Source organism: Notamacropus eugenii, chromosome 1 (genome assembly GCF_028372415.1).
Source record: "Notamacropus eugenii isolate mMacEug1 chromosome 1, mMacEug1.pri_v2, whole genome shotgun sequence".
NCBI lineage: Eukaryota > Metazoa > Chordata > Mammalia > Diprotodontia > Macropodidae > Notamacropus > Notamacropus eugenii.
In genome coordinates, this window is record NC_092872.1 from 182,215,463 (window position 1) to 182,418,583 (window position 203,121).

The following is a 203,121-nucleotide window of genomic DNA, read 5'->3' on the forward strand; positions in this document are numbered from 1 at the left end:
TTTTAGTAAGTACCATAGTTGTTCTTAATAGGGAGAAGCCAGTTCTTGCTAGGATAAGCTGGAGCCTTGTAGAATAACTGAGAATTGGACTGACACTTAAATAAAGAATAATATTTCAGTGGAGAGGAGGCAAAGAAAAAATTGCAGACAAGGAAATAGCATGAGCAAAGGCATGGAAGCCATTGATAATGAAACAATGTAATTTTATCTATCTATATATCATATATATGTATACATACATATATATATACACACACACACACATACGCACATATACCCCACAAGAAACAATATTATGATGACTTCAGAAAAGCGTGGTAAGGCATGAATTGATACAGAGTAAAGTGAGCAGAACCAGGAAATGAATATGCATAGTGTCTATAATGAAAGAAAAACGTGATATGTATAATTATAACGACCTCAGTGAAAAGCTGAGGAAACAAACCTTTCAAAACTAACAAGGCCCTAATTGGTCCAACCTAGACACGTTCACAATGGGATATTCTTTTGCCCAAAATCAGGAAAGAAGGAAACCAAAAGAGGCAGAGATGACCATGTGCTCTGGCCTCATGGAGTCAAACAAAAGCAAGCCATTCACATGCTTTGTAGCCAGGAAGATAAAGAACTCCAAGAGTTGAGTAGCTTGCTTTTTTAATACCCTCTGAGTCATCAGCTCTTCTAACTCTGCAGCCAAGTAAGGGCCTGTCATCACACAATACAAACTCTTGCACAAGGCTGGAAGTAGTCCCCTCCTCTAATCTTCTATGTGGTCTGGAATCAGGTAGGAAATATCTATGTATGCTCTAAGGATTGATACCTATAGGCCTTTCTGCAAAAACATAGATAGCAAGAAAGCAGCAGCTGTGTTTGGGGAATGCACAGTATATAATTCTCCTTGGAGGAATGTAGTACCACTCTGAAAGAATTGTGGGTTGACCTTCCCCTCACCCCCCCAAGGGAAGTTTGATTAACTAATGGAAGATACTCTCTGACTTCCCTTCAAGTAGCTGATTTGGGCTTGTTACTAACACAGCCATGCCTACCCCTTCACCTGTTACAACCCAATATTCCCCATTCCACCATTTTCCACAGTTGTGCAATCTCCCAACATTCTACCTTTCTGAGGGGGGGTATAGGCCCTTCAAGACAGTTAAAACCTAACCCTGACTGTAGCATCTCTACTAGTGCCATTGGAAAAGTAACCCCTCCTTGCTAGTATACCCACTAGGAAACAAAAACAAGAATCAGTTACTGAAGGAGTGCAAAATCAAGGTTTGGAGACCAGTGTGGTTAGAGGAAAGGCTTGATCATGTTACATAGTGAGAAAAGTAGGTTGACACAGGATTGTGAAGGGTCTTGATTCTAGGCTCAGTAGTTCAGATGTAACAATATCTGTGATGTGATTTAGTTACAGAATTTTAATTGTAAGAATTTGTCCTTTATCTTTAGAGTTGATGAAGTAAGTAGAGATATGATAGAAGAAGTATTTATTGTAATATTATTTGTTGATTTATCATTCAATAGAATCTGCTTGACAGATTCATGGCTATTCATCCAGAGTTAGATTTGCTGATATTTGTTCATGTCTCATTTTAAAAAATTAGAATTAACTTCTATAAGAAATAAGCTCCCTTCAAAAGCTTTGCTGATGCTGATCATATCTGATAATATCTTTATGATTATGGTTTGTTGTTGTTGTTTAGTCATTTTCAGTCATGCCCAACTCTTTGTGACCCCATTTGGGGTTTTCTTGGCAAAGATACTGGAGTGGTTTGCCATTTCCTTCTCCAGCTCATTTCACAGATGAGGAAACTGAAGCAAACGGTTAACTGACTTATCCAGAGTCACATAGCTAGTGTCTGAGGATGGATTTGAACTCAAGTCTTCTTGATTCTAGGCCTGGCATCCTATTCACTGCACCACCTAGCTGCCCCTATAATTAGGATTTAGCCAATAAAAAAGTATCATTCTTAAATATTTTCTTGGCAAAATAGATTAATAGAATGAGTTAATGTGACATTTATAGCTTGAAGTATTTTTTTAATAGCCTCCAGAGACTCACTTTTAAAATTCATTAAACACTTTTGTGAAATGTCAGTACTCAGCTTATATATCTATTTAACAGTCAATATGAGGATGAAATGTTCTTGAAATTTGAGAAAGCAGAACAAGCATACTTAAAGTTTTTGGAAAATTATAAAAATTAATTTAGATGCAGGACTGCTTTACTTTACCTTGATCTGTAATGATATAAATTTTTGATACAGATACACTAGGAAATAGTTAATTGTATTAAAAAAACAATACTTAGCAAATTTCACAAATAGACATTTATTGATATATAAATTGCGGCACATGTACTTAGAACTTGAACTATACAATTCTACTTTTATTTGAGGCAACATAACCTAGAGTTTTAAGTGCTAGAACTCAAGACAGTTCTCTCTTTTTATTACTGTAAGTAGATCATCTTTTCTTTATTTGTGAGTATTTTTAATAACAATCATTTCCTACCTAGGACATATAATGACCCTGGGCAACTCTCTAAGACCATAAGTTATTGAACACTTGCTTATATGAATGGCTAGAGTTTCCTCCTAGGAACTCCCCTACATCAATAAAATCACAGGTCTGAAACCCCCCAAAATCTTTTATCTGTTTCATTTTTCTCTTAACAAAGGTCTTTGAGCCACTTAGCTTTGGATAGAGATATATATATATGTATATATGTATATACATATATTAAGAAGGGAGAGAGATCCACTTATATGTGCCTACACAAAAGAATCATACAGGAACATTTATTCAAATAAACTTTGTGGATTTTTTCAGGGAAATGTGACAAAAGTCAGAATATAACATTTAAATAATAATGTTTAAATCAGTTAGTAAAATTTCTCAGTCAGTGCTTTCAAAGGTGCTGATCTATCCAAGAATCAATATTGACATTTGACCTTGGTCTCATATGTCTCAGGGTACTTTTCACATTCAAAGATCCTACCGATATCAATTAATTACTAGTTCTCCTGGGAGGGCAAGTGCTCACTGAACCAAATAATAAAGTGAAGTTATAAAAGAGGCACTGTCTTCCTTATTAGATATGTCACTGTTCCATTTACTTTTATCAAAACATCTGTTTCTACTACCCTTTATTGGTAGGAGGGTGCCCTGTATATATTTTTTTATCCTCTGAGTGATAAAATATAATGCTGTAGAAATTAAGGGGTAATACAATTTTTCCTTTCTGTAGTATAACATTGTGCCCATGGTTTGGCTATATTGAAGCCCCCCATTCTGAAATTAAAATGATGTTTTATTGAAGTTGAAGAAGCACATCACCTCATAGCCCTTTTATATTAACAATTGAACTAGCTTGTCTTGCCAGCTCTAATAAAAGGGGCGAGTAATTTGAAAATAACTCAGTTGGCCTGGTTTATAAGCGTGTACCACATCACAAAAATTAATTTATCTGGAGAATCTGGATGCCTTCAAAACACAATAGAATATAATGTCCCTTTGGGAAAATAAATCATGAGCCTTGAGGGGGAGAGAAAGTTGAAGCTTTCTGAAAGAAAACTAGTGCTTGCAAATTTATTTGTTTTGAAATGTTAATTCTAATGTTGGCTAACAGAAATACTTCACTGTGAAATATTCTTTATCCCTTAATAAATTCCTAATCCTTGCTGTTACGTAAAGAAGGGAAGAATTTAAAGGCATAGTTGTAAAACCAAATGGAAAAATTCCATAAGTGAAGGGGATACAGTTCAGTTAAAATTTGGGAATAAATAAAGACTTAGGGGATGACATTTGTAGCTTATGTTTCAGTAGGAATCAGAAGTCAACCAATAAACATGCATTAAATGTCTGCTATGTGCCAGGTCCTGTGCTAAGCACTAGGGATACAAAAAGAGGAAAGAGACAATTCCTACCCTCAAGGAACTCACAGTCTAAATGGGGAGACAAGCAAACAAATGTGTACAAATAAGCTACATACAAGATAAATAGGAAATAATTAAGCAATAGAAGATATTAGAATTGAGGAGTTGGGAAAGGCTTCCTGTAAGAAGAAAGGGTTTTAGTTGGAACTTAAGGAAAGCAAGGGAAGTTAATAGGCAGAGTTGAGGAGGGAGAGTATTTCCAGGAATGTGGGATAGCCAGAGAAAATGCTTAGAGATGCAGTATCTCTTTAGGAGACCAGAGTCACTGGATCAAAGAATACATATCTGGTGAGGAGTAAGGTATAAGAAGTCTGGAAAGGTAGGAGATGGCTAGGTTATGAAGGGCTTTGAATTCCAAACAGAGGATTTTATATTTGATTCTTGAGGAGATAGGGAGCCACTAGAGTTATCTTGAGCGGGAAAGTGGCATGGTTGTACTTGTGCTTTAGGAAAATCACTTTGGTGGCTAAATGGAGGATGAATTGGAGTTGGGAGATACTTGAGGCAGACCAACCAGTAGATTATTGCAATAGTTCAGGTGTAAGGTGAGGAGGGCCTGTATAGTGTCAGAGGAGAAAAGAGAGTATATTCCAGAGATGCTGCAGAGGTAAAATTGACAGCCATGGCAACAGATCAGATATAGAGGTGGGGTGAGAGGTAGTGAGAAGTTGAGGATGACTCCTAGGTTGTAAGCCTAAGGGACTGGGAGAATGCTGTCACCTTCCACAGTAATAGGGAAGGTAGAAGAGTGGGGAGAATTTAGAAGGAAAGAGAATGAATTCTATTTTGTTTAAGATGTTGAGTTTAAGAAGTTTCCTGGACATCCAGTTTGAGATGTTTGAAAGGCAGTTGGAAATGCAAGATTGGAGATCAGTAGAGAGATTGGGGCAAGATAAGTAGATTTGAGAATCATCGGCATAGAGATTGTTACTGAGTGGCATCCCCAAAACCTACAGAGATGAGAGTGATCAATAGTGTTAAAGGCTGCAGAGAAGTCAAGGAAAATAAGGATTGAGAAAAGGCCTTTGGATTTGGTAACTTAACGATCTTTGGTAACTTTGATGAAAACAATTTTGGTGGAATGATAAAGTCAGAAGCCAGATTGTAAGGGGTTAAGAAGAGATATTCAAGAAAATTTAAGTTTCAAAGCTGATCATAGGTGGGGATACAATCAAAGACACCTAAGGAGGTACACAAAATGATAAAAGTTTTCTCTTTAATTTGCAATTTACAAAGTTAGCAATATAGAGGGCAGGATAATGTTAGGGAAACCCTATATTTCCCCCCCGTGTAGGGGAAAAATTCTGTGGCAGCAAGGAGATTGGGAGGGTATAGGGAGGAAAAAAGAACCACAAGGAAGGAGAAGGAAGTTTTTCTGAGAGTATGGATGTATGCAATAGCTGCCTTAAGTAAACTAAATGGGACTCCTGAACTAGAATTAGGCAGAAATGCCAGCAGCAGAGTGATGCTGGAATTTCTAGTCCAAGATGACAAATGAAGATTAAGTTTGGGAAAAGGTTCCAATCCCATCTACCTTGTAGGTACTTCTCAACAGATCTTGTTTGTACCATTTTAAGGGACTCTAATCCAAGTCCCATTTATGATCTTGTAACAGACTTATTTAATCATCTTTATTGGTATCATGTTTGCTTCCTTGAGTACCCTAGAGGTAAGCCAATTCAGATATTGCCATACTTATCTGAGCAAGATGTGAACTGTGAAGTTATTTTTTTAATGTCATTATAAAATTGACTTATTTATTAGGATTGGCAGCTAGGTGGCAGAGTGGATAGAGCGCTGGGCCTGAAGTCAGGAAGACTCCTTATAGTTCAAATCTGTCCTCAGACACTTAGCAGCTGTGTGACCCTGGGCAAGTCACTTAAAACCTGAAAATGAGCTGGAGAAGGAAATGGTAAACCAGTATCTTTGCCAAGGAAACCCCAGATGGGGTCACAAACAGTCAGACATGATGCAACAACAAAAGGGATTGAACATTGTCCCAATTTTCCTCAACTGAGACATGGGCTACACCAATTAGGACAGCTTCTGGTCTTTTTGCTTTGATTACAGATAGTTTCCCATAATTGGAAGTCAAATTATAGAGATGTTGTATACTTGCAAATGTTCTTAGCCCTTTACCTTTTTTTTCTGTTTGTGGATCCCTTTGGTAATCTGGTGATGACCATGGGCCCCTTCTCAGAAAAAAAAAGATTTTAAATGTATAAAATATACATTTTATATATTATATATCCTATAAAATATATAGGATTATGAGGGAAATCATTATGTTGAAATACAGTTATCAAAATTTGATAACTTGTTCATAGACCACAGGATAAGAACTTGTTTGTAGAGAGATTTCATATTTCAGGCAGGGAGTTGGACTAGTGTGGTAGATGGGATAGAGTACTGGCTTTGAAATTAAGAAGGCATGGTGAAATCTGTCCTCAGACACTTCATAGCTATGTGACTCTGGGCAAGTCACTTAGTGTCCCTTAACCTCAGTTTCTTTCTCTGTAAGATCAGGATAATAATAGTATCTCATATGATGATTATGAAGATCAAGTAATAAATATGTATGTGTTTATAAAGTGCTTTGTGAATATTAAAGCATTATCTCAATGCCAGCTACTATTACTCATCTAAGATTATATAATTCTAGAAGTTTAAACATTTTTAAAACATTGATTATAATTATTAGAAAAGGCAATTGAAATGGATTTTTGAAATCAAATTTTAATATTGCTCAAAAGATAGAACAAATAGATTTCCTTAAAAGCAGTAATAGGTTAAAATAGTGTTGCATTAAATTAAGCTAAAAATACTATGAGCCCTGCAAATATTTTTTATATCTACTCTACCATTTTCTTCCAAATATACCATTTTCACCAGTACTGTTCCTGCTAAGCAACATTATCCTTAATTCCCTTCCAGTAGTATTCCTACTAAGACAATACAAGTAGATGTTACAGATAATTCATCTGGAATTACTTCCCAAAACAAATTCTCATGCAAAATCTAGTAACAAAAACATGTGCAAATGTGAATTGGAACTTAAATTATTTTAGGCTCTCCATGATGAAAGACTGCTTTCTGCAAAGAATGTCTTCCTGATAGTAGGGGTTTAGGCATGCAAAATGGAAATTTGAATTGTTAATCCTTTGATGGAAATATTATAAAAGGAGGTAACATCTAGACTGGATGGAGAGGAAAGAAACTTTATCTGGACCAACTGAGTGAGCATTAGGGGGAAAAAAAACTAGAAGAGCTGAGGATAGAGTCTACAAGAAGATGCAAGATAGATGGAAGAGAATAGAGGGACTAAGACAGACAAAAGAGAATAGCCAAGATGGCAGATATAAAGTTCATTGGAGGTGGGAGCCAGTGTGTCTGGATTAGTCAATACCACAGGCTAACGAGAATCAATGTAGAAAATCAAAATTCCTAGTTAAAAAAAAAAAAAAGGAATACTAAATTATTTAGTGAAAGAAGTAGCTGTGAGGAAAACATGATTTTGACTAGAAGCCCAAGGAATGCACATGGAACCAAGATAGAAAAGGACCTTATTTCTCAAGAAACCATTTGAGGTAGCATTCATTTTTATCAACTATTAAAACTAGCTAACTACATTAAAGGCTTACTTCCAAATGAAGTATACTCCCAGAATAAATAGTTTGTTTCTAAAAATAAGGGCTTGTTCTCATTTTACACTGTAATATAGATTTGAATATTGACCAAAATCGTCTTCAGTCACAGTTTTCACCAATACTACTCTTTCTTACCAACATGACCCTTAATTCCCCTCTAGTAATATTCCCATTAAGACAATATAAGAAGATGCTATGGATAATTCTTTTGGAATTACTTCCCTTAACAAATTCCTGTGAAAATCTAACAACAAAAACATGTGAAGATGAGTTAGAACTTATAAAATTATTTTAAAATGTATTTTTACAAAAAGGTATTTTAAAAAAATGACTTCCTATTGTGTACATTCTATTGTGTACAACAGTACACACACACACACACACACACACACACACACACACCAGCAACAGTTATGGTTCCAAGTCTAGCTTGAAGGAACTGGGGTAATGTAGCAATCCCTTCACCATGCAAGGGACCCCTTGTGCTCTAAACCAGCCATGTGGGTGGCTTCACCAGACTGAGTCCTATGGAAGACTGACTTTCTGATGAGACAGAGATCCCTTTTCTCACATTCATTAACTCATTAAAATATCACTTCAATGATGATTTTTACTTATGGCTCATATCTAGGGCCTCTTAAGATGAGGGCAATACAAGAGGTACTCAATATATAATAAGAGTCAGGTGTAGGACTTAAAAGGAATATTAAACACAGGACACTCAGAGGTGCACATTAACAGAATATGATTCAGTAACTTAACTTTTAACTAATGTTATAATCTTCTAGGCCACTGATCTTAAATTTCATCAAAACATAAAGCAGTTTGCAGAACTGTTAATTAAGCATTTTACATTTTTCCTTAGCTCAAAACTGTCCAAACAACCTCTGTTGGTAAAATGTCCAGGCATAGGCCAGTTCTCTTATAAGTGGCCACAGTGCTTCACTTCAAAGACTTTTTTTCAGTCACCTATCCAGAAAAGGAAACATAAAGTGGAAAAGACTGGCAGGGACCCAGGAGCAAACTTACCTACCACATGAGAGCAGCTGCAGTAACTTGTATTGCCACCCCTCCCTTCATGGGAGAGTGAAAGCAGAGTACCTTTCTTGCCATGTGGGAGAATCAAAAACAAAACTGAACTGGAAGCTAACTATCTGCTCTTTTAACTGACAGTGTCCATGTTCTCTCTGTTGTTATAATGGGGCAGGGGGATAACCAAGGAAATACTCAGGGCTTACCACATAATTCTAAAATACAAAATCCTTTTGGTTCAATTTCATCATATGGACAGAAGATTTTATCATTAATTTAGAGATAAAAGTGATCTCAAAAGTATTCTAATCCAACTCTCACATTTTATATGGACCAATTCAACTTTGCCACATTCAGATGAGGAAACTGAAGCTCAAGATATTGAGTGATAAACACACTTGGATAATTTAGAGGGAATGGATGGGATTGAGATGGGTTTAAGTGAAACAGATACAAAACTTTTATTCTCAGAACTGGTCACTTTTTTTAAAGAATGTATTTATTTATTTAGTTTTAGCTTTCAACATTCACTTTTATAAAAATCTGAGTTCTAGATTTTTCTCCCTTCTTCTCCTTCCCACCCCAAGATGGCATGCCATCTGATATAGGCTATACATGTACCATCATAGTATATATATTTCCACATTAGTCATTAGAAAACTAGACATTAGAAAAATCAGAACAAAAGGGAAAAACCATGAGAAAGAAAAAAGAGAGAAAATAGTATGTTTTTGATCTGCATTCAGACTCCATAGTTCTTTCTCTGGATGTGGATAGCATTGTCCATCATGAGTCTTTTGGAATTGTCTTAGATCATTGTATTACTGAGAAGAGCTAAGTCTATCAAAATTGGTCACCACACAATATTGCTGTTATAATGTACAATGTTCTTCTGGTTCTGCTCACTTCACTCCGCATCAGTTCTTGTAAGTCTTTCCAGGCTTTTCTGAATCCACCTGCTCATCATTTCTTGTGGAACAATAGTATTCCATTATATTCATATACCACAACTTGTTCATCCATTCCCCAGCTGATGGGCATCCCTTTCATTTTCAATTCTTTGCCACCACAAAAAAAAGCTGCTATAAATATTTTTGTACATGTGGTTCCTTTTCCCCTTTTTATGATCTCTTTGGGATACAGACTAGTAAGTGGTGTTGCTGGATCAAAAGTATGCACAGTTTTATAGCCCTTTGAGCATAGTTCCAAATTGCTCTCCATAATGATTGGATCAGTTCATAACTTCACCAATAAAACATTAGTAGAACTGACCACTTTTGTACAAGATCAGGGATTTGCTAAGTTATCTGTTTCTATATGGCTGTCTTGAACCATAAACGCTGACTGTGAGCATGCTCCAAAGTAGGGTAGATAGACCTTATTACACTAACATACCACAGGGCTCTCTTTGGTTTGATAGCATAATAGATTTAGAGTTGAAAATGACCTGAGGATTCATCTAATCCAACTTCTTAATTTAATAAACGAGGAAACTAAGGTTAAGAGAGATGAGATGTCTTGGTCAGTATCGCATAGGACATTTGTATTCAGGTCCTCTAGACTCCAAATTTGTTTGTTCTATTATGTCATTGCCTCTTCAAAGTAATATGGAATATTTTGTTAATTATGTTCATTATTGCATAGGGGCCATGCTAATGTTTCTACATTATTTTAGTATGTTTGTTGCTAGAGCAAATATTTCATCAAATAATAAATGAGATGTTCATGAACTATGTTGTAAACCTTAGAATGCTATGTAAATGTGTTAGAATAATAACAACAATAATGACAGCCATTATTATTATTGAGAAAAATTACTGGATATGTAGACCAAACTCTATAATTATGAAGTTTGAAAATTTTGGAAGATGATAAGAGGAAGAGAAATTCATGAAATATGATGACAGAGGTAATCATTAATAATAAAAGTGGTTGCTATTTATACAGAACCATTTAGGACTTTACATATGTCGCTTTATATAATTTTAATCTATAAGCATGTACAAATATTATCTTAATTAATATAAGCCTATAATAGGAGTATTTTTAACTTCCAATTTATTTGTGTAGCAATAGGAATCTTCTGAAAACCTGAAATGTGAAAATTTGGGAAAATTAGGATCTAAGCAGATAAAATGACTGTGTATTAAGCAACATACAGATTTATAATTTTTGTGTGAGATCTGTGGAGGAGGAATGAATGGGAATGCAGAAAGTTTTTATTCAAAATCTGAAGGAAAGATTAGGTACCATATGATTATCATAGTAATAACATTACTTTGCTTCATATCACATCAAGGGAAGCTTTAGGACTGGAATATGAATCCTCTGCAGCAGAAACCTGAAATTTGCCTTTGGGATATAATAACTTATATGTTCACTTGTAAATATTTGTAGATCTTTCTCATTTCTACATATTGAATCTCACCCTACCCAACAAGGTAAGCTCCTCAAAGCCTAGGAATACATAGTATATAGAGAATGTTCAGTAAATGTTTGATAAATACTTTCCTTTAAAAATTCCTCAATATAATTTTCCACTTTTAAGTCACTCCTATAATAAAAATGCACATGACTGCTTTTTAGAACTGGCTGTCTTAGATTATTGGGAACACAAAGAACATAGAATTTAAAAGCTGGAAGAAACTTCAGAAACCATCTCATGCAGACATCTCACTTTATGAGAAAGTGAAGCCAAGAGAAAGGGAGAGCACTTCAGTGTTCTTTGCACTACATTACCAAACAAATTTAGAAGAGATGTAATAGACAAAACAAGCAGATAACTTAGCAAATCCATGATCTTATTCAAGAATGGCCAGTTTTGAGAATAAAAGCTTTGTAACTCTGTTTCACCCCAAACCATCTCAACCCCATTCCCCTCAAATCGTCCAAGTGTGTTTCTAACACCCTTCCAAACTAGGGAGGAATGGGATTTCTGGAACCCTTTATAGTATGGTAGTGAATATCAGCAGCAAGGCTAAATTATACTAGATTTGAGAGAATCTAGGTTAGAATCCTGGCTTTATCATTGTACTCCTTGTTTGACCTTGGGCATATCACTCAATATCTTTGGGCCTCAGTTTCCTCATCTGTATGTAGTGAAGTTGGATTGGCCTATATAAAATGAGAGAATTGGACTACATTACTTTTAAGGTCACATCTTTAAATCAATGATTAAAAGTTCTATGAGCTATAATCATATCAAAAATATATCTAAATCTATTATCCTATGAAAACATATCTAAATGCATCTTTCTGGTACAACTTCACTGCTTTACATCCATTCAGTTAAGCCTCTGAACAAGTTAAATTCAGTGTTGAATGTTTCACTACTTAACATTAAAAATGATGTATCATGGAGTATGTCTGTATTTTTAACAGAAATCTGGATACCAGCTGTAAGGAAGGATTCATATACAGAAGTGAAGTTTTTGCTTTCATTTCTTAAAGATTATAAAATTCTGAAAACCTCTCACTATATTATTGCACACATAAGAATCAGTTTAGCAGCAGTGGTTTTATGGAGGAGTAACAATTCAGTGTGACGCAGAAAGAGAAGTGAATTAGAAGGGAAGATATTTTTAGACTCTTGTGAATAAAGAGTTAGGTCAGGTGATTCGATTATTTTTTTTAGAAGAATGATTTTTATTTTTTTAAATCAGCATTTTGGAGTTTTCTGGATTACTAGTCAAATATTTTAATTCTGGGGAGAAATGATTATGATTCTAAGCGATTTTCCTAGAATTCTTAACAAAAACTATAATTACATTATGAAATTCTTATAAGTTAGAAGAATTTGCTATTTCCATTTAACCTGTATGGATCAGAACTACGAAATTGACTAGTAAACTTTCATTGCATCAAATTAGCAATTAAATAAACGAGACTTTTCCTATTGTTTTTAAGGGAAGTATGTATAAAAGTAGTTAGGTGCTAAAAAAATGCCTTAATGACTAGTGAGAATCATAGAATTTTCAAGTTAGAAGGGACATGAAGAGATCATCTCATCTGGACAATATGATCTTACTTACTAGAAGGACTTATGATCAGGTCATAGCTATAGTACTGTAAGGGAAGGGTCACCAGTTCAACCCTTCACTTTCCCCCAGCTGATATATGTATAGCACTTTGTGAACTTTAAAGTTGTAGAAATGCTAATAATTATTATTCATGTTGAAAAGTAATCTCCCAGGTAATTTGTGGAGCCTCGATGCTAGCTCATGAGACTTGCAAGAATTTACTTAGCTCCACCTAACTATCAAGAGGGCTTGCTTGAGTACTTCTGAGTAGGAACGAAATTGTCACAAAAAAAGTGTAGATTTTGACCTAAGGGACTCTGTTGTGCTGCCTGGGTAGAGCTGTGTACCTGAATATCAAAAAAGCTGAAATAGCCCCTAAGCATGGGTAAGACCACAGAAGAGTACACACATATATACTCTGCTTAGAGAAATGACAATAGCATATGGCAGTACCTCAATAAAAAGAAGCTTAGCAGCAGATGACAACATCAGATCTGCAGATGAGCTGCAAGTAGAACTTTGGAGGTGAAGTAGAATAGCAGTGCAGCACAGTAAGTTGCTAGGAGACCAAGTGACTGAATCCTGAGAACTATTCTCGCTGGGACACAACTCTAGAAACACAAGCTCTCTCTCCTAACAGTATGACAATCTGTGGGAGATTGATCTTTCACATAAAGGGGATTTTTCTTTGAACTTTCCTCCCTATTCTATTTAATTAAATGCTTTTTGCTTTGATTAACATATCATTAGTCTTTGATATAAAGAGATGCATTAGTTGAAGACTGAGGCTGATTTTGAATACATTATTATTGTAATAGTATCATGAACCTGGGTGTAGCTGAGGAGGATGTGTCCTTTGGACTATATATTTCAGTGTTTCAGGGCCCCATGATGGAGTCAATCAGTCAAACATTTATTAAGTTCCTATTGTGTTTCAGGCACTGTGCTAGGTACTAGGGCTATGAAGAGACTCTACGCTCAAAAAGTTTGCAGTCTGATGAGGGAGACAACATATAAACAACTACATACCAAAAAACTGTATCAGTCAAGTCAGACAATAAACCTTTCTTAAAGTCCTACTGTGCTAAACACTGGAAGTACAGATATGAAAAAGACAGTTCTTGTATGTTCATGTTTTATTTTCTCAATTACATGTAACAATTTTTAACATTCACTTTTTATAATTTTTGAGTTCTAAATTTCCTCCCTTTTTCCCTTCCTTTCCCCCTCTGTAAGAAGGTGAGCACTGTGACATAGATTATACATGTGCAGTTATGCAAAACATATTTTCACATTAGCCATGTTGCAAAAGAAAACAACCTCTTTCCCCTCAAAAAAACAAAACCCAAGAAAAACAAAGAAGGTAAACAAAATGTATGCTTCTATCTGCATTCAGACTCCATCAATTCTTTCTCTGGAGGTAGACAGCATTTTTCATTATAAATCCTTTGGAATTGTCTTGAATCACTGTATTGAGAACTAGATATAGGAGAATACCTAAGTCATTCACAGTTGATCATTGTACACTATTGCTGTTACTATGTACAGTGTTCTTGTGGTTCTGCTCACTTCATTTTGCATCAACTCATATAACTCTTTTTAGGTTTTTCTGAAACTATCCTGTTCCTTATATTTTACAGCACAACAGTATTCCATCACAATCATATGTCACAGTTTCTTTTTCTTTGATTTTATTTTAAATTCAAATGCCAGAACACAAACACAATTTATTTAGTCATTCCCCAATTGATGGACATCCCTTCAGTTTCCATATTTTTGCCACTATGAAAAGAGCTGCTATAAACATTTTTGTAAATATAGGTCCTTTTCTTTTTTCTTTGATCTCTTTGGGATACAGACTTAGTAGCGGTTTTACTGGGTCAAAGGGTAGGCACAGTTTTATAGCCCTTTGGGCATAGTTCTAAATTGTTCTCCAAAATGGTTGGATCAGTTCACAGCTCCAAGAGTGCATTAATGAAGGAGCTTACAGTCTAATAGAAGACAGTACACAAAGGCTGAAAAAAGAGGAGCAAGGTCCTCAAAGAGGGGGGCATGGTAGAAAAAATCAGAAGTCCCAGAGTAGTACAGTATGGAGAGAAATGTCTGAGCTGACCTGTTTCCTTGAACTCTCCAATCAGAGGAACAGAGTTTGGTGATTTGGGATATACTGGAGATAATCAACAGAGGGAAGACTAAGAGGAAATGGGAAAGGCTTCTCAGCGAAGGTGGGATTTTAGCTGGGATTTGAAGGAGGTTAGCAAAGCTAGGAGGCAGAGATAAGGGAGAAGAGAAATCCAGGCATGAGAAACAGCCAGCCAGTCAGAAGATAGAGTGTCTTGTGCAAGGAACAGCAGGGAGGTCAGTGGCACTAACTAGCAGAATGTGTGGGGATGAGTAAGATATAAGGATACTGGAAAGATACGAGGAGGACAGGTCTCTGAAGGACTTTGAATGCCAAACACAGGATTTTATATTTGACCCTGGAGGTGATAGGGAATTACTGGAGATAGCATAGTATGATAAACAGAAAAAAAATTACTAGATGTGGAGGTAGTTAGAGAACACAGTTAAAATCTTGACTGTTACAACCTTTGACCTTGGGCAAATAATTTAACCTCTCTTGGCCTCAGTTTTCTTAGCTATTAAATGAGGGGGTAGGATTAGGATTACCTGTAAGGTCTTTTCTAATTCTAAATATATCATTCTATGATCCTTTTTCAATTTAGCTAGGGTGGTTTTTGTGGCCAGTACTGAGATCATACTTTCTATCTTAGTAAGACCTGACTCGCTTGTACTACTCTGGCATTGACCTTGAGAATTTGTGACCTTCATGCCATGATAAAGTATTAGACTTTAGTGGAGAGACAAGTTTTTAGGTTACTTTAATAGTTTGGTGTTCAGTAGCAGGGAAAAGATGGTCCCATTATATTCTTCCTTGGCCAGACCACACATGAAATACTCATCCAGTTCTGATTGCCACATTTTTAGAAAGATTTTGATAAATTAGAGCATATCTAGAGGAAGACAACCATGATAGTAATGAAACTCAACACCTGGAAGTGATGACATAAGCTTACTTAGGTAAACCTTGAGACCTCAATTCTCTAACTACCTCTTCTGCTTACTATTTCCTTCCCTGGTGACAGGTCAATGGACAACGCTCTTGAGAACTTGTGAGCCTTGGTGGCCTTGGTAAGTTACAGAGTTTCTCAGTTCTTGGGTCAGAGGTGCTTCCTGTAGACTACACATCATTTTTTAGAGAAGAAACATTACCACTAGGTGGATGCTATGGCTAATTAAGTAAGAGTAAGTCGTTCCTTGGCTGGCCAGGAGATCTGGACCTCGTGAGTTGTTCAGACTGTGTAGATCTGAAGTAAAAAGGAACAGTCTGTTTTATCCCACAATGACTTTATCTTTTGGGGGAAGTATAGTAATAGGCTATAATTTTATGTTTTAAGTAATTAATGTACTTTTGTTTTAATACTTTTGTATTTTAAGCATTTTTTTTTAGTAGAGATGCCAAATAGCTGGCATCTATTTTGTTCATTGAGTACCTTTTCTAGAATGGATCCCCTTTTAGGAGAGACTTTAGACATAAACCATGCTTCAACTTTGTGGTAGAAATTTTCCCCAGGACTCTGGAGAGTGGGGCATAACAAGCCAGAGAGTATAAGAAAAGCCTGCTCCTTTTAGGGATAAGGTCTTCCCCAGGACTGAATCTGTTCTTTCCAAGCCCAGAGCCAGAGTCCCATATGAAAGAGGGTACCCCCTTAGGTCACCTATAGGTGACACAAAGATTAGTGAGGTCAGTTGGTATGGGTTTCCTAGAAAAGAGGACAGGTAACATATTGGGAAGAGGAAACATGATCACTATACTCAGATATGTTAAGCGTTGTTGTATGGAAAATTGACTACACTTGTTTTGCTTGCTCCTGAAAGGTAGCACTAGGATTAATGGGTACAAATGACAGGGAAGTAAATTTTAGCTAAATATAACAAAGTTGTTCAAAAGTAGTATGGTCTGCAGCTGACATAGGCGTATTTCTTCTCCCCCAGCCTAAAAAAGAAGTCCCAGTAAAAGCACTGTATGCTGCATGATCTGGAGAAAGTTAGAGATTAAGAGGTTGTTTCTCTTTAATGCTATGTTTTTTAAGTATATGTTTTTATCTTGTTCAGAAATTTTGACATAAATACCCCTTTGTTGCCATCATAGTGGGACCAAGGGTCCAATAAAATTATTACCCCAAGATCTCAAAGTGCACATTTGTAAGTGCTGAGAAATAGGCATTACTCAACTCAGCTCCTGGAATGTAGCTCCCACAGGCTCATCCCTACACATATTCCAATCTGTACACTCCAATCCACTTTTGCTATTTTTATTTTTACATTATCTGCATTTCTTATTAAATACCTTCTTCCAGAGAACTATCCCGACTTGTAACAATAAATGAGAAAATAAGTTCAGCAAAATTAACCAACATATCATTTAAGTTTAATATCATATAATCATTATATTTTTAATTTAATTTTTAATTAATAAAATTTGTATATAATTTAATTAATAGAATATTTTTATTTAATATCATATAATCATATAATTTTATTTAATATCATATAAGTTTAATACCATATAATATGATCATAATCCATATCCATAGTCCTCTGCCTTTTCAAAGAAGGGTGAGAGTTGACTTGCATATACTTAATGTTTCTGAGTGGATGAAGTTTTACTTATTATCCCTTTGTTTTTCAGAAGGATACTAACTATATGATTTCCTAGATGTCAGAAGGGGAAAGAGGCTTTTCTTCATGGTCTTCAATTCTTTTGTATCCACCAGTATGTTATTTGGCTACTGACCAGGGCTTTGTGGAGGATAGAGCTAATAAAGTCTTGAATGAATTTTTTTTTCTCTCTCCTTTGAACCCTAAAGAATTTTGATTTTACTTTTCTTGTGGAACATCATGCATTCTTCTGTACTTTCAGTTATTTTACTAATGCAAATCACATCACTTCTGTTCCTTAACAGATAATAATGACTTTCCAAGGTCCCAAGACATTATCCCCTGGTGACCCACCTCTCTAAACTTAGGCTGATCTTAAAAAGTTACCTAGGCCATCTTCAGACCCATACTTAAGGCCTTTTCACTTTGTTAATAACTTCCAGTACTTGCACTCTGCTGACATAGCGGCTAAGAACCCAAGGTCACCATTCCACAAGACAACGAGGCAGTAAAATAGAACTTTATCAGTGGCATTACGTTCAGCCTTGACTATGGCTGTCTGTGTACATTTCATGTTCTCTTGAGTTCTAAGATTCTTAGAACTGAGGGCAAGGAATCAAGTTTTATGATTTTTGTCTTCAGTACCTAGCACAGAGCCTTGTTGCCCTTAGAAGGCTTCTGAATATGTATTGACATTTGATAAATATAAATATATGTTGATTTGAAATTAAGAGGTAGCAGAGTTGGACAGCATGGTATGGTAGAAAGAGTGCTGAATATGAGAATAAGTCCACCTCCATACTGTTGCCAAAGTAATTTTCCTTAAATGCAGATCTGATCTTTACCATGTGACTCTCCTACTCAACCAACTCCAGTAGCTTTACAGTGATAATGGGAAAAAATATAAATTCCTGTTTCACTTTTAAAACTCTACAGAACCCCATCCTATCTCTCTAGCATCATTTCACCTCTCCTGCTTCGTAGACTGTGATCTAGCCAAACTGGCTTTCTGTTTCTCCCTCAAAGAGACTCCAACATGCCATTTCCCCTTTTCAATGACTTTGCACTGGCCATCTCCAGGAGAGTGCAATGCACTCTTGCCTTACATCTGTTTCATAGAATTCTTCATTCTCCAAGACACAATTCAAGCAACCCTTTCTATTTGAAACCTTTCCTGATGCCTTCAACTGCTCATGCTCTCTCTAAGTTCCTTTATATTTAATTACTCTATATTTATTCTCTTTATACTTATACTGTATATATTTTCATATTTACTTGTTGTCTTTCCCATTAGGTTGTAAGGTCATTGCAAGTAGGAAATGTTTATTCTTTGTACCTGTATCCTTAGCACCTAGCACAGTTTCTGGCACAGTAGGCATTTGATACTTTAAAATTTTTTTTATTAATTTATTTGCTTTCAGTTTTCTGCAATCACTTTCATAAGTCTTAGATTTCCTCCTCTTTCCTCTCCCCTTTTCTTCCTCCTCCCTCCCCAAGACTGTGCAATCTTATATGGGTTCTACACATACATTCTTATTAAATACATTTTCACCTTAGTCATGTTGCATAGAAGAATTAAAATGAATGGGAGAAACCATGAAAAAAACCAAACCAAAACAAAACATAACACAAGAGAAAATATTCTGCTTCATTCTGAGATCCAATTCCATAGTTCTTTCTCTGGATGTGGAAGGCATTTTGCCTTAGGAGTCCATTGGGAATGTTTTAGGTCCTTGCATTGATGTGAAGGGCTAAGTTTACCAGAAAAATTCCTCACACACTGTGGTTGTTACCGTGTACAAAGTTCTTCTGGTTCTGCTCCTTTTACTCAGCATCAAATCATATAAGTCTTTCCAGACCTTTCTGAAGTCTTTCTGTTTATCATTTCTTATAACATTACATTCACATACTACAACTCGCTCAACCATTCCCCAATTGATGGACATCCCCTCAATTTCCAGTTCCTGGCCATCACAAAGAGAGCTGCTATAAATATTTTTGTACACATGGAACCATTTCCCATTTTTATGATCTCTTTGGGATATAGTCCTGGAAGCGGTATTGCTGAGTCAAAGAGTATGCACATTTTTATAGCTCTGTGGGCATAGTTCCAAACTGCTCTCCAGAATGGTTGGATTAGCTCACAGTTCCACCAACAATGAATTAGTGTTCCAACTCTCCCATATTTTCTCCCAACATTTATCATCTTCCTGTTTTGTCATATTAGCCAATCTGAAAGGTGTGATGTGGTACCTCAGAGTTGTTTTGATTTGCATCTCTCTAATCAATAGTGATTTTAGAGCATTTTTTCATATGACTTTAGATAGCTTTAATTTCTTCCTCTGAAAACTGCCTATTCATATCCTTTGACCATTTATCAACTGGGGAATGACTTGTATTCTTGTAATTTTGACTCAGTTCCCTATATATTTTAGAAATGAGACCTTTATCACAGACACTAGTTGCAAAAATTCTTTCCCAGTTTTCTGCTTCCCTCTTAATCCTGGCTGCATCGGGTTTGGTTGTGCAAAAACTTTTCACTTTAATGTAATCAAAATTATCCATTTTGCACTTCATAATGTTCTCTTTCTCTTGTTTGGTCATAAATTCCTTCATTTTCCATAAATATGTCAAACACACCATTCCTTGCTCCCCTAACTTCTTTATAGTATCCATCTTTATACCTAGATCATGTATCCATTTGGACTTCATTCTTGTGTATGGCGTCAGGCTTTGGTCTACAGGCACTGAATACTTGTTAATTAAACGTGAGGAAATAAGAGTTGGGATAAAATTTGGGGACGTAATTAAGAGAAAGCAGATTTTTTCTCATCCAGCAGGACAGGGATTTTCATCAGAAGACAAGGGAAGCCCCTGGAAGTTAGTCTGGTGCTCTAGCCCGTGTCTTCAGACTCTCAGGCCCCGACAGGGGCTGCCATGCTCCGGGGGTTCCATGGCACACCCTCGCACACTCCGGGATGAGGCAGTTTGGCCTGAGTCAAGGCTTTCTGGAAGGGTGGAGTGCAGATGGCTCAGGGCGCCGTCCTGTTTGTAGTGGATACCCTCCAGGACCGCATCACCTCATCGTGACTGCACTGTATCCGAGGCCCCCCTCCCCGCCAACCCCCCAGCCTCAGGCCACGAGAGCGATCAGAAGGCGCGGCCCCCCGCACCGTGCCCGCGGCAACCGTCCTCCATCGCTTCCCCCAACGGCTGCGGGAGCTCGCGCGGCCGAAGCGCGCGTGCGCGGCCCCAGCCTGGACTCGCCGCCGTGTGCGAGGGCGCGGGCGCGCGCCCCAGGCCGAGGCTCGGAGGCTGCAGAGGCACCGAGGCGGGCGCGGCGGGGGCGCCGCCTGGGAGGCTAGGCGGGCGGCTGGAGACAGCGGCTCCTGGGAGCCCGCAGCGAGGGAGGCCGGCGGTTCGCCCCCGCGTCAGCTGAGAAGCCAGCCCGCGCCGGCCGCCTGCTCCCGGGACTTGGCGTGACGCGGGCCTTCGGTCGGCTAGCCGCCGAGCCCGGACAGCTCGGCCCTCGGCCCACCTCCCCCGGCCCCCGCGGGCTTCGCGGTCCCGGGGTGGGGGACGCGGGGGCCCTGGTCGGCGGGCGAGGCACCCTCCCCCTCCTCCTTCCCTCGGCCGGCCGCGGGCCGCCCGGCCGCCTCCCCGCCCTCCTGAGAGGCGCGTTGGCCGGCCCTCGCTGGGCAAGGAGCGCCGCCTCCCCCGCCTCCCCCGGTGGGGGCCGGGACCTGGGCTGTGGGTCGCTCCTCCCCGGGGGTGCGGACGGCCCAGCCCTGCCCGGCCGGGCTGCGCGGAGCCGTGGGGCGCCCGGAGGGACCCCGATCGCGCCTGCTGCCGGCCGCCTGCCTGCCTTTGAAACCCGGACGGAGGAAGCAGAAGAAACTTTGGCTTCTTAGTGTGGATTTTCCTCTGTGACTGGAGAAGCTTCGGCCCGCAGGAAAAATGTCCTTTTTCAATTTCCGTAAAATCTTCAAATTGGGCAGCGACAAGAAGAAGAAACAGTACGAGCATGTGAAGAGAGACTTGAACCCCGAGGACTTTTGGGAAATTATAGGGGAATTGGGGGACGGAGCCTTTGGGAAAGTGTTCAAGGTAAGAGCCGAATCCGGGAGTCTGCTTTCGGCGGGCGAGGCGGGCCTGGCCCACGGGGTGCGGGAGGGGCACTGAGTGGTGCCGGTGCCCCCTACCCTGGCTCCCATTTCTTCCAGGAGCGTCCAACTTCAGATCAAGAGCCAAACGCGTTATCGCCTGGCTAAGACACTTGGGTTAAATGCTGAGCAAGATGGGGTCTGTATAAATAAAGTCGGGCAAGGAAATGCAGGCACCGCAGCTCCACACTTAGAAGTTAACCGTCTGCCAAGATGTATTTTAACTAGATACAAAGTATCATTTAAGTTTTGTTCCTGTCACTTCCCCGACCACGAAGTACTTTTAATGAGAAATGAATCATATTTGCAGGACAGTTGCAGTACATAGCACTTTGTCCACCAGTTATCCTGGTTGCCTGGAGTAAAACACGTCGGTTTTTATTGGGATATCATAGTTTTATTTATATCAAGCACACAGCATAATCTTTCCTTTACACTTTTGGATGAGGATAATGATTTAAAAAAATCCGAAGTCTGTACTTCAATTCATTGACAAAAGACACTATAGCACTAAAGTTTCTGAAGGAAATTTTCCAGAAGAAACGTGTGTATGACAAGTTAGCTGAATTATAGTTTAAAATTATTTTTGGATAAGTTAAATTTTAAAAAGAGGTTTGAGCTTTTAACCCTAAGGCATTAATATAAACAACCTTTTTGTGGATTTTTTTTTTTAGATAGTATGTAAAGTATGTTTTTGGAATCTTTTACTCCTGAAGTCCAAGATTGTCATGATACTGGATTTAAGGGAAGTTTGGAGCCTCTGGCCTAGGTATGATGTCATGGTTAGGGATAAATGGAATTTCATGTCTTCAAAGCTTGCTCCTTTGCCTGTGAAGAATGTGTCATATTCTACATATAAAAGTTAGGAAACAGCTCTGCTGCTTGTTGTCTAAGAGGAAGAGAGGTGGTTTGGGAGGTGGGTGGGTGGGAGGGAAGAAGACTCAGAGATCTGTAGTGGAAAGAACTAGACTAGGGAGTCAGCTTTCCTCCTCACTAGCTGTGTGACCTTGGGCTACACATTTCATCTCTCCAGGCTTTGGGGTCCTCATCTGTAAAATGAAGTGTTTGAATTAGATGATTACTAAAGACTCTTTCAGCCTTCCTGGTATAACCAGGATTCGATTCCCATACTTTTGTCAGTTTGAATTCTTTAGGTAAAAGCAAAGTGCTGGGATGGCCTGGACAACTTTTGATAGTACAAGGGTACCTTGCTTTATACAGTAAGCATCTTAAGTTGTATTTAAATCATATTTTTATACATTTCTTTTTTTAGCATACTGGGGAAATAGGGCATTAAAAATAATGTGGTTCTTTTAGTGAGCATTTTCATTTTTCAATAAGAATAAAGCACCTTTGTTGATATTTTCATTTAGGATCATTTGTGAACAAAGTTGTTTTCTTAAACTTTGTTCACAAATTCATTGATTCTTTATCTGAATGGAACTTGAACTTTAGTCCAGCCCCCTCACTTTACAGATGAGATGGGACAGGAAATGGGATAAGCCCATAGTGAACTATTTCACCAGTTTCTCCTGCCACAGAAATACTGTTGAAGAAGGGGGAAACAGATGTTGAGGACAAATTCCTGCCACCCCTAGCTGAGTTTTATAAAAGTAGCTTAATTTTCAGAGTTTTATCATAAAGAGTAAGTCTTATCTTCATTCTAGCAGGTCATTTAATTGAAAGCCTTAGAAAAGTTTAAGAATAAAAATTTATTGTTGAAAATTATAAAATTATATCCAGGAAGTACAAGGAACTTCCAAGGATTCACTGATCTTTTTCATTGGCAGCCTGATTTTTGACGACATGGGTATTTTGGGATATTTTTGTTGTTTCACTAATTGCTTTTAGGCCTTTTTAAACTGATCTAGTCTGTTGGGTTTTGTTTTATATTCCTATAGGCTTGTATTTAGTTTTTCAAACTTAAAAATTGCATGCAGTTTTGTTAGAAAAGTAGAATTAATGGCTGCTGTTATACTGTTAGGCACAAAGATAAAATCACATATAGAATAACATGCCATGGTTTATGCATTTAAAAAACTACCCAGAGTAGGCTTATTGCTTTTACTTCTATACCAAGTTTCTCTCTCTTTCTCTCTCTCTCTCTCTCACACACACACACACACACACACACACACACACACACACACACACACACACACACACACACACACACACACACACACACACCCTCTCACCTCCTCCTCTTTCTCTTCTTCTCCCCTCTCTTATTCTTTCTCTCCTTCCTCTTTCTCCCTCTCTCCTCACCCTCTACCTGGAAAATCCAGTTCCTCCCCACTTTAGATTTCATTTCCTTTTCCCTTGATTACAAAAGAATTTCAAGCTCTATATTTAACTATTTTTTAAAAAATTATTTCAAATAATAAAATGAGTTATAGCTTAACTTTTGACATACTGATAAGGATTTCTTATGGAGCTGATGGGAACATGAATTTTTTGGAGGATATCTAAATTACTTTTACTTCATATGGTGATTTGTGATTTTTAAAAGCATCTTGGAATATATCCATATTTTAATGTACAAAACTTTTAAAAATAAATTTTCCTTAGACATTTTTTCCTGAGAATTCCTACTTGTCAGCTTCTTGTAAGTTTTATATTTTGTGAAATTTAGAAAAAATAGGAAACAAGTAATTTTCATATATCCTTTATTTATTGATGATAGTGTATATCTTAGTCTTCAGGAATTACTTTTTTGGTTTGTCCTCAGTGCTTATGCACCAGAATATCTTACCTAGATGACTTACTTAAAGGAGACTTCTGATTCATTGATAACCAAGGAGAGAGAAGCTTTCTTTTACCATGGTTATTGTGGAGTAGGCAAACACTGTTAATGTGAAATTTAGTCCTAAAAATCCAATAAAATTAAAATGACATCCCATTTTATTATGAATGTATTCCCATGAAAATAGTAAAGACTTTAAATCTCAAAAACACAGAATCATAATATTTAAATTCCTAAGTAAATTTTAAATATACATGTTAAAGGAACTAATTTCATTCCTAAAATTCTAATTTTTGCCTAGATTCAGGGAATATTGAGGCATTCTTTTGTGTTGCTATTTGGAGCTTATAAATATTTTTTAAGATTGGTGAATTTTTTTTAAGGATGCAAGAAAACAAATTTGGTTTTATTTTTATATGCGGTAGAAATATTTTAGTATTTAGTATAGTTAGATTATGTAGTCCTTAAGTTTCACTATAACAGTTTTTTTCTTCTTTAAAATTTATTCATTTATTGCTTTGACACAACAGATACTTCCCAAAAAACATCCAAGGAAACCCTTGTAGAAAGTACATTTTTCCCCCTCCTACCAAAAATAAAACTATATAAACTTAGTAAGATTATCAGTGATTAGAAGAAAGAAGAAATGTTTTATTTAACTTTGATATTCTGGTACTATAACATTGGCAGCTGTATTTGATGAGAGGTTTGTTTCTATGTTGATTTTATTTACATTGTTGCATTAAATGTGTATGTTGTTTTTTCTTTGTTTTCTACACTTAACATCATTTCATACAGGTACTTTCTTGTTTCTCTTAATTCTTCATATTTGACATTCCTTACTTATGGCACAATAATATTTTATTACATTAATATACATAATACATTTAGCCATTCCCAAATTGCACACATTTTGTTTCCAGTTTTTATTTTCACAGATATCGCTGTTTAGAGCATTTTTATTCATAGAAGTTTTTTCTTGATGTCAGTAACTTCCTTAGGGTTTGGCTTAGTAGTGTAATCTCCTGTTTAAAGGGTTTAAACAGCGTAGGAACTTTTCTTAGGTAATTCCAAATCATTTTGCAGAATGGTTAAGTGAAAAAATAATTCTGGGAGCAGTGAATTGGTGTACTTGTGTTACCACAATCTCTCAAAAAATGCGTTTTTCTTCTGACAGCTTTGCAAGCCTTGTAGGTATCTTAAGGTTGTTTTGATTGGTATTTCTCAGTTTATTAGTTATTTTGGACATTTTCAGGTGGTTAAAGATAGTTTGTATTTCTTTTGAAAACTATTCATGTAGTATGAATACTTGTCTGTTGGACTTATTCTTAAAAAATTCATATCAATTCTCTATAGATTTTTTATGTCATACTCTTAGAGATATTTGATGGAAACACTTTTTCTTCCCATCTGTATCTTTGATTTTAGTTGCATTGATTTTATTTATGCAAAAGGTTTTAAATATTCTAAAATCAGAATTATCTTCTGTTCCATTTCTGGTTACTGATTTTGCCCCATCTATAATAGTGAGGGGGAACAAAAAAGCTTTCTAGTCCCTAAATTTTTTATGTTGTACCTTTTTACATTTAGATGATACATTTGGGATATGCAGTATAAGATACTGCTCTAAAAGCTTTTTCACCAAAATATTATTGTTTTCTCAACAGTTTTTATAAAATAAGCTCTCACTCCCCAAAAGCTAGTGTTTCTTGAGGTTATGGAATACTAGACTGCTTTGGCACATTTATTTCTAGGTCTTGCTTATCTAGTTTATTACTTAAGACTGAATTTAGTTATCCAGGCTCACAGTCATAACAACCCTTGGCTCTTCTCTCTCCTTTGCCACCTGTATCCAGTAAGTTGCTAACTCTCATTGGTTCTTTTTCCTCCTTAACATCTTTTGTATCTGTCTCTTTCTTTCCATTCATCCAATCATTAACCTAGTTCAAGCTTTAATCTCTTGCTGGGACTATAGAAATCAGTCTCTCCCTCCTTTCCAGTCAGTTTTCCATATAGCTGCCAAAATAATGTTCCTCAAGCACACGTCTGACTTGTTTTACAACCTCTTCCTCCACTACCCCCAAATCAAGAAATTTCACTGATTCCCGACTGCTATGATTTCACAGCTTGCTATTCGTAGTCTGATTCTAGACTGCCCTTCTACACTTTTTGTACATTTCTCTCCTTTATGCATTCTATGTTTCAACCATAGACCTAGTTGTTGTTTGTTGTACACAACATTCCATCTGCAGTCTCTGTACGTTTTTATAGGCATGCCCTCATGGATTCCTTTCTTGCTTCTGCCTCAGAGAATCCCTAGTTTCCTTCAAAGGTTAGTTCAAGTGGCATCTTTTAGGGTAAGACTTGCCTGATTCCCTTAGTTGTTGTTAATACTTGCTGATTCCTTCTCAAATGATCCCATATGGTTCTGTATTTCTGGGCAAGTCAGTTAAATTCTCAGTGCCCTTGGTAACTTGCTTATAAGATTATAAATTTCACAGCAGTAGCTGAGCACATCATTGGTAGATGGAGTTGTCTTTCTGACTGCATAAAGAAATCAAAAGTTCAGAAGTATAGTTAAAAAAAAAGGTCAAATAGTGGAGATACTAGATAGCTTTGCTCTACCTTTGGTCTTATTGAGAATACTTCCAGTGTTTCTCTCTTATAAATAATACTAGTTTTTGGTATTATTAAAGTTTTATTGATGGGTTTGTTTTTTTATACCACAGCCATTTTCTGAATAATTTATCCCTTTCTTGACTGTGTTCTCTTTTACCAAGAAAAGCAGTTATACAAGACCAGCCAACAAAACACCGAAGTAACAATGTATGCAAGATTCTGTGCTGGTAGTTCTCTACTAAGACAGCAGTGTCACCGTCTTTTCTCTGGACCAAGGTTATTCATTACAATTAATCTTAGTTCAGATAACTTTTTAATATTGTTTTTGTTTACATTATTGTTGTATCATCCTGCATGTTGTACTTCTGATTCTCTTAACTCTACATAAATTCACACATATATGAATAAAGGAATAAATGTGCAGTGTACTGAGTGCTGGGGACAAAACAAGCACACTAGACCATCTTAGCCCTCAAGGAGCTTACATTCAAATAGGAGAGGACATTCAAATGTGAAAGAGAGGAGGAGGTTGATACTGGGGCATCTGTATAGTTTGGAAAATCACTGACAGAGATCTGGTTCTGGGCAAACTAAGGTAAAAGCTCACTATCAGAGCCCAGCATTCCAGGAGCAAAGTCTAAGGTTTCAGCAAGTTTCATAAGTTTCTCCTAGTTCTCATATTTTTTTGTGGTGCTGTGTTATTCCACTTTTATATCACCATTTATAGAATTATTTTTCTAGTTTTTTTGCTACCATAAAAATTGCTGCTTTGAATATGTTATTACATATGGGACCTTCCCTTTTATCTTTGACCTTAGTGTAAACCTAGTATTGGCCCTTCCCCCTTCTGAGCTGTTATTGACCTTTCTTTTGTAATTCCCAGTTGTTTTCCAGAATGTATATACCAATACCAATTTGTAACCAGACCAAGTGTACTTCTCCCATAGCCTTACCAAAATTGACCATTTATATTTGTCATCTTTGCCAAATGGTTATTTGTAAGGTAAAAACTCAGGATCGTTTTAATTTGCCTGCATTCTTGATTTTAGACAGGTACTTTTGTTCACAAAACAGTTCTTTGAGCTTGTACTTTGTTTTCTCTGTAAACAGGAGTGTTTCATTGGAAATTTCAATATAATGTGTGAAATGAAGTTAATTTTTCGAACAATGTGACAGATTATAGGAATATGCTTTTAATACAAATTTTAAAAGCCCTCAGATTCTAGATAACTTAAATAAAATTTTTCTTGGCAATTGTATTTATATTTTTGGTTAGGTAGCTAGGTGGTGCAGGGGATAAAGTGCTAGACCTGGAGTAAGGGAAGATCTGAGTTCAGGTATTGATTGTCTCTGAAACTTATTACCCATGTGACTGTGGGCCAGTCATTTAACTTTTGTCTGTCTCACTTTCTTTATCTATAAAATGGGGATGACAATAATAACACCTACGTCCCAGAGTTGTTGGAACTATCATATTAGATATTTATAAAGTGACAAGCAGGTCATAAACCTTAAAGTGCTATATAAGTGTTAGCTATTACATTACTATCCAATAAGTTGCTCTTTTATTATGTGTTGAGGAGAAATTTTTATTTTTCTTTTTTTTTCTTTTTTCTTTTTTTTTTTTATTAAACTTTTAACATTTATTTTCACACAATTTTGGGTTACAAATTTTCTCCCCTTTTTTCCCCTCCCCCCCCCAGACCCAAGCTTTCTAATTGCCCCTGTGACCTATCTGCTCTCTCCTCTATCCTCCCTCCCTGCCCTTGTCTCCGTCTTCTCTTTTGTCCTGTAGGGCCGGATAGCTTTCTTGACCCCTTAACCTGTATTTCTTGTTACCCAGTGGTAAGAACATTACATTTGGTCCTAACACTTTGAGTTCCGACTTCTTTAGCTCCCTCCCTCTCTACCCCTTCCCCTTGGAAGACAAGCAATTCAATATAGGCCATATCTGTTTAGTTTTGCAAATGATTTCCATACTAGTTGTGTTGTATAGGCCTAACTATATTTCCCTCCATCCTGTCCTGTCCCCCATTACTTCTATTTTCTTATGGTCCTTTCCCTCCCCATGAGTGTCGACCTCGTATTGCATTCTCCTCCCCATGCCCTCCCCTCTATCCTCCCCCCCAACCTGCTTGTGCCCCTGTCCCCCACTCTCCTGTATTATGAGATAGGTTTTCCTATCAAAATGAGTGTGCATTATATTCTTTCCTTTAGTGGAATGTGATGAGAGTAGACCTCATGTTTTTCTCTTGCCTCCCCTCTTTATCCCACCACTAATAAGTCTTTTGCTTGCCTCTTTTATGAGAGATAATTTGCCCCATATAACTTCTCCCTTTCTCCTCCCAATATTTCTCTCTCACTGCTTGATTTCATTTTTTTTTTTTAGTATATGATCCCATCCTCTTCAATTCACTCTGTGCACTCTGTCTCTATGTATGTGTACGTGTGTGCATGTGTGTGTGTGTGTGTACTCCCACCCAGTGCCCAGATACTGAAATGTTTCAAGAGTTATAAATATTGTCTTTCCATGTAGGAATGTAAACAGTTCAACTTTAGTAAGTCCCTTATGATTTCTCTTTGCTGTTCGCCTTTTCATGGTTCTCTTCATTCTTGTGTTAGAAAGTCAAATTTTCTTTCCAGCTCTGGTCTTTTCATCAGGAAAATTTGAAAGTCTTCTATTTCATTGAAAGACCATTTTTTCTCCTGAAGTATTATACTCAGTTTTGCTGGGTAGGTGATTCTTGGCTTCAGTCCTAGTTCCTTTGACTTCTGGAATATCCTATTCCATTCCCTTCTATCCCTCAATGTAGAAGGTGCCAGGTCTTGTACTATCCTGATTGTATTTCCACAATACTTGAATTGTTTCTTTCTAGCTGCTTGCAATATTTTCTCTTTCACCTGGGAATTCTGGAATTTGGCCACAGTGCTCCTAGGAGTTTCTCTTTTTGGATCTCTTTCATGCGGTGTTCTGCGGATTCCTTGAATATTTATTTTGCCTTCTGGTTCTAGAATCTCAGGGCAGTTTTCCTTGATAATTTCATGGAAGATGATGTCTAGGCTCTTCTTTTGATCATGGTTTTCAGGTAGTCCCAGAATTTTTACATTGTCTCTCCTGATTGTATTTTCCAGGTCAGTTGTTTTTCCAATAAGATATTTCACATTATCTTCCATTTTTCGAATCTGCGCGGTATGTTCTGAGATATCTGTCTTTCTCGAAAAGTCCAAAGCGTCCATCCGTACCATTCCAGATTTGAAAGATCTATTTTCTTCACTGAGCTTTTGAATCTCCTTTTCCATTTGGCTAATTCTGCTTTTGAAAGCATTCTTCTCCTCATTGGCCCCTTGCACCTCCCTTGCCAGCTGAGTTAGGCTAGTTCTCAAGGTGCCAATTTCTTCAAGATTTTTTTGGTTCTCCTTTAGCAGGGAGCTGATCTGTTTTTCATGCTTCTCCCTTATCCCTCTCATTTCCCTTCCCAGTCTTTCCTCCACCTCTCTAACTTGATTTTCAAAATTCCTCTTGAGCTCTTCCATGGCCCGAGCCCATTGGGTGGGCTGGGACACAGAGTCCTCGATTTCTGTGTCTTTGCCTGATGGCAAGCCTTGTTCCTCCCCATCAGAAAGGAAGGGAGGAAGTGTTTTTTCTCCGATAAAGTACCCTTCAATAGTTTTATTTCTTTTCCCTTTTCTTGGCATTTTCTCCACCTAGTGGCCTGACCTCTGAATGTTCTCCTCACACCCACCTCGCCTCCTGGTCCTCCCAGCCAGCGTTTGGGGACTGAGATTCAAATGCTGCTTCCCGCCTTAGGATTTTTGGCGGGGGCAGGGCTGTTATTCAGTGTTAAATTAAGCTCAGGTGCTGAGGTCAGGGGCAGGGCCGCCTCTCTGGCTCAGTTCCCTGAGGGGGTTTATGCACAGACCTTCCACAATGGATCCAGGCTCCCACTTGCTTGGGGAGCCCCGTCCGCAGCCGCCTCTCAGCCCCCACCTCCTGGGGGGGCCCGAGCCATGGGGGCACCTCACTCCCCTCTCAACCCGCCAAAGAGACTCTCTCACCTACCCCCGTCAGTTACCTGTTGGTGGGGGGGCCTGTGCTGCTGCTGAAGATCCCGCCTCCGGAGCCCTCTCAGAACTGTGTCTCTCGGAGCCGCAGCCACCGCCGCAGGTCCGGGCTGGGCACCCTGTCTGCAGCGCGACGGACCTTTTGCGAGAGGTTTGCTGGTCCCTCTGTGGGTGGGGGGACCCACGTGGCCGCTGGAGATCCCGTGTAGCCCTCTCGGATCTTTTTCTCACGGTGTCGCTGCCGAGGTATGGTTGCTCTCTGCTACCCGCCCTGGCGCCCAGTCCACGGCGCGAAGGACCCCCCGTGAGAGGTTTGCAGGTCTCTCCGGAACAGAAATCTCCCTCGCTCCAATATTCCGTGGTCTCTGGGTGCAGAATTCGCCCTGGGTTAGTCCCCTCTGCCGTTCTGTGGTTTGTGGGTTCGGAGCTATGTGTATGTGCCTCTTTCTACTTCGCCATCTTGGCTCCGCCCCCCGAGAAATTTTTATTAATGAACAAAACATAGATTATATTGTTATTGGATTTTTATTTTGTAATTAAATTTTTATTTCTATTTTCCAAAGAATTTTAAATGCTATTCATATCAGTTTAGAAATTGATGCTGTTAGAGAACTTGTGAACTTGCTTTTAAAATACTCTGATAATTATACTTCAAGATAATTTTTTAAATTGTAATCCTATGTATTTTAATTTATGCATTTAGAAACTTTATTCTGAGTAAGTGGTTCATGGGCTTTACTAGACTGTCAGAGTGTCCATGACACAAAGATTGAGAATCTCTGGTCTACAGATTGCTTAAATAGGTTGGTTTGACGCTATTGTCATTGCATGCAATGTCATCTCATTTTTATCATTTCTCCAAATTTGGTTTTGATTTTGATTTTTACTCAACAAGTTAGTAATCTCAGTGTAAGTAGAAAGCTGATTTGTAGATGACTGCTTTATTAGTAATAATCAGTTTCATTTTTATGTGATGTTGGTTGGACTCCCTGTGGCAAACTTTTGGAAGGACATAGATGAAAGTTGCAGGAGATGAACAGGCATGAATGGTTCTGATACGCATGGTTGCAGGGAATATTACTGAGATCACAGATCCATTAGAGTTTCAGAATGTTTGGTGTTTGCCATATCTGGTGTCTTTTGATTCTCTTTAAAGAAAGATTCATGACATATAAATAGAATGTTTCTGAGTAATCTTACATTTATGTGATAGCAAAGCCATTCCAATTTGTTACCCTCCAGAGCTTAGAATCTACTGGCAAAACTTTAGATGATTCATGTTTACCTGCTTGTCACCGTAAAGCAACAGTATTTTTAGAGGCAAAAGTGACAAATAACTATTCCTAAAAATGAATTAACATACATTAGTTAGGGTGGCACAAAAAACAAAAGAAATATTAAGATGTCTTGCTTCTCAAGTTCTGGTGCTGTATATCCAGTTTTCTCCAAATCTCAAGATGAGCTCAAAGCCCTCATTTGTGAGGTCTTCCTGGACTACTCTAGTTTATAGTTATCTTCTTTAAGTTCCTCTATTAAATTAAATCCCTGAAGTGAATGTCTTTAAATCCCTGCAGTACTTTGTACCATTCATTTGATGAACTATTGAGTATTACCTGATAACTTTTCATATATTGTTGTATTGAGTTATTTATTAGTTCTTGCATTGTTGAACTTAGCGTGTTTTGTCTCCCTAACTCACTGAAAAATAGGAACTATATCTTATGTTTCTTTGTATTTCCCATAGTGTTTTGCATAATGCTTTATGGATAGTATGAGCTCAACACATATTTGTTGGCTAATTATTGTACCACTGTACTAGACTTAAGAACAAATTAATAACATTTATTAATTAACATTTTTAAACCTTTTTTTGATGCTCCCAGTGTTACTTGTATTAAATTAATGAGCAATCAGTGTAAGTAAGTAAGTAAGTAAAGCAATCAGCTTTAGACTATTCTCATTTACTAAATGGTAGATAAAGAGAATGCTGTACGTATAGTTTACCTAGATTTTAGCAAAGTATTTGATAAAGTGACTCAAAAATCTGTCTGTTCAGCTCTTTGTTCTTGTCTCTCTCTTGAGATCTAATCTTAACATCATGAACTGCCTTTTGTTCATTTTGAACTGGATATCTATGCTTCTCACACTCAGTATATCCAAATCAGAACTCATTATTGTTAACACTTAAAGCCGTTCCCTTTCATACTTCCCTGTTACTATTGAGGGTCCACCCATCCACTCAGCTCAGGATCAAAAGCTTGTCACATTTGACTTGTCACTCATTCTGCATATCTAGTCAGTTGTTGCATCTTGTTTTTACCTTTGTAGCATCTCTCAAATATGTCCTCCACCTTTCTATTCAGCCACCACCTTAGTACAGACCTTCGTCATCTCTCATCTTAGATCATTGCATTAACCACCCATTTTCTTTTTCTGTCTCAAGTCTCTCCCCACTCCAGTTTATCTTCTACCTAGCTACCAAAGTGATTTTCCTGCATCTCAAATATGACCATGTCATTTCTTGCTGCAATTGATGAATTCCAGTGGCTTCCAAATGCTTCTGGAATCAAATGAGATAATATTTCTAAAGTGTTTTTAGCATAGTGCCTGGCACATAGTAAGTGCTTAAAAAATGCTTCTTCTTTTCACTTCTCTTCTAGGATTAAATGTAATTTCCTCTGGTGTTTAAAGCTCTTCACAATCTGGCCCCTTCTTAGACGTTACTCCCCTTCATGTATTACACAGTCTAGCCATGTTGGACTCCTTGCTATTCCTCATAGATGCTGCTCCATATCCCATTTCTGTGCCTTTGCATTGACTGTCCCCCATGCTTAGAATGCCCCTCTATGACTTGGAATCCTTGGTTTCTTTCAAAACTTGATACTAGCTCCAGTTACTCTTTGAAGATTTTTTAGGTTCTCTTCTAGTGATATCCATTCTAAAATTTCCTTTTAATAATTTTGTATATGTTTGGGATTTAGTTTTATATCTATAACCACACACATGCGTATCTGTGTACATGTATGTGTGTGTGTATGTATGTGTGTTGTTTCCTCTCTTAGATTGTAAGCTCCTTGAAAGAAGAGGAACTATTTAAATTTTTTCCTTGTGTCCCCAGTGCCAAACATAATGTTTGGAACACGTAAGCACTTGAATAAATGCTTGTTGATTGATTGTGGAGAAGGTGGAGAGACTTGGGTTACAATATAATACCATTAGATGGATTCATAATGTTTAAATGCTAATTTCAAAGAGTAGCCACGTATGGTTCCACGCCAGTTTCCTAGACATGTGTGCTTAGGTCTATGTTAGTAAACATTTTTATAAATGATTTGGATAAAGGCATAGATGGTAACCTTAACTTCCAGATGATGGAAAGCGAGGAATAATGGCTAGTACACTGGGTACAGATAGATGATTATTCTAAAAGGTCTTTGACAGACTAAAAAACTGAACTGAACTTATTAAAGTGAAATTTAATAGGGATAAATGTAAAATATTACACTTGGGTAAAAGAAATTGACTTCATTGAGAAAGTTGGGGAAGCATGGTTAGATAACAATCTATAAGAGATCTGGAGGTTTTAGTGGACAGCAGTCTCACTATGAATCAACAGTGATATGACCACCAAAAAAGGTAATGCCATCTTGGGCTGGATTGAAAGATATAACTTTCAGGAATAAGGTGGTACTTGTTTTGTCATGTGGTCCCTCTTCCCATTTCTCTTTATACTCATCCGCTTGGTAATCTATCATCTCCCATGGTTTTAATTGTCATTTTTATTCAGATGACACCTAAGTCTGCTATTTCCAGTCTCATTGTCTCCTGAGCTCCAGTCTTAAATCTCCAACTACCTGTTAGACATTTTGAATTGATTGTCCCATAGATATCTCAAACTGAGCAGGTCTAATACCAAACTAATTTTTCTCCCAAACCCACTCTTCTTTTAAATTTCTCTGTTTTTGTTAAGAACACCATAATTGTTCTAGTCACTCAGGTTTGTAACCATAGCTTCATCCTCAGCTTCTTACTCTTACCCCCCATATTCATTTAATTGCAGAATCTTAATTCTATCTCCATGCTGTCTCTTGCATTTGCACCCTTCTCTGTAGTTCAAGCCTCATCACCTTTTACGTGGACACTTCAGTAATTGTTCTCCTTGCTTCGTTTCTCTCTTCAGTCCATCCCATCCTCTATACAGCCATGAAAGTGGTTTCCTAGATGCAGGTCTGTCTATCACCCATTTACTCGTTAGATTTCAGTGGCTTTCCATTACCTCTAGAATCAAAAGTAAACTTCTACTTGGCATTAATTGTTCTTCACAATCTGGTCCCAACCTATACATTCTGTGATCTGGCAAAATTGACTTTATTACTGCTGTTCTTTTAACATGATCCTCTACTTCCCATCTCTGGGCCTTTGTATTAGATCTCCAATTCTTGGACTGCACTTTATCCTTACTTTGGCCTCTTGAAATCCCTCATTTCCTTGAACACATGGCTCAAGAGGCACTTCTGCATGAGGCCTTTCCTGGTCCTCTCAAGCTGCTCTCCCTAGGTTACCTTGTATCTGTTTTGTATAAACCTTTATAAAGAATGTCCCCTTTTGTAATGTAAGCAGAGACTTTGTTTCTATATCCCCAGTTCTTAGCCTAGGGTCTGAAATAGAGAAGGTGCTTATTAAATGTTTGATGATTGATATATCTTTGTATCTTTTGTATATCTTTATTATATCTTTTGAACTATTTTGCATTGAGTATCACATTTATGCTTGATATTGTATACCATGGAAAATACAAGTCTTAGTCTCAGTGAATTTTTTTTTTTTTGTATTTCATTAGATATTCAGTGCTAATAGTGCCATTCATTGTGCTAGGTGTTTGGGGTAAGATAGATTTCAGATAGGATGTGAACCACCTGTCCTCATGGGTCTTGCAGTCAAGTTAGAACAAAAGACAGAAGCATAGATAACTATAATAATATGCAGTATTACAAGTTATGTGCATTATAAAGAAGCACAGCAAAGTGCTGTGTGTGGACTAAAAGAGGAAGGGGGAGGTCACCTCTAGTGGAGGTCTGGTTGGAAGAGTATTATGGGAGATCAGAGACAGCTTCATATGATGTGGGCTTTGGGTTTTAAAAGTTGGATAGTAAAGTAAAGTAGGGAAGGAGAACACTCCAGGCATAAAGAACAAGATGGGAAGGTACTGGAAGTATTGGTTAGAATAGAGCCACTTTATGAAAGGCCTTAAATTCTAGGTAAAAGAATTTGAATTTTACTTACTGGCAATGGGGAACACTTTAAGATATTTGAGCAGAGGAGTGATGTAATCAAAATAATTATAAGAAGGAACATCACTTTGTTACAAGTATGAAAAAAGTTGTTAGGAAGCTATTGTAGTTGTCTAGGCAGGTGATAATGTGGGCCCAGAATTAGGATAGTGGTGGAGGGATAGAGAAGGAAGGAATGGATTAAAGAGATATGAAGACAACAGGACTTGGTGACTGTTTAGAAATGAAAGGTGAGGAAGAGGGAATTGGCAATAACACTAATGTTTCAAAAAATGGAAAACTGAGCAAATAGTAGTGCCACTGAAGTTGATGAAGTCAAAAGACAGTTTTATGTTAAAAGATAATTTCAGTTTTGGACAAGGTAAGTGTTAGCCAGGTGATAATGGAGGTCTAGAATTCATAAGAGAGGTCAGGGTTAAACATAGAAATTGTTGGAGGTGATAATTGAAGTCATGGGAATGAGTACTGAGAATATATCAGAGTATGCCATAGAGACAAGAGTGCCGAAGACAAAACTTTGATGAATATCTTCTTTTAAGTCAGAAAGATTATGGAGATCCATTAAAAGAGAAAGAGGAGGAGGAGTAGTCAGAGAGGTAGGAAAGGAACTAGATGATTATCTGCAAAGTCAATGGAATATTGTTTGGTACTTTGGGGTATTCAGTAGGGCTGGATACTACAGAGATGTCAAGGAAAATAAGGACTTCAAAATGCCATTGTATTTGATTATTTTAAGATCATAACTTAGGATCCATGTATGGAATATTATGTTCTTCCTTCACCTTTTTTCTATCACAGAAGTTTTGGTAAAAGTAAAAACATCCATGACTACCGGATAAATCATTCCTTATCTTGAGAACCATAGCTATTAGCCTCTTTTCATGATCTAGTAGAAATAATAGGAGCAATGGACTCAAAGTCAGAAGAACTCTGAGTTCAAGATCACTTATCAGTATGTGTGACTCTTGTCAATCACTTCACCTATTTAAGCCATGTATTTTTTTTAATCTCTAAAAATGGGGATAATGATAATACATGTATGGCTTCTAGAACTTTTGCAAAGAAAGAACCTTAAAGTTGCCTATAAAATGAGTTGCTATAATATTTGTCAGTGAGTCAAGTACTTGTTATGGACCAGGACCCTGTACTAAGTGTTGGGGATGCAAAGAAAGAGAACAGTCTCTTCCATTTTAATTTGTTGTTGTTAAGCTGTTTTAGTTGTGTTCAATTTTTCATGACCTCATTTGGGGTTTTCTTGGCAAAGATACTGGAGTAGTTTGCCATTTCCTTCTGCAGCTCATTTTACAGATGAGGAAACTGAGGCAAACGAGATTAAGTGTTTTGCACAGCTAGTAAATGTCTCAAACTAGATTTGAACTCTGGAAGATGTCTTCCTGAGTTCAGATCTGGCATTATATCTACTGCACTACCTAGTTGCCCCTTTCATTTTAATAGAGGAGAACGGGAACCAGGTACACACAAGATATATACAGTATAGGTAGGTGGCACAGTGCCTAGAGTGCTAGGAGTTAAGTTATCTTCCTGAGTTCAAATCTTGCTTCAGATATTTACAAGCTGTGTGACCCTGTGCAAATCACTCAACTTTGTTTGCCTCAGTTTTCCCATCTGTAAAATGAGCTGGAGAAGGAAATGGCAAACGATTGCAGTGTCTTTGCTGAGAAAATTCCGAATGAGGTCACAAAAGAGTTGGACATGACTGAAGTGATTGAAAAATAACAAAGATATATACAGAGTAGATGAAAATTTATATCAGATGAGAAGGCACTAGCATCTGGTAGGACCAGGAAAAGTTTCCTACAGAAAGTGGAATTTGAGCTGTGTGTTGAAGGAAGCTGGGGAAATTAAGAGGCAGAGGTAAGGATGGGGAAAACTTTTGAGGAGCAGTGTGTGCAAAGGCATAGAGGTAGTTGACGGAGGGTTACGTTTGAGGAACTGCAAGTAAGCCATTGTATCTGAACTATATTGGAAGGGGAACAAACTGCAAGAAAACTGAAAAGAAAGAGGAACCAGGTCATGAAGCTTATATGCCAGAGGAATTTATATTTGATCCTAAAAGTAATACAGGTATGGGTGTGTGTGTGTGTGTGTGTGTGTGTGTGTGTGTGTGTGTGTGTGTGTGTGTGTGTGTGTGTGTGTGTGTGTGTAAAGATGAATTCTGTTTTTGACCTTCTGATACCTGCCAGAAAGATACATTTAGAATATCACTATGAAAATAAGTTCACTTATTTTGGAGTTTATTTTGTCTGTATCAAAATATAGTAGTAGGATATGTTTGTATCCTTTTTTTGGTTTTCTTTATTATATCCTATATCTTTATATACTATTCTCATTAAAATATCTTTTTCTCTTTAATGCTACTTTTAACTTGCTGACTTATTACTTAACCAGAACTGTTTTATTATTAATATGGCGTTCACGTTAGTTGATGTTTATTTTAATTGAGCAAAAATTATTCGTAGTGTAGATAACTAGAGTTAGACTTGTGACAACTAGATATTTATTTAAATTAAGTAAAAAACTTTTAAAGTGTATAATATAATTATTATAGTCTGTAGGCTTAAGAAAATTTGATTGAGGATCCTACATTATGCTTACATACTAGTGTTAATTTGGGAATCTCTAAAATTTTGAAGAAGTTATGATAATTTCATTGATCAGAGGTATTCTTTCAGGTGATACTTTAGGAACCTTTTTTCAAATCAAATTTCATGAGGAATATGAAAAGATAGAGAAGTACCTTATTGTCAGTGTAAGGGAGACACTTTGCAAATCTTAAAAGTCTATATAAATATGAGTCTTTGTTATGATATTGTCAGGCTCTTTAAGCATATGGCAGTGTTTGAGAAAATGCCATCTTTAAGAGAAGATGTTTCAGTCATTAGCAAACCAGACTGGTACTGTTACTTGAGGTGGTACACCTAAAATTGAATTATTTTAAGATTTTTGTAATTAATACCATTTTCAGGGCATGATGTTAAGTTTTACATCTTATTTGCACATTCCAGAAAGGCTCCCCCTTCTGTAAAAGTAATTTTTCTTAGAAAAGTTAGTATAGTTTAGCATTTAAATTTATATTAGGGATAGGAATAGGCTAAAAATTTGCTTTGCAGCGTAATTAGATATCTATTTCATCTTTCATGTTTAATTTATTAGTACTACAGTGAGGTTAGTACAGATGAAAAATAGTAGTAGTACAGGAAGGTTTAGCTTTCAGCCTACTTTAGAACATGAAACTAATACATATAGTTCAGAGGATGACTCCTGTCCTCTTCCATTTCTTTTATGCTAAGTTATGTTGCAGATGAAGCATTATGATTATTTAAGTTCTGACATGATCATGTTTTGGTATTTATTATTTAATTTCCCTCCCAGTTACATGTAAACAACAATCTTTAAAATTTGTTTTTAAAACTTCGAGTTCCAAATTCTCTCCCTTCCTCTCTCCCCACCCCACCCATTAAGAAGGCAAGCAATTCCATATAGATTATATATGTGTAGTCATGTAAAACATAACCATAATAATCATAACATGATCATTTTAAAGTCTTTTTTTAGTGAAAACCATTCTTTCCCCTCAAATTAATATCTCAGTACATTTGTTACTGGTCAGAGTTTTATTCATTTGTGTTATTTTAAATGTTGCATAGGAAAGAATGTTTATCTAATAAGTGTGAAAGATATGAGGTAGCATTGTTACTAATTATATTCTTTGATGAATATAGTTTTGAATAATTTTTATTAAAAGTTTGGTTTCTAAAATTCTGGGGACAGATCTCGTTGAGTGATTAAATTGTTTTCAGGTGTTAAGTTAGGTTTAGGATACACCAAATGAGTAAAATTCTGAGGTTATATTTATTGTATCAGTCATGCAAAACTGCATCTTAGGCGACTTAATCAATGATATAATTGGATACCTAATTAAATTCCAGGTTTCCTGGCATTATCTGTTGATTATCTGGACAAACTTCTTAATTAGAACTGTCTAAAAGCACAACGTGTTATCTTAAGAGGAGGCAGGTTACTCTTTAAGTTCTTTAAGTAGAATCTGGTTGATCACTTATCAGGTATATTATTTTTAAAAATTGAATTTGATTTTTTTGGTTACATTTTAAGTTCTAAACCGTCTCCTTTCCTCCCTCCCCTCCGTGCACTAGAGAAGGCCACCATTTCACACACACACATACACACACACACACAAAACCATACTATGCATACTTATTTTTATCAGTTGTTTCTATGGAGTTGAATAGCATCCTCCTTTGTAGATCCTTTGTAGTTGATTTGAATATTATTAATATTTAGTCATAGCTTAGTCATTCAGTTACTTTTTGAACAATATTGCTGTTTACTGTGTCTAACATTCTTTTGGTTCTGCTCATTTTAGTCTTCATTATTTCATGTCTTAACTTGTTTTTCTAAAATCAGCCTACTCATCATTTCTTAGAGCACAGTAAGGAATATTTCATCACAGTCATGTACTAGAACTTGTTTAGCCATTCCCCAACTGGTGGTCATCCCCTAAATATCCAGTTCTTTGCCACCACAAAGAGAGCTGCTGTAAATATTTTAGAACATATGGTTCTTTTACTTTTTTCCTGATCACCTTGGGAAACAGACCTAATATTGGCATTTCTGTGTCAAAAGGCATATACAGTTTTATAACTCTTTGGTCATAAGTACAGATTGCTCTCCAAATGATAAGTTCACAGTTCCACCAACAGTGTATTAGTGTTCCAGTTTTTTCCACATCCCCTCCATCATTTGCCATTTTCCCCTTCTATCATTTCAGTCAGTCATATAGGTGTGAGATGATATCTCAAAGTTGTTTTAATTTTTATTTCTCTAATCAATAACGATTTAGAGCATTTTTTCATATATATAGATATATGTGTAGTCTTTCTTCTGAAAACTGCCTGTTCATATCCTTAAGTTGCTTTGTTGTTCAGTTGTTTCCGTTGTGTCCTACTCTTTGTGACCTCATTTGGGCTTTTCCTGGCAACGATACTGGAGTGATTTGCCTTTTCCTTCTCTATCTCATTTTACAAGATGAGGAAACTGAGACAAACAGGATTAAATGACTTGCCCAGGGTCACAGGGCTACTGAGTTATCTGAGGCCAGATATGACCTCAGGTCTTCCTCATCCCAACCCTGACACTCTATTCATGGTACCACCTAGCTGCCCATATCATATCATGTCTTTTGACCATTTATCAATCGAGGATTGACTCATATATATTCTTATAAATTTGCCAAAGTCCTCTATATACTTGAGATGAGACCTTTATCCAAGAAATTGTCTATAAAATAAAAGTGTTCCCCTACTTTTCTTCTTTCCTTCTAATTTTGGCTACATTGGTTTTATTTGTACAAAACCTTTTAAATTTAATGTAATAAAAATTATCCATTTGTCAGGCATATCATAGTACAGATTTCTTTTGAGTATGAGCTGAGGCCTCTGAATGACCTTTGAGGGCCCTTCTAGTTTCCAAATTCTGTGGTTCTCTGACACTTTTAAAATAAATTATAAAGCATTTTATTTCTGGATCTATTAAGCTAATATTCCGGTAACATTTTTTTTCCTGAAATAATGATGAACGTACATAAGATATTTTAGTATTTTATTTTTCTTTTAAAATAGGTTTTTTCTTATATTTAAAAATTATTATTTATTTTTAACACTTTAAAAAAGTTTTTTTGAGTTCTAGATTCTTTCCTTCCCTCTGGTTGTTCCCCTACCCGTTAAGAAAGCAAGCAATATTATGTCAGTTATACATGTGAAATCCTGCAAAACATATTTACTCATTAACCATGTTGCAAAAAAGGCAAAAATAAGGTAGAAAAATTATACTTCAGTTTGCACTCCAAGTTTATCTTAAAAATGGATTATTGTTATATTTTTGTCTTGCCATTAATCCTCTTCCCTTTCCCAGAGAGCCATTTCTTTAAGGTAAACCTTTTTTTCAATAACTGTTGTGAGCAAACAATGTTTTTAGAGCGCAACACTACCAAATATTGTATTCTGGGCTTTAGTTTTTGTTGAGCCTGCTCACAACTGGCTTTATTATGCAAAATATATGAAACTGTAGAGGCTGGTTCAGTTGGAGAAATAGTGGATAGGAACTTATTATGGTTTTTAATTTTTTTGTTTATTTGTTATTGAGAGCAAGACCTGAAAAACAAATTGATAGAATTCAACTCACTAAATTTGTTAATCATTTTTACCTTAGTTACCTTTAAATATAATTACAAATGCTAAGTGTAGTAATACTTTTGTTGTACTTCAATTTTTAGGCCCAGAATAAAGAGACAAATGTGTTAGCGGCTGCAAAAGTGATTGACACTAAATCTGAAGAAGAACTTGAAGATTATATGGTTGAGATTGATATTTTAGCATCATGTGATCATCCAAATATAGTCAAGCTGCTCGATGCCTTCTATTATGAAAATAATCTTTGGGTAAGCATTTTGCTTTCTAATGACCTTTTCTTATTTGAGTAGATAGAAGAAATCTTATAAAGTTTAAAAATATAATTTATAGATCTTGACCCTTCTTTTCAGCTATAATTGATATGACTTAAGGAAGAGCTGATATAATTGTAGGGTCACTAATAGAATAATTATCTAAAATATATATATATATACACACACATATATATATATATATATTTCAGAGTTAAGTTTGTACATTTTTTAAAAACTAGAGCTCCTCATGAATTTTCTCTACCGGTACAGATAAGAGGAAGGATTTGAACACATCTTTCTGTTGCTAAGGCAGCGGAAATTGCCTGGGTTTCGTAATGAGGAGTATTTGAGGCTGTACTTTTAACTTGGAATTTTAGATAAACCTGGCTCATCTTAATGTATTCTAAATGTAGTCATGGGGAATTTTATTTCTGTCTGTAGGGAAGCTTAAAACTTCTTGTTTTTGCTTTTCACTTCAGGTCTTAATCTGACATAAGCCTATAAATTGTTCTTTTTAAAGTAGTTTTAAAGTAGTTTAAGGAACTACTTTAAAGTAGTTATAAAAACTAAAATTTGTAAGTTAATCAAAATAAAAAATTCCTAAGTTAATCAAAATTAGGGATTTTATTCAGAAATTAGAATTTCTATGACTTAAGGAAAGGCAAGGCCCTAATTATCTAATGTATAGTGTAGTTTCAAACTTAAATATTTACTTTGAACTTTCCTGAAAATTAATAATGATTTCCCATTATTTCTTGCTCAGAATTTGCTTCAAATTACATAAACTTACTAGGAGTGTTGAAACAGTTGCTATGTTTTAATCAGACTGAATTTCTTGCTTGGTGAAATGTATGTACATCATGTATATTTTTGTATATGTACTTTGTAAATAATTGTCTTGAAATAAGCTGTATAAGGTTACTTTTTATATGATAATCATGTACTATTAGTGAAAAGAGTACTGGCCTAGACAGGAAAGCTGGGATTGTGTCCTAGCTCTATTAATTCTAACAATAGTTTAGTTATGGGTCTCTGAGCTAGTCATTTCACTCTCTTTCCTTAAATGTGAAAAATGCGAAATGAGAAAGGGAGATAGACAAGATGACCTTTTAAATATCTCCATTATCTCTATTACTCAGCTCTTGAAAATAGCAGATCACTTCCTGGCTGGGGACCAAGCATTAGAGTAATTAAGAATGTTGTTTTAAATGCATTATTGGTTTAATGCAAATTCCTTTTAGAGATAGGGGCAAACTAATGTGGAAAAGACAGCACATAGTAGAAAGAGCATATGAATTAGGCATTACTAGTTTGAATGTACTAGTATATCACCTTTACCACTTCTTAATAATTTGGTAAATTACTTAATATCTTTGTAACATTATGTCCTTAACCTGTAAAGTTGTGTTTTTACCACCTGTTCTCTCTATCTCGCAGTTATTGTGAATAACACTACCTTTCATGAAAATTATGTAGAGAATGGTTAATTTTAAAAGTTCCCATTTATTTGTATAAAACTAGCAAAATGCCAAAAATCTTAAATAATAGACATCTAGCTGTTAGGCATTCTACAAATTAAATAAGAGTATCTAGTGTGTGTGTGTGTGTGTGTGTGTGTGTGTGTGTGTAGAAATATTTAAGAGGTAGCATTATGTGTGGTAGATAGCTCAAATCCAACCTCAGACACTTACTAGCTGTGTGAGCAAGTCAAGTTAGTGTCTACCTGTCTTTGTTTCCTAATCTGTAAGATGGGAATAATAATAGCGCCCACCCTAGGTTTGTTATGAGGACCAAGTGAGATCATTGTAAGGTGCTTAGCATAATGCCTGGCACATGGTACGAGCTGTATAAATATAGCGATGGTGATCATATAGTATCAGGTTTTGACCATTGATAATTTTTTAACCTCCTAGTGCCCCAGGAAACTTTAGGAGTTGCTGATATGAATTTGTGGGGAGTTTCCACACAGGGAGTTCCCTATATGTATGAGATCATAGGATTATAGAATTAGAACTCGAATGCATCTCAGAAGCCATTTAGTCCTACCTCTCTTTTTATGTACAGATGAACAGGCTTGGAGTAGTTATCTACTTTATCCAAGGTCAGATGGGTTGGGGACATTAAAGCAGGAATCTGGAGCCTGCTCCACTGATTACAATCCTTCTTGCTTCCTCAATCTCACCTTCATCCCAGATACTCATATTTTTATTTGAAACTTGTAAAGGGATGAGGATAAGGATGGGACCTGAGATTTCATTGGTATTGGGAACTCCCAGGTGAAGAAACTTCACCTGTCTGTGCAGGTCATTGCTTCTTCCTCCGTAATGTAGAGCTTTAAGGAGTTACGAGAGGTTAGCTAACTTGTCTGACTGGTAATACAATCGGTATGCCTCAGAGACAGGACTTGAACGAGGGTCTTCCTGCCTTTGAGAGCAGCTGTCTATACACTGCACCCTGCTAGCTCACTAAAATAATTTTAGCAGCCATGATATTTGTAATCATTTACATTTCTGATAGTTGTAAATGTCATTGCGTATTTAGGTTAGATTTTCACATCATTAATGCGTGTAGTTTCTGGGTATTACATGTATTAGTGTACAAGCATCAGTGTTTACATGTTAATATTATTGAAAGGATAACAAATATTTTATCAGCCCAAACAATTAAAATGTTAGAATTACATTTTCTTACAAGGTAGTAGTACTTGAAAATATTTAAAAAAATTATATTATAACTTTAAACAGAATATTCCTATATTCAAACAGCATATTCTTACATTCTGTATTTGAACGGTATATTCCTATGATGTTTTCTGTATATGCTTTCTTGAAATCTTAGTGGAGTAGTAATTTATTAGTAAAAAGAATTGTTTTACATTAATAGTAAGATCGCTTTCTCTTCTAAAAGATTGATTTGGCCTTTTTGAAGCTAATGGTAACCATACCTAAGTTTGTGATATGAAGGTCTTATTTTGAATTTCATTAATAATTTCTCAAAATTTAGTTTGTATTTTTTACCCAGTGAAATTTTAGATCTGTGTTCTTTTATTTACATGCAGATCCTCATTGAATTTTGTGCAGGTGGAGCAGTAGATGCTGTGATGCTTGGTAAGTATCAATTTCTTCTTTTGTTTTTCATTTTTAGTTGTTCTCAGTCAACACAAAAGCATTTATGAATTGACTGGGTGTTGTCTATTTCCTAACATATCAGTAGGACAGTAAGCATTCATTAAGCATCTGCTGTGTGCCAGGCATTGTGCAAAGCACTTGATTGCTTGATATAGAAAGGCAACAGACTGTCCCTGCTGTTGAGGAGCTCACAATCTAATAGTGAAGACAATGTACAAAAAATTATGTACAGACAAGCTACATACAGGATAAATATGAAGTAAAACAATAGAGGGAAAGCATTAGAATTAAGGGTAGATGGGGAAAGGCTTCCTGTAGAGATGGGATTTTAGCTGGGACTTGAAGGAAGCCAGCAGGCAGATGAGGTAAGGGGGGCAGAGTTTTGCAGGTCTGAGAATGCCTAGAGCAGGGGTGGAGAACCTTGAGGTCATATGTGGTCCTCTAGGTCCTCAAGTATGGCCCTTTGACTGACTCCATAAGGGGATTTGTTCTTTGAAGTTTGGATTCAGTCAAAAGGCTGCACCTCTGGCCTAGAGCCTAGAGATGGAATATCTTGTTTGAGGAACAGGAGGAAGGGTGGTGTCACTGGATCAAAGAGTTCTTGGTGGATTTTGAGGTGTAAGAAGACTGGAAAGGTGAAGGGCTCTGCGTGGTCATGAAGGGCTTTGAATGCCAAACAGATTTATATATATTATGCTGTAGATGATAAGGGAACTACTAGAATTTATTGAGCAGGGAGTATGTGACATAATTGGGCCTGTGATTTAGAAAAAAATAATTTTGGTGACTGAAAGGAGAATGGACTGGTGTAGCAAAAGACCTGTATCAGGTAAGCCAACTAGGAGACTGTTGCTATCGTTAAGGCATGAGGAGTTTAGGGCTTGTACCAGGGTGATAGCAGTGTCAGAGGAGAGAAGGGGACATGTTTGAGAGAAGTTGCAGAAGTGAAATTAACAAACCTTGGCAACTATGTGATGTGCTTGATACTTGAAACTATAGGAAATCAGTGACTTGCCTTTGTATTGTTATTCAGAGAATTTGGATATTTAAAAATGGAAAAATGATAATAGAATAGACTTCTAAATATTTATTATATTTACATATGACACACACATAAATTTAAAAAACCTGTCACAGTGATAAAGGTATGGATTGGAAAGAAGTAATGAAAAATACAAAAATGTATTTTGTACTTTTCTCTTATAGAACTTGAGAGACCATTAACAGAATCCCAGATACAAGTAGTTTGCAAGCAGACTTTAGAGGCATTGAACTATTTACATGAAAATAAAATTATCCATAGAGATTTAAAAGCAGGCAACATCCTTTTTACATTGGAAGGAGACATTAAATTGGGTAAGTACTTCATCTAAATATCAGTGAAATTATGTTTTATGTTCTATATGTAATATGTTCTATGAATGCCCTATGAATTTTCCTCCTTAATTCCTTTCTTATGATGTGTGTTTTTTAATTTTACTATTCAAATATACCAAGTGACTTAATTTTTCTGGAACTTCATTTGTTTTTCATGTGCGAAATCATGGAGTAGATCAGATGAGTTGTAAAACTCCTTTTAAGTTGAAAAAAAACCTCTGCTTTTCTGATTCTGTTTTATATACTGTTTTATGGTTGATTTTTTTTCCTAACGAAGTTTCTTAGACAAAAAAATGTTCATGGCATCTTAGTTTTTCCATTTGTATGGTAAGAGCAAATGATGTGACTCTTTTAGGCTTTAAAAAGGCAGAAAAATTTTAAAAAATCATGATTTTGAGTTTTGGTAGGGTTTTTTTGAGAATTTCTTTTTTTCTATAGAAAAAAATTTGTCAGAGAGAGGGAAGAAGACTTATGTTTCTCAATTTTCCTGTTTTTTTTTTTTAGGTCTTCACATGTCTAAGTTCATTGAATAAAATAATACTATGTGTAAATCCAATTAAGTAGTGTGACTTTAGATGTTTTTTAATTTGTTTTTCCTCCATTACATGTAAAAACAATTTTTAACATTCAGTTTTAAAAATTTTACATTCCAAATTCTTTCCTGTATTCCTCTGCCTCCTCCTTGAGAAGACAAGAAATTCAATATAGATTATACATATGCAGGGATGCAAAACATATGTCCATATTAGACATGTTACAAAGAAAACAGACTAAAAATCCCCCAAGAAAAATGAAGAAAATAAAAGAAAGGTATGCCTTCAGACTTCATTGGTTCTTTCTCTGGAAGTGGGTAGTATTTTTCATCGTAAGTCCTTCAGAATTGTTTTGGTTCATTGTATTGTTGAGAATCGCTGAGTCAGATTATCACAGATTGTCATCATACAATACAGTATTGCTGTTACAGTGTACAATGTTCTTCTGGTTCTGTTCACCTCACTTTGCATCAGATCATATAAGTCTTCCCAGGTTCTCCTGAAACCATCTTGCACCTCATTTCTTATAGCGCAGTAGTATTCCATCCAATCATATACCATAGCTTGGGTATCCACTTAATTTCCAATTCTCTGCCACTATGAAAAGAGCTGCTATAAGTACTTTTGTACACAAAGGTCCCTTTGCTTTTCCTGTGATCTCCTTGAGGTACAGACCTCAAGTAGACTTGCTGGGTCAAAGGGTATGCACAGTTTTATAGGCCTTTGACCATACTTCCAAATTGCTGTCCAGAATGGTTTGATCAGTTACCAGTTCCACCAGCAGTGCGTTAGTGTCCCACTTTTTCCACATCCACCACAAAATTTGTCATTTTCCTTTTCTGTCATATTAGCCATTTTGATAGGTGTACATTGGTAACTCAGAGTTGTTTTAATTTACTTTTTATCCATTTTACCACCTGTGATCTTCTATTCTTTGTTTGGTCATAGTTTCTTCCCTTAACCATAGATCTAACAGGGAAATTATTCTGTGCTCTCCTAATTTGCTTATGATTTCCCTCTTTATGTCTAAGTCATGTACCCCTTTTGACTTTATCTTGGTATATGGTATAAGATGTTGGTCTATACCTAGTTTCTGCCAAACTGCTTTCCAGTAATTTTTGTCAAATACTGATTCCGTATCCTACTTGCTGGGGTTTGGGGTTTATCTAACAGCAGACCACTTTGCTTCTGTATATTAGATACCTAATCTGTACCAAATTTTTCAGATGATTTCTGCTTTGTAATAGACTTTGATAAATTGTTAGGCCATCTTCCTTGTCATGTTTTTTATTACTGCCCTTTAGATTCTTGATCTTATGTTTTTCCAGAAGAATTTCATTATTTTTTTCTAGTTTTAGAAAGTTTTATAATTTGATTGGTATTTGATTGATAATTTGATTGGTATTTGCAATTTTTATATTGACTGAGCCCTGTGAGCAATGAATATTTCTCCAGTTACTTAGATCTGTCTTCATAAATAGTATTTTGCAATTATATTCATATAGTTCTTGTGATCATATTGATAGATATACTGTCTTCCTAGTTTATAATTTTAGAATGCTTCATCTGATTAATAAGAGGTTAAATGATTTGGTCTTGGTCGCTAGGCCAATATTTGTTAGGGGTGAGCCTTGTGCCCTGGATTAATGATTCTGAGGATTGCTCTCCCTTCACTATACCATCCTGGCTCCATCTTGTATGTATTAGGTCCTTATTAAATGCCTGTTGAATTTGATACCAGTACTGGTCCTCAGTTCTCTGGGCCTCAGAGTGAAATGATGGGATGGAACTGGATAACCTCTAAGTTCCCCTTTAAGTTAGAGATCTCCTTTCTTCTAATCCTAGCTATTCAAACTGATGTTCCAATTTAATTTTAAAATGACATTTCTACAATCTTTAGATATTCAGTTATTGAATACCTAGAGGTGAATTCCTTCTAATAGGGAATTTTAAAGATTTTATCCTATATATTATATGTAAAGATACATAAACATGTTTGTATGCAAATATATTTTTAAAAATTATATTAAGCTTTAAAATTCACTCACAGAAACTTTATTAAGTGCCTTCTTTGTCCAGGTTACTGTGCTAAGTGTCCAGAGGAGTTACAGATTTTAAATAAAAGACAATTCCTTGGCTTTAAGAAACTCACAAATGGTTATAATATGAAATAGAATATAAGCCTAAAAGAATTGTACAGAGAAAGTGCTAGAAGGATTCTGAGATAGGAAAGATGATAAAATCATAGTAAAATTGATAATTGAAAAACAAATAATCAAAAATATCCATATACTTCAGTGAAATTCCAATGTATGGTGGACTTAAGCATGAGAAAAAAGAATTCTATGAAAACTATAAGAAAGATTGGAGAAAATGGAATAATGTGTTTATCTTAGTTGTGGTAGGAAGATGACTGTTCAACAAATAAAAGAAATTATTAGGAGCAAGGTAGGTTTCTTGCCAATTTCAATAAGAACAATATAATTAAATAGAAAAAGAATACACTGGAATATATATGGCAAATATGACATTAAAAGCTTCACAATAAGTTTAAGGAACTGTTAATTTATAAAGGAAACTAACTCCCAGTTGATGGTAGATAAAAAAGGATATGATGAGGCAATTTTTGCTTGAATAATCACGTGAACATTTTTGTTCAATCTCACTGATAATCAGAGATGCAAATTAAAACAACTTTGAAGTATTATTAGCTCACAGTTATCAGATTGGTAAAAATAAAACCAAGGAAACTCGTTGCTGTCAGACTTACTGGGAAACATACATTCACTTGTTGCTGGTGAATTTGTAAACTTGTAGGATGTCATTAAAGAAAATTTTGTGCAGTAAAAGTTGCAAAACCAATTAAATCTCTTGCTCTAGTCGCTCCATCTTTGGCAGTGACTCCAGAGTGTTTTTAGAAATGAAACAGGTCACCTCTTGGAAGATTTTCATAGCAGCATCAGTTGCAATGGCAAAAAAGCAACAAAGAAATGGTTAAATGAATTTTGAGTCATTAATGTGATGGAATAATACTATGAGGTAATTAAATGGAGGAGAATGAGTATAAATAAACCTGGTAAACCAGAAGAACAGAGTTCACAACGTCTGTGAACCTGTGAGAGGAAGAAGGGATGAAACTGAATGGATAAATAGCGTTTTGCCTTACAGGGAAAGGATTAGATATTTTCTTGATTAACATCAATTTTAGCAATTTATAGCTTAGTTACATTGCCATTTAATATGAAATTTATGATTTTTGTTCCTTGTGGTGAGTCGTAGTTGGAACAGAGTTGTCTCGGGAGCTTTGAGGGTGCCGTTGAACAAACGGGTTGGAGCTGCTGTAGTTCACATCTTTTATGACATCAGCATTTGTTACATACTTAGTCAAAAGAAATGTGTAATAAAATGGCGAATCAAGTCACTGAGAATGTTTTTTTTTTTAAATTCTTACTTGCCAAATACATTATTTTTATGTTAATGAATTGTAACAAACAATAAAAATTACAGTTGGAGTTTCTGCTGGTGAAAATAAAATGGATTTGTCAAGATATTTTTAAAGAATGTTTTCAACAGAATTTTATAATACAATTTAAACAAGCATTAATCAAATGCTTATATGTATGTTGATAGGCATTGGGGACACAAACACAGTATAGTTACTTTCTTCAAGGAGCTTGCATTTTACTGAGGACAAATAACACGTATTCAGATAATTACATAAATTTAAAGTAATTTTTGAGGATTGATGGGCAGCACTGAGGGAATCAGGAAGGCCTTCTGTAGGAGGTAGTACTGGAGCTGTGCTTTGAAAAGAGAGCTGGGGATTCCAGGATCAGAGGAAATGAGAACATTCTAGGCATCGAGGACAGCTTGTGTAAAATCACAGACTCAGAGGAGATGAAGTGACTTATACTCAGAAGGGCCATGGCTAGAACGTAGAGAGTGTGAAGAGCAATTACATGAAATTTATCTAGAAAGTTATGTTGGAGCCAGATTGTAAGTGACTTCACATATTGGTTGGAGGAATTATAAATTCTTTGAAAACTGAGATTGTAGTTTAAAATTTTTTTCCCTCAGTAGCTGTCATTGTGTCTTATACTGATAGGTGTTTATTAAATATTTTTTTGAATTTTGAATTCCAAAGGACTATGTAATACAGAAGTTACATAGTTTAGATGACAAAACTTAAAACCCCATGTCACAAAGACTATTTAATATGCTAGTGATTGACAAAAGGCAGATCACTTAAATTTTCTATGTTCTGGTTCCTTCATCCATGAAATACAAATAGTTCCTGCTTTTGCTTATAATTTCAGTGAGCTGAAATTGTTCTTTGAGCTGCTTGGAGAAAATTGCGATTATGATATTCCAGCAAATATTTATCAGAATGGCTTTAAAGGAACTGGCAGAGGACTTTATTAAAATATTTCCACATAAAACTATGCTATTTGCTGCATTTTTTATTTCGTTTGTTAAGTACCAAGTGGTTAAATTATATTTTGTACCCTGTAGTACTAAATTACTGATATTTTTACAAGTTAACTGTTTAGACTTCCAATTATGAGAATTATCTACAGCTTGCTTGAAAGTTAAATTTTTCCTCCTAAATATATAATATGAAATATATAGTTTTTTATTTTTATGCTGAATTTGACAGTTGTCTAATCTCACAATTTAGATAGTGAAATAAGATGAGTTTAAGTGTTACGCTTCTTAGTTACACAAATTTAAAGCAGAAGCTATTTGGTGCTTTTTTTCTCTCTGCTCCATTTTAATGAAGAAGTTAGCTGTACATATGCTAATTCATATGAATTCAGTGATTCATATGATTTTAATATAATTCAATATAATTTTGATTTTTCAAGCTACAAGGAGAATGTTTTTGTTGTTTTGAAGCACCTAGCTATACCAGTTGGTATATTTTGAGGTGTGATGTGTTATCTTTTTTTAGCTTTATATCAAAGAACCATTTTGAGTTCTGAAGAGAGAAGAATTTGTTTAATCACGATACACAAAGTGTTGGAGAAATATGTTTTCTGATGTGATATTTTCTTTATAATTATGTTTTAGACAGGAAGAGGAGAAGGGTCCTAGAGATGGTTGAGAAAAAAGTTTTAATTATTTGTGTTTAGGATATGTTCTAAAGCTATAGGGTAAAAGGCTTGAAATGCCTTTTCTTTTTAATCTGTGGGATATAATGAATTATACTGTAATATCTTAAAATCACTTAGTAACCGTTTTTGTATGGATATTTTTTTCAAGCGGATTTTGGTGTATCGGCTAAAAACACAAGGACAATACAAAGAAGAGATTCTTTTATTGGCACACCATATTGGTATGTATTCAGTTTTTGAACTTATAATAGTGTGTAATAAATGACTAGTGATTACTAATATTGGTCACATAGAAGAACCTATACTTACTACATGATTTGTAATCACTGTTCTTGAGTTATACTATTAAAGTTAAATTTTGTCTGTCCTGATAGGATGGCTCCAGAAGTGGTTATGTGTGAGACATCTAAAGATAGACCCTATGATTATAAAGCTGACGTTTGGTCCTTGGGCATCACTTTGATAGAAATGGCTCAGATAGAACCTCCTCATCATGAGCTAAATCCGATGCGAGTACTATTGAAAATTGCAAAGTCTGAACCTCCTACACTGGCACAACCTTCAAAATGGTAAAATGTTTTAAATGTTCATAAGATGTATAGGTTCGAATTTAGTTCTTCTACAATTCAAGTCTATTTAGAGAAAAGTTTGTGGGTCAAAATTTGTGTAAATTAGGAAATAGATGTGATTTCAGCTATGTATCTAACTTCTTACATATAAAAAAGTCAGTTGTGTGGAATTGTATATTCTTTTTAAAATGTGAGAGACTTGAGCCCTGTTTAAAAATTTTAGTTTTTGTGCTATGAGAAGGTGAAACATACATGTACTTGACACTATGTTGGTGGAATTTTTTGTCAATAGAGAAAATTTTTGAAGTGATGAGATTTTTTTTTTGTGTATTTTTATACCATTTTTTCTTTACAATAGCCTTGCCACCCTCACAGAATCCTTTTTTTTTTCCATTTGGTCTTTGTATTTCTTTTTTGTAAAATTTATTTATTTATTTTTAGTTTTCAACATTCATTTCCACAAGATTTTGAGTTCCAAATTTTCTCCCCATCTCTCCCCTCACCCACCCCAAGACACCGTGCATTCTGATTATCCCTTCTCCCAATCTGTCCTCCCTTCTACCACACCCCTCCCTTCCCTTATCCCCTCTTCTCTTTTCTTGTAGACCAAGATAGATTTCTATACCCCATTACCTGTATTTCTTATTTCCCAGTTGCATGCAAAAACAATTCTCAACATTTGTTCCTAAAACTTTGAGTTCCAACTTCTCTCCCTTTGTCCCTCCCCACCCATCCTCACTGAGAAGGCAAGCAATTCAATATAGGCTATATATGTGTAGTTTTGCTAAAGACTTCCATAATAATCATGTTGTGAAAGACTAACTATATTTCTCTCCATCCTATCCTGCCCCCCATTTATTCTATTCTTTCTTTTGACCTTATCCCTCCTCAAAAGTATTTACTTCTAATTACCCCCCCTCTCATTTGCCCTCCCTTCTATTATCCCCTCACCTCACTTATCCACTTCTCCCCTACTTTTCTGTGGTGTAAGATAGATTTTCATACCAAATTGAGTATGCATGGTATTCCCTCCTTAAGCCAAATGTGATGGGAGTAAACTTCACTTTTTCCCTCTCACCTCCCCCCTTTTCCTCTCCATTGAAAAAACTTTTTTTTGCCTCTTTTATAAAAGATAATTTGCCCCATTCCATTTCTCTCTTTTTCCTCCCAATATATTCCTCTCTCACCCCTTAATTTTATTTTTTAGATATCATCCTTTCCTATTCAACTCATGCTGTGCCCTCTGTGTGTGTGTATATATGTATATGAATAATCCCTCCAACTACCCAAATACTGAGAAAAGTTTCAAGAGTTACAAATACTATCTTTGCATATAGGAATGTAAGCAGTTCAACTTTAGTAAGTCCCTTACGATTTCTCTTTCCTGTTTACCTTTTCATACTTCTCTTGATTCTTATGTTTGAAAGTCAATTTTTCTACTCAGTTCTGGTCTTTTCATCAAGAATCCTTGGAAGTCCTCTATTTTCATTGAATGACCATTTTTTACCCTAAAGTATTATACTCAGTTTTGCTGGGTAGGTGATTCTTGGTTTTAATCCTAGTTCTTTTGACTTCTGGAATACCATATTCTAAGTCCTTTGATCCATTAATGTAGAAACTGCTAGATCTTGTGTTATCCTGATTGTATTTCCATAATACTCAGATTGTTTCTTTCTAGCTGCTTGCAGTATTTTCTCCTTGACCTGGGAACTCTGGAATTTGGCTACAATATTCCTAGAAGTTTTTCTTTTGGGATCTCTTTCAGGAGGTGATTGGTGGATTCTTTCAGTATTTATTTTGCCCTCTGGTTCTAGAATATCAGGGCAGATTTCCTTAATAATTTCATGAAAGATGATGTCTAGGCTCTTTTTGATCATGGCTTTCAGGTAGTCCCAGAATTTTTAAATTGTCTCTCCTGGAACTATTTTCCAGGTCAGTTGTTTTTTCAGTGAGATATTTCACATTGTTTTCTATTTTCTCATTCTTTTGGTTTTGTTGTGTAATTTCTTGGTTTCTCATAAAGTCATTAACTTCTATCTTCTCCATAAAGAACTGTTTTCTTCAATGAGCTTTTGAACCTCCTTTTCCATTTGGCTAATTCTGCTTTTTAAAATATTCTTCTCCTCATTGACTTTTTGGGCCTCTTTTGCCATTTGAGTTAGTCTATTTTTAAAGGTGTTATTTTCCTCAGCATTTTTTTGGGTCTTCTTTAGCAAGCTGTTGACTTACTTTTCATGATTTTCTTGCGTTTTCATTTCTTTTCCCAATTTTTCCTACACTTCTTTTGCTTGATTTTCAAAATCCTTTTAGAACTCTTCTATGTCCTGAGACCATTGCATATTTATTTTGGAGGTTTTGGATACAGAAGCCTTGACTTTGATGTCTTCCTCTGATGGTATGCTTTGTTCTTCCTCATTTGAAAGGATGGAAGAAAATACATGTTCACCAAGAAAGTAACCATCATCTGTAGTCTTATTTTTTCCCCCCTTTTGGACTTTTTCCACAGACTTCTGAGTCCTTTGTCAAGGGGAGTGTATACTCTGGGGACCTGTAAATTCTCAGTTTCTCCAAGGTGGCACAATCAAGGTAGAGGAGTTTACTCCTCTCCTGGCCTGCACTTTGGTCAGGGAGCTACCACAAGCTTTTTTGCCCAGGATCTGTGAGTAGGATTCCTTGTCCAGAGCCTCCACCAGCTCCACCACGACAGCACTCTTCCTCACCGCAGGGCTGTCACTCATTGCTGAGATCCAGATCAGCCACTCAATTCCCTCAGGGTCTGTAGGTGGAGAGCTCCAAAAATGGACACTGCTGCTGCTGCTACAGCCTGGGGCAGAGCTAGGGGAGGACTCTGCTCACTTCTTACCCAGGTGAAAGGGCTTTCTCACTGACCTTTGAAGCTGTCTCTGGCATTTGTGGGTTGAGGGATCTGGGAACCACAGCTGCCACTGGTGGCACCCTGAAGCCTGCTCTGGTCCTGTCCTTGCTGCTAGGCTGCACTCTGCTCTGAGCCTGGTACAACAGACCTTTTCTGTTCGCCTTCCAGGCTGCCTTGGGCTGAAAATTTCTTGCACTCTGTTGTTTTGTAGCTTCTGCTGCTTTAGAATTTGTTTAGAGTAATTTTTTTACAGGTATTTTATGGATTGTGGTGGGAGAGCTTCTTCAGGTCATCCTTCTAGTCTACCATCTTGCCTCTGCGCGCCCCCCCCACCCCCCCGCCGCTTCTTTCCATCAATGACAAAATATTAAGCAAAACAAATTATCACAGTAACTATATCTGAGCGCATGTGATACATTCCACAGATTAGTAGTAAAAAATTTTACAAGATGTAGTCCAACCTGGTCCCATCCTAACATGCTCTGTGGGCCAGCCATACTGGCCTACTCATACATGACAATCCATCTTCCATTTCCATGCCTTTGTACTGATTTTTATCCCATGGGTGGAATGTGTTCTCTCCACTTTCGCCTGTTGAAATCCCTGGTTTCCTTTTAAAACTTAGCTCATATGCTTCTTTCTTCATGAGGCCTTTTCCTTTTAGCTACTGGTACCTTGCCCTGCAAAATGTATATGTGTGTGTGTGTGTGTGTGTATGTGTGTGTGTGTGTGTGTGTGTGTGTACATATACATGCATATGCAACACACATCCACACAAATACATGTTTGTATATATGTATGCATGTGTCTATATACACATGTAACATACACACATCTGTATATTGTATATACATGTGTGTAGTTATATTTCTCATATTTATGCCTATGTAAGTATAAGTTGCCATATGTATACACATACACATGTATATCTGTATTCATCCCCCCCCCACCCCAACCCTTTGAGGGCAAGAGATTACTTTTACTTTTGTCATTGTATCCCCAGTGCTTTCCATACTACCTGATACTCAGTAGATGCTTAATATTTAAGAAATTCATAGTAACCCAGTTGGTGTAATAGTATTCTTGTCTTTCCACAGGTCTTCCAGTATTGAATGTTTCTATTTCTATTATCTTTGTCACTTTGGGTGTGAAGTGAAACCTCAGAGTTGATTAATTTTTATTTCTGTTATTACTAGTGATTTGAAGAATTTTTTCATATTGTTGTTTGGTCATTTGTATTTCATTTTTTGAAAACTGACTGCTTGTCTATTGGGGAATTGCTCTTAAACTAGCATAGGAGATACAGTCTTAGATCTAGAACTGGAATGGCAATCAGAAGCCATTTAGTTCAGATCCCTCATTTTACAGATTAGGAAGCTGAGACCCAGGGAGGTTAAGGGATGCTTAAGGTCACACAAGTAGTAAGCACTAGGAATGGGATTAGAAACTAGGTCTTCTCCTTTAAGAACTGATGTTCTTTCCTAGTCTCCTCATATTTGTGACATTTCTCTGCATGTGTTAGATGTCAATCAAGCTTTATGAAACACAGTATTTGTAGTAGATGGAAGACTGGCCTTGGAGTTGGAAAGACCTGGGCTTAAGTCCTGCTGCTGACATCTATTGACTGTGTGATCATGGAGACATAGATCCCTTTACCTCTCAGTGCCCCATGGAGCTTTGTAAGACGATAAGTTACAGGTGAATTGCACATTTCCATTGGTAGAAGGAGTTTCCACACTGGGACTTGCCCATACTGATGAAATCGAAGGTCTAGCTCTCCCCCTCCTTCACTCTATAAGAATTTTACATGAAAAATCTTGACAGTTTCTCTTATTTGCATTGATTTACTTTTGCAAATCTCTTTAATGTTAAAATCATCTTTTTGCTTTTTCGTGAGCTCTTCTCTCACTTGTTTAGCTATGAACTCTTCTCCTAAGTATAGGTGTGAAAAGATACCATTTAATTTCTTTATGATAACTTTTTATGTTTAGATGACTAAACCATTTGGAACTTCTTGTGGTACCTGGAGTAAGATTCTGCTCTAAGCCTATTTTCTATTAAACTGCTTTTCATTTTTTCCATTAGTTCTCACCAAATAGAAGTTCAGCTGTCCACTTTTTTTTTTGTTTACTTATGTCTCACTTGTCTATTGCATTCTGCTGACCTGTTTTTTCTGTCTTGTTTTTTAATGGGTACCAAAAATTTTAATGGTTTCTGATTTGTAATGTGATGAAATCTGGTATTGTAGGACCTCTTCATTCTTTGATTTTTTCATTCTCTTACTTGAAATATATTTTTATTATTTTTTCTAGTTCTGTTAAAGTTAACCTTTGTTAGAAGACTAAGTATGTAAATTCATTTAGGTAATAGAATTTAAAAAATCAATCCTGTTGGATAAAACTGCATATTTCTATGTACTGAAATTTTACTGTATTTTGATTGAGGGTTTGGTAGGTTACTAAGGAATAAAATTAGATACCAAGTCATTGTTTAAATTCCTTTTGAAGGTCCTCAAACTTTAAGGACTTCCTAAAGAAATGTTTGGAAAAGAATGTGGATGCCAGGTGGAATACTTCCCAGCTTCTCCAGGTAGGATAAAAAATTTGGCATGAAACAGCAAATTTCATTTTCACTTTTCTATGGGAGGAATATAATTTCAGATTCTTTGAATATGTTCTGGATGAACTGGGAAATTTAAGCATCCATTGTAATGTTTCACATTTTCTTTTATTACAGGTCCTATGTAGATCCTTATCACAGTTTATTTTATTGAGCATATACACTGCTGGAGAACTATAAATATGGCCATTCTCTGCCCGTTTGGTTCAGTTTAAGGCATCAGTGCTGGGATGTTTTGACTTGGCTCTGATCTTGTTTAACTGTTCAGAACTTTTAGGTTCTTTGTTTAAAAAGTTATAACACTGTTACACTACTTGGCTCATAGTGTTGTGAGAATCACATGAGATAATAGTTGTGAAGCACTTAGCGCAGAGCCTGCCACATAGCAGGTGGTATGTCAATGCTTCTTCCCTTCCCGCTTTGAGGAAAGCACTTTGCAGACCTTCAAGTGCTGTACAATTCTGAACTGTTATTGTTTAAATTGAGATTTTTTTTATATTGAAAACAGTTTGAACTTTATACTTGTCTACATAGCTAGATCCTAAGCTTCCTGAAGGTTAGTGACTGTCTGACTTCTAAATATTAACTGATGTTTATTGCAATAATAGGTGCATAGTAGATGTAGGTTGAAAATAATGTTGTGTGATTGCATACATCTGATTTGCTTTGACAGGATTTTCTTAAGGAATTTATATACAAGTGTTTTATATAACTTTAAAAGTATATTAGTGGTGTTTTCCCCCAGACTTCTGGTTGATTTCATCAGCATGGAATGCTTCCTAATGAAGAAACTTCTTTTATGAGTGCAGTTCAGTAATCTCCTGCTACTAGAGGGTTTCCTGGGGGCACTGAGCTGATAAGGGACTTTACCTAATACCTGACAACCAGTATGTATGTGTCAGTCAGGACTTGAACAGAGGCTGTGTTGACTCTCTTCTAGCTCTCCATCCACAATGCCATGCTGCCTTTCTCATCTGTGCTAATAATAAATAAAGGGATAAGGAGTGAACCTGTGATTTCATTATTAAAGGGACCCTGTCTGGTAAAGAAACCCCCTTACCAGTACAAGTCTACACCTCTACAGTTTATAGTTTTAGCAATATTGTGTAGGGTACTGGGAGGTTAAATTACCTGGTAAATTTACCAGAGTCACATAGCCATTGTGTGAATCAGTGGAGGCTCTTGATCCCAGCTCTTCTTGGCTCTGTGAATGGCATCTTGGCCTCTATTTCTCAACTGGTAGATGAAGTGGTGAAACCATACAAAGAAATTTGAACAATAAAGTTTCAAAATTCTATGTGAGAAATTCTTCTTCAGTCGTATCTTTGAATTTTAGATGGCATTTTTATATGGATTGGATTTATTTTGTTTCCTAAGGTAGAATAGTTACTGATATTTTAAGAGTTTATGGTAAATATAGTAATTCTAAAATTATAATTACTGCAGATTTTTTTTAAGTCTTTTTAAACACTGAAAGGATGAGAGTATCTTTTTAGAATAATCTTGTATATTATAGTAAAAATAATTATACAAGTTAACTTTTGCAGCGCTGGAACAGTGCCTTTGTACTTTATAGGTACCAAATTTATGTAGTTAATAAAAATTTAATCCATGGACCAATTATAGGAAAAAGTTGATATTTTCTGTCATACCAAGTTTTTGTATAAGTGCAACATTTTAATTTTTTCTTTGAAAAATAGATGAAAAAGTTGCCAGTGTGTTTAGATTTTTAAACAGAATCTTATCAAATAAATAGATTTTTTTACACATATTAATGGAACTCAAAAGTCTTAATGGAGCGGTTCTGGGAAAATGGTATAATAGGTCAGAAAATTCCAAGCTCTCCAGATTTCCCCCACAAACAAGACAAAAACAGTGCCTCCAGGTGAACATAGAGCAGTAAAAACAAACAAGAGTTGGGGCAGAACTGTAGTCCTCCTGGGAGAACCGGAAGAAAAATCCCAGAACCTAGACCTAGATTGATCCCTGTGAAGTGTGAACACCTCCAGGCAAGTTCTGCTGAATCAGCCTGGGGCTCGCTGGGTTGGGAGCCACAGAATTTTCACCTCCTGAATGAGTGTTGGGAGACCAGACAAGTGTGGGGAAACTGGAGTCAGAGCAGGGGAAAATTGAGGGAGCCTTTGCTGATAATGGGTACCAGACCTAGTTATACTGCCAAGTTGTGGCCCTGGGCAAGAAGGAACCAGTATACTCCCAATGAGTGCAGAAGCAGTGGGGAGCTGGCTGTGGGCACTTAGAGAAGGTTTTGGTTCCAGGCCAGAGGGGTTCTCCCCTCTAAAGATCCTCTAAAGGAGGATCTGAGTCCAGAGACACCATCCCCCCATGCCCTAGGACTAGAGGTGATTACAGTAACTGCTTTAAATAAAAAGAGAGAGAGAGAGGGAGAGGGAGAGGGAGAGGGAGAGGAGAGATGGCAAAGGAGAAAGAACCAAACTACAGAAAGTTACTATGGGAATAGAGAAGACTGGGGTTCTTCAGAGGAGGATATTGAAACCAAAAAGCCTCTCCTGTCCCCCAAAATAACATCAAATGGTCACTCACCCAAGAATTCATAGAAGAACTTTAAAAAGACTTTAAAAATCAAATGAGAGAGATTGAGGAAAAATTTTAAAAAGGTAATTGGAACAATCCAAGAAAGACAAGATTGTGAAAAGAAACTCAACCAACTAAAAAAGGAGATCCAGAATCTTAAGAAAGAAAGTCACTCCTTGAAAATTAGAGTTGGGCAAGGGGATTACCAACAAAGTTATGAGAACAAGAAATAACAAAACAAAATATAAGGAATCAAAAAATAGAAGAGAAAGTAAGTAGCTCATAAGAAAAACAATTGATAAGGAGAACAGATCAAGAAGAAAAAAACATAAGAATAATCAGGCTACCTGAAATGTATGATCAAAAAAAGAATCTTGATATAATAAAACAGGAAATAATTAAAGAAAATTGTCCTGAAGTGTAAGAACAAGAAGGGAAAGTAGAAATAAAAAAAAAAATCCACCAGTCACCAATTAGAAAAACACAAGACCTAGCAGCGCCTACACTAAAATACCCCAGGTCTTGGAACACTATATATCAAAGAGCAAAAGAACTGGCGTTGTGGCCAAAAATATCATGCCCAGCAAAGGTAAGCATAATCCTGAATAAAAAAAATGGACATTAAATGACTTGCCAGACTTTGAGGATTTTGTTGCAAAAAGACCTGAAATCAATAGACAATTTGACATATGTGATCCAAGAGAGATACAAAGTAAACATTGAAGACTAATTACGAGGGACTCAAATAATGACAGACTGTTACTTTTTATACAAGGAAATGTAACTTGTATGTCTAAGGTTGTTATTAGTAATTGGGTAGATTGAAAGTGTTGGGATAGAGTTGAATATGATGCAATACTAAAAAGTAAAGCATTTAGGTAAAGGTAAAAAGAATAATTTTCTTATATAAATGAAGAAGAACTGACACAGAGGAATTAGAAAGGGAGGAGGGCTGGAAGTTCTGGAACCCTATTCTCATCAGAAAATGGACACAATACAGAAATATCTGGAAGGTTATAAAAGTCTCCTAAATTCAGAAAGCAATAAAAGACTAAGGGATAAGGATGAAAGAGCGATTTTTAGAAGTAAAGGGGAGAGAACAGGACAAGGGGGACATAGAAAAGTGTCTAGATTAATGGAGGAGGGGAAGATAGGGGAGGAATTCTGATGGGGTAAGTAATAATAAGGAGGGTAAAGTAGCTGGTAAAAGTAAAGTAGAGTAGTCAGGAGGAATAGGAAAGAGAAACACAAACAGAGTAGAATTTGTTAGGAAAGAAAAATCAAGGTTAGGAATCATGCACTATATGTTAGCCATATTAAATATTGTTTGAGACTGTTTAAAACAACTAGACAGTGTAAGGTTGGAATATGGCTGCGGTGCAGGAAACGATGAGTTGATGGACTTAGAAAAATATGGGAAGACTTGGACTTAGGAAGGAAGACATTATCCAATCCCAGAGAAAGAGAGGACAGACAAGTGTAGTGCTGTCTTACGTAGATGCATGTGAATGTATATGTCTATATATGACTCTGATTATAGATACTAAATATGTGTTAAGTATATGTACATATGTGTATATGTTTGTGTGTATATATGTGTGTGTGTATGCACATGCATATGTGTGTGTGTGTGTAAAATGTGTAAAATTGGCTCTTAATTGTAGCCTCTTGGGGAGGAAGGGGAAAAAAACAGTAAAAAGTACACAGCAGAGAACAAAAGAAAACTTACAAGGAAGCAAAGAAAAGATGGATAGTTCTGAACACGATGTGTAGTATTTATATTTGAAACCTTACACTTTGCTGCACACATGGCAGTGTTTTCTTTTCTTATTTTGTATTTAAGTTTGTAATGTTTTTTTTTCTTATTGTGTATTTAAGTTTTAGAAATAAAGAAAAGGAAAAAATCTTTGTAACACTATCAGTATGCTTTTGATGGTATTGTATATCCAGCCAAATTGTTTAACTCCCCTAATAGAATCATAGAATTAATGACTTTTTAGAGTTAGAAGGGAACCGTAGAGGTCATTTAGGCTGACCTTCATATTTTGTTGATAATACTGAAGAAGCCCTGAGAGATTATCTGACTTGCCGTAGGTATCACAGTGAGTTTGTGACAGAGCTAGGATTAACAATATCCTGAATTGAGATTTACTTTATATGCAAGCACTTAATTATGAAATTTTTTTTTAATGACTGACAGCATCCTTTTGTTACTGTGACTTCTAATAAACCCATCCGAGAATTGATCGCAGAGGCAAAGGCTGAAGTAACAGAAGAGGTTGAAGATGGCAAAGAAGATGATGATGATGAAGAAACAGAGAATTCTCTGGTCAGTCTAATAATGTAAAATTCCATTTAGGTAGAATTTTGATTGAGGAATTTTCTGTCATGTTAAATATCAGGTATAATTTTTATTACAAAATACCATCTTAAAGTTACTTTTAAGCCAGTTTTGTATATGTGAAAAATCTTGTTTGAAATTTGTTTTTATCAGGGAATAAGTAAAAATATTTAAGATATTTGTTCCAGCCGTAGGTAGTATATAGCATTGCGCTGTTAAATTGCTAAAGTTAGAATTTTTCTAGTCACTTGCTACTTAGAGGCATATGTAGAAAGGATATTTAACAGCCAAGTGTTTTAAAAAATGATTTAAAATGCAAGCTTGATCAGAATTCCCAAGACTAATGATCTCTTTGCTGCTATTTGTTGTTAACTAACTCTGACTATTCCTTATTGGTTGAAGTAAAGTTAGGGATGAGTACACTTTGGTATGCAATAGAGGCATTTTTAGAGCAGAAGTTGTTTATTTTATTATATATTGTAGCTGACCAACACCAGAGCTGAGAATGGTAGTAGAATATTACTTTGAAGAATTGTTTCTCACTCCAGACCTGGGTGTGGTAATAGGAGATATCAATAATTCTGTAAAATTAATTGTTTAATAGGGTAACTTTTCCTCTGGATATTAAATCATCAGTGTGTTATGCTTTCAAAACTTTTTTTTGTTGTATATATAATATCTAGGAAAAGAATACTAAGCATTTTTTTAATTGTTAATATCTTTTAGCCTATACCTGCTAGTAAGCGTGCCTCCTCTGACCTCAGTATTGCCAGTTCTGAAGAAGATAAACTCTCACAGAATGCCTGTGTTCTGGAATCTGTATCAGAAAAAACAGAACATAGCACTATTGGAGACAAAGCTCAAAGCGGCATTATTAGTGAGAAAACCGTCACTGGTGAGCCTGGCAGAATTGTCGAGAGAAGTATTGATGACATTGCTGTTAATCACCATGAAAATATTGTTGAGCTCCAAAATGGGATAGGATTAGTTAGAGAGAATAAGAAAGAAGAGAAGAAACTCAATGTAGAAGAGACATCGGAAGTAGAAGACCATGTTAGGGAAGGAAGTGCAGTGATAGAAAGAGAAGAAAGTGATCTACTTACAATCTCAGAAATAGGTGCTGCTCTGAAACCTGAGGAAGAAAAAGGTCAGAACAAGCAGCAGTTATCTGAAAATGAGATGATAAAGACAAATGAAATTAAAGATAGTGCTGATTATGCAGCAGAACTAGTTTCTGAAGAGACTGGAGAAAAAGAAGAAAACATAAGAGAGGCAGACATTCATGGAGCTGAAAGTGAAGTTAAGCTTAAAACAGAAGTGCAGGATAAGATAGAGGAGACTGAAGTCACCAAAGGTGAGGTGGATGACACAGATACAGTGGAAACAGGGGAAGTACTGGATCTCGACCAGAAGGCAGCTCGAAACAATGCCAGCGAAGCTCAAAGTAATGACAGAAAGGAAGTGACTGAATTAAGTGAAAAACTGAAGCAAATTAAGCCTATTATTGAGCCTGAGGTTAGTGGTATTGAGGAAACTCAGGTACAAAGGATAGTTGAAACAAATAGTACAGATCAGATATCTGTGGAAGGTAAAAATGAAAGTATATGTGTTATGAACAGAAGTGAGGAACATTTAATCAGTACTTCAGGAGACATATTGGCTGTTGGTGAGAAGGCAATGACAAATGAAATGGAAGAAATTAAGGAAAGAAGTAGCACTGAAGAAATACAGGTCCAAGACCCAATGATTCATGCTGGTGAAAAGTCAGTAGGAAGTAAAACTCAGGATTCTCATCAGCCTCTGCTAGACATAGAGCAAACAGAATTTCCAAGTGAAATACCAATTAAAATTGAACCTGAAGTTATTGTAGCTTCACAACCCAGTGAACCTCAACCTGTCCCCATACCCAGTATTAATATTAACTCTGAAGAGACAGAAGATAAAGGGGAAACAGGTACACTATCCCAAGTTGAAACTTCACTACATTTAGAACCTGAGAATCAAAAGGAAAATGATACTGATTCAGGCACTGGTTCCACGGCTGATAATAGCAGTATTGATTTGAATTTATCCATCTCTAGCTTCCTAAGCAAAAACAAAGACACTGGATCAATCTCTTTACAAGTAAGTACCTTCAGTTATGCATTTAGCAAGTATTTGGTCTCTCAGGGGCAAGATAGTAATTCACCTTGTCATTAATTTAGAACTAATAGTTTTAGAAATTTTTATTGCTGTCCTTTGTTTTCACATCATCTTCTTTTCCAATCCTATCTCTTTCTTTTCATCTGCCCATTTCCAATAATGAAGAATACAAAAGAAAAAGGGAATAAAAGCACCTTAAACTAAACAGCACATCAGTTGAGTATGATAGTATGTCCAGTGTTTTGTACCCAGCATTTCCCAGCTCTGCAAAGGAGAAAGGTGCATCTTCCTATTAGATGTTTTTCTTGTTGTTCCATTGTTTCAGTCATGTTTGACTCTTTATCACCCCATTTGGGGTATTTTTGGCAAAGATACCGTAGTGGTTTGCCATTTCCTTCTCCAGCTCATTTTACAGATGACGAAAATGAAGCAAATAGTATGAAAAGACTTGCCTGGTGTCACACAGCTAGTAAGTGCCTGAAGCTGGATTTGAACTCAGATCTTCCTGACTCCAGGCCTGGTGCTCTATCCACTGTGCCACCTAAATGTCTTAGTAAATAGCAGTGAATTAATATACAAAGTCTTATATGAATTCTAAGCTGTAAGATTAAGAAAAAAATTGAAAGAATTAAGGGAGATTCTAGCTGAGTCTTTATTTTTGGTGGCCAAAACTTAGCTGACAAAGAAAAAACACCCTTTCTTAGCCCAAGGCCACAAGACAAATGAGCACGTGCTCATTTTCCACCACTGTATGTTCTTTCTTCCTCCTGACACCATCTCTGGTCTGACTTCAGTAACTTAGTGATCATAGTTCTTTTCTTTTACCTTTGATATTGTCTCTTAGTCTAGTGGTTGCTTGCTGGCATCCAGGACCCCTAGGGCTGCAAGGGGTGGATGAGGAGATGGGGACAGGGCCCACTCTTTCTCTACATATACATGCATACGTAATTTCCTTTTCAGTGTCTTAAGGTTTCAGTGGAAGGGGGGAAGTCAGGGATATGGGAGCAGATGACAGGGTAGAACTGGTGTGTTGGGAGCACAGGAATTCTCAGCCTTGGTATAGGTATCAAATTATCTTCATTATTAGTGTTTGTTTAATGATTGTGGTAGATTCTTTAGATGTTACTTTTAAGTAATGAAACTGATTCCATAAGCCATGTATGAAAGTTAATGTCATGTCCTTATGGTCACACTGCATGTAGTTAATCTTTGTAGTTTGTTACTTATGTGACAGCTTAAGGGATTGAGGTTTATCATTTATAAACAGCGATTTAGAAATACTGCAGGAAGTATTTATTGTCCCCTGCCCATCAAATATATATTACTTACTGCTTATTAAGTAATGATTATTAAACGGTGATGAATTCTGTCATTCAGGAAACAAGAAGACATAAGAAAACATTGAAGAAAACACGGAAATTTGTTGTTGATGGTGTAGAAGTGAGTGTGACAACTTCAAAAATAGTTACAGATAGTGATTCAAAAACTGAAGAATTGAGATTTCTTCGGTGAGTAGAAAATGCTGATGTTAATGGACAAATGGTTTTGTGTGCTCTTTATGAATTCCAAAATTTTTTAACTGCAATAAATTTTGAGTAGAGATAGAAGGATTCAGTCTCCTTTTTTCAATTTGAGAAAACTATAAATAAATGATGCTTAATTTATTAGGTTCTTGCCATAACCTTATCTAAAAATTCAGTTTTACCCATTTTATGTCCGTATCATTCCTACAATTATCATTATATTTTGACCAGACGTCAGGAGCTTCGGGAATTAAGATTCCTACAGAAAGAGGAACAAAGAGCTCAGCAGCAGCTCAACAACAAATTGCAGCAACAACGGGAACAAATTTTTAGGCGTTTTGAACAAGAAATGATGGTGAGCCTTTAAATTTTGCACCAGTCTTTTAAAAAGATAGTTCAGTGATTCTTAAAAAATGCCTTGTTGACAGAACAGATTTAGCTTTCTAGAGTTTTTGTCATTTTCTGTGATTACATATTATAACTTACTCTAAATCTAGTACATTCTTTCTTCCCCTTTTTCCTTTTTCTTCCCTATTATTGTGATAAATCTGAACTTTCCATCTTGTTTAACTTGGTTAGTCTCTGTCATTCTGATTTTGATTTCTATTCAGGATTGTTTTACATGTGACTAAGTCATAGTCGTACTTTATAAATTCAAGCTCTTGTTTCTAGAGAAATTTTCAGTGTTACAAGGCTAAGTTTCTGTGTGATAAGACAAGATTTTACTGTTAATCTAGAGAAAACTCTACTGAGAAGTATAAGATTAATTTCCATTATGCTTTATTTAATTTTTGTATCTTCTCTGTGCTTGCAAAGATTATTAGTTTTACATGATAAAATTCAGTTTTTAAGTGCTTAATATCTATATTAGTTTGGAGGTAGAAACATTTTCATTTGGACCGTTGTATATTTTTAAAAAATAATCCTCTAATCAGTTTTTGTGATCTAGTCCTTTGCTGAAGCTATGTGAAAGAAGTCCTTTGTTTTCCAGTTGTTCATATCTTTAGAGAAGGATTTAAATCCTTATATGCATTTGCTTTTTCTTGGTCATAATATGTCAAGATAAAGTAAAAAATATGTTATTATTGTTCTCTCACCTAACATTTTATAACTTTTTTTGAAATATGTTGATGGTAAAGGGGTTTTGAGGGAGTGAAGTAAGCATCAAAGATTTCACATTTGTAAAACCCAGGGCATTTTTTTTTATATTAAGTATGTTTTCATTCACTAGAGTTTTTTATATTAGTTGAAAATTCCTGACAAAAAATTAGTGCTCTATTATGTGATTTGTATCACTTAATATTGTGTTTTTAGAACTTTACAAATTAACTATATTTCTCTTTTCCAAATATACTGCCTTCTAATCTCCATTTCCTTGAGAAGAAATTTTATTGAAATGCCTTTTTCAATTACTTCTTTGTATCTAATCCAAAATTATTTGTGATTTGCAGGAATATTTGTTAAGAGTTGTAGCTTTACCATAATCTTTAGTTCAAAGAACAAAGTGTAGGATAATTCAGGGAATTTGATTTGGAGTGGAGGTCTATGTTTATTTTGAGAATTTGAGTTCAGAAATAAATTGAAAAAGTGTAAAAATTATATTATTTTAGAACAGACTTATTAGGTAAGTTAGATGTCTTTTTTTTTAAATCAAAGTTTCTATTAAGTTTGAGAATTTATGTTTTGCCAATTTTCCTTTAATGTTTACCATTGGCTTTTCTTTGGTACAATATTATTTTATTTATTTTAGTTTGTATTAATCATGCACACCTTGGAGGAGGGTTTCACAGTAAATTACAGAATTAAGTTAAGCATGCATGTAGGCCTTGGACCTGGACAGTCAAACTGTTTAGTGTCATGAAATAGTAGCCAAGGTTACTTTTTGGACCTTTACCTGATTACTGTGTACTCTAGGTGACATGTTCAAATAAGCAAAGATATTATTTTAAAAAAAAGAAGTGGTTTAAAAGTGTTATAATTATCCTTGAAATTGTTTTTCAGAGTAAGAAGCGACAATATGACCAAGAGATTGAAAATCTAGAAAAACAACAGAAACAGACAATAGAACGCCTAGAACAAGAACATACGAATCGCTTGCGAGATGAAGCCAAACGTATTAAAGGAGAACAAGAGAAGGAACTGTCCAAATTTCAGAATATGTTGAAAAACCGAAAAAAAGAGGTAAAAGCGCAAATATATTGATATACTGAAGCAATTAGTTGGAAGCCTTTCATATAGTAGAGTCATGTGTAGAATTAGTACAGTATTTGAAAACTTTGAAAGAAGTTAGTTTTTCAACTGAAAATAGAAAGTATAAGACTATGATGACAGTCTTCACAGATTTAGAAATGAATATGAATGTTCCATCTTTGTCAACTTTTTTTTCCCCTTGATCAACTTGATTCTTCTTTCTTGAAAGGAAACCTAGAGATGCTAAAATTCTTAGATACTCAGATGATTTCATTTTTCATTGAGGTGTTCATTCTGTACTTTCATGACAGAGGATTCACCTTTACACAATGTGTGAGGTCTGGTGTGTTGTTTAAAATTAGGTCTATAAATTTGTATGAAAAACCTTAATTGCCTTGAGTTGAACATTTTTGCTAAAATATGAAGTTGATCTACTTATTCTTTTCCATAAAATTATGAAGAAAATTTTCACACCACTGAGTCTTAAAGACTTGATTTTAAACTGAACAAAGCCAGAAAGCTTAGAACTAAAGTTTTTCTTATGTACTATGAAAGGAATTAAAATGTTGTCAGTTGTCTGTTTGGGACAGTAGCCCACGTTGTTGTGTATCAAAGAAATTGTTCATGTGCTAAATGATGTGTGTATGTATGTATATACACACTTTTTTTTTTGCTACATAATACCTTTTTACAAAATTCATCTATTCAAGTTATTTTAATTAAGATACTTTAAAATCTAAAATGTTATTTTTTTCCATTGATACTTGCTTATTTCATTTAAGCCTGCTTATGAAAATCAATATATTACTGTTGTGGAGTGTATTAGTTGTTGAAAATGTTTGGGTAAATGTTCATACAGCTTTTTTTTTTTTTTTAACAATTATGTTATATGTATTTTTTCTTTTTCTTGTTGCTAAACTTCTTGCCTTTGGGGAGTCTCTTCTTTTTATCGGTGATTGGGTCTTGGGAAAAATGGTGGGAAATTTAAAATATACTTTGTTAAATCAAAAGCAATCTCTTTAACAGAACATCAGTAGCATGTGGTGATTTGGAGTCTTTTCTGTGGGTGCTTTTATATGTGATCATTTAGTTTTCAAAGTGGTATTGCAGATTTATGGTCAGAAGGCGTACACATCTCGGACTCTGAAATGATTACGTGAAGAAGTTAAAAAGATATGGAATCAATTAATGATTATTAACCTTCTGGTGTACTGAATCACACATTTCCTAACAATCCAGTTTTTTTAAATGGTGCTAACACTTAATAATTTTTCAATTATCCATTTTGTTATGTTTGGCTTAAGTGTATAACGTCAAATTTATTTTAAAAAACATGGCATTCTGGTTGTTTTTGCACAAAATCATCTGCTGTGCTGATTTTTAAAGCACTTGATATAAAAATGATGTACTCTTTAAGTTTTGATATCTTTTTTTGGGTATGCTAAATTCGTTTATATTAGAAATTATTCTTTTGTAATTCTCAAGCCAGACATGACATTCAGTATTTTTATAAATGGCAACTTATCTTTCTTATAATTTTTCAAATTGTTTTAATAAACACATTTCTCATTTTATGAGTATTTCAAGACAATCAGTTGAAGCCATCACTTTCAGTGTAGCTTCAGTGCTAAAGGTGATAATTTTATCAACTGATTGTCTTTGAAACGTTTTAGAAAGAAGATGGTATATAGGAATAGCTGAACACTTAATTAACTTTTGTTGGCTGTAAAGTTCCTTTTTGCACTCAGATGAAGCATGTTTTCTATCCTTTCCTTCTTTTTTGCCACACTAACATCTTTGCTAATGCATGCTGAAAAGGAGCTTTGTAACTACTTTGATAACTGACTTTTAGCTTATGTGCTCACATAACTGCTTGCTGTGGAGAAAGTATTATTTCCCCACCTCCTGCATGCTTATACACTGTAGGTTATAAATGAAGTGGAGAAAGCACCCAAAGAGCTGAGAAAAGAGCTCATGAAACGCAGGAAAGAGGAGCTTGCACAAACCCAGCATGCTCAGGTAACAGCAGCAGCTTAATGCTACTAAAAACAGAAAGCAGTGTTATTCTCACAGCTTAGTAAACTTGTTTGTGAAGGGATACATTTTAACTGCAACTAATATTTTATATTGATTTGTCCCCAGGACATTTTGTTGTGCAAAAGTTCATGGTGATACTTAGATTTAAGTTGATAATGTGAAATTGTGTTGAATATTTGGAATATCATTAAGAAAAGTAAGTTCTGGAAATTCACAACTGTCAAATAATTACTCAGATGTGATCTGCATATTAAATATCACAGAAACTTAATTTATAGGCAGTAATTCCTATTTTTTAAAGAATACTCTTATAGCTATGCAATATGTGAAGCTTTAGTCTTTGATATATAAACTTGTTGTTGTTTCTGTACAGTTTTCTCAAAATCCAAGCAATATTGGAAAGTATATCAAGTACCTGTTTTCAGGCTGACCAAACAAGCAGTTCTTATACTCAGATTATAAATCCTAAGTATGCTGTTCCTCTTGTTATACTGAATAGGAAGCATAAGTAATCCAGTGGTCAAGAAGAGAAACACCACTTTTTCTGCCAAAGGTGCAACCAGTGCCTCTTGCTCTAGATTTTTCATAGTAATGAGGCTGGGTCATTTCTTTAAATTTGACTGCCTTCTGTTTAGAAGTAAGGATAGAGAAATTAGTCACAGTCACAGAATCCTAAAGCTGGAAGACGCCTCCTCTCATCATCACTTCTATGCCACCTCTGACACATGATGAGAATAGTCATTTTTCAGTTATCAGGGATATTGAAAAGAAAGAAGAGGTACTGAAAATAGAAAACAATGGATAATCTAATAATCATTTAAATGTGCCTTTGGAATATGGTCTGAGTCATACAGTCATAAGCAGATATTTCTTACCATGCTCAGCAATAGGTAATAGTCATAAAAGTATAAAAATGATAGGGTTGGAAAGGATTTGGGGGATCAAGATGTTCACCCATCTCGTTTTACAGATGAGGAAACTGAATTCTAGTGAGGTCAAATAATTTCCCCAAAGTCATATGAAACCCTTCATTTGTATTGCTGATACATTTTCAGGGAATTTTCTTCTTTAATGTTCTCACCTAGGAGGTACGTTGTATTCTAATTCACAGGGTGTTGCTCAGGTTATGATTCAGTCTTTTCAGTTGTCATCTTGTACACTCTTCAACGCCCAAATGCAGGATGTAAGTTCCAAAAGGCTGAAGGATGGCTTCTGTTTTTTTTCTCCCTTTTTCTTTGACTCACATGTGCTTTTCACTGATTTCACTATTGGTTTCCATAGTGAAATCAAGAAAAATTACATTTAATAATACTTTAGTAACTAGTTTTTCATAATGCCTTGATTTGATCTTTTATAATAATCTTATATCGGGAAAGTATTTTTTCCCATTTTAAAGCTGAAGAAAAGGAGGCATAGTTAGTAAACATTAAGCATCTGTCATATACCAGGCACTCTTCTAAATGCTGGGGATTCACACAAAATACTTACTGCAGAGCTGGGACTTGCGTGTAAGTCCCTTGATTCCGTCATTGTGCTTGATGCTACCCCATTCTGCCTCAGGTTTAAGTGTTTGTTAATGACTTTTGTCTCATAAAAAAGAACACATTCATGGTAAAGTAATGAATTCTGCACATGTGAGCATTTGGGTGCTGTGGCTATTTTTCCTTTGTGTGGAGTGGCATTTTGTGTTCTATATTTTCAAAGTATGGGTGTGGTCAGAAAAGCCAGTGTAAAATGGCACCTTTAATCCATTTTTCTCCACTTCCTGTTTGTTCAGTTATACAGTGGTCCAAATTATAACTTATCCATATGACACATATAAATTAGCTATGTAATATCATCTCAACTGTTTTTTTTCTCACAGCCTCCAGAGAAAAGTTACCAACTAATTTGACCCCACAGTATTTATTTTTGATGTTGGATGTTTGTAACAGAAGTGAAAAGAAGGCAGTTTGATTTTTCAGAAACCAAGGCTTCTCTCAATTATTTTTTCAGTTAAAGGACTTTTATGTAGAATTTTTCAACAGAATAAGCAAAGTATGGATGTTTTTAAAGGCGAGGAAAATTATAGGTCCCTATTACTTTTCTGATCATGACCATATATTTTAGCCTTGTACTTCAGTAAAACCACAAAATGTCTGGAAGAAATAGATAAAATAACCTGTTTTATAGTGTTCTTTTTTTTGCCGATATTTTTGATTGCCAAGTTGTATTTTTAATTTCTAAGGCTTTGTTTTTCAGTGTAATGATAATTTTATAAGGGTGGGACAGATCTTTTGTACTGAGATTACTTAATTTTTAAAGAAGGTTTATTTTGCAGTTTCAATGTGTCAGAACTTTGCTTTTTTTTCAGTGGTATTATATTTAAGTCACTAACTTAGATTCTTCAGCTGCTGTCTTTCTTGTGATTCTCTTTTCTTAATAAATCTATCTGCCTTAAAAAAAGACTGCAGATTAACCTTTGCTGAAATTCTGTAGAATTTCACTTGCACTGACTGTCTTTTTCTTATTTAAAAACAATTATCTTTCAGTTATTGTCAGAGAGTGGATAAATTACATATTCTGCTTGAAATGACTGATTCTTTCTTCCCTCTTATCTTTCTTGTTTTCAAAGTTGTTTTCTTTACATTTGAGAACCACCTCTGAGTACTTCCTTAAACAACTCCCTTTGCATTGCTATGTTTTTGTCTTCCTTTATTCCCAGAAGAACCTTCAATGTTGGATGAATTACGCTCAAGGCTTTATCTAGAGAAGAAAATTTTTAAGTAGATAAAATCTAATGTATTACATTTATTGCACAGTTATGTGCTGTATAGTTGAATTGTATCCTTAGTCCAAGGATCCAGATGTACATTATGAACATTAATTTATTTTGACAAATTTATTGGAGGGATTAAATCTCCATTTTTACTGATGAAACTTGAGTAATAAATAAGTCAGGTGAGCTATTTTAGATTATTCAATAAGTCCCCACTATGAGGAATATAACTCAGGATTCCTAACTTATGGTAAAGTTTGAAATTGTTTTTGTGAAGAGTTACATGTATAAAATCTTTTGCAATTTACTCTGATTTCGTTGTCAGTGAGAGAAAAACTACAGTGTATTTACCATAGCGTTATTATTACTAGTGGACTTTATAAATGGATTTTTCAAAGAATTTTTTAACCAAAATAAAACTTGCATTTCTTCTAAGGTTAGGATGCATGTTAATCATAGTCACATCTGTCCATCTTGTCTCCCAGTGCAATAGCCCCCTTTCCTACATTCTTTCTAACTCATCGAGCTTCTCTTGGGACGCTTTTCAGTGCCAGAAGCCAACTTTGAAATGCAACCTGCTATATTATTGGAAATCTCTTGTAGTTAGAAAGTTCTTTCTTTTATTGAGGTTACATTATTTTGCTTCTCTGATCTAAAATCTTCATTTACCTCAATTTCTCAGTTCTCCAGGTGGCATCATTTCTATATCCTTTACTATTTTGGTTCCTTCCCCAGACACTCTCCTTTGCCCATTTCCCTTTTAAAATGTGCTTAGAATTGAACAAAATGCACCAGCTGTCTGACTAATACAGAATAAAGAGGAACTATCCTAGCTTTTGATTTAGACATTATATAATAATTAATGAAGCCTGAGATTGAATACCTTAACAGATTATTTTTAAATAGCTATAATACACTTTTTTGGCTTATGTTAGGTTTGTTTTCAAGTAAGATACCTAAAATTTATTTTCACATTACTTTTGAGCCATGTCTTTCCTATCATATACTTGGACAGTCCAATTTTTAGTTTAAATTTGGAACTTCACTTTTATCTCTGTTGATTTTGGCCCTTGATTCTAGTGTTTTGTGCCATTCGTTACACTAGCTACTACTTTTCCTAGTTTTATATTATTGGTAATTTTGATAAATTTGCCTTCTATGTGTTTGTCCAAATAATTGACTAAAATGTTGAACAAAAGACCAAAAAGTGATCCCTTTGGCATGGTACTAGAGAAATCCCACCAAGCTGACAGTAATTCTATTAATAAACATGTCTACATGGGGATGTAAATGTGGCTAGATGAACAGAAAGACAACTTGTTTTATTGACTATAAGTAATTGATCACTTTGATTTTCCCATAATTTTTAAAAGCTAAAATGGTTCGTTCAAACAGTCAGCTAACATTATTAAGTACCTACTGTGTGCCAGGCACTGAGGATATAAATATGAAAAAAAGAGCTTCAAGGAGCTTATAATTATAGGGGGAAGAAAACACAAAAGCAAATGGAAAAGTAGATGTGAAGAGGAGGGAAGGTACCCAAACTCCCAGAGCAGTGCAGCCAGGTGAAAAATGAGCTGAGCTTTCTCCTTAAATGGAGGTTTTGGAGTTCATGGCTCTGCTCTCCAGGGAAGAAGCAAAAAGGTAGTGAGGAGATTAAGTACTAAGTCTGACGGGATCTTGAAAAATTATTCTAGGTAATTTTTAAGTGTCACAAAATTATCTTGTTTTTTACTTGTGAAAAACTGATATTAGACACATAAGAAATTGTAATTTATAGAATTGATTTTTAAGCCTTTTCTTTTTTACTGATATGATTATAAACATGGCATTTTATGTTTATGCCAAATTATACGACTGAGGTCACTTAGGTAAAGAGAACTTATCTGCTACTTTTACCTATTTAAAAATTATAGGTGATTTTAAGGCATTTTTAAAAAGTTAAATATTTTTCAAATTATTTATATTAAAAGACAGAGATGTTTTTATTCTTTTTTTTTCAGTTCCAATTTTTTTGCTTCTTCCTTTCCACACCCCCAGTCTTTGAGAAGGGAGGAAAAACTCATTATAAATATGCATATTTATTTTGGAAAATGAATTTCCACATTAGCCATATTTCCCCACTTTTTCTCTCCCCCTCCCCTCCAAAAAAAGGAAAAAAATATGCTTCATTTTGCACTGTGAGTCTTATCAATTTTCTGTCTGGAGGTGAATAACATGTTTGAGGATGAGTCTAGGCCATTGTGTTGATCAGAGTTAGTAAATTTTTCACATTGATTATCTTTGCAGTATTGGTTTAACTGTTTAGATCGTTCTAATTATTTTTACTTCACTTTGCATCAGTTCATATAGGTCTTCCCAGGATTATCTGAAAAAAAAAAAACCAAACCAAAACCACAACAAAATAACCAAATATCCCCTTCATTTCTTATAGCAAAATATTATTTCATCACCTTCACATATTGTAACTTCTTCAGTCATTCCTGAATTGATGGGTATTCATTTAGTTTTCAATTCTTTGCCTATACAAAGAATGCTGCCATAAATATTTTTGTACATATGGATCCTATTTTTCTTCCTTTGATTTCTTTGTGGTCTAGATCTAGTTGTGGTACTGCTAGACCATAGGGAATGCACATTTTAATAACTTTCTGGTCATAATTCCAAATCGTTTTTCAGAATGATTAGACTAATAGTCCATAGCTTCATCAACAGTGTATTAGAATACCTGTTTTCCCATATTCCCATAGCATTTGTCATTTTCCATTTTTGTCATATTAGCTAATGTGATGGATATGAAGTAGTACCTCAGAATTGTCTTAATTTGCATTTTTCTGATCAGTAGTGATTTAGAGCATTTTTTTCCCATATGGCTATTGATAGTTTTTCTTCCTTTGAAAACTGCCTATTCATATCCTTTGACAATTTATCAATTGGGAAATGGCTCGTATTCTTTCAAAATTGACTTAGTTCTTTATGTAGTTTAGAACTGAGGCCTTTATCAGAAAATTTGCTGTAGATTCCCCACACCCTAAGTATTTAATGCTTTTCTTTTAATCTTAGCTGCATTAGCTGTGTTTGTGCAAAAACTTTTTAATTTTATGCAGTCAAAATTAATCCACTTTGCCTCCTATGAACTTACCTCTTGTTTGGTCAGAAACTCTTCTCCTGTCCATAGATCTGATAGGTAATTTTTTTCTCTGCTGCATTAATTTGCTTATGATATCCCCTTTTATATTCAAATCATGTACTCATTTTGAGCTTCTTTTGTTATACAGTGTGAAAAGTTGGTCTGAAGTTGGTCTGTGTCTAGTTTCTACCAATCTTGCTTTCCATTTTTTGCAACACTTTTTGTTACATAGTGAGTTCTTGCCCTAGTAGCTGGGCTTATCAATCATAAGGCATTTTAAACAATGCACTTAACAGAGTAGCATAAATCAATCACAAGGAGTTAATGCTCTGCCTCAGAATCCCCATAGCAAGGCAGATTTCTCCCAGGAGACAGAGGCTTGACTGGCTTAATAGAACTATTTGAATTTGTCCCTCTTTTTTTGAACATGCTCTGGTATAATCATTTATTAGTCCATCCAATCGGTTCCCAAACCTACATGATGTTGTAAATTTGCATAGTCTTCTTGAAGAGACTAAGTCATTTGGAATCCTCCTGAGAGCCAAAACCTTAGAATAATGTGGGGAAGTCACAGTGCTTTTCATTTGTTGGTTGAGGGCAAGTAACCCTTAATCTTATTCTTTATTTCTGATTCTTCAGGAATGATGTGGTGGGCCTCAAACCATCATTCCTGGCACATATCTAAATGGCATCTCCATCAACAAAAGGCTAATCTCTTAATATAATTAATTTCTTGCTAACCATTGCTTTCTTAGGGAAAATTTTTTTTTTTAAATTTAGCTATTTTCATTAGCTGTATAAACCAACTTTCTAAGAGGCATTGCCTATTTTTTCTTATTTTCTGTAGTGTACTTTGGATCATTTCCAGAAGATGTTAGTATAATAGTACACACTGTGTAATCCTTATTGTGATTGTATATTTCTGGTGTGTGCATTGTTCTTAGTTTTGAGTTTAGAATGATTTATACATTATGACCATTTTAATTTTCTTCCTGATTATCCAAAAATTGGATAATTAGCATATTTTAAAAATGTTGACCATAATTGTTTTTTGGTGATTTGTATGATAATGCTCTGGACCTCTTGTTAGACATTAATATATACAGATGTACTAATATACTCACAAAGTACTTATTAATAGATTTTTGCATGTATCTGATAGGAACAAGAATTTGTTCAGAAGCAACAACAGGAATTAGATGGATCACTGAAGAAGATTATCCAGCAGCAAAAGGCAGAATTAGCTAACATTGAGCGAGAATGCCTGAATAATAAGCAGCAGCTCATGAGAGGTACCTAGAAATATGCAGCTTGTATATGTAAAAGTAGTAGCTATAACAATATTGAAAATAATTTATGGAGTAAATGGATCAACATTATTCTTTTCAGGGAGAAGAATGGATAAAAAGGAAAAAGAAAAGAAAGGAGAATCTTTTTTTCTTTTTAGAAGCATTGTTAGTTTTAGAATTTTTATGCAAATTGAAAGTTAAGATGAAAAATTAGGTACTCTAAAGTATCTTTTATTAGCTAGGTACAGCCAGAAACTCTGATGAGTGGTTTTGGGTTCCTGTAATATCTTGTACCTTTGGATATACTTCATGACTATATAATGGGATGGAAAATGAAATACTTAATTTCCTCTAAACATTTAGCTATCATACTTCTTTCTCATTAATTTACCTAGATGGAATTTTGGGGAGGGCATTAGTTAACTATTCATAAAAAATTAGAATGGGATGGAAAGAAGTAATAAATTGCCGCCATCTATACAGTTTTGGTAGTTTTTCATTTGTACTTTAAAATATAAGTACACATAAACTACTGGAAATAGAATACATATTTTAGGTTACTATTAAAACTAGAAAGTAAGAATATGTTAGGGAAAATAATAAAAGCACATTTCTGAAAGTTATTTTCCTCTTCCAGCTCGTGAAGCTGCTATTTGGGAACTCGAGGAACGACACTTACAAGAAAAGCATCAGCTGCTTAAACAACAGCTCAAGGATCAGTACTTCATGCAAAGGCATCAGCTGCTTAAGCGCCATGAAAAGGTTAAGGAAAAGATCCTTTTTTCCTTTCTTTTTGCATATAGTGTTTTTAGGGGTTTTGAATGTTTATGTATAACGAAGGGGGAAAGGAAAGGGAATAGGCATTTTTAAGCACCTTTGATGTGCCAGGCACTGTGCTAAGTGCTTTACCAGTGTTACCTCACTGAATCCATACAGTAAACCTGAGAGGTCAGGTAAGTTCTGTTTTTGTAACCCAGTTTAAAACTGAGCAAACTGCCCAGGGTCACATAGTTAAGGGTCTGAGGCCACATTTAAATTTAGCATCAGATTCATCTTAGGGTGTTTTGTGTTTGTGTTTTGAGAGTGAGCGGGTAGAGGAGGGGACGAGCTTATTGTGAGGAGATTGTCCTTTTATTTTTTCATCACCCTAATTTCAAACTGTTACCTTTTCTTCTTGTCTACCCATTGAGCCATCCCTCATACTAAAGTGGAAAAAAAGCAAGTCAGCAAAACCAAGTAGAGTATCAAGTGACTTGGATCAGTGTTTATGCCCAGGGTCCCCCATTTCTTCAAAGAAGGGAGGGAAGTGCATTTTTTTAATCTCTTTTTTCGAGACCAAGCTTTCATTATAATTGCACAACATCTAGTTTAGTTTTTTCTTTCCATTTTGATTGTGGTTGTCATTTCTGATTCTGCTTACTTCTTACTTCTTGCAAATTCTTCTCTGAATTCTTCATATTATTCATTTCTTATACCAACTTAGGTTTTCTAAAGGCCACATTTTAGGTTGTCTTTTTGTTCTTGGTATCTTTTATCCTAACACATTTCTTTGAAGAATTATGGAGTAGTTAACTATATCATTATAAGGATTGTAAAACTATGTATCTTCAAATCATAATAATGGCAGCTAATTAAAATGTATAGTTTCCTTTATAAAATATAATCTTCATTTTGCCTCATCATAGTGGCTTCTTAGATCCTGTGTTGTTCAAAGTAGTAAAAATGAGGACTTGTATTTAGATCCCAGAAAAAGATAATTTTAAAAATTAGTTTATTATTATTACTTTTAAACAACAAAAAGACCAAATAAACATCCATTTATAATTACTTTCACTTAAGGCATATTAACCATGTTGTAGTAAACCAGATTATTTTGTGCTTGATTTTTGATGGTCACTATACAAGTTGGCAAAAGTAGGGAAGCAAAGATTTTTGCCTTTAAAGACATTTCAGTTTGGTAAGGAGAAAAAATTACATTTTTGAATAACTGAGTTAAAAGAAAAGCATGGAAAGGAAATGAAGGAAAATTTAAGTTTTTTTTTCATTTCAAAAGATTCAAGATTTCATGGAAGAAAACTACTGATTTTTCATGTTTCTTAAGTATCTATTACATGGAGGACTTAAGTAGGCACATTTTTTGATATTAGATTAAAATGCAGATTTCATGTTTGTATTTATATGGGGAGTTTCCCAACCTGGGTGTTTTTTTTAAAAATTAAGTGCATTAAGTCTAAAAGCAGAAAAAAATTCTTTTAGTCAAATTCACTTTTTAAAAATAAATTAAGGAAACCATCTACTTATAAAAATTATTTATTAAACCATCTATTTTCACAGCACGACTGGGACAAGGTGGGTTAAGCAATGAATAAGGTTCTTCTCTTAAGAAGTACAATTTAGGAAGAGAATTTAAATTAGACGTATATTACATGCTGGTATGCAGTTTCAGCCCTCTACTGAAGATGTAAACACAAACCCCTCACAACACCTGTTCTCTGTTTTACATCTCAGACCCCTTTAATATCTTCTGTTATCTTTTGCTTCTTTGCTCCTTAGTTTGACAAAGATGTGGCCCTTTTCTTTGCCAAGACCGATCCCTCTATTTTTGGACTTGCTTTCATCCTCCCCTTCCCCCTTTTCCCCTCCCCCTTCTGTCTCATTTTCCCTCTTTCTATTAGCTTCTTCTTTGCTGCCTTGCGAACTACAAATATGCCCAAAGCTTCCCCATCCTTAAAAAACCTTCACTTGAAGCCACCAAACTGTCATCCTTTGTCTCCTCTCACTTTGATAGCCAAACTTTTTTTTTAAAGTGATTTCTGCTTATTGTTTCCACTTCTCTCATTTCTCAACCCTTGCAGTCTGGCTTTCTAACTGAAACTATTTTCTTGAAGGTTATCAGCGATCTCTGAATTACTAAATCTGAAAGTCTCTTCTCATTTCTCATCCTTCTTGGCTTCTCTGCAGTGTTTGAAACATTTGACTAGTATTTTCTCCATAGGTTTTCATGACACTGCTACCTCATGGAACTTAATATACTTTTCTGGCTTTTCCTTCTCAGTCTTCTTTGCTGTATCATTATTCATATTCAGTTTTTATCTCTATACAGATGACTCCCAGATTTGTATATTCATTTTTTATCCATCCCTTGAGCTCCAGTCCTCCATCACATATTGAATGTTTTCAACTGAATGTCCAAAAGGAAATTTAAACTGATGTCCAAGGCAGTAATTATTATATTTATTCCCCTTGCCTTCAGCTTCGCACTTTCTATTGAAGGGTCTACCATCCTGCTACTCACTGAAGTTTGCAGCCTCTCTATCCAATCAATTGTCCAGTCCTTTTGATTCTACTTGCACATCTCATATCCATTTCTTTCTCAGTCCTCATATAGTACTCACCTCTCAGCAGGACTGTTATTGCAGCAGCCTTCTCATTTGTCTCTAGTTTCTTTTCTTTCTTATCCATCTTCAGCACAACTAATAGAATGATATTCAAGACTCAGCTGAAGTGCTACCTCGTCTTTGAGGATAATCCTGTTCTCCCACCCCCTTAGTTGCTAGTGCCCTTTCTCTTCTGAAATTATTTTGAATTTACTTTGTAATTACCGACCTCCATTCATTTTCTACCTTCCACTTTTCCAGAATGTTAGATGCTTGAGAGCAAAGGTACTTCTTTTTATTTTTTTTCTAACCCCTAGCACACTAGGCACTATACATTTAGGAGCTGCACAAAGTGTTGTAGAATAAGTAGCTCAGAGTGGGGGAATGGAATGGAATAAGCATTTATATAATACCTACCACGTGCCGGGCACTGTGCTAAATTCTTTACAAATATTATTTCATTTAATCCTCACAACAACCCTGTGAAATATGTGCTGTTATTAATCCCATTTTATAGTTGAGGGAACTGAGGCAAATAGAGGTTAAAGTAACTTGCCCAGGGTCACATGGTAAGTGTCTGAGATCAGATTTAGACTCGAGTCTTTCTGACTTCACTAAACTGTGTACTCTATCCACTGCCTTGAGGGAAGGGATCCCTTCTCCTGGGAATGAGTGAGAAGAGGATTCATGAACAAATTGGTGCTTATACCAGGATCTTGAGGAATGGTTAGGATTTTGATAGGTACAGTTCCTGTGAGGAGGACATTCTAGATGGCTGAGAAGACAGGACACTGAAGACATAGAGACAGCATGAATCATCAGATGTTTGCAGAATGGCAAATAGGTTACTTTGGCTGTAGCATAGTAGATAGAGGAATAGTGAGAGATGAGGCTATATATATAAAGATGACCTCAGACCATATTGTGGAGCATCCCATCTTGAATACCAGCCTAACAAATTTTGAATTTCATTCTGTAGGTGACAAGGAACTATTGAAGATAATGAACAGGAGAGTGACATGTTTATATTTCTTTAGGAAAATTAATCTGTTGATAAATTGCAAGATAGATTAAAAAGGCAGAGAAATCTCAGATATCATGTGGTATAATTCATTAAACTGTGACACTTGTGAGACAAAGGCAAATTAAATGGGTGCAAATGTAATTCTGACTATATAATTCTAAGAGCTATTCAGTGGAAATATCAAGAGTATCTAATTTAAGTTTTAATGTGTTAACAGGATTATTAGGCATGTTATTTTTATCTATACATGTTTAAGTGTGTTGCTTCTAAAAGATACTATGTGAATAGTAAGTGCCTAAAATTAAAATGGCTATATTATATTATTTCTGTATCAGTAGATTATATTTAAAACTGTTTTAGGAAACTGAACAAATGCAGCGATATAATCAGCGGCTCATTGAAGAGTTAAAAAACAGACAGACTCAAGAAAGAGCAAGACTGCCTAAGATCCAGCGCAGTGAAGCCAAGACTCGGATGGCCATGTTTAAGAAGAGTTTGAGAATCAATTCCACAGGCACTCCAGACCAGGATCGTGACAAAATTAAACAGGCAAGGAGCTCGAGTACTTGCTTCAAATAGGCTTTTAAAGAATTAAATTGGTTTTGAAAGATAAATGATTGTATTATTGCTACACATTTAACGCTATCTTTAGCTTGATAAGATACACGATCAAAATCGGATAGATGTAAGGCCATAATGAACTTCTTTGCACTGGTGCTATTCAAAGAAGGGTGCCCCTAACCCCGCCCCCCATCCTAGACCTTGAACTCCATTGATCTCAACTGCAAGTCCAGGTGTTCAGTTTGAACTGTACTTAACCTGGGGAGCAGTGATCAGGCTACTTAAGGAGGTGTCATTACTGCATTTCTCATTCATACACCTGCCTAGGCCCCATAGCAATAGGAGGATAGGGCACATACAATCAGAAGATCCCCCAAGCCATGACGTATAGGAAAAAGCTATGGAGAGTTATTTCCACTCTGAATCCTGCTTTACAGTTGAGAAAGCAAAATTGTCATGATTGTTCTCGTAGCATGAAGTTGTGGTAAAGGAATCATTGAGTCAGGGTAAACTCAGAGTGCTCACTTCGTGAAGACTCACATGTCTTCTCATTTCTTTTCTCTCCATATGGGACTTTACAAGCCGTTACATTAAATTTAGTCTGGTGTCTTCCAGATATTGTGATCATAGGGCTAAATATGGAGGAGACTCCACTCTCTTCCCCTCAGTCCTTGTGTGGGAAGAACCAGGAGTTTTTAGGTATTGGTTTTCTTTTCCTTCCTGCTTTAGAGGAAGGAGCTTGGAAAACCTCTATGGCTCATTTCTAACAGTTTAGGCATAGTGACAAAATAGATTTTTGTAAGTCTGAGAATAAGTTACTATAATAATTTTGATTACCTTTAATTTATTGTAACTTAAAGTTTTCAACTTAATCAATGAAGTTAAAATCCTTAAATAGACAGTAAATGAAGATGCTTATCATGCCCTGTTTTGCTTCCTGGCTTGTTTGTCTGTTAGTTTGCTGCTCAAGAAGAAAAGAGACAGAAAAATGAAAGGATGGCTCAGCATCAAAAGCATGAAAATCAGATGCGGGACCTTCAGCTGCAGTGTGAGGCGAATGTCCGGGAGCTGCATCAACTGCAGGTTAGCTGCGCTAGCTCCACAACAGTGTGCTCATGGTATTTAATCACTCATTTGTGCAGAGCATCTTTCAGCATCAAATTTCCCAACAATAAAACAATCATTAAAGAATTCTTAAAATTTTTAAGTAAGCCTTAAATGTCTGTCTTCTCTTTTCAGTAGCATTGTATTTTAAATATGTTCTGTCTCCAGGAAGACAGAAGATATATTCAGAATTGAAGCAGCAAGAACCATTGTTTTATTTTTAAATACATATTTCTTTGTATGTCATCTTAATAGGAATTTGTTTATTCCTGTGTTCTTGAATAGGGTCATCAGAAATATTCTGATATGCTACTTTTACTATTTTATTTGCTTTCAGTGTTCTGCAATCATTTCCGTATAACTTAGATTTTTTTCTCCTTCCTCCTCCTCCTTCACCCTACCTCCCCACTCCCTCCCTGAGATGGCATACAATTTTATATAGGTTCTACACATACATTCCTATTAAATACATTTTCACCTTAGTCATGTTGCATAAAAGAATTAAAATGAATGGGAGAAATCATAAAACAAACCAAAACGTAATACAAAAGGAAATGATCTGCTTCATTCTGCGATTGAATTCCATAGTTCTTTCTCTAGATGTGGAAGGTGTTTTGCCTTAAGAGATCATTGGGAATTTTTTAAGTCCTTGCAGCGCAATGAAGTTCTAAGTCTACCAGTGCACACTGTGGTCGTTGCTGTGCACAAAGTTCTCCTGGTTCTGCTCCTTTCGCTCAGCATCAGATCATATAAGTCTTTCCAGGCCTCTCTGAAGTCTTCCTGTTCATCAGTTCTTAGCACAATAGTATTCCATGATCAGAAATACTCTTAGGGATGTACTTTCTTAAGCTTCTAAGCAGCACTTTAGAGAAGATTCTCTTTGATTCTGACGTTGAGCATGTAGCCGTCATATCACATTGCCTGAGATTTGTAGTTCTTGCAATGTGTTATGCCTGTTGTAGACTTCCAATAAACATTTGTTGAGTTGAATTGGTTTACAATAGTTACTAATTTTAGCGTCTGGTATTGGTGGTAAAGCATGTATAAAACTGTCTTCTAAATTACTAGACAAGTCTGTGAGTAAGTTTCCTAAATGAAAAAAAAAAGAGCAAGAAGTAGAATTTACTTATTTCATGTTACCCTCTATAAAATAGCGAATTGATTTGGCTTTTAAGCCAGAAAACTTAAATTTTAGGCCAGGTTTCATTTTCTGAATCTTGATGAACATTTTAAAAGAAATTTTAACATCTATCAGTGTATGATGCCCAAACTTAAATCAGTAGTCGATTTTTGAAAACACAATTGTGGAAAACAAACTATTAGTAAAAAAAAAAATATTCATAACTTCTCTTTATGAAGTTGCAAAAAAATTGGAAACAACCTATTGGACAATGACTATAGTATGGCTGAATAAATTGTGGCATATTAACATGATAGAATATTATTGCACTATAAACATGGTAAATAGCAGGCATGCAAAGAATTTGGAAGAACCTATATGAAGTAATTGAAAGTGTGACTAGTTGAGTACAGTTGCATTTTTTTAAAAGAGGAAAAAAGGAATCAAAGCCAAAAGTAGAAGAACTTCAACTAGATCAGGAAAGGGATAATGAACAAAGCATTTTTTCCCACTTGTTTGCTAATAATTCATTTGGTTCCACTTTAGTAAATGTTAAGGGTTGTATGTTAAATATGCTTGTTACTTTATATGTTTATCTGATTAGATTTTAGTGATTACTTGAATTAGTGTTACTTATACCTATATACATTTTTCTGTTTTTTCAGAATGAAAAATGCCATCTGTTGGTTGAACATGAGACTCAGAAACTAAAGGAATTAGATGAGGAACATGGCCAAGAACTAAAGGAGTGGAGAGAAAAATTGAGACCCAGGAAAAAGGTAACTTGAAAAAAAAAGATTAAAAGACATTATCCCAAATCTATACAATTTAGTACAGCAAATATTGAAGTCAGAATATAAGAATCTCAAAAAATGGCTCATAAAATTTTTTGTTTACTTTGCTTTATTCTTCCAAGAACTTATCACATTGCTATTTTTAAAACACAATTCAATTTAGCTAGCATATTTTGGTAGGTAGTAGGTATTTATTTAGTTTTTATTTGAATGTACTTTCATAAGAATTTAATAATTTCTTGTTTCTCTAGAATTTTCCATATGTATTCCCGAAGATTCCAAGACATTGAGTCTTCCGTCATTATTTAATTAGAACAGTCTTGAATTAAATATATTTACGGTTTTACAGTTGGAAAGTGGTTTTCTGTGGAGGTCAGATTTGTTACTACTTTAGGGTTATGGTGTTGATTGGAATTAGGTGTATAAGGGAAACTTGCTGTTATCAAAGGATGCCTGCTAGCCAATTCCATGTTCTGCAGAGCCAGTTCAGGAGTAGAGAAAGTGGTCAGACTTAACGTGCCAATGTGAGCAGGTAGTTGCTTGCTCTTATCCTGAGTTCCTAAGTCAGAGCAAGAAAACAGTGATACTTTATATTCTCTGGAGATTCCACCTGAGGCAGTGGTGGACAGCAGCGAAAGGCTCAAGGACTGGGAGGGATGGGACTAAAATGTTTTGGGGCTAAGACAGTTGTCATTATTATTTAGAGCATATTCTTTTAAAAATCACATTAGATGACTTTTTTTTCTTTTCTCTGTCACCCTCTTTATCCCCTTATTCCCCCACCCCATCCTCAGACACTAGAAGAAGAGTTTGCAAGGAAGCTTCAAGAACAAGAAGTGTTCTTTAAAATGACTGGAGAGTCTGAATGCCTTAACCCTTCAACCCAGAGTCGCATCTCCAAATTCTATCCAATTCCTAGCCTGCACTCCACTGGATCATAGCTCTACAAAGTGTGATTGGGTTAGTCTTTTTTTTTTTTTTTGTAAATTAGCCTCTCTTCATCTTTTGCCACACTAAAACCTTCAACTTATACCAGAGAGTTCATGAAGACAATCGTCTGCATCACTGTTTACGTGGGCTTTTTTGGTTTGCTTTATTTGGAGTGTAACGGCAGAAGTAGAGAAGGTAACTAGGGCATACAGTGATTGCTCCAATGGCCGTGTGATGTCTTAGCTATTTCTTAAGGTGTTTTTTTATATTAAACTAAAAAACATTTAGACCTTAAATTACTCATAAAAGTATTAGAGAAATAATGTCTGAAGTTGCAGAAAAGTTTTAACACAGCATTGTTAATTAATATCTTTTTAACTGAACTTTGTTCTCAAGGATGACTGAATTCCACAGTTGAAACTCCACTATATAGAGTTTGGAATTTCTTGTGGTGAATCAGCTTTCATTAAAAAAGGACACATAAATTACTCATTATGTTTGTTTAGTAAAAGAATTTATTTTGTTTTTATCCTTAAATTTAGTAACACAAACACTTTTGAAAGAGAAAAATTTTTCAACAATTTGTCTGAAATAACTATATTACAGGTATTCAGCCTGATCAGTCAAGGTGCTTTCATTAATATAGTGCCTGAAATATGTAAATTTGTTCACTTCTAAAACAAGATTTTCTTTTTTTGGTTGTGGGAAGAGAGAGAAAAATACTTATAGCATTAAAACTACCATTTAAAAAATCTTGCTGCTACTACCATTTGTCAGAAATTCTCACTCGAAAATATTTGCACTAAAATACATAAAAGTGAAAAAACCCTACTAAGAGTGCATTATTCTTACAAATTTGGAAGTTCTATAAACTGAAATGAGTATAGATTTAGTTAGTCACAGTTTAGTTTAATGGGGACAGCCCATGTTCTTTAATCTACTTGGGCTAATGAAAATGACTTCTCTTCCATCTTACCAAAGTCTTCATTTAAAACTCTCTTAGAGACTCAGAGACCCTGAATTATATTTATAAATATAGTGAACAAAAGTAATCTAAAAAATATTTGAAGACTTTTAGAATAATCAAAAAGATTTAAGGTAAATATTTAGACCATTGTTTTTAGGTTTGCATTTTTTTGTGTTTTGGAATTTGGTTGCTTACCTGTTACAGTTTTATTTTGTCTTAAGTTGATAGATATTAAATTATTTACTTTGATTTGCAGTGAGTAAAGTCCAACTTTTATCATGTATTTTGTGAGAAGTGTAGCTATTAAAGAATTATTCAGAGACAGTTCTTTTGAGGATTAGAATTTCAGGTATGAGTCATATCATGACAGTATTATAAACTGTGCTATGGTATGTGAAAGACAAGTGATACTTGGTTTCTGTCTTTTGAAACCCACTATCTTGGTATCCAGTTTTAAAAGTTCTATTTTCTATCTTGCTGGTTTGTATTAAATAGGAGGCTGGTGGAACTCCTAAGAGTTTAATTTCCTTTAAACACTGTTGAGTTAAGGAAAAGAAATGTAAATAACAATTTCATTCTCTTAAAGTTGATTGAAAAACCTTGAATGCCGAAGCTTACTCTGTCAGTTGTTTAAATGATTGAAAAATGCATGTTGAATTTTAATTTTGTAATTAATGTTTTTGATAAGCATAATTTACTTGGACTACTTTATGGTTAGCCTTAATTTCTGGCCAACTTTTTTTCTTAAAGTATATATATACATATACATATATATATATAAATATATCATGTACTGGTTGTAAATTCACATACCATCTTCACTCAAATGTGTTATTGTAGGCAGAACTCTTTTAAGTAACTTACTCTCAAATGCTGGGATGAAAAATCTTCTGGAAGGCCTTTTTAAGCTACATCTTTACGAAAGTAATTAATATGCATTAAGAAAATGGAAATGGTTTATATTGTTATCATAAAAATATTACAGTATCATGATGCCCAATGGATTCGATGATTTATTTGAATTGGGGATGGTAAGAGGTAGAGGAGGAAAAGAGATGTGTTCACATACCACTTTTTCCTTGGAAAATAACAGTTCATTGGCTTTTTGTAATTTACTCTTTTCTCAGCAGAGGACGTTGTTGTTCTCATTCTTTAGTTGATAGTCCACGTGCTAAGTATATTGAAAACATGACTACTTTCCTCTGGATATTTGGTGACCTTCTACTCCCTTGAAGTTGCGTGTTCATATTGCTGAAAAGATCAGGCCAAGATTATGATGGTTGGTCAACACTTTAGGAAGTTTGATTGTTAGAAAGCACTGTCATGATTTGTAATACCCTTGTTTCGCATCTCCCTTTTGCCTAGAGTCAGTGTACCAGAATGAACTCTGCCTTAAAGAGTGACCATTTTCTAAAAGGGTAGGGAAAGAATGGAGAATTACATATTAAAATCAAAAGTTAATTTCAAAATGAAAACTGATAAAAGTCTTTTAAAAAATGTTTTGTTGTATAAAATTAAAACTAAACACTAATCTTAGCTCACCCATTGTTAGGCTTCAGCCATGAAAGTTCATTTTTTCATTCAAACAAAAGGGATTTTTTTTTCCGTGAGGTAAGGAGTTCTTTGAAGCCTCAGTGTGTAGTGACAGCCATTCTTGTCTTGTTTCCTGTGATGCTGTGGCAGAACATGCATTGAAACCCATTAAAGAGAGTTGTAATGTATACATCTGAAATAGTTTTCAGTTTTTTTCCTGTGTAATACACACTCCTAATGTTCTCAGACAAGTATAACTCAGAAAGCTAGTTGTACTAGATTTCTGTTTCCTAGCCCTTTCAATCCATAGCTGGGATGCAAATTGCTAAAATAAATTATGCTTACATAAATTTGTGAATAAGCTTTTTCTTACCCCTTTCTGTGGGTCCTGGGGAGACCACAAATTGGGTAAATAGAAAATTCAGCTTGCTTCCATTCAGCTGATATGATGTTCTCCCTGTAACCTGTGACAGGTTAAGCTGAGTTTTAATTAAACGTAAACTAGAACCACAGCTACCTCTAAGAAGTAGTGTTTTCCTCAAGCACAAAAACGCTCAGGCATATTAGGCCCATTTCATTGTAGGGTCTCCAATTTTATAAGCATCAGCAAGTTTTAGAACTGCCTTTTATAATCTCCCAAACCCACTTTAGCTAATAGCTCTCTCCCAGACCATACAGTGCTTAGTAGAGAAGGTTCTTCTGAAAGAGCCAAATACAGTCAAATTATTAGTTAGACAAGGATATGCTTAAAAGAAAATCTAGAACTGAGAGGAGGGGAAGCTAGTTCTAGTTCTAAGGGTGAAAATCAGCTTTTTGGGTAAAAGGTAAAAGGTAAAAATGGGAAATGGAATATCTTATGAAAAGCCTTTCTGATGAAGGCCCAACAACTTAACACCTGTCTTGTGGCCATGGCTGCGGTGGCTTTGCTCTAGCTGTAAAGTTCTACTCCTGAACTTGAGGCAGAATATTGTCAGTTTTGATGTAGGCTGCTGCTGAAGGTGATGCTTTTCTGACTTGCAATGTTATGGCTCCATAAGTTTTTCAGAAAGAACTCTTGTTTCAGTTTGTGCCTCTTGTCTGCTGGAGAGCAAATGTCTTTGCAGTTGTGGGATTGACACACTAAAATAAAGTCATTTCTTAAACTATTTGGGAGAAGTAGTGTTTTGTTAAGAATCTTGTTGAATGGATTGTTCTGTTTATGACTGGCTGCTTTGTTCTTTTTTGCAATTATTGATGAACTTATGGTCCACTGAGTTTTTTTCTCCTCTGCCCATTGGCTTTCCTGTACATCATGCCTCTGGCCTTTTGTGGCTAACACTAAACTTTCCTTGTGTCTGTTATGTGTATGTATGTATATGCATGTGCATATGTATTCATTCTCTCTCTCTCTTGCATGCGCGCACACACACACATACACACACACACACACACACGGTGTGTGACTTCTTGGTAAGTGGGAATTACCAGTGTCACAGATTTGCAACTTACTAGAACTGGAACCAGATGATATTGGAGATAGTCTAGTCCTATCCCTTTAACTTGAGACTTCTTGAATTGAAGCCAATAGTCAATAGACATGTATTATGTGCCAAGCACTGTGCTATGCCACTTGTAACAGATCACATAATGAATAAATGGCAGAGCTGGCACTTGAACCAGGAGCTGCTGTGTTGTAATCCAATATTCTTTTCTATTATGCTGTGCAATTCAAAGGACTTTTTTTTGAAATAGGAAACTTTAAAAGGAGAGAAAAATAGTCATATCTATATGGAGTTTATGTTTAAAAAGTATTTAGTTTCTATTTTTAGGATCAAGAAATCTTTTTATATTTAACAGCATTTTATTGATATCTTTTATTTGCATCACTTTCATTTCCCAATATATTTTTTCTTCCCTTCTCCATCTAGAGAGTCATCCTTTATAGCAAAGAATAGGAAGAAAAAAGCAGTTCAATAAAACTAACCTTATACACCTACCCAGTTTAATAGTATATGTAATTTTCTTATACCTATAGTCTCTCAGCTTTGCAAAGAAGGGGATTCCCTACATGTTTTAAACGTAGGCTGATTAAACCCACTTTTGCCAGAGTAATCGTACATCTTATGATTGTTCATGGGTAAAAAATCATCACTTTGAAGAGCTAACGCTGCTTATCTTTAGTTTTGAAGATCAGTTAAAGGAACTTCAGAATATTTTGCTTGTAGAGGAAAAGACTTGGGTAGAGAAAGGACATGATAGCTGTCTTTATGTATTTGAAGGTTTGTCACAAGGAAGAGACTTGTTCTGCTTGGCTCCAAAGAGCAGAAATAGGAGTAAAAGTTTAAAATTTCAAAAAGGCATAATGAGGTTTGAGTAAAGAGAAATTTCATAACCAAGCTATTCCAAAGTATAATGGATTTCTCCAAGGGTGGAAAGAGTTTTCTTGAAGACTCTAAGAAAAGACTATGTTGGAAGAGTCTTTTTTAGGTATAATTTGGGCTATGGGGCTACTGACTTCCTTCCTTCCTTCCTTCCTTCCTTCCTTCCTTCCTTCCTTCCTTCCTTCCTTCCTTCCTTCCTTCCTTCCTTCCTTCCTTCCTTCCTTCCTTCTCTTTCTTTCACTATATGTATTATGAAATAGTTTTTATTTCAAAGTATGTTCATACCAGAAGAACAAATATTCAATTTAAAGTTTTTTCATTTGACATTTTAGTAAGAGCAAAAAGCTTGATTACAAAGTGAGACAGTATTACAGACCTACCTCAATTATGCCCCTAGTTACCTTGTGAAAGATATAACAGAGATCCTACACCCTTTGGCCCTACAGGATAGGCCTTTTCTGATGCAATTTGGTCTTCACTTTTTATCTTAAAATCAGACTAATAAATTTTGTGTCTACAAAACATCTGGCAAAAGAGCAACATATTCCTAGACTAATTATTTTCAAAAATTGTTTGATCCTAATTAAGAATCAGGATGCTAATATTCATTGATGAAATCAATGAACAACCATTTATTAAGTGCCTGCTATGTGCCAGGCATCATATAATTTTTTTTCTTGAGATTAGTTTTTCCAGTTTACTTTCAGGGACATGTTTTTTGCTTGGTGAAATTACAATAATTTTGATAAAAATTCTAGTCAGTGCTTAAAGTCTTACATAGAAGTGGGGAAAAAATCCCAAGAAATTTTTATTTAGTACCAAATTTATTTCTAACTCTGAGAATATGTCACAGTTTTTAACTGTTACTAGAGGTATGACTCCATTTTTCTAGAATTTAGGAACTCTACCTATTGTTGAATACCAGTGACTTCTTGATAGGGATAATGCTTCAGCTTAGCGAACATCATTTGGTTCACATTTTAATTAAGCTTAATATAATAGGAGAGAGAGTGCTAGATTTTGGTTCATGATTGAGATGTGAATTCTGGTTCTTTCACAGTATTTGTGGTATGCCCAGATAGGTGGAAGATTATAGATAAAAGTGTAGTTCTAAAGATCATGAATTAATTGTAATGCTATGGAAGGTGCAGTTAAAATTATTTCTAAATAATTAATCTCTCTGTGCCTCTGTTTCCTCATCTATAAAATGAGGGGATTGAACTGGATGATTTCCAAATTTCTAAATCTAGGATTCTTTCAAACTCAATCATTTACTGAACACTAACTACAAGTGAAGGCTTTTACAGGTCTGAACTTATGTCTTAAGCCAACTTTGAACTGAACTCCAGGTGCTTATTAGCACAACACTTTGGGACATTCCTTTATAATAAATTAAGTAATTAGGACAAATGTTAGCAGTCTGATAAAATAAGGTAGAAGTTATCAGGTTTTTAGTTGTAGCACTTGGTAACAGTCATGTTAGAAAAGGAAATTGACTCAGTTTTTTTTGGTAAAGAACACAAAATTTTGAGATATTTTGAAAAGCAGAAGTGTATCATATCTTGAAATAAAGCTTTCTTTCACAGTAAAACCCGAGACGTTAGAAGTTTTTGTATGTTCTCAGAACCTTTTTGTATAAGACTAATTTGTAATGGTGTCCAGCTTGCATCTTGGTCAAAGTGAATATGGTCTAACAAGGGATGTGGTATACTGAATTTTCTTATGGTACGTAACTGCAAGGATTAGTTTTTTATTTAATGAATCTTAGTAATGATGCTTTTGCAGGAAATTCTTGAATTTGTCCCCTAGACACACAGGCAGACCATATCTATCGCATCAGAGAAAGATACTGTCTACCTATATTTAACCTGGTGATTTGTAAGGGAAGAATCAGCACAGGAGCTGGCAGGTCTGATGCTCTTAAGTGAGACCCAAGTATAAAAGTTAATAAATATATAGCTATATGAATATAATATGTATAGATCTGAGTGTCCATTTTGACTTTTAATTTTAGTGAGACAGTTTCTTCTCACTTGCTTGTCCCAAATAAATTAGCACAGTAATTGAAAAAAATCTGATTGCTTTCATATCATGTACATGCTAATTCCCACATTATTAAGACTCCCTGAGAGTTTTCATATTATTTGTGGTATGCTCAGGTAGGAGCTGGGTTCCAAGTGATTATAGATAAAAGTCTAGTTTTAAAGACTATAGATTAATTGTTATGACATGGAAGGTGCAGTTAAAGTTATTCCTAAAAACCATGTTTGGGCTTAGTCAACACATAGAACAATATGTTTAACTTTTCCTGTTCACCAATAAGATTCAGCAATTAGATTGTATACAATTAATAAACTTTAATTGGAAACTAACAATTGAAACAACTTCAACTTGACCACATACAGATATGTTTTAAATGTTTAAAAAAATTTAAAAGTGCTTAAATTCATCTGATCCCAACAATCCCTCCTCTCCTTCCCACCCCATAGACATCCCCGCATAGTCAGAAGTAGGCATGTCAGAACTGAAGCAATTAGTCCAGTGTCTAATACTTCCTGTCTCCACTCCATGTGAGTTCTTCAGCCACCCTTCTTTGTAGTTTAAGCCTAACATGAGCCATTAGAAATGAAGTGACATTTGGAAATGAAATGACATTTGGTGCCTGGTGATACTCAAATATATGTTGCTTTTTCTTGTTCAAGTAAAAACATGATGTATTCAAAAGAAATAATAAAAATTGGAAACCATGCTTAACTGTTTATCTCCTCCTAGAGGAGAATTGAAGTCTGTGGCTTTCTAGTCTTCTTCCCAGTAACTTAAATGGATCATTTTTCCTTAGTCAGCTCTCTTCTTTTTGATTAGGGAGAGCAGATAGAAATGCAGGCAGGGAACAGCTTAAAAAAACACCTTGGACATGTTAACTGGGACAAAGTAGTGAAGCCACCCACCACCGAGAACTACTTCAAGGAAGAAAACTCCCTGTCTTTTGAGCTCAATTTGAAACCATTTAAAAGTTAAGCCACAGCAAAGATAAAGATTCCCCAAAATCAGGACTGAAAGTCATAAGAAAATTTGAGTCAATAACTTCCCTTGGTTGGTACCTGGGAAGCATTTGTTTTCAACTCCCAAGTGGCTATGAAATATGAGCTCAAAACTAAAGAGCAGATAAGTCCCCAAAATGTTACTTAAGGTTTATCCAGCCTGAGGAATTATCCACATGCTATTGCATGACACTCAAAGCCAGCATCAGTGAGGCAATTTCAGGTTACGAGACTATTATATTTCTTGACCTTAACTATTTGGGTTTTTGACTAAGATGTCCTAAAAGGGAGCTAGTAGACTTTTAGCCCATCCTTGCTCCAGGAATGAGCTCTGCATGCTTTAATACTGAGTGTATATATCCTTATGGTCTGACAGCGATGCTTCTCCTCCTCCTCCTGCCAACGTAGACTTGTTCCCCTGGAAGTTAGGAAGAGAAAAACATACAGGAAGATTAACTTAGGAGCACTATGGTCACACCTACAAAGATAGTTAAACTCTTTTGAACTGGGTTTGTGATTTCATTGTTTTAGGGAGTTGCAGGTGAGGTGAGGAATTACAGGGGGGTACCAAAAGGTAATTAAGATCTTAGTTGCCTGAGGGTTTTGAAACATTAAATGGCTTTCCCAGGATCACACAGCTAGTGTCAGGGAAGACTTATGCCCAGATCTTCCTAACTGGTGCCAGTTTTGTATCCATTAACATCACATTGCTTCTCCGAGCTTCTTTTAAGAATAGCAATTGTGTTGCGAATACTTCTCTTTTGCCAGAATAGAGGGTTTTCTTTGCTGCATTGGGTCAGCCCTTTTGATTTTTGAACATGAAACTTCTTGATTCTCCCAGATGAAAAAGCTCCCTCCTCAAATTTTCTGATACAACTTACTATCCTTTGTCCTTCATCACCTATTATGCATCATATTTGAGTGCACACACATCCCCTTTATCCCTTTTATCATGGTACCGAAAACAATACCATTTACATAGAAGGTACTTAATTGAATTTTTACCCGCTATGCAGAGATTTCTTTGCCAGGGAACCTTTCTGAAACTTGCTGTTGAAATTTCAAGCCTATTCAGCTTTGAGTAAAGTTCTTTTTAATTAGAAAGATGCATTTGTTAAATATCAGGCCAAATGTACCAGAGTTAGAAAGATTCTGACAGATTTTGTTCAGGGTAAAATAAATCATCTTGAAAGGAAAGAATAACAAATTTTGCTAAAAGAGCTTTGGCTGTCTTTCACCATTCAAAAATCCCATTTCCTCAGAAAGAATTTACCTTTGTCTCCCTTGTCTCCTTTTGGTCCTCTGGGGCCTGGAGGTCCAGGTCTACCAGGATTGCCAGCTGGACCCCTCTCACCTGGAGGGATAAATGAATCCTAGTGTCTTGTGCTGGAGTGGCCAAGGGCAAGTAACTGAGGCAGAGGTAAACCCATAAGAGTAATTTCGCAGTTAATTGAAGTGGGTCTCATGTAGTAATCATGAGCAGTTAATGTAAAGAAATTTTTATCTTGAATTAGCAGTACTATTTGTCTCATAATGATAAAAATGGATTATCAAATTTCCAGGATAGCCACTGCAAATGGTAGCAGTTTTGCCTTTTTTTTTTTTTTTTTTTTAACAGGGCCAGTGAGTGGCCATTCCCAAGATTGATACTTACCTTGGGGTCCTGGAAAGCCTGTGTCTCCCTTTGGTCCTGGAATTGTCCCATAGGCTACAAAAAGCAAACAGGAGTAAGACTCAGATGCGGTCTACTTCTGCTACCCTCTGCTCAAGAGGTATCTACAGTAATGATTTCCTTCCCCCTTGTTTGTGTTGGAGGATTTTAATAAGAGCATTAAATGTAGATTTTGTAATAGATTTTAGGTCAAATAGAAATAGATAGGTGGATGAGTAGGATTTAAAGCATCCCCTCTCTCAACAACCCCTTGTGTTTGCTTAGCCCCTGAAGCCCTGGTTGGGTAAATGGAAAAGAAAAACAGTAAATTGTACAGGTCCTAGTTTTCATGGCCACTGTGAGGTAAAGAACAAAGCAAAACAAGCCCATCTCAAGTCAATGTTCTTGTCCATTGACTTCATTATGCAAAGGAGACACTCAAAGGTCTGAGTGAGCAACACTGAAGTGCATTAGTGCTAGGTGGGGTGTAAAGCTTGCAAATCTTTATGATTTCAGAACTAAGTAGAGAGAGGGAGGGCACTATTGACGTCTCAGCAGTCTTGGGGGTGAGGGTGGGGAATTTGCACCCAGAGAAATACTGGGCTATATTATCAAGGGAGCCCTTACTTCGGAAGAAGTCCATGAGGTCCTCAGTCACATTGCTGTAGGTTGCAAATACCTTGCTGATACCAGGAGGACCCTGGGGCCCAGGCTGGCCTGGTGGTCCTTGTACAGTATAAGCCATACCTTGTAGCAGACCCTGACCTGCAAAACAAATTCTTGGCCAATGAAAGAATATCTGGGGGTCCTTCAGAAGAAATTCACACATTTTGTAGACAGAGAAATGCCTAAGGACTGAAATAAACTCATCTCACATCCTTTCTTCCCAACATTTGGACTCCTCCCAAGGCACAAGTTTTATTTACTTGCCTTTGGAAACCCCAAAGCCTGGGGAAGTTAAACCTGGTTCTCTACATTTCCTAAGGATGTGAATTGAGACTTCTATTTTCTGCAGTAAGAAGCTCTGAGCCCTAGGCATTTTGTTTCCAAAATCAGAGAATTAGAGAATCACAGAATTTAGAGCTAGAAGAGACCATAACCTTGGCCCAGAAAGGGACATGACTTGCCCAAGATCACAGGTACGAGTGGAAGCAGTAGAGTTGGGCTTCAAACTTTGATTCTCTGATGCAAAATCCAAATGTTTTCCCCCCATAATGCCAGTATTCTTTGGTTAGCTATATCCTTTTCAGGCATGGCTAGGGATTTAGTCTGAAAAATGCTTCCAATTACAGAGACCCCAGACTTTCTTTGTGTCTGGGGAATTGGGAAGAGCTGCCAATAGTCTCGCTGGGGCCATAGCCTTTTCTGTCTTACAGGCCCATAGGGCTTAACATCTCCAAATGTCTGGGGCCTTGGAGAGTCAAGGAAACTCAGGTTCTGAGGTTGGGGGCTCTTACTCACGCTGCAAACTCTCTGACACACGCATAGCCAGTTCGTTGTAATCCAGGTCCCTAGTGAAGCCTGCACCAAAAACTCTGCCTTCAGTACCATATGTGCGCCCATCTCCTGTTGCTGCCCCATAGCCTCCACCAGTGCCTACATCTGTGCCATAGGGGCCACCATCTCCCAAGGATGTGCCATAGGCTCCTCCTCCACCTAGGGAGGATGCTCCGTTGGATCCTCCTTCTCCCAAGGAGGAGCTGTAGGATGTCCTCCGATTGATGGAAGAACTGTAAGAGTTGCTGCCTCCCTGGTTGTAAAAACCATCAGCTTCCCTTAGCCGACCATCTCCTGGAGGACCCTGAGGCCCTGGGGGGCCAGGAGGTCCTACAATGAAGCTTCGTACATCAGGACCTGTTGAACAGAACACAGTGATAGTAGCAACTTCTGTCTTGGGGGGGAGAGTGGGGGAGAGAAACAGAAAAGCTGTCTGAGGACTTTCTCTGAAGTTCTCAAGGCATGTTTTTGGTTGTTTCCTATCAAGGAGATCACTTCTACAGGGGCATCAACAGATGGTTCTCTTGTTCATGTGAAATCAGGTTGTGGGGGAGGGAGGGGAGAGAGAGGAGTTGAAATTGCCTCAGCTTTACCTTGGAAATGGAACCGTGGGCTCCAAATATAATTTCCTATGTAAATAATGGAAGCTTAGCTGTGATGGGAAACTGACTTCCAGAGGGGTTGTGGGAAAGGGGCAGCATGGAGGAGACGGGTAAGGCTCCTACTTGTGAGGTAGCTAATCAGCTCGCTCCGGAAGCTGTCACTGTTCTCAGCTGCATAGGTTGCCAAAGCTGCTGAAACCCCAGGAGGTCCACGAGGGCCTGGAGGACCAGGGGGTCCAGGAGGACCAGAGACTGCAGAGAGGCCTGCACCTGTAGATGGAGTAGAGGAGAAGGACATTAGAAAGATGTCCTGATGGGAAAATATAGCCTTTCCTTGACTGGTTTATCTGTGCTCCACTCAGATATCTGGGAGAGAAAGGACAAAGCCCAATGAAACAGAGAGGAACACAATCAGGCATTCAGGTAGATCATGATGACAGGAAGGGGATCATATATGATTTAGGGACAGAAACAACTTCTGTGCCTCTCTATGAGGCATCAGCTGGAATTGCCCGAACCATCCTGGCCCTTCCCATGTACCATTTCCCCTCCCTTGCTCCACCCTAGGTTCCTCCAACTCACATTGACCTCCCCTTCAAATCCTTTGGCCACCTGGGGACTCTGGAAAGGTTTAGCATTTACTTATTTACCATCTCATGTTGCTCTTGATGTGTTTGGTGTGTGTGGGGGGGAGGTGTGTGGTTTTTTCTCTAACAACTTTGAAAATTTCTGGAGAGCAGTCTATTCCTCAATGACTTCTAAAGTGTACCTGAGTACAGCGTTTGGTGCACAGACGTTCAATAAATGTATGAGAATTGGTTGGTCGATTTCTTCATTCCTTACCATGTTAAAGTTGAGGGAGAGCTTGTTAGAGACTAGCGTGGGGCCTTGGAAAGAGTACTGGGCTTCAAATTGAAAGACCAGCAAGAATCAGTTCCTTCACCTTATCAGTTTTGTTACGCTGGGTGGATCACTTACCAGGGGTGGGAAACCACGTTTCTTTTTTTTTTTTTTATTTTGTAATGTTTAACAATCACTGCCATACAATTGTGATTTTATCCCCCCCACCTACCCCCCACTCCCCCCCTCCCTCCCCACGACTGCATACAATTCTGTATAGATTCTACGGAAACCACATGTTTCGACTGAATCTGAACTTCACAGAACAAATCCCCTTAATTAAAGGGTTTGTCACGTAAAACTTGGACTCAGTCAAAAGGCTACACCCAAGGACCTAGATGACCACATGTGGCCTCGAGGCTGCAGGCTCCTCACCCCTGATTAGCCTTTCTAAACCCAAGTTTCTCCTCCAAAAACTGAAGATGTTAAAACTTTCATTGCTTTACTCATAAGATTGTTGTAAGGATCAGATTAAATAATATATATGAAGGTATATTATGACTTTGAAGTATTCTAGAAATGCAAGCTGCTATTCCCCTGTATTCTTCAACTGTCCTTAATCTCTGCCCCTCCCCAAACACCATGCTGAGATCCTTACTCTGCAGATAAGATGAAAGTTCCTCCATACTGAGACTGGACCAGGAGCTTCCTGAAGGTCCTGGGGGTCCAGGGGGTCCAGGTGGTCCAACAATGCCACTAAATTCAGACCCTGGAATAGAAAGGAAGAATAGGGAGTCATGATCTAGGGCAGAAGTGGGGAATCTGCAGCCTCGAGGCCACATGCAGCCCTCTAGTTGACCCTTTAACTGAATCGCAACTTCACAGGCCACACTTGAGGACCTAGAGGCCTTGAGGCCGCAGGTTCCCTACCTCTGAGGGGGTGCCATCTTCCATTCTGTGTTAGAATGATTTTGTGTTCCAATTTTAACCTTACCTCGGAGCAGAGACAGTAGGTCCTGGTAGGATGTTCCTGGCAGGCCTGGGGGACCAGGGGGACCAGGGAGTCCAAAACTAATCCCAGAACCTAGGAAAAGGAAATGAAACATAGTGAACATCAATCAGACAGGGAGAGGAAAACAAAAGACACAGGAATGCGAATATGAAAGAAGAGAGGATCATCAAGTATCAAAAGAAAACAGGAAAGAATAATTTCAGCACATCCCATAGTGCTGTTGAGTTTTCAAAGCCCTTTCCTTGAGTGCAAAGCACTACCTCTGTGGTAGGTAGTACATATATTATTTTACCCTTGAGGAAACAGGCTCATAGTCTTATAGAGGTTGAGAGATACTCACAGGAATCATTAGAGCCTACGTTCAAACTCAGGCATTCTGACCCCAAGACTTGTGCCAGTGGAGACATTATACTATACTGCCTCTTATGGATAAGAGGAAAGACAAAAGAAAGAGTAAAGCAGAGATTCTTAAACCTTTTTTTGTGTCACGGACCCCTTTAGCAGTTCGATGAAGCTTATGGATCCCTTCTCATAATAATGTCTTTTAAATGAACCTGTGAACCTAAATTGTTTCCCAAACTCACTGGACTCCATTCCAGAATTTGGGGGTGATAGTTAAATTGTCCTGAGGTCACTGGCCTGTACTTTTCTGAATGTCTATCTATGTCTTCCACTCAGTCTCAGCATGGAGTAGAGCAGTGGGCTCAGGCTTGTTCGTGGAGATACTCAGAATGGAAATCACCCCATTTCTTTCTTTAGCCCCCTCCTCTGGCTCCCTAAAGACAGAATACTCACTTCTCATGTAGCTTAGGATGCGGTTGGTCAGCTCTTCATAGTCCAGAGACTGCAGGAACCCATCCCCACCAGCTCCTGGTGGCCCAGGAGGTCCTCGAGGACCCATCAGATACTGCCGGAGATACTGGCGTACTTCTTCTCCTAAAACAAATCCCAGAGGAAGACATATTAGAGTGGAGCCTCCTGTTTGTGGAACGAGATGAGACTGATCAGCCCGGCAACCACAACCTCCCACAGGTACAATAGCAAATAGATCTGCCCATTTGCCAGATGCACAAACTGAGACCATGGTCCAGGACGGGAACTAGAGTGTTCTCAATTCCCAGGATTCCATTCCAAGGGGCAGTGTCCCTGTGACAATATATCGCCAGATACCTGGAAGGAAGCTTTGCCCTATTTGGTAAGTATCATGGAGATGGATCACCACCTTTCTGAACAGGCTTTCTAATTTGGCAGAGAAAGGCCATGGGTTGGTGACGTCTCAGATTTGCATACCACATATTGTTATCCAATTGTTGCCAATGCAAGGCTCTTCAAGTCCTTTCTAAGGATACCTCCTTTGGTACAGACAAGGCCCCTGGTCATAGTTAATGAGCAAGGGCAGGAGGCAGTAGTAGCAAGAGACCACAATGGTCAGTCAGTTAACAGCATATGCTTACTATGTGCCATGCACTGCACTATGCACTAGACGATTTCACTCCCCATCCTGGTCTAAGTACTCACTTTGCAGCACAAGCAGGATGTCTTCAGAGGAAATAGAGGAAAAGGAGCCCAAGTTGTACCCAGAAGCTGTGAGGGAGATAGGAAACATTTTTTTAATTTAAAGAATTTTATTTTTTAAACTGTACCATATACAAATTTCTTACAAAGTATAGCCAGCTAGATAGACCTGCTCTATAGAAAAGATAAGAATCCCTGGTGTTTAGCACATCATTTGTACTTAAAGGACTGCTGCTAAAGTACTAGAAAGCATTGATTTCTTAGGTTGGCTAAATATGACCCTTGTAATTTTACTTTATAACATTAATTTTTTTCAGTAAATTGTATTAAGAAATTTATAACGTGAAGGCATAGCTTAGTGTCTGCAAGACCACACATCCTGAGTTAATGAAGTTTTTCTGCATAAAAAGTGCCATTAGATTATGAGAGGGGAGGGGAGGTATTTAATCATAGATGAGACCCCTTGAAAGAGCACAGAGCTCTTTGCCAGCTGGATCAGTCTCTGTGGGCTCGGGAGAGGAAGGTGCACGGAGATGGAGTGGAGAAATGTATGTGAACATGTAGGTAGGATGCAGGGGACCAGAGACTTACTCCGTAAATAGCTCATGACTCGGCTCGCCAACTCGGTGTAGTCAAAGGTCTCCCCACCAATGGTGGTGACTGGCCCTGGAGGTCCTGGAGGGCCAGGGGGACCTTGAACTCCAGACAGGTGACTTCTGATGCTGTCACCTAAATACCAAGGAACAGAAGTAAGATGGAGCTCTCATCTCAGTAAAGGAGAATGACTTTTAAGTATTACAGAAGTATTTCAAAAGGGAGCTCAGAACCACTGAGGAAATGTACTCTCCTCCCTTTAGCCTTCCTGTTCTCACAGAAGAGGGGGTCAGCAAAGGGGTTGTTCTTTTCCTGTTATACATGGAGAAACTGAGGCAGGGAAGGACTAGGCCAGAGATATGCCCATGATAGGGGGTGGTATGGAAGGATAAAGACTGATTTAAAATTTTCATCTGTTCAACAAGCTTGCTTAACCTCTGTGGGCCATAGGAAGATCCTAGTCAGCCCCCTTTCTGTGGGGAGCAGACATTTTAGAGAAATAAGGTTTGAGGAAGGGCCTTCTAGTAAGAGAGATGTGGTTATATGAAATATCAGGTGTGTTCTCAGCACGGTGCTTAACACATTCTCATTCAGTTGTTTCCATCATGTCTCATTCTTCATGATCCCACTTAGGGTATTTTTTGGCAAAGATACTGGAGTGGTTTTTATCATTTCCTTCTTCAGCTAACTTTACAGATGAGGAAACTGAGGCAAACAAGGTTAAGTGACTTACCAAGGATCACATAGGTAATAAGTATGTGAAGTCAGATTTGAACTCATGAAGATGAGTCTTCCTGACTTCAGGCCTGGTGCTCTATCCACTGTGACACCTAGCTACTCATGCCTGGCACATATCAGACTCTTAATAAGTGATTGTTGACTCTGTGTGTGTGTGTGTGTGTGTGTGTGTGTGTGTGTGTGTGTACATCAAATCAACAAATATTTACCCAGGACCTAGGCCCTGTGCTAGGTGCTATAATAGGTGTACGTATGATGTTGCGTGTGAGCATATAGGTGTGGTGCAGGGGAAAAAGGACTGAACAACAACCCTGAAGGCTAGGGTTGAAGCCCTAGTTCATCTGCTTTCTAGCTGTGTGAACTTGGCCAAATCCCTGTAGCCACAGATATAATTTCCTCATATGAAAAATGGAAGAATACTCATACTACATACTTCACATGGCTATGATTGTAAATTGTAAAGTCTCTTGAGCTTACAGCTTCATGGATGTATATGTGTAAGCTATTATTTGAGACTGTGCATGTAGCTGTATGTACACATGTGTATTCTATGTAAAGATGTCCTAAATTGAGGTTTCTTATTGACCTGTCCATGAATGGCTTCTTCAAGGCTTGCCAATTGAACACAAGTGCAGTCAGGTCCTACTGAGCTAGAAAGGGCTTGTGAAGGACTATATATGCCTGTTGATTGAGGAGTGACCAAACTAAATTCTAAGAAGATCTTCATCAGAGAGATGGCCATCAGTGTAGAACTTTTTCAGCTGCAGTAAGTCATGAAACCATCTTCATGGTTCATGAAACCACCTTCACCTCTGAAAGATGGTGGTGCAGAGAGGATTCATGTCACAGATCCAGAGAGCATTGAAGTAGATGCCTGTGTGTGTGAATTGTTATTTCTGTTGTCTCCCAGCTATACCCACCCACTTAGCACTGTCCAAATCACTGACAGATTTAGAGTCTGGAGGACCAGTCTCTGGTCCTTGGCAAGTAGCCCTGTTACCTCAATGGGAGGGACCAGCACTCACTTTGCATGTAATCAGAGATGTACTGTTGAATCTCCCGTCTGGAGTTGCTGATGGAACCAGGAGGGCCAGGAGGGCCAGGGGGACCTGGGGGTCCCCTAGAACTTGATGATCCCCCTATAAAAGACAAAAGTGGACTTAGTCTCTATACTGGGCATAGGGAGATGGGGTGGCCACTACCTTTGATGAGTTTCTGTCTTCCCTTCTCTAATGAAGAAATAGATCAAGATCCACAAAGCAACCCGAGGGGGATTAGGCATGAGTTACCAGTGGAACCTACGTGTAAGAGGGTCACAGAGATGACAGTTCTCCCCTCTTTAAATTCAGTACCTTGAAGGATGACTTCTGAAGTCCCACCTGCTCTTTGAAACCTGTTCTAGACTGTGCTGGTTTCTCTCTACTTTGAGCTCCTAAAGCCCTAGCTGTCTGTACCATTAATTTAGCACTCACTATGACCTATGCTTAGTTATCTTTTTATATTTTTGGATCTTGTCCCCTAAGCACATTATAAAATTCCTGAGGATAGATTCCTTTGTCTTCCCCATAGGTCTTGGCACAGGTGCGCATGTGCACACACACACACACACACACACACATACAAACACATACACATACACACACAGAATAGATGCTCAGTGAATGCTTGTTGAATTAATTTCCTCAAAGAAATGGTCATTTGGGACCAAGGAAAATGGGAAGGACTTTTCTCTACAACTCTCAGTGGGAGTCCCTTCTTAAGAGAAGGGGTCACCTTCTCTTAAGGCAACATCCTTACCTCGAGAGGGGCTTCCGGGAATTCCAGGAGCACCTGGGACACCAGGGTCACCTAGAAGCAAAAAGATAGAGCAGAGTCAGCTGAAAAAGCCTCATCCTCCAGCTGCATGTCTCTGATGAGCCAGCAGCCAGGTCTCGGTCTCTGACTTTGCCTCCCCTTTATTCATAGACATCCTCATTGGCATGTTGTGGTGGCGATCCCAATTCTCTCAGAAGGTAGTGGGTTACCACGTTTGCTTCTTCTTCCTTTTCTTTAGCTCAAAGCTGGCTGTGCAGCAAAGACTTGTGGAATGATTAAGGATCTGAAATAGGGGACCTGTTGGATGCCAGAAGTCCTAAAGTTCTACAGATTGTAGGATCCCAATAACTCCCCTTTCTTGCCAACACCCACCTTTGGGTCCTGGAAGTCCTTGAGCACCAGGTGGGCCAGGTGGGCCTTGTAGCGAGACTCCCAGAGTGTCTGAATCTGGAAGTCAAGGATATAATTGTCACAGGTGGTTAGTTGGATTTGGGGGAGAGGTAAATAGGAGGAAATGGCCCAGCACTAACCTGTGATAGAGAGTCCTGGGAGGCCGGGTTCTCCTGAGAGTCAAAAGGGGGTCAGGATGATTAGATTTCCTTTTCACACAATCTCCCAGATGGACTCTCCCTCTGATTCCCCTCCTGGGCTGCCCTTTACAAATCCCCATGTAATGCTGCTTTACACATACACCCAAGTATCCACCTATGCATGTATTCAAGTGTCTTTCAATGAAGTAATTTCCAAGAAGCTCAAGGATCCACATAATCTCCTTCCATTCTTCCCTCTTCCCCCCTCTCCAACCCTGCCATGGGATAGGTAAGATAACAATCCTTTTCATCCCCATCCTCTCCATTTACCTTGGTATCCTCGAGGTCCAGGAGAGCCTATTGGAGATAAAGCAGAGAGGCTATGAGATTGAAACAACACCAGCCACAGGGATTTAGGTAGGGAAGGGTCATTATGGTGAGTCTAGTGTTGAAAGGGATAGGGACCTTGGTCGGGGGTGGGGGGTGGGGAGGAAAATATGCTGAAAAACCCAGAAGGTGTTACTTAACCTCCTTCCTATTCAGACATTCAGCTGCTCAGGTCAGGGCTGTGGAGAAGGGCTTGGGAGGAGCCTTCTTTGTAGCTTATGACATCCCTAACCCTCTTTCCCAGTGGAACCCAGAGCAGGAGTATGGGAGGAAATGAAAGAAACTTGGCAGCTCAGGTGGTTTCCCTGAACTCCCTGCCCTAACTGCCAAAGTACCACGGAAAATGAGCTCTGCAAACTTTTCATCCCTTAGGTCTTTTCCTAACACCAGGTCGGAAGGCTAGATGAGTTCACACAAAGGCAATATACTCACCTTGATCTCCCTTGGGACCAGGAGGGCCAGGTGGGCCAGGGGGGCCAGAGAAGAATGTTTCTGTGGAAGAGATAAACGGGCTAGAGGAGGTTCAGGAGAAGAGTGCTCTCTGCCATGGTTCTATGCAATCTATGCAATGGAATTTTGGGCCAGGTGTCCTGGCCCAAAGCTGCCCTGACACCTCTTTTCAGCTCAATATTAATTTCTGTTTGTTGACTTGTCTCTGCCCCAGCCCCTGCCCCCAAGATGATGATCCCGAAGGGTGGGGATGGTATTTTTAATTTTATTTATCCTCCAAAGTGCTTTGTAAAAGTTTGTTCCTTCACTTCCCCATAGAATCTCAAAGTTCAGAGTGTCTCCTATGAGACACTCATTGTGTTTCCAGTGAGAGATGGCCTTACCTGAATCTGTAAGGAAGCTTCCAGGTGGTCCAGGAGGTCCTGGTAGGCCTTCCCCTGAGCAAGAAAAATTCCCAATCTAGGTCAAGGCTGAAAGCCTTTCTAGGAATTCACTCACATAGGGGCAATTTGCTAATTTTCTGTCTAGTGACATTTAAAGAAATCTGAGAAGGTTTGTACCCTCTGTTAGGACTGGGTAGGGATGTGCTACAGAGGAAGTCTGGGTATGTTGAATAGTGATGATTTCATGGGGTCTGGATCTTCTTTCACGCTCCCTCCCTACTCAGAAGTATGAACGCTTACCTGCTGGACCTCGGGGTCCTGGAGGGCCTGTGATGGAGGCTCCTGGCAGAAGAAATACACAAAGCCAAGGTGTGAGATATGGAGGGGAAAGAGTCATGGGTTCTAAGCCTGGCCTTGCTTCAAATTCATGTGGCAAATTCATTCATTCCTTTCTTTGGTACTTAGTTTTCTTATCTACCAAATTTGAGGATTTGACCATGTGATCTCTTAAATCTCTCTTAGCTCTGACTCTAAAAGTCTTCATATTACATGGATTTTGGAAACAGTGTTTTGAGCTTTACAAGCCTTTCCCATCCCTCTACTTTCCAAGGCTTTCCTGGGACAATCACCTGGTGGTCCTGGTGGTCCCGGTGGTCCAGGGGGGCCTTGTAATTGAGCAGTGTCTACAAAAAGAAACCAGATGTAGTTATTGTCTCCTACGGTCCCCTTCCATCACCACCTCTCCTCCACCCCACCCAGGAATGCAGTCAAGGTGATGTGCAGTCAGGCAATTTTACCAAGACCTGACCAGTCCCCTCGTGTCTTTTCACCTAAAATGTTTCAGACATAGGAAATTGGAAGAGAGCCCAGGAGTCTGGCCATCAAACCTATGGCTATACCCAAGAAATTCTGCTCATAAGCTAATTGTTATTAGGACTCAGCAGGCAAAATAAAGACAGGCAGAGTCTTCTGAGAGGGGAGGGGGCACTCTTATGATTCGGTTTTACTTTCTTTAAGATATATGGCAAAGCACTGGAGAACCCTGATTTCTGTTTTTTTCCAGGTGCTCTTAAAGACCTGAGAGGTTCCAAAGAGATCATCCCCTTCCCTAAAGTCACAGCCTCTGATATCATTAAAAACCTTAGGATTTCCTTTTGGAGAAGTTGGGCATCTTCTTTGTACCTGGGCTGTTTACTGGGGGACTTCCTGATTCAGCTGCCCCCAGGGACCCTGTCTGAACTGACCACTCTCCAAATGGTCCCTTGTGTGTAGGGAAGGTCACAGCTCCTACACCCCCTGTGCCCTGACTCCATCAGACTCCAGGCTTCTTGTCATCTTACTTCAGGCTGACTTTCACATGCACCAAGTAGAATAAAGGTACTTACGAGGAGCAGAAACGACCCCAGAAGAACTACTTCCAATGATTGACTCCCCTGGGATGCCTCTCTCCCCTCGGGGACCTGTTGGCCAGAAAAAAAGGATTGGAATTTTCTCCATCAGCTTGTATTGCTTTCTTTCTTTTGTCTCAGGGGGCAGAGTCGAGCCCCAAATTTGGGCTGCAGACAGCCCCTGGGCAGGATGAAATCTGGCAGAAGAAAGGACTGACAGGGTCTCTGGGGAAATGTTTTGTTTCCAGTCTATTCCTCATTAAAGGGGCCCTTGAGGCCTTCTGAACTTTTGGTGACATATTGTCATAACTGTGGCTAATGAAAAACCAGATATCCATTCTCTCTGGGAGCCCATAATCATTCCTCAGTGTTCCCAGGCATGGCATACCTTGCTGTCCTGGGAGACCAGCTGGGCCAGCAGGTCCTGCAGAAGAGGAGAAAAATAGGTTAAATTATATTTCTTTAGTCCTAGTTTGCAGAACCACAGAAAGGGCCAAAGGCCCAAGTGCTGGTCTCCTCAATATGTCTGAGAACAATACAACCTAAAGAGTATATGATTAATGCTGGAAATTTACCATAATATAGCAGTGACTAGGTTAGGATACCTCTGATTAATTGCTTTCCCCTCATCCTCATTGATGAAGTCACAGAAGGGGTGGGTATTGGAGCCAATAAGATGTCAACGTATTAAATAAAATGATGTATTTATCCCCTTTAACCCTTTTTCAGAGGGTGAAGAAGTTTTTCATGATGGCACTGGAGGGCACCTCGCAAAAAATTTGGCCCCTGCCCTGGTAGCCTTTAAAAAGTTAGCTTGATCGCTCTAGAGTCACTTGGGGCATAAAGCTACTTCAAAGAGTGTGAGCAGAGGTGGCCTAGAGGAGAACCATGCAGGAAGAAGCCAGCACTCTGCCTTTTCTCTTGAGTCTCAGCCAGAAAGCAGTGAGTGTTGGGGGGATGTGGGATTTCTTTCTCTTCTTCCTTCTCTCACTGACTATAGCATTTTGCAACAGGGCCACTCACCCAGCAGAAGACACTATCCTCAGCAGAATGCAGGCCAAAAGAGAGTCAGCTGGCAGCAGAGAAAACAGTTAAGCATGGATTCAAGAGAGAATTAGTGCTGCCAATCAGGAGTCAAGTTGTGGAGAGGACAGGCCCAGGGAACTTAGCTGAGAGACCTGCTCAGGAGAGAAACTGTGCCCAATAGGGAGCAACATGAAAGCAACACGAGTGTCCTGTGATGCTAGATGTGTGAGTTGTCTTGGCCACATGTATTCTCTATATGTATGACTCACTGCCAGGGAAGTCATCATGGCATCCAAAGGCAAATGACGTCTGTAGCTAGTTTCTGGTAAAGGCAAAAAAATTTACCAACCTGGAAGGCCGGGTGGTCCTGGGGGTCCCAGGGCGCCAGGTGGTCCTGGAGGCCCTGGTACAGTGACTGTCGATGTTCCCTCTGCAAAAAAGTGAGGCAGTGAATGAACGACACTTGGAAAGCAGATGCTCTAAGCCTCAAACTGCAAAGTGTCATCATGACTCTTGTATTTTAATGTCATGCTCTCCCATGGCATGAGAGCAGGCAAGAAGGCAAACCTTACTCTCCCCCTGGTCCCTGATCCAAAGAACCCATAGTTTCATCTCATCTAACAAAATTGCTTTAGAGCCAAACATTTCTTTGACAGAGATAAACATATTGCAAATGAGATTAAGAAACAGAAAGCAGGACAACCCCCAAGCCCTTCTTACCTGAAGTTACAATCCTGCCTGGAGTACCAGTGTCACCTATCGGAGGAGAAGCGTGCAGGAGGAAAAAGAAGGATGAAAGTGTTGCATTTCTATATGAATTAATGAATCAGTGAATCATTTTCAGTCTTCTTATTACACCAGAGAAACTGATCTTTCACCTATGGCCTGAACCTTTTTGCTAAAGGCATTATAATGAGCAGAGAGAGCACGAGGGAGCATGTACTACACTACATTAAAGGATAATCTCCCAGCTGATGACTTGGAAGGCCTCCATCATCAATCTTCTCAGACCTGAAGTGACTTCTGGAAGGAAGAGTGCTGGGGTGTTAGGGCACTAGTTTCATTCTGACAGCTTCACTGTGCTTTTAGGGAAAACTAGTGTGTGGTTCATTCTATTCAGATCTTAAACCACCAAACTGTTTTCTTTCAGATTGGGAATGAGGGGGAGAGGGGGAAATTGGGGTGGGAGAAGAGGTACTTTGTTATTGGATTTGTTTTTGGTTTCCAAAACTAAAGAGAGGTTACAGAGCAAGTGAAGGCAAGTTTAGAAAGAAGTAGGGAATGAGGAAACTACTGAGCTAGTGTTTCCTTGAGAAACTCTGTGAAGACTCAGGTGGCAGTGAAAAGACACTGAGTTTGGAATCACAGGACCTGAGTTTTAATTCTGACTTTACTACCTGCTTGGGGAATTAGGAAAGGCCTCATGGAGGAGGTAACTCTTGAGGTGACCTTTGAAGGGAGTTAGTGATTCTAAGAAGCAGAGGGGAGGAGAGAGGGTATTCCAGGTGTGAAGGACACCAGTGTAAAGGGACAGTCTGGAGATGGAGTGTAGTATCTGAAGAACAGTGAATGAACCAGTTTGGTTGGAAGGCTGAGTACAGGAAAGAGAAGAATGTGTCATAGATCTGGAAAGATAAGTCACCCTTAAATAGGTAAGGATTTTAAATGCCAAACAGGATCTGTAGTTTAGCATAGAAACCAGCAGGGAATCACTGAAACTCCTCCATTGGAGGCATGACATGGTCAGACCTGTGATTTAGGAATATCCTCTTGGTGGCTTTATCTTATAGGTGCCTATTTTTTTACATGGTGGAATATAAGGGAAGGGATTTGAGGGATGGACTGGTTCTTTTTTGTTTTTTTTTAGTGGCACTTCCAGGTTAGCACTTAACAAATCCTTCTTGCCTGACTGTCTGGATTGGAGATGAAAGAGGCTTGAGACAGGGGATGTGGTGAAAAGGTGGGCTGCTTAGAGAGAAGGGCAGAAAGAATGCTCTGGATTGGATTCATGTGGATATGGGTTTCATGGTACTGTCTCAGGTCAGTGGAGGGAGTTTGAGGATGTTCTCATCTTGTTGAGCTATGCAATAGGAATCTTAGTCCTGGGTGTGTGTGTGTGTGTGTGTGTGTGTGTGTGTGTGTGTGATCTATATCTATATTATCTCTATAAAAATCTACTTCTATATTACATATATATTGATATCATCTGTATCTGTATCTATGGTGATGGCAGTATGCAGATGGGGGAAAGGATGGGCTGGGAAGGAAATTTACTCTTTGGTCAGGAAAAGCTTCTTTCTTTTGACACTAGGTGTCACTGTTGCTCCAGGTCCTGATGACAGACAAAGACCCGGCAAAACCTTGACAATCCCAAGAGGCCGAGAATGAATATTTAAATTGGAGACTCACTTACCTTTGGCCCCTGGTCGGCCTGGGGTCCCAGGAAGTCCTGATGGGATTAAAAAATAAATAAAACAGGAGGATTAATGTTAAATAAATAAATCAGAGCATTAATGCCTACTGGACTGACGCTCAGTGAACAAACCACCTAAGGGAGGTAGGGAGGCCCCAGCCCGGTTTTCACCTTTACAAAGGTGGAGTCTGTCTTTTTCCCTTAACTTCTAAGAAGGAAGCAACCCAGACTCAAAGAAAGTCTTTGTTCAAAGCCCAGCAAAGGAGAAGGGGGAGAGTCCCTGTGATAATTCCCCTGGACACAGAACCTAGAATGGGGAAGATTACAAAACATTCCTCAGCCTGTAAAGTTCTCATTAATCTACCTTCATGGTCCTCATGTTATCCCATGAGGTCTCCTTTCTTTAAAGCTATCTCAGATGGAGTATGTATATTCCCATTTGCCTCTAATACAAATTAGACCTTTAGAGCACAATTGCAGACATAAACATATGTGAATTACTGGCTAGGACAAGGCTAGGGAGCAAGTTTGTGAATTTACTGGGAGAGGGAGTTCCAGATGAGGAAAATTCCTTCACCCATGCAGGTGACACTTTCTTTGCAACTTATGGTCTTAGAGCAGGGGTTCTTAATCTGAGATCAGTGAACTAAGTTTTCAAAAAAAAATATTTTAACTGTATTCTAATACAATTTGTTTCCTTTGTAAACTTTTGTATTTTATTTTAGACATTTAGAAGCATTATTCTGAGAAGTGGTCCATTGGCTTCACCAGAGTGTCAGAAGTGTCCATGACACAAAAGAAAATAGAGAATCAGTCTTAAAGAGTTACCTGGGGCACTGAGAAGTCATGTTACTTGCCTAGGATCATGCAGGCAGTTTAAGTCTGAGATGGGACTTGATCCCAAGTCTTGTTGGCTCCAGCAATGTCTCTCAAGAGGGCGTATATATAATCTTTGCTAAATCTTTCTTAGATCTGCAGCCAGATTTTATTTTTGTCCATTACCTAGTTTCTCTTAAAAATTGGGGATGGCCTATTTTTTTCATTTGTAGGACTATATTCCATTTTGGGTAAAGGGTCCTTTAGGACCAGAGCCTGCTCTTGATTTTTGATACAGATGCAAGAAAAGCTAACGGAGGCCCAGTTAACACCAAATAGTGGATAATCCAAGGGTCTTCTTTTCATCTGCACCACTCATTAATGATACTCTCTTAGACAGATTTTACTTCCTAATTACTTATTGCCTAGGATCACATGAACAGGAGATGGAGGCTGTCACACCTAACACACTTGGACTGAGAGATATGAAAGGTGGATGGCCCAGGTAGGCTGGATGATACAGATGATTTCCCTAGACTCTCAAAAGATCCTCCTTAGTGGGATTTGACAGTTGGAACAAGAAGTCTGAGGTGGGGGCAGATTAATAGGAAGGAGATTCAGTATCTCACCTGGAGGTCCTTGGGGTCCTGTGAGGCCTAAAGAGCAGGAGAGACAAATGAGAGAGTTCTAAAGCATCTGGGAACTTCCTTAGAAGAGAGTGGTTAGTTCTAAGCTGCAGGCTTGGCATCAGTGCAGACTAGAAACATCATCACAGGTGAATCCAAGGAGGTATACTCCTTTCTTAATTGACATTTGGCAAATTTAATTTGATTGAATCAAATGAATTGTTCTTTTCAAAAGAAAGCTTAACAGCTGTAGAGTAGTCATTCGGTATCATAATAATGTGGGACAGAGAAAGGACCTGGGATTTCATTGGTGTAAAGAAACTCCCTCCACCAGTGCAGGTCAGCATCTTCCCTGCAAGTGTCTTAGAGAACTGTTGAGAGCACCGAGAGTTTCGGTGACTTGTACCTGGTTACACGGTAAGGGGTGGGACCAGAGCCTATGTTTTCCTGGCTTCAAGACCTCCTCTCTATCCATCATGCTTGCTGCCTCTCCATACTTAAACTAAGAGGAAGGTGAAAAAGAGTTTGCATTTGCAGAGTCCTTCAAAGTTTACAAAATACTTTTCTCATAACAACCCTTTTAAAATACTGTCACTGTTTTATAGATGAGGAAACTGAGGCCCAGACAAGTTAAGTAACATTCCTATGGTCAGACAATTAGTGTCAGAACTCAAACTCAGATCTTTTGAGTCCACAAATAGAACTCTTTCATTATACCATGCTGTGGTAAAAGTGCACACTATTTAGATCCAGGAGATGTGCCTGAGCCATAGTTTCCACATCTATAAAGTTGTTGTTCAATTATTTGTAGTGCTTTCTGCACAAGGTTAATGTAGAGATTAAGCTCAGGTGCAAACTCTGACTAAAAGTCTTCTGAGATCCCTTCCAGTCACTACTTTTCCTTAATTTGTCTGGTATCATTCTTAGAATATAAATTCATTGATGACAAGTGTGTTATTTTTCAACTTTGATTTCCCCAGGGTGCCATGCACAGTATGAGCTTAATAAATATTTGTGGAATTAAATTGAAATGTATTATATTTATAAAGTAATAAAATATTACGTAAACACTAGATTTTTGTTTTTATCATGTCATACATCTATGTTTCTCCAAATGTCATGGACCATAGAAGTCCAGATTCAACCTCCTCTTTACCCAACATTTCGCTGTTCTCTGCTAAGCTAGGACATGAGCAAGGGGAACTGGTTCCAAACATAGCACTGGCAGCAGCTACTCATCTTTGCTGTGTTACCTGGTTTTCCTCCTTCTCCTGCAGGTCCTGGAGGGCCACGGATTCCAGGCATCCCTGTAAGACCTTGTTCACCTAGAGAGATTAGGTGGTCAGTTTGTGAATGTTCCCCCTTAAAAAAAAGCAAGGTGACTATTCTGTTCCTACCAATTGACAATCAGCCCTGTGCTCATGTCTTTGCATAGGATTTGTGGATTGGATGTTCAAGATGGTAGGTGGAAGACAAGAAATTATTGGATACCAAGTGTAATGCTCCCCAGGGCATGTTTTGCTGTGGCACTATTTGTTATTAGTAATGGACTTGTGTACTTTAGCTTGGAGTACCTAAGGGTGATTGTGAGTTTTTTGGGAAGAAAGCAGTGAAGAAAAATGACTAACCTCTTGGGCCTTGGTGTCCATCTGGGCCAGCTGGACCTGTTCAAATCAACCAAAACCCATGTTAATTCTGGAGGCATCCCAGTTGACTCTTTCCTTACACTATCCCTAAAAGGATCTGGAAGAATACTTGGCAGCAGATGTTTAAAGAAAACAATAGCAGTGTGACCATACACCTAGTTCATGTGTCCCTGTAGCCCCTTTCTAGAAAATCAAATGGATACAGTAAGATTCTCCTCGCTCCTTTTCCATCTTCTTGGGGTATAGCTATCTCACAACACTGACTCTAAAGCATTCCTTGTAACATAGTCATGAATGGCTCCTCATTGCCAGCTCAAAAAACAAGTACAAATTCCTTATGCTGTTATTGAAGGTTCTGAATTTAGCTACCTACCTGTCTTTCCACCTTGATTTCTTATACATTTTAGCAAAAATGGATTAGTTACTATTTCTAAATAGTTACTATTTCCAAAACACAGATTGACCTTTCCCACTTCCGTACCTTCCCTCATGGTGTTCTCATTCTCTCTTCTTTTTTTTCCTTTTCTCTCTCTCTGCCCATCAAAATTCTCTCCTTCCTCCAAGCACCAGCTCAAAAGCCACCTCCCCATGAAGTTTTCCATGGTCCTTCCTCATCCATTGCCTCTCACAATCTTGTTCTGGTTCATTTTTCCAGTCTCTTCCCAGAATTCCCTTCTATGTATTCTCCAGAAGCTAGCCCAATGCACAGCTCACCCTTTGATACTTCAAGGATTTTGTAGATTTTGCCATTTAGATCACAAGTCTTCTGCAACTTGTTGCATGGTCTTTGAGACCTTCTATGGCCAAAAAATTTACTCCACAATCAGTGAGATGAGCCATGGCACACACAAAGTACTTAATACATACTGACTTGAGCCCAGTATGATCTCTCCCTCTTCTGAACTCCTATGGCACTCTACCTCTCATGACGTTTATCACAGCCTTGTGTGTATTGTATTTATTTGTGTGTCTGATCTTTGCCAATAAACTGTGCACTCCCTAAAGGCAAGAGCCGCCCCTTATTTGCTTTCACAGATTCCCCAGTGAAGCTGAGAACACTGCTGGTATGCCCAAATACTGGTATTTGTTGCATGAATGAATACTCTATATCCCTTTCCTCCTTGGTCTTTTTATCATTCATCCATTCAAAGTACTATCAGGTTCTGCAGCTGAATGTTCCTGATGTCCCAAGGTTCTTTCTTGTCCCTCCCTCTCTGCCTCATTGGCCAGCCTGGACAGCTCAGGAATGTAATGACAAAGATTAAAGTTGGGGAAACTGCTGAGGTTAGTTGAGGGGACCTTTCTCTCCTGAATGGGAAGCATCATAAGCTGCAAGGGTTTGTTCTCTTTTCTTTTTTTCTTCCAGAAGCAGAGAGCTCAGAGGCAAGATGTCAGTGATTGGATAGGAGCAATCCCAGCACAGAAGACTCCTGACCTTATCCCCTAATGCCCAGTGATGTGAGAAGTGAGATTGTGAGAAGCCCCCACAGGAACTTCACCAGCATACTGAGCTCTGGTCCGTGAGAAAACAGACTCTTAAGAGACAATCAAAAAGGAACCATCTGTAACCTGGAACCAGGCCAGGAAATTCAGAGGTAGAGACAAAGGTAGACCAGAGATTAAGGAGCTGAAATTCATTAGAAACATAAACATATGTCAGGAAACATAGCTCGATGTTCATGCACACATATTTGCAGGTGTGCACATGCATGCAGACATAGACACCAGGGAGAAATACCGCATCTCTCCTGCCACTCACCTACTGCTCCTTTAGCACCAGGTTCACCAGTTGCACCAGGAAGACCTCTTAAGCCAGGTTCTCCTACAAAGAAAATTCACAATGAGAAGGAGAGAGGATAGGTCAGTTATTTCTGGGACTCCTCAGCTGGTAGGATCATGCCCTTTGCTTTCCCTAAGGGAGACCCAAGATGTCAATCACCTTCCTGGAATGTCTGTGGAAAGGCATTGTCAGAGTTGGCTCCCCTGGTGAACAAATGAGCTCAAACAGAGCCTGCTTGGTCCTCTCTGAGCAGCAGGTCCTATCCTGATCCTCAGGTGCCCATCAAAGGACTTTTAGTTCCACGGAAAGCAAGAGAAGCCTTTTATAGCCAAGGTAGCCATGATTCCTCTCCTTTTTAAATCACAGGCATTGCAAGTAACTGAGAGGCAGGTTGCAATGACTTGCAGAGCTTAGTCTTCAAGGCTGCATTCTCCCTGGCACTCACAGCATTGCTGGTCAGGTGCAAAGCATTTATTAAGTGCTTACTGTGTGTCAAGTACTGGGAATACAATGAAAGGCAATTCATGGCCCCTGCCCTGAAGCAGCTTGCACCTTCTATTGAGGGAAACAACATTCAAATAACTGAGTACATGGAAGATATGTATAGAGTAGAGGCCCAGAGCAGCGCTCTCAGAGGGAAGGCTTTGGGAGGGGATTGTTGTGGAGATGGGGGTGTGTGCAGCTGGACCACTCCTTAGATAGATTAGGTCATAGCATGTTAGAATCAGGCAAGTAGCAAAGAGGACAGAGGGAAATCTCATACACAAGGACTGCCTTCTAGCTGTCTCCCTCTGTTTGATTTCTTTTCCTTTAGATGGTATTATGATAGCAGAGACCTCACACATTTGATAAATTCAATCTGATGCTCAAGGAATTACTGGTTTGGTTTGCTTACCAAGGGATTTGAGTGTGACAGCAAAATTGGAAACTCCCTAAAGCGGAGATCTTTGTTTCTGGGTCTCCTATGGAAATGCTGGTGTTGAATCATTTCAGTTGCGTCTGATTCTCAGTGACCCTATTTGGAGTTTTCTTGGCAAAGATATGGAAACAGTTTGCCATTTCCTTCTCCAATCCATTTTACAGATGAGGAAATTGAGGCAAACAGGTTTAAGTAACTTGTCTAGGGTCACAAAGCTAGTAAGTGTCTGAAGTCAGATTTAAACTCAGGTCTTCCTGACTTTAGGGCTGGTGCTCTATCCACTGCATTGCCTAGCTACCCAATAGAAACTATATAGCCTAGTAGGTGTTTAATTGAAGATTTGTTGAAGTGAAGCACAACACTGACCTGTGAGACCTCGAGATCCTTTCTCACCCGGATCACCTAAAATGGACATAAAGGAGAAGAGTCATTCTTTTGTGGAAAACAGTCCTGTCAGACAGCAAACCTAGATGTCATTTAATGTTCAGGGCAGGGACAACATTCCAGCCTTCTTCAGAACCACATTCTGGGCCTTGGCAGGTTAGCTTAGAGCTGGTGGGTTAGCTCAGTGTTGGCAACAGCAAAGGATTAATTAGGCTGAAGTTGTAGGTTTGGTCTCTTGCTGGCCTGTGAGCGCCTCAAAGAGAAATTGGCCCCTAACCCTGACCACTGATTGAACTCTAATCCAAGCTGGAGACTGACCCCCAACTCAGACCTCAAACTGACTACTAGCTCTGATGAAACATTGACCTTTATCCTTTGCCTTATACCCCAGTCATACATTGACCCTTAAAGGGGCTGACTGTTTATCATGACCACAAACTAACTACTAACCATAGCCTCAAAATCACCCCTAACCTTGGCCACAGACAGTTCTAACTGACCACAAATGGTCTCTAACTCTGACCATCTGTCTTCCATATGTGTACCATGATCATATAAAGGGATTGGCCTTTTGCTAGGCACATCTCATTTTCTCCCTACTCCCCTATCCTTTAAAAACTCTAAGCTTGACTCCAGTTGTGGGAAACAATCTGTTATGCCCACGTAGGGAAGATGGAATATTTCATACAATGCAGTGATCATTGAGCCACATCATGGAGCAACATACCTTTGGGTCCTGGGGGTCCCAGTGGTCCCTTCTCACCTAAGGAAGAAAACCACACTAGCATTGAGAGGGCTGCAGAGAAGAACTGAAAGGATGTTAAAAGGACCAATGGTGATCAGCTCCTGCGCCTGTATAGATATTGTCTGTCTCCTCCTTGTCCTTACCTCTTGATTCCCTACAGGACCCACTCATTAACCTACCTCACCAGCTGATAGTCTCCACTATCACTCTTACCTGGACCACCCAGTCCATACTCATAGGATCAAAGATTTAAAGCTGTCAGGGACCAGAGAGTCAGCTTCTTCAACTCCCTCATATGATGAGACCTAGTCCTGAAGAGAACTTGTCTATAGCTACCAAGGCAAAGTGGCAAAACCTTTTTTTTTTTTTTTTTTTTTTTTACAAAGGTTTGGCTTTATCCTTCGCTTTATATCTGAATGTAATTTTGCATATTTCATATTGTACAAGGATGCTTATCTCTAAGCCTAATGAATAGCTATACTGGGCTTGTCCTCTCCTTTTTATAACTCTTCACTAGCTTACCTTTCGGACCAGGGAGACCAACATCACCTCTGAAGCCTGGGATGCCAGAAGGACCTGTAGAACCAGAGAAAATCAGACAGATATATGTTGGAAACACATTGAATAAGTAGAGTAAGTGTGAGAGGAGTGCTGCCTATGGTTGGGAACATTGGTCACTGGGAGGATTGTGGTGCTTTCAACAGTAGCAGGAACCAGGAACTTTGAAAGAAGTTGAATTTGAGATCCTTAGAGACTTAGTTTGAGATGACCAGAAGACAGCTGGTGATGTGAGTTGGCAGGTCAGAAGAGAAGTTAGGGCTGCATATTTAGATCTGGGAGTCATCTACATAGAGATGATAATGGAATCCATGGGAGCTGATGATATCACAAAGTGAGATAGTATGGAGGGAGTTGAGAAGAGAGCCCAGGACAGAACTTTGGGGGATGGCTAATGGACTTGACTTGGATAAAGAATTAGTAAAGGAAACTGAGAACTTATTGCACTAAAAAGCATAATACAGGGTGTCCCAAAAGTCTTAGTGAAGATTTAAGCTTTAGGAGCTTAAAAAGCCTACATTAAAACTTTTGGGACACCTTGTATAAAGGCATGTTTTTATTTATTGGCAGATGCTCTGTTAAGATGGACAGATGAATATTTTTCACAGTTGAAGATTTATGGAAGCAGATCATATATGACGTGGACTGGACTCCCAGTGAGATAAGGACAACTCAGAATGGAAAGAGGAATTTGAACAGATAAAATCGGGGCTCACAAAAACAGCCCAACCAAAAAAAACCCATTGAAACTAGGGCTAAAAGCTTCCAGAAATCTCTGCTATCAATGCTGTTGTGGTTTTGTTTGTGTTTTAAGTATTTTTTTCCCTCCTTAATTCAATTTCCTTTGCCTCAGGCTTCCTTTTTGTTGTCCAGAAACAACAATGGCAAAGAGAGGTTTACTTACCGGAGGGGCCCTGAGGTCCTGGGGCACCCATGGAACCTGGGAAAAAGAGGGAAGGAGATTGTCAGAAAGAAATTGGACCCTGATTTGGGCATCAGATACCACGGAAACCCGTGAGGGCTTTGGGGGAAGGTCTCTCACTGACTGATGGTGTGTGTGTGTGTGTGTGTGTGTGTGTGTGTGTGTGTGTGTGTGTGTGTGTGTGTGTGTACACACTTCCATGCACAACAAAGGCTCAAATTCTTCCTCAGCTTTTCCTCTAAAGACAACAGTATGTGAAGGTGAATTCCTTCTCTTCTTTGAAGAGTAAGCCTGATGGTTTGAGTAAATTGTTCTGGGATGTACAGTTTGCCCATAGTATGTGCTGGATGAATGAAAGATTGAATGAATGAATGAATACTGGAAGCAGAGAGGAAAAAGAGGGGTGACATAGAACTGTAACACTTGTCTATCGCTTTATCTGCAAGCAATTCATACATTCCCTGGGCAACCAGTTAATGCTAGAATGTTTCCCACTGTCAGCAAGGGATTGTTTTAACCTCAGTGATTTCCCTGGTGGTTTGCCATTGAAAGTCAACAAAGACCTGGCATCCACAGACTCAGAGGGCCCCATGTAGATTAATAAGGAAGGGTCTCAGTTCTGTGACTTTGGGCTAAGGGGATTCCTTTCTCTGGTCCTCTGTTTTTTCCTCTATAAAACAATGTGATTGAACTAAATAATCTCGAAGGTCTCTTCCAGACCTATAATTCTGCTGTAGTTTAGACAAAGACAAGGAAAGCATCTGACAAAGCCTTTCCAATCGTTAAATCCAAAAGACAACTATCGGTTCTTCTTGCTCCAGCAATTCATTTTAGTGGAATTCTAGTTGGCTAGTTCTTCTCTGCCCCTGGTTCTCAGGTTTGTTGCTCTGGTCCCTAAGGACTAATAATGACACCGGGGCCTTGCGGCATTATTCCCTGGACGCTGCTGTCTTTCTAGATAACTCAGACACAATCAGAGGTCCTGTGCTTACCTTTGGGACCAACAGAACCAGGGACACCAGGGGGGCCTTGAGGACCTGGATTGCCAGCAACACCTGAGGAGTAAATCAACAAAATGAATGGCTTGGTGATTTTTTTACTTTTGCTTTCCCCCAGAGTCTAATTCTCTCATTTGGAAAATATCTCCCAGAATCCCCAGGGTCCATATGGTGGGTGACAGGCCAAAATTCAGAGGTTTGAAGAGTCTAGTGGCTACAGCGAGGGCACTCAGCCATGAAACCCAGCTCTGGTATTGCAGGGAGGAGACTCTTGCTGGGGGGACAGCTGGCTGTTTGGCAACAGATGGAACAGTGGATGAAGCATTGGACCTGGAGTCAGGAAGACCTGACTTCAAATCCTGCTTTAGACACTCATAAGCTGTGTGGTTCTGGGCAGGTCATTTAGTGACAGTTTCCTCATCTATAACATGGGGATGATAAATAGGACTTCTCCTAAAGGGTTGTTACAAGGATCAAATGATATAACATATAAAATACTTTGCCAACCTTAAAGCAATTAATCCCTTGATATCATTAGTTAGCAGCTGGCCCTGTATACTCAAAATTCTTACCTGGACTCCTTTATCTGTGCCCTACCCAGAGGAGAACAAAAAAACCCAAACTTCTTATAATGAACTACTTCCTTCCCTTCAAACCATGAAACATTTGAAGCTTTTTGTCGGGGACTGAAGTTTGGAATCCCTAAATGAGGGAACAACAGAGCCCTTTAGACTTTGATTGACTAGAACCCATCATTCACCAAGGCAGGGCACGGTCCTGAAACACTTCCCTCCTTCCTGGAAACCCCCACACTGTGGAGGCACAATATACAATCATCAGTGAATTCTCCTCATTACCACAGATCTCTGAGGCACAGCAGCCAGGAAGTTTTTAGGTTTTTTGTTTTGTTTTTTTGCCATTTTCAATTCATCAATCCTTTAGTCAGCATTTATTAAGTCCCTATTATATGCCAGACACTGGGGATATAAAGAAAGATGTGAGATAGTCTCTGCTTTTAAGAAATTCACAGCCGAACTAGGCTGGAGATAGAAATTAGATGGCTAACTCCAATTCGTGGAGGTTTCTCCAGAATTTCCAGTTCCTCTGCAATAGAACAGCCTCAACGTGGATGGGCTGATTTGCTTTTAATCAAAAAATACTGAAATGCTCCAGTGCTGGTTTTATGTCCCTGGAGGCCCAATGAGTTGCTTTTGCATCCTCTAGACAAATTCCAAGAACTGAACTTGCTTTCTGACTCCTACCTCAGCTCTTCCACCTACCACATTGGCTCTTGACCCTGACTTTTCCACTTCACAAAAATCTTATTTCCTCTCTCTCCTTCATTCCCCTCCCAGAGACCTTTCTTCATGAGGCTGGAGCAGGGGGAAATGTCTTGGATTTAGAATTTCTGTTCCTGGTTGGTGGGAAGGATGATGGGGGAGAGTGAGAACACCTCATCCCACTCTTCATCCCACTGTAGTTACACCACTGCATCCTCAACTTTCCTGGGGTACAATGGTTTTCTCTTACCTCTGTCTCCTTTCTCTCCAAACCCAGGGGGTCCTGGTTCACCACGAGGCCCTGATGGACCTTCTTGTCCTCTCTGACCCTTGAGTCCCTCCAAGCCAGGTTCCCCTACAAACAACAAGAAAGCGCAATCATAAAACTACCAACCCATAGCTGCAAGACTGATGTACTTGAAGTCAGTAATTATGAATTTTGAGAACTGGAAGAGATTTTGGCAGCCACGTAGTCCACCTCACTGTACCATGCCACCTCCAAGGAAGGCGACTCCCCTAGTTCTTGATGTAGTGCGTTCCATTTTGGGATCACTCAGCTTGTTAGGAAGTTATGGTTGTTTTACATGACACCAAATCTAATTTAGCTCTTTACAATTTCTATTCAATGCTTCTGATTCTGTCCTCTGGGGTCAAACAGAACAAATCTGATCCCTCTTTCACGTCACAGCCATTCAAATACTGAGAGCTGTTATGTCCTTCTGAGTCTATTTTTCTCTAGGCTGAAAATCCCCAAGACTGAACTTCCTCTGACATAGACTCAAGGTCTTTGATCTTGACTGCCCTCCTCTGGGAACTCCCAGGTTGATTCATTTCCTTCTTAATCTGTGATGCTCAGAACTGTACACAGCACTCTAAATGAGGTCTGATGAGGGCAGATGATTGAGGGATTATCTCTCCTTATTCCTGGAAACTATTGGGCTAAGCCCAAGGTTGTATTAGCTTTTTTGGCTACTACATCACACTGTGGATTCAATTTGAGGCCTAGGTGAACTCCTGCCTCCAATATTTAACTAACAGTGTTACCCTAGGCAAGTTAATTAGTCTCTCTGAGCCCAACATTCTTCATCTATAAAATGGGGATAATACTTGTACTTACCTCACAGATTTGTTGTGAGGCTCAAATGGAAAATGTTTCTAAAATGCTTTGTAAAACTTTAAAAATACTCTTTGTCTAAGTTGTTTTTATCATTAGAACAAAAGTTTTCAAGAGTGAAGAGGGAGGAAAAGAAAATCAGTTCTTACCAACACTGCCTTTCTGTCCCTTTGGTCCTTCTGGGCCTGGATGACCCATAGCCCCTGGGACACCTGTGAATGCATAAGAATGGTTATCCCTCTATTTATTCCACCAGTGGCTGGAAGCTGAGATTGAGCAGGGCAAAACCCCAGACATAACATTACTGAGGTTTGGCAGAAAGGTGACCATTGTTTACACACCTGGAACTCCAATAAGCCCTCGGTCTCCTGTAAAAGCAGAGAGGACAAAAAAGAAAACTATTAGCTGAGGATTAAGGTTCAGATTACTTTACAGGAGGAAAACAGAGTGTTCTGAGACTCATCCAAATACTTCTCCCTCTACATTTCTAGCTAGAATTTCTTTAATGGGTTCTTAGGTGCTGCCCTCTAGATACCACAATTTCAACTGGAATCAGCATCCATAAGGAAGACCTTGGAAAGCAGAGAATTTCCACCTCATTGCCCTCAACCTGGGGATGACTGGGATCCCGAAAAAGGGCTAGAGTCAAGGACAGTTTAGCAATAGGATATTGTAGCTTTGACTGGACCCCCCCCCCCCTCCAAGTTCCAAGGACTGCCAGAAATTGTCAACAACAGCTTAAGCCAGTGAATACCTGAAAGTGGTCTGGAGCCTCTGGGCCCTAGGGAGTCCTAAGGGGTCCAAGAGGTTAAAACTATTTTCATAATAATACTAAAGAATTTAAATTTCTTATATGGTAAATTTCAATAGATATAACCCACATAAACCAAAGCTCTTTGGGGCAGGTCCTCAATAAAAAGGATTCTGATATAAAGAACTGAGAATTTCTGGACTAAGCCAATGCCCCAACCTTCAGAAGGTTCAGCTAATGTTGAATGATGATGAATGAGTATGGTGTTATATAAATTTCCTAAGAATGCCTGTCTGATTTTCCTAAGCCATCAGTTTCCATCAAAATAGGAGAACTTCTCCTCACTCACCTTTTGGGCCCTGAATTCCCATATCGCCTGAAAGAAAACAATGCCAACATTCTGAGATTAGGTCATATTAGAGTAACATCCATTTAACATATTAATATCAAATCTCTTAGGTATAAACATCTGATTTTAAAATAAACAGATTTGAGTTCTGTTCTCAGTACTACCATTGACTAATGGGTAACTTTGAGTACTAATCTAGGCCTCCCTTTTTTCATCTGTAAAATGAAGGACCTAGAGATTTTTTAGTCCTCCCAGCCCTAATAGTTTAGATCATATAACATAGATATGTTTAACTGTCCTGCTCTTCAAACTTAGATCTGAAATGAGAAAAGAGATATAAAAGGAGTAAAGGAGGGGAAAAGGGTTTGAGAAAGTAGGAGAAAATAGGGGAAAGGGGAAAAAAAACTTTTCTAAGGCTTTAAGAAAATCAAGCCCCAATCCCAGGTAGTTTTCCTGGAAACAAGGGCAAGGGGAAATGATCTGTTTGTAAAACCTTTTGGTCCAGGGTTTCCTCGGAGATTTCCTAAAATAGAAAGCAAAACTTGAGTTAATATAATATCTTTTTTCTGCTTTGTTAGCCCTAGAATAAAAGGGAGACATTGAAATATAATGGAGAGACCACAAGACTAGGTCTGGGGTCTAGTTGGATATTGTCACTAATGAGTTATATAATCTTGAAGAAATCGCTTCCCTGCTGTCTCATTTTCCATATCTGTAAATACATCCTGCTTACCTGTAAGGTTGTTGTAAAGTTTAAATGAGATAATGTATGTATAGATATAATCATAAAACTGCATAAATGTGAATTACCATCCAGTAGAATGTAAGATCATTGAGGGCAGAGACTCTTCCTGGCACCTATTGGGGTGCTTAGCACATAGTAGGTACATAAAATTATTGTTGATTGATTGGTAACAATCAGAGTCAAAGCTAGCATGGAGCCAAATGGAGCTTTGCCCCTGGGTGCCAACACTGGGGTTAGGGATTGCACTTCCTTCAGGTTTCCAAAGAATAGTGTGAGGAGGCAATTATTCCTAACTGCCAACCCCAAGGTCGCATCTCATGGGACCTTGTTCAATCTCCCAGAGACCTTAATTTTTATGGAGGGGAAGGGTTGGGATTCTTTGGGGATGTATCATACCAAATCATTAACACTACACTCATGGTAGAACTGTCCTTTCTACTTCTCCCCATCGTTACCTCTCCCAATTTACCCAAGGTTCAATTTTGATTAACTAACAACTTTGATGACAGTGATTCATATTTAGCTCTGAGTGTCTTATCTCCCAGCCCTGTTAGGCTCCCCCACTGGATCTCCTCACCTTTTTCTTGTTCTATTTGTATTCTGTTTTTCACAAATGCCCAGAGAGCCTCCTGACTGTGGCCGTCCAGCTCACCAGGCCCCCCACCAACACGGGAGACGGCGAAGCTTCGATCTTTGTTTATCCTGTCTTCATGCTGTAACATGCTGGTGTTAATCTTCTCCAGGTCATCCACTCGAGCTCTCAGCTTCCTCACCTCCTCCGCTGCAAGGGGGGTAGGCAGAAAACAAGAATCAGACAGATTACAGGTTTATTTTATAGGGCTGTTTTGAACATCAAATGTAGGTAAAGCATATTTGAAGTGTCCCATAGAAATACAAGTTGGGTTATTGTTATGAGAGAAAAGATGTTGGGATAAACTTTTACCAGTAAGAAAGACCTGAACATGGCACTGAAATCCTGAAGACTTCAATGATGGTAGTAGGGCAGTAAGTCTCCATGCTTTGCCCTAGCACCTGCATTTTAGCTGGGGCAGATTATAGCAAATTAGAGAGGAAAAAGGCGTCATGGAAAGAGGACTGAAATGGAAGCCTGAACCCAGTGAATGAGATACTACCTCTCTGGGACTCAGTCTTCCCAGCTGACAAATGGATATAATACCTGTTCTGATAAATTCAAAGAGTTCATTGAGATAATGGAAATGGAAACATTTTGAAAAGTTTTTTTTTTAAAGGACTGAAAATGCCTGACATTAGTTACTAGGTTACTTCTGCTTCTGCTACTACTACCACTCGTTCAATTGTTGTTCAGTGGTGTCCGACTCTTTGTGACCCCATCCAGGGATTTTTTGGCAAAGACATTGTAATGGTTTGCCATTTTCTTCTCCATCTCATTTTACAGATGAGGAAACTGAGGCAAATGGGGGGAAGTGACTTGCTCAGGGTCACACAGCTAATAGTGTCTGAGGCCAGATTTGAACTCACAGAGATGAGTCTTCCTGACTCTAGGCTTGGCATCCTATCCATTGCACCATTTAGCTGCACTACTACTACTACTACTACTACAACTTCTACTACTACTACTACTAGTTCTACTGCTACTACCACCACCACCACTACTACTACTGTCATACCACCTCCTCTTTTTCTTCCAGGGCCCTCTTTGCTGAATCCTCCTCCTGTTTGTCACCTGATACATTGCTCCCTTGTGGGTACCCTTCCTCCCCACTTCCTTTTTCTACTACCCCATATGTGTTGCCTTCCTCCTTTGGAATGTAAGTTCTTTGAGGGTAGGGACTATCTTTTTGTCCTTTATTTGTATCCCTACCCCTTAGCAGAGTGCCTGGCACATAGTAAACAAAGCTTAACAAATGTTTTATCTATGTACCATCACCAGCACAGGGCATGCTAGGTCAAATAGCAGCACCCCAGAAGTTAGGAGTTCTGGATTATAGAGCCTGCTCTACCACGAATTCACCACATGACTTTGGGCAATGCCTAAGGTCAGCTAGGTGACTTAGTGGATAGAGTGTTGGGCCTGGAGTTGGGCAGATCTGAGATAAAATGTGACCTGAGACAATCACTAGTTGTATGACTCTGGATAAGTCACTTAACCTCTATTGACCTTAATCCACTGGAGAAGGGAATGGCAAACCACTCTGGTATCTTTGCCAAGAAAACCCATGGACAGTATTGTCCATAAGGTCACAAAGAGCTAGATGTGACTGAATGACCACAAAAAGGTCCTTCCTAAGACTTGAGTCTTTTAGATTCTTGTTATAAGCATGAACATGCATATGGAGTCTTTCCCACAGGAGAGTCTTCCTACTTCTGGTAAGTTCTAGAGTTTGCCTTTGCCGTTGTCATCTCTTACCCAAAGCAATGAGTCCGAAAAGCAATCCAAGAAGCAACAGCCAGGCCAGGAGCAGGCCTAAGAGCCACTTCCACCAGCTGCAGCAAGAGCCACAGGGACACCAGGCAGGGGCAGCCCCAAAACCTGCACCACCGCCTCCTCCGCCGCCTCCTCCTGCACCGCCAAAACCACGGTCTTCTCCTTGGATTTCTAGGGAAGAGAAGGATGTAGGCCATCCTATTACAAACCTTTGAGTGACTGTCTTTGCACGTACCAAAAGAAAATGAAACTAGATGGATGGGAGGAAGAAGGACAGAGAAATATTCAGAGAGTTTCTGAACTGTTTAAAGATGTGTTGGCATATTTTTCAGAGAGGAAACTGATGTAGCAGAAAGACTGTGAGACAGGGAATATGGAGACTTGGATTTGAGTTCCAAACATGCCATTTATTAGCTATTGCAATCTTAAGTAAGAACTTTAACCCTTTAGGGACTTAAGTTCTTCATCTGTAAAATGGGGCTAACCAAACCTTTCTTGCTTACCTCACAGAGTTAATGTGAGACTCAATGATAATGCAGAGTTCTATGGTGCCCTAAGGTTTACAGAGCACTTTCCCCATGTCAACCCTTTGAGGTAGACAGGGCAAGTATCATCATTGCCATTTTATAGATGAGGAGACCAAGACAGAGACAACATTAAGTGATTTGCCAAGGAACAAATGGGTAGTAAGTGAACCTAGGCCTCCTCATCAACCAGGTCTAGCACTCGGTCTATAATTCTACCATGTGGCCTTACATGTGGTCAGAATGACATAACTGATGTGCCAGTGTCTTTTATACTGCAAATTCCTTACAAATGTACTTTAAAGTTATCATATATTTTAATTAATAGGAGTAGTTGGCATTTAGGTCCACTTGAAAGTTTGCTCAATGTTTTACATACAGTAGCTCCTTTGATCCTTGCAACAACCATATAAAGTAGGTGCTGGTATTCTTTGTATGTTATGGATAAGAGAACAAAGACTTCAAGATGGTGGGTGAGTTTTTGAACATCATGGTTCTTCTGGCAAAGCTAGGACTGGCTGCCTTGCAAAGGGCCTGAGTTGCTAAAGATCCTGGGAGTTGTATTTCTTCTCATGTAGTCTCAGAATGTTCCTTCTCAATCTAGAAAGAAATACAACTAACTCCCAGAGTCTTTAGCGACTCAGGTCCCTTTGCAAGGCAGCCAGTCCCAGTTTTCCAGAGCCTTGTACCAGAGGCTAGTAGGTGATATAGTGGATGGTGCTCTGGATCCAGAGACAGGAAGGCGGGAGTTCAAATCTTAGACACATAGCAACCATGTGCATAACCCCGGACAAGTCACTTCACCTTGGTCTGCCTTAGTTTTCCACAACTGGAAATAATAATTGTACCTAGTGCCAATAATTGTACCTAGTGAGAATCCTGGGGTTGTAAAAGTGCTTAGCACAGTGTCTTGTACAGAGTAGATGCTAAATAAATGCTTATTCCCTCCCTCTCCACACTAGTAAAGGACTGAGACAGGAATCATACCCAGGCCTTCCATATTCAGCTGTTAATCAATTGCACATTGATTCTGAACAAACCCAATTCAACAAACATTGGAAAACTGGAAAGCGCTAGACACTGGGAGAGGATGAAAACAAAACCAGAAAGAAAGTGTTTGCCTCTTGGAACTTATATTCCACATGCTTTCGACATTGCTATTTCAAAATCCAGATAAAAAAAATTTTCAAGCCTTACTACATACAGGGCAACTTGAAGGTTAGATCCATGAGTTATAGCAAGATTTTTTTCCTTAGAAAGGACTTGCTTCTTGAGTTTTATGTGGGAGGGTTGTCAGGTGGTCCCTCTGAAGAGTCATAGGGTAGACCATGTTCTCTCTGCTACCCTATCACCCCTTTCCCCCAGGCTTAACTCTGCGATCTCCAGAGCAGTCTTCATTTAAATCTATGTCTTTATTCAAGTAACTCTTTAAAAAATTCTGGTCATTTCCAGAGTATTCAAAGACTATGAGGGTCATTATCTAGTCCCTTAATGGTCAAGTGCTCCTCCCCTCTGTTGTAGGTCACTCCACCAGGGAATAGGCATGAAAGATGATGTCTCCTACCTGCATAGGTGGCTTTGTCCTTGGTGGATGCAACTTTCAGGCCTCCTAAAATGAAACACACACACACACACACACACACACACACACACACACACACACACAAAGATTCTGTTGTTTTATTCTCTCACAGAACTAGAAAAATGCTCACAGGGAACAATTGTAAACAGATATATCAACAGTTAGTCAGTTGGACCTGGAAGCTGAACTTTGGAATTTACAAAAATATGAATGAGATGGGCTAATTTCCTTTATGCTACTGTTGAAGCAAGGGGTTTGCTAAACCAATGAATAGTGTGACAAAGGGGAATGGCTAGCCTCTACTCATACATAAAAGCCCACACATTTCCCTAGTACCACTTTAAGCAGTAGTACTTGAACTCAGAAAATGAAAATTGAAAATGATGCCTATATATTGGCTAAAATAGTTGGACAAGATTCTAGGACTTATAGCTCCAATCCTTTTCCCTGGTTCCATCAGCAGTGCTGTTATGGGTACTAAAAGAAGCCACACTGCTTCCTTTGAAATGTTTTATAACTTAGACTTTTCAATACCACATGGTCCATAATCAATGCCATAATCAAGGCAACTTGGTGACATTTTATTGTATGGAGTTTTTTTTCTTTCCCTCTTGGTTTGGACCTATGATTTCTTCAGCGTGGGGGAAATCTTAGGGTGGAAACCTCCTCCACAATTCAGGTTGGAAACTCTTTTTGTAACAAAGTTTTAAAGAACTGCATGTGTGTCTTGAGTGGTCACTAGTATGAGTCAGACCAGGACCTGAGGCCAGGCCTCTCTTGGTGCTAAAGTTGGAACTCTATCCACTAGAACATGCTTTTGTATACGTTACACATGTACAAACTCAATTATCCAAAGAAACCCAAAGGTGGAAAGCAATTTGCCACTTTGAAATTTACCAGTGGAAAATGTGTTTTGCTATCAGGTTTGAAAATTAGTGGTGATCCTTCCCTTTTTACAGAGATGGAGGGTTATGGGTATGGAATGTTGCATATGCTATCAGACACAGTTGAAATGTTCACTGGTTTTGTGGAATTGCCTTTTCCCCATCTTTCTTTTGTATGCTGTTACAATGGATGGTTAGCTGAGTGGAGAGGGAAGAGAACTATATCTGGAAATGAAGGTGGTATAAAATCAAAAGATATCAGTAAGAAGTTAAAATAAAGAAAGAAAATGATCAGCCAGCAAGGCAGGGACAGGCAGTTCCAGATTGGAGAAGAGGAGGAAAGGATACTTCTTGTGGTGCAGCGGTAAGACTGGGCCGGGGGTTAGGCAGGTAGAGGGCTATCTGACCCAAGTAATGGCAGCCAATGAGCAGATCTGTTCTTACCATTAGCTTCAGACTTGAGACAGGAGTCAGAGATATAGGAAGATGAGATTGCTTGCTTGTCTTTTTTCAGAGTGTCTTCTGAGAATGAAGCTGAAGGAAGACAGAATAGTGAACATCAAATCTGGGAATTTCTGAAGTACCTGTGATTTTTGGTAGCATAGGAAACTCCCTCCATTAAGAGGGTGGTAGTCGGGTTGTGATTCACATGAGTCCTAGGGCACTGTTGGAGGCACTGACCAGAGTTGCAGCAATAGAAAAGTCAGGCTCAGCATTCGAACTCAAAGCTTGCCAACTGGTAAGCACTACATCTGCTCTGTCAGGCTGCTTCCATGATGGGCAAACACGTATGCTTCATTTTCTGTTCTCTAGGAACTGTCCTCTCTTTCACTATTGTGTTTTGGCTTTGGTCTTAGGAAGGCAACAGCTATGGAGGAATGGTGAGTGCTTAAAGGTGGCCAGATTGGCTTAGAAGAGTTCAGACATGTGCCTGTCCTTTTCCCCCTAAAAGAATGACTTCACTAAAGTTCAAGAATCCTATTCATTGGTTCTTAAAGTTATTGATCCCCCTGCATTGACTTAAAACAGTGTTCCCCAATGGGATCTCTGGGGAGCTTTGGAGTTTTTTTCAAGGGATCAGTGAATGGATATATGAATCCATAAATAAGTAAATATAACTTCCAAAGACAATAAATAATATGCCATATGTATTTATCTATTATGTCAACGCATGGAGGATTTGTGATTAGGGGGCAGCTAGATGGTACAGTGGATAGAGTGCTGTGCCTGGAGGCAGGAAGAACTGAAATCTAACCTCAGACACTTACTAGCTGTATGACTTAGCCTCTATCTGCCTCACTTTCCTTATCTGTAAAATGAAGATTATAATGGCTCCTATTCCCAGGGATATTGGGAGGATCAAAGGAGAAAATAATTGTAAAGCACTTAGCATGGTACCTGTCACATACTAAGTACTATATAGATGTTAGCTATTACTGTTATTATTTTATCAGTGTAAAAAATCTCTGGTTGTAAAGAACTGCCTGAGGCTCAGAGAGCTTCCCAGGGTTACATAGCTAGTAAGGGCCACAGGCAGGACTTGAGCTTAGGCCTTTCTGACTCCAGCTTCAGTACTCTCTCCACTAGGTTACACTGCCTCTCACGTGATTATGTATGTATTTATGTACACATATGTATATTTACATTGACAGATGTTGCTATTTTTCAAATATATAGAGATGCTATCAGATTAATAAAAAATAAATTTATTTGAAAGTGTTACTGAATATATTATAGCTTTGTGTTATAGATTGTCTTAATCAATAGATACCAATATTGTTATGTGATGGGTCCACAAAAAAATTTTTTTACACAAAAAGTTGCTTATATTTGAAAAGGTTGAAAATAACAATAACTCTTATTTGTATGACATTTTAAGGTCTGTAAAATATGTTACCTATAGGAGTTTATTTGATCTTCACAAACATCCTATGAAATGGATGCTAATATTATCCTTGTTTTGAAGATAAGGAAACCAGGGCTCAGAGAGGTTAAGAATTTTCCCCCAGAGGCACACAGTTGGTATGTATATGGGAAGGAATTGAATCCAAATCTTCTGGACTCTGTGTCCAACATGATATCCATTATGTCATACAGCTTCTTTGGAGCCTCAAAGTCACATTGTTAGCAGCTGCCCACAGTGGGAACAGGAGCTAAAGTTTTTATCCTCATTTTATCCAGTTTTTGTACTCAGGTTAGATCCTGTGACTGCCTCCAAGTTGACAATTTTCTGTTGAATGAGATTGTGGCAGTTTTGTTATTAGAGTGCCCACAATAGTCCATACCTTTGGGATTCCTATCTCCTGGATTTCTCATTTCTTCCCCAAATGTCATCTTCAAGGGGTCTGCACTTACTTGTGCTGAGCCCGGTGGTGGAAGCAGTGAAGACTTTCCCACTATCCTTGGTCATGATCAGCAGCTCCATCTCTTTCTTGGCTGGGGCACTGTCCTTTTCCAGCAGCAAGAACTTACAGTCCTTGCGTAGCAGGTCATCACTGTGGGAGCTGGTGGCACCTGCTGGAAAAGAGGCAGATGTGGATGAAGACAAAGGGAGGGAAGAAGAGAAGTTATTGAATCAAAAAGCACTTATTAAGTGCTCACTATACATGGGCTCTACACAGGAGACAATATGTATATGTGTGTGTTTGTGTATATACAAGATACATACAAAGGACGCAAGGTAAGTTTAGAAGGGAAAGCACACAGCTGAAAACCCAGTGAAAAGTTTCTTTAAAAAGTGGGGCTTCAGCTGAATCTTGAAGGAATCAGGGGTTTTAAGAGGGAAAGATGAGGAGGAAGAATATTCTAGGGATGGAAACAACCAATGGACAGGCATAGACATAGGAGATGGATCTTCCTGTGTGAAGAAAAACAAATTTGCCAGTATGGTTAGACCACAGAGTGAGTTTAGGGGAATGATAGGCAGGAAGTCCGGATGATAAGAAGAAGCCAGATTGAAGAGCTTTAAATACAATACAATGGAGTTTATATTTGACCTAGACATAATAGGGAGAAAAGAGAGGAGGTAGAGAAAGCAAAACCAAAAAGAGGAAATAGAAAGGGAAAGGAGACAAGGGTGTCAGAGAATAGGAAAGGAGGAAGGTGAAAATGAAGGCCAGGAATGATAGAGGGAGAAAAGATATTAGCTTCTGTGACCCCCAGGAGTCCTCTGTTCAGGAACAACAGCACTCATATTAATGATAATGAGAGCAATGATAGTAATAATGGAAATTTACATCATGCAAAACACTTTATAGTCAACCAGTGATAAGTCACTTAGAAAACCAAAGACACGCCTAGGGAACCCATGGCCAGCTTGGACCTCCAAAGCTCAGTCAGCTTTCTAAGACACTGGGCTGGCACACGCAGAGCTGGCTATTCATCTCAAGATTTAGAGCTTCTACCAATTGGGCAAATGATGCAAGATCCCCCCATTTAGGCAAGTCTGGTTCAGGAATATATGGAAATAGCCACGGGTTAGGCATGTCCTAAGGCGGGTAAGGCTGCTACATAAACTGGTGAGATTGAACACCTTCTGAACACTCCATACTCCCACCCCATCCCCTTAGACTCCTGGGATGGATATCTGACATTGAGAAGGGTTATGCAGTGTTAGACCCTACCCCTCCAAAGCAAGGAGGCCAAGGGTAGGAAGGGTAGGCAGGATCTATGAGTGCCTAAAGGCCAGCAGGGTTGCTTGGGGGAGCCAGGTTGATCCTCTAGAATGGGCCTGGCTCTCTCTTTAACAGAGCGTCCAAGCTAAAGTAAGATTTCCACTTATTGGCCGAGAGATCATTTAATGTCTCATATGTTTGTAGTATGTCAATATGTCTTGAAGGTGCTATGCATCTGCAGCCTTCAGACCATACTAACATATTAGTTGACATGTAATAGTTTATAAGTTAAGCAACTCAGTGAGTTAGGGACTTTTTTCTTTTTCTTTTTTGGTCCAGACTTACAACCCCTTCAGGGTAGAGAGCTCCCTGGTAGTGAAGTTCTTCTTGCCAAGGCAGATTGCTAATTGGTTTGCAATTTATCGTTTTGGATTTATGGGATCACTGAGAGGCTAAGTGACCCACCCAGGTTTCTGCTACAGGTATTTTGTTCCCATTTTATGGATGAGAAAACTAATGCTGAGAAAAGGTAAGATTTGCCTATGATCACACAGCTATTAAATTGGAGACAGGATTGAACCCAGGTCTTCCAGTGTCCAATATTAGCACTCTATACACAATAACTTGCTTTCTACTCAGCCTATATGGAATTTGGCTATGGAGTTAGGGAGTTAATATTCCTTTACTCAAGTGTAACCATTCTCTCCCACTATAAATCTGTCTTCTGGAGACACTCACCTGCAGAGGTGCTCACCCCTGTACTTACAACAGTAGGAGACTGGGTCATATTTTTCTTTACACCATACACTATAAAAGACAAACCAACAGAAAAAAGATCAATGTGCAGGTAGGTGCCTATTCCAGCCCACCTGTATCTGAGCAAAGCCCAGCAGAGAGACCAGCTCAAAGCTACCTCACTGGATGAAAAAGTATACAAAGAAATCAACTTCTCAAATACATGTGGCTATGAGATTGGGCTACAGACAGCGTACATTGCCTCCTTTCATCACAGCCCTACCAGCCCTTTAAACCTAGCTCAAGGACTCCCTCCTCCATGAAGCCTGCTTGGACTATTTCATTCTCCTCTGATGTATGTACCATTTCTCTGAGGTCTTATAGCAAGACATCTCTTGTAACCCACAGTTTAACATTTAACTGGGAGCTATCTTGTATTCTTATTTTTAATTGCTTCATACCTCTGAGTTGTGTCTCAAACTAAACTATAAACTTTCTGAGGGCAAGGATTCATTCTTCCACTTTTTTTGTATTTCCCAGAGTGCCCAGTAAAGAGCTGAGTACCTAGTAAGAGCTCCACAAAAAAATACTTTCACATTTTGGCCAAGGCTTAAATAAGGATCCTGGGCTGATGAGACCACTGATCTGGCTTGTTTATCTGGGAATTTGCAGAGCAGACCCAAATTGGGCTTCTAGGCACCTTCACGCTGCTGGGCATAGACTGAAGGGCTGCCAGTTCTGCTTTGCACAGCACCCCTTTCTGAGCTCCTTACAATATCCTGGCATATGCTAAGGTGGGCGCTCTCAGCAGTGTCTCCTCAATTGCTTTTAGGTACAGTGTCTGTTGAGTTGGAGAAATGGAGAAATTTCAATGGACATTTGGGCCTGCTAGTGAAGGTGCTGAAACTGGGACACATATATGCACTCTGTGTGGGTTGAATCCTCTGCCCCTGAACTCCATCTCATGGCCACTAACCTGTAGAAGTGGTGGTGGTGGTTGTTCCATGAGCCAACGTGGAAGAGCTGGGAGCCAAGTTGTTTTGGACGCCAAACACTGTGAAAGGAATTTAGGAGAGCAAGTCAAGGAGAGGCGCGGTGATTAAGAGGGGAGCTTTTGTCCTGCCTCCTGGGAGGATGAATGGAGAATCAGAGAAAGATGTAATAAAAATTAGCAGGTAGTTGATGTGTAGGAAGAGGACAAAGCAGTTTGGAAGAAAAGGGATTTGGTGTGATTTTATTTGTGCCTATATTGAGATCAAAAGTCAATTTGGCAGATGAGGAATCTAAGGCTCGAGCTCATGGAAACAATAAATGGCAGGGCTGAGATATGAGTGCAGCTCTTCTGACTCCAAGACCATCTCTCTTCCTCTTATGTTGTGATACCTTCCAGTGGAAGGTAATGCAGAGGTGTCCTCAAATACCCTTTTCCTAAGCTAGGGCCTTCAGAAACCAACAGATTCTCTCTCAACAATGAACTCTATATAGAAAAAAAGTTTTGCCTAGTTAGAACTGGAAAACTAGTTTATCTAGGTTCCCTCTTGGAAGCAGATTCCTTTTGTGTCTTCATATTTCCTTTATATTTTCCTCCTAGGTCTAGGTTAGGTTCAATGCATAAGGGACTCACTGGCAGGGACCCTGCTTCCACTGTAGGATCATAAGACCATAGATTTTGATCTGGCAGAGACCTTAGATGTCATCCAATCCAACATCCTCATTTTTCTAATGAGCCCTTACAGGTTAATTGACATCATAGGGGTAGGTGTGTGTGTGTGTGTGTGTGTGTGTGTGTGTGTGTGTGTGTGTGTGTGTGTGTGTGTGTGTGTGTGGGTGGGGGGTTAGTCTGAGCCAACGAGAAATGACATACTTTCTGGGAACCATTGATAGATCCCTGACAAGGAAAGAATTCAGTTATGTGTTGAGCATTTTGCCTCTAAAAGTCAGTCAGAAAAAGATGAGTACTGACCTGAGGAGCAGGTGCTGAGCCCAGGGTGTAGGGTAGGTGAGCAGGATGCCATATTGTTGGGAACACCAAACACTGAATGAGGAGACAATGATTAAAGTTATTAGTTGATCTAGTTAGAGACTGGTCCACCATGGGACAGGTGTCAAATCTTAGAGGAGCCAAGGGGAAGCTTCAGTTGCCTCATCTGTAAAATGGGAACAATAATAGTAGAGATTGGATGATCATTAATCAAGGGTATTTGCAGGGAGGAGATTCTGATGCTTCAGATGGGGGGGTTGGATTCGATGACCTTTAAAGCCTCTTCCAATCCCCCCAAATGGACTAAGATTCTATTAGTTTGTAAGCCTATTGTAATGGAAGAACATTGTAACGGAGCAAATAATACCTGGGACTTTTTCTTTAAAAAAGAAAACAACAAAAAATAGATGCTGTACTTAAAATCACAGAGTCAAAGCTTTCTTTGGTGGTCTTACTCTGGGACACAGCACATCAACAGAACACTTGGCCCAGCTCCCTGCCTTAGGGAGGTAAACTATTAGCTTCCCCACTTTACAGATGTGGCAACTGAAGCTCAGAGAGATTAGGTGATTTGTCCAAGATCAGAAAGCTCAGAAATGGCGGAGAGGGCATGAGGTATCATCCTGACTCTTTGGTTAGTTTTCATTCAGAAAACTCTTTCTCCTCCATGGTCTTTTTCAAACCTAGTAAAAATATAATGGCTATTCAGTGAGAATGTCTTAAATAAAAATTAATCCATGTACAGGAACTAAATTTCCTTTGGAAGTGTCAAACAGGTATATTTTGAGGCTGAGGGACTTGGGGAGTTTGTCTAAACTGTGGCAAGTTGCACAGGTAGCCAATCAATATCCAAAATAAAAGAAACCCTCGAAGATGGTAAATGAGATGTATTGTTACTGTACCTGATCCTGCTGAATAAGCATTTGTATTGAGGAGAGAAGAACTCTGGGCTGCCATGTTGTTGTGATAAGCTCCCATGGATGAACCAGCAGGCAAGGTGGAGGACCACATGTAGGAGGGGAGATTAGCATCCATGATAGTTGTATCATAAGTGCCTGATACTGGGAAGCACACAGCAAACATACTTCAGTATTAAAAGAATCAAATGCCTCCTAAAGCTCTGCCATGGAATGACAAATAAGGCTATTTTTCATTCTCCGTTATCTAGCAAAGTGCTCTGAGAATTGGGTTTTTTTTTTGCCTAGAGCAGGAGTTCCTAACTTTTCTTGTGCCATGGATCCCTCTGGCAATCTGGTAAAGCCTATGAACTTCTTCTGAGAATAACATTTTAAACACATAAAATAAAATATATAGGTTTACAAAGGAAACCAATCATATTGAAATAAAGTTAACAAAATATATTTTTCTAAAAATGAGTTCATGGATTCCAGATTAAGAATCACTGACCTTGACCTAGGATTTCATCACTGGAGGAAATTTTTGGTTTGAGTGCCCCCTCATCTGTAACTTAGAGCATTAGAGATCTGTCTGAGGCAGAGGTTAAGTGACTTGCCCATAGTCACAGAGTCAAGATGTTGTCTGAGAAAGAATTTGAATTTTCATCTTCCTGACTCCAAGGGTATCCCTTTCCCTACTTTATCTCTTGTCTCTCCAAAAGTAGGCCTTTATAAATATTTGCTAATCTGAAACTGTATTTATGAATGTTAATATAATCTGAAATGGATTAAATAAATCCCTTGCCTTGCATTGCCATGCTTTCCCTCCCCTTCCCTGTTCTTCCCTCCTCCCACCCTCACCCTTATTTGAATTAATGCTGCCTTTGATTTGCCTAAGTTACCTGCACAGAATCATAGACAAGAGCAGTTCTTCAAGATAGATTATACTAGCAATAACTAATAGCTGCTATCCCTGTAAACCCTGACATGTATTTAAGACAAGCAAAAAAGTCCTGTGCTTACCACTAGTTCCCCTTGGCAGTCTGACTGCTTTCTTAAAACTTAGAGTTGTCCCCACATGCCCAGCGCAGCATGGTGTCCAAAGTAAACAAACCTAATCTTGTGCAGGATAGTCTGTGATGAGGGATCATTCTTCTTTCGAGAAACGAAACCTTTATTAGGTATTGGGATTAGGCCAACGATTTAGGGGGGCTGTTTGGCCAAACTTGTTTGCAAAGGACACAGCCTACAGTTTTCTAACGCTGCAGAAAAGAGAAGGTACTGATGCTCTTTAGGTATGAATCACAGCTTGAAATTCATGTCAGGGCCCAGAGAGTTTTCCTGGGCTAAGACAAACCTGCTTCTTTTGCTGACAGTCCCTTTACCTCAGTTTCTCTGGCACTTACCTGACTGAGAACTCTCGGTCACCATCTTGGTTTCCACAGTAGCCTTCTTGGGGATGGGGAGTGTGTTGGAGGAGTTCCGAGTGGGACTCGCACTGGCTGATCGGCTTCCCTTGAGCAAACGTTTCACATCATCCAATTCTGTCCCTGGTCAAGAATCCAGAAACATTCTCATTAGTCCTATGACTCTTTCCTAACCCCAGCTGTCACAGGGGATATTTGTTACATGCTGACTGTTTGGGAGGACGGCAGTTAGAGATCCACAGGAACATTTTTGGAATGTCCTTTGAGCTCTGCATTGAACAATTATTTGGTGGGTGGGGGCCAGACTTGGGATTTCACTGGTGTAGGTAGCACCCAGTAAGTAAACTCCCTCTATCCATGCGCCCTCAGTATTGGGGTGTCTCCTGGACTCATTTGAAGGTGAACAAAAAATGGCTAAGAAATGAGGCCCAAGTTTTCTCTCATTCTCTCTCTCCCTTTCACCCCCCTCTCTCCTTTCTCTCTTTCTCATTCTTTCTCTTTCCCCCTCTCATTCTCTTTCATCTCACTTTTTCTTTCTCTCCCTTTCATTCTTTTGTTCTATCTTTTGTTCTATCCTCTTTCATTTTCTTTCTCATTTTCTCTCTCTCTCCTCCTGTCTTATCATCTCTCATTCTTTTTCACATTCTCTCATTCTCTCTGTTTCTTGTTCTCTCTCTTCTCTCTTTCTTGTTGTCTCTTATTTACTGTCTTGTTCAATCTCCAGTAAGAGGCTAAACAACTCACATCGGGTAGATGGGGAAGCACTTTGCAGGCGAACACGAATTTCACTCTCTGAAAAGGAGAAGAGAAAAAGACCATGAAAGAAAGGAACATGATGAATCTGGTCCTGCAAAAAAAGTGATGCTCTGGGAAGTCCCGTTTCCCACCCAGCATGAACATGAAATGACCATTAGAGGCAGTGTAATTCACAAAGCTCTTGATTCAGTAAGAAAAGAAGCTCTGTTTATTGACATTCAGAAGGGTTCAGGAGTTTCGGGAGATGCTCTAAGGTCATGTGGCCAGACTCAACTAAAATTCCTGATGGGCAAACCAGCTCTAGGACAGGGGATCAATAAAGACCCTGTTTGAAAAGGATTGAGGGCAAGCAAGCTTTTTAGGGCTTGAAGAAGAGCTTACTCTCCTGCTTCCTGAGAATCCTATGTGTTGGAAAACCCTAAAAACAGGCTTGTTCACATAACTGTCTTTGTGGAGAAACAGCAGGGAAATAAAGCTGTATAATTTCTTGTGTTATCATCAGCTTGTTATCAATAGGCTTGTTACATGTGTGAAGTTTAGATATCTGGAGCACCCGACCAAACTTCTGAACTCTATAAAGTTCACAACATGTTTGGGTTACTAATGATAATCGAGACCCTACAACAAATTTGCCTCGGGTCTTTGGAGAATGTTGAGAGAGTCAATGGTGTACTCTAGCTTTGTTGAATGATAGCTATTTTTATCTAGTGCTTTTAACTTTGCAAGGTACTTTGTACAACCTCATTTGAGACTCACAATAACTCTGTGATAAGAGCAGATATTATCATCCCCATTTTACAGATGAGGAAACAGTCCCAAGAAGGGCTAAATGACTTGCATGTAATCATACAACTGGTAAGTGTCAGAGGTGGAATTCAAACCCAGGCCCCCCTAACACTCTGTCTATTATACCATACGGCTTCTTATCTAAACCTGGAAAAGAATTGTATTCTTATCATTTTTTTCTGCTTGCCAAGAGTAGATTTCTCCAGCTGATTTAAGGGAAATGTTCCTTTCTGATGAACTTGCCTCTTAGGAGGTGGTGAGATTGATAAATTACCATAGAGAGTTCTTCTCATCTAACTAATGAGAATAAAAGGGAATATTTTTCACCATCTGAAGCATGAAAATACAATTAAAATAGATAGCCAGGAATAAGAATAATCACAGATCACATTTACATAGTCACTTACAGGTTACAAAAGGGAATTCTATGTAGAACAATAACCCTGGTTTGGAGTGCAATGCTACAGCAATGATGCTAAGTTCCCGAAGGCAGGTCCTATATTTAATTTTTCCTTTATATATTTTTTTACCTACAGAAGGCATTGCACATAGTGCTAGACTAATGTCTGTTGAATTGAATTGAATCTTGAGATTCAAGGCAGAGAAAACCCTTTACATCTAGTTTTTTGCTATTTGTCCAAAGCCTGACCCACAATGTTGCTGAATCACTATTAAACCCCATCTTATCATGAAGGAGCAAACAGACCAAAAAAAAAAAAAAAAAAGATGGTCAGAAGATTGTAAACTACTTGAAAGCAGGGATTGTGCCTTACTTCTCTTTTGCATGTGCAAAATTTTATAGAAGAGGGCGGAGCACATAGTAGGAGCTCATTGAATCCAGCAATTTTAGCTCACCTCGAGTCTGGCTCCGTCCTCTGGTGGAAGAAGATCCTGGGGGGAAAAGGAAACAGTCTCAGACATGTCTAAGAGAAGCTACAGTTAAAACTGAACAGTGAATACTAGGTACATTGCAGGGTGCTGGCTTGTCTAGGTAGGAGCTTTGTGTAATGCATTGTATACAGTGAATAATAACAGCAGTCATTTACACAGCTCTTCATGGGTCACAAAACACTTCACATACATTTGACATATTCACACTCATTTAATCCTCACAAGTTTGTCTATTGCTTATGGTCTCAGGGAGATACGTGAGTCTCAGAGAAGTTAAGTGCCTGACAAAATGATCACACCTTGAGCTAAGAGCCAGAGTCAAGATTTTAAACCCCATTCTTCTTATCTTCAAGTCTTATATTTTGTCCAGTATAATACACTGTCTTGTGGTACTTAATAAATGCTGTCCATGTGCAAAAGTGGTAGGGAAAGTTAGCATTTACCCAGTTAATTTAGTTTGTCTAGAAGAGGGACAAATGTTGATTATAGTTTTAAAAAGTCAGTTAGGGGATTTGAATTGTATAGGCCAGCAGACTACAAGGATTGAATAAATTCAATTATAATAATTTGCCAAGTTTTCCTTTGTTTTTCTCTTACTTGGTTTTTTTTTTCCACTGCAAGCAGAGAAATGCGAACCTTTCAACATTATAAGAGCATCATTAGTTAACGTATGAGGATAAAAATACAACAAAGGGTAGAAAGGTATTTAAGATTGTGTTGACTTTTGGAAACAGTCTAGGACTTGGCAAACCAGAAAAATGTGGCGAATTTTGGAGGAAGGTCATTTAAAATATCAGGGTCAAGTGATAGGATATATATATTGTTTGGGATTGTTATACCCTAGTACATCTTACTTCTAGGTTTGTCCTAATTCTATTTTGGAAAAAAAAAATCCCCACATTTTAGTTTGTCCTTGGGATGCCCTTGGCTTAGACAAAATGTAAATGTCTGACTTCATGCTGGCAAGTGAATATGATTGACTATCTATGAAGATACTTCAGTGTGCATGGCATTTAGAATAGGTTACTGTATCTTCAGGACACCTTGATGGTAGAATAGGGTCAGGGTGCTTCAAGAACAGCCATCTAACATATGATGTTTCCCTCCTATGGCAACTTCCCATGACCATGCTCTCTCATTTCCACTAGAAATAATGACAGAACATACCAAGTTCCTTCCGAGGGTATTCTGGAGAGGAATTCCCACTGGAGCTCCCTGAGGAAGAATCAAACAGTTAGCATAAATGTGAGTGTGGACAAGTGGGGCTTCTGAGAGGCTTACTCAGCATAGGGTGGTACATTTTGAGAAGAAAATGAGGAACGCTTTTCACCATCAGCTCTCAAAGGAAAGACAAATGATAGATAGATTTATAGAATAAATAGTTAATATCTTCCATTGGATTGGGTTCATTCTGGTTGCTATTCTAAAATTGGTCCTGCCATTGATAGGAGTTTCAGGCAAAGAGGTGTTCATCTTTGTGATGAATTTCCAAGGAAGGAGTCATTCTTACTGCATGCCCCCCCCTTTCCATTTCATGCAAGTTCCTTCTTCTTACTCTTACTACAGTCACATCAGCATGGGACCCAAGTGTTTAATAAGACATAAAAGTGCTCCTGATTGTAGGAATGCCTACAACTTTGGTAGAGAACCTTGTTGAAATGAAACTCTGAAGTTCACTTTGTCCTAATGTACTGACCTGGGTAACTGTTATATCTCACTTATAGCTGAGACTTCCCATGAACCTCACCCCCTGCGTAATATGTGGCTAGCACTGAATCTATTTGTGTGTGTTCATCCTTTGTTGCTGAAGCAGACCATGCCATCAGAGAAATAATGACATGACTTGCACTTGACTTTGTTTTGAGTGAGGGAGGGCTGTGCAGGTCACCAGCCTCACTTCTTCTCCAGAGTCATTTGAATCCAGTGACCAGATATTCATCAGGATGACTGGAGATGACCAAGGATGAAGCAATTGGGGTTGAGTCACTTGCCCAAGGTCACACAACTAGTGAGTGTCAAGTGTCTGAGGTAAGATTTGAATTCAGGTCCTCCTGACTCCTGCACTGGTGCTTTATTCACTGCATCACTGAATTTATTATGTTAGTATTCCCTGCATAAGGAATTAATATTCCTAATAAACCATATAATAGGATATAACCAACTGGATGTGAGTCCATAAACTATTTGAGAGAAGAAAGAAAAAGGGAAAAGGGATAGAGGGGAATGCAGATGATCAATGTTCCTTATGTGGCCAATGTGTGAGGTTGACAGAGGGGACGGGCCAACTCTAAAGCTTATAATGCTGATACCTTCATACGTTGCATGGCGTGTGGCATGACTTTTCCTTTCAAAGGTGGAGCCTGGTGAATTGGGGAGCGTAGAGGCAGGAGACTGGGCCCTCCTGTAGCTGGAAGTAGAGGCATTCCCTCTTAAGCTTCCACCTATGAATATAAAAAAAGATGGACTTTTATAGTATTCCTGAAGAAATGAATTTAGCAGTTAATGTGTTCCCAACTGGACTCAATAATCTCAGGCTACGTGTAACAAGTAATCATAATAAAAGTACAGAAAAGGAGCCAGTGAATGCCTTTGATTGTTTCTTAAAGGAAGAATATTTCTATATTTAGTGGTGAAATGACATTTTTAGTCTTGTAGAGTTGGTGTTACTGCACCATCACCCACTGGGAATCCATGAAAGAAAGAATAGCGAGCAGTAACCCAAAGTAGGAGCGAGGAAATAAACATTTAGAAAACAAATTGATAGAATTTAAACTTAGGGCACTTTTCAGTTAGCCCCCAAACATATGACATGAATGTGATATTAATCAATTAAATATGACCTCCTTCTCCCCATTAAAGGAAGAAGCATTTGGACCAGGTTATTTTCAGGGCACAGAATTTCTTCACAGTGTTCTTGTGTTACTTCTTTTACCTGAAAAAGATTATTTCTCTAGGAATGAAAGGTTTCTATGGGAAGCTTGACCAATGGAGTCTTGCGCAATGAAGCCAACATTGAAGGTTCTTTGGTGGACTGTGGTTATAACTATTCAGATGGTAAAACTGGAAATTATTTTTAATACTGTTGTACCTACTTGAAAGGAGATGGCTTAGAGTTGAATGAGAAGGAAGAGGTGAGTTAGGTGGGCAGGCAGACCCTTTCTCCATTAAGTCCTATTGATTAATTGTGTTCACATTGAGGTTTTAATGTGAATGATCACAAATATTGATTATTTTTAAGTCACACTCACTTGGGGTTGTATATTGTCTCACTGTTGCCCTCTCTTGAGAAGTTGGGTGTGTGTATGGTAGAAGCTGTTTTCAATCTCCCTGTACACACTGCTTTGGTGTTCTCCCTCTCCAGCTTTTCCTGCCCTGGGGTTTCCATCTCTGCTCCTTTAAGTCCCTCTGCCACTACTGTACTTACTGGAGTTTATGTAGCCACTGCTTCCATGGGTTAGACTGTGCTTCTCCAGCCTACTGCCTCCACTGAGAGATGATGTTTTAGCATATCCATTGCTGGTTCCTCCTTCTGCCAGAAGCAAGAACCAGATTAGAATTTGGGCCTTGGGGTAAGGGAATAAGGCAGAAGTCCTTTGCTCTGAGACCATCCCTAGAGAATCTTGACCCACACTCATCATTCCCTTTGCTGTTTTTCTTCATTTCTGCTTTTGTCTTTGTACCTGTACTCTAGGAATTCTTAACCTTTTTTATGTCACGGACTCTTTCTGATAAAGCCTATGGAATAGGCTATCCCAAAATAATGTAAAATGAATGAGATAAAATACTAGAATTACAAAAGAAACCAATCATATTAAAATACAGTTATCTAAATATTAAAAAAATCCCAAGTGACAAGCTCCAGACTAAGAAGTCCTGCTTTAGTACCTAGCATAGTGCTTGCATATATTAGGTGCTTAATAGTTTTGTAAATGAATGATAACTTATTTGTTCTTATTCTGTAACGATGTAACAAAACTGTATAATATTTTGATTTTAGAGCCTCAAAATACCTTGCCAATCATTCAGTCTCATTTTATAGATAGAGAAACTGAGATCAAGAGAGAGCAATGGCTGCTGCTACTTTAGTTATTTCATGCCTCAATGCAAAATTTTCCTAACTAGCCTGTAAGCCTTCTGTGTGATGGAGCTCATGTCACCTCCTTCTTGTATCTCGCAAGTCACAGACTGGAACAATAGATGAGTAATATCATCAGTCCTGCCTTTGATTTAAGTGTTAATTAGCCAACTAGAGTTCACTGTTTTTTAAAAATTTTAAACCAATGTACCTGAGGACCAACTATATCCATTTTAAGTCATTCACATCAAAATCATAATTCAACAAGCATTTTAAATATTGAATTTAGATGTGACGAGAACCTTGGATTTTGAGTCAAAGGATCTGGTTTTGTGTGACCTTGAGCAAGTCAGTTAACCTCTACTGAGGTTTCCTTATTTCTAGAAAATGAAGAGGTAGGACTAAATGGTCTCTAAAGTCTCTTTCACTTTTAATCCTAGGAGACCATGAGCTTACTTTAGCCTAAGACATGAAAATGGCACAGTATGAGACCTCCTGTAGGTCCTTATAAAAATATCCATTAATATTGTATGCTTCCCTAAAGCCAATTTATACCAGGATGATTGTGGCTATCTAGGTCAAGTCAGAAGCATATTTCAGATACTGTCTCTGTTTCATGGCTCCGCATCCCTCAATTTTCATCTTACTTCAAAACATCGGTGATTATGTCTTTATCATATTTGTACACCATAGTGTTTGGCATAGGTTCTTCAACTGAAAAAATGCTTAAAAATTGAATAAATGCTTGCTTAATTCAATTAAACTGAGCTGAATGCTTATTGTGGTTGGCTACTTGCAGGAAAACCATGAGTCATTTCTTACTATCTTTTCGACCCCCCCTCCCAATCCCTTTAACTGAAACAAATCCCCATTCTTCTTATGGCAGGCACGTGAAGGACAGAGGGCAGAGAGGTACTCAGCAGATGCTCATATATCTTAATAACACCATGAAGCCTTCCTTTTGGCTAGAGGATAGCAGTCTTGTTGGAGTTAGAAGTTCTTCAGTTTTAAATTGGTGTGCTTAGATGCCAAATTTATTCATTTTAAGTCATTAACATTAAAATTATCATGCAAGCAAGTGGGAAGGTGGTAAGAACTCCACTATTCAAGATTTCTTTCTTACCAAACACTCCCATGTACTCTCAGACAAAATGCTTGCCTCTGGGTCTGTATAAACATATGTAAAAGTCATTCAGGACTTCTGTGATGGTGATGATTTTAGAGATGCCAAATCTGGAATTATGTTCTCATAAAATTTGTGTGATGGTAAACAGAAACACAATATGCTTTATTTCAGGTGGATAGTACACAGTAAAATAGCTACTTACTTGGTGGTAAGGATGTAAGTCTTGTGGTTACTGTTTCAGTGATAACTAGGGAAAGAAAAAGAAAGAGGTCAAATGGTTTATCCCACAGAAATTTCCTTCTAACCCTGGGCAAGTTGAGGCGGGGGGCAAGTAGATTATCACCTGCCTTAGTCTAACTATAGTACAGCCAACTTTTGCAGAACTGTTTGCTATAGGTCAGAGATGTTATTAGGAAGTCTGGCACCTAGGGCACATGTGTGTGTGTGTGCGTGTGTGTGTGTGTGTGTGGCGGGGGGGGGGGGGGGGTCTGTCCCAGTTAGGCACATTCAGTCCTCCAGGAGGTTCATTTCAAGTCTCTGTTCTCTCCAATAGCCCAGCCTCCTAGGATAAGGGGAAAGGAGCAAGATGGTGGAGGAAGACAGCCCATGAGTAAGGGATGCCATGTTGATGACATCTTTGGGGCTGGTGGCTCAGTGCAGGAGAGGGAGTGGGAGGCACTAACACTGCACTGTGCAAGACTGACAGACCAGAGTTCTACTATAAGGAGAGAAAAGCCTCAGTGCCCTAGGAGTAAGTTCTGGTTAACCACTCTAGTAATGGCTCTGTGTGTAGCAGTTATATTTGGGGAGAATTTATAATTTGACCTGTGGTGTAACTGAATCTGTGTTAGAACACATCATGTTACATTTGGGTCCAGCTGTTTGGGGTACCTGTGTTTTGTTCTCCTTGGATGTTCTGTCAGTGTGATTCATAGCAACCAGAAAAAAAGAACATCTCTGAATGAGACATTTAAAGCCCCTTATTCAACAATGGAATCCTATGCTATGCAGTTTTGGCATTGGAAAAGACCTAACTCCTCTTCCCATGACTCACTCTGCCTCTCCAGACTGCTGTGAGCTGCCTCAGCTGGGGCAGGAGGTTGGCACAAAACCTTTTGTTCTTTTCGCTTCCTTGAGACTTGGAGGCATGAACAGGACACGGCATGTTTCAGCTACAGACAGCGGTGTCTTTAGGGCACATAAATCTCTGGGCCCTGCCTCCATTCTATCCAGGGGAAATCAAATCAAAATTAATAAAAAGCACAACCTTGAAGGGGATAAGGAGTCCCAGGATGGGAATATTCAAAATGAGGAGATCCCTTGGGAAGTGAACCTGCAGCCACTAAGTCTCAATTTTGCCACTTTCAGTGATGATTGTGTATGTGTGTGTGTATGTGTGTGTGTGTGTGTGTGTGTGTGTGTGTGTGTGTGTGTGTGTGTGGAGGGGGGGATGTCTATAGGCTGGTTGTATGTATTAGGTCTTTATAAAACTGCCAGTGATTGGAAGTTATCCTCCTTCTCCCTCCTCCTATTACTACTACTACTACTACTACTACTATCCCTACTACTAAATAGTTTACCGATCACTTTAAGGTTTGCAGAACTCCATATGTGTATAATCTCATTTGATTCTCACAACAGCCTTGTGACATAGGTACTATTATTTATAGATGACAAAACAGAGATTGATCGAGGTCACAAGCCTTGCCCGGGGTAACTAGCAGTCATGCTGCCTCAGTTGTTCTAGCAGGAGCATGAGATTAGATAAGTATTAGAAACAGCTTTTAAAGCCCAGCAAAGCAGCTCTTACAAATGTGACTAGATTTGAACAAGAGTTTGAGTACTTTCCAGAATCCTCTCATTGTAGAGCTCCTGGGAATCCCTGATACACATTCCACTTCAACTTGAAGAATCTAGTTACAAAGTGAATAGAATGATGGACCTACACTGAGGAAGAGTTCAAATCTTGTCTCAGACACTTAATTATCTGGGTACCCCGTGTAAGTCATTTAATTTTTTTAATCTCAGTTTTCTTATCTATAAAATGGGGAAATTAAAAGCATCTACTTCACAGTGCTGTTGTGAGGATCAGATGGGATAACATGCACAAAACACTTGGTAAATTTTAAAACATTATGTAAATTTAAGCTATTTTTATCATGCTTTCATCTAAACATATTGAAAGATCACAGAAAAAAAGCTAGTTTGCTATCTGAGTTACTAAAGGAGACCAGCTGAAAACAACCCAGAGCATTCCAATGATAATATCAGTGCTTTCTCTGTGGGACATTGGTCATTAGAGCATAAGCTCAGAATCTGGTCTTGCCTCTTTCTGTGACTTCAGAGCCTTCTCTTCTGCTTTTCTTGGTTCCATCCATATCATAGCCACCTGAGAGAGAAACAGAGAAATCGGGAAAAAGTCATTCCTTTAATTGTTACTCCCCTACTCAAGAACCGATAGAGGCTCCCTACTGCTTCTAGAATAAGTCTCAAACTCTTTATACAAGTGGTGGAAACCCTCCAGCTCCCACCTACCTCTTCAGGCTGATTTCACATTATTCACTTTCTTGTATACTATGTTCCAGACAAACTGGTCTACTTGCTTTTTGAATTCAGAATTCCTTAACCCATCTCTATAATTTTGTACAGGCTACCCTCCCCCATGCCTGGCATGACTCCCTCTCCACTTCCTCTTAGAATCTCTATCATTTTTCAAGGTTTAGTTAATATTCTACCCCTCATGGGAAATCTTTCCTGTACCTCCAAGTTGCTAGTGACCTTTCCTTCTTCAGATAATTGCATCTATATTTACCTGTTTATATATTTTATGTTGTATCCTTCCTCCCTCCCCTCATCCCACTCCCAAAGTAAGGTCCTTCATGGAAAGGATTGATTTTTATTTTGTCTTTGTGCCTGGCACATAGTAGGCACTTTAGAAATGCTTGTTGCTTGGATAATACTGGATCCCTTGAAGAGAGGAGAATCACAAAGCTTTTATGATACTACTGTTTCTTCTCGCCCGACTCTATACATTTTCGTTGGTTGTTCATTACGCTTGGAAGGTGCTCCCTCTCCATTTCCCCCATGTGACCTCTCTCACATCTCAGGTAAAGGCCCACCTTTTTCAAGAAGCCTTTCTTGGTCTTGCTCTATACTAATGCCTTCCCTCGGAGATTCCCTATGACCTGTCTATGTCTTGTGTCTAGCCAGTAGTTTTCATGTTGTCTCCCCATTAGAATAGGAACTCCTTGAACTATGTGAACCCTAATGCAAGGGCTGTTTTTGCTTTGCTTTGTACCCCCACAAAGTAGCACAGTTCATAGCACAAAGTAAACACTTAATAAATGCTTGTGGGCTGACATATTATGAGGGCTTTTCAACCACCATGTGCAATTCCTAGAAAAGAAGATTCTCAACTTTAGGACCTTGATAGGATTCCAAGGATTGCTTCCAAGGTGATATTCATGTTGTACAATAAGATGAGAATAACACAGCACAGCATAATAGTCCTTGGGATTCTGGTCCTTTGGACCAGAGGTTTTCATTCAGGGAGAGGGGCACTTCGAAGTGCTTATTATTTTTATGGTAATCTTTGGATGACTATAAGAGATATTCTTCAAAGTGGTCACCCAGAGGTCCTTTTTCAGATGGACCATGATTAATATTGGCTGGGCCCAAGCTGCTCAAAATATCATATGTGGACTTAGCCAGAGTATAGCGATCAAGAATTCATTACTCAGAGTTAATGGCCCAGTTTTATTTACCACCAGTGTCTCTTTCACCCTTCCCTTCCTTTTCATTCCCTCTGCACCAGCTTAGATCAGAACTTCATTATTTTTCATCTGAATCATCATAGCAGCCTCCTAAGTGATCTTTTTGCCTCCAGTATCTTCTCTACTCCAATTCATCCCATTTTCTCAACTACTCAGCTGGATCTGTGATCTCATTGATGAGGGCATTCCTTCCAGTAATGCAGGTCACAACCCATCCATACCTGACCCTACTGGGTGACTCTTGTCTATTTCCGCACATTCTGTTAATCTGCTCAATGCTCATCTCTAATTATATCCCTCCTCAAAAAGCCTTAATAATTCTTCATTGACCACTGAGTCAAGTCTCAATACTTTTGTCTGACATACAGGCCTCCCACTGCTCACCCTCTCAGCCTTACCTCCTGCCGCTTCCTTTTCAAAGATTCCCATTAAATGACAAATCCAGACAAACCCATCGTCCTCTGCTCACCCTTTGAAGAAAGCCCTTTAGTGATGTTCTTTTCCCACCCGGAGAGAATGCTGCTTGCCAGATCCTCTGTGCATCTGCACTTGTTGAAATCCTACCTTTCAAGTCCAGATCAACTGTTACTTCTTATATGGAGCCTTCTCTGATCTCCAGCTCCACTTGCCCACCATGATCTCTCCTTGCTTGTGAACACTCACAGCACTTTTGTGCTCTTTCTGAGCACTAATCACCATCTACCTGGTTTTGTAAGGAGTTTTATCTCCCCTACTAGAGCACAAGTTCCTTGAGGACAGAGACTTTCTTATTTATCTCTGTATACCCAATAGTTTCTGGAGTCAGAAACCCCAGTATGAACTGAGTTTTGTAATAATAGGCAAATAAAATATAAAGGGATAAATTATGTTAAATTAAGGTATGATTTATGTTATAAACAAGATTGAGGAAGATAAGATCCATACATAGCAAAGATTGAAAGATGACCTTTTGTCACCTGTTTTATATATTCAGATTGAGAAAAACAGAATAAAAATGGTTAACGAGGAATTGCAACCCAAGATAAGTAAGGAGGTGTTTAAAGAGAGCTCAGATGCCCTTACTGTTCAAGTCACCTGCTCGGAAGGAATTCTGTCTAACAATACTGTAAAAACATATGGATATCAGTCTTGAACTTCTGTTGGTTATTTTTGAGGAATCATGGTGAGTGAGAGAAGAAGTCTTGCCTCATTTTCCAAAAAAGCTAAGAATCTTTGTACTTCAAACTATAGGGCAGCAGGTTTGATGCTGATTTCTGGGAAAATTCTAGAACAGATTATCAAAGGGGTGGTTTGTCAGCACTTAATTAAATGATCTCAGATAATTAGCTTAAATTCATTAAGAATAAATCGTGTCATAATAAGCTCTTTAACTGTTTTGATAAGGTTACTAGATGGGTAGGTTGTAGAAATGCTTTGAAAGTATTAAATCTCAGTTTTAGGAAGACATCTAAGGAAGTCTCATATGATTTCCTTGTGGGAAATATGGAGACATAAACTGAATATAGTAAAGTGGGCTCAGGACTGATGAGTTGACTGGATCCAGAGTTGATTAAGGAGAGAGTTCTTCAGTGAATGTCACAGGCATCTAGCCACCTTCTTCCTGTCCTGTTGGATGAAGGCCCATAGCTGGCATGCTAATCCATTCTGGGGAGGGTAAGAAGCCTAGACAAGTACTAACTAAACGAATGACAGAACTGGGATCTGGAAAGAGATCAACAAGCTGAAATGGTGGACTGAAGATAGAAAGACGAAACTTAACTGGAATAAAGGCATAGTCCTGGATTTAGGGTAAAAAATAACAAGAACCTGCAAAATTATAAGACAGGAGATGCATGACCAAAAGGCAGTTCATATGAAAAAGTAAACAAAAGAGCCAACTCTGGGTGCTTTAGGGGAATGTGAGCTCAGCATGTCAGCAGTGACTTGTCGAAAAGAGCTGGCATCGATAGTGTCTGCAGGGAGGGGCTGGTTCTGTCGTACTCTGTCCTTATCAGAACCCAGCTGGAATGACAGGGTTCAGTTTAGGGTACCACATTTTAAAAGACTCATTGACAAGGAAGAGTGTGGAACAGAGGGCAATGAGCGAGGCAAGAGAACTCAAGATCGTGTTCTTTGAGATTGGTTGGAAGAATTGCAGCTAGTGACTTAGAGCGCTGCACCTGGAGCCAGGATGACCTGAGTTCCAATAGCTGTGTGACCCTGGGCAAGTCATTTAATTTCCATTTGCCTCAGTTTGCTCATCTGTAAAATGGAGATAATAGCACCTACCTCAAAGGGCTGTGTGGGTATTTGTGGGTTATTGTGAGGGTAAAGTGAGATAGTATTTGTAAAGTGCTTGGCAACCTGGAATGTACTGTCTAAATACTAGCTATTATTATATTTATGGTCACCTAGATGACTTGGTGGATAGAGTGCTGGGCCCTGACTGAAGTCAGAAAGACTCATCTTCCTGAATTCAAATCTGGCTTTAGACACTTATTAGCTATGTGATCCTGGGCAAGTAACTTAATTCTCCCTGTTTGCCTCAGTTTCCTCATCTGTAAAATGAACTGGAGAAGGAAATGGCAAACCATTCCAGTGTCTTTGCAAACAACCACCCCCCCAAAATGGGGTTATGAAAAGTTGGACGTGACTGAAACAACTGAACAGCAACATTATTATGTTTAACCAGAAGAAGGGATGCTACATGGAAGACAGGTATCATTTGTTACTGGAGGTAATCAAGAGGATGTTAAATCACCCAGCATGCTGGGGAGGTTCAGGACAGGATTTCTCAATGCTTTGAGTAGGATTTGGACAGGCCTCTAAGGTTCCTTTCAATCCCAAGATTCCATGATTCTATAATACTCTCCCTTGTTCAGTTCAGTGTCTATCTTGACTCGCACCGTGGAATATATTCCTTTGCTGGAGCCCTTTCCTTAGAAGAATCCTTGGCTTAATCTCTTACCCTTCTTCACCGAAAACCAGGCTCATGGAAAGACAGTCATCAGAAGAATTCCATTTAGCCTGTAGAAAGGCAAAGCTTGGCTAGTTAACTGCACCATCTCTCCTTATCATGATTTCTCAGAGACAGCCTAGGTGCAGGCTGGGAAGGAGGCACCACACAACAAATTTTGGCTGAATCTGAAATGCCACAGAAAGTATGTATCCCAGGGCCAAGAGGAGGAGCTCAATAAACGGAATCATTGATTCTAGTCTAATTAAAAGTCCATCCTTGACTTGTGACTTGAACTGATTTCCAGTAATATCATGTATAATTTATACTATGAAAAGTTATATGGAACTTAACACCTTTCCTACAATCCTTCATGTGAGCACTAATTGAGGGCCCTTCTTTAACAAACTGACCTTTAGCTATGGACTAATGGCTGTTTTCCAGAGATAGGCATTTCATTGCCCTTAGAGGCTGTCGGGGGCAAACAATGTGGTTATTTTCTATTCTGTGGAATGATGTCACAAAATGGAAGACTCTGGATATAGTGAAAAGAGTTATGTACCCATGTCTATGGGACCTTGGGTGAGGAAGGCACTTAATCTCAATGTATCTGAGAAAAATCCCTAGGGTCCCACCTTCAGGTTGGAAAGAACATTAGGAGATTATTTAGTACAATGTCCTCATTTTACAGATGAGGAAACTGAGTTGCAAAGAAGTTATGCTACTTGCTTGAGGTCATACAGATGGTGTCAGAAGAGGAACTTATTTATTAAGCCCCAAAAGATATTTTTTGGAGAAAGTGAGTGTGTGCGTGTGTGTGTGCGTGTGTGTGTGCATGTGTATATGCATGTGTGTGTGTGTGTGCGTGTGTGTATGCGTGTATGTGTGTGTGTGTGTGTATGCGTGTACCCATATCTTACTGACTTTAAGGCTAACCTTTTAGTCTTTACACTCCAACGTCTGTCTTCACTCCCTATTTGCCACAGTATTGGAATTTCTGAGACATGTCAAGGGTGAGATTGTGGGAAGCATATGTGTCTTCCAAGAAGCTGAACCAGTAAATTTCTGATCAACACCCATAACATTGGGTATAGGGACAGCTGAGTAGAAGATTTGCAATTGGAATTCTCCACTTTCTCCCCCCATGTTCAAATCCAGGAATATGTGGTCATTGAACCCATAGACTATGTCATATTTCCATAGCTTTTCTTAGGTCTAACTTTGGAATCTTATAGATTTTTGGAAGATTGTCTGTGACTCTGGATTCAAGGCTTGAGTAGAATGTACCTTCCCTTCTCCCTAACTCCTCTCCCATTTCATAGGAGAGGCCATTGTGGACATCTTTATAAGGTGCTGTTTCAAAACAACTATTTTTAAGCAGACCTTCGAAATCAAGTTCTGAAACACACTAGGATGAAAGAATGAGCCTTTTCAGCAGATTCAAGAATGTATATTCTAGTTCCATCAGGATAGTCTAATTCAGCATTACTTGGAATTAAAAAAACCCTAAATTTGAAGTACCACCTCTTTCCTTTACTAACTATGAGACTCTGGCCAAATCATTTAACCCATCTGAGCCTCAGTTTCCTTATTTACAAAACAAGAGTAGGAATGCTTGAATTGCCTCCTGCCAAAGTGCTTTGTAAACTTTTAGTGTTATATAAAATGAGCTACAATTATTGTTATTTTATTAGAAACAGTAGTGCTGTTAAGCAGTTCTATAGCTATTTATTATGAGGCAGATGTGTTTTATACTTAAGGCATGCTTTTAAGATTTGAAAATATCCAGGAACATTTCCTTATGACATAAAAATATCAGTACAATTGTTTGGGTCTATTTGCAAGGGTGGTCATTTTCTGTTTTGTGAAAATAAAATCTTTTTTAGGTAAATCACTATAAAAACTGCCCTGATAATTGATCTCACAGTATAAAGACAAGGGACAGCTAGGTGGCGCAGTAGATGGAGTGCCAGACTTGGAGTCAGGAAGACTCATCTTGGTGAGTTCAAATCCATTCTCAGACACTTCCTAGCTGCATGACCTTGAGCAAATCACTTAATCCTGTTTGCCTTGATTTCCTCATCTGTAAAATGAGCTGGAGAAGGAAATGACAAACTCCCCTCTCTTAGACACAACTGAAATGATTGCCCAACAACAAAAAAAATACAGGGACAATTGGGGAGTGTCAATTGGATGTTAAGTCATCTTATTAGATGGTTTATTAGATAGAAGCAGAGAGGTAGGATGGAGTGGTGGATCAGGACTACAGACTTGAAGTCAGGAGAAAGCAGAGCCCAGCTCTAGCCTCTGACATTTGCTGACTGTCTGGCCACAAGCAAGTAATTCAACCTCTCTGAGGCTCATTTTTTTCATTTGTAAGACGGAGTTGTACTTACCTGATAGGGATGTCATGAAGACCAAGTGAGATAATATATCTAAAGAAACTTTGCAGACCTTAAAGGGCTATATAAATGTAATTTTGTTCCTATGACTCCTAACAATCAGAAGAGGTGGAGAATCTGTATACTTTTCTCTTTTGTCTTTATTTTTGGGAATAAACGTCTCTATTTTTTGCTACAGGCTTACAAAGGATGTGTGTCCTTTGTACAATTTCCATTCCTCCATGATCTCTACATTGCTAAATTTTAAAACCAAAGACCAATATATTCAGATGTGTCCTGGCAAATGTTTTTAATAACCAGTTCTCTGGAAAAAAACAAAACTAAACGAACACACAACAGACTTGTAAGTTTGATCTGCATTATTTGCATTTCTCCATCACTTTCTTCTGTGTAGACAATCAAGAAAACAATAGATCAAGCCCTGATTTGTAGCATTTGCTTATTTCGAAGGTGTAAATGCTCATACTGAAGACTTAATCGGTTCCCTGAATATATATGTGTCTCTATGTTTGTATTTGTGTGTGTCTATGTGTCTGTATTTATAATACATAAGTGTGTATATGTATGCATACTACATGTAAACATGTATATATGTACAATATACATACGTGTATATATGTATATACATATATAATTTATATCAAACAATCTAGGATTGAATAATAATAATAACTGTCATTTAAGGTTTGCAAAATGCTTTCCATTATCTCATTTGGTGTTCACAACAACTTGCTATTATCCCTATTTTACAGATGAGGAAACTGAGATTCAGAGAGGCCAAGTGATTTGCCTAGTCATATCAAAAGTAGAATTTGAACTCAGGTCTTCCTGATTCCAGGTCTTGCACTTTATCCACTGAACCACCTAGGTGCTCCTCTCTTGGGAGGTCATCAAATAAAGACTAGATGGCTGCTTGCCAGAAATGCTGTTGAGAGAATTTTTTTTTCAGGTGTAGGTTGGATTAGGTGGCTGTTGAAGTCCTTTTCGACTCTGACATTATAATTTAAGATAAAATTCAAATTCATTAACTTTGGAGTGGCAGTCCAATAGCACAGAGCAGATTAATTGGGTTCACTGAAAGTGATAATACTGGAGGCAAAGGTTATTTCAAAAAGATGTGGTCACACCCCGACTCTTGGATCTTCAGCAGAAAGTGGTGCCTGACTATCCTCAATCTGGGTGATCAACAGTTGCTGTATAGTATTTCTTCTTTTAGATTTTTGAGAAGATGGTACCGTTGGGGAGGAGGGAGGAAGAAGCCTGTATAGGCAGGTCAGTGCCAGGCCAGAGGTAAGAGCTCATTAATCAGGGCAGCATTTTCCAAAAATATTAAGCCAACCAACACTTTGGGGCTTGAAATACACTGGTGGTACCACTAGAAACTCACTTCTGTGAGAGATCTGGGGATATGAAATCTCCTTAAAGAGAATTTTATTGTTGTTCTTGTGTTGTTTCAGCTCTCTCCTACTCTCCATGACCCCATTTGAGTTGTTCTTGCCAAAGATAATGGAGTGGTTTGCCATTTTCTTCTCCAACTCATTTTACAGATGAGGAAACTGAGGTAAATAGGGTTAAGAGACTTGCCCAAGGGTCACACAGTTAATAAGTGTCTGATGTCACATTTGAACTTAGGTACTTCTGACTCCATAGCTGGCAATTTTCAAGTAAAATAGAGGAAATTTAAACCCATTTTCCTATCTCCTGAACAGAATATAGGCTCCTTTAGGTCAGGACAAGTTCATTTTTTATCTTTATATTCTCAACACCTACCACACTATCTTGCAAATGGTGAGACTCAAAAGCTATTTGTGGACTTGCATGAATTAGATGCTTCTGCTTGTCTGACACCACAGCAAATACACTTTTACAACTTGAGTCCAAACTTGACCTCAGACGTAAGGTGCAGTTCTAAAGACTTTCGCTGATTGTTTCTTATTTCACTGTAATTGTATCCTTCCAAGGATGATTACTCCAGTTTGAAACAGATCCAGTCATTTTCATTTCCCCCTTTTAAAATCTCACCATTTTCTGCAGTAATCTCTGCTGTGGCTGGTGTCTCTGAAGCATATTCACCAAGAAATACAAATTCGTCATGGTAGAGTTCTGCGTCTAACTTGTACTCTGTTTCTAAAGGAGACTATTCCAACATGGAAGGAATGATTGTGCCTTTCAAAGAAACTAGTTTTTTAAAAAAATTCTTTCTGATGCTTCCTGAACCCATGAATATATTCAAGCCAACTGTCTCTTAAGCTTTTGTTTAAGAAAAATGGAAAGTACCCTAGTCCAAGGTGAAGTTAGTGATTTCGCAATTAATTAATTTCATCCAGGACAGACAGGGTAGCATGGTGAGAGTAACATTGGATTTAGAGGGAGAAGACTTGGGTTCCTGTCCTGCTACTTATTAGCTGCGTGACCTTGGAGAAGTCACTTAACATTTTTCCCTCCATTGTAAAAGAGTGAGAAAAATTATACCTGCCCTGCTTACCTTTTAGTATTGTCAGTTTGGGGGAAGAGCCCCTGACTGAGGGATTTAATTTAACCCAAATAGGGGAGTTCAGCCACAGAAGTTACGATGGGCCTCACCAATTGGTGGGTTGGAGTCTGTTCTGAACAATAGCATGAGTCATGAGTGTTCTAACAAGCTCCATTTATGGTAGGACCCTCCAGTGTGCCATTTAGCATTTTATATACTCTCTGTTCCTCCTGAGATACTTCAGGAATATTTGTTAAGACAGATAGTCGGGTATGCAAAGATTATAGATTTAGAGATGGAAGGGACCTTAAAAGTCATCTAGTCCAACTACAGGGTATCATTTTACAGATGAAGACACCGAGACCCATAAATATTAAATTACTTGCTGAAGAACATATAGGTTGTGATCATCTGACATCAGATCAGTATTCTGCCAACTAAGCTATGCTACTTTCCTATGAAAAGGGGAAATTTCATGCTATGGAAAGTCATGCCAAAAAAATCTGTCTACCAGAACACATTCTGAGCTCCACTTAGGTGCTGGGGGTTCATTCACTAGCTCCCCCCATCTGATGATCCCAACTATGAGCTTCAGCCAGATTAGGCTCAGATTTAGAGCTGAAAGGAGCTCAGAGATTATCTCATTCACTCTCTTCATTTTAAAAATTAGGAAATGAGGCTAATACAAGTGAAGTGACAGAGTTCAGACCCAAGCCTAGGCCTTTTAACTCCAGAGCAGCAGCCTGACCAATGGATCCTACTGCCTCGTAATTAAACCAAACCAAACCAAACCAAACCCCATTTATACCTTATGAGCTATTTCGTCTATTGGCATTAGCAGACTATATCGATAATAACAGTAGCTTACACTCAATAGAAGAGCCATAAGGTTTATAAAACATTTTATATACATCAGGAGAATCTCAATTCAGATTTTCCAAACAAAGGACTTACCCAGATTGCTTTCCTCAAGGAATGGAGAACCTCCTTAGATGAAGCCCCCCTCTCTCCTCCCCTGATGTTTTCTTCTTCCAAAAATGTGCAGTGAACACTTTTTATCCCGCCCCAGCAAAGGTGTGTTATGGCTGAGTGATCTTTCAAATATGCTGGCTTCCCTTCCCCTCCTCCCCCTTTTCTCTTTCAGTAACTCTGCTCCCAGACAAGTTCTGACAAAGGTGTGGCATGGTTTACAGCTTTACTCCACCCTTCCAATTATCTGACACTTGCTGGATACAACTGGCAAAAAAAATCTGCCTCCAGGAATCAAACTTTATAGAGCTCCTTCCTTGCTGTTTAGGCAGATTAATCTTTAATGGGATGAAAGACAAGAGGAACAAAGGTTCAGTATCAAGAAATTGTCCAGGAGTTGTCCTCCTTCATCTCCTGTAGTCTACCTTAAATGCAACCACGGTCTGAGATCCTACATTCTATGTCTAACTTTGCCCTCAGTTTCAGCCTATGGTACCAGGGTGGGCTCAGGTTGGCAGGGGACAGGAACAAAGAGCCTCAGACAAATGGAAATTGGAGATGTCCTATCCAAGTTTTCCCTCTTCTTTCTGTGTTTATTCCACTCCCCCACTTTTAATGTTGCCCTCCTACCTTGGCCCAGGTCCTTGCCTGCTCCTCCAGATCCTTCAGTCAGGAAGGAAAGCATCTTGCCAAATTCATTAACACTTAGAGGTAGGGATTTAATATATTAATAAAACCTGTCAGGAAGACTTAGTTTGTTGGATTTTTTTTTCTTCAGTAGAATGGAGAGAGAGTAATGGCCATGGAGCCTTTGCTACAGAGGGGATTTCAAACGTTTTGTCACCTGGATCAGAGGAAGATTTTAGGATGAGGCAGATTTTCTTGGTAGTCTGAAGATCATGGTGGTAGCTGCTTTAGCAACATCAAAGTATATTTGGGTGTCATTGCAGATCCATCAGTACTGGAGGTTTCTATTGGGGGTGTTGCTGATTTGGGATGGGAATAGATTTGGTCAAGTCCAAGGAGTTCTAAGAAAAGTGTGGATCAGAGGTTCTTAGCCTGGGATCTATAGACACCTTTGGGTTCATGAATTTGGATAGGAAAAAATTTGTACCTTATTTTTCATAAACCTCTAACTGAAATGTGGCATTTTCTTCAATTATTTAAAAACATGAGTCTGAGAAGGGGTCCACTGGCTTCACCAGACTGCCAAAGGGATCCATGACACAAAAAAGGTCAAGAACTTATAGTTTAGATAGAAATAGGTCTTAGAGGACCTTCTCTTTCTGCCCCTGACAATAGGTCAGAATTATGTGAGGAGGGTGAAAGCTAAACCTTGTAAAAGCCATGACTGACCCTCTAACCCATAAGACATTTGCAGTTTAGATTTACAACACTGAGATGTCCTAGAAGAATTCTGGGATCCTGGAAGAGATAGACAGTCCTCTTTCAACAGCATGGCACTTATATGAAGGTATGCTCTGTGTTGTAGTGAGCACCCAGTAGCAAGTCTGACCTGTCTGGGCACAGGGAAAAGCAGCCAAGTACTAAGTGCTTCCCTTCTACTCCACAGCTTCCGCTCTCAGAGACTTAGTTGTCTTATCTCTAAAATGGAAATAATACTTGCACATGGCTGTTGTGAAAAATCAAATGAGAATGTATAACACTTTCCAAAGTTTACAGTGCTATGTAAAAGTAAGCTACTATTGTTATTATCACTATTAATTTCCATCATTAGCCCTGTTCTTAGACAGCTGGCCCACAGCTTTCAGAAAAACTCATGTCAGTCCCTAGACACAGAATTCAGGTTCATGGAATCACAGAATTTCGGAGTTGGAAGGGATGTCTGAGACTGGGGAATCCAAATGGCATCTCAAAAAGAATATTCTCCGAAATCTTCCCCGCTCCTCCCTCCCTTAGTGGGTAGTCAGCCTTTGTTGGAAGCCCTCTGCTTCAAAGGAGCTCCCTGCCTTCTGAGGAAAGCTGTCACACTTTTAGACAGTGCTGGTTCTTAGAAAGGTTTCCATAAATTAAAGTGAAATCTGTCCCTTCACACCCATGCATGGCCCAGTGTTTCTAGACTGTCCTCTGGGACCAGCAGAACAAGAATCTCTTTTCCACAGGACAGCTTTTCAAATACTTGAAGACAGCTTATTGCTTCCCGTCTCCTCCCCCTAAATATTTGCTTCTTTAGACTAAACAGAATCAGATTGTCATAGAATTTTAGAGTAGGAAGGAGCCTTGGCACGTATCTTTTCCAAACAGATGCCAAAAGGAATGGCCATTAAAACTTAGCAAACAAGGGTCACCCAGCCTCCTCCTGAAGACCTTCAATAAAGGAAGGGAACCCACTGCTTTCTGAGGCACCACATTCCGTGTATGGACAGCTCTAATGATTAAAATGCTTTTTTTTCCTGGAATGGAGCCTAAATCAGTTTCTTTGCAGCTTTAAATAATTTCTCCTGGTTCTGCTGTCTAGGGCCAAGGAGAAGTCTAGGTCCTCTTCGCATGAGAGCTGTCCAAATACTAACGCTAACCCCACCGGCACCTTCCAGGTCTTAGGGCCGGAATCTGAGCTTATTATCTCCAATTTCTGGCCATTTCCAAATCATGCCACCTTCTTCCTTATGCTTTTGCTATCTTCCTTAGCCTTTCCTCACCAGAACTTTGAACAATGCCCATGTGATACTGGACTGTGATAGGCAAGCTTTCGCCTTGTCTCGCCTGGCACCAGGCCTCCACATCTGTTCTCAGCCATTCCCAAACCATTCTGCCAGAGCAGACACCCTGACCCTTTTTTGGTTCCCTTTTATGTGGCGTCTTATAGAAGGTGAATTCCTTGAGGGCAGAAATTGCCCGCTTATATTTGTGTTCCCAGCACTTCACATGGTGCTTGGCGCATAGTAGGTGTGTAATAAATGCTTCATCTTGTGATGGAATACTACTACTGTGCTGTAAGAAATGATGGGCAGGTTGATTTTATTTTATTTTATTTTTTGAGCAGGTTGATTTTTAGAAAACATGGAAAGACTTACATGAAATGATGAAGGGTGAAATGAACAGAATCAAGAGAACACTGAATTAGGCAACAGTAATATTGTTCAAAGAATAACTGTCGATTAAGCTACTCTGAGTATTATAAATATTCAGATCAACTACAAAGGACACATGAAGGAAGATGCTTTCCACCTTCAGAGAAAGAACTGATGAAGAGAAATATGCATAGAATGTTTTTATGCACACACACAGATATATCTATATCTATATCTATATCTGTGGCAAATAGTGACCTTCCTTAGCACAGAGTGGAGAGGGAGGGAGGGAAATAGCTTAGAAGTTGAAATGTAACCAAAAAATCAATTTACAAAATAAATGCTTTATCATTCAGCATTCTACTTGGTGCTTTGTTGGATTTGCTCCCTTCATTGAGAGAGATTGTAACCTTTCTAAACCATCTCATACTACGAGATTCTTGCCTATGCTTTTTCATAAATTCCCCTTGGAGGACACAGCCAATGTGCTGAAGGCCCTTCTGTGATTTTTCTGTTACCACAAGAGTGCCAATGAACCATTTGGACTGTCCATTTTTATGTCTGTAAAGTATGTTGTAAACTTTAAAAGACCTCTAATAAAAGTAAATGATCACATCTTTTGTGTGGTTTCTTATGTACAAATCATTGTTTGGTAACAAGCTTCAACCTCCTTACATCTACTATGTGACTTTCCATTGTCACTTGAGATAACAATTTTAATTCTTCTGAGATTATGGTGAGTCACGATTCATAGCCATATATCTTCCCTGGGAGAACATAAGATTAAAACAGATGGCATTTAGTAACAGCTAATCTCATGTTTATTATGTGCCAGGCATTGGGCTAAGTGTTTTATATTTATTATCCCTTTTGATTCTCACAACAACCCCGGGAGGTAGGTGCTATTATTTCCATTTTACAGATGAGGGGGCAAATAGGGGCTAAGTGACTTGTCCAGGATCACACAACTAGAAAGTATCTGAGGCGATATTTGAACAAGGTCTTCCTGACTCCAGGCCCAGGGCTCTGTTCACTATGCCACCTAGCTGAAAGCATGGCACAGTTTCCCAAATGCAATCCAGACAATCCCTTTTCCTACCTGATTCCAGCTCCATAGATTATTGCTGAGTCTATCCAAGATATATCTACTGATGAGCTAAGCATCTTTGTCATCTAGGAGTCATAGATCAACTTGTGCTGGAGATAAGGATCAATTAGGAAGGCCTGAGGGAAAACTTCTTTTCTGGGAAAGAGGATTTTGGGGTTATAGATTTAGAGCTGAAAGGGACCTCTGAGACTGTCCAGTATAACTTCCTCAGAGAGTAAACTTCAGAAGTAGATTTGAACCCAGAGTCTCTGACGCCAAAGCCAGCATTCTTTCCATCGTTCTATGGCTCCTCCTAGAGAGAATGGACTACCTTGTGACTGGAGGAAGTACAATTCCACACTATGTGAAGTTGGAAGGGTTTGTGAGCTAATCATATTCAAGAGGTTAGGCAGGAGGAAGGAAAGGCGATCCCAGTAGTTCAACATTGAATACATTCACATTCCCAGATAAAGGGGACTCACCAAAAAGGGGAATAGTAGCCATCAGTGAGATCAAAATTTACCTTAAACAATTTCTTTCCCTAAGTTAGCATTCTTTGGTCAGAGCGTCCTAGCCAGTGTCCCACCTCCTGGCCCCACTGCTTCAGAGTTGCCACAGTCCCAGATGCCATCCCCCTCCTCATTTATAACTCCTCTCCAGAATTTAAGGTTGTTTAGTTCTGGACCCAGATTAATGTCCATTTGTAGTTATGACCCTAGATCTATATACGTGCTAAGTCAAGAGATTGCCTATCTACCCGTTCCTTAGAACAAGTCACAGGCTTTTCATTACACTTGGTTTTTCTCATATCATCTGGTCTACCCCTTTTGAGGGACTGTAGATCTCCTTCAAGAGGACTTGGGAATATCCTGGGTCTTGGTGCCCTCACTGCAATGTCCTCTAAAAGAAAGAACATCTGGAGATCCTCAGAACATCCTGGAGATCCAACTCTCCATTTGGAATCTGAGCAGGAAGTCTTCCCCGATAAGTTATCACCTCTGGTGAGCATATTTCTCTATTTCATTCCTCCTTTGACACTCCTAACCTGAGGGCTGTGAAATAGAATTATCTCTATGACTACACCACAAGGAGTTGAGTATGGGAGTATGTATCAGTGACTTCTTGTGAAAGGAAAGCCCTGAAGGCTGTGTTTTATTCTATCAAATGAAATGTTTTTCTTAAATCAATTTGTAGTAAACATAGCAAAAACTTGTGTTTTCTATACCTGTCAATCACATGACTCTAAAGATGTGATCTGTGGTAGAAAAATCGTTTGCTAAATCTTAAGTCTTCTATTCTCCTATTTTCATCATTGATACATATATGTTGTTCAGACATTTTCAGTCAGATCCGGCCTTTTGTGACTTCACTTGGGTTTGCTTGCAAAGATATGGAGTGAATTGTCACTGCCTTCTCCAGTTCATTTTACAGGCGAGGAAACGGAGGCGAATGGGGCTAAGTGACCTACCCAGGGTCACACAGCTAAGTGTCTGAGACTGGATTTGAACTCAAAAAGATGAGTTTCCCTGACTCCAGGCCTGGCTCTCTATCGACTGTGCCACCTAGTCACCTACAATACATATATCGTCCTTGTCACAGAGATTATATGAGAAAGTAGGTGCATAGGCTTATAGTGATTGACTTCCTCTCAAATACCCCTTTTTGCCTGTGACTTGTTCTAAGGAGAGGATAGATAGGCAATCTCTTGACTTAGCAATACTATTTTCCATGATGTTTTCCCATCTTTTTTGTTATTTTTTCCTCCCTGAGCTGTGTTAGAAAGACATCCGTTAATGTTTTCAAATTTTGTCACTTCCAAATAAGCTTCCTCTGTCTGTACTTGATCAGTACTGAATATAGAGTCTGGTACACGGTGAGCTGCTAATAAATGCTTTTTATCATTCATTCATTCATAATTCTGTCTTTAATTCATTCATCTGGTTCAGCCTCTCTTCCTAAGATAGACAATGAGTATATTGAGATACTAGAGTTCAGATGTGGTAGCGCCACAGTCAGGAAGGATGAAAATAGGTCATTATTAAAATGCTGATGAATGTTTCATTTTTTGGTCTTTGTTCTTCTTATTTCATCCCTACACTGTGGCCCATTTCTGGAGCTCATCCTGACCAGATGCAAAACTTGTAGGTTCAATAACAATCATGAGACTCATTTTACTCACATCCAGAAATTTTCTTAGGAACACGAGAATCTTGCATTTCTCAAAGTCACAGACCCCTACAAGAAACTGAGGCTACCAAGCATTGCACCAAACCCAGGAGATCGCTGGCACCTGTCTTGCAATGTCTAGTCTTAAAGATTCACCTTGGGCACTGGTAGGCTAAGTGTTCTTGAACTCAACCAGAGTGGGACTTGACCAGAGTCCCATAGCCAGTTTGTGTTAGACTGTGGACTTAAACCCAGGCCTTTCTGACTCTGAGGCTAGCTCTCTAGCCATTATTCCTACATCTGCCTCTCAGGCATTGAAATCAGGAAGATTTATTAAAGGCATATGAAGAACACAGAAGGGACTACTTGCTTAACCTTGTGACAAGGGAACAGTTTTAACCCACCTTCTAGTTAACTTATTCTTTCTCCTCCTAATTACAAAACAGATGACACCAACTAGCTAAGTCTCTGCTGCATGCATGAGCATTGCAGGGCACAAGGGGAATGTTTCCTTTTCAGCTACACTCTCCCTTTCTCTGCGATCTGTACGTTCCTTTATTCTCTGCCTTCATCCTGGCTCCTAGTACCACCACTGCCTTTGCTGCTGTTTTCTTTGAGCTCAGTCCTTCAACATTTAGCCTGACTAGGGGCCTCTCTTCTACCTGACGAGTAGCTTTCTGGCCATCTCTACCTGGAAATCCTGTTGGATCTCAAATTTAACACACCCAAAATGGAGCTTATCACCTCCCCTAGACCTGACCTTCTTTGGAAATGTATTGTTTTTGTTGAAGGCACCATCATCTTCCTAATTATTTAGGTCCATAAATTTAGAGTCATCTTTAATTTTTCCTTCCCCTTTTCCCTCCATAGGCAATCAGTTGCCAGGTTCTATAGATTTTACTTATGCTTTACCTCTCACATCTGTTCCCTTCTCTCCATTCATAGGCCCACAATACTGATTCAGACCCTTATCACCTTTTTTCTTCATTGGTTTCCTTGATTCCATTTTCTCCCCCTTTCTAACTCATCTTCTACATATCTATCAAAATAATATTCCTAAGGACCTGATCTGACCCCGTCAAGTCTCTGCTCAGTCCCCCATTGCCTTTTGGATAAAACATGGATTCCTTCTTTTGGCATTTTAGACCCTTCAGAATCTGGCTCTAACTTTGTCTTGCCAGGCTATTTTCTATCCCTCCTCCTCATGCATTCTACGTTCCAGTCAAATTGACCCAATAGTTCTTTCCTCTGTCTGACATTCTTTCCTTTGCCTCTGTGTGCTAACAAATCAGGCTCCACACATGAAATGCCTGCCCTCTTCAGCTCTCCTTTTCAGAATCATTCCCTTCTAAGATTGGGTGTCTTAGCCTCTGTGAAGCCTCTCCTAATTCTCTGGGTGTTAGTGAACTTTCTCTCCTTTCTTTCTTTGCATGCAAGTAGCATCCCCTCAGTCCAATGTCAACTTCTTGAGGGAAAAAACTGTTTTGTTTTTTCCCTTGTGTATCCAGGCCCAGGATGGTAGAAGGAATGACACCATGGTATAACGGAAAGAACACTGATTTCGTAGTCATAGAAACTGGGTTAGAATTCCATCTCTGCTAGTTACTGTTTGTGTAACCTTGAACAAGCCATTTAAATTTCTCTGTACCTCAGTTTCCTCATCTATAAAATGAAGAAATTCTTTTGGATGTTCTCTGAGCTTCCTTCTAGCTCTAACTCTATTATCATCAGTTTCACATCCAATGACTTTTTTCACTTATATGGCATGACCACTCAATCCCATGTAGCCAGATGTTAAATTCTGAACAGACCCACATGACCTGCTCTCTGGATCACTACAGTTATGGAGTTTTTATTTTATTTTTAATCTTGCTAACCATCAATAACCATTCAAATATTCCAAAAAGAAAAAAAACCTACTGTTTATGGAATACTGAGTTTATCTTTTAAGAGCATATATTAATAAAATAGTGACAAAATGTCCAACTGCTTCTGAATCCTTTATTCTGTGAGGTCTTTCATATTTTATTTCAACATAATTACATTCACTATGCATTTTTTTATTTCTGCTTTCTTGTCTTGTCACCACCCCATGTGCCTTCCTTCTTTCTCTGAATTCTTTATATTTGTCATTTCCTGTTGTGTAATGTGATTCCATAGCACTTATATGCCACAATTTGTTCAGTTGTTTATTCTCATGTCATTGGACACGTGGGTTGTGGTTAGGTTTTTGCAATTAGGAATATTTTTGTACAGATAAGTCTTTTAAAAACACACATAGGTAGCATCCTTAGAATATCACATCAAAGAATAGGAATGGTTCTTGTCACATGATTTTTTATTGAGCTCTATATGCATATTTCCTTAGATTCATATTCAGTTCAATTTAGGTAAATTCAATATATGTGTAACTACTGTGTTTAATTCATACAGAGAGAGATGGACTAAATGATCTCCAGTGTCTTTTCCAACTCTCTCAGTTTTCAGATTTCTATTGTGTCAAGTGAAATCCACTTGCATTCTCTTTGCTATATAAATAAGGAAAACTACTGTACTGTACTGCAAACCTGAGAATAATATATAGCTAAATAAAGCAAGGTTCCTTATTACCAAAGAAATAAGAAAAAGAAATTATAGTAAACACATAAGAAAGGTACAGTATATTATTATTATACATCAGAGGAAAGAGAACTTTCTCTCCCTGTAACATGAGTTTAATTATGTCTTTAATATCTACCTTGCAGGGTTAATATAAGAAAAGTGCTTTGTAAACTTTACAACAGAATAGATGAGATTTGCCATTACTAATAAATTTTAAGGTCCACCTGTTACAATAGAGTGGTTAGAATGTTAAATTTGCATTCATAAGATATTTGGAAATAAAGATCTCAGAAAAAACCCCACCTAGCAACCCTTGCCATGGCTAAAATGAAGCAGCAGACAAATGGATTTGGGAAATAGCAATGACTAAGAAACCGGAAAGGTGGTTCTTTTTGAATGAGGCGCTGTGCTGATGAGTCACATTCATCAGTTTTTGACTGATGGCCCGGAAGGAAGATTTCTTTAAAAGGCAACCCCGGGGTAAGGTATCTACCCAATGGTGTGTCTGTATTAACTTGGGGATGACTTTAGGGAAGGGATATCTGTGAGAATCTGGGAACCAGTTACAGAGTCTTTGCCTCCAAGGTATTTGCTCATGTGGAGCTCAGCTTGGTAACACAACTGAAAGTTTTCCTTTTTATGGGGCAAAGTGAACATAGGTGGAGGTCCCTTGACATGATAGGAGCCTGGAAGCAGAGTTAGAGCTGGAAAGAATGGTAGAGATCATCTAGTCCAATCCTCTCATTTTTTAGCAGAGGAAACTGAGATTTAGAGAGGAGTGATGCCTTGCCCAAGATGATACAGGCAATAAGTGGCAAAGTGGAGATTTGAACCCCTTTCCTCTGACTTCAAATCCAGTGCTCTTTTCACTGTACTCTAATGGATCATAGCTCTAGGGTAGGAAGAGGCAACACAAGAGATCATCTAGCCCAACTTCCTTATTTTACAGATGAGGGAACACATAGGGTTGTAAAATGACTGGGCACATAGAGATTAACTAACAAGCAAAGCTAAGATTTGAGACTAGTCATCTGACTCTAAATCCAATGTGATTTCCAATGCACTGTGATTCATACTTGCAAAATAAATTGTATTGGATTCTCTCCAAAAAATATGTGATACAAAATTTTGGTTATCAAAGCATATTTTTAATGTTGAAGAAGACAGTCAAAAAAATCTTATGCAGAATCCTTTTGTAAAGTGAAAAATCATCATTAATTCAACTTTTTAAAAGTAAATTCATTTTTTCTAGTATTAACTAAACTTAAATAAGAGGTATAGCAAATAGATTTCTATCCATTCCCTAGCTTTCCCACAAGGCAACATTATCACTCTTAGTAGTTATGGAAAAGTAGTTTTTGCCAGAGCTGTTCCAGCTTTGGGATGAAATTCTAGCCCTTCTTTTCCCAAAAGTCAGTGGGAGGTAACTCATCTTCCAGAGTTCATTTCTGGCTTCAGATATTTACTAGCTGTGTGGCCTTGGACAAGTCACTTAACCCTGTTTTCCTCAGTTTCCTCATTTGTAAAATGATCTGGAGAAGGAAATGGCAAACTACTCCAGTATCTTTGCCAAGAAAACCCCAAATGTGGTCACAAAGAGTTGGACATGAAAACCAAATGTCAAGTGAGGGAGGTTAAAAAAAAATCACCTGATTTTTTTTTTTCCCTTTGTAATAAGAGAAGCCCATTATCCAAGACAGTCATTGCAATATTTTGAGTGGTTGGTAAGTGCACCAGAACTTTTAAAATGACCATGCTTAATTATATCAACTATTAAAGATAATCTCGATACTTGAATATCTTAAAAGATCTGAGATATCATTGATATGGGTACTCTTTCCATTAATGAAGATCATTATCCTTCTATTTGACAGCTTTCTATTAAGGATCTACTTTATGAAAGGTTTGAGTGACCCTTGAAAAAAATTCACCTTGGGATCAATCTAATGAGCCCTATTAAATGTAGCTAGTCTGGCACACAATCTTTTCAACAGATCTATATGTCAAGTAATCAAGTCAACAAGCCAACAAGCTTTTATTAGGTGCTTAGTATTTGCCAGACACTGGACTAAGAGTTAAGGACACAAATACAAAGGCAAAATCAGTCCCTGACTTCAAGGAGTTTACACTTTAATTGGGAAGACCACATGTAAAAAATAATAATAGCTAACTTTTTTATAGCTCTTATTATGTGCCAGGCACCATGCTAAATGCTTTACAATTAGTATCCCATTTGATCCTCACAACAACCCTGGGAGGTAGGTGCTATTATTATCTCAATTTTACAAATAAGGAAACTGAGGCAAATAGAGGTTAAGTGGCTTGCCCAGTGTCATACTGTTAGTAAGTATATGAAGTTGGATTCGAACCTAGATCTATCTGACATTTGGGTAGGCTCTCTAGCCATTGTGGCACCCCAAACAACCAGATAGATTATATATTTAGAGTAGATAGAAGGCACTCAGAGAGGAAGGGATTAGTACATGTCAGGACTGGGAAAGGCCTACTGGAGGAGGTGGAATTTAATCTGAGTCTTGAAAGAAATCAAAGAAACTAAGAGGTGAGGTGATAGGAAAGCATTTCAGACATGGAGACTAGTACAAAGGCGCTTGGATGGGAGATGGACTGTCATGTGAGAGGAACTCTAAGTAGGCTCGTGTTGCTGGAAACACAGTAGATAGAGTCCTGGGCCTGTAATCAGGAAGACATGAGTTCAAATCCTGAATTTTCTAAGGGTAAACAACCAGGACTTGACAAAAGTTGTTAGCTGATTGCTTATGCTTAGAAAATCCAGGATTGTTTTTGTCTATAACAACACACAGGAGGAAAGGCAAATGGAAGGAATGAATAGCTGTTTCCTACCACAGGTCTAAAACCAGCAAGACTCCATTCCTCCCTTACCTTTTCTCAGGCAGTACTGGGTTCTCTTATTATAAGAGCTGGTGTTTCTGTACAACTTTAAAGTTTGCTAAGGGTTTTTTATATACATGGTCTCACTGGAGCATCACAGCAACCTCATGAGGTAAGTACTATAGGTATTATTAACTGCATTTTACAAATGAAGACACTGTGAATTCAAATTCATATGACTATTAAGTATCAGAAATAACAGTATGAGCAAAGCCATGGGAGGTGAAAAGCATGGCACCTGTAAGTAGTGTAGTGTGCCTGGACTATAGTGTATATTTAGGGGAATGGTAGATCATAAGGCTGAAAAAGTAAATTGGGCCCAATTGATAGAGAATCCTGAATGTTAAGCTAAGAAGTTTAGATTTGATTCTATATGAGATAGATTATGTCATAGTTATTGTGAGGATCAAATAAGATGGTATTTGTAAAGCTCTTAACCCAGTGCCTGGTACATGGTAGGTATTTAAAACATGTTTATTACCTTCTCTCTCTTTGGGGTAGCTAGGTGGTGCAGTGGATAAAGCACCAGTGCAGGAGTTCCAATCTCACCTCAGACACTTGACACTCACTAGCTGTGTGACCTTGGGCAAGTCACTTAACCCCAATTGACTCATCCTGGGTCATCTCTAGTCATCCTGATGAATATCTGGTTACTGAATTCAGATGGGTCTGGAGGAGAAGTGAGGCTGGTAACCTGCACAGCCTTCCCTCACTCAAAACAAAGTCAAGTGCAAGTCTTGTCATTATTTCTCTGATGGCATGGTTTTCTTTCACAACGAAGGGTGAACACACACACATTACCTTCTCTCTCCTTTTCTAACAGGGAGCCATCATAGGTTCATTAGATGGATAGGCATTAAGAAGATTATTCTGGCAATGGCATGTAGGATGAATTGGGTATGAGAGAAACTGGAGCTGGGAAGACCAGATCACAGGCAATCGTAGAAGTTCAGATTTGGTTGATAAAAGCCTGTGCTAAGAAAGTTGTGGGGGAAATAGAAAGCAGAGGTGAAACATAGGAGATATTGTTGAGGAAAGTGACAATATTTTGTCATTGATTAATATAGGGGGGCAAAAGAGAGGAAGGAGTCAGGGACAATTCTAGGGTCATATGATACTATACCTTGAGGCCTGAACTACCTACCTAGCTACTTTTCTTGAAATCCCATCTATTGGAAAAAAAAAAAAATATTCTTAGTAGATAACTTGGTGACTCAGTGGATAGAGTGCTGGGTCTGAAGTGTTCAAATCCAGCCTCAGACACTTATTAGCTGTGTAACCCTGGGGATGTCACTTAACCCTGTTTGTCTCAGTTTCCTCATCTGTCAAATGAGCCAGAGAGAGAAGGGGCAAACTACTTCACTATCTTTGCCAAGAAGACCCCAGAAGGGATCGTGAAGAAATTGACATGACTGAAAATGACTAAACAATAAAGGATGACATAAAAAAGATTGTTTTCTGTATGTTTCCTTTCATTATTTTGTTCCTTTCCCCCTTTTATCCTGAGGGAGTAGGGAAATTTTCTGTCTTTGGTACTGCCAGTGTTATAAACGGGATATTTTTAAAAGTTCATGTTTCTTTGTTAATAAATTTATCCCGTACCTACCTCCCCTGTCCAACTTTATTATGTTATTCATTATTCTCCTTCCTGCATTCTACACCTCAGTCAAATTGGTCTTCTCTCTGTGTCTCCCACAAACATTCCATCTCCCATCTCACCTTTGTACCGACTGTTCCCCTGCCCAGAATGCATTCCTTCCTCATCTTGACCTCTTGTTCCCTTCAAAATTCTGTTGGAGACACTTTCATGAAGATTTTACTGATCCCCTCAGCTGCTAGTGTCCTCTCACCCAAAAATATGTCTTATGTTTATTTTTTATCTACTCTTTTATGTACATATTTTCTTTTCTGGTAGTATGTAAACTTCTTGAGGGCAAATACTACTTCATTTTTGCTTTTATATGCCCAGTATTTACCATATTGTAGGCGTTTAATGTATGTTTGTTGATCACTTTATCTTGAAAGATAATTGATAACTAATCATGACAATATGATGTGCTTTTTTGAACTATTTTATCCTATGATTGCTATTAATTTGACACTGTGGTTTCACATTACCTGAAAACAATGAAGAATCAAAGAAAAGGATAGGAAGTGGTGTCCTGTATCTACTCATAATTGCCAAACACATACACACACCAAGTCACCAAACTGCCAAGAGCATACACACAAGACTCCTGAATTCCAAGGGATTTTTCTACAGAAAGGAAAGTAATTTTCAATCCTAAATTTGGGAATGTTTACCTTCTAGCTCTGGCAATGTTCAGTCTCTCTCTAAGAAGTGGGTGGGTTGACTTATTTGCCCTGTTTGCTTATAGGAAAAATATGAATGTTGTCAAGGACAGGAAAACCTCAACCTTTCCCACAGAAAGGGATGGAATCAAAGGTAGAAAGATTCCAATTATGTTCTGAGATCACCACCTGCTTTTGATCTTTTTCTTTGTGTGCTCAAACACAATTGATTTGTAGGGAATTTATAGTAGGTGGCAGACTTGGTCCTGATAATTTAAGGCAATAATAATTTAAGAGCAAACAAACAAACAAATATTAGGAACACCTTCTAGGAGCCATATGCCATATCTGGTTTGGGTCTTTGAAAAGAGCTGTGTTTTTGTGCTAAGGGGCAGCTTATTGCTCAGGAAGCTGAGAAGTCTGATTCCCTTGAGAAGCATTTTCTTGGACTATGTTGGCTATGATTCAAGATAGCCTTGATTTTCATGTAACATGTTTATACAAAGACTGCATGCATTTCATTTTTTTTTTTTTAGGAAGACTACACCCAACTTTTGTGCATATAGCACCTCTCTCATGGGCACATCTAGGACACAGTCCAGTCTTTTAAATAGAATCGCAGTGGTTTGACTCATTCATTGACTCAGTTTCCCCTTGAATCCAGTGCCCACTGTAGAGGCTGTAAAGTATTCATTGACTGCCCAGATTCAAAAGTATGGCAACTATATATGTCATTACTTCCAGCATCTTTAATTTAGTGTATCCACTTATATGAATGACAATACTTGTAACCTAGTAGATGATATTTGAGAGGTTCTGTGGCCCAAACACACTTATAATTTCATATTCAACCAGGCAATGAGCCTCTCAGAAATTAGATAGCGTGTTCCTTCAACAAGAGAAAAGTTTATCACCAAGCTGGTATTCAGACCCTTTGCAGCTTAGTAGGACTTGTCAGAGCTTGTGTTTCGTGGGCATGGTCTTTGAGAGCTTAGAGTTATTTCTATGTCCCAGTTAAATTCAGCAGTAAGACTCTAGTGGGCTCAGTATTTGTAGGAATGGCAAGGGAGTTTAAGAAGCATTTTTGATACAAATGAGTAATTGTTCTTAGTTAAATGTAATAGAAACTTAGAGCTGGAATGGGACCTCATTCTTAACGTGTATGTGTGTGTATGTGTGTGTGAATCACCCCTTTGGTGAAGCCTCTGGGCCCCTTCTCAGATTTATGTTTTTAAAAGGATAAAATACATGGGAGTACGATGGAAACTAATTATATCAAAAGTTAGTTATCAAAATAGTAAAACGAAAAAACCCACAGACCCCAGGTTAAGAATCCCTTAAATTTTAATCCAGAGGTGGGGAATTTTCAGCCCTCTAGGTCTTCAAGTGCAGCCCTTTGGCTGAATCCAGACTTCATAGAACAAATCCCCTGAATCCAACTCTTTCATTCCAAGATAGGGGGAGTGACTTGTCCAACAAGAGCCAATCAGTTGATGATAGAGCTGCTTCAGGATTAGAAGCCAGGTCTCCTGATTTCCAGGGTAGGATTCCTTCCACCTCACCATTCTGAAAGAAAATGGACCAGAGCCTTTCCAAACTATCAACTCCTAGTAACTATTATAGTGCTACCAAAACTTGTAAGTTGGATCAATGCCAACTAGGTTCTCTATGAGATTCAGCAATTGCTTAGCATATCTGGTTGTTAGGATGTTCCTGTGAAAAACATTTCATTCTGAATTTTTAAACTATCATACTCTAGCAGAGTAATAAAGATATAAAACTACTGTTTTTGTAGTGCTTGAAGGTTTCAAAGTGTTATTTCATTCAACAAACCTTTGAGATAGGTAATGCAAATATTATTATTCCCATTTTACAGATAGGGAACCTGAGGCATTGAAAACTGTATTGAGTGCTGGATCAGGAATCAAACCCAGACCTTTGATTTTGGATCCAGCATTCTCAATAGATATTTAGCTACTCATGAGAGAGAAAATACAAGGACAATGGCCAAAGAGGTAGGATAGTGATGATGGTGTAATAGAGTACATTTTTTTGGTCTGTTGTGTTAGATAGTGTCTCAGCAACACTAGTAAATAAACAACATGGGAACAATGGTGTGACAAAGTTCTAAAAGGCAGAAGAAAAGAGAATAATTTCTGATGATTCAAAGGGTATAAGATTTAGAGTCAGAAAATGTGGGTTTGAATCTCATTTCTGTTACTATCTGTGTGACCTTAGCCAAGTCATACAACTTCTTTCAGCCTTAGTTTTCACATCTATAAAATGGGGATAATAATAGCACCCATCGCACAGAGCTGTTGTGAGCATCAAATGAGACAACACATGTAAAGCACATAGGAAACCTTAAAGTATTAAATGCTAGGTATTATTGTTGTTAATGTTAACTTATTTGGGTATCAATTCCTTATCTGTAAAAGACCATTGGATTAGGTGGCCTCTAAGGTCCTTCTGACTGTAAATCTATGATCCTATGATTGACTTCTTTGAATAAGAGCCTGAAACCTAAGTAAGACTCTAGCTATTAAAATCTGACAGGAAGCTCCTCCATTCTCCAAAAACTGACAGAAGTTTCAGCAACAAATTGGAGGCAGACATTGTGCAATCACTCTAAGAACAATGAAAACCTGAAAATTAAAGTTCAAGATGGCACTAATGATTCTGAATAATACTGAAGTCTTGTGTAATTTTCATGGGTAACTCTGGAAGATAATAGACAAATGAATGGAAATCGTAAAGGATAGCAGAGGAAAGATAATTGGATTTAACGTCAGAGACCTTGAGTTCAAATCTTAGCTTTGTCACTAGCTAGCTACTTATGAGTTACCTAACTTCTGGGCTTGTATTTCCTTATCTGTAATATGAGAGGGTTAGAATAGCTGGTCTCAAAGGTCCCTTCTAATTCAAAATCTATGAATCTGGGATAGAATTTTTAGGAGCTAGAAGGGATCATAAAAGAAAAGTCAGAAAATTTTAATTATGAAAAATTAAAAAGAGTTTTTCTGTTAAAATCAATGAAGATAAAATTGGAAGAGATTTGGTAGAATAAAAAAATTTACAGTCAGTATAACATTGATAAAAACGTGGTTAAGAGCTTAGTATATATGATAAGATATGATTATCACTGGGGACACATACAAAAATAAGACTGGCTCTATTCTTAAGCACTTGGCTCTCTAAGGGGGTGATGACAGAAGGAAACAACATATATAGAAAGTTTCAACTGTCCTTAGGGTACAAGAGCAAAGGGAAAAAATACTGTTATTTCTACTAATAAAAGCATATTCATTTATGAATGATGAATCATTTGACAGTGGCAAGAACTTTCTTTTCTTCATCTTCAGTAGCTATGGCTGTTGAGAAAGAAGGGACTGTAGCATTTGGCAAAGGAGCTAAGATTTCATTTTCACAAGAGTTATTTCTCTGAAAGATGGCAGATGGGACTGGGCTAGGAGCAGGGCAGAAGTGGTGTTATTATTCCTGGAACTTCTGGATTCAGGGTCCTGGGATATTTCTACCCAGATCTTAAGAGAGGTTGTGGTGTTTGTGTGTTTGACTTGCCAGTCTCTTGCTGCCTCTTATCTCTCTTTCAGGATATGTTGTTGCTTCAGCTAGGCTAGCTTGGTGGGATGACTTGTCCCTTCTCCATGGTGGTTACTCCTCTGAATGATGGCTGTGGTGGCTGGGCCAGAAGGAGGGCCAGTAGTCTCAGGGGATCTCATATTCCCCAGGTTTTTGGGCTTGCCTGACAGTTAATTGCAGTTGGTCAGTGGTTGATTTTGAAGATGATGGACCCATTCTCCTCCACTGTTGGTGGTTATATGTGTAGGGTTTACAATTTAGAAGCAAAGGTGGTAGTTTGAGGGTCACTGTTATTTCCAGGGCTCTTAGACTTAGGGCCTTGGGCTGTCTTGATTGGGGTTTGCAGAGAGGTGGTGGTCTAGGTGTTGTTGGTGGTCTAACTGGCCTGGCAGTGCCTTCTCTTGTCTCTCCCCCAGGGTGATATTTATGTGTGTAGGGAAGAGACATAAATGTATAATACCAAGAGCCATTCCCCAACAGATAAATTATCAAAATATGTGAACAAATAATTCTAATTTTTTTTTTTGCAATCTAAAATGACCATAAAACTCTCTCCAAATCACTACCAGTAGGAGAAATACAAATAGAAATAACTCTGAGGTGTCACCTCACAACATACTATTGGCAAAAATTTACAAAAGAGGAAAATAGTTAATATTGGAGATGGTATGGTAAGACAATCAATCAAATAATCAATCTGTAAGTTCTTATTGTGTACCAAGCACTGTGTTTGGTGCTGGGGATGTAGTAGGAAAAGGAAGAGGTCAGTGATTCAGGCTTTGCCCAGTGCTCTCTACCAGACAGGGGGGATTTTGCTGAATTATCCCTCCTTAATCTTGAGATACAACATTAAAAATAAAATCAGAGTTTTCCTTTCCAAAATAAGGATTTAGAATTTTGTTCTTTTGCTTTCTTCTTCCTTGCCTTGAGCAAATGAATGGACATGATCTTGCTTGTATTTCTGGTAGTGGGAGACTTATAGTCGTGTGTGTGTGTGTGTGTATGTGTATGTATGTGTGTGTGTGTTTATGTGTGTTACCCTGCCTTGCAAGTCTCAGCAATCCTAGACAAATGGGGACTTTATTCATCTCCAGGGCTGTGGATATAAAACAAGCCTCGGGTACTCAATATGCTAAACATTTTCTTTGGGGAAGGGAAGGAATGTGTTCTGTTGCTAGCCTACTTCTCTTTTGAACCTCCAAGCTCTTTATGTCTTGATATGTCATAATTCTAAACCTAAGTCATTTTTTTTTCAGGCAAAGACAAGGTGTTGGCACTGCTTAATTTTATTTGTGGGAGGTGTAATCTAGCCTGCAGGGAAAGAAGATGTCGAATATATTTAGTTGTTATGATGGTTGCTGTATAGCTATGCCTACATCTGCTTACTTTGGTGTACAGGTGTGTTGGGGGGAGGGAAGAAGTCTATAATGAAAAGAATATTTTGTGGACAAATACTTATTTTGAACACTGATTCTGAAAAAAGGTCCTGGTTACTGCTTACCCTGAGGCATCTGTCCCAACATGTTGAGTATGAGTGTCTCCTTCCAACTGCATCCCCAGCCTGACTTTGAGACACTCCTCAGGAAGAGATTATGCCATAGAAACAGAGAGAGCCTGCTATTAGTGAATGAGAAAGAATCTGTGAATGTACTGTTCCACCCAGTCCATAGCACAGGATTTAACCTCCTTTTCTGTGGACCTTGAGACTGCCCTGGCCTTTGAAGCATGCTTCTGGACTCATTCTCTTTCTTTCTTGCTATGTGATTTTCACGTTGTTTTAAATTAAGTAATGTATTGTGTACTTAATAATCAACATGATACAACTTACTAAACTCGCCACGTAACTATTTGCGGTGAAATTAGTTGCAAAGCATAAAATGTATTGTCCTCCTCCCCTTCTTTTCTTCCTTCTACTTCTTGTTCCTGTTCTTTACCTTCCCCTTCTTGCTCTTTTTTTTTTTTAAATTTGTTGAATGGGGGATAAAGTATTTTACTTTCCACAACCAAGGTAAATATATTTTCCTGTTTTCTTTCATCTCCTTAAAAACTCTTTTTCTGTTTTTCTTTTTTCCCTTTTGCATTTAAGTCTATTATCTGACTGGAATTTACTAAAAAAAAAATGTAGGCCTAAATCTGTTTCTCACCAAATTTCTGACAAGTTTTCCAAAGTATATTTATTAAGTTTTTATTTTTAAGAATTTCTCAAGCACTTATCTTTTATATACATGTTGTTGAATTCTGGCCAATATCATTCTCTTAATTTAAAAAAAATGGCTAATTTTGAGGCAGTTTTAATAACAACTGCTTTGTAATATGTTTTCAGGTTTGGAAATACACAACAACACCTTCACAAACTTTATTTTTCAGTGTTGCTCTTGATATTTCACGTGGTTTTTTATGTCTAAATTTGATTATTTAATCTAGATCTATAACCCTCTGGTATTTTAATTGGTATTGAATTAAAGATTTAGATGACTCTGGGAAATATTATCATTGTTACTATATTAATCCATCCCTTTCATTAACATGGAATGTCCTTTCAGTTCCTTAGATGTCCTTTTATTTAGTCCTTTTAGTTTTATAGTGACCCTTTGTATTGGTCCTATTTATCTTTCTGTAACTGAATTCCCACATATTATGGGTTTTTATTATTATAATTATAAATGGAATTTCTTCTCATGCTATTTTAAAAAATCTCTTTTGCTAGTAAATAAGAATGAAAATTATTTGGGGATGTTGAATCCAGATTGGAGATTTCTACATGTTGTCTTTGTGACCCTGTTTGGGGGTTTTCTTGGCAAAGATACTGGAGTGGTCTACCATTTCCTTGTCCAGCTCATTTTACTGATGAGGAAACTGAGGCAAATAAGGTTAAGTGACTTCCTCAGGGTCACACAGCTAATAAGTGTCCGAGTCCAAATTTGAATTCAAGAAGTTGAGTTCTCCTGACTCCAGGCTTGGCACTCTATCCTTTGAGGAACGTAATATCTAGAGAAGTCAAGTTATTTCCCTATTGTTACTCATACAGTAAGTAGATCTGAAACAAGTAGCTTTGTTTCCAATTAACCTCTATAAAATATAATTTCTCCCAATTATAAAAATAATTGAATTTTATTCAATTATTGAGTTATTCAATATTTAGTTGATTTGATTGATATTAATTCAATATTCAATAATTGAATTATTCAATAGTTAAATTAGAATTTGAGATTGAATTGCTGTAGCAGAAAGCACCCTGACATATCCAAGATGACCTGCTAGCACAAGTTCTTAGATCTGCTTTTCTAAAAGGAAAGCAATTTTTGAGGGGTCAACAATCTTCTTTAATCACATTCACCCACAGAGAAAATACCAGCAGAGAAATAAAAACCAACAGACAGGGCTTCCAACTGTCTGACCATAAGTAATACACACATAGTTACCAGAGAAAGAAGCACCAACATCTGGATTTTCTAAGATGGGGAGGTGAGGGACTCCCGGATGGCTACCCAGAGTCTCATTTGGCACAGGAACCTTCTTCCAAGCTCCCAAAGCAAAACCTCACCTCATAGTATATGTCAACTTTTCAGAGCTGGAGGGAACAATCCTGGTGACCCAGTGCCTCACTAACAATTAACAAAGGGTGTGGGCCTTCCTATGAAACAATCCTTCCCTAATCAAACTTCCCTTAATGGGCTTCACCTGAGGCCTGTTCATTCAAAGGGAAGATCTTTAACTCCCATTACAATTGCCTTTGTGTTTAGAATTAGAATGTGTTCCTTGAGACTTTGAAAAAAAATGGCTATGATTTTATAGTTTTCCTAGACCAGTTCAAACTGATAAGAGAGATTTTAAGCGTAAAGAATTCAATAGCCTAAATCTAAAGCGAATCAAAAGCCCCTAGACTGGGAATGCGTTCTTAACCTTGTTTTAATGGTATTCGACCCCTTTGGCAGTCTGGTGAAGCTCAGAGACACTTCTCAAGATAATGTTTTTAAATGCAAAAAAATAAATAAACTCATAGGACTGCAAAGGAAACCAATTACATCAAAATATATTTTCAAAAGTATTTTTAAGTAGCAAGTTCACAGACCAGACTCCAGGTTAAGAATCCCTACCCTAGACTATTGGAATGGCAGTGGGGAAATTCAGTACTATGTAGATTTCTCACTGGTGTAGACCTGGTTCTCTTCATCATTTATTTCCTGTCCCCTACCTCTTGTAGACAATAGAACATAAGGAGACAACTCCTACCACACTATACTACCACATTTACCAGTGAGTGGAGATTTACTCTGCCCCAGTGGACTCAAGAAGTATAATCTTTCAATTTGCACCCCTCACCTACTACCGACACCTAGGTATCTGTATATTACATCTTTATAATTCTACAATTGCATAAGTATATGCATTGATATTAATATATAATAATAGCATTTATACAGTGCTTTAAGGTTAACAAAGCATATTACAAACGTTCTTATTACATTCTCACAACAACCTGAGAGGTGGGCACTAATGTTATCCCCATTTTACAAATCGGGGCACAGATAGAAATAAAGTGGCTTGCTCAGGGTCCGCACAACCAGGAAGTGTCTGAAGGTCAGATTTGAGCTCAGGCCTTCAGGATTCCAAATCCAGTGTTCTATTCACTGCACCATGGTTAAGATTTCTCTAAAATGTTGCCTGATTTCATCTACTCTGGAAAGATTATTTGTTAATTATGTCTTCAAATAAAACATCTGACCTTTATTCCTTTTTTTCTCACTATTTTCTGGGTGTGGAGAATTGTGACCCTAGGTTTATGATTCTTATGACTCTTGAGGATTTAAGTAAGAGGTATCAGAAAAGTTTGGGGCAGGCAGGGCTCCTGCAAGGGGCTGTAGCTCTAACTGTGACCTCAAGTAGACCCCAGGAAGTTCAAACTACCAGAGAAACTAGATAGACAAGAAGGAGAATTTTATCAATTGCTTAGGGGTTATTCTAAGTTCTGTGTGCGCTTATGTGTGTGTGTATTTGCATTTCTGTGTATAAATGAATACTTTTCCTAAAGTAAGAAAAATAGCACATTTTCTTAGGATCTTAAAGCTGTCCTGTACTTATTTAATGTATACAATGTTATCATGATCTTCATCTTTCACCCACATGTGTGAAAACTTTGACATAAGCTATGTTCTGAGATTTCTAGTGGGGGCAAAATGAGCTGCAGAGATATGATTTGGGAGGGCTGACACTAAGGAGAACCCCTACCCATATGAGCCCTGAGACAGGGGTGTTAGGTCATGAGTTACACGTAGATAAAGAAACTGAGGCTTAAGGTTACTCAACTTGTAAATGCCTTGACCTTTTGCTTTTAACACTCTTATTTTTTTTGAGGGTGAAAGCAAGGCAGTTGGGATAAAGTGACTTCCCCAAGATGTGCATCCTTCCTTGCCAAAGAAGACCATGCCATTAGAGAAATAATGATATCACTTGCACTTGACTTTGTTTTGAATGAGTGAGGGCTGTGCAGGTCACCAGCCTCACTTCTTCTCCAGAGCCATCTGAAGCCAGTGACCAGATATTCATCAGGATGACTGGAGATGACCCAGGATGAGGCAATTGGGGTTAAGTGACTTGCCCAAAGTCACATGGCTAGTGAGTGTCAAGTATCTGAGGTGAGATTTGAACTCAGGTCCTCCTGACTCCAGAGCCGGTACTCTATTTACTGTGCCACCTAGCTGCCCCACATTTTTAACACTCAACATTTTTTCCACTGTCTGTCTAAGAGGGTACAAAGAACACAGTGTAAACAGAAAGTAGAGGAGAATTGAGTGGGAATGATTCAACTCTTGGGGGTGGGGAGAAAGAACAGAGGAAGTTGGATAGGCCGCTGTCGTTCACCTTCAGTGCTGATCTTGGCCCTCATCCATGGTGGGGGTTGCCTAGGCAAGAGAAAGTTAGCTCTCCAATGATGGGAAGGCGATGCAGATTGGCCCTCCAGTTCCAAACTCAATCCAGAGAGGAGAGGGAGTGGTTGGGAATTAATATCAGGCAGAACTTGGAATTCCCCAGCTCACTCAGCCAGCTGCTGACTGAGTGTATGCTGAGTCCTAATGTCAGTCACCATAGAGACATTTTATCATTTGATGGTAGTGATGACAAGCTCTGATAATCAATCAATAAGCAGTTTGAACAGATTGAAATAGCAGAATGATACCACTCTGAGCTGCAAAAGGTCTTCGAAGGGGACTTATTCATACTTGTAAAATAAATAAGTACAGTAGTTTTGTATTGTATCAATCAGAGTTACACTTTCAGTGAAAGTCACTTTGAGAAACAAAATGAAACTGCTAAATAAATATTCACTGTATCTTTGGATCTTTATTGGAAGCCAGTTCTTTAGAACTGAGATAGATATGTAAATGAACACTAGTGAAATATCTAAAACTAAGGGTGGTTTTTTTTATATTTTAAACAAAGCTTCTTGAAATATGATTATACTACTGAATTTTATTATCTAGGAAGAAAGAACTTATTAAGTAAAGCAAAATTAAGCAAGACTTAGTCCCTATCCAATTATCTGAATTAGTGAAACAAAGCTTCTTAAAATATGGTTATGCTACTCATTTTTATTATCTATGAAGAAAGAGCTTAAGTAAAAGAAAATAAAGCAAAACCCATTCTCTTTGAAATTATTTGAATGAGTGAAATAAAGCTGGAAATATGATTATACTGCTGATTTTGTTATCCACGAAGAAAGGGCTTATTAATTGAGGAAAAAGAAAGCAAAGCCTAGCCGTTGTCCAATTATTTGAATGAGTGCAACCTGAAGTGCCTGAAGTTGTGCTTTGTAGATTTTCCCCAGCCTCCCTATTTAGCAATCGAGAGCTTCTTGGACTTTTGTGTTACTTTGGCTATTTTCTATTGACTTTTACCTTTGACTTTTTACCACCCCCCATTTCAGGGTTGAGCTTATTTGACAAAGGAGTTCTTTGTAAATCACATTTATCATACTATAAGAGGACTTGTTTTTTCTTCCCTTAACACAGAATCACCAGTGGTCCCTGTTCTTTCTCTAGGTTTGCCCTGCAGAGAAAAGTAGGCTTATTCTCTTGCCCCAAGCCCATAGTTATACATTCAGGAAAAGTCTCTTTGAGAAACAAAATGAAACATTAAGTATTTGTTTTGGATTTATTGGAAGCCATGGGTTTCTTACTTTAGAAAAGAGACATGCTAGAATGACCTCCCCTCCTTGTGGTAATGCTAGTTATGTATTTGCTGTTTCAGAAAAGAATGCTGTGAAGGGGGATAATAAGAAAATTGGTCTGCCTTCATGATCCTAAACTACACAATTACTGTCTCTGATCACAGTCTCCTAGTCTTCTCTTTCTATCTCTGCCTCACCCCTAAATCTGTTCTTTCTTTTCACCACAACCTCTAGTCCCTTCCCCAATCCTGTTTTTTCTTGTAGCCTAGCATTTAAAGTTCTCCACAATCTGGTTTAAAACAAAATCCTGTCATTCCAAGTGCCCCGTAACCCAGTCCCTTCTTCCCAGTCTTTTTATATTTTACTCACCACCACGTACTGTACAATCCTGTGACACTGGCTATTTCTCAGAGAAGACACTCCATTTCCTGACCCCTTGCACTTTCCCTGGCAGAGCCTCATCCCCGGATCTCTCTCCCTCCTCCTCTCTACCTCCTGGCTTTCCTGGCCTCCTTCAAGTCCCAGCTAAGATCCCATCTTCTGCAAGAATCCCAATCAGCCTTAGAGTTAGTGCCTGCCCTCTGCTGTTTATCTCCAATTCATCCTAAATATCTCTTGTTTGTACACAGTCATTTTCCCCTACAGATAGTGAGCTCCTTGGTGGCTAGAACTGTCCTGTCTTCCTTTGCATCTCCGGTACCTTGCACAGCACCTGGTACATAGTAGGCTTCTAATGAAGGATTGTTCACTGAAGGAGTAGAATGAAGATAAAGAAAAGGAGAATAGGAAGGAGAACAAGAGGAGTTTGAAATCTGATATTCTTTCTCTCTCCAGATCTGGAATGTGGGTATGTCAGAACCTTGTGAGGCGGCAGGATCAGGCACCTTTCACATCTACCCAAGCTTAACATTGACTTTGATGGTGACTCAAAAGCTCCTTCTTTAAAGTTTGACATTTCCCAGTAATCTTGACCAGCACATGAGCTGAGGACAGAATGGTAAATGCATCCCTCCTGAAACATGCTAATAGGCCTTTTTTTTTTTTCGGGAGGATGACAAATCCCAGTACTGGGAAAGGCAAATGGGTGTGTGGATATCTACACAGGCTTACATCTTTCCTTAAGTTCCTGCTTTAGGGTCCTTTTTCACTTGGCTTAAGCTTCTGGTTCTGGAGCAAATGGAAGCAGTCCCACCAATCCTATCAACGAACAACTCTGACAGATAGCTGCAAAGTCATGAACCAGGAAGACCTCCTGCCTTTTGTAGTACCTCAGTGTGTGATGTCATCTGTGGCGCTTCATAGCTCACAGTAGGGGATGCCTATCATCTCTTCCCCTACAGCTTCCGGCTAGTTGAGTTGATGGCTATCCCTTCTTTCTGTTCTCCAGTTCAACTCCCCCATATTATTATAACTGGTAGCTTCCATGGCTCCAGGTGGTTGGTGATGATAGCCTATTTCCTAAAGGAAAAGCTTTCCTGCAGAGGTCTCTCTCAGCATGGCAAGGGAGGGGTCCAGAGCTTCCTGGTCTTGGCAACGTTCTAGCACATATGCCAGGTCAGATTGGGATGCCTCTAGTCTGAAACTCTTCTTTGCAGTACATGGTTTCAGCCTATCTGATCCACATTGAAAAAGTCCAGCCTTTGGTAATACAGTCTCATCCCTCTCATGTGTGAATGAGTTTTGTCATAGGTGAATCAGGATAAATGCAAAATTGGATGTTCTCTAGTCCTGAGCGATAGGTTTCCTGCCAGTGTTGGTGTCTCCCATGAGCAGATAAGCTTCATAGTTTCTCCCCAATTATCTCCCAAGCTCTGAAAGTCCATCTGGATCCATTTGGGTTGAGGATATTTCTGATTCTTATAAGGAAGAATGAGAGACAAAATTAAGCTTCTGCTGCAAATATTCTTTGAATTAATAAAATGATCATACTTGACTTTTATATATTCATTGCATAAATATTCTGTGGTTCAAAGCTTTTTTTCCTCTTAGCTATATAAAGGTTCAGCTAATTATGAAAAATCAAAGTTTTCTAGGGAAATTTTCCTGTTGGTAGTTGTGGTAGGGTGGTTTCCTAATTCTTTTTTCTTTTGGACTAATGTCAATTACCATGATCTTTTTTTTTTTTAAATTTTATTTTTATTTTTTAATGTTTAACAATCACTGCCATACAACTGAGATTTTATCCCCCCCTATCCCCCACTACCCCCCTCCCTCCCCGCAACTGCATACAATTCTGTATAGATTCTACATATACTTTCCTATTGAGTATATTTTCACTATAGTCATGCTATGTAGTCAGACTAAAATAAATGAAAGAAATCGTATAACAAATCAGAACATGATACACAAACACATACACATACACAAACATGATCTGCTACATTTTGTGAGTGACTTCCATATTTCTTTCTCTGAGTGTGGAAGGCATTTTGCCTTGAGAACCACCTTTGGGATTTTTTTTTTTTATAAGAAGTTTTTGCGTTATTACAAAAATCCAAGTCTACCAGAAAAAACTCTCACACACTGTGGTCGTTGCTGTGCACAAAGTTCTCCTGGTTCTGCTCCTTTCACTCAGCATCAGGTCATATAAGTCCTTCCAGGCCTCTCTGAAGTCTTCTTGTTCATCATTTCTTATGGCACAATAGTACTCCATTACATTCATATACCATAATTTATTCAGCCATTCCCCAATTGATGGACATCCCCTTGACTTCCAGTTTTTGGCAACTACATAGAGTGCTGCTATAAATATTTTTGTACATGTGGGACCCTTTCCCATTTTTATGATCTCTTGGGGATATAGTCCTAGTAGCGATATTGCTGGGTCAAAGGGTATGCACATTTTTGTAGCCCTTTGGGCATAGTTCCAAATTGCTCTCCAGAATGGTTGGATGCGCTCACAGCTCCACCAACAATGAATTAGTGTTCCAACTCTCCCACATCCTCTCCAGCATTTATCATTTTCTTGTTCTGTCATGTTTGCCAATCTTATAGGTGTGATGTGGTACCTCAGAGTTGTTTTGATTTGCATCTCTCTAACCAATAGTGATTTAGAGCATTTTTTCATATGATTATAGATAGCTTTAATTTCTTCCTCTGAAAATTGCCTGTTCATATCCTTTGACCATTTATCAATTGGGGAATGACTTGTATGATTATACATTTGGGTCTGTTCTCTATATATTCTAGAAATGAGGCCTTTATCCCCGAGCTTAGCTGTAAAAATTCTTTCCCAATTTACTACATCCCTCCGGATTTTGGTTGCATTGGGTTTGGTTGTGCAAAAACTTCTCAGTTTAATGTAATCAAAATTATCCATTTTGCATTTCATAATGCTTTCTATCTCTCCTTTAGTAAAGAATTCTTCCCTTCTCCATAGATCTGATAAATACACTATTCCTTGCTTTTCCAGTTTATTCATGGTATCAATCTTTATACCTAAATCATGTACCCATTTGGACTTTATTCTTGTGTACGGTGTCAGGTATGGGTCTATGCCTAATTTCCGCCACACTGTTATCCAGTTTTCCCAGCAATTTTTGTCAAACAATGAGTTCTTATCCCAGAAGCTGGGGTCCTTGGGTTTATCAAACAGAAGGTTGCTATATTCCTTGCCTACTGCATCTTGAGTGCCAAGTCTATTCCACTTGTCTAACTCTCTGTTTCTTAGCCAATACCAAGTGGTTTTGATAATTTCTGCTTTATAGTACAGTTTGAGGTCTGGTAGCGCTAGGCCACCTTCCCAAGCATTTCTTTTCATTAGTCCCTTTGATATTCTGGACCTTTTGTTTTTCCAAATGAATTTTGATATTATTTTATCCAGCTCTAGAAAGTAATTGTCTGATAGTTTAATTGGTATGGCACTAAATAAGTATATTAATTTAGGTAGAATTGTCATTTTTATTATATTAGCATGGCCTACCCAAATTACCATGATCTTATGGCAAATTCAGCTGTGTGAAACAAGCTAGGAAGAAAAGCTATTACAATATGGGATCATATGTCAGGTTCACAGGACAGAACTTCAAATTAACAAATTTTGACAAGCAATTTAAAGAAGCAAAGGAAATTATCATCAAGATATGTTCCTTGAATCAAAGGGCTTAATTATGATCATAGGATCATCAATTGGGAGCGAGAAGGTACCTTAGAAGATATCTAGTCCAACCCCCCTCATCTTATAGATGAAGAAACTAAGGCTGAGAAAAGTAAAGTGACTTTCCCAAGGTCACATTGATAACAGGTAGCAGAACCAGGTCCTCTGATTCCAAATTTAGCATCTTTTCTATTGTATCAGAAATTTTCATCAGTAGTCTCTGAAAAGGGAGATGCAATCTGCAAAACTTCCATGACATTTTTCAAGAACTTCCAGCTCACAGATTCACACAATGCTGTGGGATCTTTTGCCTGGGTATCAATGTTTTTTTGGGGAGAATGGCAAAATCCTGTTGTCTGGGTACAGCATTTTTTGGAAACCAATATATGCAACCCCCTTAAATACTTAAATGAGTATGGAAATGTTATTTGGATACCCCTCCTATGGAAATGTTATTTGGATACCCCTCCTGAAGGTGGTACCAAAGTGAACTATGGGTCAAGCACATGAAGGAAGGATGCTCAGGGCTATTTGACAGGAGTGGTCCTTCCTGCCATCATTGTGGGACAGTCATGTCAGTCAACATCTAACAATGCCAGAATCCCTGAGCAGGAATAAGGTATGGACAAGTTACTCCAAGCTTCTAAAGATTTCTGAAAGGAAGGTGAGTCAGTGCTTAATCATCTATATTTCCCAAAGATTGAACATTCAGTTCATAGTGGTGATTAGTAACACCCTTATCTTCTCCATAGGAGAGTTACTATAGGACATGGAAAAGTGAGGCATCTTTCCTTAACCTCTTCTATTTCCTTCTAACACCAATTCTTATTAATCCAACTCAGTCACATCACTGTGCCTCAGAAATATAATATATAGTCTATACATCTATATCCATATCTTTTATTCATGGTTTGCTCCATCCTGAAGAAACCAAATGTGAGTTGTATGCATAGCAATAGAACTGTGGCTTTCCTGAAGATATCTGCTTTCCATAAAGCAGTATTTGCTTAATTTGAATGGAGTTTAAGTGTTTCAAAGGAATTCCTTTAGATCAGTGTGGTGCAAGGGAAAGAATTATGATAGACACTTGTAGGAGACTCAGGAGATCTATTTCTAGCTCTTCTCTTAACTTGCTGTGTGGCCTCAGTTTTCTCTTCTGTCAAATGAGGGGGTTCATTTAGAGCATCTTTAAGTCTTTTTCCAATTCTAAAGTTATGAGCCTACTAGAAAACCATTTACAGCTTTTGACCTAGCGATACCACTACTTGGTCTGTATTCCAAAAAAGAATAATTAAAAAAGTAAAGTTATCAGTCCAATACAGTTATTTTGTATCCATTCCTTACCAAATCAGCTCTACCCTCCTCCATACACTCTCCTTTCAAGTTTTAAGGTTGTCTGTGCTGGAAAGAATGAGATAAATGATGAGTATTTTTATGGGGAGGGGTAATATTGGATTCAGGCATCTATCAGGGGATATGAGAGTCCTCAAGTGGTCATAGGGAGGAAACAATTTTAAAATCATTGTTGTTAAGTGAAGGAAAGATTTACTTTATGACCAATCTGTGATAGAGAGAGTAGAAAAATAATATGTGTTAATTACAAGTCTATCAGTTATTTAGTTAGGATTTAAAAACTGTTCAAACATTAAATTTATTACTACACTAATCCAAGAGGGATTTGTAGGTTATTACCAATTTAATAACATTTCCGAGACAGAGTTCACGTAATTTATTTTATTGTTTCTAATTCTGTTGAAGGATTCTTTAAGAGTTGTCATTAACCTGAGGATGAGTCTTTCTCTCAACAACCATTTATTTATTAAATGTCTATTATGTAAAAAGTACTATATTAGGCTCTGAAGGAGGAACATAGTGCCCATCATCAAAGAACCATAATCCAGGTGGTTGGTAAAGTCAACCTGTATCAAATGAACTAACAGGAAGCTCTTAGCAGAATGCAAACAAAAAGTATTATTTCAGCTTGGCAGAGAAATTTTTTAATATGTTTGTAACCTCAAAAATTAATATTCTTGTTTCCATGTGGTCCAGTAACCACATTTTTAGTTTTTTCCTCTTTCTTTGTTCATTATGTATACAAAGAAAAAAGTGCCAACACAAATAATTTTTTTCAATGCCATGGAAAAAAGCACTTATATATTAAAATAGTTTTTGACATTTGCAAAGTGTCAAATATTATTTCCTTTGATCCCCACAATAATCTAGTGAGGTAGATATTCTGATCATTTTGGAGATAAAGAAACTGAAGCTCACAGAAATTAAACAACTTGTCCGGTGCCACCTAGCTAGGGTGTGCCGGAGTCTAGATTCAAACCTGTGTCTTTTCTGGCTCCAAACTCAGCACTACTGTCACTATTTTATAGGGTTACATATTGTGAATTATTATCGGTGCTGATACTATTATATTATACGCAGTTTAATCTTTTATCTTTACTTTACACATCCAACTTGTTCCTGCTCACCATCTTTTATAGGAAAGGGTTAGCTATAAATGTCCAGGGTGCTGAAGGACAGCAGAAATTCTAGAGGGACAAATCTATGGATGAGAAATAGGGGTAAGGTTGGGGAGGACACAGTGAGAATGAACTCTGTATTCCTGAAACTAAGACCTTGGGCAGAAGGAAAGGAGAAAATATCCTTGGGGTGAGAAAGGAACCAGAAAGAGGGAAGATACACACATGTATATGTATATGTGTGTGTATACATATATACGTATATATATATATAAATATATATATATACGTATATATGTGTGTATACATACCCACACCCACACACACACACAGGCATCTCTTTTGGGGGCAAATTACTTCGCTTAACTTCAGTTTTCTTATCCATATGAAGTAGGTATGCTGGTCTGGGCTTACTGTCTCAGAACCAGGCTTCTACATTTCCCTCTCCAGGTCCCAGAGGTACCCTGAGAGTTTGTCTCAGCTCTTCCCTAATTCTATCAGTTTAAGCTCACCAGTTGTGCTCCTCTATTGTTAGCCAACGGAGACTAGTACCCCAGTTCCATTTAACCATTTCACTTCAATTAGCTTTTACAAAGGGATATTTACTTCAGATGTAACAATGGCTGGGTATGGTGGTGCATGGCTGTAATCCCTCATACTAGAGAGGCTGGTGGATCCCTTAAGCTTGGGAGTTCTGAGTTGCAGTAGGGCTAAAGCTGATTATGGTGTCTACATTAAGTCTATCACCAATATGGTGAATCCCTGGATGTGGGGGAGGGGAGCACAGGATACGTAAAAATTTGCTCAGGTTGAAAATGGAACATGGCAAAGCTTTTGAGACAATTGGTAGTAGGATTGGGCCCATAAGTGAGTGAGATAGGGTGACCCAATCTAAAAAAAAAAGATATAGCTTTAACAAAAGGTTAAATATCTCCCCCCCCCCCCCCCCCATACCTCAGGGACATATTCTCTCATACTCCACCTTAATCTCTGGGGAGAATGCACTCAGACCTAGCTGAATCTTTACATTGCATTAGTCCTACCAAGCTCACCTCCAATATAGAACTAATCTAGCTAAGTCCTTGTCTCCTTCCACCACTGGGCTACGTCCTAAAGAACAATTTTTCTTGGGAAATAGGTGCTGAACTGGCTATAAAGCCTGGACTTTGTGAACTACCCAATATTGTGAAACTATGACATTGGGGTGATGTATTACTATGACTCCTAAAATACCAAGATAATTGATATTTTGAAACTCAAAAGGTTGCCTTTTCCAATCTTGTCACAGAAGATGAAAGAACAATGTAGCAGGCCTCTCTGATAGCCTGAGAGACAATGGGCCTAAGGTCTCTCCCCTTACAACAATTGTCTCTTACCAGATGTCATCAGTAAAGGAGTCAAAACGAGCAGAGATCTACTGAGAGAAGTAAAGAGAATGAGACTTTTTGAAGGTGCCCCTTGGTCTAGTTCTGCAACTGAAGTCCATCACAGAGGCTATTGTCCAGCACATGATTAGCAGACCAGAAGCAGTGATGGAACATTTATGCATATCCATCACACTCTATCATGGCTCTCCCAGAAGCAGGCTCCCCAGCTTCTTCCATGTAGGGAATTTGCATCGGAGGCACTCTACATGTGTACAGTCCCTACTTATTCATAAAATGAGTTGTTTGGGATAGATGACTTCTGAGGCCCCGTCTACTTCTAACATTCTGTGCAAGGCAATTTCATAAAAGAAAAGAACACTGAACTTGGAGTCAGAAGACCTGGGCTTCAGTTCCATATTTGCTGCTTATTGGTTGTGAGATCTTGGGTAAGTCAGTTCTCTGAGTTTCAGTATTCTTAACTTTAAAAGGAATAATACTGGATTGTTGGCCAAGTACTCATTTTCACCAAATCTAACGTTTATTCTTAACTTTAAATTGCCCACCTCACAATTTTGTTATCAGTATCTGATGAGACACTGTATTTAAAGCATTTTTGTGATCACAAAGTACTACGTAAAGGTAATAGCTTGCATTTATGTATAATAGTTTACATTCTATAGTTTTCCTCACAACTGTAACTGCATGCTATTATATAAAATGGTCTAAGTATGATTCAGTTATTATCTATAAATGATATACACTTGGAGAAATTATTATGAATGTCACAGATCATTTTACACAGTAGTAAAGATTATTATAGGGCACTAAGTGACACAGACCTGGAATCAGGAAGACATCCTTCTGAGTTGAAATCTGGCCTCAGACACTTACTAGATCTCTGACTGTGGGTAAGTCATTTAACCCTGCTTATCTCAGTTTCCTCATCTGTAAAATGAACTGGAGAAGGAAATGGCAAACCACTCCAGTATCTTCGTTGAGAAAACCCCATATGGAGAGTTGGACATGACTGAAGCAATTCAAAAACAACAAAGACTATTAAGAGCATTTATTAGTATGATATTAGTGGCAGTGTAGAGTAGTGGATAGAGAGCTAGCCTTGGAGACAAGAAGACTTGTATTCATACCTTGACTGACATACTAGCTATATGACACTAGGTTAAATGTTTAACCTTCCAGTGTCCAAGGCAACTCCCTAAGACCAGGTTTGTCTGCACTGCACCCCCCTTACCCTCTCCTCACTTCCCAATTTTCTTTAGGCATTTGTGTAGACATGGCAAAAGTACTTGAACAACCTAATTATGCTGACTTCAATTATCAATATGGTGAGGAGAGAAAAGCTTTCCTTCTAAGACGGAGTGGTTACTGACTGGAAGGTGAGTGATCTTCCTGGCATTCCAGATAAGCTGATAATTACTATGCAAATACTTAATTTCAGCATCCTAAGGACTCTCAATGTGCATGATCCTTAACTTTGGTCTTTGAAACCTCTGAGAGATAACAGACTACCTTCAGTCAAGCCCCCTCAGGCTCTCCCTGAATTTGCATACAGATAAATTTCTTCTACAATAATTTATCTCTTTAATGACTAGAATCGCTGAAGCAATGCCTTTCTTACCCTGGTAGGAGGATATATCTTCCTGGAACTGGAATAATACTGTTCAGATTGAGGAAATTTGATGAGACAAGGGACTGATTCTTTCCAAGTAACCATAATTAAAGGTTTTAATAGGAGAGTTGGTCACTTCGATGACTATAGTGGTTTGACTCATACTGCAAACTATTTCCTGAAAATAAATAGCTGTTCATATAATCAGTTAACAGAAAGAAAGAAACTTGGTATTTAAGACTCTGAAACCTTTGTAGAAAAGCTTTGAAGAAAAAATATATCCTAGAAAGGACTGATTTTTCAAGCAGAAGAAAATCTTGCCAAAGATTTCAACTTCATTCCCTTCTGGAATGGCTTAATTGCACAACGCTTCATGCTAATTACTGTTTTGATATTAAAGCTTTGGCAGTCTTACAAAAATATCAAACTTGTGCTTACAGGTTCCAAATAGCCTGCTTCAGTGGCCCAAGGGCTGGCTAGGAAAGCATTACAGACTAAGCTAAATTGTTGTAATGTTCACTTTTCTTATCTTTGGATAGCTTTTAACTTAGAATTTCACAAATGTTTTTTTAACAAATGTGAACATGATTTGTTGTCTGCCCTTTAAAAACCAAACTTATGTTCCTTGTGGGTCACACATCATGGAATACTGTCTGCCAAATAGCAAGGACTACTAATTCTTAGGAAGATGCTTTTGGCTGATGAATGTTGACTTCCCACTGTGTTTGAATTCCACACCCAGCAGATTCCCCAAGATGGCATACAGCAATGATGGGGTTGGGCTCTATCTCCAGTTCTCAAAACAGGGCATAAATTCTAAGGTTTTTAACAAGCTTCAACAAGTAATATTGTAATCAAATGTAAGGAAGAGAAACTGGGAGGGCAAAAAGATGAAATGGAAACATGGAGCTAACCACCATTCTTATACTTCAGGGTGTGTAAGAAAATAACAGACTTTGAGAGTTGGTAAGGACTTTGGCCCCCATGTAGTCCAGACCTGAATAAAAGATTCCACACACATCTTTGTGGTAGGCATTGACGCTGCTCTCTTATGGTTCCCAATAAATTCCATTGGTGAATCAGAATGGGGAGATATACCAAGGAGAGCAGCGCAGTAGAAATGTATGCAGAAGTTGGAAAAACAAGATTATAAAGACAGAAGGGCAGAAAGTTCAGAGATGGGGAGCATCAAGATGCATAGTAGTGTTTATTTTAATGACTATGTTTGGACAATTTCCCCTAGGCTGCTGGGAGCCTGGGAACCTGAGGAGTATAAAAGTGGTTGCGTGCGGTAGGGTGGGGGATATCTGTTCAGACTGAGTAACCTGAAAGGAACCTCACTTCCATGCTGGCTATTGTGACATGGAATTGTGAGAATATCCATGAAGCCATAATGAGGCATTTTAGATTGCCACTCGGTTTTCATCATGTATCCTTGAATGCCTGGGATCCTTTTATGCTGACAATAAAAGGAATAATACTGGATTGTTGGCCAAGTACTCATTTTCACCAAATCTAACATTTAGTGAGCCTTCATACTAATCCAGTTCCAGAGAAAGGGTCATCCTACCTCTGCATGAATATATCCTTGTAAGGCAGAGTTTGTGATATCCTAGGGCAGAACATTCTATTTTGGGATAATAATAATGCTTAAGAGTTTTTGTTTAAATCAACACTAAGTTTTCCTCTTTGCAGCTTCTACTCACTAATCCTAGTTTTGCCTTCTGAAGCCAAAAAAACCAAGTCTAATCTCTTTCCCACATAACTGCCTTTCAAATACTTAAAAGCAGCTATTATTTACCTGCTGAGCTTTTTCTCCTTTTAGTCAAACACTCTTAAAGAGCATTTGATGTTTTATTTTTCTTGTCCGTTTCTTATTTTTCTATTTTTATAACAAAAACCCTCAAACGCTGCAGATTTGCAATGTGATATAATATTAATCAATGTTACACAAAAGAGTAAGAAAACTGTAAGGAATTTGATTTAAATTTTTATACCAACAAAGAAAATCACTTCCACATCCTTCCACAATTTCAAATAACTGGACAGTAATCTTGTATCATTTATAAGTTCTATTATATCCCCATTGTCCTATCCATGCCTGCAGGGTGTCCACTGCTCAAACATCATCTGTACAACTAAGGATCATAGTCACCATTGTTATTAAATACCACATAGTACTGACTGAGCATCTATGCAGGTATGGTATCTGACTGGGAGCCTGATAATGTTGGAACCGTTATTGATCAGTCTAACGAGTCTGGCTAAAAACATGCTAAGTACAGCCCTAGAAACTGTTAATACAGGTGCCTTTACTCAAGACCACCAGCTACACTTTATATATCATATCTCCCTCCACTAGTCCATTGGCTAGAGATTCAATTTTGAGTGCTACATTTTAGGAAGGATATGGACTATCTGGACTGTATCTAGAGGAGGATGGTCAGGCTGATGTGGGGACCAGGAACTTTGTTAGAAAGCATTGGTTATAAAAGATGATATTGAGTATGGAGAGGAGAAGACAGGGTAGGTACAGCTAAGTATTTAAAAGACTTGTCACATATGAGAGGGATTAGCTTTGTTCTCTTTGACCCCAGAAGATGGAACTGACAACAATGGATGGAAGCTGCAGAGACTCATATTTGGGTTCAGAGGAAAAACTTCCCAACAATGATCACTGTCCCAGAGAAACAGAATACTTTAGGGGGTAATGGGCTTGCCTTCATTAGAGGTCTTCAAACCTCTGCTTGATAAGCACTTGGTGGGGAGGCTATGGAGAAGATTCCTTTCCAAGAGTAGGTCAGATTATGTGACTATAATGACGTCTCTTCAAATTCCAAAATCTTGTGTCCCCACTATGATGAAATCCTTCCTTGAGATCCTGAAGGATAAATGACTGTTCTTTATTTGTCTGAAATTCCATCTCATATCTAGTACATTTTAAAAATTAGATTTATGTTTTCACTGTTATATGGAATTCCCAATGAGGAAATTTCATCTACCAAAGCAGATAAACAGAGAAGCACTTGCTATGAAACTTATGGTTTTAGAGAGTTGCTTGGGTCGTTGAGAAATTGAGTGACTAGCCCATGGTCACACAGGCAGTATATATCAGACGTGAGATTTGAACCCAAGGTCTTTCTGACTTCAAAACCAGCTTTCCATCCATTATAGCACGCCACATCTTCTACTATAGTACTCTGTACACAGTGGATTTTAAGAAATACTAGTGGTATAGGAGTTCAGGATTCTTATTTCGTCTTAGGGGATGGGAGAAGTATAGGATGAAGTATTGTCTATTATTTAGTTCTGTGAATTCAGGGATGAGGGTTGAAAAATGGTTTTGAATGGTACCTACCTATTGCATATTGACTGGGCTTTGGAAATTCCTAGCAGTCTCAGTCACTGACTTTCTCTCTTCCCATCCTAACTCTCTAGACATAGAAGTGGAGTCAGTAATATTCTAGGACATGACAGGATGTTTACTCATATAAAGCTTTGCAGGCTACACCAACCAGTGGGCTTCCTCCCTCCACTTTTCAGAAAGTTTAAGAACCAAAGAGAAGCTTTTAAAAGAGTTAGTGCTTAACCACAGCAGTACTCTTGAGTCGACACAATTTGTTTTGAGATCCTTGAGGTTGATAATGTTTAATATAAAATTTTGGAATAATCTCTTTGTTCTCTCTGAAGCAAACTCAGAGAATGCCTCTCCTATGTCAACAAAGCCAGCCAAGGCTGACTCTACATTCCTTAAGAGACCTTTAACCTAAGACACTATCTTGAATAATGGGACGTTTTCCATATCTTGATATTTATGGACATGTGCTGTGTTGTGGTGTGTTGGTGGTGAGGAAAGCACAGACATCTTAGGTCGTAATTTCTATTGAACTTTGTTTACCCTTTCCTATGTCAGTTATCTGTTTAGGGCAGGAAGCCTGCCACTCACTAGTGGTGGGATTTCCTTATCACCGAGACATATGTTTATCCAGCCTGGAATCCCAAGGCCTGACCAACATTGCTTTGTTAATTGTCCTGTCTTACTGAATTTACGATTTGCTCAATTAGGAGAGTTCCTTTCTCATGGCAAAATGTATATAAGCCAGAAGATTTCTGCACTGGGTAGCCAGAACATTTCTGGCTCCATAGTGCATTATGTAACTGTTTTCTTTATGGGGAATTGATCAATTAATTAATTAAATCATAAAATGTATGCATTTAGCCATGTTGCCTTTTCTTCAACAAGTTTTCAGGTCAACAGTTATGGTGCCCAAACGTGGATTGGAACTGAGGAAGCGAATGGACATTTCCTCATCTAGCCAATGCCAGGACTCTGGCGCCAATAGGAACCGTTTTTCCTAGAGTCCTGGGCCTTGACGGGGTCGGGGTAAGTCCTTCCATTCCCAGCTTCCAAAGAACTCTCACTTTAAATTCCCTTTAAAGAAAACTCTGGGGATGTTACCATTTTCTTTATGGGGAATTGACTAATTTCCCTTTAAGGGAAACTCTGGGGACCGGAGACCAAGTCGCGTTAAATCGCTCTGTATTGCTTAGGTCTCCTCTGGCGATCGATCTCAGGAAACTTAGTACAGGTATTGCTAGCACTAGTGTCAATCAGCTAAAGATAGCCCTAAATTATGTTGGCCACCACAGGGCTCTTTAGGACCGGTCAAAGTTACTTTATCTTACAACCAAATTAAGAAAGGCCAACAAAACAACTAGCCAGTAGCAAGAATGTTTCATCTTGGGCTTTCTGACTTGCCTGAGCGAGAACAAAAGACAGGTAGCCTCTTCCCTGTAGGGCTGGGAGCTGCTTCAGCATCTAGCCGTATCCTGGCAAAAAAATCTTTTCTTCTTCAGGGGCTCCAGTCTGTCCTTCCCTTCACTCCCTCCATCCTGTTCCTCACCCCTTTCTTTCCTCCCCCTCCCCTTGAAGGCCTCTGATCTGGGGAAACTGACGGCACCTAGACGCAATCTTTCCCCCTCGCCTTCCCCTACTTTAGACCTGAGGAAGGCAGCTTCTGCTCAAGCCTTCGTTGCCTCCCTCCTCCCCATTCCCCCTCCCCGCTTTCCCGTAAGGGCTCTGGTCCTGAAGAGGACAGTTACAATCCACCTAAGAACTAGAGGCCTGAACCTATTCCCATGGGGCCTGTTCCTTTAAGACAGTCAGAAACTTTGGGACACCAAGGCTCCCCACCCCTCCAAAGACCGCAGGGGTGTTCTGAGCAAAGGCTGCAGGATTCCCCTTTATTATCAGACCTTGGATTCTTGCAACCCCCTTTCCTCAGAATGATAATAGCCAATTCATGATGGGGATTTCTGGGAAGCTTCTAATTGCCTTCTCTCTCTGGTTGTTTTTTTGTGAGCTACGTTTGTATTTGTCCTGTTGTCAGTTTGTCTGTTGGTGTATGTCCGTGTCTGTATCATGTGTGCTGTGAATGAGTGTGTTATCTTGTAAGATTTAAATGCAAGCAGCCAGACTTCAAGGGCTGCAGCTAGGGAAATAAACAAACAAAACTTTGAGACTTTTCCTTGTCATTCTGGTCTGGCCAACCTGGAATTACAATGGAAAGTTAGATCATCTTAGGGAAAATCATTTTAGCAGATTTGTATGTTGTGAAATTTATCAGAAATATTTCGGGAACTGATCATTTGAAATAACTCCTAAGACTGTGAGTAGCCCACCTTTCTAGGTACAGCTTGGAAATGCCACCTTAGACATTCCGCCCACCCTGTCCCAGCACCTGCATATCGCCTTAGGGGCTCAGTAAATTCTGCCGCTGTGGGGGGTTGGGGGAGATGGATGAATCAGGCCTGTAGCGACCATTCTCTAAACTCTGCCTGCGAAAGTCACCACTGGGACATCAGTTTCTCTGCTCGTGGTAAGCTTCACTTCTTTGTTCTAGTTGCAAAAAAGTATTTTATCTCTGTTTGACCCATTTTTCTGATTTGTAAAAATAATTGTGCTTGTTGTTATGGGATCAAAATGATAAAATGATTGTAAAATGCTTAACGTAATGACTGGTATATGTTACATACAACGTTATTATCTTTCTAATGTAATTGTTAACTTTGAAGTGGTTTTAACTGCTAAAAGTAATAAGATCAATAATTTCTGGAAATGCAAATTATACCATCTGTAGTTATTGTTGTGTTAAAACTATTTCTAGGATTGTATTTCTGAATTTCTCTTAGATTGTGAAAATTGAGTGACCACTGTAATCTAGAAATAGTGTTAGAACAATTTTTGATTTGAGTTTTGTTGAAATTGAGAGATGTTGGGAAAGTTGTGTAACATCAGTTATGTTGCTTTGTCACTCCTGCTAACTTTGTCTTGTAGTGTTTTGTAATTGTCATTTGGAAAACCAGGTATTTTCACCCTTGTCTGTTAAAAAAAAAAAAAAGTTAAAGCTTAACAATTTGGCTGTCTTCTATGAAGTTGTAGGATTGTTAACTAGGTTATTTGGGATTGCTGTTTGGATGCTGAAATCTAAAATTGTTAAGTGATTCCTGTGTATGGAAAGAAGGGAATGGAGTGAAAACTTTATTTAAATTCCTTCTGTTCATTCAGAACAGTCCTCCCATTCCTGTGGATAAGATCATCAGTCCTAGTAAAGGAATTTGGTTTGTTAATTCAGATTCTAAACAATGAATGTTACTTGCTCAGAAGTTGTAATAGATAGAGAGAATTTTTGATAATTGGTTTTTGCATCAGGACGGGTTTTGAATTTGAGAAGGAAAGATGTTAAATGGAATCCCTTATGTATGTGTGTCCTGGTAAATCTTTATTGTTTATTGTAACTCCAAGAGAGTGGAAATAACTGTTATCTGATTTAAGTTGTGATTAGTGAGACTTGCTGTTTAAGGTAAAGGCATTTGGGACCATAACTATTTTTGGTTTTGAGTTTGAATTTGGGTGTAGTTGTCTGCATTAAATCAGTATCTGAGACACATGCCACAAAGGAATATTTCTCACCTGACTAAACACTGAGGGGACAATTCTAAATTCAATCTAGGATGGGATCCCCCTGGCTCAGTTTCCCTATTGTGTTCCTTTAAAAAGGAATGTTTTTCACCTGTCTATTCCTGAGTCTGGCTATGAAACAGATACTGCATGATTGGAGAATTTCACTCCTATCTGAATTGAAACAGAGTAAAGGATGTTTTATCCTGTCATATTTGGTATGTCATATGTCCCTGCTTTTCCCTTCTATAGCAAATTTCTGTGGTCAGTAACAAGTGACCAGCAAAACATGTGAGCCTTTTGTGTAATCTTACTGGGAAATCTAATATTATTTTTATCTGAAATTAGAACATATGCAGAAATTTATGTAAACTACTTAAGACTCACCTTAAGATGTTCCCATTGTTTACAAGGATTTTAAAAGCAAGTGTTTTTTTGTGAGTCAGTCTCTTATATCTAAGAATACTGCAATAATTAAGAATTCAGTTTGTTATAATACTTTGGAAATTCATATTACTTAAGAACATTTTTTTTTGCAACAACTCAGCTTTAATGAATTCCACTTTTAAAGGTTTATTTTTGCTTAAGAAAAAAAAGAAAGAGATATCAAGCATTTTAAAAGTTTCCAACTAGTTTTCTTCATAAGAGTTTAGTGAACATCAGAGTAAATTTTAAACTGTTTTCAAAGAAGGGAAATACTTTTAGAAGAAAATGTTTTGAAAAATCATGTGTGATTCTTAGAAGGCCTACTAAAGTTTCAAAATAATATACTGTTAAATTAAGCTGTTTTGATCTGAATATGTAGTTATTCTATGGCCTAAGTTAGAGTTAAAGTTTGTGTTTGAATTTATTATGTAAAAGATTTAATTCCTGAAGTATCTCATTCTTCCAGAGTGAGAATAATTAGGGAAAATAACAACTTGAGAAACAAAGACATAATTCCATCAAACTATAAATTTGGTCATTAACCTCTTTGTTTTGTTTAAGCTGGAATCAGATTTCAGTACAGTTATGCTAGTAAAAAGTAATAACTTATGAGCTATCTTGTCTTATGGTTAAAATGTAAAAGCAAGTGGAAGAATAGGATTGAGAGATTTGGAAAGATAAATTAAGTTCTGTTTGAAACTATGAAAAGTAGATAAGATTTGGGAATAAATATGGGTTATCCAAACCCCTCTTGCTCCTAGATAGTTGTTCTGGATACTTTTGTGTCAATTTCAGATGGTTTAAAGAGTGAGGAAGTATTTTATCTGAGGGATACCAGCCAATATTGATTTGCTATATAAGACTGGGACTGCAATTTACTATTGTTTGAAGCTCT

The 203,121-nt window shown here is 38.3% G+C and overlaps 2 protein-coding genes across 5 annotated transcripts; one reads left to right on the forward strand and one right to left on the reverse strand.

Annotated features, from left to right (window-relative positions):
• Window positions 1-21,082: 21,082 nt before the first annotated feature.
• Window positions 21,083-91,456, forward strand: SLK (STE20 like kinase). Of its 3 annotated transcripts, none has more exons than XM_072621502.1 (19): window positions 21,083-21,465; window positions 42,553-42,717; window positions 45,782-45,830; window positions 47,058-47,207; window positions 53,024-53,096; window positions 53,250-53,444; window positions 58,827-58,908; window positions 63,692-63,820; window positions 64,559-65,956; window positions 67,352-67,482; window positions 67,729-67,852; window positions 69,499-69,678; window positions 71,614-71,706; window positions 78,775-78,904; window positions 79,539-79,663; window positions 83,663-83,851; window positions 84,821-84,946; window positions 86,753-86,866; window positions 87,676-91,456. In XM_072621502.1, the coding sequence occupies exons 1-19, from the start codon at window positions 21,316-21,318 to the stop codon at window positions 87,820-87,822; spliced, it is 3,750 nt and encodes a 1,249-aa protein (XP_072477603.1). In that variant the 5' UTR covers window positions 21,083-21,315; the 3' UTR covers window positions 87,823-91,456. The 3 variants fall into 3 exon arrangements, with proteins under 3 accessions (XP_072477603.1, XP_072477605.1, XP_072477606.1); XM_072621505.1 differs by lacking the exon at window positions 21,083-21,465 and adding an exon at window positions 22,192-22,290; XM_072621504.1 differs by lacking the exon at window positions 71,614-71,706.
• Window positions 91,457-95,008: 3,552 nt separating this feature from the next.
• Window positions 95,009-160,568, reverse strand: COL17A1 (collagen type XVII alpha 1 chain). 2 transcript variants are annotated; one of them, XM_072621500.1, is made up of 57 exons: window positions 160,408-160,568; window positions 150,197-150,259; window positions 148,073-148,117; window positions 146,094-146,198; window positions 144,979-145,110; window positions 143,837-143,884; window positions 142,634-142,669; window positions 140,981-141,028; window positions 140,216-140,359; window positions 138,816-138,974; window positions 137,896-137,967; window positions 136,909-136,986; window positions 135,936-136,004; window positions 133,939-134,097; window positions 132,028-132,117; window positions 130,682-130,726; window positions 128,576-128,764; window positions 126,764-126,967; window positions 125,935-125,964; window positions 125,442-125,468; window positions 124,683-124,709; window positions 124,491-124,553; window positions 123,478-123,582; window positions 121,942-122,004; window positions 120,932-120,967; window positions 119,992-120,045; window positions 119,452-119,487; window positions 118,707-118,742; window positions 117,401-117,463; window positions 115,624-115,659; window positions 115,249-115,320; window positions 113,999-114,025; window positions 112,554-112,589; window positions 110,861-110,896; window positions 110,490-110,570; window positions 109,503-109,538; window positions 109,112-109,186; window positions 108,356-108,409; window positions 108,027-108,068; window positions 107,727-107,780; window positions 107,326-107,385; window positions 106,837-106,863; window positions 106,507-106,539; window positions 106,349-106,423; window positions 105,959-106,009; window positions 105,187-105,300; window positions 103,421-103,558; window positions 102,833-102,898; window positions 102,110-102,250; window positions 101,297-101,386; window positions 100,961-101,071; window positions 99,586-99,732; window positions 98,825-99,217; window positions 97,991-98,128; window positions 97,367-97,420; window positions 96,986-97,066; window positions 95,009-96,130 (listed from the first exon to the last, which is right to left on the reverse strand). In XM_072621500.1, the coding sequence occupies exons 2-57, from the start codon at window positions 150,246-150,248 to the stop codon at window positions 96,075-96,077; spliced, it is 4,539 nt and encodes a 1,512-aa protein (XP_072477601.1). In that variant the 5' UTR covers window positions 150,249-150,259; window positions 160,408-160,568; the 3' UTR covers window positions 95,009-96,074. The 2 variants fall into 2 exon arrangements, with proteins under 2 accessions (XP_072477601.1, XP_072477600.1); XM_072621499.1 differs by having other exon boundaries at window positions 133,939-134,100.
• Window positions 160,569-203,121: the final 42,553 nt, after the last annotated feature.

Coding starts and splice junctions, on each gene's coding strand:
- SLK (XM_072621502.1), top strand. CDS start 21,316: ATGTCCTTTTTCAATTTCCGTAAAATCTTCAAATTGGGCAGCGACAAG. Junction 63,821..64,558: donor AAGAAACAGAGAATTCTCTG/GTCAGTCTAATA, acceptor AATATCTTTTAG/CCTATACCTGCTAGTAAGCG. Junction 65,957..67,351: donor CTGGATCAATCTCTTTACAA/GTAAGTACCTTC, acceptor TCTGTCATTCAG/GAAACAAGAAGACATAAGAA.
- COL17A1 (XM_072621499.1), bottom strand. CDS start 150,248: ATGGATGGAACCAAGAAAAGCAGAAGAGAAGGCTCTGAAGTCACAGAA. Junction 119,488..119,991: donor TGGTCTCCCTGGTCCGAAAG/GTAAGCTAGTGA, acceptor TTTCTTCCTTAG/GTGAGAAGGGACCACTGGGA. Junction 106,424..106,506: donor CCCAGGACTCTCTATCACAG/GTTAGTGCTGGG, acceptor CTTGACTTCCAG/ATTCAGACACTCTGGGAGTC.